This window comes from Erythrolamprus reginae, unplaced genomic scaffold, assembly GCF_031021105.1.
Source record: "Erythrolamprus reginae isolate rEryReg1 unplaced genomic scaffold, rEryReg1.hap1 H_1, whole genome shotgun sequence".
Classification (NCBI taxonomy): domain Eukaryota; kingdom Metazoa; phylum Chordata; class Lepidosauria; order Squamata; family Dipsadidae; genus Erythrolamprus; species Erythrolamprus reginae.
Window position 1 is genome coordinate 1,221,409 of NW_027248462.1, and position 288,358 is coordinate 1,509,766.

The 288,358-nt window shown below is 42.0% G+C and overlaps 5 protein-coding genes across 13 annotated transcripts; 2 read left to right on the forward strand and 3 right to left on the reverse strand.

Annotated features, from left to right (window-relative positions):
* Positions 1-1,693: 1,693 nt before the first annotated feature.
* LOC139155328 (zinc finger and SCAN domain-containing protein 31-like) lies at positions 1,694-22,808 on the reverse strand. Of its 4 annotated transcripts, none has more exons than XM_070730456.1 (6): positions 22,550-22,808; positions 14,601-14,693; positions 11,885-12,936; positions 9,793-9,994; positions 4,281-4,337; positions 1,694-2,988 (listed from the first exon to the last, which is right to left on the reverse strand). In XM_070730456.1, exons 3-6 carry the CDS (start codon positions 12,734-12,736, stop codon positions 2,357-2,359), a joined length of 1,743 nt encoding a protein of 580 aa, XP_070586557.1. In that variant the 5' UTR covers positions 12,737-12,936; positions 14,601-14,693; positions 22,550-22,808; the 3' UTR covers positions 1,694-2,356. The 4 variants fall into 4 exon arrangements, with proteins under 4 accessions (XP_070586557.1, XP_070586559.1, XP_070586558.1 ...); XM_070730458.1 differs by lacking the exon at positions 22,550-22,808 and adding an exon at positions 18,734-18,844; XM_070730457.1 differs by lacking the exon at positions 4,281-4,337.
* Positions 22,809-22,988: 180 nt separating this feature from the next.
* Positions 22,989-142,601, forward strand: LOC139155268 (kremen protein 2-like). Of its 4 annotated transcripts, XM_070730389.1 has the most exons (11): positions 22,989-23,110; positions 30,854-31,258; positions 33,485-33,584; positions 104,867-105,133; positions 107,538-107,662; positions 113,214-113,367; positions 128,344-128,676; positions 130,768-130,896; positions 133,143-133,215; positions 137,472-138,745; positions 141,883-142,601. In XM_070730389.1, the coding sequence occupies exons 4-10, from the start codon at positions 104,884-104,886 to the stop codon at positions 137,767-137,769; spliced, it is 1,362 nt and encodes a 453-aa protein (XP_070586490.1). In that variant the 5' UTR covers positions 22,989-23,110; positions 30,854-31,258; positions 33,485-33,584; positions 104,867-104,883; the 3' UTR covers positions 137,770-138,745; positions 141,883-142,601. The 4 variants fall into 4 exon arrangements, with proteins under 4 accessions (XP_070586490.1, XP_070586488.1, XP_070586489.1 ...); XM_070730387.1 differs by lacking the exons at positions 22,989-23,110; positions 30,854-31,258; positions 33,485-33,584 and adding an exon at positions 81,616-81,988 and having other exon boundaries at positions 137,472-138,591; positions 138,708-138,745; XM_070730388.1 differs by lacking the exons at positions 22,989-23,110; positions 30,854-31,258; positions 33,485-33,584 and adding an exon at positions 81,616-81,988 and having other exon boundaries at positions 137,472-138,413; positions 138,708-138,745.
* Positions 142,602-150,224: 7,623 nt separating this feature from the next.
* Positions 150,225-174,939, forward strand: LOC139155238 (progestin and adipoQ receptor family member 4-like). The gene is made up of 3 exons (XM_070730349.1): positions 150,225-150,466; positions 169,735-169,953; positions 171,951-174,939. The coding sequence occupies exons 1-3, from the start codon at positions 150,301-150,303 to the stop codon at positions 172,382-172,384; spliced, it is 819 nt and encodes a 272-aa protein (XP_070586450.1). The 5' UTR covers positions 150,225-150,300; the 3' UTR covers positions 172,385-174,939.
* Positions 174,940-177,277: 2,338 nt separating this feature from the next.
* Positions 177,278-195,090, reverse strand: LOC139155236 (membrane-associated tyrosine- and threonine-specific cdc2-inhibitory kinase-like). Of its 2 annotated transcripts, none has more exons than XM_070730344.1 (8): positions 194,783-195,090; positions 186,295-186,656; positions 184,580-185,070; positions 184,295-184,401; positions 183,945-184,117; positions 179,353-179,609; positions 178,462-178,539; positions 177,278-178,020 (listed from the first exon to the last, which is right to left on the reverse strand). In XM_070730344.1, the coding sequence occupies exons 2-8, from the start codon at positions 186,652-186,654 to the stop codon at positions 177,804-177,806; spliced, it is 1,683 nt and encodes a 560-aa protein (XP_070586445.1). In that variant the 5' UTR covers positions 186,655-186,656; positions 194,783-195,090; the 3' UTR covers positions 177,278-177,803. The 2 variants fall into 2 exon arrangements, with proteins under 2 accessions (XP_070586445.1, XP_070586446.1); XM_070730345.1 differs by having other exon boundaries at positions 194,809-194,983.
* A 2,557-nt stretch (positions 195,091-197,647) lies between these two features.
* LOC139155237 (spidroin-1-like) lies at positions 197,648-240,588 on the reverse strand. 2 transcript variants are annotated; one of them, XM_070730348.1, is made up of 18 exons: positions 240,490-240,588; positions 230,942-230,998; positions 230,177-230,230; positions 228,627-228,671; positions 226,426-226,482; positions 223,045-223,074; positions 220,582-220,626; positions 218,319-218,351; positions 213,455-213,520; positions 211,379-211,426; positions 207,825-207,896; positions 206,765-206,845; positions 205,812-205,883; positions 203,800-203,853; positions 202,700-202,762; positions 201,826-201,909; positions 198,755-198,808; positions 197,648-198,102 (listed from the first exon to the last, which is right to left on the reverse strand). In XM_070730348.1, the coding sequence occupies exons 1-18, from the start codon at positions 240,554-240,556 to the stop codon at positions 198,077-198,079; spliced, it is 1,008 nt and encodes a 335-aa protein (XP_070586449.1). In that variant the 5' UTR covers positions 240,557-240,588; the 3' UTR covers positions 197,648-198,076. The 2 variants fall into 2 exon arrangements, with proteins under 2 accessions (XP_070586449.1, XP_070586447.1); XM_070730346.1 differs by having other exon boundaries at positions 230,165-230,230.
* Between the last annotated feature and the right edge of the window lie 47,770 nt (positions 240,589-288,358).

A 288,358-nucleotide genomic window follows, 5' to 3' on the forward strand; every position in this document is an offset into this window, starting at 1 on the left:
ATTGGGACTGGACGAGAATGTCATCCAGTTAACATGGCAGTTGGATGGGCAGACTTTGGAGATGGGTGGCCACCACAGCTAGCACCTTTGTAAACACCCTAGGGGCAAGGGAGAGGCTAAAGGGTGGGGCTCAGTATTCATAGTGCGTACCTGCATAGTAAAAGTGAAAAAAATTTCAATGACAAGGCCAAATTGGTATTTGCAGGTATGCCTCTATGAGGTTAATGGAGGCAAGGAAATCACCCCTTTGGATGCCACCCTTCGGGTGGTCTGGATTCGGGTATGCATCTTGAACCTCCTATAGGCAATAAGGGCATTATGGTGGTTTAAATCAATAACACCCCCACCCCCACGGATTTCGGAATGACAAATAAAATAGAGTAAAAAACTTGCCCTTGTTGGTTTGTTGGAACCTGCTGGATGGCCGCCACCATGAGGGACCTCTTATCAGGTGACCTGGAGCAGGCTAGGAAAAAACCTCATGGGGGGAGGGTAGAGAGGAACCCAAGAGATAGGCCATAAGGTTAGAGGAGAGCCCAAGATGTATGGTGTCTCTAACCCAGGCATCTATGGTCGCTTCCTCCCATGTACTGGGGACTAGTGCCATTGTACCTCCAATGGGAGGGTTGGGGAGTTCCTCACTTGCTGAGTTGTAAAGGACACCACCCTACCTCAAAATGACCATCAGTATTGTTGCCCTCTGCTGGGTCTATTCTGGGGCCACCAAAATCTACTCCCATACTATCCAGAAGATCTGGGGTAAGGGGGTGCTTGGTCTGGGGCACACAAGGGCTGCCTGGATAAAGAGATCAAAAGGATCCCTTTCGGTTAAATGAGGGTAACACTTTATGTTTATCCCGGGATTCAGCGAGAAACGGGTCAAGGGCCTCCCCAAACAATAACATCCCGTTGTAAGGGATGGATGCCAGGCACCATTTATGGCGAGTGTCCATGTGCCAGCTCTTGAGCTATTGCATCCTCTGGATGACTAGAGAACATCCCAGGGCCTTTGCAGCTAGTCTTGCTCTCTGCAGGGTGGTGTCTGTCAAGAACTGCACTGCTGCCAGTAACTTACTTACTTAGCTTGTCTGTTTATTACAGTGATACATCGTATTAAAAACTTAATTGGTTCCGGGACGAGGTTCTTAAGGTGAAAAGTTTGTAAGACAAAACAATATTTCCCATAGGAATCAATGGAAAAGCGATTAATGCGTGCAAGCCCAAAACTCACCCCTTTTGCCAGCTGAAGCACCCGTTTTTGCGCTGCTGGGAGGCTCCCCTCCATGGGAAACCCCACCTCCGGACTTCTGTGTTTTTGCGATGCTGCAGGGGAATCCCAGCAGGGGAATCAAAGTCCTCGAAATCCCACCTCCGGACCTCTGTGTTTTTGCGATGCTGTGATTTTACTGAGGCTCCCCTCGCTGGGAAACCCCACCTCCGGACCTCCATTGCCAGCAAAGCATCCGTTTTTGCGCTGCTGGGATTCCCCTGCAGCATCACAAAAACACAGGTGTGCAAGTAGATCAACAGGATTACCGACAATGAAAAGGATCAGATGGGAGGCCTGCGATCAATCCCCTTGTGTATTCAGCACCACCCCTAAGAATCGACCATCGTAAAGTTCATGTAACCTGTAGCCCAACCAATTGAAATCAAACCCAGCCCTGTTGTATACATTCCACATCACTACAAATTTAGGTTGACAATTTTTCCATTTATCAAAGTTGTAATTTTTTTTTTAAAAAAGGCAAAATATTTCACAGCAGCTTCCCCAAGTAGGGATTTCCATCATTTTAAAGATTTTAACCCTCTGCTAATACAGACTGGTCATTTTCTCTAAAAAATACATTGCTTTTGCTTCACGACAAAGAAATGTTCTCAGGGCAAGGAATACAGGTTGTGTTATGTAACAGGAAATCTGTCTAGATGACTATAAGACCTATTACATTTTCTATTAAAAGAGAAAATGAGGAAGGAAGGAAGAGGAGATAGAGAAAGAAAAAAAAAGACATCCAACTGGTGCCACCACAATATTAGTGGTTTAGTATTGTCCAGGAAGCCAATTCTAGAAAGGCTCAGCATCTTTTTAGATTAATCAGTTCCGTTCTACTGTGACTCTCTAATTGTAGAACACAAGTTGGTGTTGTGGAACTGCCATCTTGCCTATCCTGCTGGAGATAGACTGGATTCTTTCTAATTAAGCCACTGCAGATAAACCTCTGCAGATATTGAACCAAAAATTCATCTGTCATTTGGCTCATTATGACACTAACCTAAGTGGCGGTCTATGCTTTGGGCCTTATTAAGCTTTCAACATTGGGAGACATGGTTTTCTTTTCTTCTGGGAAGATCTTGGCTAAGTAGTGTGGGTTCTTCGATGTCGGACCAGGTGGGAATTCTGACCAAACTTCTTCCCACAGTCAGGGCACTTGTACGGTCTCTCTCCTGTATGGGTGATCTGGTGCCGGATGAGATCGGAACTCCAACGGAACTTCTTCCCACATTGGATGCACCCATACGGACGGTCCCTGGCATGGGATACTCGATGCCTGGTCAACTCTGAGCTCTGGTAAAAGCTTCGGCTGCACTGAGCACATCGGAACGGTCTCTCTGAGGCATGGGTTCTCTGATGACGGGTCAGCTGGGAAGTATGGCCAAAACGTTTGCCACACTGAGGACACTGGTGGGGCTTCTCCCCAGTATGGATCCTTAAGTGGGTGAGCAGATGTGAGTTACGGCTAAATGTTTTCCCGCATACTGAACACTGGTGAAGGGACTTTCCTGCTGGGTGGGAGCGTCCAAAAGAGTGGGGGTGTGCAATTGGATTCTCTCTTGCGTCTCCACATCTCATTTCAAACGGTTGACTCATCCGTTCACCACAATTCTCACCCAACACTTTCTCCCGGGAGTTCCCAGGCAGCAATCCCATTTCCATCGTGCTTCCAGGCAAAGATTGCTCCTCTCGGTTCCCATTGGCCAGTAGAGAACCTATCAAGAAAAAAAAAAGTAGTTGAGAATGGGCAGATGAGTCCGACACGCAGCTCTCAACATAAGGCAAACAGGCACAAGTAGTCCTGGACTGACCAGCTGAAGTTACACCACACACACACTCCCCAAAAGCTACTTGTGATCTAGTTTTGAAGTTCTTTCACTGTGCTCTCCTATTAACATGTAGCTGCATTTTGGGTGCTTGGCAGCCAGTCTGCATTTATGGCTCTTGCAGTGCACTTTGATCAGATGGCTGATTTATGATGGTTTTGCTGGAAACCAGCATTTACTTCTGGTTTCCAGCAAAAAAAAAAAAAGGTTGATAGCTAACAATCGATTCACGTAACAGCCATGATGTTTACAGAACCACCCGAACAAAAAAGATTGCAAAACTGGATCTGGTCACATGGTGACTCTGCTTTACAACCGTCATCACTTATGACCATAATTTCCAGGCTTAATGATGACTACAACTTGAGGACTACCTGCATGCTCTTCATTGTACACTGCTCAAAAAATTAAAGGTAACACTCAAATAACACACCCTAGATCTGAATGAAATATTCTCATTGAATACTTTGTTTTGTACAAAATTGAATGTGCACAACGGCATGTGAAATTGATAGTCAATCAGTGTTGCTTCCTAAGTGGACAGTTTGATTTCATAGAAGTTTGATTTACTTGGAGTTATATTGTGTTGTTTAAGTGTTCCCTTTATTTTTTTTGAGCAATGTACTACAAACTGTCTCAGTTCTTGTAACTTCTGTATGCAAACTGATGGCTTCTATTTTATCGTTTCAGAAATGACAAAGCTGGGCAGTTACTTTGGACCATTATAACCTCAATGAGAATCTTGTTCTACTCTTAGCGCAAGTGTTATACTAACTCTTGGCTTTCCCACAGCTCACACAGCGCATGTTTGTTTGGTCGCCTTCCCTCAACCCCCTGCACTTTTGCCTCCATTTGCTCCTGCAGCAATCCGCCCACTCTGGTCCTACTTGGCTTTCCCATGGCCCAGGCAGTTTGTCCAGATCACCTCCCCCTCCACCACCTCTGGCTGTTACCTGGACTGGTAATCCACTCACCTGCACTGCATGGGCTTTGGCTGACCGACAGCCCCATGCCCTCGATGCGCCTAGTGCTGGCTCCCCCCCCCCCGACTGATACCAATCTTAACCGGGGCTTATTTTGTGGGGAGGGCTTATTAGCAACACCCTAGGGCTTATTTTCTGGTTGGGCCTTATTTTCAGGGCAATACCATAGTTTGAAGAAATAAGGAAAGAGTATACAACCTTGTCTTACTCCTTCCAACCTTCCACCAAGTTCCATCCAGATTATATCTTCCTGTGCTGTGTAGGAGGTTTTGCAAGAAAACAATGAGACATTCTAAGATTGTTGTTTTCCTAAGAACATGCCACAATTTGACATGGCTGACACAATCCATGCCATCTCTATATCCAATGAAGCATGTATTGATTTATTTTTTGGTATTCTTTGGCTTTTTCAGTTATCAAGCATGCAACAGCAATATGTTGTTCCTCAGCCTTAGAAACCTAGAATTGTAGAGTTGGATGAGATCTAAAAGGTCATCACATCCAACCTACTGCACACTGCAGGATTTACTATACCATCTCCAATAGATGATTAACCAGCCTCTCTTTGAAAACCTCAAATGAAAAAAGGCCTCCCCGTGCAGTAACCTAATCCACTGATTGACAGATCTTGCTGTCAAGTTTTTCTTTACGTTTAACATGTGCATATATCCTTGAGGTTTCATCCTTTTAGATATAGTTTTACCCTCTGGAGCAAGTAAAATGAGCCCAAATAGCAACATCACTTAGTGCTTTTTAGTATTCTTTTAAGTGGGTTACAGAATCAGCCTATGGTCTCCCAACCATCTGTGTTCCCATTTTATCAACCTTGGAGGGCTGAGTCAACTTTGAGCCGGTCAGGATCAAACTCCTGGCAATGGGCAGAGTTAACCTCCAAAACTGCATCCTAAGCCCTACGTCACCACAAATCCTGTGTAATGTGAAGCCCTTCATGTTGCCTTTTATCTTTCTCATCTGCAAGCTAAACATACCTAGGTCTTCTAGCTGTTCCTTAATTTTGGCTTTCAATCCTTTCAAACTTCTTAGAAGCCTTCTTTGGACTTGCTCCAGTTTATTAGTTTTTTTTTAAAAAAACTGGGTGTACAGAGCTGAATGCAATACCCCAAGTGAAGCCTGACCAAAGCCTAACAGACTGGGACAATTACTTCTCACACAACCTGAACTCCATCCTCCTCTTGATGCTCTTCAAGATTTTGCTGGTATTCTCTGCAAGCTGCATAACACTGTTGAGATTTGCTGGGACTTATGATCCACTAGTACACCCTAGTCCTTCTCACATATGCTGCTCATGAGTTATTATTTTCCGTATCCTATGCAGATTGTCCTCAACTGAACAATTGTAATGGGAGCCTGAAATGTCCTTTGTGTGTCATGATGTTTATAGGATGCGGCAGATAACCCGATTTTATGATGATCGTAAAGAGAATCTGGCAGTTGTGAAGCAAATCTATTGTCAGCAATGGGTGTTTTTTTACCAGCAAAAGAAGCCATAAATCACAAGACTGCTGGATCCTACAAATGCGGCCAGCTGCCAAGAACCCAAAATTTGATAATGTGATCATAGGTGGATAGGGAAGTGGCTGTTTGGAGCTATGAATTAAAGTTGTAAATATCTTTGGGAGAGTCCATTGTCACTTTGAATGGTTACTAAGCAATCGGTGATAAGTGAACTACCTTTATAAGTTTCTTTCATTTTCTTAACTTTTTACATTTCTCCGTGGTCAATTCCATTCTATTTCTTTCTGCCATTATCTAGCTTGACTAAATCTTCCTGATTTTTTCCTTTTTTCTCCCACGACCATCCCTCCTAACTTTGTTTCATCTGTGCATTTGGTAAGTATTCCTTGGACTCCCTTCTTCCATATAGTTTATAAAAACACTGGGACTGCCCAAGACACAGCCCTCTGGCACCCACTCGGAATGTCTGGGCGGTATACATTTGATGCTGTTTAAAACTACCTGCAGAATAGGATCCTTGAGCCAACAGTGAATCCACCTAGTGGTTGAGTAGTCAAACTCATGTTTGACCATTTTGTAGGTAAGGATGCTCTGAGAAATTTTGTCAAAAGTCTTGCTGAAATCAAGATATACTATATTCAAGCATTTCCCTAATGAAACAGACCAGTAATTTGGTCAAAAGGAGATTGTTAATCTGACGTGATTTATCCGGCATGAATTAATCTTGGCTCCTATTAATGAATGAATCCCTATCTATGCACTCAGACGCGTTCTCTGATAATCTGCTCAAGGATCTTGCCTAATATTAATGTCAAGCTCACAGGCCTGTAGTTTCCTGGATCCTGCTTCTTCCTTTTTCCTCTTGTTTTTTTAAGGAACATTAATCCTTTTTCAGTCTTCCGGGACCTTGTCTATTCTCCAAAATTACAGAGAATGGTTTCTGCAAATATCTCTGTTAGTTTCTTCAATACTCAAGGGCAGGGGCTCCCAATACCTGAGTCATGAACCCCCGGTACCAATCTGTGGCCTGTTGGGCTGAACAGCAGGAGGTGAGTAGCAGGTAAGTGGTGAAACTGAATTCATTCCTCCTTCCCCAATGGAAAAATTGTCTTCTATGAAACTGAACTGCCAAAAAAAGGGGGGGGAGGTTGGGGAGGTACTTCCCCAGGGTGTAAATCATCTGGTTCTGAGGATTAATTCATTTAAATTAGCTAGGAATTCCCTCAGTTGTTCTTTGCTTATCTTGAGCTTCAATTAATTTCCCCCCCACCAATGGTGCAGTGTGAGCCAACTGAAGGTTCATTCAACTTCTGAGAAAAAACAGATGCAAAATAAGATTTTGAGTTATGCCTTCTATTCTGTTCCTTAACCATTTTACCATTCTCTCTCTTCAGAAGACCTCCTGTCTCCTTCAGGTTTCTTTTGCTTGGGACTTTCCTGAAAGAAAAAAAACTTTGTTGTTTTTGGCATGCCTAACTAACCTGACTTTGTACTTAGGTTTTAGCTCTTCTCCCACTAGCTCTGTAGTTTTTGCAAACTGCTTTGTATTCTTCTTAGGATATATTCCTGTCTTCCCATTTCTTGCACATTGGCTTTTTATCTTTTAAGTGATTTTTTTTTAAGATCCACTTTCGTCTGTTCAGATTTTCTAATTTTTCCTTCTTGTACGAATTGTTTGGATTTCACAATATCACAGAAGCTCCCAATCTTCTTGGACATTTTTCTCCTTTACAATATCAGATTGTTGGATCTTGCCTACTGTCTTCCTAAGCCCAACAAAGCTTTCTCTCGTGAAGTCTAATACTGAGGTATGACTGCAGTTTCTCCTCATCACACTATCTGAAATTCGAGGACAGCATGTTCTCTGCCTCCCAATTACTTTCCTCAGCCAGTTCTTATCTTTGGTGGTCACTTCTGACATTCATTCAAAGCAATGTTTTAATTCTTATAGTATCTCTGGTTTCCTATCAGTGAGATTCGGGACTTGCCTAATGTTGTCTTTGAAAATGGTTGGCTTATGTTTAAGATCTTACTTTGAAAACTGACTGTGTTTGTTCTTCCACTTTAGCTTGAGCTGAATCAATTCTGTGATTAGCTCTTGATCACATCTTTGTTCTTCTAATTGAGCTCTCTTCCACCTCTTTATATTAAAAATACAAGTCAATTTAGTTTCTATATATTCCATCTGCTGATGTCTGCATACATAGGCATAGTTTGGGTTGCATGTCAAGCTAATAGCTGATCAAAAATAAGTTGATATAGGATAAGAGCATCTATATAGAGTACAAACAGAAGTAAAAAACTTTTTAAATCATTTCCATAAATTAATTTTTTAGTTCTTGGTTGCAAATTCTTTGGCACTTTTAATTATTGGCCATGTAAGAGCAATAATTGTTGGGTTTGGAAAAGCAAGAATCAGAGAATAAATATACAAATTTGGTTCCAAAAAGAGGAACCAGGAGCATCTAACTATAAGCAAGAAATGGTTGTTGTTTGGTAGAGGAGAGGAGACTCGTTTATGCTTTTGCTCATTTCTTCCTTTCTCAGATTTTAAACTTGTTCTATTCAATGTCTATTTAAGTTTCAAAAGAGTAGATTCAGGTGAAATAACCCCATTCCAGTTTGCCCATAAATACAGGAATTGGAAATCAGATAAATTTACATTACAGTCTTAATGGACATCTTGGAGATTCTCAGCCATCAGATCATAGTTGTCTCAAAGGTGCTTTGTCAAAAAAGCAAAAGCCTTTGTTTTTCCTTGAAGGCATTTTGCTTCTCATCTAAGAAGCTTCATGGGTTCCGGCAGGTTGGTGAGGACAATAGAAGAATTTGATCTGATAGAATTTGCGGTGGGTAGGTGGAAAGATTTATTTCTTTGCAGTCCTCTGGTTGTTAGGACTCTCCCTCTCCTTCAAGAACTCTTGAGGTCATTTGAGAGTTTACCTGTGCTCTCAGGTCACCTGTATCAGAGGGTAAATGGGGATGACAGAATCTTCTCGGAACTGCTGAAAGGACTGTGATGTAGATAGGAGACAGGTAGTGTCATATTCCTCTCCCTCTATTGAGAAAGGGTTGCTCAATGTGAACATAAATGGCCTCTTTTAAACCCCTTTCAAACCAACGGTCCTCTTTATCCAGAAAGTGAACAAACCAATGTGTCTTCTCTTTCCAGAAATGACTAATTCTAGATTTTCATCCCCAACATCCTGCCAGAAGCCATAAAGCTTTTTGAATGAGAAGCAAAATATCTTCTTCTTCCTCCTCAAGGAAAAAAAAATCCAGTTGCCTTTTGAAAAAGCACCTTTGAGACTTCTAATTAACAATTCCCCACTGTCCCTAGCTTGGATAATAAAAAGCCTGAGGTCATTAATTGGAGGAACAACAGTTGGGCCCAATTAAAAGTTCTGGAATTATTGGAGTTTAATGCATGATGTACGAGCCAGATCAGGCCGTATTAATGGAACACTCTTCAGCTTTCTAATCCTACAATCACTTTAGTGAGCCTGAATAATATGCACTGTTTTAAGTTCTATCTCAAATCACTGTCCTCTGTAGTCAGGTGATGAGGATCCTATGAAAAGAGTAACTGATATATATCCTCCATTTATTTGGAATAGAACTTCAACTCATCTGAAATGCATCAAACAGAGACTTCGACTGAAAGATGCATTTTTCTCTCAAATGCAATACACCACACAAATGAGATCAAATGAGATGGGATTTAGATACAAAATCATTTACATTTTGTAGTGATGTAGCATTTTCAAGTGATAGTCCTGCCTTAGGCTTGAAGCTGGGCCTGGCTTTCTCTCTTAGCCTAGAAAACAGGCATTGGCAAATCACTCCTAAAAAACCTTGACAAAAAAACTATAGGGACTCACCTAGACATTTACCAAAAATCATAATTGACTCAAAGGCATAAAAAGAAAACAATGCTATATTACTGGAAGAAATAGAATTCTTAAATGAATATTCATATTCTGTGATAGCCAACCATTCCATATATTTATTTTTTAAAACCTGTCTGAATTTCCTAACTTGACTATCTTTCAGTTATTGCTGAACTACAAATTCGTGTTCCAACTCCACTGGCTGGAGATAATGGGAGTTGGACAGTGCCTGATCTGTTACAGACAAACTTCCCAAAAAATTTATCACTGTTTTTCTTGTGGCAACTGCTTCCTTTTGGCAGGAAAAATTCTTAGAATATTCCTGCTTCTCTCTTCCTTCTTACCTGTTTCCTGAAGGCCTTGTGGCTCCTGTTTTGGGATGCAGGGCATCTTGAGAGCTGGGCCTGGGATAGGCTGGTTTAGTGTTATATCGGATGAGGATAGGTACTCAGGATGTGGCACCAGCGAGGCTGAAGGATCCCACGGTGCTCCAGGTAAAATCATTTCCTGTGGGCTTACCTGTTCAACCTTGACCCGCACTGTAACCTAGCAACAAGGACAACACTGGGTCACTAAGACCTTATGGGAATCTACCCATTCCATTTATTTGTTTAAGCCCTGAATCTAAAAGAGAATAATTAATCAGCCATTCAAGCGTCCATGGATGTGGTTTTGCAATTCCCATTCCAAAAACTTTTCAAAAGATACAAAGATCGATCTGATAGCAAGTCCACCTTATCTAGCACTGTATTCATTAGAGCAGTGTTTTTCAACCTGTGTGCCGTGAGACATGGTCAGGTGTGCCATGGGGAAATTAAACATGGGTCCCCAAAGTACGGCCCATGTGCCGAATATGGCCCGCGGAGGCCATTTATCCGGGCCGCCAACAGCCGCCTCCATCCAAACATAAACATTACCCTCACAATCCCTCCAGCTATCAGCGACAGGAAGAGTGGAGGCACAGGGAGCGCTCACTGACCAATAACCTTCTAGGATTCATCCCGACCACTAGCGATGAACCAATAGCAGACTGCCTCTCATCTACACCCAGGAAGGTCCCCACTTGGGCTGCTGCGCACTTGTCATTGTGTGGCCGCGGCGAGTAGTTAAAGCTGCTACTCCTCCCCATGGTCCTGATTTCTAATCCTGGTCAGGACTGGAGGTAAATGTTGCCACCACTAGCTGTTCATCGAAACAGGCCCAGGTTTCACAATAAGTGAGTATAAATACATTTAGAAACTATATTATTAACTATATGTATAATATGTACTGTGTTAAGAGTGTCATTTTGTGTCATATTGGTTGGTTGTGTGCCCCAGGATTTTGTAAATTTAAAAAATGTGCCGCGGCTCGAAAAAGGTTGAAAATCACTGCATTAGAATAGCCAAAAGCCTGGGAGTTTTTTGGACTTCAGCTCTCATCAGTTCTAACCAACATGGCTAATAACAAGAGGCTGTGAGAACTGCTGTCCAAGGAATTTGGAGATGCTGTTTTGGCTTGTTTCCCACCAGAATCCCCCTGCTTGCTTGCACAGAGTGGGCCTTCTCCGGGTCCTGTCAACTAAACAATGTCGGTTGGCGGGCCCCAGGGGAATAGCCTTCTCTGTGGCGGCCCCGGCCCTCTGGAATCAACTCCCTCCTGAGATTAGAACTGCCCCTACTCTCCTTGCCTTTCGTAAACTCCTTAAGACCCACCTCTGTCGTCAGGCATGGGGGAACTGAAACATCTCCCCCGGGCAGATACAATTTATGAATGGTATGTTTGTATGTATGTGTGTTTAGAATATGGGGTCTTTTAAATATTTTTAAACAGTAATTTAGATTTGTTGTAGATTGTTTTTTCACTTGTTGTGAGCCGCCCCGAGTCTGCGGAGAGGGGCGGCATACAAATCTAAATAGTAAATAAATAATAAATAAATACTAAGAGGCCGTACACAATCAATACACAACCATTTTCAACCTGAATATATCAGGAAGAATCTTGGTTGGCTAAATGCAGACTTATTTGTTAATAATGGGAAAGCCTTTTGTATGTCCCAATCTTTTCTGCCCTATTTATATATGAAACAGGGAAAGTTTTAAAAACTAATTAAAAAGTAATTGATAAACAAATCAACTTTTGTTTTTTTAAAAAAAAGGTAATTCTGTTGAAATCTTATGCCAATTCAAAAAAACTTTTACCTTTGTATCATCTTTCCTCTATTCATGACTGAGCTTTTTCCTGCCTATTTATATTTGCAAGTTGCATTTGGCTATATTTTTATATCCATGAAACTGATTCAATCATTAAAACAACTGATACAATTCTCCTTTGCCTTGTGAGTGGGTGGATGTGGGTGGTGGCGGAATGAGAAAACATATATTGGAGTGCTAAGGGTGTTAGAAGCTTTCATCACAATGAATCTTCTAGAATCAAGACGATTAATCGCTCCCTTACCTGCTGGTCCCACATCCCTGCCTCTCGCCGTCCCATCTGGTATCCTTCTACCAAGGCCACTGCTTGGGCGCATGTCTCAGGGCCTCGCTCCCACACCCAGCTCTGGATCTCTTGGGGCAAGATAGTCAGAAACTGCTCCAGGATCAGCAGTTCCAGAATCTGCTCCTTTGTGCGGCTCTCAGGCTTCAGCCAACGTCGGCAAAGTTCCCGGAGCTTCCGGCAAGCCTCGCGGGGGCCTTCGGACTCCTGGTAACGGAATTGCCGGAAACGCTGCCGTTGCATCTCCACGTTGGCGCTTGTTTCCCCTCTCAGGATGGAAGACTTGGATTTTCTGTGCTCATTCCTGCCACTTCTGGCATCTAAGCCATTATGGGGTGGCTGGGCTTTCCCAAGAGCTGGCATAAAGCGGCTCATCCACTCTCCTCTTGGCCACTGGCATGATTCGGCTGCCCGTTCGAAGGATGATAGGTAGGCTTCGATGTCATCCACAGGTGCAAGCTCAGGTAGCTGGAGACTGCTCCAGCCAGGGGCTGGGGGTGGGACAGGCACAGGGCCTGGCATGACATCAGCAGGTGTTCTCAGGCTTTGCACCATCTCCTGACACTGAACCTCCCAGAGCTGTGGAATTGGGTCACTCCTCACTTGGGGAGGAGTTGCCCATCTCAACAGATCACTAATGGTGCCCGCCTGGACAACAAGAGGAGTCTTCCCCGGAGCATCCCATTCCCAACCAGCTTCAGGGCATGGAGGTCCAGGCTCTTCTATTTTCACCCTGGGTGCCATTGTTTCTTCTAATGGGTATAAAAAATGGAGGCCCAATGCTGGAGGCGGTACTTCCTGTGTGGCAGCCATCTTTTCCTCCTTCAAGCTTCCTGCAGGTAAAAGTAGAACCACTCCGGCCTGAGGAGACTGGGCCAAGTGAAAGAGAGCTTCAATGCAATGTGTAGTCTCGGGGAGCCAGATGGATATAAGACACACAACAGGAAAGGATGGACAATCTTTAAAGATATCTTATTGCCAGTGATGTGATGGTTAAATAAAAGGGCACCTCCCTGATACAGAAAGGAAAAACAATCATTAAGAGTTATGCTCCAAAGCAGCAGGCCCATTCTTAAATATCATTTTTGAAACCATTATTTGCCTACTACTATTACTGCTTTCACATTGAGGCAGTGGCAATTAGGCATATATGGGGGTCAAACGATCACCTGTCGTTTCCCCTGGCAGCCTGAATCAAAGGCCTGGATAAGTAATACAACATGGCCTGGTTTTCTACAAAACAGTAACCTCCAGATGTCCTGGTTTATAACTGGGATGGACCATGACGGATGAGGATTATGGGACTTATAGTTATAAAACATCACGTAGGGAACCCTGAATTAGAATATACAGTGATACCTCATCTTACAAACTTAATTGGTTCCGAGACGTGGTTTGTAAGGTGAAAAGTTTGTAAGACGAAACAATGTTTCCCATAGGAATCAATGGAAAAGCGATTAATGCGTGCAAGCCCAAAACCCACCCCTTTTGCCATCCGAAGTGCCCATTTTGCGCTGCTGGGATTCCCTTGAGGCTCCTCTCCATGGGAAACCCCACCTCTGGACTTCTGTGTTTTTGTGATGTTGCAGGGGAATCCCAGCAGTGCAAAAATGGGTGCTTCATTGGCAACGGAAGTCTGGGGGTAGGGATTCCCAGCGAAAAGAGCCTCAGCGAAATTGCAGCATCACAAAAATACGGAAGTCCTCAAAACCCCACCTCCGGACATCCATGTTTTTGTGATGCTGTGATTTCGCTGAGGCTCCCCTAGCTGGGAAACCCCATCTCCGGATTTCCGTTGCCAGCAAAGTGCCTGTTTTTGCACTGCTGGGATTCCCCTGCAGCATTGCAAAAACACGGAAGTCCGGAGGTGGTGTTTCCCATGGAGGGGAGCCTCAGGGGAATCCCAGCAGTGCAAAAACGGTGCTTCGCTGGCAACAGAAGTCCAGAGGCGGGGCATCCCAGTGGCGGCGGCTTGGATTTGTAAGGTGAAAATAGTTTGGAAGAAGAGGCAAAAAAATCTTAAACCCCGGGTTTGTATCTCGAAAAGTTTGTATGACGAGGGGTTTGTAAGATGAGGCATCACTGTATTTGCTAACAAAAGGGAATGTAAGAATGCCCATTCAGTCTTCAAAAAAGGTCCATCGTTTCTGCAATTTGCAATACATCCACATTGGATATTAAAATAATAATTAGAAATCAGGAAATCATCAACAGAGCAATGCATTTCCCCTCCTGTTTTCAGGAGCACATAAATGATTTACTGCTTTGGAAAGCTGTATTTCAATACAGAAATCACAACTGGTTAAGTAGGACCTTTGAGAATATACAATAGGATAGAGAGCTATTATTCAGCCCTCTGATCCATTCCTACCCCTTTGGGAATACTTAGATTCCCTGGACTGTTGCCCAAAATGCTTGTGTGGTCCTCCCATTTCTCCCCACACTTTTGTGTGTTTTTCTGTGAAAAGAAGGAAATAAAGAAAGAAAAGTAAGCGAATATATAATTAGAACTAAAAGGTGGCATCTGAACATCTCATAAAATTCTAAGAATGAAACGGGGCTGTTTTGCAATAAACTCCTGTCAAAAAGCAGTTTTATATATAGGTAGTCCTTAACTTATGATCATAATTGTTTCTGAAAATTACAATTGCAAAATAGGTCATCATCAGCCACCAACCTGACTTTAGAATCTTCTAAATCTTCTTTGTGGCGGTCAAAATTGTTTGCAGTGGGCTGATTTCTGCTGGAACGGAAGTAAACTGGCAATTTCCTATAAAAAACATGGTAAGTCATGGTTTTATGATTGAGGTAACTGCAAATGATCATAAATGTGGGACAGTTTCTGAGTTATTGAAGTGCAGTTGTGTGACGGGAATGTGGTCATTAAAACTCTGGAACTGGGTTGTAAATAGCTTTGGGGGAGAGGATGGGAAGGGGAAGTGTCCCACGCATAGTTCCCTCTAAGCTGAGCAGTGAGCAATTGCTCACTTAAAAATCATCATCAACTCAGAGTTTTCCAAACCTGCCCAGAAGCCGAGAGGGAAAGAGTGAGAGGGAAGGAGAGAGAGAGGAAGAGAGGAAGAGAGAGAAACAGATAGAAAAAAGAGAGGAAGGAAAAGAGAAAGAAAAAGAATGGGAGTAAGGAAGAGAGAAAGAAAATCAAAATCTAGTTTGAAACTAGCTCAACTATTTAAGTGGCATTTTGATATTGATAGAGTTGGCCTATTATGAGCTCACTGTTATAGACACACAGTACAGTATTTTATTTTGAAATTCTCTGAGGCAAAACAGGGTGGGTTTTTTATTTGTTTATTTATTATTTCTGTGCCGCCCAATCCCGAAAGGACTGCCGCTCAGACACTATACTTTCCCCCCCCCCAAAAAAAAAATTAGAGGGAACACTGGTCCCACGTAACTTCAAATAGTCACTACACAGCCAGTCATAAATCGAGGACTTCCTGCATCAAAATTCCTCCATGTCATCCCAATTTGTTCCTTCTACATATTTCCTAAGTCTGTTCGTGCTACCATTTTTTTTGTCAGTGGTGATCTTTCTCCTACATATGGTAAATATCAGCATTCATAGCTAAGTATCAGAAACAGGAAATGAAAATAATCTCTCCCTTTAGGAATATGTCTAATCTCTGCTTAATATCATCTCGCTTATGTGACACACTATAACTGTTTAAATTTCTTCAGCTTTGAAGGTAGAAGCTCCCAGCTTAGTTGTGTATCTGATGTCCCTTCTGTCACATTCTACAGTAAATCCCAGAAGAGAAGAGAATTACTTACACTGATTATCATTGGAACTACAATTAAGCATTCACCGATTTGGGAATAAGTCTTAATGAATGATAGGTATATATAGGTATGCAGGTATATCTATGAATGGATAAGTATATCCACTGCTCAAAAAAAATAAAGGAAACACTCAAATAACACATCCTAGATCTGAATGAATGAAATGTATTTTCATTTAATACTTTGTTCTGAACAAAGTTGAATGTGCCGACAACAAAATGAAATTGACTGTCAATCATGTTGCTTCCTAAGTGGACAGTTTGATTTCATAGAAGTTTGATTTACTTGGAGTTATATTTTGCTGTTTATGTTTTCCCTTTATTTTTTTGAGCAATATATATAAAACAGTATTTTTAACTTAGCAAATTTAACTATTATGAGAGTTGAAGTCATCTTAAAGTCGCTAAATTTAAAAAACACTGGTATATAATGTACTGTACGGTCAATTTGAATGGTAATATTATGCTCTTTCCACTTTCACTTAAACTCTCTCCCTCCCTCCCTCTCTCAAAGAAGAGATACAGATCCTACAACACCTTGAATCTCCAAATACCTATGCAAGGGTCCTCTTTGTAGACTTCAGCTCAGCATTCAATACCATTATTCCAGATATTCTAACTAAATTAAATTAGCTAGCTGTACCCGACCACAGTTGTGAATGGATCATAAGCTTCCTAACAGACAGGAAGCAGCAGGTGAAGTTAGGCAAAAATCATACCAAATATCTGTACAATTAGAACAGGGCTTCCCCAGGGCTGTGTATTCTCTCCACTTGCCTTCTCTCTAAATGCCAATGACTGCATCTCAAAAGATCCCTCTATCAAAGTACTGGGGTTTGCAGATGATACAACAGTGATTGGTCTGTTGTATTATATAGACAGGAGATTAAACAACTAACATTGTGATGCAACCAGAACAATATTGAATTAAACACACTCAAAACTGTAAAAAACGGTGGTAGATTTTAGGAGAAGTATCAACAGTAGAAACCTTCAAATGTCTAGGTTCTACCATATCTCATGACTTAAAACATGGACATCTAACATCAAAAATGTCATCAAAAAAGCACAATAAATAATGTTCTTTCTACACCAATTCAGGAAGCGCAAACTGCCCAAGGAGTTGCTCATTCGGTTCTACATAGGAATTATTGAGTTTATCATCTCTCAAAAAAGGGGGCTGCGAAAATATCTGCAGATATAAATTATCTCAACTTTTACCCTCAAACGTACGCTATAGGACACTGCACACCAGAACAACGAAGTGCCAGCGCCCCAAATAGAATCTGAGAAATAAATCAAATTCCAGTCCAATATTCTCATTCAGGTTTCGATTTATTAACAGAGCTTAGAGACTTTGGGCTGCTTGACTGTTTTTCCCTGAATGCCATCCTTCTGCTAAACAACTAATTCCCACAACACTGTCAAACCATTTATTAAGTCTGTATTACTATTATTTTTCTCATCCTTCCTATTACCTATTTCCTCCCACATATAACTATAACCTTGTTGCTTGTACCTCTACAATTTATATTATTTTGTTTCCTACCATGATTTGATTGCTTATTTAGTAACTTATGATTATCACTAAGTATTGTACCTTATGATTTTCAATTAATTATCTTGTCTTTTTATGTACACTGAGAGCATATGCACTAAAGACAAATTCCTTGTCTGTAGTGATGGGCAAACCGAACCCGCACAATTCGGGTCCGTACTGAATTTTGCGGTGTTCGGTATGCCAAACACGAACCCGAATTTTTTTGAAACTTCTGACAAAGTTTGGGGTCGCATTTGGCGTTCGGAGCTTTGACGTCACCGGCAGGTTGCTAAGGACGCCAAGGTGATCACTTCCTGGATTCCATGGAATCCAAGAAGTGATCACCTTGGCATCCTTAGCAACCTGCCGGTATACGTGACGTCAAAGCTCCACCCCTGGAATCTCTTGGTGGGATTCCCCGTTCGGGTTCGGCCGAATTTTGCATAAGTCTGAACTTCCCGAACCCGAACACCGTTGGGTTCGCCCATCACTACTTGTGTGTCCAATCATGCTTATCTAATAAAAAAATTCTAATTCTAATTATGTCATGCTTCTGTACAGAAAGTCTTACCTGACTTCTAACACTACCCTCTTGGGGATGGGTAATTTATTTTTGCATACTATATATGGTAATATTTTTGGTGTTTTCAATTATACTAATTGCCACGACATCCTCTGTGCCGAGTGATGCAGGTGCGAAAGGGATGATCTAGGAGAAGTATTAGCTACACATGGAATGATTTGGAGCAGTTTCTCAATCTTGGCAGCTTAAAGATGTATAGATTCCCCAGTCAGCCATAGCAGCCAACTGGTGAATTCTGGGAAAAGAAGTCAACTCATCTTCAAGTTACTAAAGTTGGGAAATAATGATTTAAAGCTTTTAGCCCTCTCTTTCACTCATAGAGTTGGTATGGGAAAAATAGGATGGAGTACTATGGATTCCACCTTAAATTCATCAGTGAAAAATAGGTTATAAATCTTATCAATACATTTTATATATAAATCTTAATATGTCTGATAATCCACAGTAAAGATGAAGTTAACCATGGAATGCCTGCTTAGAGTCAGTATAGAATACTGTAGGTATAGAATATGCTATGGCTGATTGTTTATGGAATCATTAGACACATCCAAAAATCCATCTATTTACTCTTTCTCTCATCATATTCGTGTAGCATTTTATTCTAGCCAAGGCCAGCAGTGATGTACCTTCCTCCTAGTGGAAAAAGATAATCCTGAGCATCTTCCTTTAAAAAAATAAGTAGACCATCTGAACTCAACTTCTCTACATGAGAGTTTGAAAAATCACTAGGATCCAGTGAGGTTGATATAAAGTGACCTTCCAACAAAGGTGGAAGTCCAGCAAGGGACCTACTAATAGTATATAAGGGTCCCTGATTCAATCCTTAGCAAATCCTATAAAAGTCAGTGTGTGGAGAAATTCCTCTTCAGGTACAGAGCTTTCCCTACCTCAAGCAGGATTAGAGACATCAGAATATGATTTGACTTTTGAGTGGAAACTCTTCATCCTTTCCCAAGAACCCCAAGTGTATAAACCATACAAAGATCTTGGAGAAGAACCTACCAAAAGGAAATATAACTCACAATATTACATCCAGAATGAGGAGCCATTTTCTTACTGCTTTAAACAATTTGGAACCCAAAATTCTTAAATCATCTGCAGAATGCGGAAGAGCTACCAATAAATGTAATTTTCTCCCTTATGCTCACTTCTGGAACAGAATGGACTGGAAGAGGTAAACAAATGATTTGATGAATCTTTTTTTCTGTCTATGTTACTGCTTCTAGTATCTACTGACCCATTTATTCTTTTTGAATAATAATTTAGTGGAGAAAAAAATACTGTAGGGCCCTAGGACAGACCACGAAGACTGTAGCTTTATGGTCTGTCCTAGGATCCTATGGTAATTTTTTTTCCATTTTTGCCTTTGAAGATGTGTGAACTTCCACTTCCCAGAGTTCTCCAATGATCAACCTGGCTAGGGAATTCTGGGACTTGCAGTCCACACATATTCACAAAGTTGAGAAACATTGCCCTATAGAGTTACAATAAATCAAAATTCACAATTCTGGACGAGATGGATAATTGCATGCTCATCTAGTAAATCTAAACTTTAGTAAGCCCTACTGACTATATCTGCATAGCACACCCTTTGGGGATTTATACAACGCGCTGAATCATCAACTTCCAAAATGGCTTGGGTTTATGTTAACTAACTCGACTACTGTAACGCTCTCTACATGGGGCTACCTTTGAAAAGTGTTCGGAAACTTCAGATCGTGCAGAATGCAGCTGCGAGAGCAATTATGGGCTTCTCTAAGTATGCCCATATTACTCCAACACTCCGCAGTCTGCATTGGTTGCCGATCAGTTTCCGGTCACAATTCAAAGTGTTGGTTATGACCTATAAAGCCCTTCATGGCACCGGACCAGAATATCTTCAGGACCGCCTCCTGCCGCACAAATCCCAGCGACCGGTTAGGTCCCACAGAGTCGGCCTTCTTTGGGTCCCGTCGACCAAACAATGCCATCTGGCGGGACCCAGGGGAAGAGCCTTCTCTGTGGGGGGCCCGACCCTCTGGAACCAGCTCCCCCCTGAGATTAGGATTGCCCCCACCCTCCCTGCCTTTTGTAAACTCCTTAAGACCCACCTCTGCCGTCAGGCACGGGGGAACTAAACATCTCCTCGCCCATGTTGTTTTGCCATTTGATTGATTGACTGTGTGTCTGTTTTTATATACATTGGGATTGTTTTATGAATTTATTAATTTTAAATTGTAATTAGATTGGTGGGCATTGGATTTGTTATTATGTACTGTTTTTTATTATTGTTGTGAGCCGCCCCGAGTTTGCGGAGAGGGGCGGCAAATAAATCCAATAAATCTAATCTAATCTAGTCTAACTATGCTTCCAAACCCCAAAGTTAAAACTACCTAAATTGATACAGAAGTTTCCACTATGTCAACAACTGATCTCACTAAGCATATTGTGACTTTAGTCACTGCAGTTAGGCTACTCAACTGTTCAATGGAGTAAAACGATGGTTAAAATAAAGCAGAGCCACTTTTTGCAACATGGGTAGCTGTACACTTTTGATACTAAACAAGTCTAAAATCATGCCCTTTTCAGATAACGTGCGTCAGTTGCAGCCTGATATGTCATCTGAATCTGTAGGTCTCCAATAACTACCATTGTTTCCACCTGCCATAGAAACAGGCTGATGGAATGACTGCAAAACGGAGTTGTTCTGACAGCAGCATCTCTACTTTTCCAGCTTCTTTTCAATCTCTGTGAACATGCAGTGAATTAATTGGGCTCCGAAGGGAGGTGGGCAAAGATCCATCAACCCTCCCCACATACCCTGTGCCTCCAATTCCAAAGCCATTAGAAATTTTAATTCCATTTTTTTAAAGCTCAGGGTAAATGCATAAGTGGCTTATATATCTGGTGTGAGATTGTGTACTGCAGGGATAGTTAATTTGATTACCTCTGCATCATCGATCAGGATCTTAGTTCCCCAATCATGCTTCAGGGTGACTTAAAGCAGATCATATATGCAAAGTCTTATCTACTGGTAGTATATTGTAGGGGGGGGGGGGTTCTAGGAAAGAGACTTTTATTTCATACTTGTATGAATTAAGATCAAGCAAAATATGAAAAAAAACCACCTTTCAATAGCTTTTCTTAGCATCTACCAGTAATAGTATACTGATTTAAACTAGTTTTCCCCAATCTGATGTCTCCTCAGGCATTAAACAATTGTTACAATCCCATTGCTGAAAGGATTTATTTAAGCACATGGCTTTCATTTCACCTTCTGTTCGTGATGTATCTAAATTGGCCATACATAAAGAAATTGGCAAGTTCCTTAGTTAATCCCACACTAAATCCCAAACTTTTCTCTGGGCAACTCGAATTGTACATGGAGCATCTTGATATTCCATCTTTAAGCCCATTCTCTATAGTATTTTTAAAAGTCTTCCCTGCATCAAGTGACAATAATTATGAACTTTAAAGTACATGGTTCGATCTGTTCTAAATCATCTACCAATTTATTTCATTAGAATGCACCACAAAGATTTTTCTTTATGGGAACAAGAGGAGAAAATACCAGTGTTGTAACTAAACTCAGAGAACCAAGAAGGGCACACTGAATCCTGTTGCTAAACTACTCTTTTCTGATTCATACCTATAATTTTATCCTAAATTCAGTGGTGGACAGTCTACCTCGAACTGCAACTCCTTTGTTCTTGAGCTGATGAAGTTAAACAAATCTCCAGGAAAATCCTTGTGATCTAAAGCAAGATTTGTGTGGCAGCCTCTCCTAAAGCCATAATACATTTTAACTACAACTCCCATTCTGACTGGGGATCCTGAGGGAATTCCCCTATTAGGGATTTCTGATCTCTTAAAAATGTAGCAATGGAGGTCTTTTAAGAACTGAGCACACAGAGACAATCAACTTAATTTTTTTAAAATTAGTATTTTTAACACTGGAATTATCCCTTCCAAAACTTCCTGCCCTGAAGAAATCCAAAATCCCGCCACGGATTGGTACTTAAAAAAAAGGACCGAGATGCCTTGTGCAAAGTAAATCCCACTTTGTCTTACTTAAGGTGGATCCTGGGCTATTATTATTATTATTCCACCCATCACCACCCATCTTTCCTGCATCCTCTTTCTCCGTGCAGTTGCCTGGCAAATCCCAAAGGCACATTCAGAAGATGCGCCGGGAGAAACCAGGGGCCCAGGACGAGAAGAAGCGTGTTTCCAAGAAAGCCCCTGTTTCCTTTCGGCGAGCAGCCCACCCGCAGCCCTCTCTATGGCGCATGAGGCGCTCATTCATCTCTTCCCACAAGGAACCAGGTATTCTCCTCCTGGCGCCAATCCAGCCTCCTTCCTCTCCGCCTCCTTTCTAACGGACCCGGCACGATTAGCCCTGTACCCCGGGACCGGGACGATCCCCGCCCGCCCTCCTCCCTCCATCCACCCACCCCGAAGAACTGCCGAAGTTCTGGTCCCGTCCGTGGCGGAACCGCTTTGGAGCCCGAGATTCCCCGCACAGCGCTAACGGACCCGCGCCAGTCCGGAGAAGCGCCGCCGAGTGCCCGCGCAAAGCTCCCAGCCCGGCGATCCCCCTCCGCCTCCAGCCGCCTAAAGCCCGGGAGTCCCGGCTCCAACTACTTCTCTGCTCCCCCTTTGTTCCCTCCGCCCGCCTTCTCTTCTTCGCCCGCCTTGGCGCGCCCCGGGCCCGGCTGCGCTACCTGGGCCGGGGCGCTTCCAGCAGCGCGTCTCTCTTTTAGGGTCCTTGTGGCGGCGGCGGCAGCAACGGCAGCGGTAGCAGGAGCAGCAACAGCAGCAGCGACGGCGGCAGCGACTGCGCTTTGAGTTCCGCGGCGCCCATCATATCTTGGCCGGCTCGGCCCGACCCAGCCCGTCGCCTCGCCCACTGCGCCGCGCAAGCCCTCCTCGCCTTGCCCTGCCCTGGAGGTGGCCACCAGGTTGGTTCCCGGGCTGCGCCGGAGAGGCTGGGGTTAGTCCCCCCTCCACAGGGCAGGCAGTGGCTGCGATCCCTGTCAGTCAGCGCCGAAAGGAAGGGGAAGCCGGCTTGGGACAGCCCCTCGCCCAAAGGGGGAGGGGGAGGCCGGGAAGGGTTGCCTTGCCACGATTGCTCCATGGAGGAGTCCGTAACCCAGGCCCCTTGGTTGGAAGGTTTCTCTCCACCCGCTGGGATGCGCCGGGGCCCAATGGCGCGCATATGGGCCCGCTGCTTCTTCTCCTTGCCCTCCCGAGTCCCCTTTCACTTTCTGTAAAAGGGCTGGAAGGTATCGAATTAGCAGCATGCTTGGGGAGATGTGTGGTTGTTGTTGTTTGGTGCATAGCTTCTGAGTACAGTATGTGCAGAGTGCAAAATACTCTAGGGAAGGCACAGAGGTAGAAAGATGAAAGGGGAATTTGTGGTTTTCTATGGCTCAATAGAAAGCGGTGCTGAACACAGATTGGAGAAACGTTGGCACCAGCCTGGATAAATTTCAGGGATTCACTGAAAATCAAGAATTGTTGGACTGGATTAGATGGATCAGTGCCTATTTACAGACTTGGGTCTTTTCAGGTGGGATTTTAATCTGGCACTTACTTTGCCTTATCACTTAATTTTTACTAGGGTTCCAAGTGAGGCTGTGGCCCTTAGTTAACCTCCAGTATTTTCCATTTACTACTTTGATTTAAAAATAATAATTCAATAGAAAAGACTCACTGAGGAGGAAGTGATGGACTAAGTTTTGTCAAAATAATAAAAATAAAATAAACCCCTAGCCCTAAACTCTTGCCATCTAAGACAGCATGAGACAATGCCTTTTAAAAGGAGCACATGGAACCTCTGCACATGTTGCTGAAGTTAAATTGGGAACACCAAACTATGTGCGCACTCAGGAATGGATTTACTAAAGAAAGAATATGAGATAAAAAGTATGTCTACCCACCAATTTATATAATTCATAGCGACTAGCCCAAATTCAAGGACCTCCAAAATAAAAATAAAATAAAAACATTTTTTAAAAATAGCATTTACAAATAGCCAACTCAAGAACTATTGAATTATTTTTAACCAAAGATTTTAAGGAATCCTTGCTCATACCTTTTTTGTCAGAATTTTGCCATGAACTTTTTTGTCAGAGTTTTCAATAGATAGGATCACTGCAGAAAAAGTCAATCGATAGTCAGAACCTCAGTCAAAATAGAGGTGGAAGGGACCTTGGAGGTCTTCTAGTCCAGCCACCTGCTTAAGAAGGAGATCCTGTACCACTTCAGACAAGTGGCTGGCCAGTCTCTTCTTAAAAATCTCCAGTGATGAAGCACCCATAACTTCTGAAGGCAAGCTGTTCCTCTGGTTAATTATCCTCGATGTTAGGAAGTTTCTCCTTAATTCTGGAAGACTGAATCCTGGAAGACTGCCCAAACCTCTGAAAGATGAAGCATACTAACCTTGATACTATCCTTCTTAATGCCTTATATAGGCTGTGATAGTACAATCATTATCTTCTGCACAGTGATTTAATGTGGGTTAAGGAGCTGGGCTTAAGGATCATCCTTGAACCCAGAAACTCATTGAATTATTTGAGGTTCATCTTAGCTCTCTGTCTCACAGAATTGAGGAGAAATAAGATTTAGGATTATGGATACCAATTTAAGTTCTTCAAGGGAAAATGGGATATTAATTAATAGATAGCACTACAGTACTGGTAAAAATTATAAAAGTCCCTGAGGTCTGGATTCTTACTTTGGTGGTTGTCTAGAAAGTATGGTCATTTGGTAATCTTATTAGAAACTCAATATTCTGATATGCATGAAGAGTCCGAAATGTTAGAACCATCATTATGTTTTATTTTTTTTACTTAGATTTTTAAAAATTCTGCTTTTATTGTTTTATAAATAACTCAAGGTGGCAAACCTACTTAATACTCCTTGCTCTTCCTATTTTCTCCACAACAACCCTGTGAAGTAGGTTGGGCTGAGAGATAAAGTTTTAGTGCCTAACTGTAATTCTCAGTTTCCTGTTTCTAGCATGGTGCCTTAACCACTAAACCAAACTTTAGAAAAAGAGCCTGGGGGTAGTGGGTAGGGCAACTTTCCAAAAAGTGATATCTGAGCTGGAGATCTGGGTCTTTTAATTCCAACACTCGTTATGTGATGGGAAAGTAAGATTCATTGCACTTTACAGAGGGCAACTACTTGAGGAGATATACATTTCCCTACAAATGGTCTTACAAAAACAGTTTAATATTTTGTTGGGCCTTCAAGCCATTCATAACAAAGGATGCTCCTAAACCACTGAATTCATACCAACTTAGTTACACACAACTCTTTCCCTCTCCCAATAAAATAGAAGTTTCATCTTTACAGGGCAGGGGGAGGTGTGGATACCATTTTAACAATTAAGGATGGCCTGATGAGGTCTAGTTTTCCTTTCAGTCATGGAACACACAGCAGTGCAATAAAAATTTTAGGTAGTCCTTGACTTACGGCCAAGTTGATTAAGACTGTCCATTGTAACTCAGTGTTACAATGGACAGCCTCAGAAAGAGTACTTTACAGCCTTTCCAGATGTTGTAAAATGTTGTGCCACACCCATCCACCCTGTGAACATATGACCACATTTTGGACACTTGACCATCTCATATTTACAACAGGTTGCACCACGATAATTACATCACTGTCATTTGTGATTTTTTTTTGGGAAAAAACCCTGCCCATTTAGCAGAATGACCTTGCACTTAGGCTGGTATGATTCGATTAATGCCTGCTGTAAAACTAGTTTTAAAATCAGGTCTGGTCACATGGGTGTCTCATCTTCTAACTTACAACCAAAATTTCAGTCCCAACTGCAGTTTTAAGCTGAGGGCTACATATAGGAAACTCAGGATGAGGATAACAGAATAACAGAGTTGGAAGAGATCTGGGAAGTCTTCTACTCCAACCCTTTGCTCTATGAGTCTTGTTGGTTGAAATGAATATTACAGTATACTTGACTGGGTATTAACTCCAGTGATTTTGAAGTCATGGAATTATCATTGCTATTATCATTGTCATCACCACCACCACCATCACTTCCCCTCCCTCTCTTCCTCCATTCTCCATCACATATTTGGTAGAACAAAAATGCTAAAATCAACTAGTGGTATGAAATAGGAATCCCTGTTATTCTGTCATCGTTAGTGAAAGATAGCAGACATGAAATCACATCTATGATATTTCTTTTCTCACATTTTTTGGATGTATGCCCGAAGTGGAATATGGAATTCAAATGAACCTGGTAACTATTCAGTGTCCATACTGAATCTTATTTTTTTTGGCATAGCAGATAAAAATTGATGCTCTGCTCTAAGTTGGAGCTGAGCCATAAGTTCAACTGGGTTAATTGTTAAATGTCTCTCAAAAGAAATATTGGGGTATGGAGGGTGGGGAATGAACGACTGTCCTATTAGAGCGCTCTAACTTTCTCATACACTTTTAACAAAATTCCTTAGAGGCTGAAGGGAGTCTAGCTAGTCAAAACAAGTTGCATTTCTGGCAAACCAAGAGTTGGCTTTGCTTTAGGATGCTCCTCTGAGTGAAGTTCCTGAAAAGAACCACTAGATGGCAAACTAAGCACAGACGAGAAAAGGACTTTTATCCCATCAAAGATAATGAATAGTTTTTCTCCTCATCACTCAAAACTGGTTCTTGCCTTGCAAGGCTAGGGAGCCTGTGAAAGAAAGGGCTGCCTTGCTTTTGGCATACCAGGTGTTTGCTCAAAAATGCTGTCTGCAGAAATTCTGGAAAACCTAACACATGGGGCAAAGAAATGCTGAGGCAACAAGGAGTGTATTAAGGAAGCTGTTGGTGCTTAGCTGCCCTCCAGGTTGGACCCAAGCAAAGGCAGACAAAATCTGAGATGATTAAAGATGCAACCAACTCTACAGTGACCTTGGGAGGAAACTGCTAACTTATATCATTAGGGAAGAACCCCAACAACTCAAACTGTATTTAGTATCTTGATTTAGATCAGATATATCAATTGTAGCTTTTTAACCTGCCAAAAGAAAATGTCTGTGCAGCATGGATGCCGATAGGAAAAAAATAAAATTGTAAAATTTACCAGTGAGCTTCATATCTTTAACATTTACTTAATTCGATTTATATCCTACCTTTTCAATCAGCAGCCCACACATCTATTTTCCCCCAAAACAACAATAGGTAGACTGGATTAGGAGAGAGTAACTAAGCCAGGGTAGATTAGAACCCAGAGTCTCCTGACTCAGTCTAACACACAACTACGGCTCATTTAGGAGTTTTACACATTTGAGATGTGGCTGCTCAGCTCCAGTGGATGTCACAAATATCAGTTAGGAATGTAAAATTTAGCCTCGGAAGTAAAACTGAGCACTTGGTGCAAGTTTATTAACCTCTTGTATAAAGCAACTAATTTAATTTAATTAATTTGATTTATATGTCGCCCAATCCCAATGGGACTCAGGGCGGCTAACTATTGAATAAAAAGTTGATCAGTGCTTTTACTGATAAATATTATTGCCTCACATGAGCTTTAATTTCTAAAAGTTAATTGCCAGAATCCCTACCCCAGTTTCAGATCTCTGCTGTCCTACTAACAATATTTATTTGTTAATTTGTTGTCTTATTATTGATGACATATCAGGAATTTCCTTAATAGGTAACCTTTAACTTGTTTAATGGCAGCTTTGAAAATAGTGCTTTACCGACACTTTTACTCCTTGGGGAATGTATTTCCCTCGCCATAGTCACCTGACCACATTTTGGGCACTTGGCAACCAGGTTATAACTGCAGGGTGCAATAGCCACAGGACCCCGTTTTGCAATATTCTGCAAAAAGACCCCACCCATTTGGGAGAATGGATTCGCTCTTACAACTATGTGATTTTATTTGTTTGTATCCTTCCTTTTTATTTTTAGAAATAACTCAAGGTGATGAACACATCCAACAAAATCTTCTCCTATTTTTTCCCAACAACCCTGTGAAGTGGATTGGGCTGAGAAATAGTGACTAGCTCAAAGTCCCTATGTGACATTCATGACTAAGCTGAAACTAGAACTTATGGTCTCCGGCTTTCTAGCTTAGTGCCTGAGCCTCTAGACCAGACCAATTTACTTAACAACCATATGATTTGGACTTACAGCCATATGATACCTTAATGGCCACCAAAAAAAGCAATTGTAAAATTGTTTGATCCAGGGATGCCTCGACTTAATGACAGAAGTAATTTATGAATGAAGTTCTGGTCCCAATTGCAATTGTGAGTTGGGGACTATATGTTTTTTTTAAAAAAGCTATTTGATGTTCGTTTTCATTAGTTTTGAGCAAATACATCTTTCCCTCCTTGTTGAGCTACTGTAATTTGCTATGCGTATCATTTATCAAAGTACACCAGCCTGAGGCTTTCCAGATGTGTTAGGTGTTATGGTTCCAACACATTTGGAGGATACCTGCCTGAAGAAGGCTGCCATTGGATACAATACAAAGAACAGGAGTCAGCAAATAAGGAAAATAAACTTCATTTCATGCTAAACTTTTTGTAAACTGTCCCTTTATTACCTGTCTGCACTCTAGTTTTATGATACTAATTAAGGCTGATAGCTTAAACAATCAAGCAATTATATAAATTAACCTAATCCACTATTTTCAAGCAGTGTTGAATTATGAAAAGCTAGCTAGATTAATAAACCTTTATTTTTAGTACAGATACAGTACTTTAAAAAACTGATTGGCTGCCTACCTCTTGCAATAGGCATTTTTTGTCACATATGGTTTTCTAACATGTAAGGCCCCCCTACGTTAAATTCCAAAAAAATTAAGATTGGTCTAATTCTTATGTAAAGCTACAAGAAGTCCTTGTTTAGCAACTGACTTGTTTAGCAATTTTCAGAGTTAGGACAGAAAAAGTAACTTTGTGACTAGTTCTCTATAACCTCTGAAGCTTTCGTTCCACTTAATGACTGCTTTGCTTAATGGCCAAGTGACCGGTCCCACTGTAGTCACTAAATAAGGACTACCTGCATTCCGATTCCCACCAAATCTCACATTTTCAAAGAAATTTTCATTGATTTGACTTATGCGTAAGTAGCTGCACAAAATATTACACTGTTAATTCCATTAACTGATTGCAGATCATATCTTTCTTCTATCTTCTATCTTTCGTCTTCTACTATCTTCTTTCTTTCTTTCTTTCTATCTATCATCTATCTATCTATCTATCTATCTATCTTTCTACCTACCTACCTACCTACCTACCTACCTACCTACCTACCTATCTAAATGGCTGTATGTATATGTGTATGTTCCAGTATAATTCTGGAATTTCAACCAAACTTGGTACACATGTAATTTACTATCTGGCGAAAAATATTATGGGGGTAAGACACCCTTAGTACCTCTAGGTGGCCTTTTGGAACAATGGTCGTGTTCTGTACACTGAGCCTAGCTCAATGTTTTTCTGAAGAGGCCTAGGCCTCCCTCACACATTAGGCCTATGAAGGGGAGCCTCATTAGGCCAGTACAGAGACCTTTGAGCATGGCATGGCCTAAGTGGATCATTTGCCTCCACCTCACTGTGGCGACCCGATTTTACAGAAAATAGCTTTGGCCTATGTTCTGATAAGCATTCTTCACCTCATCTCAGGCCTAGGGCTCCCTTACACAGCAGACTTATTTATTTGTTGTGCTTATATGCTGCCCAACTCACGAAGGACTCTGGGTGGCTTCCAACAAATAAGAACAAATAATAAAAACAGCGTAGAAAACATTAATACTGTATAATAAATAACAGAGTTGGAAGGGACCTTGGAGGTCTTCTAGTCCAGTGTTTTTCAACTAGTGTGCCGTGAGAGATGGTCAGGTGTGCCGTGCGGAAATTAGAGAATGCTACAAAAACCGCCTAAGGCCGTGCTTTCTGAACAACTCCCTTCAAGCGGGAGTGGCAGCTGGCATGTCCAACTGCTTTTCAGAAAGGGGAAGTAAAAGGCCGAGCCTCAGAAAAAGGGGGACATGGGATTCAGGAGGTGTACGTGATTGATAGGGGCGCAGCTCAGTAGGCGTGTGGCGATCCCCCTCAGCTTTCCCACCCCTCTCCAACTATGGGCGGGGGTGGAACAATGGGAGGAAAAGAAGATGGAAGCAGGAAAATGGCAGCAGCAGTGGCTTTGCCGGCGACTTCGAGTGGCGGCGGCTCGTGGCAAGGCGCGGCGCCCACAGCCTGCTTCCCCACGCTGCTCCTAGTTGCGATTCTTTCATCTCTGCGTGAGTCTCAGGCATGGCTACTTTCTCCTTGGAGACCCGCTGCCCTCTTAGCCAGACCCAGTGTGTGCCGGAGGTAGAGGAGGAAGACCAGTATTAGTTTGCCTGTGGTGCAATGGGGAGGAAAAAGAAGAGCGCTAGGCTGGCCGCTGGGCAAAAGGCGAATGGAGCAGAGGACAGTGTTGCTTTTGTAGGATGGATTGGAGGGCTGGATAGAATGGAATGGAATAGGATAGAATAGAATAGAATTCTATATATATATTTGACCTTTTTCTTTTTATAAGAGGCCCCCGCAGAGGGTGATATACAATGCATCACAATGCATCACAATGTTATCTATATGGTATATGGCCTCCTGAAGGGTCATCTTAAAGAGCTCAAATCTCTATGTACATCATCAAAACAGACAGAACCAATGACCCTGCACCCAGCTGACACTATATATGTATAATATGTACTGTGTTAGAGTGTCATTTTTAGTGGTGGTTCCCCAGGATTTTGTAAATGTAAAAAATGTGCCGCGGCTCCACAAAAGTTAAAAATCCCTGTTCTAGTCCAACCCTCTGCTTAGGCAGGAAACCTTACACCACAGATTGCTATCCAACATCTTAAAAATCATCCAGTGTTGAAGCATTCACAACTTCTGGAGACAAGCTGTTCCACTGATTAATTGTTCTAACTGTCAGGAAATTTCTCCTTAGTTCTAAGTTGCTTCTCTCCTTGTTCAGCTTCCACCCATTGCTTCTTGTTCTTCCCTCAGGTGCTTTGGAGAATAGTTGACTCCTTCTTTGTGACAACCAATGAGATATTGGAACTGAAGTGACTGAGACGGAGACAGGTAACTGGAGGAACTCAACTTTAATGAAGAGCAGTAACCAACAACAACTTGGCTAACTTTGACAGGTCTTACATACTACACACCCAACCAATCAAACGTAAGAGCCTTTCCCGCCAATATGTGCCCCTTAGGGGAGCGCACAGACATTACACCCCTTTACGGGGTGCATGCGTACTCAGCTAGGTATGCCGGTGTGCGCCGGACATGCCCAGATCATCAAAGGGAACTGTCAGGAGCGGCCGCAAGAGGCGTTGTCTGTTCTGACCGTGGGATCTTCACCAACAGAGGCCGTCGCTTCATCAGAAAGCACCGTTACAGGATCACTAAGTAAGTTTGCACTCCCAAGGACAGGGTGCATGATCCACGGTTCCAGTGAAACGGATTCTGGGCCTACAGTGGCCGGGGGTGGCAGCTCTCGGTTCCCAGGCGGTGGTGAATCAAGGTCCCCCTCCTTTTTCTCCCTGGGATTAATACTTCGGGATCTTAGGTGGTCCACGTGGCGATGCCACTCCCTACCGTCAGATAGCTTTACCCAGTACGAACGGGGAGTGCAAATTCGCGTGATGGTTCCCTGCAGCCATCTAGGGGTGCCCAAAAAATTCCTAGCAAACACCAGTTCCCCTTCACTGAATTCTCGGACATTAACGTTGGCATGGGTTGAGTTGGGGGTGTGTAAAATGGGTGGAGCCTGTCTAATGAAATGCACAGCTTCCAACCCATCTGCCCTTGGAAAATTCCCGGAGCGGAGCTAATTCCAAATTGTAAGCGAGTGCAACAAAACGCTCCCATATGCATAATGATTGTCTGCACATCCACCATCTCAGCATCCACTGGGAACTGTTGATAGCCACGAGAGAGGTCAATCTTTGCAAATATGTTTTCCCCAAGGAATGCAATAAGTGCGCCGCCATAGGCACTGGATAGGAATAATAAGTGAGAGCCCAGTTGACCGTGCACTTATAGTCTGCATAAACGCACACTGCCGTCCGGCTTGATAGTTGTCACCAGTGGGGGGGGGGGTGTCTCCCAACGGGCCTGATTGACAGGTTCTAAAATACCCAATTGTATCAGTCTATCCAGCTCTGCATCCACCTTTGGCCTTATAGCTAGAGGGATACGTCGAGGCTTAAGGCGGACTGGCAGTACCGAAGGATCTAAAGCAAAGGACACTGGGGTACCTGAGTATTTGCCTAAGACTCCACCAAACAGAGAGGGAAATTCTTTAGCTAACTGGCTAGACATAACAATATCTTATACAGCATTTACACCGATGATGGAAAACCCCAATGCTGAGAACCAGTCGAGGCCCAACAAACTGGTAAACGGGCCTTCAACAATTACAAGTGGAAACCGACCCCTAAATTGCTTATATTGAACCGGAAACAACCCTCTCCCCACCGTTTGTATCAGCTGTCCCTGATAGTCTTTCAAGAGCGACTGGCAGGGCTCCAAATGACGTTTTGACATTTGAGGAAACAGGCGCTTAATCGTGCTCCATGAGACCAAGGATAAAGAGGAGCCTGTGTCAACCTCCATTGGGCAGAGGGCAGTTCCCAGGTAAACAGTGATGTTAATCTTCGATCCTGGAGGCAGTGATGTTTGGTGGATGACGGTGGGCGGAGCCGACAGGGATTGGTAGATTGCATTGCAGGAGTCTCTACGGGTATAACCTTCGCGTTGCCATCCTTGTTGCGTGGCAGACTACTCCCGAAACAAAGGCTGAGGAAAATTCGGGGGGTTCCTACAAGCTTGACAAACATGGGCGATCTGGCCTTGCTTCCCACATCAACAACAGAATACATCTCTAAAGGCACAAACATGGTCTCCTCTGCAACCCCCCCCCCCCCCCATGAAAGGCAAGGTTCAGACTTAAATATGGGAGGCTTAGGCCGAGGCGCATTAGCCAGGTGATTAATTTCCTCCTCCCGCCTGAGACTACTTTCCACGTCGGCTGGTAGAACAACCATGGCTGCAGTGTTGTTAGTGGAGGAAGCAGTCAAGGGAATGCCCATCTCGGCTAACGATTGAGCAGATATCTCAACAGCTCTAGCTTCCTTTAATGCCCCAGTGAAAGTGAGATCCTTCATAGTCAATAAATGCCGACGAAGGCGGGTATCTCTCTAACCCCATAAACAAGTCTATCGAGATAGTTGTCGAGATTTTGGAATTCGCACGACTTAGCAGCACATCTCAGGGCTGCAACATATTGATTAATGGTTTTGCCTTCCGCTTGATTCCAATGATAAAAGGAATATCTGCGGGTGCAGCGGGAGAGTGCGGGGCGTAGTGATTTCACAAAGTTGTCATGAATTCATCCCACGGAATATCATAGATTGAAGTGGGGGCAAAAGAGACACTGCCGTTTCTAGCATTTCTGTGCCACAGAAACTTAAAAAATAGGCTCGTTTACGGTCACCAGAGAGCTTTTTGTACTCATTAGAGATCAGAAAACACTCGAAATGAGCGACAGGCCTCCCAAGATTCTCCATGAGGGTCAAATGGAGGGAAAGTGATATGGGTAGCCATATTTTATTACCGATTGATGTCTTGCAGGGTAGCTCCGATGCGTGAGCGTCGACTCCAGATCTCGTCGCCAATGAAGTGACCGAGACAGAGACAGGTGACTCGAGGAACTCAACTTTACTGAGGAACGGTAAACAACAACAACTTGGCTAACTTTGACAGGTCTTATATACTACACACACAACCAATCAAATGCAGGAACTTTTCCTGCCAATATGCACCCCCTAGGCGAGCACACAGACATTACAGGAACACTGCTATCATGTCTCCCCTGGTCCTTTTTTTCATTAAACTAGCCATGCCCAGTTCTTGCAACTGTTCTTCATATGTTTTAGCCTCCAGTAACTTAATCATCTTTGTTGCTCTTCTCTGCACTTTTTCTAGAGTCTCGACATCCTTTTTGCATCGTGGCAACCAAAACTGAATGCAGTATTCCAAGTGTGGCCTTACCAAGGCTTTATAAAGGGGTATTAACACTTCACGTGATCTTGATTCTATCCCTCTATTAATACAGCCTAGTATTGTGTTGGCTTTTTTGGCAGGTGCTGCACACTGCTGGCCCATATTTAAGTGGTTGTCCACTAGGACTCCAAGATCTCTTTCACAGTTACTACTGTTGAGCAAAGTACCAGATATACTGTATCTTTGTATTTTGTTTTTCTTGCCTAAATGCAGAACTTTACTAAAAGGTTAATAAAAAACCTTACTCAAACAAATGTACTCTCACTCTCATTCCTGGCTGGATCTAGATGTTGTTCGCTTAATGGCCCCAGGCCTGTTGGAAGAGCCTGGTCTACAAGGCTTTACAGGAGGTTGTAAGGTGGGAAAGATGTGAAACCCTGGAGGCAATTGGTGCCATAGAGTCGGAGCCGCCACAGAGAAGGCCTTTCAGCCCCCAGGCCCGCCAGCCAACATTGGTTGACGAGAACCGCAGAAAGTCAACTCTGTGGGCTCTTATCGGTTACTGGGAGGTATGCGGCAGAAGGCAGTACCATAGATAGTCTGGTCCTGAGCTATCCCTCGTTTGAATCCATCCTTCTGAGATGGGTAAAATGAGGACCCAGATTGTTGGGGGCAATATGCTGATTCTGTAAACTGCTTCGAGAGGCTGTAAAAGCACTATGAAGCAGAATATAAGTCTAAATGCTATTGCTATTGAAGCCACTTTTCCCTGCCTCTTCCATTCACCCTGTTCAACACTGGCAATGAACAACGGGATAGGAAAGCAGATAGGACAGAAAAGAGTGGACAACTTCGCAATTCAGCCCAGGGCAGTACGTTTTCGATAAATGGCCTTTCTAAAGCACCAACTCACCTGACATGACGACATACACCCGATCAAGTCACTTCAACCCAACATGGGAGTAATGGGACACCTACATGACTAGCTTCAAATGCTTCTTGGAGGCAAACAACCTCCTTTGGCTATCAGACAAGCACAAACGATCGTTCTTCCTGAGCTACTGCGGCACAGACGTGTTCGAGACAGCCCAGGCACTGGCCAGTCCAGATGGTCACCTGATCCTCTCTACAAACAATTTATTTATTTATTTATTTAATTTGATTTGTATGCCGCCCCTCTCTGTGGACTCAAGACCCATTATGCCCCAAAACCCTCCAAATTCATACAGCAGCATGCCTTCAATTTGCAAAACCAGAAGGAGGGGGAATCCATTAATGAATATTTATTATTTATTTATTTATTACTTAGATTTGTATGCCGCCCCTCTCCGAAGACTCGGGGCGGCTCACAACATGTAAAAACAAATCATAAGCAATCAGACAAATTTAAAATATTTAAATATTTAAAAAACCCCATATGCTAACAGTCACACACACAGACATACCATGCATAAATTAAACGTGCCCAGGGGGAGATGTTTCAGTTCCCCCATGCCTGACGGCAAAGGTGGGTTTTAAGGAGTTTACGGAAGGCAGGAAGAGTAGGGGCAGTTCTAATCTCCGGGGGGAGTTGGTTCCAGAGGGCCGGGGCCGCCACAGAGAAGGCTCTTCCCCTGGGGCCCGCCAACCGACATTGTTTAGTTGACGGGACCCGGAGAAGGCCCACTCTGTGGGACCTAATCGGTCGCTGGGATTCGTGCGGCAGGAGGCGGTCTCGGAGATATTCTGGTCCGATGCCATGAAGGGCTTTAAAGGTCATAACCAACACTTTGAATTGTGACCGGAAATTGATCGGCAACCAATGCAGACTGCGGAGTGATGGTGAAACATGGGCATACCTAGGTAGGCCCATGACTGCTCTCGCAGCTGCATTTTGCACGATCTGAAGTTTCCGAACACTTTTCAAAGGTAGCCCCATGTAGAGAGCATTACAGTAGTCGAACCTCGAGGTGATGAGGGCATGAGTGACTGTGAGCAATGAGTCCCGGTCCAGATAGGGCCGCAACTGGTGCACCAGGCGAACCTGGGCAAACGCCCCCCTCGCCACAGCTGAAAGATGTTGTTCTAATGTGAGCTGTGGATCGAGGAGGACGCCCAAGTTGCGGACCCTCTCTGAGGGGGTCAATAATTCCCCCCCCAGGGTGATGGACGGACAGATGGGATTGTCCTTGGGAGGCAGAACCCACAGCCACTCCGTCTTATCCGGGTTGAGCTTGAGTCTGTTGACACCCATCCAGGCCCCAACAGCCTCCAGGCACCGGCACATCACTTCCACCGCTTCGTTGACTGGGCATGGGGTGGAGATGTAAAGCTGGGTATCATCCGCATATTGATGATACCTCACCCCATGTCCTTGGATGATCTCGCCCAGCGGTTTCATGTAGATGTTGAATAGCAGGGGGGAGAGGACCGACCCCTGAGGCACCCCACAAGGGAGAAACCTAGGAGTCGACCTCTGGCCCCCCACTAACACCGACTGCGACCGGCCAGAGAGGTAGGAGGAGAACCACTGAAGGACAGTGCCTCCCACTCCCAACCCCTCCAGCCGGTGCAGAAGGATACCATGGTCGATGGTATCGAAAGCCGCTGAGAGGTCAAGGAGCACCAGGACAGAGGATAAACCCCTGTCCCGGGCCCGCCAGAGATCATCCATCAACGCGACCAAAGCGGTTTCCGTGCTGTAACCGGCCCTGAAACCCGACTGCTGGGGACCTAGATAATCGGCTTCTTCCAAGGACCGCTGGAGCTGGAGTGCCACCACCTTCTCGACAACCTTCCCCATAAAGGGAAGGTTGGAGACTGGACGATAGTTGTTAAGTACGGCTGGGTCCAGGGAGGGCTTCTTGAGGAGGGGGCGCACAAGCGCTTCTTTATAGAGTGATGGAAAAACTCCCCTCCCCAAGGAAGCGTTGGTAATCTCCTGGGCCCAGCTCCGTGTCACCTCCCTGCTGGCCGAAACCAACCAGGAGGGACACGGATCCAGTAAACAGGTGGCGGAACTCACAGCTCCAATGGCCTTGTCCACTTCATCAGGTGTCACCAGATCAAACTCCTCCCAGACAGGTGGACAAGTACGTGCCCCAGTCACCTCGACTGACTCGTTGTCAGTCGACTCTGTTTTACAATTGGAGTCGAGGTCGGCCCGAATCCGAGCGACTTTATCAGCGAAAAACGTGTTAAAGTCCTCGGCACTACTCTGCAAGGGCTCCCCAACTCCCCCCTGATTAAGAAGGGAGCGGGTCACCCTAAACAGAGCGGCCGGGCGGGATTCCGCTGATGCAATCAAGGCGGCATGGTACGCGCATCTTGCCGCCTTGAGCGCCACTTTGTAAGTCTTAATAAAAGCTCTTACAAGTGTTCGATCAGATTCAGACCTACTCTTCCTCCATCGCTTCTCTAGACGTCTCTTCTGGCGTTTCAACTCCCGGAGCTCCTCGTTGAACCATGGAGCTCTACGGGGTCTAGCGCCACGGAGAGGTCGCAAAGGCGCAATCCGGTCAAGAGCCTCTGCTGCAGCCTCGTTCCAGGCTTTCGCAAGAGACTCTGCCGAACTGTGGACAAGTGCCTCTGGAATAACCCCAAGCGCCGTCTGAAAGCCCTCTGGGTCCATCAGGCGTCTGGGGCGGAACATCTTAATTGGTTCCGCCTCCCTGCGGGGAAGGATTGGAGCCAGAAAGTCAAGCCGTAGTAGAAAATGGTCTGACCATGACAAAGGCACTGCTTCTAAGCCCCTTAGTCTCAGACCATTACTCAATTGCTCGGAAAGGAATACCATGTCGGGTGCGTGCCCCCCTTCATGAGTCGGACCCTGTACTACTTGAGTCAGGTCCATGGCTGTCATGGTGGCCATGAACTCCTGTGCCAGCCCAGAGGTTTCGCCGAGTGACAGCAGATTGAAGTCCCCCAAGACAATAAGTCTTGGGAACTCCACCGCCAACCCGGCTACCTCCTCGAGTAGCACAGGCAGGGCTTTTGACACGCAGCTGGGAGGCAGGTACGTGAGAAATAAGCCCACCTGAACCCCTAAGTCCAACTTCATCAAGAGTGACTCGCAACCCGCAATTTCCGGAGCAATGAGTCCACGTAGGCAAAGGCTCTCCCTGGCTATAATAGCCACTCCTCCCCCCCTTCCCTGGGGTCGAGGTTGATGCCATATCTGAAACCCAGCTGGGCAGATTTCAGAGAGAGGAACACCTCCCTCTGGGCCCAGCCAGGTTTCAGTAATACATGCCAGGTCGGCCTCCTCATCCAGGATCAGATCCCGGATGAGGAGAGCTTTATTTACCACCGACCTGGCATTAAGCAGCAGCAACCTGAGCCCAGGGCCAGAGTTACACTCATCACCAGTCCCCAAGATTGGGCTCACGGAGCCAGAACAAGGGATCGTTATTAAGCAATGGTCCCTCGTTCCCCTGGAACGGCTAACTCCGCGGCCCCCGCCATATCTGCCTCTCCCCAGCAACACAGGAATATTCTGACCCTCTGTCTCCCCAGAGATCAGTGCCCCCTCCCCTCCCGCCTCTCCGGCGTCAGGTGGGCAAAGTCTATCATTCATACTGCTTCCATTTATCACATTCATACCATAATCCCACCCGCCCCAACCATTGCATTCATACCAATCATTCGTCCCATATTTACCCCAATCATCCATTAATTACAAAACCCCCTAGTGATATTAAAATGAATTAAATTAGTAATAATTAAAATACTAATAATATATATCACAATATAAAATAGGAAAAAAAAAGTTCATAGATTAATAGTTAATAATATAAAATCAGAGCTTAGCTATTAATTAAAGTTGGTAAAGTGCAAAGTTCTAAAGTGCTAAATACTTTGCTGTGCTGGGCAAGGCTGCTACCCATTGTGAGCTCCGCGATCTAGATGAGCAACTTCTCAACCGAGTGATCTGTGGAATTCGGTTCATTAGCCTTTAACAGAGTTTACTTTCAAAGACCACCCTCGCTTTCCAGATTGCGTTGGGGGAGGCCTGGGCAACCGAGACATCCACTAGGTCAAATGAGGCACTACAGCAACTAAGCAGCCCGAAAAGTGCGTGAAAGACAGTAAACATCACGAGAGTTTGGCACGAGACTTCTCACCTGACAGCGATGAGAAAGTTTGCCACCTTCGATTCAAAAAGCCTGACAATTTCAACCGTGTGTCTGCTGCAGAGGGCACCATCCCCACACCGACTGCCAATACCGGGTGGCCATCTGTTAATTGTGTGACCATCGCGGTCATCTATTAAGAGTCTGCTGCACCAAGCTGCCTTCCCCACAGGCAACACGAGCACCGAGGAAGCCTGGCTATGCCAATCAGCCTCAACATGGGGTTGCAGACACGATGGAGAACTGACTGGGACAATGCGCCTGAGGCCTGCCCAAAAAAATCCAGCAAGCAACCATGCCACACCAGAAGAAGCTGCGAGGCACTCTCTTGCTTAAGGAGTCACCATACAGATCAACACTGGGTCATCTATCACCATCGTATTCTGAGCCATGCTGCAACAAGCAATCCCAGGGATCCAGAAGAACAATTGTGGCAGCAAGAACTGGGGTTGACTGACTATCAAGGCAACCGCATTCCAGGCATCAGCTATGTACCTTCCAGGTGCAATTTAAGAATTTCAATGGCGCTGTCATGCTGACAGGGGTCATTGGCTCCTTTCCAAACCTACTCAGTTTGGAGTGGTTCAAGGCAGTGAAAGACTGCCTTCTTTGCCGCTACTAGTGCACCCTTCGAGGCTGTTGCGGGCGTTCACACATCCGGTGGGCGTATGTGCGCTCATTGGCATGAGATTTGGCATCTGCGTTGTGGAGACAGAATAGCGCACCCTAGTGCTGGCAAACCACACTAGATATATATGACATTCTGAGTTAAGCTCTCCGGTCTGTATACGTGACATTCCATACATCCCCCTGGTTCCTTATCAGTTGCAAACAGCTCTGGAGGAGACCTCCAAAAAAGCACGTAGGCCATGGGCTTTAAGGAACAACATCAATTGATCATTCACTGTCTGCGAGGCAAACATGGGGCAACCCATGCATTGGTTGCCGATCAATTTCCGGTCACAATTCAAAGTGTTGGTTATGACCTATAAAGCCCTTCATGGCATCAGACCAGAATATCTCCGGGACCGCCTTCTGCCGCACGAATCCCAGCAACCGGTTAGGTCCCACAGAGTTGGCCTTCTCCGGGTCCCGTCAACTAAACCAGTGATTTTCAACCTTTTTTGAGCCGCGGCACACTTTTTACATTTACAAAATCCTGGGGCACACCACCAACCAAAATGACACAAATCTAATAAATAAATAAATACATACATACATACATACATACATACATACATACATACATACATACATACATAAATAACCCCCTCATATATATAATCCCATGTAACATCCCCTTATAAATACAGTCAATCATCAATCATCCCTCCTGAAATTTATACCACTGTCTCATTTCTGGGTACTTCTCCTGTGTTTCCCCCTTTTCTCTCTCATGTTTCTCATTTCTCTCTCTTCCTCCCTTTTCCCCTCATTCCTTCTCCCTTTCACTTCTCCTCTTTTTCCATCCCTGTCTCTCTCCCCCCCTTATGTGTGTGTATGTATACACACTCCAACCATTTCCAAAACCAGGTGAGGGCTGGGGTTTAATTCTCTTTTATTCTTTTCAAAAACAGGTGAGGGCTGGGGGTTTTTTTTCTTATTATTTGGGTGCTTTTTACCATATGCTTCAAGAATCACCTCTCTCTCCTGTTTCTCTCTCCTCTCATTCTCTGCCTCAATCATTTTCTCATTTCTCCTCCCCTTTTTGTTCTCATTTCTCTCTCTCTCTCCTTTCCTCTTCCTGTCTCTCTTGCTTTCTTTTTTTCTCTCTCTCTCTCTTCCTTTCTTTCAGTATCTCTTGCTATCTCTCTTTTTCTCTCTTGCTTTTCTTCTCTCGTGCTTTTTCTTGTTCTTTCTCTCTCTCTGTTGCTCTCTCTCATTCTCTTATTTTCTCTCTCTCTCTTTTCTTTCTCTCTCTCTTAGTCTCTCTCTTGTTCTCTTATTTTCTTTCTCTCTCTTTCATGCTTTCTCTCTCTTGTTCTTTCTCACTCTCTCTCTCTCTCTGTTGCTCTTTCTCGTTCTCTCTCTTCCTTTCTTCTCTGTGGAGGCCAGCGAAGGTTTCCCTTAGTTTGAATGTTCCGAGCAAGCAGCCCCTTTACTGACAGCCCGGGACGGGACTGTGAGAGGGGTGGGCGTTCCCACAGCGCTTGGAGCGGCTAGCGGCCGGATCGCCAGCGCCGCTGCAGCCACCAAATCCGGAGAGAAGGAAGGATCGGGCGGGCGGGGACATCCACAAGTGGAAGCCTCAGCCCTGGAGCCCCCTCGCGCCCATGGCTTCTCGTCGATGTCTCTGCCTGCCCGATCCACTGGAGTGCTAATAGCAGCGGCGGGCAGGAGCCCCCCCCCGCTATTCCCGCCGCCGCCACCGCTATTAGCACTCCCACGGATCGGGCAGGCAGAGGCATCGACGAGAAGCCATGGGCGTGAGGGGGCTCCAGGGCTGAGGCTTCCACTTGCAGGAGCCCCCCCCCCGCTATTCCCGCCGCCGCCGCTATTAGCACTCCCGATGCCACAAGTGAAAGCCTCAGCCGCTGCTATTGCCACCGTGGGGAGGCAGGGGCAGCCGCGGCTCCCTTTACTCCTACTGCCGCACCTCCCTGCCCCTGCCTCCCCACGGTGCCTCCGGCCAAACGCGCCCCTGGCTTCTCCGCCCTGCCCCATTGCCTGCCCACTCTCCTCCTCCGCCGCCTCCTGCCTTGGGGCGAGCGATCCGGGAGTCCGGGACTGTGTGGCTTTGCGCCATGAAGAGAAAACGGCAGCAGGGAAAAGTCGGCCGTTTTCTCTTCATGGCGCAAAGCCACACAGTCCCAGACTCCCGGATCGCTCGCCCCAAGGCAGGAGGCGGCGGCGGAGGAGAGTGGGCGGGCAATGGGGCAGGGCGGAGAAGCCAGGGGCGCGTTTGGCCGGAGGCACCGTGGGGAGGCAGGGGCAGGGAGGTGCGGCAGTAGGAGTAAAGGGAGCCGCGGCTGCCCCTGCCTCCCCACGGTGCCTCCGGCCAAACGCGCCCCTGGCTTCTCCGCCCTGCCCCATTGCCCGCCCGATCCGCCCACTCTCCTCCGCCGCCTGTCGACGCGGCACACCTGACGGTGTGTCGCGGCACACCAGTGTGCCGCGGCACACCGGTTGGGAAACGCTGAACTAAACAATGTCATTTGACAGGACCCAGGAGAAGAGCCTTCTCTGTGGTGGCCCTGACCCTCTGGAACCAGCTTCCCCCAGATATCAGAGTTGCCCCCACCCTCCTTGCCTTTCGCAAGCTCCTTAAAACCCACCTCTCATCAGGCATGGGGGAATTGAAATTTTCCCTTCCCCCTAGGCTTATAGAATTTATACATGGTATGCTTGTATGTATGATCGGTTCTTTAAATTGGGTTTTTTTTTAAAGATTATTTTTAATATGAGATTTGTTCACATTGTCTTTTTTATTGTTGTTAGCCGCCCTGAATCTTCGGAGAGGGGTGGCATACAAATCTAATAAATACAAATACAAATACAAATAAACTATCCAATAAGATTGTATATTCTCTAATACCCAGTAAGATGTAACCTGATGACTAATGCTACTGGATGACAATAAAAGGGGTTGCAAGGCCATGTCAGGACAAGATGTGCCTTCCCCAACAACATGCATTCTTGCCTACTGTCTCCTTGGTTGACATCATGCACATGCGCAGCAAGCGAAATCTCATGTAAGGACGTAAGTGTGAGTGAGATTTCAGCGATTTTCGCCAATATTTTTGCTTCCACGCATGCGCAGAAGCAAAAAATGGGTGAAAATCGCTAAAATCTCGCTCGCGTTTGCTGCACACGCGTAGAAGCCAAATCTCAAGCATTTGTGTGTCGGGAGCATGTAGCTGCCCATTCATATTGAAAATCGGTACCAGAACCATTCCAGTAGCAAGCCATCAGTGGTTCAAGACCCTCGGCATGGGGTTGACCGGAATCAACACTATCAACAACAGTTTGAGGATGTTTTTAGTGGTAGTCTGGGAACATATTAGGGGACCGCAATTTTGTTGAATTTGGGCCCAAACATAGCACCAATTCTGCTTAAACCCTGGAGGACTCCTTTTGCTCTCCGACCAAAAATAGATAAAGAATTGGACAAGCTAATTGGCCAAAGGATCCTAGAACCTGTTGACCATGCAGGTTGGGAAACTCCTATAAGTGACCCCAGTCAAGCCGGATGGGTCAGTTTGCCTCTGTGCTTGCTATAAGTGCAAGAGACCCAGCCTATTTCAGCAGGGGTGGAGGAGATGCAACATGAGCCAGCTCAGGCTTTTATTTTCCAGTCCCAGTTTGAGGAAATAGTAAAACGGGTGGTGGGAGAATTGTTGTGTGTGTGTGCTTCTAAATCTCCCAGCTGTCCGCAAGTTCCACAGCTGAGATTTGAACAAGGTCATTATACAGTGGTGCATCTACTTAAGAACTTAATTCGTTCCGTGTCCAGGTTGTTAAGTAGAAAAGTTTGTAAGTAGAAGCAATTTTTCCCATAGGAATCAATGTAAAAACAAATAATGGAAAGAAGAAGGAAAGAAATAAAAGCTTGGAATTTGGGTGTAAGGAGGAGGAGGAAGAAGAGGAGGAGGAGGACAGTTGCTGCCGAAGGAAGAATGTGAGGTGAGGTGAGGGGAATCAAAAAAATCCAAAACTTTAAGGTTTTTTTTTAAAAAGAGGAACTCTGAGGTGGTGAGGAGAAGCACACGCCTCCCATGCCAAAGCCTCCTTAAGTGCCACCGAAAGGCTCCTCTGGCAGACCAGAAATGCCCGAGATGGCCAGGATTAAAGGGGGAATGGCAGGAAACTGGCCGGGCTTCGTGCCGCTCTCAAATTTCCTGGGAAATTTTTCCAAGCTTGGATTCTTAAGTAGAAAATGCTTCTTAAGAAGAGGCAAAAAAAATCTTGAACACCTAGTTCTTATCTAGAAAAGTTTTTAAGTAGAGGCATTCTTAGGTAGAGGTACCACTGTACTTTTAAAACCTTTAAATAAAATTGCTTTGATTTGACACATAGATACAATTCATTCATTTTCCTGTCTAATAAAAGATTGGGAGAAATAAATACTTGGGAAATGCCAGATAATCAACTAGTAATTACCAGTGGAAGTTTAAGGGAACTTTTTTCTAGGTCTTTTCAATTCAAATTCCTTTATGTTTCCGCCTCCTCTCTTTCCTCACTTCCGCTCATTCTATTCTGCTGAAGGCTTCTGTGAAACTGAAAAGTGTGTTTAAGTAAAGTACTGTATAGATAGATAGATATACAATGATTGTATTCGTTACCCTTAAAGAACTGGAGTGAGACCTGCCTGCGTTAAGATGCCAAGTTTCTCTCCTGACCCAAGAACCTCTCTTTTAGCCCCCACTCACCAAATTCAGGTGTCCCCTGCCTTTGCCCTCCCTTTCCCCCAGGCCTTCATCGTTCACACTTTCTCATTAAGCTGCTGTCTCTCTCCTGCCAATTCCAGCAGGCTGGGGCAGACTAACCGGTTCCTTTGCCAGGAGGAGAGGAGCAGCGAAGGAAGGAGGGGGTGCTTTTGCCCCGACAGGGTTCCCCCACACCTGTCAGCCCACCCACTCATTAATCTGAGTGCATGGACCCTCAAGGACAAGTTGCACGCAACTCCCCCTTACATCTCTGGCTCTTGCACCTTTCCTCGTGTACCCCAATATTTTACAGTCTGACCTCTATTCTTAGACTCCCAGACACAGATCTGGCTGTCAAGGGGCCGCAACTGATTTATGTGGGGAAGATTTCTGCTTCCCCCAAGCAGCTGCAAGGGGAGGACAGCGGCAGAGGGGTTTTTGCATGGTAGTCATTGAAAGCGAGTAGCAAATGCCCCATTTCTAAAGGAACCTACACTTCACTAAAATGCCAAAGTTAGCATGGGTAAAATCCCTGTTCAGATTGATAAAAATTTGAAGGAGAGCACAGCAGAATATCTTACATTCCGTTAAATGCCCTTTATTATGCCCATTTCGGGAAGCGTTGCTATAAGGTAGTACCTTCCCCACATAAATCTGGGGGAAAGATAAACCGGGATTTTTATACGTGATGTCCTTGCACTGTTGATTTCATGATATTAAAAGCTCATCTGTAGCTACCATTCAGGACATAAAACTTTCTGAAAATCCATCCTGTCTTACCCACCCTCATCAATAAATCTGGATTTCTGAACATTGGGAGGCTGTTAATTACATTTGTGAAGCTGCTGCCAGATTCTCCAAAATTGTATCTATTTTTTGCCTGATTAAGGTTTTGTCATTGTTGTTATAGCATAGCATAGCATAACATAACATAACAACATAACATAACATAACATAACATAATATAATAACAGAGTTGGAAGGGACATTGGAGGTCTTCTAGTCCAACCCCCTACTTAGACAGGAAATCCTACATTACTTTAGACAAATGGTCATCTAACATCTTCTTAAAAGCTTCCAGTGTTGGAACATTCAAAACTTAACATAGAAACATAGAAGATTGACGGCAGGAAAAGACCTCATGGTCCATCTTAGGATGGATATATATTTATCCCAGGCATGTTTAAATTCAGTTACTGTGGATTTACCAACCATGTCTGCTGGAAGTTTGTTCCAAGCATCTACTATTGACTTCTGGAGGCAAGTTGTTCCACTGATTAATTGTTCTAACTGTCTAACTAAATTTTTCCTTAGTTCTAAGTTATTTCCCTCCTTGGTTAGTTTCTATCCATTGCTTCTTGTTCTAAGGGAAAAGGGTTAGGATTGGATAATAAAATTTCCACTCCTGCGTTCATTCATTTATAAGGGTAAACTGATCAGATCCAACAGCAAAACTTTGAACAATTAGTAAGTATTAATCATATTTAGTAAACTTGGGGGTTTTTTTGTCTTCTGAAATGATTGTCCAGGGGGGGGGGGGTTTGGAATGGGCAAAGATTGAGTAAAGAGGTTTATTTATTGTTTATTTATTTATTGTAGTCAAATCCCACAATCTCATTTAGGATTGGATTAAGTGACTTGGGTGATCCCATTTCCAGCATCTGGGATATTGATACAAGTATTATGTTCCTTGGTGACTTACAACAATGAGCAATTGCTGGTTTGCCAAGGGATATCACTAGTCTAACATCCCTGAGAGGGCCCCTTGGATCATCTCAACCCACAACCACAATGCTTTTCTAGCAAGGTCAAATCAATATTTGACTGCCAGTTGAGTTAGACAAACCCAGTATGCAGGCATTATACAACTTCCCTTAGTAGATCTAAAATTCCTGTGGTTTTCTCTCCCCCCCCCCCCAAAAACCACTCACTAAAAGGAAAATTAATTTGTTTACTGCTCCTTAGCAAGCCCGATTAATTAAGTGCCAGGTTAGTTAACAGGAATGTAGAGTTGCTGATTCCATTGAATCAACTAATTTTAACCATGCATTGTAAATTAACTTACTCGTAAACTACTCAAGACTCACTTATACCACCAGGCACGGGGAAGTTGAGACACCTTTCCCCCAGGGTTTTTTTAATGGCTTTTTTATACTTTGTTTTATGTTTGGTATGAATGTGCTGTTTGGTTTTTTAAATAATGATAGGGTTTTATATGATTTTTAATATTATATTTGTTCCACTACTATATTGTTTTTATTACTGTTGTGAGCCGCCCCGAATCTTCGGAGAGGGGCGGCATACAAATCTAATAAATAATAACAATAATAATCTTACCTGGCAGTGACAGTTCTTATCACCCGATTCTTCATGGAATTTATAATCTAACCTGGGAGGGACCAGGAAGATATTATTATTATTATTATTATTATTATTATTATTATTATTATTATTGTTGTTGTTGTTGTTGTTGTTGTTATTATTGTTATTATTGTTATTATTGTTATTATTGTTATTATTATTAATTAGATTTGTATGCCGCCCCTCTCCATAGACTCGGGGCGGCATACAAATCTAATAAATAATAATAATAAGATTGCTAGGGATGTGAGTTTAGTCCCCATGCATATGAAGAGGAACATGCATATGTAAAACCATTGTACTTTTTTACTAGTAAAATATTACATTTTCTTTCCTCTTGCCAGTTTTATTTTGTCTTTTTTTAAAAAAGCTGTGTTTACAAATAGGTGATTTTTAATCAGTTTTGAGGTCCTGGGGCAGGAGGGGGCACTATTGTAAGTATGTAGAGGGTGCTGAAAATCTGTCTAAAATAAAGGATCTGCATTCTGGGGAAAGCCCAAGTCTCCCTCTGAAACATGGGATCGAGCCAAGTGAGCTCTCCCTCAACACTGCCTCCCTGTCACAAATCCAGCTGGTGGCCTCGGGCCTGCTACAAGCCAAAATGGAGCCCACAGCTCCTGGGTTCTCCAGCGTCTCCCACATGGCTGTGTGCCCTCCCTGTGGCCCAGCCTCTGGATTGCTTCCCTCACTCGGCAGTAATGTCAAACAGTTGTCTGTGGTTGGAAAATAATGTTTTTAACTGACAATTTGGAAACTTGTGAAAGTGTTCAGCGCGCGATAGAATGGAGGGAGCAACGGGGAGGTTCCCAGGCTGTGGAAAGGGACATAGGCACACGTACACACAATGCTCGATGGTGTCGCTACGTTTAATGCCATATCTCTGTCTTTTGAAAGGTACAGGGCCTCTCTGTTTTTAATTGACAAGGATGTGAGTTTTATAGCGCATTGGATTTCTGTTTTTGACAAGCTATAACGGGCTTCGGTATATAATTAATGCTTCAGCAATGTTTCAAGCTACCAGAACTAAGCTGCAAAAATCTGGATTACCACCAGAGGGTGCCAGAGAGATGCAGAAAGTGTAAGATCTGGATTTTTCCTTTGTTAAGATCTGTAAGTCTTAGTGCGGGAATCCAGCTCTCATTTTGAGACAATCCATCATGTTAAGCCATAATATTGTTTATTTACACTAAGAGACCATCTCCTGTCGCACATCTCCCAGAGACCAATTAGATCACACAAGGTTGGCCTTATCCAGGTCCCGTCAAGCCTAAGCAATGCAGGTTGGCGGGCCCGTGGGGGAGGGCCTTCTCTGTGGCTGCCCCAGCCCTATGAAACCAACTACCCCCCAATGTTCATACTGCTCCCACCCTTCTGAAAGGTTGTGAAGACTTGGCTCAGCCGGCAGGCTTGAAGGCTGTGAACATTAACATATAGTCACGGCCGAATTGTGATTGACTTGGTATATATGTGTTTTGGGATAGTTCGCTAGGGTTTTATAATGGGGTTTTTACTGTTTGTATTATTTATATTTGACTTTTGTATTATTGTATTATTTATTACTGTAAGCTGCCCTGAGTCCCTTGGGATTGGGCAGCATAGCAATCAATTAAATTAAATTAAATTATTTGCTTAGGGACAACGTGTTGTAAGACTCTGGTTACATTTTGGAGTCTTCTGTATTTAAGGTTTAGTATGGAAGGTGGTAGATAAACACTACTGCATTTATTAGGAACCCTCTGCAGTTACAAGTGGTCCTCATTTAGTGATCACAATATTGATTATCAATTCAGTCATCAAATGAAGCGGTTATTGAGTGAAACTGCAACAATTTTACCTCAGGTTTCCTTTGCCCTATAGATGTGCGAAGGTCATAAATGTGAGGGTTGGTCATAAAGTCATCAAATAAGAGGTCTACAAGGCTTTGTTCTTTAATATTTATTTCTTAGCCCAGAAAACCCAAATCTTCATTGGCCTAAAGATTTATATGGCTAACTTTAAGCCATAATGGGCTTCAGTGCCACCCTGAGCCCTTTCCCAGCCTTGAGCTTCCAGTGGGATTATTTGCACCCAGGACATCTCTGTCAGTGTTGATTAGGGATGAAGGGATCACAGCCTGACCAATTTATTAAAAAACCTGCATTTGGGAAGGTGTTTTATGTGGCCACAAGGAAAACAGGACCCTTATACATCACAGAGGGGAGCACAATGCAGAAAACCAATCTGATTACAAAGGAACAAATCTTGTTATTACCTAGAGAAGGAAATATTTGTCTAGCTAGCCATTGGTTGGGTCATAGGCTGACAGTTGGTCCTTTCTCCTTCCCCCTGTCCTCACTGCCTCTTTGCTTTTGTGGTAGATTCAGATGCTTTTTGCTGTCCCAAAGAAGAGAGAAATTTAAGGAACACGGTTAATTTGGTTTGCTTGGAGATGAAAGGAAGGCAGTAAATGAGTAAGTCCAGAGAATAGTGGAATCAGGAATGATTCTAAAAGAGAATAGATTGATGAAAGTCTCACTGATGTCTCTCTATCTTTCTTACTACAGTCCTATGATCACAGCAAGAGAGCAGCTTATGTGTGGTGGTTAAAAGGCACCAAAGTAGGAACCAGGACATTGTGATTTCTCGTCTAACTTTGGGTTAGTCAATCCTCAGCACTAAGAAGATGAACTACTTCCGAAAATGTTGCCAATAAAATTGCAGGGAATTGTCCAGGCAGTCGCCAGGGGTTGGTTAAGATATATTTCTCATCATGGTAATCAGTATGTGGATCTAGGCTGTTAAATTTGAGTTGTTTCTTAGAGACCCATTGGGTGCTCTTGCCCTAGAGCAGTGATGGCGAATTTTTTCCCCCTCGGGTGCTGAAAGAGTATGCAACGGGCGCTATCGCGCATGCATGAGTGCTCACACCCATCATTCAATACATGGGGAGGGCAAAAACAACTTCCCCTGCCCCCCGGAGGTCCTCTGGTGGCTGGAAACAGACTGTTTCCTAACTTCTGGTGGCCCCAGTAGGCTCGTCTTTCACCCTCCCCAGGCTCCAAAGGCCTCTCTGCAGCCAGGGGAGAGTAAAAATGCCCTCCCCCATGCCCCCGGAGGCTTTCTGGAAGCCAAAAATGCCTTCATCAGCTCACCGGCAAACTCATGCACATTGGAGCCTAGAGTAACAACTCACGTGTCAGGAGATACGTCTCTGTGTGCCACCTGTGGCACCCGTGCCATAGGTTCGCCATCACAGCCCTGGGGCAATGTTTCCCAACCTTGGCAAGCTTTAAAATGGGGTGGGCTTCAATTCCCAATGTCAAGTTTGGGAAACTTTGCTTTAGGGATTCCTTGTTTAACAAAGCCAAGCTACAAATTTCTCCCTCTCTAGAAGATTATCCCCAAGTCTAGCCCAACTTTTTACAAAATGCCTTGTTTTTCCTTACTTGGAAGCAGTTGGCCTCGCTTCCTTTGGTTTCGTTCTTGGTCACGCTTGAGAGTGTGTTCTCACAATGCCAAGAACCGGACATTTGTGGTCTTCAATGCAAATGAGAATTCATGAGCCGTGTATGGAACAGCAAGTGGAAACACCATTGTCTGCCTTTTGGGTTGGATTCAGCTTCTCAGTTATAGTATCGAGTTGAAATAGCATAGCAAAGACCAATCCCACACAGCATAATATCTGTCCTACTTATTATACGTGATGGGACTTTTAAGAGGCTTAGTTTACCATTTCCCTTTTCTGAGGGACTGGGAAGGAAGAAAATTTGATCAGTTGCAGCTCTGATTCTTTCCTGAGACCAAAGGGATGTTTATCCAAGGAAAACTATATCTGGCATTTTGTCTTAAAAAAAAACATTTTTGTGAAGATCTTCAAATTCTATTCTAGTGTTGTTAAGCAAACTGATGGGGCTGATTCAGACCAAGACCAGTTTTTGATTAAAAAAAACATTTAGTAAGATCAATAAAGGGCAGAATGGCTCAAAGGACTATTCCCAATTGCCACATGTCAAATACCACATCAACATGTCTGCATTTATAGTGACTCATAAGCCAAGAGGCTGCATACACAGACCGCCCTGGTGTAGTCTTTAATAGCATTGGCACACCCACATAATACGCAGAATACAATCCACTTACGGATAGGAAGTTGCATTCAAAACATGCAGACAAAATGTTGACAAACCTTTTCTTAAGGCAAAATTGTTAGTGTTCTGTCTCCAAACTCCCCTTATTTATCGCCACCCATCTTCGTTTAGCATTTGAAAACAACACCAACAGTATGTACTGTTGCTACATACATTTTTGTTTTAAAGAGAACAATGTTGATACCACACTTGTGTTAAAACATATATAGTATATTCTCTCTGTATGTCTCTGTCTCTTTCTGTCTGTCTGTCTGTCTATCTCTCTCTTTTTCTATCTCACACACACACATACACAGACACTCAGTTGCTTTTTCCAAACCAGTCTCCCCTCCCTCTGCAATTTTCAGCAGCTGCCTGAATTGCCTCCAGCACAAAAGCTTCTGTTCTTTTACATATACATATATCATACACAAACGTATTAAGTTTCTCTCTCACACACACACAACTACTGTCCATTTTAAATGAATAAGTATTGCTGCTCTCACACATGTTAGTCATTATACTCGCATTGATTATTTTATTCGTTCATTCATTATTCATCACATTTATATAGTGCCAAATCTTTTGACTTGTGTCTCCTTTAAAACTCTCCAAAGTCTATTTATGTGCTAACTATAGCACAAAAACCACAGTTAATTGCAGAACATTTGCATTAGTTAAAAATAAAGGCCAGCCTCATTCAGGAGCAGTGTGCCACTGGAAGCTAGTGGATACAAGATGGGGGAATAGTGGGATGGCTTGTAAGTGTCAAATTTGGCTTTGGGACTGACTGCCTATAAGCAATTGGATGAGAGATTTCAGTGGGATCAAACAAAGCTTTAAGTTTACCATTTTATCAATCAGTATGCCCATTGCTAAGGCTTACTTGCATGCATAATTCTCTGTTTGCTGGCAGGGGGCACTTAACAAATTTGCCCAACTGCAAGAAACGCCAGGTAAGCAGTAACACCTGCTCCATGCCACTGATACACTAATACAGAGATGCACATGCTTAATAATGTTTGTTATTTTATTCATTCATTCATTCATTCATTCATTCATTCATTTATTAGATTTGTATGCCACCCCTCTCCAAAGACCCGGGGAGGCTCACAACAGCAATAAAAACAATATAACAGTGGAACAAATCTAATATTAAAAACATATAAAACCCTATCATTAATTAAAAACCAAACAGCAACATTCATACCAAACATAAAACAAAGTATAAAAAAAAGCCTGGGGGAAAAGTGTCTCAACTCCCCCATGCCTGGCGGTATAAGTGAGTCTTTACGAAAGACAGGAAAGGTGGGGGCAGTTCTAATCTCCAGGGGGGAGTTGATTCCAGAGGGCCGGGGCTGCCACAGAGAAGGCTCTTCTCCTGGGGCCCACCAAACGACATTGTTTAGTCGATGGGACCCAGAGAAGGCCAACTCTGTGGGACCTTATCGGTCGCTGGGATTATCTCCCGCTTCTGTGAGTGACACATGGGGGATGTTTGATGCACATCTGGCAGGAGGGTTATGTTACTCCATCTGGAGGGTTGTGTAATGTACATTCCTCAGACTGTGAACTAGCTGTTCCCACACCCACCTCCGCTGGAGAGGTACTTGTGCTTGTACCTATAGGGATGTGACTGCTCTGAAAAGGCAAGGCTAAAGCAGGTGCTTTGAAGTCCCTCCATGTATGGTGGGCAGGGCCCAGAGGAGCTTGCAAGAGTGTGGGACAAAAGCAGAGGAGTTATAAGCCTGTGGTGTGGAATCACTGAAGCAACATTTTTACATAACGGATGTGTATGATCCGGAGCCTGGTGACCACATCCAAAGCTCCAGCGAACTTCGAAGCTATTGATCGTTTATTGTGGTCACCAATCCAAAATAAAAATAAAAATCTAATCAAAAGCAACAAGAGTGGCTTACAGATTGAAATGAAACACATTAAACAAATATAATGTATGCCAATAAGCACAGTGAACCTCAGTGGTATGACATTATTGATTGATTGATTGATTGATTGATTGATTGGATTTGTATGCCGCCCCTCTCCGGAGACTCGGGGCGACTAACAGCAATAATAAGACAGCATATAATAATAATCCAATGCTAAAAACAATTAAAAACCCATTATTATAAAAACCAAACATATACTGTATACAGACATACCATGCATAAAATTGTAAAGGCCTAGGGGGAAAGAGTATCTCAATTCCCCCATGCCTGGCGGCAGAGGTGGGTTTTAAGTACCTTACGAAAGGCAAGGAGGGTGGGGGCAATTCTAATCTCTGGGGGGAGTTGGTTCCAGAGGGCCAGGGCCGCCACAGAGAAGGCTCTTCCCCTGGGTCCCGCCAAGCAGCATTGTTTAGTTGACGGGACCCGGAGAAGACCCACTCTGTGGGACCTAGCTGGTCACTGGGATTCGTGCAGCAGAAGGCGGTCCCTGAGATAATCTGGTCCGGTGCCATGAAGGGTCATAACCAACACTTTGAATTGCGACTGGAAACTGATCGGCAACCAATGCGGACTGCAGAGTGTTGGTGTAACATGGGCATATTTGGGAAAGCCCATGATTGCTCTCGCAGCTGCATTCTGCACGATCTGAAGTTTCCGAACACTTTTCAAAGGTAGCCCCATGTAGAGAGCGTTACAGTAGTCGAGCCTCGAGGGTCCATGATAAGTTGCATTCACAGGTCTTCGTAGCAAAACAAAACAAAATGCAAAAAAAAAACCCTCCCCAAAAACCCCCCCAGAAAAGCAGCAGCTGCTGCTTGCATCAAGCTCTATTTAGTAACCACTTAAAAGTTACAACAGCATTGAAAAAAGTGACAATCATTTTCCACAGTTACAACCTTTGCAGCATCCCCATGGTCATGTGATCAAAATCCAGATGCTTGTCAAGCAGTTCATACTTATGGCTGTTGCAGCATCCTGGGGTCACCTTTGGCAAACGTCTGATAAGCAAAGTCAGCGGGAAAACCAGATTCACTTAACAGCCATGTTATTAACTTAACAACTAGCTGCCCTGAGTTCTTGGAGAAAGGCGGCATGCAAATCTAAATAATGATAATAATGATAATGATGATAATTATAATGATAATGATAATGATAATAATAATAATAACAACAATTGCATGATTCACTTAATAACTGGCAAGAAATGTCGTAAAACCATCGGAATTGACAAACTCCATCTGTCAATTGCTAAAGGCCGCTGCTACATCACGCAGTCCTAGGTGCTTGGGAAGAGCCCGACTGGTGATGAAATACGAAATCCAGCATAGTGACCTCGTTTGCTGTGTTGTATTGACATAATAATAATAATAATAATAATAATAATAATAATAATAATAATAATAACAACAACAACAACTGAGTGATTCACTTAATAACTGGCAATAACTGGTCGTAAAAGGGGGCAAAACTCACTTAACAAATGTCTCACCTAACAACAAAAATGTTGGGCTCATGGCTGTGCGTTGAGGACTACTTGTACTTTCATAGGTAATGGGAAACTTATCAGCTGATCTTTCTAACGTCAGGAAAGGGCTGAACTGAATTACCCCACTAGCATACTTAATTACCATTCAGATTATGAACTGCTTGTAAGTGTGCATGAAATGAAATAAGAACCGTTTTTAGGCCTGTCTCCCTCCCATCCACCATTTTCCTGAAGACACGCCATTCAAAGGGTTACCATTGGCTAAATGGCACACTGTCATACAGGAACAGTATGGTGGCAGTGGCCTAGGAATGCCCTCTGGCTCCCCTGGTGGCTCTTTGGATAATTATTCCCCAGGGAACCCAACTGTGCAGTATCTGCCCCACCCACACCTGTTGTGTCTCCCCCGCCTCCGGTCACCCCTGACCGATCCCCAAGCATCCATCCACTCCTCTTAACACATTTGTTGCCATTCCCTTTGGTAGCTGGATGCCAAGAGCAGGAGACAGAAATAGCTGCGTCTGGTAGACTATAGGATGAGAGGAACAAAAGGCAGCACGCCTGGAATCTCAGGCACCCTGCTTCAAACAGGAGCCGGATCAGAGCAGGCTCAACATTTGCCAGGTGCAGCTGGAGGCAGATCTGAGCACAGAGGGGGTGGCGGGAAGAAAGCCATTCCTGGCTGATGCGCTTGGAGGATTGGGTTACTCGGAAGCTGTGGAGGGGGGCACTGAGAGGGAGAGGATAAGGAGGAAGCAGCAGAGGCTCCTATGGGGCAGAAAGATCCCAGCCCCAGTTCAGTTAAATGGACCATTTGCAAAGTCTTTGGATCATTCCATGGTTTTTCTTCCAGGTTGTAGATTTAAGAAAGGCTCCGCTATCATTGACATTGACAAAGGGGTACAGGTAGTCCTCAACTTACGACCACAACTGAGCCCAAGATGTACGTTGCTAAGTGAGAAATTTGTTCAGGGATGTTTGCCCCATTTTTCGGCTTTGCTTGCCACATTTCTTAAGTGAACCCATTGCACCCTGTACTACTGGTGTTTGGAAAACTAGAATAGAATAACAGAGTTGGAAGGGACTTTGGAGATCCTGTAGTCCAACTCTCTGCTCCTTATACTGAGGGAACTGGGCATGGATAGCCTAGAGAAAAGGAGGGCCAGAGCGGACATGATAGCAGTCTACAAGTATACGAGGGGATGTCACAGAGAGGAGGGGATCACTTTATTCTTCAGGGCACCAGAGGGCCGGACGAGGAACAACGGCTGGAAGTGACCAAGGAGAGATTCAACATGGAGATAAGGAGGAGCTTCCTGATGGTCAGAGCGATCAACCAATGGAACAACCTACCAGTGGACGTTGTGAACTCCAACACTCTGGACATTTTTAAGAGAAGATTGAACTGCCACTTGACTGGTGTACTATAGGGTTCCTGCTTGGGCAGGGGGTTGAACTCGATGGCCTTCATGGTCCCTTTCAACTCTAACAATCAATCAATCAAACAAACAATTTCAGAGAAACGGTTGTCCAATCTCTTGTTAGAAACTTCCAGTTGGAGCACCCACAACTTTTGGAGGCAAATCCTTCCACTGATTAATTGTTCTACTGTCAGGAAATTTCTCCTTAATTCTCAGTTGCTTCTCTCCTTGATTAGTTTCCACCCATTGCTTCTTGTCCTACCCTCAGGTGCTTTGAAGAATATCCCGACTCCCTCTTCTTTGTGACAACTGCTGAGATATTGGAACACTGCTATCATGTCTCCCCAAGTCATTTTTTACCATTCACATACATTTGTGGACCTGTGTGTGAATTTAGTGCATTGAGACTAGCTCTGCGTGTCTAAGAACTCTTGCTACAAAACGGTTGTCACCATTCAACCAAAGCATTTCTGCTTAGAAACTGATGTGAAGAATAACATGGATGCATCTGACTTTCTTATCTGCTTTCTCCACTTCTGAATGGCTGGATAGGATGCACTATGTTAGGATACCAGTTGAGTGAAAATAGAAAAATGCTGGCATGGCCTTCTGCTTTATGGCAAGTGGAGTATAGTTACTTGTTGAGTAGCCTGAAAACATGCATAATGGTTTGTGGTGAAATAATCATTTTAGCCATTGTCTATCCACTGCAGGAGGAAGGCCTCTTCTGCATGTTTCCAACCAATATGGTCCTGAGCTTTCTTTTGCCAATTGGGCTGATGTCATCGATCCATCTTGTTTTAGGTCTCTTTTGTGGATGCTTTTGATCAAGTGAGCTCCTCTGATTAATTTGGACCACTTGCCATCAGTTCTTCTTATTCATTTCTATTTCAATTCTCTCTTGTTCTCTAATCCATGTTCAGGTCTTTCTACCTTATAATGCTGAGCATGTATCTTTCCATGGCTCTTTGAGCCACTTGGAGCTTTTATATCATAAATATGTCCTACAAACAGCTTCTTGGATGAGAAGTGAACTGTCTTCGAGGAAAATAAAGTCCAGTTGCCTTTTGTAAAAGCACCTTCGGGACAACCATGACCTGGATGGCTGAGCATCTCCATAGACATTCATAAATATAGGAAGCCTTGCCCAATCTGGTGTCCACCAAATGTTGGGACTGCGACATCCAGAAATCCACAGCTGACATCCTGTATTTATTTATTTATTTTTATTCATTAATTAGATTTATATGGGAAAGCGAGTAGAATGCTTGACTTCATAGCTAGAGATATAACAAGCAGGAAGAGGGAGATTGTGATCTCACTGTATAGAGATATTGACAAAATTGAATGGGTCCAAAGGGTATAAAGAGTCTGGAAGTATAGCTGATAGAGAGGTGTATAAAATGAGACAGAAGGAGGCGAAACAGATAATATATGCTGCTAAAGCCTCAAAAGAGGAAGAAATAGCAAAATCTGTAAAGAAGGGGGATAAAACCTTCTTCAGATATATTAGTGATAGGAAGAAGAAAAACTGCAGCATCACAAAGCTTAGTACCAGGAATAATACATACATTGATGGGAATAAGGAGATCGCTGACCATTTCAATAGCTACTTCTGTTCAGTTTTCTCAAAAGACACCTTACAAAATAATAATAATACTATAGAGGGATATAGCATTGCTTCCAGCTGTACGGATTCAGCTCCAGTGATCTTAGAAGCCGATGTCTTAGAAGAACTTGAAAGATTAAAGATAAATAAGGCAATGGGTCCAGATGGCATCCACCCCAGAGTTCTTAAAGAACTCAGATCTGTCATTGCTACCCCCCTGACTGATTTGTTTAACAAATCCCTGTTAACAGGAGATGTTCCTGAGGATTGGAGAATGGCCAGTGTTGTGCCTATCCACAAGAAGGGCAGTAGAGAAGAAGCTGGTAACTACAGGCCAGTTAGCTTGACATCAGTTGTAGTTAAAATGATGGAGACTCTACTCAAAAAGAGGATAAATCAGCATCTAAAAAACAATAACTTATTGGACCCAAATCAGCATGGCTTTACTGAAGGCAAATCGTGTCAGACTAATCTCATTGAGTTCTTTGACTATGTCACAAAGGTGTTGGATCAAGGTGGTGCCGTGGATATTGCCTATCTGGACTTCAGCAAAGCCTTTGATACGGTTCCACATAAAGAGCTGATAGATAAATTAGTGAAGATTGGACTTAATCCCTGGATAGTTCAGTGGATTTCAAGCTGGCTGAAGCATAGACATCAGAGAGTTATTGTTAATGGCGAGTATTCTGAGCAGAGTCAGGTTACAAGCGGTGTGCCACAAGGGTCTGTTCTGGGTCCTATTCTTTTTAATATGTTTGTGAGTGACATAGGGGAAGGTTTGGTAGGAAAGGTTTGCCTATTTGCCGATGACTCTAAAGTGTGCAATAGGGTTGATATTACTGGAGGGGTCTGTAATATGGTAAATGATTTAGCGTTACTAGATAAATGGTCAAAGCAATGGAAACTGCAGTTTAATGTTTCCAAATGTAAAATAATGCACTTGGGGAAAAGGAATCCTAAATCTGAGTATTGCATTGGCAGTTGCATTGGCAGTTCTCTTAGCAAAAACTTCAGAAGAGAAGGATTTAGGGGTAGTGATTTCTGACAGTCTCAAAATGGGTGAGCAGTGTGGTCGGGCGGTAGGAAAGGCAAGTAGGATGCTTGGCTGCATAGCTAGAGGTATAACAAGCAGGAAGAGGGAAATTGTGATCCCCTTATATAGAGCGCTGGTGAGACCACATTTGGAGTACTGCATTCAGTTCTGGAGACCTCACCTACAAAAAGATATTGACAAAATTGAACGGGTCCAAAGACGGGCTACAAGAATGGTGGAAGGTCTTAAGTATAAAACGTATCAGGAAAGACTGAATGAACTCAATCTGTATAGTCTGGAAGACAGAAGGAAAAGGGGGGACATGATCGAAACATTTAAATATGTTAAAGGGTTAAATAGGGTTCAGGAGGGAAGTGTTTTTAACAGGAAAGTGAACACAAGAACAAGGGGACACAATCTGAAGTTAGTTGGGGGAAAGATCAAAGGCAACATGAGAAAATATTATTTTACTGAAAGAGTAGTAGATCCTTGGAACAAACTTCCAGCAGACGTGGTTGGGAAATCCACAGTAACTGAATTTAAACATGCCTGGGATAAACATATATCCATCCTAAGATAAAATACAGGAAATAGTAAAAGGGCAGACTAGATGGACCAAGAGGTCTTTTTCTGCCGTCAGTCTTCTATGTTTCTATGTTTCTATGTTTCTAAGGGGGGCTAAAAAAATGGTGGAAGGTCTTAAGCATAAAACTTATCAGGAAAAACTTAACGAACGCAATCTGTATAGTCTGGAGGACAGAAGGGAAAGGGGGGACATGATCGAAAGATTTAAATATCTTAAAGGATTAAATAAGGTTCAGGGGGGAAGTGTTTTTAATAGGAAAGTGAATACAAGAACAAGGGGTCACAATCTGAGGTTAGTTGGAAAGATCAGAAGCAACGTGAAAAAAATATTATTTTACTGAAAGAGTAGTAGATGCTTGGAACAAACTTCCAGCAGATGTGGTTGGTAAATCCACAGCAACTGAATTTAAACATGCCTGGGATAAACATATATCCATCCTAAGATAAAATACAAAAAATAGTATACAGTAAAGGCAGACTAGATGGGTCATGAGTTCTTTTTCTGCTGTCAATCTTCTATGTTTCTATGCTGTTCTCCTGAGACTCAGGGCGGCTCACAACAAAGCAAATACAAAACGTACCAGAAATCTAACGTTAAAATATACTCTAAAAAACCTAATACTAAAAACATGCAAGAAACTAACTTTAATTTCATCTTTCCAAAACCTCAATTCATTTAAAAGACCAATCGTCTACATTCATCCTATCATACTATATATATTCAATCATAGGCTGGGGTAGATGTTAACATTCAGTGGCCCCACGTCTGTCGGCAGAGATGTGTTTTTAAAACCTTATGGAAGGCTGGGAGGATGGGGGCAGTACGAATCTCTGGGGGGAGTTGGTTCCAGAGGGCCGGGGCTGCCACAGAGAAGGCTCTTCCCTTAGGCCCCTCCTGGTTGGATTGCCTGTCTACTGGGACCTGGAGAAGGCCAACTCTGTGGTACCTGACCTGCCACATGGATGCATGAGGTATGTTCCATCATATAAGACAATATGCTAGCTGTGAAATTCTGGGAGTTGTAATCCCAACATAACTGGAGGGTGCCGGACCAGAGAAGACGGATACATACATAGACACTTGATTTATCATTATAGTGTTGGGGTGGCCTTATTTATTTATTTTATTTATTTATTTATTGGATTTGTATGCCGCCCCTCTCCCGAGACTCAGGGCGGCTAACAGCAATAATAAGACAGCGTAGAACAATAATCCAATACTAAAAACAATTAAAACCCATTATAATAAAAAACCAAACATACATACAGACATACCATGCATAAAATTGTAAAGGCCTAGGGGGAAAGAGTATCTCAATTCCCCCATGCCTGGCGGCAGAGGTGGGTTTTAAGTAGCTTACAAAAGGCAAGGAGGGTGGGGGCAATTCTAATCTCTGGGGGGAGTTGGTTCCAGAGGGCCGGGGCCACCACAGAGAAGGCTCTTCCCCTGGGTCCCACCAAGCAGCATTGTTTACGAGGCCCGGAGGAGACCCACTCTGTGGGACCTAACTGGTCGCTGGGATTCGTGCAGCAGAAGGCGGTCCCTTTAGCTTCAGATTTTCTTTAATTTCCACATTGCACCTAATCCAGGGGTGGCCTTCAACAGTGGGAGAGGAAGGGGGTGTCCCTCTGCTGCAGCATCAATTCTGGGACTCATCAGGGCCAAATTAAAAGAAAAGGGATGTGGCATTGAGTGGGTGGGAAGTGGAGATTTTTGAGGCCGGTTCTTGCAGCTGGAGTCCAGATGAAGACAAGGCATGTCACACTGTCACCGTTTGATTTGCATTCTTCTTAATCCTTAATTAATGGACAGGAAGAGGCAGAAATTGCCACCCGCTCCGCACCCCGCGCTGCCCTCCCCTCCGGAACCACCTGTTTGGTTAAGAGGGAACTTCCCCGGGACAGTGTCCTGTGTCCCACATGGGCTAGGAAACAATCTTGCATGGAATTGCCCTCTGCTTGGGTTTCACAAAGGCAAGCCCAGAATAGCTCCCGTCCCCAGCTCATAAGATAAGGCTGGAGATGTTTTGATCTTTGGTTCCCACAGTCGTTTGACATTGACCAGGCTGGCTGGAACAAATGGGAGTGGGAATCCTACAGTCCAAATGGACCCGGTGGGATCCTTGGCGAACAACTCCAACTGAGCGCAACATTTCTGTTTCTAATTGAGACAGTTATGTGAATTATGTTCTGTTTTATTACCTGTCTTGCCTCAGTTGTCACGTGAATCACTGACAGTTGTTAAATTGGTAATAGGTGAATCTGGTTTCCCTGTTGACTTATTATTATTATTATTATTATTATTATTATTATTATTATTATCATTATTATTATTATTTATTAATTAAATGTGTATGCTGCGCAAGAACTCTGGGTGGTTTACAACAGCTAAAATACAATTTAAATCCCCAAATAATACAGTCATGCAATTCTTATTGAGGCTGGAACTAGAGATGTGCCAGGTCTTTAGGACTTTCTGGAAAGCTAGTAGGGTGGGAGCAGTGGTAGTTGGCTCCAGAGAACTGGTGCCACCACAAAGAAGGCCATCTCCATGGCCCCACCAACCGACACTGCCTAGTTGACGGACCTGGAGAAGGCCAACCCTGTGGGCTCTAATCGGCTGCTGGGAGCTATGCGGCAGAAGATGGTCCTGAAAATAGTCTGGCCCTAAGCCATGTAGGGCTTTATAGGTGATAACCAACACCTCGAATTGCATCCGGAGACCAAATGGAAGTCAGTGAAACTCAAGGAACACTGGTGTGATGTGGGTGTACCTTGTTGCACCCTCAACAGCTTGTGCGGCTGCTTTCTGGACTAGTTGAAGTCTCTGAATGCTTTTCAAGAATAGCCCCAAGTAGAGCGGGTTGCAATAATCAAGCTTCTCAGAAGGTTTCAAAAAGCAATACTGCAACCATCATGAGTCAGTTGCCAAGCTTCTGAATTTAGATCAAGTGACCATGAAGATGCAGCAGTGGTTGTAAGTAGCAAAAAATGGGCACTTTTTTTCGGTGCCATTATAACTTGGAATGGTCACTGAACTGTTTTAAATCAATGACTACCTGAACCAGGGGTGGGCAGCAGGCAGGACGGGGTGGAACACAGTTCCACTGGCAGAAATGAAGATGCATGCGCAGATCGGCGGCTGTCACTTCCTGGATTACTGGTCTCGGCACAGCTCTCCTTTTTTTCCTCTGCTGCTGCTGCTGTATCTGTGCTCCTTGCTTTTTTCCTCTTTCCTCCTTCCTGGCCTCCAATGAGCTTCCCTCTTTCCTGCCTGGCTCCCCTCCAGCCTCACGTAGCCATCTCCCACGTAAGGTGCAAGCAGAAGGTGTGGGTGGAAGTGGCACTGACAGGATTTATGCTTCTGGCAACACCCATTCGCCTAGCTACCCAGCCTGAGACGGGGAGGGGGGAGGGGCGACCCAGAAAGAACAGCACAGGAAACGCAAAATAAATTTTCACTCCACTGAGCGACACTGGTAAGGTTGTAAGTCGAAGGTTTAACAGTTCACTTGAATGATAATGATCGTTCAAGCCACTCCCACCTGGTCACATGGCTGACAAGCCACTCCTACCCAGTCACATAACCATTAAGCCACATCCACAAAATAAGCCACACCCACAGTGTGGCAGTAAAATGTTTAGCTGCCCATTACTGACCTGAACTAGTCCGAAAAGTCTTGGGAGGGTCAAAAGTCCATCTTCTCCTGGAATAGTTAGCCTATTGCTGGTTCCTAATATGATTATGATTTTTGACAAACCTTCCTTTTCTATACACTGAGAGCATATGCACCAAGACAAATTCCTTGACAATCACACTTGGCCAATAAAGAATTTTATTCTATTCTATTTTGCATCGACACAATCACAAAATCTAACCTGACTTCCATTCACTTCTCCCAAAAGTCTTCCCCACCTGATGCCCTCAATGGGATTTGGGGCTATAACTGCCAGTATTTCAGCTTCCTTGAATATTTAGGTGTATTATCATGACACATCTGTAGGGCCCTACCTAGCATGAGAAAGCCCACCTGGTTATATTCACACAGTATTTGAAAGTTAGCCCACGGTTCAGCCAATGGTTTACAGGGGACAGTGAACCATAAAGTCACTCACTGGATGGATTCATACAACTTTGAGACATAAACTAGCAAGCCACAGCGGTGGAGTGTGTTGTGGGAGGACAGCCAAAGCTTTTCCGAACTTTCCCTGTCTGCAGATGGTTAGAAGCCTTCCATAACGCAAGGCATATATTATCTATCCTTAGGCCACAACTTTTCGGTAAAAAGTTACAATTTCCCCCTCAACATTTGGAGGGGTAATGAATCTGAATCACAGGGAAAAATATATAGTTATCTTGTAGTTTGCCTCTGTGGATTTGTCTCATTCCCTTTTAAAGGCCTCCAAACTACTGACCACCACCACATCCTGTGGTAGCAAATTCCACAAATTAATGACACGTTGTTTGTGTGTGGGGGATTTCTCCCCCCTTTTTCTTTTGTCTGTCCTGCCAAACTATTCGACTGGATGACCCCAAATTCTAACTTTATGAGGAAAGGTAAAATAAAATATGCTATTTGGGTCATTTTGCCCACATCTAACATTCTAACCCCCCCACACACACATACACACACACCAACACATGTGCCCTCACATATGCACACATGCCACCCAGAGACAAAACTCAAAATGGCAGCCTCAACATTGCAATTGAACCCTGTTTCTTTGTATGTGCACATAAAACGCTGTCCGGCTTCAGTCACACAGTTGCAACTGCTATTTTGACCTTTTAAAAAAAAAGCTGCCTTCCCTCCACAGCCACAGTTACCATGGCCCCACCTTTATAACCCATAGGCTGTTACATTAATGTCAGTGTTTTATAGGACAACCTTTCCACACACACTGGATAGATTCCAAGACAATGTTCGATCTTAAATCCAACCAAAACACATAATTGTTGAGCTCACATAAACATGTTATTTCTTTCCCTCCCCCTACCAAGCAAACCATTTATCATGGTGGGCCCGCTTCAGAAAATGTGCTAAGATATTGTCTGGATTCCCACAAAGCAGAGAACCACAAACTACCCAGCTCTAATTAGCCTCATCTAGTATACTGTGAGAACTCTGCCGATGTGTAATTAACTAATGGGATTCATTGCTGAAACAGCCTTTAAGAGGATAGGACAAAACCAGATACCCACAGACCCATAGAGGTCTTTGCTGGGCTAGCAAAACAAAAGCTGTCACAGCCACAGAATTTGGGGGAGGGGGCAGGTATCTGCAGGGGAATCTACTTGGCTTCCTTCCCAATATGACCTCATCTGGGCTGGTGTTCCAGGTGTTGCAGCTGCTGTGTTGTTGTTTGGGGGCCCACTTAAGCACATTGCAGGGGGGAGCTGCATATTCCTAATAATTTCCTCCCATTGAAAGGATCTGGCCTTCAGGGGAACACCCTGTTGTACATACTCCTGATCAGTTGGAGGATGATGAAGATATTGAGGACTCGGATTCAGATAGTGTTTATGAAGTAGTGGGGGCCCCGGGGTTACAGGTAGTAGAACAGGTGGGAGGCCAGCCACAGGATGGGGCTATGAGCTCAGGATCTAGTGAGGGAGAATCAGATGCTCGCTGGGTTAACCCTAAATTCAGAAGGATTCAGAAACGTAGAGAGCAAAGGTCTGGAAGAAGATATTAAGGAGAGGAATGCGTTAAATATTGTAGTGAGGTATTTGGCACGTCAGGGGGCTAGTGGAGAAGAAGGGTGGAGTTTCAACATTGCTGAAAAGAAATAGGGATGTGTTTTCGCCACGCTAAAGTAAGCCAAAGTATTTTGTATTGCATTTAGTCAGTGCTGCTGTCTTTTTAAAAGCTATGTAGTTAGGAAATAAATCTTGTCTAGGTGAAGCAGGAAAAAGAATGTGAGAAATGCGGCTAAGAGAGAGATAACGGACCGAGTGATGTCTGGAATGTATTGAAGTACAGGAGAGCAGAGAAATAAATGGAGTTGCTTTATTCATGAAATGATGCATTTAATGAGAGTTATTTGTAATTACTAAACTTCTACCAGAAACCAGAACACACCCAATGGGCGCAATCGTTGCCTTTGCTGTTTTTATTGCCGAAAGCCAGTGTCCTGGATTTTTGCAGTACCAATTTGGGAGTTATTCTAGAGTGAGTGGAAGGAGAAGGAAGAGGCTTGGCTTCTTGCCATCCATCCATCAACTGGATGCCAACTGAATGTTACCGACCACTGTCGCGTATGAGCTTTAGAGGCAATGTTTAATTTCCTGCACGCTGGGCCCTGAAACAATTGTGAATTATTCTGCAGTAATCATATATTAAAGATGAGAAACCAAACTTGTCTCCTGTTTCTCTCTCGCTCTAGGTCCCTCACGTATAAAGGGGAAAATGATCCTTGGATACTTGCAGGCTAACTTTCCAGTGGTTTGGCAAATCATGGGAAAACCCTTACTCAATCTTGTGTGCGTAAAAAACAGTATTTTCCTCCCGCTGCTTCCCCCAAATAGGCTCTTGCTAGCCCTCCTTTCCCACATATCCAGTCCTACTTCCAAGATGCTGATTGCTGGAAGGGACCCAAAAGATGAAGGGGAGCCATGAACACATGTTCCATGATCTGGAAGGAGAGAAATTTGAGAATAGAATTCCGTTTTGGATGACTTGAACATTGAGGTTGGTTGGTTGGTTAGTTGGTGGTTGGTTGACTGGCTGGCTGGCTCTCCATTTAAGTGTTCAGCCCACATTCCTACAAACCTAGCTTTGAAATCTATTGCTAATTATCAGTGGTATATTTCAGGAAACCTTGTTCATCATTTTTCATAGAAAACAGACGTAATGGCTAGAAATGTCTGTTTTTTGTTTTTTGTTTAAATTAGAATAGGGACTATAATTTCAGGGTGACTCCCTGTGTTTTCATACAGATGTTCTGAAGTTTGATCCTTGGGCCAATAATAAGAAACTTGAGCAGAAGATCCTGAGAAACTTTTCTGCCTAAAACCTGGTGAGCCATTGCCGATCAGATCAGTCAATCTTTCCTAATTTTTTTTTTGCTTTGGAGATCTGTTTCCACTTTTTAAAAAAAATATGGAGAATTCCAAAAGATTTTTTTAATCTGCATCATGGATGGATGGATGGGTGGATGGGTGGGTGGGTGGGTGGATGGATGGGTGGATGGGTGGATAGATCAATAGATAAATGATATAGACAAACAGAGATAGATAGATAAACAAATAGTAGATACATAAATAGTTGATATAGACACAGAGATAGATAGATAGATAGATAGATAGATAGATAAATAGATAGATAGATAAATAAATATATCAGTATTTAAAAATTAAAATTGATGAATCCATAGAATGTTTATTTACCAAATCATTTTAAAACAACAATATTAAACCCATAAAATCAGGGTGCATGTCCAACCTATGGTACATGCACCATATGTGGCCCTGCACAGCTAGCAATGCAGTCCCACATGACTGCATTAATATGTGAGATTTGCAATATTTATATACATGAACAATTTTGTCTATTTTATAGATAGTCCAAGACAATTCATCTTCACTCAATGTAGCCCTCATTAGAGATGAACATCCTAACACATTTTTCATGAAAAAAAATCCCTATTTTTATAAACAAAAAATGAAAAGGGTGAGATTCTTATTTCATTCATTCATTTATTTCATTACTGTTATTTTATTTAGTGATTCAATTTACATGCTACCATCTCATATCCAGATGGCATATAAATTGTTTTAAATTTTTACAAACATCTTCAATGTCTTGCCAATAATTTCAATTTTGCAGAGCCCTTAAAGGATCTTGAGGGACATCACACACACACTCTGCTTCCTCAGTGTTCACAGACTACTTTTTTTTAAAAAAAAAACACCTCTGGATTAAATGGACCAGTGGTTCCATCTGATACCAAACATCATCTATTGGGCTCCCAAGAAGGATGAATTGGGTGCCAACAGATGTAGAAGCTGTTCATTGGATAGAAGAGTTGTCTATAGAATTCAGGTATGCCACCTACAGGGGGTGGGGGTGCATTTACCAATATTTGGTGATTAATGTTTGCCCTCTGTTGAGTTCCAATACTGAAGAGGCAGGAAACTGTCAGTGAGACTTCAGCTCTTTATTGGTTATAGTGAGCAATCATCAGCCTCTGTCTGCTTTTGGAAGGGGTTTAAATAGGGAGCCGTTTTGGGAAGGAGCCAATCAGAATTTCCCTGCTCAACTTCTCTGTTGGACTGGAGTAAAAACTTCCCAGCTTCTTAGGATGTAACACTTTTCCTGGTTGGTTCCTCTACCAATAAACACCAGGATCCACCCCATTATCTCAGGAGGTCACTATGCTGGACTGTGCTTACTGAATGCAAAAGAAGGCATACATTCTACAATGCTCAGGGGTAATCTTGCAAATGAGATCCAGTTCACAAATCTGGTGGGGATGCTTGCTCCTCCGCAGCACCAAGCTGGAAGGTCTTCAGATACGACATTTTGAAGGGTTGGTTCTGTGTAACAAGGCAAGCAGCCCAGACTGGTCCTTCTGGGAAAACCCCTCTTTTCACTGGGGCCTCTTTTCACCCCGGGGAGTAGGAGGAACAGCAGAACACCAGGCAGGGAAGGGATGCAGTGACTGCTCGCAGTTTACTATCCCAGGGGCATTTACTAATTACAGGTATACTGCTTCTAAATGGACAGCCAGAATAACTAACAGAGGAGTGCTAAATCATATAAAACCATCATAGAAGCTAAAATAATAAGTCTACCGTCTGATTTACTTTGGTCATGATCAGTGGAGGGCTACCAAAATTTTTACTACCACATCAAGGGCGTATCTTATGCAGGATGCCCTGCATTTTCTTTCAACATCTTTCAGTGCAAATTGGGTGCTCTGGGGTGGAGATCCATTTTTGCTAGCCCACTGCATTGCCCCCTGTCCGGGCAGTAGCCCACCCCTGGTCATGATATACGTGCAAATTCATTGGAGAAGTCAATAATGCTAGTAATGGATAATGGAACAAGAAGAAGGGCCAAGAAAAGTATACATGTACACTGGCTTGATAATATCAAATCTGATACAAAAAATGAACATCCAACACGTTGTGCTTGACACAGTAGCATGGAGATCCCTTGCCTATAAAGTTACCAAGAGTAGGAACAACTGAATAGTTAAACAACAACAAGGTCCTATGTTCAGAACTTGAGGTTGAGTTTACTTTAATAATAGTTACTACTTCTGATAGTACATACTGATGGGGTGTGTATGTGTGTATGGTGGGGGGGGGGGGTCATTATCCCCTGTTAAAAGGCAAAGCTGCATGTTCCTATCTGGCTACCTTGCACAATAGAAAATGTTCTTCCTGGGTCAATTGCAGACTGCCCAAGGAGCTCCAGAGGAATTATCACATTTGCCATTTGTACTTCTGTAAGCATCTGGTTGGGTACAGCAACTGAACAGGACAGATACAGACTTTAGTGCATCATTAGGACTGCCAAAAAAAAACCCTATTGCAACCAGCCTGTCTTCCATTTGGGACCGTATATCGCATGGGTCAGAAAGTGGCTGTGAAAATATTTATAAACCCCTCACATACAGGACATAAACTGGAACTCATTACCAGACTCCGTGGTGTCAACCCCCAACCCCCAACATTTTTCCCTTAGACTTTCCACGGTTGACTTCTCCAGATTCTTTAGAGGTCAGTAAGGGGCGAGCATAAGTGCACTAGTGTGCCTTCCGTCCCCTGTCCAATTGTCTCTCCTATATTTTATATATCTTTTCTCCCATTCCTATATCCATTCCTCTTCTCTTCATTGATGTATTCTATTCTCATATCTTTTCTTCTATCCCTTCCCTGATATTTACTACTAGACGTTTTTATTCTCTTTACCTTTCAATTTGTATTGGACAAATAAAATAAAATAAATAAAATAAAATAAAATAAAATAAAACTGCTTCAATTCCTCCCCTACAAGCTCTACTACTGGGTATTGCATGCCAAAATAACTAGATATAGAGACAGTTTTCTCTCTCGTGCCATCACTCTGCTGAACACCTAATTCCTACAGTATTGTCTTATATTGGCGTATATGCAGTGCATAGGGAGGGATAGCATCTCTGGTGTAGAGCCATGTCATGTCTTTTTAGGGCAGCTCGTTCACCTTTGGTCCCCACCTGTCACTCTGCTCTCACCTGTGGCTCCTAGTAGCTGTAGCATGCGCAGCAGCCACATCCCAGGCAACAGCTTCAACAGGCTGGTCAAACCAGGCTGAGAGTAGCCGATGGGTCATTGACCATTGGTGAGATAGGGACTTATCTATCCTGAGCATGTGAAGACAGGTTCCGGCAGACTGAGCAGATGAAACCTACTAGAATAGCTAAACGGTCGTGAACATGGTCTCTGCAAGCGATTTGGTACACTAAGAGCATGGCAAGACACGAAAGAAGCCCTGGTCAACCACTAGGAGAAGTGAAACTCTGACTGCAAACCTCCACTTCCTTGTGGCTATATCCATCGTTGGAAAAGGCTTCAGGAGTAAACCCCCGAGGCAAAATCCGGAGCCAGAGTCCCTGGAGCAGTTTGTGCCTGTGTACAACCATGCTCTGATAACTCTTGCAACGTAGCTGGAACCAATCTTATTGGCTTTTGCCATTCCATTGGATTATTTCAAAGATGTGGAGAGGGAGGATCTGCTGCTTGGGTAACAGTCTATCCTCCATATTACCCAGGCTTCGTGCTCTGGGGAGTCCAGACCGTGATAGCATGGTCTTCTGAGACCACCCCTGTGTTTATCCCAGGCATGTTTAAATTCAGTTACTGTGGATTTACCAACCATGTCTGCTGGAAGTTTGTTCCAAGCATCTACGACTCTTTCAGTAAAATAATATTTTCTCAAGTTGCTTCTGGTCTTTCTCCCAACTAACCTCAGATTGTGCCCCCTTGTTCTTGTGTTCACTTTCCTATTAAAAATACTTCCCTCCTGAACTTCCCTCCTGAAACACATGATCTGTTTAATAATTGCTGTGATTCCTTTAATGACCACAGGGGAAAAAAGAACATACATGCCAGGCAAGACTCATTTAAACCACTTCTTTTCTTAGCCAGACAAATTCTGCTCTCAACTTTGATTGTATGTTGCACACAAAACCTGTTATATAAATTTTGAGTGCTGTTGCAGCGAACCTAGCAATGTTGTTGTAGGTCACTGCAGGTTTGGTATTTGAAGCAACAGACTGGTATAAACTGTCTGTTGGAAGTATTGATGCAGTAATGATGAAATGAGTCAGGTTAGAGCATCCATCTTTTTATCTGGAAGTGATGTGCCGGTGCCTGGAGGCTGTTGGAGTCTGAATGGGTGTCAACAGACTCAAACTCAACCCTGATAAGACGGAGTGGTTGTGGGATTTTCCTCCCAAGGACAATTCCATCTGTCCGTCCATTACCCTGGGGGGGGGAATCACTGCTCACATTAGAGAAACATCTTTCAGCTGTGGCGAGGGCGGCATTTGCCCAGGTTCACCTGGTGCACCAGTTGCGGCCCTATTTGGACCGGGAGTCACTGCTCACAGTCACTCATGCCCTCATCACCTCAAGGCTCGGCTACTGTAACGCTCTCTACATGGGGCTACCTCTGAAAAGTGTTCGGAAACTTCAGATCGTGCAGAATGCAGCTGCGAGAGCAATCATGGGCTTCCCTAGGTATGCCCATGTTACACCGCAGTCTGCATTGGTTGCCGATCAGTTTCCAGCCACAATTCAAAGTGTTGGTTATGACTTATAAAGCCCTTCATGGCATCGGACCAGAATATCTCCGGGACCGCCTTCTGCCGCATGAATCCCAGCGACCAGAGTTGGCCTTCTCCGGGTCCCGTCGACTAAACAATGTTGTTTGGTGGGACCCAGGGGAAGAGCCTTCTCTGTGGCGGCCCAGACCCTGATATGAGTGATGTCAAGTTACCCATGGCCACCCAAGCCCTGTGAGGTCAAATACAAGCCTGATGTAGCCCCCAAAGAAATTGAGTTTGACACCTCTGCGTTAGGGCATTGTAAGTACAAAATCCATATAGGAGATCCTGACTGCCATTTTAACACCAATTCTGGCATTAATTACCCAGTGATTTGAAAAGATAGGGAAGTGGTTTGCTTTTGGCTAAAGCTTTCAGGTTCACATGTCCTGTCCTGCTCGCATTCTTGATCTATGACCCCAGAGAGGTGGCCTCTCAGCTTGCCTGGTCAGGCTTGTGAATGACACTTTGCCTCACCTACCACTGAGAAGGGACTCCCTCTACCACTTCACCCAGTGCCGTGATTTACATTCAGATGCTTGTAACTTGTTGCTTGTATCCTTACGATTTATATTAATATTGATTGTTTCTTGATTGCTTATTTATACCCTATGACAATCATAAATGTGATTCTTGACAAATGTATTTTTTCTTTTATGTACACTAAGAGCATATGCACCAAAGACAAATTCCTTGTGTGTCCAATCACACTTGGCTAATAATAATAATAATAATAATAATAATAATAATAATAATAATAATAATAATTATTATTATTATTATTATTATTATTATTATTATTATTATTATTATTTATTAGATTTGTATGCCGCCCCTCTCCAAGACTCGGAGCAGCTCACAACAATAAAACATCATATACAAATCCAATGTTAAAACAGTCTTTAAAAATCCCCTATTAAAACAGTCATACAGCCCAAACACACCATCCATAAAGTCAGAGGCAGCTAAGGATATATCAATTCCTACATGCCTGGTGACATAGATGAGTTTTCAAAAGTTTGCGAAAGGCAAGGAGGGTAGGAGCCGTCCTAATCTCCGGGGGGAGCTGATTCCAGAGGGCCGGGGCCACCACAGAGAAGGCTCTTCCCCTGTGTCCCACCAGACGGCATTGTTTCATTGACGGGACCCGGAGAAGGCCAACTCTGTGGGACCTAATCGGTCGCTGGGATTCGTGCGGCAGCAGGTGGTCCCGGAGGTATTAAAATAAAGAATTCTTTTCTATTCTATTGACAACTCACTCATATTTATGAGTGAATTATGGTCATGTGATCCCCTTTCGCAACCTTCTGACAAGCAAAGTCAATAGGGAAACTAGATTCACTTATTATTATTAATCTAAATTATTAATCTAAGAACTGCAGCGATTCACTTAGCAAATGTGGTGAGAAAAATCATAAAGTGGGGCAAAACTCAGTTAACAAATTTCCCACTTAGCAACATAATTTTGGGGGTCAATTCTGGTTGTTCATTGAGGACTGCCTGTATATAACTTTGTTAAATTTCTTTAGACTGTAATAATTTTGCATTTTCAATTCAAACCAATGTGCCCTGAAATGTTTCAAAAGTGGCTATTCTCCAAATTCCTCAGTGTGGTTTGGTAACAGTTTAAAATAAATTGTGGAGGAGGAGCATATTGGGGTAAAGTAAAAAATGCAATTATTGAATTAAAATAGTGTACCAAAGAGGTTTTCTAGTGAAATCACTTATTTGACTATGCTAACTATTGCAACTTTAACCCTACCCTGTTTCCCCGAAAATAAGACGTACCCCGAAAGTAAGGCATGTCAGAGGTTTTGCAGAATTTGCTAATATAAGGCACCCCCAAAAAATAAGGCGCATTCAAGTTTACATATGGTATGGTGGAAAAACATACGGTACCATTCAAAGCCGTTCATAACGGTATCGTAATAATGTGGCATCCCCTGCTGGCCCCTTCCATCGCTTTGTACCGTCCAGTACAGCAGACACAGTCTTCTGCTGTATCACCGCCATTACAGTCTCCACTACAGTGTGTAGACTGTAGTTCCTCTGGTGGCCGGAAGCTGCAATAGCAGGAGTATACTGTTGTACCATATAAGTGCCGTTGTTTGTGTGTGTAGGTGCCATACTGACAGGTACCGTACCATAATCAGTGTACCGTACGGTACACTTTCTTTGATGGTGTCAGCTTTTCTGCCTGTGAATTTGTCTTATTTGATAAATATAAGGCACCCCCCCAAAATAATATGTAGCACAACTTTTGGAGCAAAAATTAATATAAGACAGTCTTATTTTCAGGGAAACACGGTATTTATGATCTGGTTATAGAGTTTCAATGACAGCACCTAACTCCACAGTCACAGGCCTGCATTTTGGATAGTTGGCAATTGCCCCAAATTGATGAAGAGTTACTGTATTGTATAGTCATGTAAGCACAATTTACATTTTTTGCCAGTTTCTGGCCTTTGGGGTTGCTCTTTGGCAAAAAATGCTCATAAGAATACATCGATCCACTTAATGATTCCCATGTTCAATGAATGTCCACCACAAAAATAATTGTAAAATCAGGTCTGGTTGAGTGGGTAACTCAACTTGCAGCTTGTCATGACTTATTTCGAAAATTCCAGCCTCCATTATGGCTGTACATTAAGAACTACCTGAGGAAGAGATCACCACACAAGAATCGAACTATTTCCTCCGCAGAAGTGGAGAAAGGTGGAAAGAATCTTAACAAGGACCACATTTGTCTTTAGCTGTTATTTTTAAGAGCCACCCTCTAAAACTGGGAGAGAATGGGAGGGAGGTTTTAAAGACAGCTTTTATGATTAGACCATGTTTTAAATAAAAGTAGTCTTCAGCAATTGTCCTGTTTAGCAGCCGTTCACACTTTTAGTAATGAGCTCCTATGGGTACGGTCAAGTATACAGAACCGGTAGAAAATTTTTGATTTTTTTTCTTTTTTTCCCTTCTGGGCTCTAGGCATGTTTTTCCTATCGCAGTAAATGAGGTTGAATGTTTATTTGTTTGTTTATTTATTTATTTGATTTTTTGGTATAATTTGTATAATTTTAGAAGAGCTGTGCGTGCGTGCGTGTGTGTACATGCATATACAGTTTATATAGTAGATAATGTATATTTTTGTGTGCCTTAAATATACTATTTAATTCTATGTATATATGGTATATGGGAACATATACCATATATACATAGAATTAAATAGTATATTTTGGATGTTCAGTAATAGTAAATAGATAGGGAAATTGTATCTCTTTGAGGCAAGGAGAGGCCAGGCACCCTAATCCTAACCTTTGATGTGAGTGACGTCAAGTTGACCACCTTTAAGTCCATCACATGACCTTTAAGCCTCCTCCTGATCACATGATCATCAAGCCACTCCCACCTGGTCACATGGCTGGCAAGCCACACCCACAAAATAAGCCAAGCTCGCAGTGTGATAGTAAAATTTTTTGCAGCCCTTCACTGCTTATGGCAGTGATTAAAATGTAACTTTATGATCAATCCTCACATTTATGACTTTTGCAGCAAAGCAAAGCTGAAATAAGGTCATAAACAGACTCAGTTTTACTTAGCTGTAGCTATAGCAATAGCACTTACAGTTATATACGCTTCACAGTGCTTTACAACATTCTCTATGCAGTTTATAGAGTCAGCACATTGCCCCAAACAATCTGGGTCATTTTATTGACCTTAAAAGGATGCAAGACTGAATCAACTCTGAGCCAATCAGGATCAAACATCTGGCTGGGGCCAGAATTAGCTTGTAATACCATAGTTTAACCACTGAGTCACTACGGTGCGCCATTACATGCCCCCTACACAATCCTTAGCAGCAACTTTGCTTAATGACCTAATTGCCAGTCCCAATTATGGTCACTAAATGAGGACTGGCTGACATTTTCCCTTTCAATTGTGTTGCCAAAAGTGGGTGGAAATTTTTGAGGGAAGTCTCAAATTCCCATTCCAGATTTTGTGGGCTGCACCCAAAGTTTGGACAGTATTCATATTACTTGAGGTCTCTTCCCATGCACCTTATATTTGAAATTGCACACACCTTGTCATCTGAAATGGCTGAATATAGTACAGTTAAAGTCTGTAAATATTTAAATTTGATTGTCCTTTCTATTCAGTTGGGACTACAATCCTTTTATGAAATAACCTAACATGTTTTCCCAAAAATAAGACCCTGTCTTATATTTTTTTTGGACCCCGAAATAAGTACCTGGCCTTATTGCCATGCATTCAAAAGCCTGATTGGGCTTATTTTCAGGGGATGTCTTATTTGGGGTAAGTCACCACTCGTTCTCTTAGCTTCTCTACAAGTGAAATGGATGGATTCTTACCCTTCCCTATCTAATTTCCTTATTATAATTTATTGAGAATTTTTTGAAAATATTGGGCTGCTTCTAATGGAAAGAAGATGCTGTGAAAGGGCAGATGGAATGAATCAGTATTTGATTTTTACAGGATTGGTTCTCAACTTACAACAGTTTGTTTAGTAACAATGGTTTGTTTAGTAACAAAGTTACAATGATTAGTTGGGGGAAAGATCAAAAGCATCATGAGAAAATATTATTTTACTGAAAGAGTAGTAGATCCTTGGAATAAACTTCCAGCAGACATGGTTGATAAATCCACAGTAACTGAATTTAAACATGCCTGGGATAAACATATATCCATCCTAAGATAAAATATAAAAAATAGTATAAGGGCAGACTAGATGGATCATGAGGTCTTTTTCTGCCGTCAGTCTTCTATGTTTCTATGTTTCTATGATGCCGAGAAAAGTGACTAATGACAATTTTTCACAGTTACGGATCTTTGCAGCATACTCATGGTTACATGATCAAAATCCAGACGCTTGGCAACTATTTATGATGGTTGCAGTGTGCCAAGTTCATGTGAGCCCATGTGACAAGCAAAGTCAATGGGGAAGCCACATTTACTTAACAATTGTGTTACTAGCTTAACAATTGCAGTGATTGTAAAACTCACTGTCTTGCTTATCGAAAGAAAATTGGGGCAATTTGTGGTTGTAAGTGGAGGATTACCTGTTCTTCTTATTAAATTGGACCAGTAATCTGGCATCAGACCAGATTACTTACGGGACCGCCTACTGCCACATGAATCCCAGCGACTGGTTAGGTCCCACAGAGTTGGCCTTCTCTAGGTCCTATTAACTAGACAACCCTGCTTGGCAGGACCTAGGGGAAGAGCCTTCTCTGTGGGGGCTCCGGCCCTCTGGAATCAGCTCACCCTTGAGATTCTTAGTGCCCCCCCCCTCGCCTTTCGTAAGAGTCTTAGGACTCATTTATGTCATCAGGCTTGGGCCGATTAGATCTTGGCCCCTGGCCAACAAATGATTGTATGATTGTTGTAAGAAATGGGTGTGACTGATTTTTAATCAATTGGGGATTTTAAATAGCCTTGGAATTTTATATTAATTGGATTAATTTTATTGTAAATCACAGAGTTTTTATACATTATAAGCTGCCCTGGGTCTTGGGAGAGGGGCGGCATAGAAATCCAATGAATGAATGAATGAATGAATGAATGAATGAATGAATGAATGAATGAATGAATGAATGAATGAATGAATGAAAATGGAATGGAATGGAATTCTTTATTGGCCAAGTGTGATTGGACACAAGGAATTTGTCTTGGTGCAGATGCTCTCAGCGTACATAAAAGAAAATAGAGATTTGTCAAGAATCATGTGGTACAACACTTAATGATTGTCACAGAAGTCAAATAAGCAATGAAGAAACAATCAATATTAATAAAAATCTTAGGATACAAGCAACAAGTTACAGTCATACAGTCTTAAGTGGGAGGAAAGGGATGATAGGAATGATGAGAAAAAAATAGTAGAAATAGAAGTCCAGACTTAGTAAAAAGTTTGACAGTGTTGAGGAAATTATTTGTTTAGTAGAGTGATGGCGTTCGGGAAAAAACTGTTCTTGTGCCTAGTTGTCCTGGTGTGCAATGCTCTGTAGCAACGTTATGAGGGCCGGAGTTGAAACAACTTGTGTCCAAGATGCGAGGGGTCAGTAAATATTTTCCCCGCCCTCTTTTTGACTCATACAAGTCCACAATGGAAGGCAGATTGGCAGCAAGTGTTTTTTCTGCACTTATAAATAAATAAATAAATGTAAAACACCTGAGGATGACAAAGACTACTCCAATCTCTCCCTGGGCTTTTGATTGTGACCTCCAGAGTCAAGTATGCTCCCAACCATGGGAGGTGGGAGATGGCTTGGAGCCTTCATCTGTGTGGGGCCTCATCACAGACCTGCGCTGGGGCTCTGATGTGTCTTACAACCATGTCTGGCCTTAAAGACATTGTAAATTTAAGTGAGTTGGCAAGAGACATTGGTGGAAGGTCTTAAGCATAAAACGTATCAGGAAAGACTTAATGAACTCAATCTGTATAGTCTGGAGGACAGAAGGAAAAGGGGGGACATGATCGAAACATTTAAATATGTTAAAGGGTTAAATAAGGTCCAGGAGGGAAGTGTTTTTAATAGGAAAGTGAACACAAGAACAAGGGGACACAATCTGAAGTTAGTTGGGGGAAAGATCAAAAGCAGCATGAGAAAATATTATTTTACTGAAAGAGTAGTAGATCCTTGGAACAAACTTCCAGCAGACGTGGTTGGTAAATTCACAGTACCTGAATTTAAACATGCCTGGGATAAACATATATCCATCCTAAGATAAAATACAGGAAATAGCATAAGGGCAGACTAGATGGACCATGAGGTCTTTTTTTGCTGTCAGTCTTCTATGTTTCTATGTGAAGGGAGTGCATTCATCATTAATTATCTGGGGCGAACTCTTCTCATCTGTCCAGCATCAGAAAAATGGCTGGCTGTTCAAAGAGATACTGGGCATCTGCCAGACTCCATGTGCCATAACTCTCCCACTCCCACCAGCCCCAGCCAGCGTGGCTGGTAGAGAAGGGAGTGGGAGTTGAAGTTCTTCAAACTTTCCTGGGTCACGGACTATCTGCCTTTCCTCCCCCTCTCTCTCTTCCCCCCCTTCCCCCTTGTGAGTGCCTGTATGCACTTGCACACTATTCCATGTGGCTACCTGTGTGCTGCGCTACTGGCAAGGAATGTGTGTGTGGTTGCAAGGGGAACGTTTTGGAGCTTGCCTCAGCATTTGAGGGACTTGGTTGCATTTCAAAGTCTGGATTTCTCTATGGTTGAGTGTTCACAGAAGCTTTTGTAGTCGAGGTATGATTGATGCCTCCACGGCCTCCTTCTCATCTCCCTCCCCGATATGCACCGCTATTCCAGCTACCACCTGGGGCCACTCCCTGCCCCCTTTCTCCAAGCCTGGGGTGGGATTCCAAGCCCCCTTCAAAGGGGGCAGGTTTCTGCAGGCCCCAAAATCTTAGCTGGTTTCTTCTCTTCCCTGCACGGAAACCCCCTCAGCCAGCAACGGGAGCTGCCAAGAGACACCAAAGCAAGCCACATCACACCTAATCCCCCCTTGATCCCCCCCAAAATTGTTTCCCCCTGCCCCCTCCCGCTTGATAGCTTTGAACCTGAAAGAAAAAGGCAGATGAAAAGGAGGAGGAGAAGAAAAGGCGTGGTGTTCTGGGATTGATAAGCCACAATGCCAATCCACAAGAACCCGTTCTGACACTGTTTTGTCCCTTCCACCCACAGTTTGCTAATCCTGGCATTCTTCTCTGCCATCTCATTGTTCCTCTACTCTTAGCTTCCCTTGGAATCCGCACCTGGAACAATGCCCTTCCATTTCTGCACATCTATTTTACCAGATATTGATCTAACTTTATATAGGTTGGGTCGTTATTGGTCCCCTCCAATGTGGAAAAGTCACTAGTGGTCCCTATTTGAGTAGAACAAAAGCCCTCTATCACACAGTGTAGCACCTCGAGGTTCGATTAGTGCAATGCTCTCTACATGGGGCTGTATCTCCGGATGTAGTTTTTAGTGCTCAAATGACAGTCCTTTCATGTGAAACCCCAATTCATTTTTTGTTTGTTTGTTTCATTTTCTTCCATCTTAGCAATATTGTTCTGAGGGGAACAGAATTTGATCTTGTGGTTTTTGCTAAATATTTGGGAGTCAGAAATCCATTTTGATCAATTGAGAATTTTTAAGGGAACAATTTAGGTGAAGGTGAAAGGAGACGGATCTGCTGTACCCAGAGAGAGAGGACATTTTGGGAAGTATTGCTCTAACCATTAACCAAGCATGGGTTCATCTATCTTCCATCTTGGAGTGTCTTAGTATTTTCCCCACCCCAAGATTATTGCAAGGAGATGAAGGAGGATACTGTACAAATCCACCCCATATTCACACCTGAAATCTCTTTTTATGGCCATAATATTTCATTTAAAAATACATATCAGTCTAGTGAATTGGATGACATACACATCACTATAACAAAATACACATTGGAATATGAACAGGCAGCATTTCTACTTAATAACCAGTGAGATCAGCCTTTTACAGTGAATTTCTAGCGAATATTGAACCACGGAAACACGGTGTAGAAAGTCCTCTTGGATATCCCCTAAGCTTAGTTCTTTTTGCCTTTCAAAGTAGGGTCCAAAACCACTTTTAGACCATGTAAAATCAGATAAGCATTTTTTCTGGTTTATTGTGACATTGGTTTGAAACCACTAGGTGAGATTTGAAGTGTCATCAACATATAGATAACCCTGAGGAAAAAGTTGATATCTTGGACTGTCACTTGGGCTGGCTTCGTTTTGGGCTGAACGAGTAGGAACAAGCAAAGCTAATTTGGAACTGCTATTGATGAAGAGATAGCTTGGCCCAGATTTAGATTTCAAATTGTTCTAGAAAAAAATTACAGGTTTCTTGGAAATGCTTCTTTGTTTCCAGAATTTTGAGTGGCAGCGGTAGAAAGGAATTCTTCCACAATTAACCCGAGTGCATCAGCTGTAACGTTTTCCTTTAACATTCCTCCATATTTTAGTCACCGTGACTGGACTACTGCAGTGAGATCTACATAGGGCTACCCTTTCAAAGAACCCAGGAGCTTCTATTGATGCGAAAAGTTGCAGTTAGGAGTATTGATTGGGGCGGGGTACCTCTTAAGTGGGGTACTGCTTAAAAAAATAAAGGGAACACTCAAATAATACAGCCTAGATCTGAATGAATGAAATATTCTCATTGAATACTTTGTTCTGTGAAAAGTTGAATGTGTACAACAGCATGTGAAACTGATTGTCAATTAGTGTTGCTTCCTAAGTGGACAGTTTGATTTCACGGAAGTTTGATTTATTTTGAGTTATATTGTATTGTTCCCTTTATTTATTTATTTATTTTAGCAGTACCGGTATACAGTATATCCTTGTCACTGGAATATCTCTGCATTGCTTTTCTGACAGAGTTTTAATTTATTAACCTGTAAAAGCTTCTATGGCTGATCTTGGTTTTCTGACTGGTTTCCCATGTTCTATGACCTGGTCTGTTATTCACTCCAGTAGACAATCTTGTTTTTTAGTTGCCCACTGACCCAGCTCATGAGGGATGGCATTCTGGCAGATGAATGCATATCCACCCACCCCTTAACTTCTGGGAGGATTGCCAAAGTTCTTTTAAAAATTACGTGGTTGTGTGTTTTTTTTAAAAAAAAATGCGGGTCTGATTCATTGATTCTGTTGTTTAATGAACTATTCTGTAGTATTCGTGGTGTTGCATTTTGTTCTTACTAGGGGATTGTTTGGTATCTCATCTGTGGTCTTCATCTGGATGGCTTTCTCTTGCTGAAGCAGGGCGGGTGTTGAACAAAAGCTGCCGGGCGGGGTGCATCTCCACAGCTCCCGTCTTGGCCATCCAGCAACTTCCCTCGCCCCACGCTCGCGTCCCTAAAATTCCCGTTTTCTCCTTGCGAACCGCCCCATCCTTCCTTGGCTCCGCCCCGTCTCGGATTTCAAGGCTTGCGCGCAACGCTGAGAAAAGGCAGCGACTCGCTTGGCGAAGCCGACGCCGCCGAAGAGCCGCTTCTTCCTCCCCTCCTTCGGCCCTCCCTCTCCGCGATGGGACGTCCCAGGGGCGGCCGCCGGCCAGGGCGGGGAGATCTGCTGGGAGTGGGGTGTGGATGGCGGGGGAGCCGCCTTCCCTTCTGCCTCCGGCTGCCAGGGGAGCGGGCTGGGGGAACGGAGCACGGCGGCAGCTGCAGCGCCCGGGAACAGAGCCGTCTGGCCAAAGCGTCGTCGAGCCGGGGCGCACGGCGGCGACAGGTGGTGGTCTTGCTTTAGGACGGCTACTCAAAAATCCCACCTCTCCAGCCGAGAGGACCACAACTTGGGCTGCCTAGAGCTGCGTCACCCGACCGGTGTAAACAAGCGCCACGGTTCTACCACTCCCCTCGCATTTGGTCCCTTCGGTGATCGGCCGGCTCCTCCGCAGGCGGCTGCGGCTGACAGGATCGCACTAGACGCCGCCGTCCAGTAGACGCCGAGCGAGATTCCTCGAGGGATGGAAGGCACCCACCTGAGGATGACACCTGGCGGGAACCGGGCTTGACCCGGTCTGAAGAGGGGCAGGGTCCGGAGATATCCGGATTTACTCCGGGAGCGAAAGGGGGAGCAGAAGGGATTGGTCGGAAGCCAAGAGAAGGCGGGGAAAAGGAGGCGGAGAGACAGAGACCGGGAACGATCCCTCAGCATCCCGCTTCTGGCAGGAGACACTGCCGATTCGAGATCTGAAGTTTGGGAGCGAAGCCGAGAAGGGCGAGGCGCAATCCCGTCTCCGAGGCGCGTCTTCAGTCCCGCCGCCAGGATGATCTCCAATCCGGAGAAATCCTAAATGTTTCCGGGAAGACGAGCCTAATGTGTGGCTGCGCTGGGAGGGCGCCTATTAGACTCCTGACTCCCGAGTAAAAGACTCCAGGTGCGCCGACTGCTATTGGGAGAAAGCAGCCTCCGACGGTCTATAAACCCAGAGAAGGAGCATAGTTCCAACGGCGAAACCATCCTGGACAGCGAAATCAGGTCCTCCGGGGCCCGCGGCAAACCGAGACATTGCCCACTGATCCATCTGACCTCTTGATTCCTCGTCCGGCACCCGTGACGTTTCGGAAAAGGTTTGCAGCGCCAATTGCCAGCTCTAGCTGTCAGTTGGGATCCTGGCTGTTCCCACACCCTCCAGCTGTGGGGCAGCCTTGATGCCCAGAGCAGGAGTGACACTGTCCAGAGATGCCCTGGGAAGTCGTTGGTTTCCTGCTGGTGCTCTTTCAACGGTCCTGGACTCTGCAGAAAGCAGGTAAGTGAACTGGGGGGGGGGGCAAAGTTGTGAAAGGGGTCCATAAGACCCAAAACTTAAAACTTGGGAGGTAGGACAAAGAGCCTGACTTGGTCAGTGATGAGAAGCAGACATCCAGACTTGCCCATCTCTGCTTCCCTGAACCAGTGTTACCCAGGCAATTCGGACTACAATACCCACCATCCCCAATCCCATTGCCCATTGCCTATTGGGACCCTTTCTATGCATTCCCTAGCAGCATCGTGGGAGTTCAAGATCACAAGATCAAGTGCTTGGTTGATGGAGAGCTGAGCAAACTTGCCCTCTAGCTCACCTGCAGGTGGCATTCACACATCGTTATCTCAATTAAAGATCTACTAGCAGCATTTGCAAAGGTGGCTTAGTTTCGAACCTGGTTTGTCCGGTCAGGGCTTACAGGGTTGTGAGAACATTGCTGTGCTAATACAGTACAAAAGCCCCAAACTGGGACCATTCCGGGACCAAGTTGTTGTGTGAAATTGCATCTATTTATTCCACGTGTGCCTGTGGTGGTGATGGTTGTGAGAGTGTTGAGCCACATGACATTGTTGAGATGCTGAAAGTGGCGGCTGGACAGAGCAGAGTTTGGAAAGACAAGAAGGAGAGCCACTTAAGTAGTTTCAATAGACTTTGGCCTGGGAAGACCCTCCTGCCTGCTTCGCTTGGTGCCTCTGCTTGGCCCGAAGAGCCCTTGGCCTCAGAAGCACCCCGTCTGGACCACCTGTCTTGCCCGACTGCAGACAGATGAGCCTCGCCAATATCTCCCTCACCCTGGCAGACCAGACAGCTGCTGGACCACAAACGACAGCTCAGATGGTGCTGGGATGGGAGGGAGAATACCCTGGCAGAGATCCTGCCTTCCCCCCTCCCCTTCCCTGCAGCCCTTCTGAGCCTGGAGCATCCTTTGCCCCCTCCAGATGTGCTTGACTGTGAAAGGGGAACTCCAGGTGGCTGGGGAGGGTTCGGCTGGACTATTATTGAGAAAAGACTGTGATAGCAAGAGAGGATGACCTTCACTTACACTTACACCCCCAAACATTCCCATGCCGCTATAATGATAGCAGCTTCAAAGGTGTTTTCCCCAGTTCTTCCTTTTTCTCCTCTCCAAACAAGCTCCTTAAGTTATTTGCAAAATTTTGCAAACTTAAATGCAAAAAGTATTTTGGTACGGCAAAGCTTGGAGTGGGGGCTGGCTGTAAGATTATCAATGGGAATTGCTTGCTGTCTGTTGATCCTGGGTGTCATTAAGGTGTCTTCGGCAGGGAGAAACTGGGGAGTTTGTGATCTTGATGAGATGTCAGGCTTTTGTTTTCATCGCTCACAGCACCGAAGGAAGAATGAGGGGACAGGACGCTGCCCCAAAGGGTCTATAAGGAAGGAAAACTGGAGAGAGATGGAGAAGAGCCAAAGTCCAGCGCTGGGAAATCAGCTCCATGTTATTAGCTTTAGTCAGGACTGCTTTACACGGGCTGGTGACTTTTGGGATATGTTGTATTACAGCTCCCATTAGTCTCAAGCAATTGGCATGCCGGCTTGGGATGATGGGGATTGCAGTCTTAAACTCTCAGGGGAAAAGAACTCCAGATTAGGAAAAGCTGAAATTGGATGCAAGGAACTGCAGAGAGTTCCAACGGTATGGTGGATTAATTAAAGCAATTAAATGGGAGGAAGATCCTAGTGAAAGGTGTATTTGTATCCATCATCACTAGAGTCAGTTTGGTATACTGGTTAAGACTCCAGGCTAAAAACAAGGAGACTGAACTGTGTGCCTTCTGGCCACTCTCTCTCTCTCAGCCCAACCCACCTCAGGTTGTGGTTGTGGCAGTTGTGGTTGTAAAATAGGAGAAGGAAGTAGTATTAGGTTTATTCCCCACCATGAGTTATTTATAAAAATCATCAAGGCAGGATGTAAATAAATAAAACAAAATCGCTACCACTGTTGCCATTTAAGTGGGAAATCTGAACCTTGATATTGGAAAGACCTAATCGGGATTGTGCCGATACATTTTTGTACATATTCAGCATACATTCCAGAGTGAACTTCTCTTTTGGAAGGGATTGTGGCAGCGTGCTAAAGTACCTGCTTGGCATGCTGGAGGCTGGATTCGATTGGGGGGGAAAATCCAATTATAGCAGGTGAAGGAAAGCATCTCTGGAGATGGCCTTCTGGCAGAGCAGGCTATCCCAGCCTCGGAGGACCAGTTCATCTCCGCATGAGACGGCTTCATATATTCACAACCCAGCCAATATAGATATGTTCTGGGCTGAAGACCAAATAACAAATGCTGTCCAGGTATGCAGGAAGAAGACGTTTCTATTCTACACCTCCTTTCATTGCATCTCCCAGGGAGAGAGAAAGATGTCTGGCTACTTTCCCAGCCAGGCAAGGACTTATATCACGGAGCTGGATATTAATCCTTGAGATCTGACAGTTACTAGGGCGGCCAATATTCTCCCCCTTTTCTTTCCCTCCCCAAACATACCTTGGCTGTCCTTCAGTGCCTTTAATGTAATACTTCCCTGTTTCTCTATTTATTTCCTCTGTTTGGGGACTTTTTTGTTCTCGTTCTCTTTCATGGACAGGCAGTGGGGAAACTCTTTGGTGGTATGGTGGGTGTGCTTGGTGGGGGCCATTATTCGGACAGGTTCAGAATAGGGGCTTCTAAGATGGTTGAGGAAGGGAAGACTTATCCAAGAAGATAAACAGCTCCTCCATTTTTCTCCTTCCCAGTTTGGGCCTCCTGCAGAGTGGTTGGATGTCGCTAGGGAAATGTGTGTCTTCAGAAGCACAGAAAACAATCAAAGAGAGATGCCAAAATCAACATCAGCATCAGCAGTGGAAAGGATGGTGTAACACTAGGGGGGGCTACTGCCCGAACGGTGGGAACGCAGTGGGGTAGCGAAAATGGAGCTCCACCCCAGAACACCCAATTTGCAATGACAGGTGTTGAAAGAAAATGCAGGGCGTCCTGCATAAGCCACACCCACAGTGTGGTAGTAAACATTTTGGTAGCCCTTCACTGTGTGTCACAAAGAGAAGTGAGATTCAGTCTTCCAGTTTTGCAAACTCCATTCCCTGGCTCCACCCACTATTTGTTTTTGGGCTCCGCCCACTCATCTTTGGGCCCTTTGTACCAGCCCACTTTTATTTTGCCTTCCCCACCCCCAGACATCACCATCAACATTTCTCTACTCATTAGTCTTTGTTCAGTTTAGCAGGTCATGTGAACGCAGCCACCATAGCTTTTTTTGTTCACTTGACTAAATCCAGAGCACAGTCACTAAATGATTTGGGAGCATCCATTCATTCTCTTAGAGCTTCTCTTAATTTGTTGTTAAAAGAAAATGATGGGGAGTAAAGATATTCAACTTGTTGGGGCTTTTTTTTTGGAGGGGAGGGGGCCACATTTAATTTACCCAGAATTTACCTGTTGGAGAAAGAAGGCTTTACCATTCATGTGATCCAACTTTTTCTGATACCTCCTCTGCTGTTTACGCTCTCTTACGTTGACATGTTCAGGGTAAAACAGCAATTCAGCAGATGAACTATGAATACCTGCACTGAATCTGTACTGGATCGTGTAAGATTCACCTGTTGAACCTCTGCCCTTTAGTGCAGTGAGCAAAGGTGGAGTTATTAGTGTTGACAACTCTGATGGTTGCAGATCATGAAATGCTCCATTTTCTCTTTTGTTGTTTTGCTTGAATCAATTATAATTTCTTTCTATTTCTTTTGCAACAGGAAATGCCAGTTAGTCTCTTTCAGAGTAGCTGCTCTCTTGTTTTTTCTACATTCCGAACAATAAGAACAGAAAAAGCCAGTTTTGAAGCTTCGGGTTCCATAAGGGGGCACTGTGATCCCAGAGGCAGTTAGACACGTTCGCTTTCCTTTGGTTCCAGACAATTTTCAGAATGTTCCTATGCTATTTTGATTATATATATATAAAAATCTCCTGGGTATGATCTTCAAAAATGCCGCTGCAATTCTCACTGTCCCTGAAAATATAGTTTGCCTTAATTACCTGCTGAATTTCATTTTGGAAACCTGTTCAAAGATGAGACTCAGGAAGGGAGAGACCAAAAAAACCACAACAACAATAAGGCAATTTTCCAGTTTTGTGGAATGCGGAGTAGTTAAAAGCATAGAACGCAGAGGCGTGACCTTAATACATAATCTGCGCTCCAAAATTAAAGAGTTATCTGAATTAGCGGCATTGTCACATCTTGCCGTAGGAATACCCAGTCATTTCATTATGCTGTTGTGTGGTTTTTGGCTAAGCCAGTATTTATTAATTTATGAGCAAGAACTCCTGCCAAAAGGCTTAAGCCAAAGGGCTTGTATCAAAAGTGCACGCCTTTCAGTTTCTCACAAGTAAACTAGGGATGTTCCTATACTTGTAAAATCCATTATTCTGACGCCAGAGCTGCATTCTACCCTTCCTTCCGACGTACGCAATAGTCTCGGAGCTGTCAGTCTTTCCAAGTTCGGCTTCCTCTTCCAGTCAGCTACAAATTAGGTCTCAGCAAGAGGTTGTATGTCTTTGTTTCCGCATGCAAATGCACAGACACGAGGGAATGTGTAGCCCCTGCCCTGAAAATATGGTTGCTGGGAAGGCTTACTCTGAATTAGGTTTTTCAAGGAACTCTTCAACTGGAAAAAAAAAGAAGTGCACTCTGTTTAAATCAAGGGCGGACAGACTACAGTATTGCAAGTTAAATGAAGACCAGGCAGGATAGAAAATTCAGCAATGTGTAACAGATGTGTTTGAGCATCGGTTCCTGGTAGGAAAACGTGAGTTTTGTTTCTATCCCACCTTTTTCTCAGAGACGTTCAAGGCAGAAAATAATGTTCTCCTCCCTGCCGCCTCCCCCTTCCTTCCTGGCATTTCTCTGGCAGGCAAGTCAATCAGAGAGACAGTAATTAGCACAAGGTCATTTGGTGTGCAATGTAGCTGAGCGTGGAAATGTGCCTGGCTGGATCTCCTCTGATCAATGCATCACGCTGACAGGTCTCTGGGGCCCGTTTGCGAAATGTTGAAACGGGTAAAAGAATAAGGGTTCCAAAGCTGGAAAGGACATCAGCTTCTGAACCCTGGCGCCCTCCAGATGTGATGTACTACAGTATGACATCAGCCCCAGACAATAGCTTTCGCCATGCCCTACAGCAGAAGAAACCGCCAAGGCCATTGTGAATAGCTGACAATCATTAGGAAATGGCTTCTAAAAAGTTAGCCAGAAGCACACATTGCCTTGCATTTTTCTTATCCTATCCATGTCTTCCAGTCCAGGTATCTGAACTACAACTGAGAACTTAGCTCCACTTTTTTTATAAGTGACAATCCTTCATGAATTTAAGACCATTGTGATGATTTCGCTTGATCTTCTCTTCCTAGAGTTAAATACGCTGTGCTCTTTCTTTCCTCCTTCAAAGGATTTGCTTTCCAAATCTGGTGATTCTCCTCTGTTTCTCAATTCTCTTCTTGGGGGGGTCGCCGATCTCTGGGGGGCCAGAGGGTCGGAATATCCCTGTGTTGCTGGGGAGAGGCAGATATGGCGGGGGCCACAGAGTTAGCCGTTCCAGGGGAACGAGGGATCGTTGCTTAATAACGGTCCCTTGTTCTGGCTCTGTGAGCCCAATCTTGGGTACTGGTGGTGAGTGTAACTCTGGCCCTGGACTCAGGTTGCTGCTGCTGAATGCCAGGTCGGTAGTAAATAAAGCTCTCCTCATCCGGGATTTGATCCTGGATGAGGAGGCCGACCTGGCATGTATTACTGAAACCTGGCTGGGCCCGGAGGGAGGTGTTCCTCTCTCTGAAATTTGCCCAGCCGGGTTTCAGATATGGCATCAACCTCGACCCCAGGGAAGGGGGGGAGGAGTGGCTATTGTAGCCAGGGAGAGCCTTTGCCTGCGTAGACTCATTGCTCCAGAAATTGCGGGTTGCGAGTCTCTCTTGATGAAGTTGGACTTAGGGGTTCAGGTGGGCTTATTTCTCACGTACCTGCCTCCCAGCTGCGTGTCAAAAGCCCTGCCTGTGCTACTCGAGGAGGTAGCCGGGTTGGCGGTGGAGTTCCCTGGACTCATCGTCCTGGGGGACTTCAACCTGCCATCACTCAGTGAAACCTCTGGGTTGGCACAGGAGTTCATGGCCACCATGACAGCCGTGGACCTGACTCAAGTAATACAGGGTCCGACTCACGAGGGAGGGCACGCACCTGACATGGTATTCCTTTCTGAGCAATTGAGTAATGGTCTGAGACTAAGGGGCTTAGAAGTATTGCCTTTGTCATGGTCAGACCATTTTCTACTACGGCTTGACTTCCTGGCTCCAATCCTCCCCCGCAGGGAGGCGGAACCAATGAAGATGTTCCGCCCCAGACGCCTGATGGACCCAGAGGGCTTTCAGACGGCGCTTGGGGTTATTCCAGAGGCACTCGTCCACAGTTCGGCGGAGTCTCTCGCGGAGGCCTGGAACACGGCTGCAGCGGGGGCTCTTGACCGGATTGCGCCTTTGCGACCTCTCCGAGGCGTCAGACCCCGTAGAGCCCCATGGTTCAACGAGGAGCTCCGGGAGTTGAAACGCCAAAAGAGACGTCTAGAGAAGCGATGGAGGAAGAGTAGGTCTGAATCCGATCGAACACTTGTAAGAGCTTTTATTAAGACTTACAAAGTGGCGCTCAAGGCGGCAAGATGCGCGTACCATGCCGCCTTGATTGCATCAGCGGAATCCCGCCCGGCCGCTCTGTTTAGGGTGACCCGCTCCCTTCTTAATCAGGGGGGAGTTGGGGAGCCCTTGCAGAGTAGTGCCGAGGATTTTAACACGTTTTTCGCTGATAAAGTCGCTCGGATTCGGACCGACCTCGACTCCAATTGTACAACAGAGTCGACTGACAACGAGTCAGTCGAGGTGACTGGGGCACGTACTTGTCCACCTGTCTGGGAAGAGTTTGATCTGGTGACACCTGATGAAGTGGACAAGGCCATTGGAGCTGTGAGTTCCGCCACCTGTTTACTGGATCCGTGTCCCTCCTGGTTGGTTTTGGCCAGCAGGGAGGTGACACGGAGCTGGGCCCAGGAGATTACCAACGCTTCCTTGGGGAGGGGAGTTTTTCCATCACTCTATAAAGAAGCGCTTGTGCGCCCCCTCCTCAAGAAGCCCTCCCTGGACCCAGCTGTCCTTAATAACTATCATCCAGTCTCCAACCTTCCCTTTATGGGGAAGGTTGTTGAGAAGGTGGTGGCACTCCAGCTCCAACGGTCCTTGGAAGAAGCCGATTATCTAGGTCCCCGGCAGTCGGGTTTCAGGCCCGGTTACAGCACGGAAACCGCTTTGGTCGCGTTGATGGATGATCTCTGGCGGGCCCGGGACAGGGGTTTATCCTCTGTCCTGGTGCTCCTTGACCTCTCAGCGGCTTTCGATACCATCGACCATGGTATCCTTCTGCACCGGTTGGAGGGGCTGGGGGTGGGAGGCACTGTTCTGCAGTGGTTCTCCTCCTACCTCTCTGGCCGGTCGCAGTCGGTGTTAGTGGGGGGCCAGAGGTCGACTCCTAGGTCTCTCCCTTGTGGGGTGCCTCAGGGGTCGGTCCTCTCCCCCCTGCTATTTAACATCTACATGAAACCGCTGGGCGAGATCATCCAAGGACATGGGGTGAGGTATCATCAATATGCGGATGATACCCAGCTTTACATCTCCACCCCATGCCCAGTCAACGAAGCGGTGGAAGTGATGTGCCGGTGCCTGGAGGCTGTCGGGGCCTGGATGGGTGTCAACAGACTCAAGCTCAACCCGGATAAGACGGAGTGGCTGTGGGTTTTGCCTCCCAAGGACAACTCCATCTGTCCATCCATTACCCTGGGGGGGGAATTATTGACCCCCTCAGAGAGGGTCCGCAACTTGGGCGTCCTCCTCGATCCACAGCTCACATTAGAACAACATCTCTCAGCTGTGGCGAGGGGGGCGTTTGCCCAGGTTCACCTGGTGCACCAGTTGCGGCCCTATTTGGACCGGGACTCATTGCTCACAGTCACTCATGCCCTCATCACCTCGAGGTTCGACTACTGTAATGCTCTCTACATGGGGCTACCTTTGAAAAGTGTTCGGAAACTTCAGATCGTGCAGAATGCAGCTGCGAGAGCAATCATGGGCTTACCTAGGTATGCCCATATTTCATCATCACTCCGCAGTCTGCATTGGTTGCCGATCAGTTTCCGGTCACAATTCAAAGTGTTGGTCATGACCTTTAAAGCCCTTCATGGCATTGGACCAGAATATCTCCGAGACCGCCTCCTGCCGCACGAATCCCAGCGACCGATTAGGTCCCACAGAGTGGGCCTTCTCCGGGTCCCGTCAACTAAACAATGTCGGTTGGCGGGCCCCAGGGGAAGAGCCTTCTCTGTGGCGGCACCGGCCCTCTGGAACCAACTCCCCCCGGAGATTAGGACTGCCCCTACTCTTCCTGCCTTCCGTAAACTCCTTAAAACCCACCTTTGCCGTCAGGCATGGGGGAACTGAAACATCTCCCCCTGGGCATGTTTAATTTATGCATGGTATGTCTGTGTGTGTGTCTGTTAGCATATGGGGTCTTTTAAATATTTAAATATTTTTAAAATTTGTCTGTTTACTTATGATTTGTTTCTACATGTTGTGAGCCGCCCCGAGTCTTCGGAGAGGGGCGGCATACAAATCTAAGTAATAAATAAATAAAATACATGTAAATAAATAAACTGCATTTTAATGGAGCTTGTACGTTCCTTGTTTAAACAGGTCATGTTTTTCTTCAGTTTTTCACGTTAATTGGTTAATCTCTCCCTACCCCACCCCTAAAATAGGATGGGATGATGGGATATTAGATTTTTAACACTGCTGGAGAGCATTAGATTAAGGAACACTGCTGCTTGGTATATTGATTTAATTTGCAGGAATAAATGATTTTGCATTCATGCTGCATTGTGCTAGCTGCAAGCAAAGAGGGCATCTGGTTGGTGGGGGGGAAAAGGAAAAAGAATGAAAGGGCAATTTTAAAACAGCGACCATCATTTTATGATTGCATGAGGTTTAGCAGCCCAGATTTATTTGTTTGTTTATTTGTTCGTTCGTTCGTTCGTTCATTCATTCATTTATTTATTTTTCTATGCCACCCAATTCCCTAGGGACTCAGGGTGGCTCACAATAAATATAAACACAGATCAATATAAAAGCATATACTGTACTGTATATGCTGCTAATAATATGCAGATATTGTATGCTGCTAATAACATGCATGTAAATGGAATATCCAGTGGTGAAGTTCTTTTTTTTTTTTACTACCGGTTATGGGGGTGTGGCTTGTTGGGCGTGGTGTGGCTTGGTAGGTGTTGCAGGGGAAGGATCCTGCAGAATCTCCATTCCCTCCTCACTTCGGAGGAAGGTTACTGCAAAATCCACATTTTCTCCCAATCAGCTGGGACTCGGGAGCCAGAGAATAGATAGGGGTGGGCCACTCAGAGGTGGTATTTACCAATTCTCTGAACTATTCAAAATTTCCACTACCAGATCTCTAGAACTGGTTAGAACGTAATGAATACCAATTCTGGCATATGTTAGAAACCCAAAGACCATCCCACTTTTTATCTCTTCTATGCTTTTATAAATTCCTTGATGATGGTTATAAAACTATGCAACAGGAATTATTATCCTTAAAATACCACTTAACAAGTAGGTTCCTACCGGTACGCCTAATTGCGCACAGCTCTGCAGCTCTGGCGCATGAGCACGCATTCCAGCAAAATTTTGCTTCCCGCACCTGTGCAAGTAGCAAAATCTCACACGGGGACGCATGTGCATGCGCATTGCGGTGAGTTTTGCTTTCACACATGTGCATCCCCGTGCAAGATTTTGCTACCTGCACAGGTGCAGGAAGCAAAATTCTGCTTGAATGCATGCTCATGCACCAGTGCTCGTGCGCCAGTGCTCGTGCACCAATGCTCATGCGCCAGAGCTCATGCGCCAGAGCTACAGAGTCGCATGTAATTAGGCATACCAGTAGGAACCCATTACTGCACTTGACGTCACTGAACAGAGACTTGGCAGCACTAATTTATCAGTAATGACATTATGACAAATGTTAAACTGCAGCTTACTCTGACAGAAGATATTTGTGTGAATGTGTGTATTTATTTTATTTATTTATTTATTATTTGGATTTGTATGCCGCCCCTCTCCGAAGACTCGGGGCGGCTCACAACAAGTGAAAAAACAATTCAATACATAATCCAATTAATTAAAATATTATAAATTTAAGAAAATCCCCTATACTAACATACACACACACACACAAGCATACCATATATAAATTCAACGTGCCCAGGGGGAGATGTTTAGTTTCCCCATGCCTGACGGCAAAGGTGGGTTTTGAGGAGTTTACGGAAGGCAGGAAGAGTAGGGGCAGTTCTGATCTCCGGGGGGAGCTGGTTCCAGAGAGACGGTGCCGCCACAGAGAAGGCTCTCCCCCTGGGGCCCGCCAACCGGCATTGTTTAGTTGACGGGACCCGGAGGAGGCCCACTCTGTGGGACCTAATCGGTCGCTGGGATTCGTGCGGCAGAAGGCGGTCTCGGAGATATTCTGGTCCAGTGCCATGAAGGGCTTTAAAGGTCATAACCAACACTTTGAATTGTGACCGGAAACTGATCGGCAGCCAATGCAGACTGCGGAGTGATGGTGAAACATGGGCATACCTGGGTAAGCCCATGACTGCTCTCGCAGCTGCATTCTGCACGATCTGAAGTTTCCGAACACTTTTCAAAGGTAGCCCCATGTAGAGAGCATTACAGTAGTCGAACCTCGAGGTGATGAGGGCATGAGTGACTGTGAGCAATGAGTCCCGGTCCAGATAGGGCCGCAACTGGTGCACCAGGCGAACCTGGGCAAACGCCCCCCTCACCACAGCTGAAAGATGGTTCTCTAATGTGAGCTGTGGATCGAGGAGGACGCCCAAGTTGCGGACCCTCTCTGAGGGGGTCAATAATTCCCCCCCCCCCAGGGTGATGGACGGACAGATGGGATTGTCCTTGGGAGGCAAAACTCATCATCATCATCATCGTTGTTGTTATCACCATCATCACCATTATTTTAACCATTGTCTACTCACTTTAGAATGAAGGCCTTTTCCATATGTTTCTAAACAATGTGGTTCTGACTTTCTTTTGTCAATTGGGCCCACAATACTTGCTGTTATCTTCAAACCATTTTGTTTTAAATTTCTTTAATTGACTTTTTTAAAAATCAAGTGGGATCCATTCTATGACTGCCTTGGTCCACCTGCCATCAGTTCTTACATGCATTTATACATGCATGCTTAAACCATCCCACTTTTTATCTCTTCTATGCTTTTATGGATCCCTTGGTAATGGTGTACATGCAGTGGTTTTTTAAACACTTATCACACAATCAAAGCAACAAAAACCAAGAGGAGAGATCCTTTCTCCAATGAGTCTGATTTATACTGATTAGATTAGATTAGATTTATTGGATTTATATGCCGCCCCTCTCTGAAAACTCAGGGCGGCTCACAACAAGATAAAAACAATACATAATAACAAATCCAATACCCACCAATCCAATTACAATTTTAAGCTAAAAATTCATAAAAAACAACCCCAGAATATTAAGAAACACGCATACAATCAATCTAATACCAAAACAACATGGGCAAGGGGGAGATGTTTCAGTTCCCCCATGCCTGACGGCAGAGGTGGGTTTTAAGGAGTTTGCGAAAGGCAAGGAGGGTGGGGGCAATCCTAATCTCAGGGGGGAGCTGGTTCCAGAGGGTCGGAGCCGCCACAGAGAAGGCTCTTCCCCTGGGTCCCGCCAGACGACATTGTTTAGTCGACGGGACCCGGAGAAGGCCAACTCTGTGGGACCTAACCGTCCGCTGGGATTCGTGCGGCAGAAGGCGGTCCCGGAGGTATTCTGGTCCGGTGCCATGAAGGGCTTTATAGGTCATAACCAACACTTTGAATTGTGACCGGAAACTGATCGGCAACCAATGCAGACTGCATACTGATATTTTGGGAGGTGAGGAGATGGAAAATTAGGTGTAAAGAGGAACAGGATGGGATGTCCTGGAAGAGTTATAAATGGCTAGCTAGAAAACTGTTCCTTCTTTTCTCCTCATATCCTTATTTTTTCCCTTACCTACCTTTCATTTGAGCTTTTTAATTTTTACTTTTGTACACGAAATATCAAGAAGTGCGTCCCTTTTGTTTCCATTTCATTTTTTATTCTCTCAGCTTTCTCAGGGTTCAAATTGTTTCCAAATCTCCCGCAGGCTGCTTGCTAAAGATCCTTTGAGTGAATCAGGGGGCGCTGCCCTAAGGATTTGTTTGAAAGCCCCATTGTTGACCTCTGAGCCCTGAAGGCCAAACTGGATGTGGCAATAGCAATAAACCCAGATCCCTTCACAATTTTGTCCATGGACATGTAAAATGAGGAGCAGAGAGTGTAGACAGTTTTACTTAACTATATAAATGGTACTGAAGAAGGGGAACCCAATGCCCTTCAGGATTTCTGGGCCTTGCTGCCTCTCCAGTCCATCACAGTGTTTCTCCATTCCTTTTCCGACTCACCTTGTCTATGTTTGAACTGAAAAGAGAACGATGCAGCCAGAAGAACAGAGATAGACTGACATCCAAAGCAATGGTGCTTCTCTAACGTGCTCTCTTTATGCTTGGGTACTTCTATGTGAACTGTGTGAAAACACCCAGGTCCTCCCTCCGCCTGCTGGATATGGAAGGAGAAGATCCGTGGGGGTTGAGCAGCTGTCACAAAAGATGGGCCATTTGTTGTGGGGCCATTTGTTATGAAAATGCAAGGTTATGGCATGAATTCAGAAGGAAGGGAAGAGATGTATACTTACAAAGCCTGCATAGCAAAAATAATGCAAGAGGAGTTTGGACAGGTGGGTGCCCTTTCTATGTAGAAAACAAGAGCTGACTGTCATGCCGATCAGTTTCCGGTCACAATTCAAAGTGTTGGTAATGACCTTTAAAGCCCTACATGGCATTGGACCAGCATACCTCCGGAACCGCCTTCTACTGCACGAATCCCACAGGTGTTGGCCTTCTCCTGGTCCCGTCAACCAAACAATGTCATTTGGCGGGCCCCGGGGGAAGAGCCTTCTCTATGGCAGCCCCGGCCCTCTGAAATCAACTCCCCCCGGAGATTAGAATGGCCCCCACCCACCTTGTCTTTTGCAAGTTACTCAAGACCCACCTATATCGCCAGGCATGGGGGAACTAAGATATCTCCCCCAGGCTTATTATATTTCACGTTTGGTGTGTATGTGCTGTATGCTTTTTAATTGTTGGGGTTTTTATATATTTTATTATTAGATTTGTCCCATTGTTACACTGTTTTTTATATGCTGTTGTGAGCCGCCCTGAGTCTTCAGAGAGGGGCGACACACAAATCTAATAAATAATAATAATAATAATAATAATAATAATAATAATAATAGCAATAATAATATATATAATCATAAAGATTATGATGATGATAGTAGTAGTAGTGATAGTAATAATATAACAACAACAACAACAACAGCAACAACAACAGAATTGGAAGGGATCTTGGAGGTCTTCTAGTCCAGCCCACTGCTTAGGCAGGAAACCTACACTACTTTAGACAAATGGTTATCCAACATCTTAAAAACTTCCAGTGTTAGAGCATTCACAACTTCTGGAGGCAAGCTGTTCCACGGATTAATGGTTCTAACTGTCAGGAAATTTCTCCTTAGTTCTAAGTTAGTTCTCTCCTTGTTTAGTGTCTACCCATTGTTTCTTCTTCTACCCTCAGGTGCTTTGGAGAATAGATTGACTCCCTTTTCTTTGTGACAACCCCTGAGATATTGGAACACTGTTATCATGACTTCTCTGGTCCTTCTTTTCATTAAACCATACATACCCAATTCCTGCAACAGTTCTTCATACGTTTTAGTCTCTAGTCCCCTAATCATCTTTGTTGCTCTTCTCTGTACTCTTTCCAGAGTCTCAACATCCTTTTTGCATCTTGTTGATCAAAGCTGAATGCAGTATTCCAAGTGTGGCCTTACCAAGGCTTTATAAAGTGGTATTAACACTTCGGGTGATCTTCATTCTATCCCTCTGTTAATGCAGTCTAGATCTGTGTTGGCTTTTTTGGCAGTTGCTGCACACTGCTGGCTCATATTTAAATGGTTGTCCACTAAGGCTCCAAGTTCCCTCTCACAGTTACTACTGGTGAACAATGTACCACATCTACTGGACCTTTGCCTTTTATTTTTCTTGCCTAAATGTAGAACCTTACTTTATTCACCATTGAATTTCTTTTTGTTAGATGAAAAATGTTCAAGTTTGTCAAGGTCCTTCTGTATTTTGAGCCTGTAGTATTGGCTATTCCTGCCAGTTTGGTATCATCTGCAAATTTGATAAATTCCCCATCTATCCCCTCGTCCAAGTCATTGATGAAGATGTTGAAGAGTACTGGGCCTAAAACAGCTGATACATCCCTCCATGTAGATGCAATTCCATTGAGCACTGCACATTGAGTGCGGTTGGTTAGCCAGTTTTGAATCCATCTGGTGATGTTGCTGTTCATCCCATTTTGCTAAGATAAGGGCTATGACAGACAATAGAACAGGGGTCCACAATCTGTAGGCGCTGTCCACTACTGGGCTATGGCCTATTAGCAACTGGGCCACGGGAGTGGTCGGCTTTTGCATGAGTGCCAGTCACACGAGCAGATGAGGCCCTCACTCATGTGAGCATCACAAGCATTTTGCCACTCATCGGCGCTTGCGTTGTGGGCACTCATGACCCCACTTATGTGAGCATGATAGGTGCTCGTGGCCCCATTCATGTGAGAGTCCTACTTGGCCCTACTCTTGTGCTTGTGCACATGAATGCACGGCTTTGTCCCTCTCACAAAACCATCCCATCTTTCCTCCCTCCCCCTCTGCTCTGGGCTGCCAACCTTGGGGAACTCTGCGACAGAAGACTTGCTAAAAATCTTCTAGGATGCCTTTTCATTAATTTTTAGGAATAGAAAAGGCATGGAACCAATATATGACCTTTTAAATAATTTTTAAAAAGCCTATTAGACAATGTTTCTTTAACCCACCTTGAAAAACTGTATAAAGGCTCGTTGAATCCTTTTTTCTGGGTGCTGCTGGCATTTTGATGGCTGGGACCAGTAGCGGGTTGCACCAGGTACAGCTGGGATCGGGATTCCAGTAGCGGAAATTGAGATACACACAAATCTCCACTTCCTTGACATGTACCCGTTTGCGCCCGCCTGCAAATTTGGCTTTTGCGCATACACAGCAAGTGAAATCTTGGACAAGGGTGCCCTTGCGTGTGAGATTTTGCCGATTTTGCCGATTTTCAGCATTTCTTTGCTTTGGGGCATGCACAGAAGCAAAGAAATAGGCAAAATCATGCACACGCGAGCATCCCTGCATGAGATTTCACTTGCTGTGCATGCCCAGAAGCAAAGAAATCGGCAAAATCATGCACACGCGAGCATCCCTGCATCTGATTTCACTTGCTGCGCATGCACAGAAGCCAAACCTCACACCAATGGGTGCCCGCGCGCCCTCCGGATGCACATGAGCCCGCAACGGTCCCAGAGAGCGCACCGGTAGCGTCCGATAAGTGCAACCCCGCCTGGCTGGGACCCTTTTGCTGAAGCACTTCAACAAAAGGGAATCAACCCTTCACCTCGTGTCTGGTTTTCCTCATTGGCTTTGGCGCCTGGCTAAGGCCCGAATTTGGGGACAACACCCAAACAGCTGATCTAATAGGACTGCTATTCTCACTAAAGGGGCCTGGTAAGTAACCCAGGATCTCTAGAGTATCCTTAACACAAGTCCCAGAGAGATACAGAGTGAAGGTGTGTCTATACCCTTGATTTCTTTTTAAAGAAAGGCATTACCGAGATTTTTGACATTCCTGCCGGTCCTATTCCGTCGTCCTTTCTCCACAGCCTGTTGGTCTTTCGACAGCTGCAGCCCCCAGCAGGAGGAAGCTGTCCACAATGGTACCAAAATAGCTAATCCCACGTTTGTTGAAGCAGAGCAGTGAGCCTCCTGTCCGGCCTCTGCGCGTTCCATTACATCCATGTCACATTTCTTCAGCAATTCAGCAGTGCGGTAACACCAAGGCCTCCTGTGCCATTTGTCTAATGCCTCACCCCTGATTTTTATTCCCCCTCCCTCGGCTCCCCGGGGCCATCTCACATTCGTGCCCCCCAGATAGCAACCCACTGGTCCTGAAGCATCTTCTAAAGGACCAGCTGCCAACACCCGCCACCTGCTAGACATCCAGTCTCCGGCCTCTGTGGGCTTCCACATCCTCCCATGAAGAGCTCGCTTTGCTACCCTCCCCTTCCCGGTCTAGCCTAGTCCTCTTGCTTCGCATCGACCACCTGTTTATTATGTTCTCAGCTATTTCCATCCCCAACAACAGGTGGGTCCCGTCCCCCTGGGGCTTATGTCTGCTGGTTGGAAACGGCATCTGGTTACACCAGGAGAGGTTCGGGCTTGGAAGGTGGGTGGTTGGGTGGATTGATGGCAGGAGGCAAGTGAAGAGAAGCACAAGTCATGGGTTATTCCCAGCTGTGAAAGGATGTTACTATGTCTGGGATAAAACAAGGCAGGCAGGGGGCCAACGCTCTCAAGTTCTTGGGTGAGGGGCAGCCGCTGGATGTCTGATCTCTTTGCCAGCCCCCCTTCCCTCTTTGTTCACCCTTCTGAGTTCTACCACCCGGCATTTGGCATTGTTTAGATTGAAGGATCCCTTGTTGAATCTCTGCCATTTTTTTCCAGATTTTTTTTTTTTAAAAAAGGGGAGAACTACAGATTGGATTCTGCAAGGGAAATGGCCTTCTGCCACTTCTGCAACTTACTTTGTGCCTTGCCAAGTAGCACAGATGAATGTTTTTGCTCCTGCTTGCTTTTTCAGCAGATATACACGGTTGTGTGCAAATTGCCCTTATGGCTGCCTACGATCCTTTTTGCTTCTTTGAAGTGTTACTCTATGCCAGCATTCTGTCTTTGCGTGGCCCTTCAGTGCCAGGGTGCCATCTTCAAAATGGCAGGGGCCACTTGGCCCGGTCTTCTGTCTCAAGACTTCTCTTCTGACCCAGAAAACTATTTTCTTTGCCTAAAGCTATACAGTGTTCCCTCGATTTTCGCGGGGGATGCGTTCCGAGACTGCCCGCAAAAGTCGAATTTCCGCAAAGTAGAGATGCGGAAGTAAATACACTATTTTTGGCTATGAACAGTATCCCAAGCCTTCCCTTAACACTTTAAACCCCTAAATTACAATTTCCCATTCCCTTAGCAACCATTTAGATTATTACTCACCATGTTTATTTATTAAACTTTATTTAAAAAAATGTTTTTTAAAGGCAGGCAAAAGTTTGGCAATGACATATGACGTCATCGGGCAGGAAAAACCGTGGTATAGGGGAAAAAACTGCAAAGTATTTTTTTAATTAATATTTTTGAAAAACCGTGGTATAGACGTTCCGCGAAGTTCGAACCCGTGAAAATCGAGGGAACACTGTAATGGAAATAAGTGGCCGGTTTCCAATATTTGTGCAAAGTATACAATTCAGACTCTGGATCACAGAACTAACTTGTGAAGGTTCTTGGTATGTAGACACATATGAATGCAATGAGGAACATGCTTGTATGACTTTGAAAGAGAACACAAGCAAAACCAGGGCTGGGTTGGGCTAGATCTTTTTTCCTTGATATGTCAGTTTTTACATACTGACATGCAAAAAGGATGTTGAGACTCTAGAAAGAGTGCAGAGAAGAGCAACAAAGATGATTAGGGGACTGGAGGGTAAAACATATGAGAAATGGCTGCAGGAACTGGGCATGTCTAGTTTAAGGAAAAGAAGGACCAGGGGAGATATGATAGCAGTGTTTCAATATTTCAGGGGTTACCACAAGAAAGAAGGAGTCAACCTATTCTTCAAAGCACCTGAGGGTAGAACAAGAAACAATGGGTGGAAACTAAACAAGGAGAGAAGCAACTTAGAACTAAGGGGAAATTTCCTGACAGTTGGAACAATTAATCCATGGAACAGCTTGCCTCCAGAAATTGTGAATGCTTTAATACTGGAAATTTTTAAGAAGTTGGATAACAATTTGTCTGAAGTTGGATGACCATTTGTCTGAAGTAGTGTAGGGATTTTTGCCTAAGCAGGCGGTTGGACTAGAAGACCTCCAAGGTCCCTTCCAACTCTGTTGTTGTTGTTGTTGTTGTTGTTGTTGTTTGTTATTGTTATTGTTGTGAAAAGGAGTGTAGGTTTTGTGTTGCTTGTTTATATGCAGGAATATTTCGAAATGATGTACTCATTTGTAACCTGATGTGGGGCATTCCGTCCACCATTTTCCCATTTCTATCACTTCAGTCAGTAGTAATTGTCAACCTTGGTCCTTTTAAGATGTGCAGACTTCAATTCCCAGAATTCTCCAGCCAGCAGTCTGGGAGTTGAAGTCCACGCATCTTAAAAGGGTCATGATTGGGAACCACTGGCCAAGAGAGACAAAGCTTTCCCCTGGGATTAGTGCTTCTGATCTGAGGATAAAACACAGAAAAAAAAGGGATTTCTGGGAGAATTAAATCTTGATATTGCAGATGCAACTGGATGGTACTCCACAGTGGGGAAAGATGCTTAGTAAGGGATTCTATTATCATCCATCAACCTTAAAAGCCTTGGTTGAAATACTTGGAACCCTTCTAAAATTTCTAATCCTTCATGAATCAATATAGATAGTTCTTGTAAAAGTGACCTGATCAGTTCTCACACTTATGATTGTAGTAGCATCCCAGTGGCTATGTGATTGTGATTTGAATACTTGGCAACTTGCAAATTTATGGTGGATGCAGTATTCTGGATTCATGTAATCACAATCCTTAATCTTTCCAGCCGGTTTCGGACAAGCAAACTCAACAGAGAAGCCCTTAGCAAAATTCACAAATTGCAGACAAGTGATGTCTGGCTTAATGACCATAGCAAAAAAGTTAAAATCATGTGTGGGCGTGTGATGTCTCACTTAATGACTGCAATGTTTAACAAATTTTCCGGTTCTTACTGTGGTCGTAAGTCCAGGACCACCTTTAGTGTTAAATACTTGAATATGAGTCCTTGGATGCATGTATATTTATTTTAATAAAATTAATTAGCTTTTGAGGTAAACAATTCTAAACCTCTTTAGGAAGACAAGAATGGAGATGACATCAATAAGCAAATAAAGTTAAATTATAAGCCTTAAAAGGAACATTAAATACATAGGAATAATCCTATCATCTGCAGGTAAATAAATCAATTCCATTTTAATCCAATTGAATTTAATTCTGTCTTAGCTTTGCACAGTTCATTATTTATTTATTTATTCGATTACTTACTTACTTACTTACTTACTTACTTACTTACTTACTTACTTACTTACTTACTTACTGATTTATCTATCTATCTATCTATCTATCTATCTATCTATCTATCTATCTATCTATCTATCTATCTATCTATTTATATATATGCCACCCCTCTCCTCAGACTGGGGGCGGCTTACAACATGTTAGCAATAGCAATAGCACTTTTTTAACAGAGCCAGCATATTGCCCCCATAATCCGGGTCCTCATTTTATCTAGGAAGGATAGAAGGCTCAGTCAACCTTGAGCCCATGATGAGATTTGAACTGCTGACCTATGTAGTCTCTACCCCCTGTGGAGTAATCTGGGAATAGATTTCCACCTGAGCAATGGAGTAGATTGCCACCTGTAACTCTACTCAAAGCCAAATGTGACTCATTCTCCCTCCCCAAATATTGTTCCTCCTTGGTCTACAAAGACTTGTTTCTGACCTTGGTCAGAGATTTAGCAGAGGCTCTGCCCATCTCACTGTGCCCCCGATATTCTTTCTTTGTGTTCTGCCCGCACTTGACTGTCTTGGCATGGGCAATTAAAATGTGTCTTTGAACTCTTTGATCCTCCCCCAATCCCTCCTCTTCCCAAATGTGAGATCTGAAAGGGTCTCCTGTGTTTCTCTTGCCTCCAGCCAAATCTCACAGGACACCCTCCGCCATTCCCCTTTGAATCTTCAAAGCTCTTGCATGCTTTAACTGATTACACATTTAGCATCTCTAATCTCGTTTTTTGGGCCCCCACCCTGGAGGCAGCCTTGAGAGGAGTCCCTCTTCTTCCAAGCTTGTCTTGTCACGCTTGCTCGGATGTTTCTCCAGCTCCACATTTCAGGGTTGGGAGGGGAAGGAAAGAAGGGGCAGCTGGGGGTCTTCTGTGGATTTCCCAGAAGGTCTCTTCTGCAGCTGCGGGTCTTCAAACCTACAGTTTCCTTCAACTTTTTGACCAAAGCGAATTCCCCAATTACTGGTAAAAGATAATCAGAACTATCTTTTCAAATTTTCTGCCCCAAAATTATAACTTGTTTTGACAGAAGTTCTTTCTGTAAAGGAACAGAGGGAGTTTCCTTTACCAATAAGTAATCAAGGGCTGAACTCAGCCATCGAGATCCTGAGAGATTAGCTTTAAGATTGTTTGAAAATTTGGGATCTAATAATAATAATAACGACGACGACAACAACAACAACAACAACAACAACAACAACAACAATAGAGTTGGAAGGGACCTTGGAGGTCTTCTAGTCCAACCCACTGCTTAGTCAGGAAACCCTACACTATTTCAGACAGATGGTTATCCAACATTTGCTTAAAAACTTCCAGTGTTGGAGCTTTTACAATTTCTGGAGGAAAGCTGTTCCATGGATTAATTGTTCTAATTATCAGGAAATTTCTCCTTAGTTCTAGGTTGCTTCTCTCCTTGTTTAGTTTCCACCCATTGTTTCTTGTTCTACCCTCAGGTACTTTGGAGAATAGGTTGACTGTTTCTTCTCTGTGGCAACTCCTGAGATATTGGAACACTGCTATCATGTCTCCCTTGGTCCTTCTTTTCATTAAACTAGACATACCCAATTCCTGCAACCGTTCTTCATATGTTTTAGCCTCCAGTCCCCTAATCATCTTTGTTGCTCTTCTTTGTACTTTTTCTACAGTCTCAATATCCTTTTTGCATTGTAGTGACCAAAACTGAATGCAGTATTCCAAGTGTGGCCTTACCACGGCCTTATAAAGTGGTATTAACACTTCACATGATCTCGATTCTATCCCTCTGTTAATGCAGCCTAGAACTGTGTTGGCTTTTTTGGCAACTGCTGTAAACTGCTGGCTCATATTTAAATGGTTGACCACTTGGACTCCAAGATCCCTTTCACAGTTGCTACTGTTGAGCAATGTACTACATATACTGTAGCTATGCATTTTGTTATTCTTGCCTAAATGTGGAACCTTACTTTTTTTCCCCATTGAATTTCATTTTGTTGGATAGCTCCCATTGTTCATCTACTGTATTTCCTCATCTAGAAATAAAGTTCCACAAGTCATGATTATATCATAGCTATCCTGCATAATTTATGCCTGATTGAATTTTTGAATCAAGTACAGGTGATAGTTTAGCCATCACAAACAGGATAGGCAACTCAGTTATTAATGGTAGGTAAATGACTTATTTGGGCTTCCCTCTGTTTTACAGACCTAAATATGGTCATTAAGTTACTTTTCCATCACCATTATTAACTGTTAACGGTCACTAAATGATACAGTGACTAAACCAAGGACTAGTTTCCCACTCTGCCAGTCTTATCAATGTCACAGCTCTTCCTCTCTAAGAAAATACATTCAGAGGGATTTCCAATTGGGAACATCGGCTGCATTCACACAACTTAACCTACATGATTTTCCTGGTTTACAAAATGCAGTGAATCATGCATTAATCAAAGAAGTTGACGTCACCAACACACCAACTCACAAAACCTGACTGAGATTAAACCAAAAAAAGTTAGTAACTTGTATGTGAATTTGCTATATTTTAATTGACTGATTGAAGCTTGTTGTATGAACAGGCCACTAATTTCTGGCCAAGTATAAATTCACTAATCCTTAGGGTTTTTAAAACTGAAAGCCCTTTATTTTATTGATTATGTAATTTGTATATCTGTCCATATATTTGTGGTTGTATATGTGTCTCACAAGGAACTGGTAGCTTTCTAGATGTTGCTGAACTATAACTCCCAGCAGTCCTAGCAGTTATGGCCAATGGCTGGGAATTAGAGTTTCAGCAATACCAGGAGAGCCGCAAGTTCTTTATCCATGTGGATTGTTTTTCTGGCAGGCTACCATAAGTTCCTTGGATGACCTTGAGCTGGTTACTATATCTCAGTTGAACCAAGCTCTCTGGGTTGTTGTGAGGACAACTTTGTTTGTGTCTAACAGCTTCCCGAGGGATGGATAGCTGTTTTACTCTTCTGCAGCAAAATCAAAACAGACTCTTATGCCACTTCAAAGGCTGATATATCTTTAGCTTTTGCGCACTGTGAGACAGTTTGCATATGATAGAGAGAAAATTGTTGTGACTGTAAAGAGCGAGAAGGGAAAGAGTTGTTGATCAGAGATATATCTTGGGTTGAAAGCAACCACAAACACTTAGGTTTTGTCATAAAGCATCAATCAAATGTGGCTTAGGTGTGAAGATAAGACATTGTTTGGCTGACTTTGCTAAGAGCTGGGCCTGATAAGTCGAAGAATACCAAAAATTGATGATTTGTCTCCAAATAATCTTTACTTTGTTTGACTTTGTTCTTCAGTGAATGAGGAGGAAACGCACGATCACCACCAATACCACCCATTTAGAAAATAAAATATGCAGGGGTTAACATATCTCCCACCATCTTTTCTCCTCTGATTATTCCCCAGAATTATCTGAATGCTTTATGGTGAATGGAGCTGATTATCGCGGACTGCAGAACAGGACTGCCCCTGGATCCGCTGGGAAGCCTTGTCTCTACTGGAATCAGACCCGAGAACATGCCTACAACACGGCCAAATATCCCAACGGCGAGTGGGGGCTGGGCAGCCACAATTATTGCCGGAATCCAGACGGTGATGTACAGCCCTGGTGCTACATCTCGGAGAATGAAGAAGGGATTTACTGGAAGTATTGTGACATCCCAACCTGCCACAGTAAGTGCTGGATTTTGAATTGACATGTGGGATCAGCCAATGTTGGATGAAAAAGTTTGGTCCACTCTAACATGCTAATGGAATTCTCAGAGATGGCATGTTGTGGTTTTGTTTTTATTATGGGAGAGCCAAGAGATAGGGATGAGAATCCACTCTTGGTCAGTCAAAGACAGTCTTCCAGGATGTGTGTGGGTTTTTCCTTCTGCCACCCCCTTTTCAGATTTTATATTTATCTATTTATCTATTTATCTATTTATCTATTTATCTATTTATCTATCTATCTATCTATCTATCTATCTATCTATCTATTTATTTATCTATTTATCTATCTATTTATCTATTTATCTATTTATCTATTTATTTGCAAATCTAATATTTAAGTTAATTTAAAAAAAACCACACCCTTATTTAAGAAACTAATCATACACACAGACATACCATGCATAAATTTTATAAGCCTAGGGGGAGGGAATATCTCAATTCCCCCATGCCTGACGACAGAGGTGGATTTTAAGGAGCTTACGAAAGGCAAGGAGGGTGGGGGCAACTCTGATCTCTGGGGGGAGTTGGTTCTAGAGGGTCGGGGCCGCCACAGAGAAGGCTCTTCCCCTGGGTCCCACCAAACGGCATTGTTTAGTCGACGGGACCCGGAGTAGGCCAACTCTGTGGGACCTAACTGGTCGCTGGGATTCGTGCGGCAGAAGGCAGTCTCGGAGGTATTAATAATAATAAGAATAATAATTTATTAGATTTGTATGCCGCCCCTCTCCGAAGACTCGGGGCGGCTCACAACAAGCGATAAAACAATATTGTACAGGCACAAATCTAATATTAAGAAAAAAACTAAAAATCCCTATCAATTTAAAAAACCAAACAGCACGTATTCTGATCCAATGCCATGAAGGGCTTTTTAGGTCATAACCAACACTTTGAATTGTGACCGGAAACCGATCGGCAACCAATGCAGACTGCGGAGTGTTGGTGTGACATGGGCATACTTAGGGAAGCCCATGATTCCTCTCGCAGCTGCATTCTGCACGATTTGAAGTTTCTGAACACTTTTTAAAGGTAGCCCCATGTAGAGAGCGTTACAGTAGTCGAGCCTCGAGGTGATGAGGGCGTGAATGACTGTGAGCAGTGACTCCTGGTTCAAATTGAAGTATGATCAACCAGGGCAACTTTGAAATGAAAGAAACAAAATGCAGCTGTAGCCTACTTGTCAGTTTCAACAGCACTAAACTCTAAACCCAATACATCATGAAAATAAATTTGAATGAAATTTTCAAGAATCCTGAAAAAAAATACAGGAAAACAAAAAAAATACAAGAGGAAAATATTTTCAAAGAAACCGTAAGGCAAAAGTTTGCATTAAATCTATTGTATCTGAAGAGCATTGGTTTCAGGATAGCTGCCTGATGCAAAACAATATGGCAGTGTTTCTCAACTTTGGCAGCTTCAAGACGGGCAGACTACAGCTCCCAGAATTCCCCAAAACTAACTGTTGTGAATCATGAGGTCAGTTTGTATCGCAGGTAATAATAATTAATGATAATACTGTAATAATAATTTATTAGATTTGTATGCCGCCCCCCTCTGAAGACTCGGGGCGGCTCACAACAATAACAACAATGTAACAAATCTAATACATTAAAAGAATTCTAAAACCCATTATTTAAAAACCATACAACACACTCATACCATACATAAATAATATAACCCAGGGGCTCAGCTTTCCCATGCCTGACGACATAGGTGGGTCTTTAATAGCTTACAAAGGGCAAGGAGGGTGGGGGCAGTTCTAATCTCCGGGGGGGAGGTGGTTCCAGAGGGCCGGGGCCGCCACCGAGAAGGCTCTTCCCCTGGGGCCCACCAGAGGGCATTGTTTTGTCGACAGGACCCAGAGAAAGCCAATCACTGACTGCCTTGTTTGGTGACTATTTGAATTTATGACAGTTGAAAAAGAAAAATAGATTTGCAATCGATCTTTGCATTTAAAGCTGCACAGCATCCCATGGTTAAGTGGCTGCCATTTGTGAGCTACACAATCAGCACAATTTTACACAAGTAAAATTAATGGAGAATGCGAAAGCGATATCCCAAGTTGCAGTCATGCGATGTTTAAGTGAAACATCACATGACTGCAACTTGGGATTTGACCATTGTGGCTTGTGTAATGATGGAAGCAGAAGTGTTACATCGCAAGTTTGAGACCTGTATCATAGGCCTAGCACAATCACGTGACTTTTTTGCTTAATGACTGTGGCACTTATCTATAGTGCTGCAAATCCCAACTATGGTTGGTAATTGAACACTACTCGTAGAGTCCTAAAGTTGTGTAGCGCTGTGATACCTTCCTGCATAAACATTCACAATTTCTACCCACATCCTTCATTGTTTCTTTCAGTGCCCAGCTATGTTGGCTGCTTCCTGGACTCTGGAACTCCCCCAACACTAAGTGGAAGCAGTGGCACCTCCACCAAGCTCACGGTGCAAGTTTGCCTCAGTTTCTGTCGCAAACGAGGCTATAAGGTACAACTCTCTCTTTCTTATGTGCAACTCAGGAGGACTTCACATTGTTCATTGAAGAAATTGCTTCAAACAGCCCTCCCAACATGGTGCTTTCTACGTGTTAAAACTACATCGCCCAGAATTCCCAGGCAACATGCTGGCTAAAAATTCTGGCCTGAACAGTCCAGTAACAATTAGCTGACATTTGTTGAGAAAAGAAGTCTTGTAGATTAATCTCTCTATATAAAAGCAAAAACCACTCAAACTTAATAATGAAATGTCCAGAAACTTGAAATTCTCCACATATGTTCCTCTTGGCTTCTAGGTGCTCACTAAGAAAGGATTTTTCAAAATGACTATTGTAGCATGAGTATTTCTTATTATTAACAAGCTCTGATGCTAAGGAGTTCTAGTCCCGTTCTCCTCACTTAAGAAGGAATCTGATCCAAATGCAAAACATAAGCTGAGGAGTTTCAGTTTCACTTTTACTTTCACAGCAGCAAGCAGCTTTACTGCAGAACAGTTGAGTTAAGCCACACACAGATCCCTTCCTGTCTTCTTCTTGCTCAAACAGCAAACACTGTTTGAGTTTCCTAATATTTCTCAACTGACTCACACACTAACAGTATGCTAGCCAGATGAATACTAATGGATGCTAGTAGGCATAGACATAATTATTATTATTTCCCCCCCACAGTTCAAATGAATCTGTTCCTTCTACTGTAACACCAGTTAAAGGCAAAAGAGACAAAAAATGCAGGAAAAGATTTACAGATGTGATTAGGAAAACACAAGCAAGGGAAGCTGCTTATTTCCTCCCATGGCCTGTTCTATGTGGCATGCTCCAGAGTCAGTTCACCTGACAGCCTGGTCATCCTCCAGCCAGAGAGCAAAACCAGGAATGTTTTTGACAGGAACAGAAACATAGCTTACTATTTATCAAGCCCTGTCACATAGTTTCATAGCGAAGCATGGGTGTTTAGCTAGTATAAAATAATAAATAAAAGTCAGGGAAAGATTCCACTAAATTCCCACTTTCTACTCGTTAGCCTAGGAAAAAAGTACCAGTGAAAAGGATTTCATTCTTTCTAATCTGCCATACTGAAGATGTGTGATGCAACTCTGGGCTTGTTTTTAATTTAAATATAAAATCATGACGTTGTTTCAAATACTGCATGCTTTTAAATTTGTCTTCCCTCGTCTGACTTGGTTTGCAAAGCTTTAGAAGTCTAATTTAATGGCTTTAACATTAATCTATGTAAGAATGTATCCTGGTTCAAAGAGATACAAAGCAGTACTGTGGCACAGCTAATAAATTTAATAATAATAATAATAATAATAATAATAATAATAATAATAATAATAATCTAATAATAAAGTGGGACTGGAGACTATTAGGAGGTTATCAATACAGAATTGATGGATTTATGTACTGATTTATAATTATTGATTAAGAAAGAAATTTGGAACACAACAGAGTTTAGTGACTACAGAATAACAGAGTTGGAAAGGACCTTGGAGGTCATCTAGTCCAACTCCCTGCTCCTTAAACCATATCAGACAAATGATTGTCCAATCTGTTCCTTAAAAACTTCCAGTGTTGGAGCATTCACAACTTCAGTCCTTCCATTGATTAATTGTTCTGACTGTCAATAAATTTCTCCTTAGTTCTAGGTTGCTTCTCTCCTTGATTAGTTTCAACCTATTGCTTCTTGTCCTACCTTCAGGTGCTTTGAGTATAGCTTAACTCTCTCTTCTTTGTGGCAACCTCTGAGATATGACACTCCTCTCATGTCACCCCTAGTCCTTCTTTTCATTAAACGAGACATATCCAATTCCAGCAACCGTTCTTTATATGTTTTAGCTTCCAGTCCCCTAATCATCTTTATTGCTCTTCTCTACACTCTTTCTAGAGTCTAAACATCTTTCTTATATCATGGCAACCAACACTAGATGCAATATTCCAAGTGTGGCCTTATCAATGCATTATAAAGTGGTATTAACACTTCACGTGATCTTGATTCTATCCCTTTGTTAGTACAGCCTAGAATAGTATTGGCTTTTTTGTCATCTGCAGCACATTCATATTTAAGTCATTGACTATTAATAGTCAATCACTATTAAGTCATTGATTTAGATTTATTAGATTTATTAGATTTGTATGCCGCCCCTCTCCGAAGACTATTAAGACTACTTAATAGTCAATCACTATTAAGTGATTGACTATTTCTTGGTCCTGGAACCAAAAAGCTTGAGTTCCTTGAATAAAAAAACATCTGATAGAGAAGCTCCATTTGTAATTTCAACCTCTTTTTCATTTGTACTCTTAATGCCCTATTAAAGTAGAGCTCTCATTAAAGAACACTATGACCATTCTTTTTTTTTCTATTAATGGGTAGCCAAGATGGCTCATCTCATATTTCAGCAAATACTATCAAAGCAGCTATAGAGGTCCTGCTGTTTACTGATCCTCAGTTTTTAATAAAGTGCTATCTGTTTAATATTGATATATGGATAGTTTATTTGCCAGATTTTCTGAATTGATCTTAACTCCTGGGCCTTGAGCAGCTGCCGCATGATTTGATGGGTAACAGTGCATATCTTCATGCCATAAAAAGCTTTCCCAGTTGATTTGTTTGCCGATTACGGCACCATCAGCATATGGGAGGCAACCAACTCTCCACCCTTCATTTGAAATTTATCTAAAAAAAGCAAATAAAATGATGACCAACATCCCAGAAACAGAAATTCAGGATCCAAAAAAATCTTGACAGACTTGAACAATGGGCCCCATCCAGCAACATGAAGTTTGATGTGGAGAAAAGAAAGGTTTTACACTTAGATAGGAAAAGATAAATGTACAAGTACAGATTAGGTGAAACCTGGTGCACAAACAGTAACTGTGAGAGGGAATCCTAGTGGACAGTCACATTAAAACACCCCGGTAGTGTGTAGCGGCAGCCAAAAAACTGAATACAGTGTTCCCTCGATTTTCGCGGGTTCAAATTTCACAAAAAGTCTATACCACGATTTTTCAAAAATATTAATTAAAAAATACTTCACGGTGTTTCCCCCTATACCACAGTTTTTCCCACCCGATGACGTCATATGTCATTGCCAAACTTTCGTCTGCCTTTAATAATTTTTTTAAAAAATAAACTTTAATAAATAAACATGGTGAGTAATAATCTAAATGGTTGCTAAGGGAATGGGAAATTGTAATTTAGGGGTTTAAAGTGTTAAGGGAAGGCTTGTGATATTGTTCATAGCCAAAAATAGTGTATTTACTTCCGCATCTCTACTTTGCGGAAATTCGACTTTCGCGGGCGGTCTCGGAACGCATTCCCCACAAAAATTGAGGGAACACTGTATAGTATAACCCTTGATTGTATAAACAAAGGCATAGAATCAAAATCACGTGAAGTATTAGTACTGCTTTATAAAACCTTAGTAAGGCCGCATACCTGGAATGCTCAACCAGTTTTGGTCCCCACATTGCAAAAAAGATGAGACTTTGGAAAAAAGTGCAAATAAGGGCAACTAAGATGATTAAAGACCCAGAAGCTAAAACATGAAAAATGGTTGCAGGATTGGGTTTGGCTTATCTAGAGAAGGACTAAGGGGACATGATAGCAGTATTCCAGCATTTGAGAGTTACTCAAAAGGAGGAGGTCAACTTATTTTCCAAAGCACCAGAGGGCAAGACAGGAAACAATGGATGGAAACTAATCAAGTAAAGAAGCAACCTGGAATTAAGAAGAAACATCCTAACAACGAGGACAATTAACCAGTGGAAAGCTTGCCTTCAGAAGTTGTGGATGCTTCATCATTGGAGGTTTTTAAGAAGAGATTGGATAGTCACTTGTCTGCAATGGAATAGGATCTCTTGCTTGAGAAAGGAGTTGGACTAGAAGACCTTCAAGGTTTCTTCCAGCTGTATTCTGATTGATTGATTGATTGAACGAATCTCAGAATAAGATAGAGTTAGCTTACATGGAAGGCCTAAATCCTGATTTTCTTCACTTGCTCTGGGCATGTGTCCTCACTGATCTATTTTTCCCCCTTTTTTGGATTGGCCTTTCCAGTCTTCTCAGACAACTGATGGGAGTAGAGTAGACACATATTATCCCCCTTCTCTATTTTCATCCCATCCGCCCAATTCTTGGCACCCCGTGAAACAGAGCTCAGCCATCAAACAGCATTTGTTTTGTCGTTCCAGGCTATCAGTTTTTATTAGCGCAACAAATGCACAGTTGTTATCCATTTGTCACACTTGGTTGAGACGGCTGCCCTCATGGTTATGCTTCTGTTCTGGGGATACTGAATTTGAAGATTAGTCTATTTTTTTTTTAATACCTGGGAAAGCATTATTTAATCTAGTGACTTGATTATGGTCCCTGTTTAAGCTTTCTCATTTGGAAATAGCAAGAGTTTGGGGCTCTCATAGGTAATTTTGGCTCGTAGGTAATTTGGGGCTCTATAATCTTCCATATTCCCCATCCTTCTTATTTTATGGAAACATAAATCTGCTGGTATTACTCTGCATAATTGCTCCATAGAAAGCAAACCATATCTTTTGCCTCTAAAGTGGATAACAGGCACAACAGTTTATCATGCAAATACAGTCATAGAAACATAGAAGACCTCCTGGTCCATCTAGTCTGCCCTTATACTATTTCCTGTATTTTATCTTAGGATGGATATATGTTTATCCCAGGCATGTTTAAATTCAGTTACTGTGGATTTACCAACCATGTCTGCTGGAAGTTTGTTCCAAGCATCTACTACTCTTGCAGTAAAATAATATTTTCTCACATTGCTTTTGATCTTTCTCCCAACTAAACCTCAGATTGTGCCCCCTTGTTCTTGTGTTCACTTTCCTATTAAAAACACTTCCCTCCTGAACCTTATTTAATCCTTTAACATATTTAAATGTTTCGATCATGTCCCCCCCTTTCCCTTCTGTCCTCCAGACTATACAGATTAAGTTCATTAAATCTTTCCTGATACGTTTTATGCTTAAGACCTTCCACCATTTTTGTAGCCCATCTTTGGACCTGTTCAATTTTGTCAATATCTTTTTGTTGGTGAGTTCTCCAGAACTGAACACAGTACTCCAAATGTGGTCTCACTAGCGCTCTATAAAGAGGGATCACAATATCCCTCTTCCTGCTTGTTATACCTCTAGCTATGCAGCCAAGCATTCTACTCGCTTTCCCTACCACCTGGCTGCACTGTTCGCCCATTTTGAGACTGTCAGAAATCACTACCCCATAATCCTTCTCTTATTAAGTTTTTGTTAGCACAGAACTGCCAATGCAACACTCCTTATGGTCTGTAAACCATGATTTATGGTATAGCACGTTGAGCGAACCTAACCAATTTGGCTGATTCAGTAAACCACGATTAAATCAGGCACGGCTTTCAGTCTACAAGTATGTCATAGGAAGTCTTGAATTTGTCCTATCCTTGTTTCCTTGTAAAATTTCACATCCCACCGTTTTAGCCATGTAATTAAAAAGAGGACGCCATCTTAAATCTTCCTTTATTTTCCTCTCCCTTTTTTGAAAAGTTTGCTGGAGTAGAAGCTGGTTATGCCTGTTTCTGTGGCCATGAAGGGGATATCCGGCATAGCCAACAAGTCAGTGCTGTGGAGTGTGATCAAGTCTGCTTTGGCAAGTCCAGCGAACTGTGTGGAGGAGATGGCCGGATCGGCATATACAATGGTAAGTGTGAGACTGCGCGCACATATCTTCAATAAAAGATGTATTCGGTACAGCCAAAGGCATACAGATGAACCTTCTTTCCTCTGCATATTAGAAATTGAAGATCATCCAGTGTAGTTGATTGGGTTTAGAAATAACTTCGGTACACTTTTAGAAAGACAGAATGCAAGTTATCTTCTGATTCAAGGATTTGTCTAGTTGACGGGGCCTGGAGAAGGCTGACTCTGTGGGACCTGACCGGATGCTCGGACTCTTGCGGCAAAAGGCCGTCCCGGAGGTAATCTGGCCTGATGACATGTAGGGCTTTATAGGTCATAACCAACACTTTGAATTGTGTCCGGAAACTAATCGGCAGCCAATGCAGTCCATGAAGGGCTGGAGAAATATGACTATGCCTTGGAAGGCCCATGACCACTCAACGTGGCTGCATTTTGGACGATTTGAAGTTTTCGAATACTCTTCAAAGGTAGTTCCCTGTAGAGAGCTGTATAGGATGGCAGATAAAACCCTTGCTGAATCCATCACACTGGCATAAGATAAGTTTTAACATGGACACTGCCATGGAAATGCTGCTTATATTTGGAGGGGTAAATTGATGGCTATGGAGAAGAGGGTCAATGAAATTGAGTGGGATGAAATCCCGAGAAGGGACATTCATAGATTGACAGGCATCTAAGGCAAGAAGGATAGACAAAGTGAAAAAATGACAAACACAATGTCACGCTATTATGATGAACTCTTTTGTGTGTATTGTGTGATCTTACACACATGTGCAAAAGGAAATGAGCTTGCATTGTTGAAGGTGCACCTTTGTTTTCCTCATTTAAGAGGACAGCCTCCAACCCTGCAGACTCTTCTGCGTAAACTGATGCTGCAGCACAACACTTTAGTACCTGGGATTAGAAAATCTCCATTGTTAACGATGCAGGGTTGTGCTTGAGTTCATATTTTGCCCTAGCAGAGAGTGTACTTGCAAGTTTCATTTGTAAGTGCCATAACCCTTATTATAACTACCCTGTTTCCCCGAAAATAAGTCACTCCCGAAAGTAAGACATAGGAGAAGTTTCATAGAATTGCCTAATATAAGGCATCCCCTGAAAGTAAGACATAGGAGACCTTTCATTTCGCAACATTCCTGAATAGAACATATATAACAATGCGACACTGCTGTCCAAAAATTGCATCCCCAAACGCTGCATCAATTAGATTTAAAACACATCCAATACGCATCCAACATGCGGCTGCGTGTTTGGATGCATTCTTGCTGCAGCAGGATACAGGATACAATTAATTGAAAAAAAATAAGACATCCCCTGAAAGCATAGTTCCCTCTAAGCTGAGCAGTGAGCAATCGCTCACTTAAAAATCATCATCAACTTAGAGTTTTTCAAACCTGCCCAGAAGCCGAGAGGGAAAGTGAGAGGGAAGGAGAGAGAAAGAGGAAGAGAGAGAAACAGATAGAAAAAAGAGAGGAAGGAAAAGAGAAAGAAAAAGAATGGGAGTAAGGAAGAGAGAAAGAAAATCAAAATCTAGTTGGAAACTAGCTCAAGTATTTAAGTGGCATTTTGATATTGATAGAGTTGCCCTATTATGAGCTCACTGTTATAGACACACAGTACAGTATTTTATTTTGAAATTCTCTGAGGCAAAACAGGGTGGGTTTTTTTTTATTTGTTTGTTTGTTTGTTTGTTTATCTATCTATCTATTTAATTAATTAATTAATATTTCTGTGCCGCCCAGTCCCAAAGGGACTGCCGCTCAGACACTATACTTTTCCGCCCACCCACCCCAAAAAATTAGAGGGAACACTGCCTGAAAGTAAGACATAGCACATCTTTGGGAGCAAAAATTAATATATGACGCTGTCTTATTTCCAGGGAAACACAGTAGGAAGGACATTTTAGGAACGAGCTCTTGCACATTTTTGGGTATAGGAGAGAAGGATGGTATTTTCTTTGGCCGTTGGCTATAATTTGCTCCCTCCGTGCTAGTTTTATATTCTCAACATCTGGAATGCAGTTATTTATTTATTTTAACTAGTGTTACTTTTCAAAAACTTTGTTTTGCCTTCCTGTTTATTTAAGATGCAGCTGGGCTCTTTTCCTTCCTGATTTTGACTCTGTCAAAGGCTGTTCGCAGCTTAGTATCATTTCCATTTTAATTAGTTTTTAACAACCATAGCAAGTTGGGATCTACCACTATGCAGGAGCTCCTTTTACATGTGAGGCGGAGCACTGACAGTTTTCCACAGTACAATTGCAACTTAAAAGGCACGTGACCAACACAACAAGGCAGTGTTTGCTTTGTTTACAATATGTTCGTGAGATGCACACTGAGTTATTGTGGGAGAAGTGGGAGGTGCTAAAAAGGGTCGTGTGTTTTTTATGACTAATAGCTCTGTAATTGCAAACTCCAGCTTGGCCTTTTAAATCTGTTTTTCTCTTTTGAATTGTTCTTTGTTCCTTTAAATTTAATAGTTCTATTTGAAAAAGAAAAAGAAAAAAACCCCTCCAGCTCAACAGTATTTTCTAGAGGCAGTTTGATGACGACCGCTGCTATCTATCATTTCTTTGAATTTTTTTTATTAATTTCTTAGATTATCTTTCTGTGTAATTTCTTTTCTTTTGTCCTTTCTTTCATCTAGCCAATTATAAAATTTTCCCCATATCTTATAATATTCGGGGTCTTCTTTCCCTTCTAGCTTTTTTGACAGCCTATCTGTTCTGCCAGGCTCTCTGGTAGGAGCCTCCTGAAAATTCAAGGGTACAAATTTCAGACACACACACGTTTGAAAATTCAAAACAATGTTCTTTATCACAAAATTCAAAATAAACTAAGCACTCTTTTTGTATTACTCGTCCCAAAACAACCGGGTAGTCTGTACAATTTCCCTTAAGCAGTCATTAAGTACTTAGCTAGCAGCTGTGAAGAAACTTCTTCCAACGAATTGAGATACACACACACAAAGGTGTGAAAAATTGGTTTCAAAGGCATGAAAAATCAACAAAGTCCAGAAAGCAGCAACACATGATTCCTGAAGAACTGCGATCAGATACTCTTTCACAACAACCAAACCCACGGGCTGATATTTATAGCAGCAGCCCTAATTACTGGAGCCCCACCCAACCACAGGTAGCCTCATTTTCTCTTGTAATAATCCTTCAGTTGTTGTCTCCTATGCATCACTCTACGCATGCATGGATGTGTCATTGATTCTTGTTCAGAATCCAAGGATGATACAGATGATTTATCTCCTCCTGGGCTGTCTGCCAAACTCCCCTCTTCCCTTTCACTCATGCTTCCTTGGTCAGAGGAGGCTTCGTCGGCAGATTCCATCGGGAGCAAAACAGGCCTGCGACATGTGGATGTCTCCCCCACATCCACCTGCACATTCCTTGGGGCAGGAGCTGGGCCAGAGCTAACCACAACACTATCCATCTCTGCACAATCCATCACCTTTTTAATTATCATCCCTTCTTCTGGTATTTCACTGTTCTGGATTTCCACTGTTGAGCATATACTATCCTTGCTGCTATCAAAATGTGAATAATCAAATACTGTACTTCTTTTTTTAAATTTCTTATTAAGAATACCCAATAAGTATGATTCTGGTTTTTTCCCCATTTCTTCCTTTGTTATTTCTTTTATCCATTCCTCCACCTTGTTCCAATATTTTTGACTTCTGCATTGATGATGTACCCTTTTCTTTTTTACACTTCCAACATAACGAGAAATATTTGGGAACATTTTAGATAATCTTTCTGGTGGCAAGTGCCAATGATAGAACATCTTGCTATCTATCATTTTCAGAGTCATCTGCTTATCCTGCTTTCATTTTTATACCCTCACCCTAGTCTAGTCAATTTTACATGTCTTTGTCAGTTTTACTATGTTAACTAGATAAAGACGTAAAGACCCCCAAATATCCTAAAAGTAAAATCAATAGTACTGCTTTGAAATATCATGTGTCATGTACAAACTTTTCGATTAAAAAAAATAAAACCTAGTCAGAATGGTGGGAGGAACAGTTTTGATTAAAAAAATAAATGAACAGGACAGTTGAATCCTTCTTTGCATGGTTTACCAAATTAAGCAGCTAAATTCACCCAGTTCTCCTCTTCCTTTCCCTTTTAAACTTTCTCCTAAAGGAGAAAGAAGAATGGAGCATTTTAAGTGGAGGAAGATCTCAAATTTTGCTATGTAGTTGTCCCAGGTGGACTTTTCTGGGTCGAAGGGATCGGGAGCTTGTCTGACAGGCAGGCTGTCCATGGTGGAGGATCGTAGGTTCAGCCGTTCTTCGTCGCCAGTGAAGAAGACTGAGGCAGTCGGTTCTTTAAAATTCTTTATTTGGTTCAGCAGGAGAAAGCTATTTGGGAAGTGACTTCAGCTTAGAATGCGACTGACTGTAACAGTGTCAGAATGCTCCTTATATACTTTTACTTTCCCGCCTAAGCCCAACTGTCAATGTTTCAACCAATCAGAATGCTTAATACACATTCAACTTATTTACATTGCTTCAATGCATATTTAACAGAAATAAATCCACCTCTTTCCTTTCAAATTTTGCCTCTTCCTTGCTTCCTGTTTTCCACCACGTCTCCAGGTGATATTTTTTTCTGCTGGGGTGCCTAGTTGGCTCTACAACCAATTGCCTGGGACGACTTGTTCTGAACCCAAATGGCCACACCCACGTGGTTGGATTCACCTGGCCACACCCACCCAGCAACGTCCATCTGGTAGCGTCCAAATGGCTATGCCAACCCAATCATGTCCACCTGACTGCCGTGAGTCGCCCCATTCCCAATACAGATAGTCTTTGATTTAAAACTATGAATCAGACCAGAATTTCTGTTGCTAAGCAAGGCAGTTAGTTAAGTGAGTCAAACTTTATTTTATGACTACTTTTGCCATGTTTTTAATATTCATCCGGATTTGACTTGGCATTTCAGCTGGGAAGGTCACAAATGGAAATTACATGACCTCAAGGTAATGTAACCAACATAAAACATGCCTAATATAATTATGTTGGAGAAATATATATATATGTACAGTACCCCGAAAAAAAGGTAAATGTAACCATTGTAGATATATGCCAGTTGCCAAGCACCTGGATTTTGATCAGATGACTGTAGAAATGCTGGGTCTTGTATGTGTGAGGACTGATTATAAGTCACTTTTTTCAGTACCATTGCAACTTTGAATGCTTGCTAAATGAATGGTTGGGACTCAAGGACTATGTGCACTGTCGGTCTGGGATACATATTGTAATTGAGCTTGGAATTACTATCAGGAAAGAGGTATGACTTACATCATGATACCTTCACCCTGCTTCTGTCTCAAGAGCTGGAATATATTCTTGATCAATCCCTTTGCCTGATCATTGGAGACTCGTGAGTTGTTTACTATATAAATAGGAAAGGTAGCTTAAGGTGATCCAGGTATTTCACATTTAGTTCCAGATTTGAATAGAATTAGATTAAATTAAAATAACTCCTCTTGGAGAGTTGTCCCCCATGCAACTAGATTCAGGAGAAATTAATGTCCGATTCTGAGGCCCAGGTGACTCCCTAAAGAACAGCAGATTTTCTTCAGTGTCATTATCTCTGACAGCATTCTGATATTAACTCAAATATGCTTGTGTGGCTGCCTAGGGGATTAAAAAGAGGCCAACAGGGATAGAATAGAATAGAATTTTATTGGCCAAGTGTGATTGGACACACAAGGAATTTGTCTTGGTGCATATGCTCTCAGCGTACATAAAATAAAATATACATTTGCCAAGAATCATGTGGTACGACACTTCATGATTGTCATAGGGGTCAAATAAGCAATGAAAAAGCAATATTAATAAAAATCTTAGGATACAAGCAACAAGTTACAGTCATACAGTCAACATGGGAGGAAATGGGTGATAGGAATGATGAGAAAAACTAGTAGAATAGAAGTGCAGATTTAGTAGAAAGTCTGACAGTGTTGAGGGAATTATTTGTTTAGTAGAGTGATAGCGTTCGGAAAAAAAACTGTTCTTGTGTCTGGTTGTCTTGGTGTGCAGTGCTCTGTAGCGACGTTTTGAGGGTAGGAGTTGAAACGGTTTGTGTCCAGGATGTGAGGGGTCAGTAAATATTTTCCCCGCCCTCTTTTTGACTCGTGCAGTATACAGGTCCTCAATGGAAGGCAGGTTGGCAGCAATTGCTTTTTCTGCAGTTCTGATTGTGAGTGAGTAGAACATACCTTCGTCCAGCTTTTCCACAATCAGACAATCTAGTTGTGCATCCTTTTCAGTGGCTGAAGATATTTAGCCACATTTAATCTCATTCTGCTAGTAACAAGTCAACTGCCTGGGAGAGAATGGCTCCAGTTGTCAAGAGTGTGCTACTTGGAAACCCTTTTCCTTATGAACAATTGTTAAAGGTAGTTCCAGGTAGCCATTCTCTGACTGAGCATGCTGGTTGAGGAAAACTGGGAATTGAAATCCTCACATCTTAAAGTTGAGAAACACTGCTCTAAACAGCTAGTACCTGAGTGTCTTCCTAACTTAGAATCCATCAAACATCTTTTTTCTGCCTTCCAAATTCATTGACAGACAACTCAGGAGCTCTTCAGGCATATCAGTCATGGCAATGAGTTCCCACAAGTGATTTGCAGTGCTGGAGCTCTATGGAGGTTTGGATGAACTGTTTTTCTATGCATAGAATCTTGCCTCTCCACTTGGCATTCGCTAGGAGGTGTTTTTTTTCTTCTTCTTCCATTCAACTGTGTTTGACTTTTAGAGATTGCCTGGACAAGCCCATACAGTTTTCTTGGCAAAGTTTTTGAGAAGTGATTTGCCATTAGCATCCTTTGTGCATTGAACCTAATTTTGGACAGCATCTGGAAGAAGGGGAAAGAGGGGTCAGATTGACAGAAGCAGGGTGAAGGTATCATGATGTAAGTCATACCTCTTTCCTGATAGTAATTCCAAGCTCAATTACAATATGTATCCCAGCGGCCGGTTAGGTCCCATAGAGTTGGCCTTCTCCAGGTCCCGTCAGCTAGGCAATGCCAACTGGCGGGACCTAGGGGAAGAGTCTACGGAGAGGGGCAGCATACAAATCTAATAAATAAATAAATGAATGAATGAATGAACGAATGAACGAACAAACAAACAAACACATAAATAAGCAAATAAGCAAATAAACAAATAAAAATAAATAAATAAATAAGAAAGAGCCTTCTCTGTGGTGGCTCTGGCCTTCTGGAATCAACTCCCCCCAGAGATTTGTACTGCCCCCACCTTCCTGACCTTTTGTATGGCTTTAAAAACTCACCTTTGCTGGTAGGCTTGGGGATGTTGCGTGTTGCACCTAGCTCCGCTAATGATTGGAATGTACATAGCATGAGTGTGGATGACTGTTTCAATATATTGGGTTTTTAGATCTGATTTTTAAATTTAGATTTCTTACACACTGTATTTTTGTACCTGTTTTGTTGTGAGCCGCCCTGAGTCTGCGGAGAAGGGCAGCATAGAAATCTAATTAATAAATAATAAATAAATATAAGTCAAGGATTACTATACTTGTATTGATCGTTTTTTCCCAAGCCCAAGCCTTTTAGAGACTACTCTAGTCCTAAATTTTCAGGACTGTTAATATGCCTGCCTCGTTTTAACTAGAGCCTGGATGTTTTTTTGGTACTTTCCCCTTTTATCGTGTAGGCTGTTTCTCAATTTGGGGAGGAGAATTGCATCTCACGTTGACTGCTTCTGCATGCCAACATTGGTCTGTTTCCTCCTGGTTGAGAAACCCAGATCTAATGGATTTTGCAACCTTATCGGTGGACCCAATCTTAATTCTCCTAGCAAGTTTCACCATACTTCAAAACTGCCCTGCAACATTTTTCCACCTTCTTTAAGAAGTTTCCACACAAGGGCAGCCAGCACCCTAAAGCATTATGCTGACTTTGAGAATCTATATGTAGAGGGGGGGAAATGTATATACAGGTAGTCCTTGACTTATAACAGCTTATTTAGTGACAGTTCAAAGTTACACCGGCACTAAAAAAAGTAATATGACCATTTTTCACATTTATGAACATTGTAGCATCCCCCATAGCCACATGACTTATAGTCAGATGCTTGACAACTGACTCACATTTATGAGAGCTGCAATGTCCTGGGGTCATATGATCCTGTTTTGCAACCTTCTGACAAGGAAAGTGAATGGAGAAACCAGATTCACTCGATAATGTGTTATTAATTTAATAACTGCAGTGATTCACTTAACAACCGTGGCAAGAAAAGTCATAAAATGGGGCAAAGCTCATGTAACAATTTATTTCACTTAGCAGCATAAATTTTGGGGTCAATGGTGGTTGTAAGTTGGGGACTATCTATAAAAGGAGTTTTCCTTAATACCAGTAGTTTAGGGATGTTTTTCGAAATGCCCAACCACAAAACCACATACTGTGTATGGGAAACAAGAGGGTGAGCTTAGCAATTTAGGTTTTGTTTTTCTCCCTTTCAGCTTGACTTAGAGGCAAGCGGAGTTTGTGGCTCCTGGAACTACTATAACTCAGGGCACAGGTCAAGAACAAATGGTATTTTTTGTACTCATCTTTTGATTAATTTGAGGGATTGGCTTTATGCTATTCCTACTTGTCCTCAGAGTTCCAAGGAGTGGAACAATCTCCGGTCTGTTTCCAAATTTAGTGGGGGTGGAAGAATGTGACTGGGAAATAGAAATAGTAGTAGTAGTAGTAGTAGTAAGAAGAAGAAGAGGAAGAGGAGGAGGAGGAGGAAGAAGAAGAAGAAGAAGAAGAAGAAGAAGAAGAAGAAGAAGAAGAAGAAGAAGAATTTTTTTTAGCAGATATCAGGATCTTAAAATCAAACTACAACGACTCTGACATAAACCAGTACAGGTGGTCCCAGTAGTAATCGGCACACTGGATGTTGTGCCAAAAGAAGTCTCAACCATCATTTGAAAACAATAAACATTGACAAAATCACGATCTGTCAGTTGCAAAAGGCCACCTTATACGAAAATACATCACACAGTCCTAGATGCTTGGAAAGTGTTCGCCTTGTGATATTGTGATATGAAATCCAGCATATAAATGTCATTTGCTGTTTATTACTGTTTTTTGTGATGATGATGATGATGATGATGATGATGATAATGATGATGATGATGATAATAATGATAATGATAATAATAATGATAATGATAAGTGGTTGAAAATGAGCAAGCAAAACTACTGTGGGACTTCCGACTTCAGACTGACCGAATTCTGAAGCATAATACAGCAGACATTGTGATTGTGGAGAAAAAGAAAGTATGGATCATCGACATCGCAATCCCAGTAGACAGCAGGATTGAGGAGAAGCAGCTAGAGAAATTAGTGAAATACGAAGATCTAAAAATCGAGCTGCAACGACTCTGGCATAAGCCCGTGAAAGTGGTCCCAGTGGTACTTGGCACGCTGGGTGCAGTGCCAAAGGATCTCAGCGAATATTTGAAAACCATCGGAATTGACAAAATCTCCATCTGTCAATTGCAAAAGGCCACTTTACTGGGATCGGCAAACATAATTCGCTGCTACATCACGCAGTCCTAGGTGCTTGGGAAGCGCCCGACTGGTGATGAAATATGAAATCCAGCATAGTGATCTTGTTTGCTGTGTTGTACTGACATAATAATAATAATAATAATAATAATAATAATAATAATAATAATAATAATAATACAGAGTTGGAAGGGATCTTGGAGATCTTGTAGTCCAACTCCCAGCTTAGGCAGGAAACCCTACATCACTTCAGACAGATGGTTATCCAACATCTTCTTCCAGTGTTGGAGCATTTACAACTTCTGGAGGCAAACTGTTCCACTGATTAATTGCTCTAACTGTCAGGAAATTTCTCCATAGTTCTAAGTTGCTTCCCTCCTTGTTTAGCTTCCACCTATTACTTCTTGTTCCACCCTTAGGTGCTTTGGAGAATAGGTTGACTCCTTCTTCTTTGTGGCAGCGGCTGAGAAATTGGAACACTGCTATCATGTTTCCTCTGGTCCTTCTTTTCAGTAAACTAAACATACCCAGTTCCTGCAACCGTTCTTTACGTTTTAGCCTCCAGTCCCCTAATCATCTTTGTGGCTCTTCTCTGTATTCTGCACCCCACCTAGCTACACCTACTGAAACATGGGGTCTCAACATCCTTTTTACATCATGGCAACCAAAACTGAATGCAGTTTTCCAAGTGTGGCTTTACCAAGGCATTATAAAGTAGTTATTGTAAATTAACTCTTCACGTGTTAATTAAGAACAATTGATTCTCTGGAAAAGTTCTGTAAAATTGAGGCAATTTAATCAAACACATGTACATCCGATCAAAGGAAGCTACCTAAATATGTAGAGTATTATTTTATGCATATGGTTCTGCTAAACGGCTGCATTCCTGGGTTCCACCTTCCTCTTATCTCTGAGGTTGCACACAGAAATGGATTAGCTTATGAAGCATAATTGTTAAATCTGAGCCAGCTGCAAGATATTGCTTGCATAGGAAAAGATCCAACTGTTCGTGTAGGTGGTTCCTACCTTTGGCCAGGTTATAACAACTCCATGATAGTTGGATGCAATGTTTAATACACCCTGTTAATTGCTTTTAGCGTTATGATGTGGGATGTAGGACTGAAGCTGTTGACAAGCTCAATTCAGATCTAAGTTCAGCCAAGTGCTTACTGCTTAGCCTTAGGCAAGTTGCTCCCATTCAGCTTTCACAAGCCCTCTATAATCATTAAGGCTATGCAGCAATCCAGGTTCAAAGGTCTACACCAGTGATGGCGAATCTTTTTTGGTTCAGGTGGCAAAAGGGTACGTGTGTGCATGATAGCATGCATGTGTGTGCCAATGTCCATAATGCATTGCCCTTCTCATGCACACAACCCCCCGCACTACTGCCCTGCACCTGTGCCCAGGTTTCACTGAAACCGTCAGACTTCCAGTAGGCCCGTTGGGCTGTTTTTCGCCTCCTGAATCCTGGGGATGCCGAAAAATGGCCCAACTGGAAGTTTGGAAACAAAAGGAAGTGGAACTGCCCTACTACTTACCTTCATATAGTTGCAACTAGGCCTTGCACACCTCAGCCCATTTCTTCTGCAACCGGGAAGGCCCATGTAGCCAATCCGGAGCTCTGTTAGGCTTTCAGAAAAACCTTCCTGGGCTGGCGCAGCAGGTAGAGTGCTCTACTGCTGGCTACTGAAGCTAATTGTAGATCTGTAGGTCAGCAGTTCAAATCTTATCACCAGCTCAAGGTTGACTCAGCCTTCCATCCTTCCGAGATGGGTAGAATGAGGACCCGGATTGTGGGGCCAATATGCTGGCTCTGTTTTAAAAAGTGCTATTGCTAACATGTTGTAAGCCGCCCCGAGTCTGAGGAGAAAGGCGGCATAAAATTTGAATGAATGAATGAATGAGTGAGTGAGTGAGTGAGTGAGTGAGTGAGTGAATGAATAAATAAATAAATAAATAAAAAGCTAGCTAGCTAGCCTGACTACAACTTCCCAAAGCAGAAGAAGTTCCTGAATACATGATTGCTACTTGTGATTGTCACTGTCGAATTCCGACAAACAATGGGGAAGCCAGCAGGAGGTCTCAAATTTTGCGTGCATGACAACAGGACATTGCAACCTTTGCAAGATTCATCAAACAACAGCAACTGGGATTGTCAGAACTGCTATCACAAGTCAATGTGGTCATGTAGCATACTTTACAACGGAGTCACTTAGCAACAGAGTTTCCAATTCCAATTACTATTGGTAAGTGAGGAGTCACCTATACAAACCTCTATTTACTATAAAAACCTTACTTACAACCACAATTGAGCCCAAAAATTTATGCTGCTAAGTGAGAAATTGGTTCAGTGAGTATTGTCCCATTTTATGACTTCTCTTGCTACCAGTAGTGAGTTCCTACCGAAACGCATAGGGATGCTGCACTGGTATCAAAAATAGAGCTGTGCATGGAGTTTCAGGTGCCTTGTATGCACATGTGTGCATCCCAGCATGGTTTTACTTCTGAACATCCGCAAAAAGCAAAATCTCAAAAGGGGACGTGCTCGAGAAAGAGATTTTGGCAATTTTTTGCTTCTGCGCATGTGCAGAAGCAAAAAAAAGTGGAAAACTCGCACATGTGCATGTTTCCTCACAAGATTTTGCTTCCTGTGCATGCGCAGAAGTAAAACCACACGTGGATGCACACGCATGCACGCACACAAGTCACCTGAAGCTGCGCATGCAGTGCACTGGTAGCAGCGCTAGGAAGAATCCACGTTGCCACGTTGCAAATGAGTCACTGCAGTTCTTAAATTAGTAACACAGTTGCTAAATGAATCCGGCTTCCCCATTTGCTTGTCAGAACCATCATAAATGAGGGTCGTTTGAATGTAAATCATGTGACCATGGGAATGCTGCAACAGTCATAGGTGCGAAAAATGGTTGTAAGTCACATTTTTTCAGTCCTGTTGTAACTTTGATCACTAAGAGAGCTGTTGTAAGTCGAGGATTACCTGTATCAAAAAAGAAAAAATTATTGGGTGAAGCTCTGTGCTCTCCAGAAACAAAGACGAAAAGGCCAAGAGGCTAGTTACTTTTTTCTCCAGAAAGTCCAGAAAAAGATTCCACTATACTTCAATTTCAATAATCAAAGATTGTCTGAAAGAAAATCCCCTGGGAGTTTTTATTGAGGACAATACACTTTGGGTTTTCCTGGTTCTAATCTAATTAGACATTTTTTGGTTGATCAAAACTTTTCAGTATTATCAAGTTTAAGATATTTTGTCTGAAGTAACAAGTTATATTAAGTCATTATGTGGATTTCTCTCTAAACCTATTTTGAAGGTAGGAAAGTGTTTATATTTTGATACACAACCACACATAAAAATGTGCTAATGATGAACTATCCAAATTTGGAAATAGAGAAGAGGATCTTTAGCTTGAATGTCTGGGCCAAACAAAGGATAAATGCCTTATGTCAGTTGATTTTTAGTAGTTGCTTTAAATATTTTGAGAGATTGTATTCTGAATATGGTTTACCCATAACATCTGTTTGGCAGTACATATTGTTGAAACATGTACTGACAAAACAGCACAATCCAGATGCTTTTAGCAGTTTTAGAAGTACCTGGAGTTTTGAGATCCTTAAGAGATGCAGCACTTAAAGGGAACCCAACAATTCAGTTTATATGGAATTTAAAAAATAGAAGGAAGGCTAGTTTTAATTATATATCTGTACTATGGAATGAAGAACTGGAATATCCAAATTTGGAAAAATAAAAGGGTGCAGGTTTTTTTAAAAAAAAATGTAAACATATATTATTATTATTTTTAAGAATTTAAGAAATTCAACAGAGCATATTATTTTATATCTACCAGACTCCTTAAATATTTTTTTAAAAAGTTGGACATTAGATTTTTCTTTTGTACTGGCATTATAAATATTTTAACAGTATTTTGAGAAGAAATGGAATGTAAATGGAATATATGTGTGTGTGTGTGTTTTCTGTTGGATATGTGAGATATATATATATATATGTCACATTTTTTTTTGCTGAATTTGAAAATTAAGGGAGGCTAGGATAGATCTATTTTGGCCTTATTTTGGCCTCATCAGCTAGCCATACCCACTGGGACTTGAACCTGCAACCTTTGCCTTGTAAGGTAGAGAATTATCCTCTAGACTACAGTATCCCATCCCTTCAGCTCTGCACCAGGAAAGGTTACATATTTTTGTGTCGAATCACCCTGGTGTATTGAAGGAACATCACAGCTCCTTATTTGCCTCTCGGCCCAACCCAGGGCTATTTCCAAGGCAGTTAATTTTATTGATAGCCGACAATTCTACCTGTATGTGTCACATGTTTTTTTGCTGAATTTGAAAATGAAGGGAGACTAGGATAGATTTATTTCGGCCTTATTTTGGCCTCATTAGCTAGCCTTACCCACTGGGACTTGAACCTGCAACCTTTGCCTTGTAAGGCAGAGAATTATCCTCTAGGCTACAGTATCCAATCCCTTCATACATCATACATACATACGTACGTACGTACATACATACATACATACATACATACATACATACATACATACATAAATATACTGTATTCCTAAAACAAGGAATTTTATATTTTATGAAGATGTTTGGCTGTACCCTAAACCTAGGGCAGATGATCTTATATAATTAAAGATATTAAATTTACAATATGAGCCGGGGTGGCGCAGCAGGTAGAGTGCTGTACTGCAGGCCACTGAAGCTGACTTGTAGATCTGAAGGTCAGCGGTTCAAATCTCATCACCGGCTCAAGGTTGACTCAGCCTTCCATCCTTCCGAGGTGGGTAAAATGAGGACCCGGATTGTGGGGGCAATAGCCTAGCTCTGTTAAAAAAGTGCTATTGCTAACATGTTGTAAGCCGCCCTGAGTCTAAAGAGAAGGGCGGCATAAAAATTGAATAAATAAATAAATAAATAAATAAATAAATAAATAAATAAATAAATAAATAAATAAATAAATAAATAAATAAATAAAGAATGGATTCAGGATATGAGTCTGTTATCTATCTTTAAAATCTTTTTATTCTAAAAGTAAAAAGGCAAAGCAATATATTTCTATATGATCTATATTTAATGATAAACTTAAAGACTGAAATAATTTCATAGCAACATGAAATGGATTTTACATGCATTTGGATCTTTTAAAATCAACTCTTTTTTCCCCTGTTCTGTTACATTTTGTTTATTTCCAGCATTATACAACCTACAAAGTTTTTGTAACTTAGCTATTAAATACCCTTTTAGGTTGATGTTGCACTTCTTTGTATTTCAGTATTTGTTTTTGTTTTTTTAATTTAAAAATATCAAATTTCATAACCTGAAGATGAGCTTGATCCATCAGAGGCTTTTCCTTTAATATTGATTGCAATTCTGTTCTGATTTTTCTCCTCCCATCCCAGTCTCCATGGGGGCCTGTCAGGGCAACTTCAGTGATCTGTCTGGAGTGATCTACTCTCCGCAGTTCCCGGATGACTATGAAGCCAACAGCAACTGCAGCTGGGTCCTTCATCCTGCAGGTTATGATTCTATAGAGCTCAGCTTCCGGATCTTTGACGTGCGTGATCCAAATGACCGCCTAGAGGTCCGGGATGGACACAACAATCTTTTACTGGCCCACTTTGATGGGCGCCGAAGGCCAGCTGCACCGCTGCTGTTCCCCACGGACTGTATTTCTCTCTCCTTCCAATCAGACCAGTTTCTGCAAGGCCAAGGTTTTGCCATCTTGTATCGAGGTAGGCAGTGAACTGGCTTCCTGGATGATGCGGTCACCTGACTAAAATGTTAGTCAGGTGACCTCTAACTTACATGATGATGTTCCATAGGAGCTCTTTCTCCCTCCACTCCCCTTCTGTCTCCCAAGTGGCCCTATCTACAGAGGGGGATAGGGGAGACCATCTTAGGAAGACAAATTAAGTCAACTTTTCAGGCAGTGTAACCATAGATACCTTTGACCTACGTGGTGGATTGTTTGTATTTACTTGCACTAGTGACATCTTACTCTTGCACTCTGGGATCAATCCAATGCCTGTAATATTTTCCCCTTGTGCTTGTTTTCCCAATTAGTAGATTCTAGAGCAGGGATTGTGAACCTATGGCACGGGTGCCACAGGTGGCACGTGGAGCCATATATGCTGGCACGCAAGCTGTTACCCCAGCTCAGCTCCAATGTGCATGTGTGTGCCAGCCAGCTGATTTGTGGCTCACCCAGAGGCTCTGGGAGGGCATTTTTGGCTTCCGGAGAATCTCCAGGGGGATGGGGAGGACATTTTTGCCTCTGGAGCCTGGGGATGGTGAAAAACAGGCCCACTGGGCTTACCAGAGTTTGGGTTATGGGCTGTTTCAGGCCTCCAGAGGGCCTCCAGAGGGTGGGGGCAGGGGAGGCCATTTTCGCCGTCCCCAGACATTGAATTTTGGGTGTGGGTACTCACCCATGCGCAATAGCACACGTAAACACACTTTTGGCACTCGAGGAAAAAACAGTTTGCCATCACTGTTCTAGAGCTATATGTGTTAGGGACATATTTCAGGATTCCTTGAGAAACGCCAGAAATCTATTGTACCCAAATGTATTGCTACCTGTTCTGTATGAAAAATGTTTCTCAATCAATGTCCCTAAATTTTTTAATTACATTTTTTCTAATTAACATTTTTACATTTAATTACATTTTGTAATCTCCCCAAAGGGTTAATGTAGGGCACATCCCTTTGAATCATTCGGTAGCCCCAGATCAGTAATCTGGCTATGTCCCCCAGAGATCTCTTTTAATAGAGATGGCCAGAGCTAAATTTGCAAAATTAGGAGGCACAATTGTGCCAAGCTTTCACAAGGTATGGTCTGGTCTTTGAAATGAGTCATTGGATCAGTAGTTATCATCCTAGTTACAGGTAAAAATACTATATACATCTAAATATTCACATTTATAGGGCCACTAATTTCAGTGGGGAAGAAAAGCTAAATTGATATACAGTATTGTGCATTGAGAAAAAAAGGTCAGATGGCCATTTTACTGTTGAGCACCTCCCAATCTTCAAGACTCTTTGATTTATCCAGCTTCTTTTGCACTGAAGGTTTTGCTTTGTTGGCTGATTTCAATTCTTGTATTTTATTCAGCCTTTCTCTAAAACAGCAGTCCACAGCTGAAAAATGGGTCTCTGTACAGTATAGGGAAAATTCTAGGGATTCAAAAAAGTTACTAATTTACTGACCCCTCACATCCTGGACACAAATTGTTTCAACTCCTACCCTCAAAACGTCGCTATAGAGCACTGCACACCAAGACAACTAGACACAAGAACAGTTTTTTTCCTGAACGCCATCACTCTACTAAACAAATAATTCTCTCAACGCTGTCAGAATTTTTACTAAATCTGCACTACTATTACTACTAGTTTTTCTCGTCATTCCTATCATCCTTTTCCTCCCACTTAGGACTCTATGACTGTAACTTATTGCTTGTATCCTAAATTTTTTATTAATATTGCTTCTTCATTGCTTATTTGACCCCTATGACAATCATTAAATGTTGTACCATATGATTCTTGACAAAAGTATATCTTATTTTATTTACGCTGAGAGCATATGTACCACGACAAATTCCTTGTGTGTCCAATCACACTTGGCCAATAAAATTCTATTTTAATCTATTCTATTCTAATGAGCTGCATTTGTGCAATCTGCCCTTATTACAGCTCTCATCATGGCACAATTGTTGAGGCTGGTGTTACTGTTTAACATATCAGGAAAACCTGAGATTTTTATAAGAGGTTAAGTTGAACATCGGCTTTAAAACCCTTCATGATTCATGACTCTGATTTCCTTCCAGGATTGAAAGCTTCCTCGGTCAACTTACGGACCCTTCCAGGGGATGGATCCCATCTGACCCCTACCTCTTCTGATTGGCTGAACTCAACCTGGACCTACAGTGCCAATGACTCTGCCATTGGAGTAGGAGGTAAAGGACTAGATTGGAAGAAGCTGTGAAGCTGTTATATGTTATATAAACAGATTATTTGACACTGTAGATTTGCCCTGGACCAAGGAACCCTTGGAGCGATTCTAGTTATACCTGCTAAGAGAAGTGGGAACCCCTTAAATTAACCCCTTAAATTTACAATATTTGAAAGAGGGGAATTTAAAGTAGAGAATTCATTCTCGAAGTGAAATGTACTTAATTTCCCCCCCTATCTGTTTCTTTCTGCTGAATCTAGGGTGAGCCAACTGATGGCATGCATCTTCAGATTCATTTTTTAGAAGAATCACCAGATCACAGTGCTTAAAACTACCCTTGCCTGGTTTTGCTCTCAAAATGTGCATAATAGATGAGGCATACATAGGTTTAATCCACTTTTTTTTTTTTTTTGCATTTTTAAAGCCTTCCAGGCTTGGAAAAATGTAAAGGGGATTTCAATCTTTTCTCTGGTGACAGTATATAGGCTTTATTTTACATGTATGTTTTACATACATACATACATACATACATACATACATACATACATATATGTAGATTTCTTGAGAGTTCAGTTTTTTCCCTGTGTAATATTTTGAGTGCCTTCACGACGTTTCGGCGAAATCACATTCACTATCATTAGGCAACTTTGAGTATAGCACAAAGCCAATAACTTCAGCCTGATGATGGCAAATGTGTATACACACACACACACACACACACACACATAAACCCCCTAGGTTTATCCAGAGCTAAAAATGTTGCCTGTCCATCTTCCCCTTGTCATAATTTTATTCAAAAGAAAATTAAAATACAAAACTCCCCCCCAAAAATCCAAAAAAGGACAAAAAATATAAAACAATCAAGACATTTAAAAAGTCCATCAAAAAGATGTTTTTTAAAAAAAGAAACTCAACACTTATACACATATTATCCCTTCTAACTGAATACTGATTAATACATTAATACATCCTACCCATCTTCTAAGTCAGTGTTTTCCAATCTCAGCATCTTGAAGATTTGTGGACTTCAATGTTCAGAATTCCCCAGCCAACAGTATTTGGCTGGAGAATTCTGGGAAAAATTGCTTCTACTTACGAACTTTTCTACTTAAGAACCTGGTCAGGGAGCCAATTAAGTTCTTAAGCAGAGGTACCACTGTAATGTATACCTAAAGTTTCGCATTTGTACCATTACTGTAGGCTGAGGGGAAAAAAATGTAGTGCATTACTTTCTGGGCGATCCTTGTATATTTGTATTCCAAATTGGGTGAATGAACACACCTAGGATTCCTAGCCAATAACCTCTCATTTGGGACGAGACTCTGAATCTATTGCATGGGAAAACAACAAAAGCAAGATAAATCAGATCTCTACTCAGGGAAACAGGGCAGGGTGAATGCAAAGTTAGCAAGTTCGTAGATAGTATATGCTTATTTGGCACATCTTTTTCTGCTGCCTTTACGGGAATGGGAAAAGTGGTTTGGAAAACTCCCTTTTTGGCTTCTGTTCAGGCTCTGCCTTACCTGACTTCAGTTCTACTAAGTGTTGCTCTGCCAGTTTCAAATCTGTCTGTTAAGCCAGGGGGACTAAGATGAGCACACCAAGACGAAGCCAAATTTTTTCAGCTTGGCATATACTTTTATGACGCAGTCAAAGAAGAATGGAATGCATGCTGTCATTGGCTACGTTTTTGATTGGCTTGTGTTCATGCAAACCTGCATGTGTGTATACTGTATATAAACATACCATACATAGACGTATACTGGGTGACATATATTTTCATGGCGAGTATCTCCAGTTCTGAAGTTTGGGAACATTGGCATCAGTAAACCACTCCTCTTGTCCATCAGGCTATGTGAGGATTTTATATAACTGGGTGTCATCTTCTAGCCTTTTATCTCCTCCAGAATAATGAGGTTTCTGCTCTGCATTATTTACCCCATCTGGAGGACATTGGTGCTATTCAGTATATTAAACATAGCACCACCTAGTGGCAGAGGTTTTGCAATTACAGGTAGGCCAGTGGAGGGTTTTAAAACTGCCCCCTGTTAAGGCAAAGCGAACCTGGCTTGGAGTTCTGTGATCACTTTTGTTTTTTTAGTGGCAGGAATTTAGAGGTCTTGAATTCCAATCCATTTGGAAGGCATCAGGCTGAGGAGGGCTCTTGTGTTTAGCATGATTAATGGTTCAACATTTCTTGAACATTTTGTTGAAGACCCCATTGATTTCTTCTGTTCTTTTGTGACACAGCTTGGGTGATGTACACGGCCACAGGGACCTTCATCTTAGCCATCATCCTTGTCTCATACCATTTGCGCAAGAGGTAGGTTCAGGCTGACTGGGAGATGTTGTGTAATTTGTTTGTTCCAATTCCTAGAAGCACAGGCATACCTGCTCAGAAGAAGGAGTGGTGGCTTTCCTTCCTGTTTTGCAGGATGAAAGGGAATATAGTTTGGAAAAAGGTTAAGGCCCAGAAATTGAAAATAAGGTGTGTGAAGGCTAATTCCCTGAGCCCCATGAAAGAAAAGTTGTCATCAAGCACAGAGGTCCTTGACTTATGACTACTTATAACTTTAAATAGGGAAGAAAATGGTAAGCAAGCACCCGTCTACTTTTCAGGAGTTTACATCACCAGGACCAGATAAATTATACCCCAAGGTTCTGAAGGAATTGGCAGACGAGATCTCAGAACCACTGAATTGTATCCTGGAACACCAGAGAAACTGTCAAAAGGGCTATGAAGATGTTTCCATCTTCAAAAAAAGGGAAAAATAGATCCAGGAAACTACAGACCTATTGCCCTGACATAAATACCAGGGGAGATTCTAGAAAAGATAATCAAGCAACGAATCAGCAAACACCTAGAAGCAAACAAAATAATAACCAAAAGTCCAACATGGGTTTGTCAAAAACAGATCATGTCAGACTAATCTTATCACATTATTGACAAAATAATAAAATTAGCAGATCAGCGGAATGCTGTCAATATAATTTACTTGGACTTCATTAAGGTATTTGATAAAGTAGACCATAATCTACTACTTGATAAAATAGAAAAATGTGAGTTAGACAGCATCATCACCAGATGGATTCATAAATGGCTGACCAACCGCACTCAACATTTAGTCCTCAATGGAACTGCGTCTACATAGAGGGAAGTACACAGCGGAAGTATGCAGACAACACCAAACTGGCAAGAATAGCTGTCCACAAGATAGGCTTAAGATACAGAAGAATATTGACAGCTTTGAACATTGGATGTAATCTAACAAAATGAAATTTAATGGTGAAAAAAGTAAGGTTCTGCATTTAGGCAAGAAAAACAAAATACACAGTATATCAACAATAATAAGTGCAAGAGGGGTCTTGGAGCCTTAGTGGACAACTATTTAAATATGAGCCAGCAGTGTGCAGCAGCTGCCAAAAAAGCCAACTCAGTTCTAGGCTGCATTAACAGAGGGATAGAATCAAGATCACGTGAAGTGTTAATACCATTTTATAAAGCCTTGGTAAGACCACACTTAAATACTGCATCCAATTTTGATTGCCATGATGTAAAAAAGATGTTAAGATTCCAAAAAGAATGCAGAGAAGAGCAATAAAAATGATTAGGGGACTGGAGGCTAAAACATATGAAGAATGGTTGCGGGAACTAGGCATGTCTAGTTTAAGGAAAAGAAGGACTACTAGGGTGACATAATAGCAGTGTTCCAATATCTCATGGGGTTACCACAAAGAAGAGGGCATCTAGCTATTCTTCAAAGTATCTAAGGGTAGAGCAAGAAGCAATAGGTGGAAACTAATCAAGGAAAGAAGCAACTTAAAACTTAGGAGAAATTTCTGGACAGTTAGAACAATTAATCAGTGGAACAACTTGTCTCTGGAAGTTGCAAATTCTCCAACACTGCAAGTTTTAAAGAGGAGATTGGATAACTGTTTGTCTGAAGTGGTGTAGGGTTTCCTGTCTAAGCAGGGGATTGGACTAGAAGATCTGCAAGGTCCCTTCCAACTCTGTTATTCTGTTCTATTATTTTGACTCTGTGCGATGTATTTACACAAGGTACTGTGTATACTTATACTGTACTTTCGCTATAGTTGTGTTAAGCCCAGGTTTAGCATTTTCAGTACAAGCATTTTAGTTACACAATCATTTTGCCTCATTCTTGGAACTTTAGGTATGTAGAAATTGTTGCTTCTTTTTGTAATCTTCAAATGTTTTCTCACTTACCTAAAACAAACAAAAGAGCTTTGCTAAGAAGAAAAGGACGGAATGTAGGCCAGTCCTCAACTTATGACCATAACCGAGCCCCAAATCCCTGTTGCTAAGTGACATTTCTTGTGAGCTTTGCCCCATTTTATGACCTTTCTTGCCCAGTTGTTAAGTGAATCGGTTGTTAAATTAATAGCACAGTTCTTAAGTGAATCTGGATTCTCCCATTGACTTTGCCTTCAGGAGCTGGCTGGGAATATATGTCATAAGTATATGGCAGTGGCCAAGTGCCCAAATTCTGATCACGTGGCTGTGGTGATGCCGCAATGGTTATAAATGTGAAAAATGGTTAAATTACATATTTCACGGCCACTGTAATTTCAAATAGTCGCTAAACAAATGGTTATAAGTCAAGGACTAAATGTAGCTGCATGATATGTTTGATTGATGTAATTTGAGACCCTCCATTTAGAAGCACGCTTTGTCAGCTAGAGCAAAAATGCGGAAATCAATTGGTTTCACTGATTTAATTTAGCTTCATATGAATTGGGTCCATTATCCTCCTCATTCTGGTATATATTGATCGGCCTTGATTGGCCTGATGGAAGTGGTAGTCCAAGTACTACGAGGAGGCCTATGTTAAAGTTAGAATGGGCAACCAACATAACCCCAGGACTCCACTTCTGGGTTAAAGTGCTGCCCACCCGTTTTTCCCTGAAGTTAGCACAGAGGGGAAAGTAGTTGAGTGAATGGCCAATGGTAAACCTTGGCCATTCACTGCTCCACCAGGGCCATTCCCTCAACCACTTTTGGTGTCTATTATCTTGGTTACATCTGTCAAAGCTGCTGCTGAATGGCTTCATTTTGATTTTTGAATGGGCCCATTCATTCATTCATTCATTCGTTCATTCTCCGGGACCGCCTTCTGCTGCATGAATCCCAGTGACCAGTTAGGTCCCACAGAGTTGGCCTTCTCTGGGTCCCGTCGACTAAACAATGTCGTCTGCCGGGACCCAGGGGAAGAGCCTTCTCTGTGGCAGCCCTGACCCTCTGGAACCAGCTCCCCCCAGAGATTAGGATTGCCCCCACCCTCCTTGCCTTTCGTAAACTCCTTAAAACCCACCTCTGCCATCAGGCATGGAGGAATTGAGACATTTCCCCCAGGCCTATATAGTTTATGCACGGTATGTTTGTGTGTATGTTTTGCTTTTAAAATAAGGGGTTTTTAGTTACTTTTAAATTAGATTTGTTGTACATTGTTTCATTATTGTTGTGAGCCGCCCCGAGTCTGCGGAGTAAGTAAGTAAGTAAGTAAGTAAGTAAGTAAGTAAGTAAGTAAGTAAGTAAGTAAGTAAATTAATAAATAAATAACCTCCTACTCAAGCAGGAGACCTTATACCCTTTCAGACAAATGAATGTTGGAGCACCCAAAATTTCTCGAAGCAAGTTCTCACTGTCACCACAAGCCAAAGGAAACTCTTATGCTCATGGTGAATTGAAAGAAGAACCACCTACCCCAGACCCAATGAAAGAAGACCCCCCTCCCCCAGGCCTAAGTTATAGCCAAACTCACTTAGTTCAAGGAACTAAGCATTAATGAAGGGGACTGAGTATTAAAGGCTGAGGTGGAGGATGACAAATGATCAGAGGGGAGGAGGCCTACCAATATCTTCCCAAACTCCTCCAGTTGTCACATCAGCAACAGGTCAATTGATCTTATCTCCAAGATAATGGATTACCAAAAAGCTATCAATTTTACACATTTTGAAGCTGGTTGGTTTATAGGGGAAAAGATAGCTAAAGGCAATTTAGAAATGTACCAGATAGTCTGTGTTTAGTTACCGCAATTGCAACCCACAGTTCAGTTGTTAACATAGAAACATAGAAGACCGACTGCAGAAAAAGACCTCATGGTCCATCTAGTCTGCCTTATACTATTTCCTGTATTTTATCTTACAATGGATTATATGTTTATCCCAGGCATGTTTAAATTCAGTTACTGTGGATTTACCAACCACATCTGCTGGAAGTTTGTTCCAAGGATCTACTAAATCAAAAATGATCTCTAACTGAAATTACCACTCTGCTTTTAATCTAATGTTAGTTCTCCTTTGTTTTACAGACCTGCAGAGGTTTTTTTAAAAAATGCAAAGATTGGTGCCAATTACTTTTCCAATCACCATTGCACCTGTAAATGGTTGCTAAACAAGATAGTTGCTAAACAAATTTACCTGTATCACCCACTCCCTGGGAAAACGATAAGAAATTATTTGCTTTGTGAAAGGCATTGGGCACGATTGTGTGGCTACTGCTGACGTCTTGCTATCAGAGTTTGCTGGCCGTGTCACCTGTTTCTCCCTCTTTTACAGGACTTGCCTTTTTGTACAAAAGAAGACAGGGAATTCTTTAGTCCCATTCTCCTCCAAAGGGCCACGGAACCGCTGCCAGTGTCTCGGGGGCGAAGCGTGGGCTGTAGCCTACCGACATACCCGTGTGGTGATCTGCACGACGCGTGGGGCCCCCCACCACCGTCCCCTGCACAACGGGAGTGGAGTTGCTGGGGGAGATGATGAGACATCCTCCGATTGCTCGTGCCTATGCCACAGCTACGAGAACCTTTCTTCCACCAACCAGTCCTCTCTCAAATCTCTTATCTCCACCATCTGAGAAGCCCAGATCCTGCAGCTTGTGACTTTTACTGCCAGACGGTTAAAGCAAACCTTCCTTGGTTCATTAGGGGCAAAAAGACTGAGGCCTTAACAGTGTTTAGACACTCAAGATGGGTGACTGTGGCTCTAGGCTGAGAACCACATTCCAGACGGCCAAAGGTCACTGAGTAGCAAGTCTTCATAACAATATCCTCCACAACCCAGCTTTCTTTGAGTCAGGAAAAGCCTGAGGGAGTAGCTCTTGGGGAAGACGTGTCAGATTAATTTAATCTCAAAGCAGCCTTCATGGCACTGGAATTTTGTAAAAATGTCCTGTTTGGACAAAGAGGACTGGTGGAAACTCCCTTCATACCAGAAGTATTCCCCAATGGCATTATGGAGTAATGTAGGTCTGTGTGAACACCTGTTCCTTGTAATTGATGGAAGGGGGAAAACTTTGGAAGGAATGGAGGCCTGGGTATAGAATGCTTGATGAATTTTTGGACCCTGGCTAGGGAAAACCGGTTCTCATTTTGTGGTGGTTATCATCGGTGAGACATTCCGAAGACCTCGAGAACCACGGAAACATTATTTACTTCAGGGAATTTTGTAGACATGCCAAAGAAAGAGGAAAAGGGAAACTAGCTGTCCTTTGCTCCACAGGTACAGGATGGATTTTGGAACTTGAAGCCTTCATTAAATTATTTTCCTATTGGCAAGGATGTTATAAGTCACCAGCTCTGTTGGGTTGTGGTTCAGAGCGTGATAGATTTTCTGCTTTCCTGGACTGTGTAGGAGATACACTGGATTGTCCATTTTTCATTGAACTTGGCTCATTTCTGTGAGTATTTTGCTACTAATAGTGGGGAACCAAGCGATCTTGAATAAGAGAACAGGTTCTGGAAGAAAGTGAGGACCATTGGTACGTTCTCCTGACTTTTGCTAATCTGGTTTCAGATTCCTGGTTTCCTACTGGACCTGCAGTATTTTGGGAGGTAAGGTGTGGTGGGGCTGTCCCTAAGGCTCTGTGAGTCCTGCAGTTGTAGCCAAGATTTGGATGGCTATGCTTCTATGCTGTTCTTTTTTGTTTTAAAAAAGGTACAAAATATTACTAAGCTGCTCAAAAAAATAAAGGGAACACTTAAACAATACAATATAACTCCAAGTAAATCAAACTTCTGTAAAATCAAACTGTCCACTTAGGAAGCAACACCGATTGACAATTTCACATGCTGTTGTGCACATTCAACTTTGTACAGCACAAAGGATTTAATGAGAATATTTCATTCATTCAGATCTTGGATGTGTTATTTGATTGTTCCCTTTATTTTTTTGAACAGTGTATATAGGGTGGCAACCAAAATCCTTAAGAGCCTTGAGGAATTCCCAAATAAGGGTTTTTCACAAGGTTGGGATGAATTTTATGAGAGGATGAGCAAGACAGACAAGGACTATATAAAATTATGCAGAATGAATAATCACCAATAGTAGAATATGAATATATGCAATGACATGCATTCTTCATGTCACATAGCAAATCCTAGCTAATGGGACAAAATCTGCTGCATACAAATAGTGTGTTATTTTATTGAACCATAGACTAGATTGATGGTGATGAGGTTGTTAGCAAATCCTTGTGCCAAATTCTTTCAGTGTTCCTTCCCTAGTCATAATGGTTGCCAGTGCAGAATTGTTTAAAAGAAGAGGACAGCATAATCTATTGTTTTTATTTCCTGTTTGAAGTAGAATAGAATAAAATAGAATTCTTTATTGGCCAAATGCGATTGGACACACAAGGAATTTGTCACTGGTGCATATGCTTTTTAAAAGAAAATACAGTGATCCCTCGATTTTCGCGATCTCGATCTTCGCGAAACGCTATATCGCGATTTTTCCACCCGATGACGTCACTCTCTTCCTTTCTTTCTCAACTTTCTTTCTCTCTCTCTTTCTCTATCTTGCTTCTTCCTCTCTCACACTCTCTTCCTCCCTCTCTCATCTCTCTCTTTCCTTCTCTCTCTTTCTCTATCTCTCCCCCTCTTGCTGGTGGGCGGCGGGCGGGCCAGCGGGGGCATCAGTGAGGAGCCGGGGTTTCCCCTTTGCGTGGGCGGCTGGGAAACCCCGATCTTCGTCTGCTCGCTGCTGCTGCGCCAAGCAGATCAGCTGCTGGGCGGCCGAAGGAACCTTCCCTGGGTCTTCCCCCTCTTGCTGGCGGGCGGGCGAGCGGCGGGCATCAGCGAGGAGCCGGGGTTTCCCCTTTGCGTGGGTGGCCGGGAAGACCCAGGGAAGGTTCCTTCGGCTGCCCAGAAGCTGATCTGCTCGGTAGTGCAGCAGCAGCGAGGAGCCGAATCGGGGTTTCCCCTTTGCGTGGGCGGCGGGGAACGCAAACTCCACCATCTACGCATGCGCGGCCATAGAAAAAAAGGGCGCGCATGCGCAGATGGTGTTTTTACTTCCGCAACCCTACATCGCGAAAAATCGATTATCGCGAAGGGTCTTGGAACGGAACCCTCGCGATAATAGAGGGATCACTGTATACATTTGTCAAGAATCACGAGGTACAACACTTAATGATTGTCACAGAGTACAAATAAGTACCCAGTAGCATCTGCTTAGCCACAATGTGAAACTGGATCAAGAACAAGTATGCCATTGATTTAATGCAGTGTACTTCAAACTTGGCAATTGTAAGATGACTAAACTTCAACTGCCTTTCTGGCTAGAGGATTCTGGGAGTTAAAGAACACATATCTTAAAATTGCCAAGTTTTAAGAACCTGATGTAACCTATCAGGTTTTTTAACGAATGTACCATCTTTAGGGGAGAACAAGAGAAGACCTTATTCTTTCAACATCTAGGAAAGTCAGCTTTTCTGAGTGTGATCCATTAGCTCTTATATTCTTCATCTGAGAATGGTGTTTGGGGGGAGGGTCTGCTCCAGCTATGAACTTCAAAACAGTATCTCCTAGATCAGTGATGGCAAACTTATGGCATGGGTGCCATAGGTGGCATACGTAGCCATGTCTGCTGGCACGTGAGCTGATTCCCTAGCTCAGCACCAACATGCATGTACACACCGGCCAGCTGATTTTCGTCTCATATGGAGGCTTTGGGGGTGCATTTTCAGCTTCTAGAGGGCCTCCGGGGGAATGGGGGAGGGCATTTTCACCTTCCACAGGCTCCAGTGTAACCTCTGGAGCCTGGGGAGGGTGAAAAACAAGCCTACTGGGCCCACCAGAAGTTGGGAAATGGGCTGTTTCTAGCCTCCAGAAGGCCTCGGAGAGGCAGGGGAGGCAATTTTCACCCTCCCCGGGCATTGAATTATGGGTGTGGGCACTCACGCAGGCATGACAGTGTGTGCGCAAATGCTTTCGGCACCCGAGAGAAAAAAGGTTCACCATCACTATTCTAGATCAGGGGTGTCAAACTCGATTTCATGAGAGCAGCATCAGTTTGTGTTTGGTCTCAAGGGTTCAGGTGGGCATGGCCAGATCGACATCACTCATAGGGGGCACTTATGTTGGCCTGAGCAAAGTGACATTTGGGAATGACTCCCTTGGCCGTCCTGGACTCTGTTTTAGCTGGCAGAGAGTTGCAGGAAGCCATTGCAGTTGAAAACGGAGCTCGGGTAGGCTCCACGCTGGCAGAGGCAATGTGAACCAGTCCTTCACTGTTTCAAGATGGCGCTGCCATATCTAAGCATTTGGATTTGGCCTGCAAGCTTTGACCTTGACTAGATTTTTACCAACCTGATACCCTCCAACCGAGATCCTTGTTATAAGCTTTCCCCAAATTTAGTACAAATCAGAACACAACAATTACAGAAATATATTATTATAAAATTAATCTATAATTTAATAGCCGAACAAAGTTTAAGGGAAGCTAGGAATTACAGTCCTAGTACTTTTAGAGTAGGATTTATTTGTATGGGCATCCCTTGTGTGTATCCCAGGAAGGGGAGAGTACTAATTAGGGAAAATTTGTGACTATTTTGTGTGTGAGCGTGTGTTTTGTGTGTGTGTGTGTGTGTGTGCATAATTCATGAACAGAATGTACTGAATGTTTCCGTTCCAATCATTTTAATTTCAGGATCTTTGACCTTGTTTATACACATGCCTTTTGTCAATATTAGGTACCAGAAACCAGTCTTTGGAACTCTTCAATGACTTGTAAGAAGACGGGTCCAGAAATTTTTAAGACTGAAAGAGAACAAGACTAAATCTAAACTTAAGACCATGACTCGGAAGCTGTTTTGTGTTCAGCCCTGAAATATGTGAAAGAATAAAGAGAGCCTCTGAACATCAGTAAAATACTTTTCCTCAACAATTAGTATCTACCGGTACATCAAGTGCCTAGGGCAGCATTGTAAAACTGAGGGCTGGCAGATCTGTCTCTTGATGGGCCGCACCCAATGTTGGTTAGCTCTCAGTTTTAGAATCATTTTGTGGCAACTGGAAATTATTACAAGCCACGATTTCCTATTTCCTGGAAGGATGCTGAAATAGTATTCTGTTGATAGCAGCCCATTGGGCAGTTTTAAATACCAAACCACACATGGAATGGGTCCCTTTTCCACAAAAGGAGACCTGGGTTAATGCTCCGTCTTTCTCCCTGCTGAATCTCCAGGGCCTTATTCTAGAATCATTTACTATAGAATTTACATTGAAACATATTTGGTATTTGTTCTGTCCTTTCAATGAATCGAATCCATATCCGAAACTTTATTAGGCCAACTCCCCGTGGTCATTCTGTTGTATAGAATTGAAATTTGTTTAATTATTTAACTTATTATGAAATAATTGTGCTGCATGTATATTAAGAAAAACATAATAAAGCAGGTAGCCATTGAAATTAATTGTGTGGTGTGGTTTGAAAATACAGATTGGGTGGAAACACCTTCATGTTCAGAAGTTTTTTTTAAATACAGCAGTAAATCTTTAAAAAAATATTCCTACTGAAATAAAAAAAAAATCTGGAATACAATAGAATCTACTGTATGCAGGAAAAGTAATCATCTTGCTGATATCAGCACTCTGCTGATGTTGTAACACAATCAGCTGAAGAACCCAGCTGCTCTGTGAGCTTTATAAAACCATGATTCTGCTTGCAGAAGAGACATTTGACCTTCCTTGACCTTCAGCCAGGGAACACAGTGAAGCTGATGCCCCCACTGCATCCCTGCCTCCTTCCTAGCAACTTTCTGAAATCAGTTGCAAACCCGCATCTGTGTGATCAGTAGAGGGAGAGAGGAGAGGACTTATCCTCCACTGAGAATGGTTTGCAAAACCCCCAAAATCTGATACAGCAAGTTTTATATCCTGCCCATCCCTCAATTCTGTATTGTACATGTATAGTTTACATCAATGAGGTGTCCCAGATGTACAGGAATTATTATTATTATTATTATTATTATTATTATTATTATTATTATTATTATTTATTGGATTTGTATGCCGCCCCTCTCTGCAAACTCGGGGCGGCTAACAATGATTAAAAAACAGCATGTAACAATCCAATTAATAAAACAACTAAAAACCCTTATAGTAAAACCAAACATACACACAAACATACCATGCATAACTTGTAACGGCCTAGGGGGAAAGAATATCTTAACTCCCCCGTGTATTGCATGTATTGGTAGATAGGTGACCCTTATTGTCATTTTGCACTGTTGGAGGGATGTTATTTTGTTACTTACCTTAGCCCAGGGCTGTCAAAACCCCAGGCTGCATATGTCACATGCTGGCCAGGCCCATGACCGGTTTAGTGAATGGGGGAAAAGTCATGATGTGTCATTTGCAGTGATGGGCTACCAAAATTTTTACTACCACACTGTGGGCATGGCTTATGCATTTTGTTTCAACATCTTTCAGTGCAAATTGGGTGCTCTAGGGTGGAGCTCCAAATTTTGCTACCGGAACTGCGTTCCTGACCATTTCTGTAGAAGCCCATCATTGGTCATATGACACCTCCGCAACAATGCTAGGGTGGGTTCTAAACTTTTTACTGCTGGTTCTGTGGGCGTGGCTAGGGGGCATGTGACTGAGTGGGCGTGGCCAACTTGATGACACTCATACACACTCACTCACAAGAAAACAGCAAAAGTATGAAATATACACAGTAACTTGTGTTAATATATCACACAGAATCAGAATAACAGAACAGAATAACAGTTGGAAGGGACCTTGGAGGTCTTCTAGTCCAACCCCCTGCTTAGGCAGGAAACACTACACCAGACAAATGATTATTCAATCTCTTCTTTAAAATGTACAGTGTTGGAACAGTCACAACTTCTGGAGGCAAGCTGTTCCACTGATGAATTATTCTAATTGTCAGGAAATTTCTCCTTAGTTCTAAGTTGCTTCTCTCCATAATTACCCCATTGCTTCTTGTTGTACCCTAAGGTGCTTTGGAGAATAGCTGGACGCCCTCTTCTTTGTGGCAGCCCCTGAGATGTTAAAACATTATGTTTCCAAATGTAAAATAATGCACTGGGGAAAAGGAATCCTCAATCTGAGTATTGTATTGGCAGTTCTGTGTTAGCAAAAACTTCAGAAGACAAGGATTTAGGGGTAGTGATTTCTGACAGTCCCAAAATGGTTGAGCAGTGTGGTCGGGCAATAGGAAAAGCAAGTAGGATGCTTGGCTGCATAGCTAGAGGTATAACAAGCAGGAAGACGGAGATTGTGATCCCCTTATATAGAGCGCTGGTGAGACCACATTTGGAATACTGTGTTCAATTCTGGAGACCTCACCTACAAAAAGATATTGACAAAATTGAAAGGGTCCAAAGACGGGCTACAAGAATGGTGGAAGGTCTTAAGCATAAAATGTATCAGGAAAGACTTAATGAACTCAATCTGTATAGTCTGGAGGACAGAAGGAAAAGGGGGGACATGATCGAAACATTTAAATATGTTAAAGGGTTAAATAAGGTCCAGGAGGGAAATGTTTTTAATAGGAAAGTGAACCCAAGAACAAGGGGACACAATCTGAAGTTAGTTGGGGGAAAGATCAGAAGCAATGTGAGAAAATATTATTTCACTGAAAGGGTAGTAGATCCTTGGAACAAACTTCCAGTAGACGTGGTTGGTAAATCCACAGTAGCTGAATTTAAACATGCCTGGGATAAACATACTGTATATCCATTGTAAGATAAAATACAGGAAATAGTATAAGGGCAGACTAGATGGACCATGAGGTCTTTTTCTGCCATCAGTCTTCTATGTTTCTATGTTTCTATGTCCCCCCAGTCCTTCTTTTCATTAAACTAAACATACCTCATTACTGCAACTATTCTTCATATGTTTTATCCTCCAGTCCCCTAATCATCTTTATGGTCTTCTCTGCACTCTGCACCCTACCTAGCCACACCTACCAAAATGATGGCAAATTTATTTTGGTACTCTGACAGATGGGAGGGGGTGAAAAATAGACAGCAGGAGGATTTAGGGTGTGGAAAAACCGTAACTTTCCTAAAAGGAATCTAAGCATTCAACTTTGAAGTTCAGAGGACACACCTATGTTATAAAACCGGCAGGCGAATTGTGGGGAAAGACAACTGGAAGGAAAGTGTGGGAGATAGGAAAAAATGCAGGTGTGGTGCTGGACTATTCAAGCGGGGCGTGAGGGAGTTAGGAAAGTTCACCCAATCCTGGTTTGGGACAAGTGTGGGGAGAAAGAACCTGCTGCAACTTCAAAAAACATCCCCAGGTGTGGTGAGAGCTGTGGGAAACCGCAGGGCCTGGATTGCATACACCTGCTTATGACCTGCAATCATATGTGTTGCCCCCACCGCATCCCAGGTTCCTCCTATTGCAGCTTAAGTGCAATATTGAAGGAGACCTCTAAAGTATTTGGACCAAGTAATAGCACGACAAAGCAACGCATGCGAGTCCATGCATCTCTCATTATCAACTATACTTTGTATCAATTGCACTTTGCACACTTGCATTTATTTCCCTTGGTGTCTACTAACTGTGGGGAATAAACAAAGGGAACAAATTATCTATATTGTGACATTGTGATGCAAGCCCATTGCTTGTGTACTTGGGTTAGATACAACTGAGCAGATACAGTACATTGGCCCAGATAAAGTGTACGGTACCCTCCATTGGACAGGATTCATAAAAGACACAATAACGAATAAAGAAACACAACTTTTTCACCTGGATAAGACTAATATAGTCAAATTTGTCAGGAATATGGGCATTCTGTGGGTGAATGGTGAAAGAACCTGGACCTTGATTCATAAATTATTACCAATTAAAAAAATAAGTGAAGTAGTGCAATGCCAAACTGCATCAATGTTGTATCTTCCTTTTATATAAGGAGAAGCTTCTACAGTATGATTTGAATCCTCTCTTTCCACAATGGAAGAATGATTTACAGACCAGGAGTTTCTTCTTCAAAGTCTGTTTCAGCCAAACACTCCCTCTGATTGCAGATGAATCACTGTCAAAAGTCAGCAATTTGGGGGAAATGATATTTTATTTATTTATTTATTTGGATTTATATCCTGCTCCTCTCCGAGGACTCGGGATGGCTTACAACATATAAAAAACTATATATTATTAAAACTATGCAACATCATAATCCAATTAATTTAAAACAGTTAAGCTAAAATTCCCATAGTATTAAAATCAGTCATTGCCATCCACACAACAAACATGCATTACATTCACTGGGCTAGGGGGCTAGGGTCTTATGGCCCCAAGCCTGGTGGCACAAATGAGTCTTGAGACTCTTGTGGGAGGCCAGGAGGGTGGGGGCAATGCGGATCTCTGGGGAGAGCTGGTTCCAAATAGCAGTCCTTGCTAATATATTTTATAATATGCTAACTCGGGGATCTCAAACGCAATTTCATTGAAGGCCGTATCAGGGTTGTGTTTATGTGGTTAGACTAACACACAGAACTGTTGGGAATATTATTGAGCCCTGACTGTTTCTGAATTTGATAGCTTATTCAAGATCAGATCTAGTTAGGATTTGTAATTCCAACTCTCTGTGTTAGTCATAGAGCGTCTGAGTGTTGTATACCTTCAATACAACTTAAACAATTTATTGCTAATATTCCTTTCTGTATTGAATAAAATATTCTAACTATCCAAGCCATAGTACCTCCTTCCCATCCTTATTTGCTTTCTTAATAACTAAAACCCTTATCCAATGGTTAATTCACATTTGCTTGTATTTAATATTAATACTTAAAAATACAAATTCTCCATATATAGTTTCTATTCAGTAGTCTCTCTAATGGGGGTGAAATTCCTAAATTAATCATTTTTATTCTGTTCATTTCATCTTACTGTCATCCTCTTGGTGGTATAAAATATATTCATTAAATCTTAATTTCAATCTAATCCAGTTCTAATCACTCAAATTTCATATGTTAATACATCTCATACTATTGTAATTATAATCAATCATTCTTCTAATATCCTAGAGGTATTTATTAAATTAAAACTTAATCAATTATCACAATTTATATCCTTTTATACATTCCATTCATCTTATTCATTTTACCTATATTTCTTCCTCTTATTCATACCAATATCTAACAAGCTTTTGTTTTAATAAGTTAGTTCATTAACTAATTTTACAAAACCCATAATAATTCCAAAATTAAAACTAAAAAGCTAATTATTACATAATAATCAAATCCCAATCATTCTTCTTCTTTTAAAATTTCAAACATTGTATTTAGTTATAATCAAATTTACCTCTAATATCATATAAGAGTTTAGCAATTTTATGTGTAATTAGTGAACAAGTTTATAACAATTTATATCCCATTAATAAATTTCATTCAATATACTTGTTTTACTTCCTCTAAGTTCACATAAACATTAACAAATATACCAATTTCCATGCCTCTAATACTACTGATAATACTAAAAATATCAATATAATTTTTAAAAAGGACAAGGAAAGAAAAATACATTATCCTCATTTATTTCACCCATATTCAAACTTCATTTCCTCTTTTCTAATCTCTATTTCTTTCTTTCTTGTCATTTTGTACTCCCTTTTTATTTCCCCTTCCTTCCTTCTCCTTCTCTTTTTTTATACATTTTCTTCCTGTATATCTCAATCTCACCCCCTAAGTGCCCTTCTCTTAAAAATTTTAATTCCCTTTTTAGGTTGCCAAATCTTGTGTCTCTGTCCAAAACCTCTCCTTTTCTTATCACTGTTAATCCCAATGTAATATATATATATATATATATAGTTATGTTTGACCATGCCCCTCTCTTCGAAAACAATAAACATTGACAAAGTCATGATCTATCAGTTCCAAAAGACCACCATATTTGGATCTGTGTGCATCATATGAAAATTCATTACACAGTCCTAGACACTTGGGGAGTATTCGACTTGTGATATTGTAATATGAAATCTAGCATATAAATCTCATTTATTGCGTAAGAATGATGATGATGATGATGCACTTCATATACTGTAGTATTATAGAGATACCCTTGACATACAGTTTGCTTAGTGTCTATTCAAAGTCATAACAGCACAGAAAAAGTGATTTATAACTGTTTTATGCACTTAACAACTGCTGTGGCATCTCTATGGTCATGTGATAAACATTCAAATCCTTGGCAGCTAACTCATATTAATGGTGGTTGAAGTTTCTCAGGATTTTGTGATTAGCTTTTTTGCAAATTTCTGACAAGCAAAGTCAATGGGGAAGCCAGATTCACTTAACAATTAAATTACTAACTTAACAAATGGTATTCACTAAACAGTGGCAAGAAAGTTTGTAAAATGGGGCAAAACTCACTTATCAAATGTTTAACTTAACAATATATATTTTGGGACAAATTGTGGTTGTAAGTGGAGGACCACTTGTATATATTTTAATACAAATATGATATAAAATAATAGAATAGAATAACAGAATTGAAAGAGACCTTGGACTAGTCCAACTCCCTGCTTAGGCAGGAAAACCTTCACCACAAACGGTTATCCAACATCTTCTTTAAGACCTCCAATGTTGGGGCATTCACAACTTCTGGAGACTAGAAGATCTCCAATGTTGGGGCATTCATAACTTCTCCTCTAGTCCTTCTTTTCATTAAACTAGACACGATCAGTTCCTGCAACCATTTTCCTATGTTTTAACCTCCAGTTCATAATCATATTTGTTGTTGTTCTTTGCACTCTTTCTAGAGTCTCCATATTTTTGTCACATTGTGGCAACCAAAACTATTCCAAGATCTTATAAAGTGGTATTAACACTTCACATGATTTTGATTCTATCACTCTCTTTATGCAGCCTAGAACTGTGTTGGCTTTTTTGGCAGCTGCTGCACACTGTTGGTTCATATTTAAATGGTTGTCCACTAGGACTCCAAGATCCATCTCACAGTTACTAATGTCGAGCAAGTTAGCACATATAGTGTACCTGTGCATTTTGTTTTTCTTGCCTAAAGATCCTTCTGCCTATCATCCAGAGTGTTGGCTATTCCTGTTAGCTTGGTGTCATCTGCAAATTTGATGATTTCCCCATCTATCCTCTTGTCCAAGTCATTGATGAAAATATTGAAGAATACTGTGCCTAAAACAGAGCCTTGGTGTAGCCCAATACATACTTCCCTCCATGCGAATGCAGTTCAATTGAGGACTACAGGTTGAGTGTGGGTGGCCAGCCAGTTTTGAATGCATCTGGCGATGTTGCTATTTTTCTTCTTTGTGTAGTAGTAGGCTATGGTCTACTGTACTCTATCAAATGCCTTACTGAAGTCCACATAATAATTATTAAGACCCTATAAAATAGTTCTCCTCCAAGAAAATGTATGACTGTTGAGGCGTTTAGGCTTAACAGACTAGTGTGCAGTAATTTCCGATTAATTAGGATTTGGAATCATGCGACTTTAACCTTACACACCCTTCAGCCTTTGGAGGGCGTCTTTTGCCCGTTTCGGGCTATCTTCGGTTCGAGCCGCACTACCCAATCAAAGTCCTCTCTGGGAGGAGATTGAGGGCGTGTTTCAATGCTTATGCAAAAAGCTGACGCTTATTAACAGCGAGCACCGATGCGAGGCGGGCCCTGGGTTATGCTAATAATAGAACGCTATAGTTTCTTTCTCCTGGACACTTGATAGGCTCTCAAAATAGAATAGGTGTGGCCTGCATCTCTACATCCTATAGTATTACGCAACGCAGAGGACAACCGCGCGTACCGAACTGCGGTGCAGAGATTATGCAAACGAGGGACAGTGGGCGGGGCTTTGCATAAAAGGATGCAAATGAAGAAGGGCAGGGCGCCTTGCCTTGTAAGAAGCGCGGGGCAAAGGCGGCGGGCGACACCCGCATCTATTATGTTAATGAGATCGGTAGGCGAGGCAGAATTCTGAGCACAGGCTGCGGAGGGGAAAAGGAGCGGTGTGTGTGTGTGTGGGTGAGAGGGGGGGGGGTGGACAAGCCCAAGGAAGAGTCCCCGCCTGCAGCGGCCCCATCAGCAACGGCAGAAACAGGAGGAAGCAGAGCTAGAAGGATGCAGAACCCGGGTGGTAGCTGACCCTGGGGGGGGAGCCCGGCCATGGCTTTCCTGGGGGGAGCCCGGCTCCTGGACTGGGCCAGCTCCCCCCCTCATTTGCAATTCAACCGCTTCGTGCTAACGGGCTACCGGCCGGCTAGCTCCGGGCCCGGCTGTCTCCGCAGCCTCTTCTACTTGCACAACGAGCTGGGCAACATCTATACCCACGGTGAGATGCGGCAGATTGTCCTCCGAACCCCATGCTTGCTTCCCCTTACCTTTCTCACCCCTCCGATGCCCTCCGATCTCCGTGCCCTCCTTGCAGGACCGGTCCCGGCGATTGCCCTGGCCGCCATCCTTGCTTCTGCCCACCCAGATAACTCGGGAATTGCGTGGGTCATCGGTAGGCTTTCCCCGCCCGTCCCGCAGCTTTAGCCGGTCCCGTGTCCTTGCATGGCTCCCGTATTTCACAGGATGGGGGGGGGGGGGAAGAGTAGCAGCAGTGATTTTCGGACGCCGCGGCCATCCCACAGAGCAGGTATGCCGATCCTTTCAGGGCCTGGATAAGTTCTTTCCCACCCGTAAAAAGATTTGGAACCAACCCCTTCTGCTTTTCCCCCCGTCCTAAATCTATAGTTCAGAAGCCCAGTGAAATACTGAACCTCACCATACGGTATTTAGCAGCACAGTTCAGTACAGTAGTAATACCCGTGGAATCACTTAGCCTGCGCCTGCATCCTCAGACACACAACGCCAATAGCAAGCCAGCTCTCCATCAGGAGTTGAGGTACCTACCTACCTACCTTCCTCTTTGCGCATATAGATATGTTTTTGTCTAGACTTTTTTTCAAGTTTGGATTGTGGTCCCCTCCCCCTTTGCTGATAAATGAGGGATTACTCCTACAAGATGGCAAAAAAGGCAAGTTTGCCAGACTTTGGGCAAAGTTGTGCAGGGAAGCATGGGCATAGAGTTATTTGATTGCAGCAGTGCCCTTGCCTACTCCCATCAAGTTTGCTATCGGAGTCTTAGTTTGGATTCCATGGGCTTCAGTGAGCAAACGTCTGAGAAGGACTAAGCTTGCACTTTGTATGCTAAAAGGCTCAGGTTCAATCCCTGGCATCTTTGTATGGATTCATTATCGCTTTTTGTGCCTTTCATGATCCTTGGTCAGTGACCTTTTAGTATGCATCCTGTCCTGGACTTAATTCTGTAGTTTTCATCCCTGACGAAAGTGCCTAAGAAAACAAAGCGATAATTTAATTGTTACTAAACTACAACTGATCAATGATAGTTGTTGTTCTTAAGCAGTATTTAGAGGGCCCATTTATCAAAAAGTGAATAGGAATGGATTGTTTTAAAATTCCCCTAGGTTCAAGGAAGCAAAGAAAGTGTGACTAGTCCCCATTTTCGCCGCTATACTACATAACTTTATTTATTTATTCATTTATTTATGAGATTTGTATGCCGCCTCTCTCCGCAGACTCAGGGCGGCTAACAGCAGCAATAATACAATGTAAACAAATCTAATATTTAAGTTAATTTAAAACCCCAAAAACTTTGTGGATCATTTTGTGACATGTTGATAATACTGAAGAAAACTTGGCCTCACCTAACTATTTTTGGAAAGTTAGAGAAATAAATATGACAATGATGTAACCAAAAAATATTGCAATTAAAATATATGGAGAGGGAAGAAACACAAATGAAAATAGGTTTTATTTCATTTATTTCAAATTGATGATGCAGTTCTACTACACGGAACTCGCCTGCTCCTTCAGTTGAAGAGATAACGTGTTTCTACCTTTCTAGCTGGATCATTTGTATCACTGCTTTGGTACTTTTCCTGTACTTGCTGGCAGCTTGCAAAAATAAAAGCAGGGATCTTCATAAACATAGATTTGTGTTGGTGGAACACAAATTAAGAAAAATAGGCATAAGTATCTAAAACATTATTTTAGAATTCAAAGGATGTTGTGGCGAAAGTTTCATTAATTCTTATAACATCTTTTTAAACTAGCTTTATTTCCATATTCCTGATGTTTATGAAAACTCTGTTGTGAGTACTTAAAGTGTTGCTCATATTTTAGATATTCTATTGCATCAATTTACTCTTGAAGGAAAACCTTGCAACATATAATTTATCCTGGGGGTTAATCAAGAGCTCTGTTCAAGGAAATGCTAGTACCTGAAAGTATATATTGTACTGTAAGGCCTTTATTTTATGAAGCAATTGGGAAGAGGGTGTATGTTTGAATGTATTTAACTACATAAATTATACATATTTTAATATAGTTTATGTAACTTCCCCCACCCAAACGTTATGTAGAATGATTCACCAAACGTTGGACTTTATATTGGAAGCAAAGTATATTCAGATTTCTTTGCTGCACCCAAGTACACTGAATGGAATGGTATGTTTTACTCTTTCATTTTTAAAAAGGTTGTAACGTTAGAAAGAAAAGCATTCAGGCAGAAGTCTACAGTTAATTCTGTAAAAACTAAAATCAATGTACCTTAAGATTTGTGTAAGCTATTTTTAGATGCATTTTCATATTATTCTTAAATATTTGGCTCTTCTTACTACAAAGTTGTGATCCAATTTCAAAATCTAGCTTTTAACTTGAGCAAGTAAAGAAATAATACCTATATTCCTAATATTCTTCTTCTGAGAATATATATATTCTCACAATTCAAACAATTTAAATACTGGCCTGTGATATATTGACAATCTGCCTCTTTTCCATAACAAAAAGCAAAATCACAAATACAGGATCCCCAAACAATTCCTAATGGATGCAATCACCATCCTATAGGAATTTATTTGAGGATCCTATATTTGTGATTTTGCTTTTTGTTATGGAAAAGAGCGAGATTGTCAATATATCACAGGCCAGTATGTAAGCTGTTTGAATGGTGAGATCCCTGTTCTAGCAATCTTCAAAGACAAAAGCCTCCCAGATCACTTAAAATTGGTTATTTACTCTCCCCCCCAACCTGTTTGTCACAGTTTGTAATGAGAAACATTGGATGTTCATGTACCTAACCTAAATTCCTTGAGAAAAGGCAGGGAATTAGATATATTTGTTAGACAGAAATCTAATCAATGAGTAAAATAATATGAAATGAAATAAACAAATTAAGACTGAAGAACTAAACCTCTTCAGTTCAGTTCAACCTTTTTTTTGTTGTTTCATTACGTCCTGTAAGAAAATAAGAAGAGCCATGCTTCCACTATGAGCCACTGCATCAATCTAGAATAATAAAGGAGTGAAAAGGGAATAAGAATAAGTTGTAACAAATTTTCTTAGGACCTTGCAAATTTCCTTTTGCTAGCTATTCTTGTCGGTTGACCAACAAGGACAGCCCTTCGTGACCTCTTATGCCTAATCCACCACGATGTTCAGGGAAATTGTGCAAAACTGCTCTCATTGTTGCTTGTTGTGGGGAAAGCAGGAAGTAGAACGCTTCCTTTCTTAAACTGTTTTCTTGTGCAAATAGCTTTCCCTAGTCTGGCTCCCTTCCAGCTTGCAGACCATGGTTCCTTTGTGCTCCTCACACTGACCAGATCGCTTGCAGCAAAACAGTATTTCTCAACTTCAGAAGCTTTAAGGTGGGTGGACTTCAATTCTGCAGTTTCAAGTCCACACATTGTAAAGTTGCTGGGGTTGAGATAGTACATTGCTTTAGACAATGCCATCTTGGGGAAAATTGGCTTATAGCTTCTCCTTTTTTGTAAGGATAGTATGGGTAAATTAGTTTGTTGAATTAATTGAGAGCTATTTGTCATGGATTAAGAGATATTTGTCGTCTGTGGCCACCACAATTCTTTTTAGCTGTTTTACGAGATTGCAGTTGCAAAAGCTTCCCATCTATTTGTATCAAAGAAATCAAGAATGCGATAGGACTTTTTCCACCTTACAAAACTTACTAAGAGGCATAACCACTTGTGAGCTGCAATACATGCTTAAAAAGCTCCTGATTTTATGGCCACCATAGACCAACGAGCGTTCAACCTTCTATCACATCTACACCCTAAATGTTTCAAGCAAGAATCTGTGGGTTGAGGATGAATCCTCCCTGAAACTGTTTACAGTGTTCCTTTCTTCCGAATATGCCCTTCTTTTAAATAGACATATTTCAGTTTACTCGAGTCAATGCTATTTATTTTATTTATTTATTTATTGGATTTATATGCCGTCCCTCTCCATGGACTCGGGGCGGCTTACAACATTTCGATAAAAATACAATATATAAAACACTTCTAAATCCAATTAACAGAATAATTAATTTAAAATATTTTTAAAAAGCTAAACATTTAAAAGTCAAACATTCAGAAACATACTACAGCATCCTACACATTCACTGGCCAGAGGCTGGCATCTAGTGACCCCAAGCTTGACGGAATAAATACGTTTTCAAATTCTTAGGAAAGGCAAGGAGAGTGGGGGCAGTACGAATCTCTGGGGGGACTTGATTCCAGAGGGCCGGGCCCCCCACAGAGAAGGCTCTTCCCCTAGGACTCGTCAAGTGACATTGCCTAGTTAACGGGACCTGGAGAAGGCCAGCTATCCTCCCCACCAATCCCAAAGTGCACTTTTCAAATTTATCTTGGTCATCAGAAATGTTCCACAAATCAGAATGTGGGAAGCTGGTCATCCAGCTGCCTTTTGGAATAATGGCATATCAGTTGCTCTAAAAGTGACCTCCTTGAATAGTAAGCTTTTTCTTGATGTTCCTGAGCAGATGAACAAGAGGATCTTCATAAGAAAGGGTATTGTTCTCAGTCCATTGATGTCAAATGAGGCCAGGGAAAAACAAGAGAACAGAGGAGCAGTTGTAATTGCCCGGGTGTGTCGAATTGCATTGATAAAACACGGTAGTAAGCATTTGCTTGGTAGATAACTTCCAACAATATATGTAGCAACTTCCAAAGTTTTCAGAGAATACCTTGGGCAGTGTCCTCGTGAACAGTATTTCTCAACCTTGGCTGCTTTAAGAAAGATGGACTTCAACTCCCAAAGTAGTAGGAGGAGGACTTCTGGGAACTGAAGTCCATCCCTCTTAAAGCAGCTAAGGTTGAAAAATCTGTTCTGGAGGTATGGAGCCCTGAGAGTGGGTTTGTTAGTGCATGTTGTTTAATGAATCACTGTCCCACAGAGAAGACAGACGTTTAGTTTTCTTCCTTCTATTAATAATATAATAAATTATTATTATTATTATTATTATTATTATTAATAATAATAATAATAAGCATAACACACCAGACATTGTGATCGTGGAGAAAAAGAAAGTATGGATCATCGACATTGCAATCCCAAGAGACACCAGAATTGAGGAGAAGCAGCTAGAGAAATTAGTGAAATACAAAGATCTAAAAATCGAGCTGCAACGACTCTGGCATAAGCCAGTGAAAGTGGTCCCAGTGGTACTTGGCACGCTGGGCGCAGTGCCAAAGGAACTCAGCGGACATTTGAAAACCATTGGAATTGACAAAATCTCCATCTGTCAATTGCAAAAGGCCGCTTTACTGGGATCGGCAAACATAATTCGCCGCTACATCATGCAGTCCTAGGTGCTTGGGAAGCACCCGACTGGTGATGAAATACGAAATCCAGCAGAGTGATCTCGTTTGCTGTGTTGTACTGACATAATAATAATAAAGTCCAAGTTCCTAAATGGAGAGACTTCTACATTGTTTTCTTTATCAAGGTAACACCAGTCTGTCCGCTAAGGAATCTGTGCATATTGCAAAGGATTCTGGGAAGGGGAGCTCACTGACGTACCGGATAATGGTGGACGTGCAGCCTTCTCATCCGTCTTATTCCCTCCTTTAGAAACAATTTGCACCTTCGGATTGCTTGGGAAATGGCCCAAATTTTGGAATTTCAGCCAGCATGGCCAAAAGGAGGCTGAGAGTTCTGGGAGCTGTAGTCCCTCACAGGTGGAGGGTTTCGAGTTAGGAAAGGTGATACTAAAGAAGCGGGGGGGAGGGGGGGAGTGAGAGGAAGGAGCAATGGCAATGCTAAGGTGGAAATTGAGTAACTGCACGTCAATTGCAGCAACTTGTTTTGCAAATCTAATTCCTACAGCAAAAAAGCTTAAGGTTCAAATAGATCCCTGAGCCAGGACAGCTGTAGAGCCATGGAACCAAGTATTTGTATTTGCCGTGCTTGCCTATTACTCACTTCCCAGGAAAATTGACTTATGGATGCTATTGATTATTTTAGTGTTACAAGGGTGGAGAGTGTCCTGTATCAGATGCCTAAGGTTGGTTTGGGAGTGTCACTTCTTAGGGTTGTGGCTCAAAGAATGCAAAAGAAAGAAACAAGGGTGGGGTAAAAACAGGTCTTACTGTAAGCATTGATCTGATCTAACATTCTCTTTCTAGTGATGACTAACCCAAAACTTCTGAGAAGCTTAGAGGTAGAAGAACATGTAAATGTTACTCATCTATTATTTGTCCTTTGGTGATTCTCTAAAGCTACACTGCTTTTGTGTGTGTGTGTGTGGGGGGGGGGGTTACGACTACTTCTAACTACAATATTAGTATTGCTTGTAGGAGAATTTTGCTTGATTTTGACTAACACTGTGTGCTGAACAACTGTAATATCGGGGTTAAAGAATACCACAATGAGCAGGAGTAGATTCTATTTGATGCTTTATAAAGCCACTGGAATAAGCCATGCTATTATTAGATCATTGTGGTTTATTTTGATTGGGGGTTTTTTTCCCTCCTATGCTGATTATAGATAATAATAATAATAATAATAATAATAATAATAATAATAATAATAATTTATTGGATTTGTATGCTTCCCCTTTCCGTAGACTCGGGGCGGCTAACAACAATAATAAAAACAATATGTACAATCGAATAATAAAAACAACTAGAAACCCCTATTATAAAACCAAACATACACACAAACATACCATGCATAACTTGTAATGGCCTAGGGTGAAGGGCTATCTCAACTCCCCCATGCCTGGTGGTATAAATGAGCCTTGAGTAGTTTACGAAAGACAAGGAGGGTGGGGGCAGTTCTGATCTCTGGGGGGGAGTTGGTTCCAGAGGGCCAGGGCCGCCACAGAGAAGGCTCTTCCCCTGGGGCCCGCCAAATGACATTGTTTAGTCGACGGTACCCGGAGAAAGCCAACTCTGTGGGACCTTATCAGTCGTTGGGATTCGTGTGGTAGCAGGTAGTTCCGGAGGTAATCTGGTCCAATGCCATGTAGGGCTTTAAAGGTCATGACCAACACTTTGAATTGTGACTGGAAACTGATCGGCAGCCAACTCAAGCCACGCAAGCCATGACGGCGAACCTATGGCAGGTGTGCCACAGGTGGCACGCAGAACCTTCTCTGCGGGCATGTGAGCTGTTGCCCCAGCTCAACTCCACTGCACATGCCACCCACCGGCCAGCTGATTTTCAGGTCTCTGCTGTGCATGTGTGGAGGGAGGGCGCATATGGGAGATGTGCAAGTATGTGTGAATGGGTGGGGCACGTGAGGTCATGCACACATTGCATTATGGATTATAAGTGCAGGGACATCTACTAGGCCCAAAATGGGATATGTGTGTGTGTGTGTGTGTGCAGCATATGCCCCTGCCCATGCCGTGTTTTTGCTCCCAGGAGGCTGTAGGAAACCTACTAATCCCGAAACAGGGCATGGGGGGAGTACATGTGCAGGAGATTAGGCGCGCTTTCAGCATGTGACAACGAAAAGGTTAGCCATCACCGCTATAGATCCTACCCCAGAGAGCAAATTGGGCTAGATGACCTCTGGCCAGTTCTTGTACCAGCTATCAAGTCATCTAATTGGCTTGTTTACAGCTCAATATATAGAAGTTTAATCTGTCGAAGGGGAGCTTTCTTTCCAGTTCAGTCTAGCTTAGCTTTCATCTCTTGCAAAATAGGAATCCTGCTGGGAGGTGAGAAAGAATTATAGTCTATAAACATAGAAGGGACTGCTTATGAATTAAAGAAGAAGCCTTGTTTAAGTATTTCATATTCTTTGCCTAATAGTGAGGGATAAGGCAGGATATGATTATCATATTTGAGCTGCAAAAATCCCATTGACCAGATTACAGCAAAGAGGCAGCATGTTCTGTATCATTTATCTAAAGGACATTCTGATTTCCGTAGGCCACATGCTGTATGATAGCCAAAGGAGGTTTTATGTGGTGCAGACTCTTCAGCTAAAAGTCATAGATACAATTGCTCTTGATTCTCTTGTTTTGCTAAAAGTTTTAACTTCTAAGATTTGTGAAACAAAGGACTGTAGCACATTTATGAGCTAGGTTGTGTGTTTGGCAAATAATGTGATTTATATATTTTGAAGTTAGTCACATAATATACCCAGTAACCACCATAACAGGTAGCTTTTTCAGAAAACCCAAAGCCCATAGTGTGAGAGCATATTTCGCCAATTAAAATACCCAGAATTAATCCTTTGCTTCTTTAGTTGGAAACAGCAAAATCCCTGGTCAAACTAGAGGAGGATTGCTTATCGTTGGCTCTGGATGAGGGGGTACGTCCCAGAATTCCACTGGTAGTATAGCATTGCTAATAATTCTGTGAATGGAAATGGACACATCTGGGAGACATCCAAGGTTGGGAAAGTTAGTGTAAAGATTCTATAGAGCAAGGTGGCTGTAGGGTCTAATTCTGTAAACATTCATCTATCACAGAGGTGAGGAACTATGGCTGGCTCAAAACTTCTGAGGGTTGAAGTTCACAGACCATAAAAGGGTCATAGTTCTCTGCACCTGATGTGTCATACTAACCATGTCAGTTTTTCAATGAGCTCATGGTGATTTGATGAGTCCATGCTTGGAGAAATTAAGTGACATTGTGTGGCCATGAGGGAGGAAGAGGACGTTGGCCTGGACTTCTCTTAAATACTGCACATGGCTAAAAGAAGATTTTCTTTCCATTTGATGTGGAAGATTCTGTCCAAATAGGGTGAAGTACCAGTACATAGAAACATAGAAGTCTGACGGCAGAAAAAGACCTCATGTTCCATCTAGTCTGCCCTTATACTATTTCCTGTGTTTTATCTTAGGATGGATATATGTTTATCCCAGGCATGTTTAAATTCAGTTACTGTGGATTTACCAACCACATCTGCTGGAAGTTTGTTCCAAGGATCTACTACTCTTTCAGTGAAATAATATTTTCTCACATTGCTTTTGATCTTTCCCCCAACTACGTCCATTATCTATTGTAATTCTGAATCCTTTGTGTAGTGAAGGGAGATTTGACTCTCCTTTCACAGACAGAGAACTGAGGCTGAGGACCTGGGATTCAGCCAGGACTTTATGGGGGTGGGGATGGTAAAACCTGAATTCATTATTATTTAGAAGTTCTAAATCTGCCTTTTGATAGCTCACAAACACTTGAAAAACATCCCGATTGAATAAGATGGATTCACTCAGCCTACAAAATTAAATAATACATTCTAAGAACAAATAGAGTAAATGGGTCAACAGTAGCTAAAAAAAAGAGATCAATATTAATTGCTGTTTAAGGCTGAAGAGAACAGGATAAACTGCGCCTGGTATCTGAAAGGCGATTGTGCCAGGCCAATATGCTTACAAATAGAGTTTCATAATTGTGATGCTGTCACAGAGAAGACGTTCTCAGGAAAAGTTACCCACTGGCCAGCAGAAATGGGAGACTGCAAAAAGCAGACTCTGGATTATCTTGCTCCATGTCGCCAAAGTTCTGCAATTTGCCTGGGACAGTGGATCTTCAAAGAGTTGCCAGGAATAGCTTTAAAAAAAGCAAGTAGAAAAAGACAGCCATTCCTATTTGAAGCCGAGGGTAGTTTCTAATAAGCTGTTTAGGGTGCTCCAAATCTGTTGCATTGGAATTCCCTTACACATTAAGAGAATTGTGGTTTTTGAAGACACCAGTTTGGGGTTAGCTAAAACCATTGATAGATTTATACAGTGCGGATTTGTGCAATATCTGCTAAAAATATAAACCGGGGACGGATAATCCTTTTTCGTTACTCCATTTTTGCAGCTTGCAGAAATGGCTCATCAGATTACATTGTCAAGACTCTAAATCTTTTGAGAACCCCAAATTATGACAATTATTTTCAATTCTTTGTGACTTTGGACCCATAATTACTCTTAACTTTGTCCTACCACATGGAAGGTTTAACACTAAGCACTCCTTTCCTGAGCTCATCCTGAAATACTCCAAAGATATGAAACAATTATCCACCTTCTATTTATCTTCCTATCTCCTTCTTTCCAAATAGCTAATGGTGATCCTATTATAGGCTCATCTCTTTTCTCTCTTCCTTCCTGTCTCCCTCCTTCCTTCTTTCCAGCCAGAGGACCCATGACACAGGTCCCCGGGGGAAGGGAGATACATCCTATCCAAGATAGGCTGAAATGGTATTTTCTGATCTGAGTGGTTTACACTTCAGCAGCTGACCATGTAGGTGGCAACAAAAAGCCGATAGGAACTCTTGCAAAGGTGTTTTGGGTGTTTAAGCACAAATTTTTTGTTGGCCTTGCAAACAACCTTTTGCACATTTGCGTACGTACTATATATGTATGTGTGCGTTTACATTCACACACAGCTCATTTATTGTTGCTTTATTTATTTATTTATTCATTCATTCATTTATTTATTGGATTTGTATGCCGCCCCTCACCGCAGACTCGGGGCGGCTAACAACAATAATAAAACAGCATATAATAGTAATCCAATACTAAAAACAGTTAAAAACCCATTATTATAAAAACCAAACATACATACAAACATACCATGCATGAAATTGTAAAGGCCTAGGGGGAAGGAGTATCTCAGTTCCCCCATGCCTGGCGGCAGAGGTGGGTTTTAAGCAGCTTACGAAAGGCGAGGAGGGTGGGGGCAATTCTAATCTCTGCTGGGAGTTGGTTCCAGAGGGCCGGGGCTGCCACAGAGAAGGCTCTTCCCCTGGGTCCCGCCAAGCGACATTGTTTAGTTGACGGGACCCAGAGAAGACCTACTCTGTGGGACCTAACTGGTTGCTGGGATTCGTGCAGCAGAAGGCGGTCCCTGAGATAATCTGGTCCGGTGCCATGAAGGGCTTTATAGGTCATAACCAACACTTTGAATTGTGACCGGAAACAATGCTTTCATCATTGCCTTTTCTTTCTGCTGCTCCTTCCATGAGAATCTAGATCATCAGCTCGCAACAGAGTTCTGTGTATCCTGCACATAGCCCTCAGTTGCTCAGCTTGCACTCCAACTTTATTGTGGCTCACTTGTTTTCCCTTACCTTTGGGAAATCTTATTTTGCTTACAAGTTCGCTGGAGGAAGGATGGGAGTTTTACTCTCTTCTAGGGCTCATGAGAGAGTGGTTAGGTTTCTGTTTAGCCCCTAAAGAGCTTTTAAAATGACTTATGCATGCCCCATCCACCTCGGCAAGCGTGCTCCCTGTGCTGCATGTGTTGCATATATAAATGACAACCCATAGAACTAAGTGAGGTTTGTCTTGTAGCCAGGAAAAGATTTCATGTAAAGAACAAAGGGGGGGGGGGGAGCGCATTGATTCATGAGAGAGGGTGACAGGTGGGTAGAAAGCAAAGGAATCACACACACCCTCCCGCACTTCAAAGAAATCTGAAATAGTAGCATGGTGCAGCATATTTTCCCTTGCCCAAAACTGTATGGCTTGGGGAGTATCATTATTATTGATTAGTATTATATTGCCATGGTGCCTCTGAGTTCAAAGTCCCATCGGTGATGCAACCTTGAGGGAAGCAAGCAAAGTCAGGATGTGTGCAGTAAGAAAGAGAAGTGTCAATAGAAAGATAAGATACAATTGGAAAACTCCAGATAAGCTGCCTTTTCTTGAGCCTGGACATTGGATGGAGTTGAAGGCCACTTGCCCCCTAGCCTCTAACATTCTGTACTCAAGTTGTTAGATTTATCTATACCTAGTCCCTTCTCAAGAGAGAGATCTTGTATGAAAGCCTAAAACGCTATGACTTCCCAAGGCCATCACTGTGCTTTATAGCTAATTGTGGAATTGCATCCTTGCCTCTCCAGCTTCTGGTATAAAATTGAAATTTCTGACTACAGCAAAGAGCTAGAACCTTCCCATTTAAAGGCATTACATTTTGCATCAGCCTAAATCTATGGTGTAGTTAAGATATTCACATACAATTTCAACTACAGTGATCCCTCGAGTTTCGCGATCTCGATTATTGCGAAACGCTATATCGCGAGTTTTCAACCCGGAAGTAAACAACACCATCTGCGCATGCGCGCCATTATTTTTTCTATGGCCACGCATGCGTAGATGGTGGAGTTTGCTTCCCCCTGGCCAGATCAGCTGCTGGGTGGCTTCCCTGGGTCTTCCCCCTCTTGCCGGCGTTTCCCCTTTGCGTGGGCGGCGGGGAAACCCCAGCGCCGCTTCCCAGCTGAGTGGCGCGAGCAACGGCGTGGGCGGGCGAAGGGCGGGCGTGCGGACAAGGGGCGCACGAGCGGCGTGGCGGCCGGACAAACGGCGGCAGCACGAGCAACGCAAGCGGCGTGGCGGCCGGACAAACGGCGGCAGCACGAGCAACGCAAGCGGCGTGGCGGCCGGACAAACGGCGGCAGCACGAGCAACGCAAGCGGCGTGGCGGCCGGACAAACGGCGGCAGCACGAGCAACGCAAGCGGCATGGCAGCCGGACAAACGGATTCTCCTCCGACCTGCCCTCAACTTACCTTCCAGCTGATGCTTCGATCCTTGGAAGAGGCCAGAGCGCCTTTCTGCACCACACTCTGTGCTCGGGTTCCTTTCCGGAAGATGGAAGTTTCTCTCCTTCCATCCTTTCTAGCAATACAATACTCGATGGTTTTAACCATCCTTTCTAGCAATACAATACTCGATGGTTTTAACCATCCTTTCTAGCAATACAATACTCGATGGTTTTAACCATCTTTTCTAGCAATACAATACTCGATGGTTTTAACCATCCTTTCTAGCAATACAATACTCGATGGTTTTAACCATCCTTTCTAGCAATACAATACTCGATGGTTTTAACCATCAAGTATTGTATTGCTAGAAAGGATGGTTAAAACCATCGAGTATTGTATTGCTAGAAAGGATGGAAGGAGAGAAACTTCCATCTTCCGGAAAGGAACCCGAGCACAGAGTGTGGTGCAGAAAGGCGCTCTGGCCTCTTCCAAGGATCGAAGCATCAGCTGGAAGGTAAGTTGAGGGCAGGTCGGAGGAGAATCCGTTTGTCCGGCCGCCACGCCGCTTGCGTTGCTCATGCTGCCGCCGTTTGTCCGGCCGCCACGCCGCTCGTGCACCCCTTGTCCGCGCGCCCGCCCTTCGCCCGCCCACGCCGTTGCTCGCGCCACTCAGCTGGGAAGCGGCGTTGCTCGCGCCAGCAGCGGCGGCACGAGCGGCACAAGCGGTGCGGCGGCCGGACAAGCGGCGGGCAGGCGGGTCCTCAGCTGTTGGTCGGGGGTCTTCCCAAGTGCGGAAGTGAAAAACACCATCTGCACATGCGCAAGGGCGCGCATGCGCAGATGGTGTTTTTACTTCCGCACCACTATATCGCGAAAAATCGAGTATCGCGAGGGGTCTTGGAACGTAACCCTCGCGATACTCGAGGGATCACTGTATTACCCACCTAATTTTTAAACCTAATTTCTCCACCCAATTTCTAAATGCTATTTTCAGCTGCTTTCAAGCTCCTTAGCACTTGAAATTTTGGATGTTTGAATTCAGGTTTTTTAAAACTTTTCTTCTTTAGATTTAAAATCAGGTCCCTCAGTGGTTTGAGGGTGGGGATGTGACGGAAATGTCAGCAACTTAGTATATTTTAAAAATAAATAAAAACATCCTCCTCCAGAAACTAAGTTGTTGCATAGCTTGTTTAATTGGTGCGGCTGCATTTTGGAGGCATTTGCTGCTGTACAGTTAGAGCTTGGGTACCAAATTTCTACTGTCAGCAAAATGTACAATTGCAATTTATCTGCTGACACGCCATCCTTGTTTTCCTTGAGGCTGTCATTCCCATCCGATGGAGTTTCTAGGGACCAGTGAGAACTAAGGTGAAAAAATACTTGGGTATTTCTTCAAAGAAATACCTGGTCTTGGCTTCAGTGGCTTGGTTTTACAATCATCTTCATCATCATCATCATCATCATCATCATCATCATTTCTTTGATCCTTAAACACAAAGTTTTAGATTGCAAGTCCATAATCCTCCACATCAGTAGGGACATTCTTAAAGACAGTGGAACCCATAAGTTTGATAGGAAGGTACAGGTAGTCCTTGACGTATGACTACAATTGAGCCCAAAATTTCTATTGCTAAGTGAGACATTTGTTAAGTGAGTTTTGCCTCATTTTATGAACTTTCTTGCAGAGTTGCTAAGTGAATCAGTGCGGTTTTTAAGTTAGCAACACTGTTGTGATGTGGCTTCTCCATTAAATTTGCTGATCGGTAGGTCACATTACCCGAGGACACTGCAAGCGTCATAAATAGGAGCCAGTTGCCAAGTGTCTGAATTTTGATCATGTGACCATGGGGATACTATAACGGTCATATGTGTGAAAAAGGGTCATATGTCACCTTTTTTTTCGGTGCTATTCAATTCAATTCAATTTATTAGATTGGTATGCCGCCTCTCTCCGTAGACTCGGGATGGCTCACAAAAGTAATAACACAGTATATAACAAATTAAAAGTCACTAAAAAAACCTTATTAAAAGAAAGCATACACACAACATACCATGCATAAACTGTATAGGCCCGGGGGAGATGTCTCAGTTCCCCCATGCCTGGCGGCAGAGGTGGGTTTTAAGAAGTTTACGAAAGGCGAGGATTATAACTTTGAATGATCACTAAATGAATCGTTGTAAGTCAAGGGCTACCTATACATGCTTTGGATGTAAAATCTCCAAATTCTAGTGTTTGTTTGTTTATTTATTTATTTATTTATTTGATTGATGGATTGGTTGGTTGAATTTGTATGCCACCCCTCTCCGTAGGCTCAGGGCGGCTCAGTTTTTCTTAACCTGGAAGATATGGTTGCCTATAGTTCTGATTGTCACAGTCAGACATATGCTGGTGTGGTGGTGGTGGTTAAAGGAGAACCTAGGTTTGGGGAAGTGTTAGTTTAGGTTTAGGTTCTCAATCTTTTCTTCACACCCCTATCCTTTTTTTGGCCGTGGACGAAGACCATAGACCCAAGATTTAAATCATAACATTTCTTCAAGCCCCTCTGATGACATTGCAGCCCTCAATAGGTTGGGAGACCACAAGCAGAGAACCACTGGTTTAACACCGTGTGGAATTTAAAGGAAAGCTTGGAGTAAAACTTCGTCCTTTCCGGATGGAGCTTTGGCCAGATATAAAAAGTAGGAGTTTTCTCTTTGCATTATCAAGATAACCTGCTCTACCAAGGTTGCCAGTCCTTGCTGAGTCTTTCATGGTGAAAGTAGCACTCTTTGGATGTTTTAAGAAATTCAAGGTTTTCTTCCTAAATATTATCCCACCCCCCCTTTGCCCCTTGCATCTCCATCTTAGTCAATTTTACCTTAGCTGGATTTTAAATTTTAAGATTCTTATTTATTTATTTGTTAATTTTTTATACTGCATTTTAATTGAATGACTATAAACTGTCTTATTGCTTATGGTGAGATGGGCAGCATATAAGTTAAATAAATCAGTTCCTACCTTTTGTATTTTTATCTCCTCTCACTACTGCCCAGTGCTCTTGATATATGTCGGACAAAGCTGAAAGTACATATTTTTTTTCTTTGGCAAGGCTTAGGATAATTTGGAAGGGAGGAATGACTTACTAATTAGTACTGTTTTTCATACTATTGTTAAAAAGCTTGTCAGCAAAACACGTTTGGCCATAAGCTTTCTGCATACTAGCCATGATGCCTCAATTTGTGATACTACTTCTAGTCTAGTGGCAGACCTCCTGCCATGAGTTTTACTTGTTGACTCCGTCACTTCTAGAATCTTATCTTGGGCTTGACAAAAGTAGAATGGCTGGCCCTTAATGAACTTCAAGGTGTGTGGGTGGGTGGGTGGGGGTTGTTTATCATCTTCCTAATTGAGATCTGGCTTCAGGCAGCCTCAATTAGCGCAGTAATTGGGCTCAAGGAGACCTAATCTGTTTGTGTAAAGCTGTAACCTCTGGGGAAACAGGGGATGAGAGAAAAGAGGATAAGGTCAAGCATATACACCTGCAAATCAGATATGGATGAAGTTCATTGGGTTTGGAGTGAAAAGGAAACATACTCCAGAATATGGTAACAGGAACATACCATGTTTTTTCCTTCAGAATAATTTTTAGGAACCATCAGGACTGGATGACAGATTACAACATATCATATCCTTGAGAATGACAAATTGGTATCAAACAAGTGTGAAGATTCCTCATATTTGTGAGTTATTTTCTTTGAAGGGAAAACATGATCAAAGAATGCCACATTGGACAGCAAAAAGCCCTGTATGAAACAGTCTTGTCCTTATTGAGATGAGAAGACGCTATTCTGTAGGGTTCTAGGCCTCCACCAACAATTCAACTCGTGGACATTTGCATCTTGGTGCAAGTTAGTGCAGTGCATTAACTTCAGGAACTATTCAGGAGGTCCCAGGGCTTGGTGATTGCAGGAAGGAATATGGGGAAGTGGTTTCAGAATGGGGAAGTCATATAAAATTCTATATGGAGGGACATGAAGTAATATAACATCGGTATTTCTCTGCTCTGAGAGTTTGAAGGAAACTAGACTGCATATGCCATTCTGATAGCGCTTCCGGAGATCCTTCCCTGCAACCGCTAATGCCAGAACCTGGATAGCAGGATAGCTAATCTTCGATTTACAGCCATTTGATTAGTGACCAAAGTTACAGTTGCACTTAAAAAAGGTGACTTACGATTTTTTTTCACTTACAACACTTGCAGAACCTCTGTGGTCACATGATCAGAATTTGGACACTTGGCAACTGGTGTTTATTTATGTCAGTTGCAATCTCTTGGGATCATGTGTTTGGGACTTTTTAACAAACAAGGTCACTGTGGAACCAGATTCAGTTTACAACCGTATTACCAACTTAACTGCAATGATTCACTTAACAAACGTGGCAAGAAAGATTGTAAAATGATCCACAATTCACTAAGCTGTCTAGGCTCAATTATCATAAGTAGACAATTTATGGTGTCTGCTCTCCCCAAAAGGAGCTTTGGAAATCATGTAAAACTCCAAAGAGATATGACACTGTTTCTCAGCGTCAGCAAGTTTAAGCTGCAAATTTGGCTGGGGAATTGTGGGAGTTGAAGTCCATGCATCTTAAACATGCCAATGTTGAGAAATACCAAGACACCATATTTTTTGGAGTGTAAGAGGCACTGGAGTATAAGACACATCTAGATTTTAAAGGTGGAAAACAAGAAAAAAAATATTCTGAACCAAATGGTGTAGTAATATATTATTTAATAAAATATCAGTGTAGCACAATACTTTTTACAACCATGTACACTTTTTACAAACTTTAAACTTGACAGGTTTAAGACTTGTGGACTTGAATTCCCAGAATTCTTCCTGTCATAATAGCTTAGGAACGGGAGTTGAAGTCCACAAGTCTTAAAGCTGTCAAGTTTGAAAACCTTTGCCCCCTAATTCCTAACCCAGGGGTTTTCAAACTTGCCAGTTTTAAGACTAGTGGACTTCAACTCTCAGAATTCCTCCTCCAATCATGCTAGATGGGTAATTCGAAGGCAAAAACAGCCCAATTTTTGTGAAAAAAGGGTAATTTTTTGCCTGTGTTTTTCCCAAAAATTGAGTGGGCAAAGGGTTTGGGAGCCTGCAGACAGTTCTTGGACACTGGAGGATAGTAAAAATGGAGGCATTTTTGCCTTCCTCCAGCCCCAGGAGCTCTCTGCAGGCTCCCTGGACCCTTTCCCCACCCCATTTTTGCAAAACAAACAGCCGAAAAATGGCCTGTTTTTCATAAAAACGGGCAATTTTGCCATTCCCCAGCCCCCAAGAGCTCTCTGCAGGTGAGGGGTTGGTCTTCAGGAAATAAAAAATGGTTGCATTTGGCGTATAAGACACACCGACATTTCCACCCTCTTTTGGGGTACGGTACATCTTATACTCTGAAAAATACGGTATAATGGTTCGTCTGTACCTGTCTGCTTGGAGAATCTAAGAGCAGATTAAGAAAAATCACAAACTTGGAGATTTGCAAGTGGTTTTTAATTCTAAACTTTTCTCTTTACATTTGTGCTTTCCTCTGAAAAATCTTCAATATATCATTCACAAAGAAAAATGGGACAAGGATGCAATTTCTTTCATTCCCCATCCCCTAACATTTTTGAGTATTGCTGAAAGTTTCCTCGCCTGAAGTAAACAAGAGGAAATTGATAAACCAGCTTGCCTCAGTCTGATATTTTTCAGATATGTTGGGATTTCAATTTCCAAGATTTCCAGTCTGCCTGCAATCCCAATACATTAGGAATCCCGCAAGCTGTGAAAGGAATAAGAAAGTTGTACTAAAGCAATAGTTATCTATTAAAATGAGGGCTTTTTAAAAAGTGTGTCCCTAGACTCTGTTGTGATTCAGCCTGAGGCTCCTCAGGGAACGGCTGGACCTCTGCCGGATCCATGCCCAGAGGAGGAGGACAGTGAACAAGAGGGGGAGGACCAGGCAGACGGGGGAGAGGAACGTCAGGAAGAGGAGGAGGGAGAGCAGCCTGAGACCCCCGGGGGGGGGGGGCTCTCCCCAGCTAGTAGCCTGGATTCACTGGATGAAGACGCACAGGCTATAATAGACATGACGCAGCGACGTGCAGCTCAAAGACGGGGCCAATTAGAAAGGTATTTCCATCCCTGAATTGGCAACAGCTGGGTTTGGGTGTGGTTCTCCTCAGCAGGGTTGAAAAGGCAGGCCCGCCCTTACAGTCTTGTGGAGAGTTATCAACTGGGAGTCCTGTGACCTTGCTTCGATTCTTGGCGTCTCTGATCTTGGCTTGTGGCCTAGAAGTCTGAAGACTTGGGGGAGGCGTGGGTGTTATTATCTCCAGCGTTGTTTTTGCCAGCAAGAATCCTGTTTTATTGCCTGGCCTTCGTGAAACCTCTGTGAAGCTTCATAGTGGTCCTGTCTGTAAGAACAGTTTTTGTTACCTGAGTTTGCTTTCAATTATATAAACTGCCTTTGCTTTTTACCAGTGTGTCTGGCTACTCTTTTTGGTTGGTGTTGGCGTCTGGGGGGGACCCAGACAGAACAGGCTCCCTACACAAAAATGCTTTGATGTGATTTCTGGATCCATGAAATTTCTTTCATTGGTTTCTGTGGCAGCTGATGAACAAAGGATGTTGCTTGGGTCAAACATACATTATGGGTGGGATAAGATGCAGAAAATGCATAGGGTTGGAAAAGGGGGCAAGGATCTCTGATACTATCCCTATTGGAACTCTGAGTAATCATCCTTCCTTTCAGTTCCTTCTTTTCTCCTCTTTCAGGCATCCCTCTGCTGGGGTTTCTGTTCGTGCTGCCACTGACCATTCCATGGGCTCGACTTTCAGAATCATGGCTGGGAGTCGTGCACTATTTGGCTTGCATTTTTCCACAGCTGGGTAGCGTGCTTTACCATCTCTTCATGAATCATGAGGGAGGCCCTGCTGTTTACCATACCTTGCTCACTCTGGATATGTGTGGGGTATGCATGGTCAACACTTTGGGTAAGTTAAAGTGCTCCCTTGTTATCCCTGGATGATTTATTTGATTGGAGAAGCAAAAAAGGGAAAAAGTTGCAACGTGTGTTGAGAACACAGGAGGACTAAAAGTGATACAGTGATGCTTCGTCTTACGAACTTAATTGGTTCCGGGATGAGGTTTGTAAGGTGAAAAGTTTGTAAGACGAAACAATGTTGCCCATAGGAATCAATGGAAACTCACCCCCTTTGCCAACCGAAGCGCCTGTTTTTGCGCTGCTGGGATTCCCTTGAGGCTCCCCTCCATGGGAAACCCCATCTCCGGACTTCTGTGTTTTTGTGATGCTGCGATTTCGATGAGGCTCCCCTTGCTGGGAAACCCCACCTCCGGACCTCCATTGCCAGGATTCCCCTGCAGCATCGCAAAAACACGGAAGTCCGGAGGTGGTGTTTCCCAGGGAGGGGAGCCTCAGGGGAATCCCAGCAGCACAAAAACGGGCACTTCGCTGTCAACAGAAGTCTGGAGGCGGGGCATTCCAGTGGCGGCGGCTTGGGTTTGTAAGGTGAAAATAGTTTGGAAGAATAGGCAAAAAAATCTTAAACCCCGGGTTTGTATCTTGAAGTTTGTACGACAAGGGGTTTGTAAGACGAAGTATCACTGTATTTTCTGAGCTGGGAACAAGTTGCATAGAGAACATATGAGCCAAATTGTGTCGGCTTTGGGTATTGAAGAGCCAATCTTTATGTGATGGCAAAAGCCATGGTAAAAGCTGAAGAAAGAAGGGATAAGAGTGGTGTAGAATTAAGAAGTTGTGGTTATGCTTGAAAAGGAAATACTCATGCTGACTTAAAAGAAACTGAATTTAAAATGAAAAATATATTTTCCATGAATGATCCTTGCATTGTAAAGATTATTTAGGGAAAAGGGAGCTTCCTATTTTAAATACAAGACTTTGTTCTGGGAGTATCTGAAGGACAGCTGAAATATTTCAAGAGTGCTAAATGTAGTTAGTCCTTGCTTAACAACTGTTTACAATAGACTTCAAAAAAAAGTTTGTTTATTTATTAGATTTGTATGCCGCCCCTCTCCGTACTCGGGGCGGCTCACAGCAGTGATAAAAAAATATACCATAACAAATCTAATATTGAAGTCTAAAATAACAATTTACATTAAAAAGCTAAAAAAAGCCCATTATATAAAAAAGCATACAGACAAACATACCATACATAAAATTACATAGCTCCCCCATGCCTGACGGCAGAGGTGGGGTTTAAGAAGTTTATGAAAGGCAAGGAGGGTGGGGGCAGTCCTAATCTCTGGGGGGAGCTGGTTCCAGAGGGTAGGGGCCACCACAGAGAAGGCTCTTCCCCTGGGTCCCGCCAGCCGACATTGTTTAGTTGTGACCTATTATCAAATTTCTGCCTCCTGCCCACATTTTTCTGAGATCATATGATTGAATTTCAGGCACTTGGTAACAAAGCATTGCAAAATTCCGTAGTCATGTGATCTCAATTTGCAACATTTTTGCCCTTTTCCAACAGGAAACAATGACCACTGGATGTGCTGGATTTGTTTAATGACCATGTGGTTCAACCAAATGATTTGCTTAACTTGGCAATAGCATTTAGACTAATGTAGCGCTTCACAGCCCTCTTTAAGTGGTTCACAGAGAGTAAGCGTATTGTCCCAACAATCTGGGTCATTTTATCGACCTTGGAAGGATGGAAGGCTGCATCAACCTACTGAGCCTACTGAGATTTGATCTGCCAATCAGCAGTAGCTTGCAGTACTGCACGCTAACCACTGTACCACCAACGCTCTTCTATACTTACTTGCTTTATAATTGCTGTAAAAGGATTGTAAAATTGAATCTGGACAACTTGTTGAATTAGGCTACAATAACTTACAAAATCCCAGGTTCCATTGTAGTTGGGAGACTACCTGTAGCGACTGGCTTTGTAAGACGATTGCCATTGTTTTTATACTTAATTTCTTGGTGGACTGACTCTCTCTTTCCACACAGGTGCTCTACCAATCATCTACTGCACGCTGGCCTGCTCCCCACTACTTCGTTCTATTGCCCTGCTGGCCTACACAGGCTTGTCAAGCTATGGTATCTTTTGTGCAGTGACTGCTCGTTCCAGTGTCCGGCGCTTACGAGCCTTTGCCTGGCAGGCTCTGTTCCGCTTCTTCTTCTTCTATTTGCGATGGGTGGGATTAGGCACTGGTCATCCCACCTCTCTGCGTTCATACCTCATTATGGATGGTCTGGCCTTTCTTGGGGGCGTCATCAACATCTCGCGAGTGCCTGAGCGCTGGAAGCCAGGCTGTTTTGACTATTGGTTCAACAGCCATCAGATTATGCACGTGCTGGTGGTGGTCAGTATACTCTATCTACACTGGGGAGTAGTGGCTGATCTTCATTGGGTTGCCAACTATGCCTGTCCAAAGGAATGATCACATCATGTTTGAATTTACGCCTTCCACGGAAAATCTGCTGACTGAGAAGTGGGTGGCATATAAGGTGGACCAGTGTTCTCATTGTTCAAGATCTTCTACAAGGGCTGAAGTTCATAAGAAAGGACATCTATTGGATGTGATTTATTTAAAAGAGGCTGCATTTTTTCCCCTGTGGGGTTAAACCAGTAGTTTCCTATTGATTGATTATTCATGGATCAACTTGTCTAGGATTTGTATACTTCTCAGTCTAAAGTAATGAATTTCCACCACTTGAGGTTTAGATCAGTTTGTGCAATTCAACTATTCTTCCAAATTGCAACAGGCAAACATAATTTGGTTAAAAAAATCTTGGTCACTAATAAGATAGAATCAGAGAAATAATCCAGTCTACTAGTGAAGATTCTCATCCCATCCCCAATTCTTACTTTTGTTTGATGTAGAACTTTTTGTCATCACAGCTGTTCTTGAGGTAGCTTTGATGATACTAGGAAGAACTCGATTAGTTGCTTCTCTTCTTTTAATTTGCATTGAAAATGAAATGGGCAGTGGGAAAAGAGATGTTGGAGCTGAGTGCAAGTTCTCTGCTTTTTAGAGACAGTTACTTCAATATTTTTTATCCAGGTGTCTTTCAGACACCATGCAATACTTTCTGATTTTTAAAAGGGCTTGTCAGACATATTAAACTCTGCTGCATAGTTTAGTTTTTCTTTACCTACCAGGAGGATAATCAGGAACCTTGATACTGGATTTGGGTTGAAGAGTCCTGATTTCAATTTCTGGCTAATGTCATCAACGTTAGGGCCATGACTCTTTTGCAGCATACCTCAGTTTCCTAAGTCTCTCCTGGCAGAGTGTATGTTTATGGTCAGATTGGAATTCTTTTTTCTGTTACCACATTCCGATTTTACCCTGACCAGAGCAATGCTTTTCAAAGCTTTATAGTTTTGTATGAATTTGGAAGAACTCTTTCTACTCCATTGATATGGCTGCTGCAATTGTAGTAATCAATAATAGGCAAGCACTGTCTTTTCTCCTTTGTTACTATTTTGATTGGTCCATTAATTACAGCTTCTAGATTTTGGTTCCCTTCTTTCAGTGGCTACTTGAATTGGTCCATTCTGAAGATTTTGCTTTTTAATTCGATTTGTTTTTGATACAAATAGAATCCTGAGATTGATTCTTCCTCTGAAGAATTAAGTTTTTAACTGTTGGTCCAGGGTCAGAATTTTTAGGGAAGGGGACACTTTTTGAGAACCTAATCAAAAGTGGCATCTTGTTCAGGATCAAAATAGCATTCTAGCAAATATTTTACAATCCCTTTGAAGTCTTCTCTTGGCTTAAAATTAGGAACTGGGAGAGCTAGCATTTCTTTTAGGTGCTTAAATTTGGCTCATGTCTCACAGTCCTTAGACTGCTGAACTATATTTGATCCTGATGCATATATGATTATTGCCTAAATAGGGGTAAAATATGTGAGATATTACAGCCCCTGATGATCTTCCACATCTGAACACTCGAATAATTGTGCATAATGCTACTTTCAATGTAAAATGGATTTTCAAGTGGAGTTTGTTTTAGTATTTTATGGCAGATCTTAAAATCAGGGTTTTTTTTTGGTGTAGCCTCAAAATATACCTAAATCAAGCAACCCATTCAATATTTGGTAGCCCTTTATATTTTACATTTATGTAGACCATTGTAATTTGGCTTTTAAAAAGCTATGTGTAGGGGTCCTCCTTGAAATGGGGGAATTCTCTATTTTCTATGCAGCACAAGTTACTTCATAGTGAGCGAGGCACAGAATATTTAAGACAACGGTTAAAGTATTTTATGTGACCTTTGTTGAAAAAATAGTTTTCAATATATAGTAAGCCAACCTACTTGGATTTTAGTTTATGATCAAATAAGAAAAAAAAATCTACTTGTATCTTTCTAAGAATATAAGTGACAATGGAAACTTCTTTCTCCAAGAAAAGAAATTTGGAAAGGGAAGCGGATATTGTGTTATCAATTAAAATAAATCATTTCTGATTCCTTTGATAAAGATCAAAATAGGCCTTCTGCAGCACATGTATATCCACCTTATTAAAACCATGTTTTAAAACAACCATGTAGACATGGAGAGAAATTTTGATTTTTAAAAGAATCAGAAACCCACACCCCTTGATATTAATCTATACAGTATGTTACTTTGGATGTATCCACTTTCGAAAAGGTAACTAGGATAAAACATGCAAGAGACTGATGTAACTTAACAAGATGAAAAATGAGTCAAACAAATTCATGAAGGAATAGAGTGAAGATTAAACAATTTATTTGTTCTAGGTTGCAAGTAGATCTGTGTTCTGAAAGGGAAACATTGACCGAAGCCTTCCATGTTAGAATGTGAATTGTGTGTCATACAGCATTTTGGAAGAGGGTTTAATTTGCTGCTAACCAAGTCTTGTCTCTTGTTATCTCAGGTAGATGGACATTACTGATGTTCACAGCTTCTGAAGTTGAAGCGTCACATATCTTTAAAAATAAAAGAGCAAGGCGAAATATCCAAAAAATGCACTTCATATGGGAGGGAGGGAGAGACAGGAATTTTAAATACTTAAGATCAAGAACTTTAAGGGGAAAAAAGGCTGGGGGAAAAAGTTGGGCAAGTGGCAGATTTGGGCTTTTGATAAAAAAAAGTTTAAAAATGGGGCTGAAATGAACTGATTCTTCAAATCTCTTAAATTTGTTCAGCTTATCAACATGGGGGCTGTGCTATCCCTAATGCTAGATGGTTCCTTCATATATCTATTAGGGTAACCATCAAATTTCATTCTGAAGCAGTGGAAATGGGGTCTTAAAATTCTTTCACATTGACAGCTATTATTGTCTCTCTACATTTCAATGAATTGCTGCTAAAGGTAACATCTTTGAACCTGAATTGCAGTTCAGTTAAAATTACCATCCTGGTGGAAACTAATTGGAATATGACCATGTTTTTTTTGGAAATCATAAGTATGATTGAAAATTCTACTACCAATACTATAGGTTTTCTCTATATTTTTATAAAACAATTGCATGTTTTATAAAAACTTAACAACAAAAATGTTTAGCGAGACAGGTTAACCTGCTTGTTGAAAATTTAATTTTCAGTTAAATCTCTACATTCTAAAAGTTTCATTATATTCAGCTGAAAGATGGAATAAGACTTTGTACACTGTTATTTGCTTGATATTTTAGAAATTTTACTTTTGGTTTTCAACTAGAATTACATATCTTTATATTTTAAAAGTATCTATATACATTTGAGTTGAATTTCAGAGTCTGGAATTCAATGCCCGGTCAGAAATAACACATTCCTCTTATAGTCTAGGCTAAAAAGAATTAAATCAGCTATGAAGCAGTTATATTGGCTAAATAAAATGTAGAAGGATCTTTATAAAATCAACTTAAATTTTAGAAAATGAGATGCTAGTTTTAGAATTTCTAAGATCTCATCATCAGGTAAATAGACTAACATAACACAGTTAAAAAAAAAATCAGTTCCTGAACATATTGGTTGAAAGAGTTACGATTGGTATTTTTGCCTTAAATCCTGTATCATGGAACTCTTGCTACTGAAATTTAAGATTGGCATTGGAAAACTACACCTGTTAAAATATTCTGATAAATGGACATTCATTTTGTCTATGTAAAAAAAAAGAGAAAGAGATTTACAAATAGGAGCCACAAAGTATAAAACCTATTATACTTTGTCGTTTATTGTTTTAGAGGTTAAAATCAGGTTGTCAGTACTGATGGAAACCACAAGATACTTATTGCATATTTCATGCTATTTGGGTATGTCCTGTTTCTTCTTTTCTGGTCAACATTGCCTGCTTCCATTCTGTTATCTCCGTAAAAAAGCAGGATATAGAAGCACTGTGCTGGTGGTTTGTCAGAATTATATAGCAGGACTAGATTAGACTGCTCAGCTAGCAATGCTTTACCTTATCATTTTTACCAAGTTAGTGCCAGGCTGAAATCACATAATAAAGAATGATAGCATCAATGTAACACCCCCGCCCCCGGCTGGATAAACAGCATAGGACTATCTGGAAGTCCATATGTTTTGCCTATTTTAAAAAAATGAAGAAAAGAAAAAAGTCCGTTTCTGCAGTGACTTCTTAACTTTGGTTTGGGTTACAATAAAATACAATATAGTTGGCTTATAGATGGGAATGGGACTGCTTTGATTTTATGTATGCAGTACCTCACACCAAAGCAGCTGATTTCTGTGGCTATAATTTCTCTTCAGCATATCTGCTAGTAGGAAATATAGCAGCCACCCAAGGCACCACAGGGAGAAGTGGGGAGGGACAATCTGGTTGCAGGCAATGTTTCTATGAGGCAGAACAGATGCCATAAAACTGAGACAGGAATTGGTAACTAGTGGCAAATTTCATGCTGATACTGTACAGATTTTTTTTTTGTTAACTGAATGATGCACATATATTCATCACTAGGCCCCCAGTTGGATATTAGAGAATGAGAATACATGTATCCTACTTATATCTTAATTGAAGCTCATTAAAGTAGAATAAATATATTTCCAGAAGAGCACATTTTAAATCAATCACCAGTCACTTTTATCTCTACCTAGTAAGAATAGGGCGTCTCATTTAATCTGACTGGAAAATCCTGAGACCTAGAGACACACAATAAATATGGGCAGCTAATAATGTGTACAATTTACAATGACTTCTCTAAAAGTCTGTATTTTCAAGGTTTCCTTCCATTAAACAAGAAATTCAAATAGCTTCCCTCATCATCTATTATACTTGCCTTTAAATAACATCTCCTTTAAATCTTTTTTTTTTCTTAATGGAGTTTTACTTTATAGTCATGTTTTTTAAAAAGGAAACAAACCAGTTAATGCAAATTTTGAATGCTTTTAATATCATGACTTATAGTTACCACATTTGTAAAATCTCAGAATGAAAGATTATTAGGCTCCCAAACTCAGACTCCAATTCTACAAATTACAAAAAATCTTTGGGACAAAGAGAAAGGAGATAAAGCTTAAAAGAGAAATGCGTACAAAAGGTATTACATTCTAAAATTTGTATGAAATAACGCTTTTACCCGTAAGTGGTGAGATTATGATCTGCTTTCTACTGATTGCCAGCAAAACATCAAATAAAGCAGAAATATGTCAAAAACACTTATGTATAACTCCAGTAGATAACATATGCACAAAGCAAAGCATCCATAAAAACTTGCCTTTCCTTTGCTAGTCAGAACTGACAAAACTTAAGCCCTCTGAGAATCGTAGGTATCTATGAGTACCATATTGACCTCTAACATGCTAAAGAAAAAAAGTTCCAAATAAAGGGCCTAAGCAAGCCAGAAAATATAGTTCCCACATCAACTGTTACATTTTTTGTTCAGGTGCCACCTAATCCTCAAATAAGCTTAGCAAATTTTTTGGCTCAAAGGGAGAGCACTGATTTAGGCATTGAGATGAAACCGATTCCCATTTATCTTCTGTTTCATCATATGTTAATCTGTGCTGTGATGTATTTGCAGATAACATGTTTGATGAAGTGGGGCTGCTGCATGGGGAGTTCAGACCAATGCAACTAAGGTTGGGACTTTCCTGGAGTGGAAAAGACCTATGAATTAAAAAAAAAGTTAAAATGTAAGAAAATATGGAAACCTCACAACTTGGCAAGAAAGAAACTAAAGTATTCAGCATCTCTTTCTAGTCTAAGAGTCTTGGGAAAGTATTAAGCTTCAAAATACAATGTTCTTATCTTTTACTGAAGAGCTGGAAACATGCAACTAAAGTATTAGGCCAGTGCTACAGTTGCTGCCTGGCTAAGTCATCAAGCATTCTAAATATTGTTTTGTGTTTTCAGTTTGCAGGTGACTGTGCAAAAGTCTCCAGAAGTTTAGTTACTGAATTTAGACACAATAAGCCTAAGTTAAATGATAGGATCTTACTGAATATTACATTTGTAGTACAACCCTGTAAATCAAGACAAACCAGATTATATCTGGTTATATATGAAAACAAATATTTCTTTATAGTAATTGCTTCAGTAACATCTCACCTTTTCCTGAAAGCAGCCTCTGGCGTGGAGGTGCTTCCTGCAAATGGGCATATGGTAAACAGAAGGGAACTAGGTTGTCTGGAAGAAAAGTAAATAGGAGGTTTTACCACCAGAGAATGGGTGAGAATTTAGACAACACAGATAATAAATGATGCACAACATGTTTGAACAAGTAGGTTATGTTAGTAATTTGCTCCACTTCTCCCTTTCATTCATCATACAACTTCTAGGTGTACAAGCCTCAGCTGAACCAAACTAGTCCAATTTATAGTGTTACACAAATGGCGATGGTGTTGACTACGTTACTGCTCTGCAAATTTCTTCCGGATGCCTGTGTGGCCCATGCAGCTGAAGTGGCCACACTTCTGGTCAATTGAGCTGTCAAGCGACCAGGCTGTGATTTTGCCTAACTTTCATAAGACGTGACAATGCATGCCTTAATCCATATGCCTGTTGAGGGGGGATACTTTCTGCCCTATAGATTCAGGCTGAAATGAGACAAGTAACACCTCAGTCTTTCTAAATGAGAAAATCCTTTTTAGATATAACTGGAGAGCCCTTCTTCAAGTGCTTTTAACAAGCCTAATCTTCCATTTTGGGTTTTAGAGATTGCTACAACCAGAAATAAGATTACTGCATGCAGTTGAAGTATTAGGGAATTATGAAATTCTAAAAAAGGATCAGTTTCAGTATCAGAAAGGATTTTTTTGCAATGGATTTTTGAGATTTGAGCTTATTTGTTTTTCAAACTGGGCAAGCACTTCACTGACCTTAAACCTAGGATTCGTTTACCACTATTTTTAATATATTCTGATGCAGGCCATTTTCACTTTCTACTTCAGCCACATTTTGAGATAGGTAGAAAAAAGAATATGCCTCTTTTTAACTTACTTATCCAAGGTCTGCAGCTCCACGGGGCAAGTGTGATTATCTTGTTTACTTAGCTCTAAAACCTCAAGTACATCCTTGCCAACGGCCTCTTTATCATCTTCATCTTCACCCCAGTCACTGGAGAGACTGCTATTTTCCAGGGGAGGAAAAAAGGGTGAATGTGGTGGTGTGACTGGAACAGTCTTTTGCCAAAAGAGCAACCGTTTAGCTGGACTGAAAAGAATCCCCCAAAGCCATTGCATGAACCTGAGGAGAGTCTGGAATGAGCAAAAGGAAAAGATCAAATTCCGAGAAAGAGATCAGCAGACACACTATAAAGAAAACAACCATGAAATACAGAATCTCCTAAATTTTACAGTAAAACTGGACCCAGAAATGGTTCTAGCATTAAATAATAAACGTTTGATACAAATCAATGAATTTTGAACTAATATGTACCAAAACATCCACAAGAATTCAAAGAGAAATAGAACCAATTCAGTTGCATTCAATCACAAGTAAAAGTAACATGTTAATAACAAGTACAGTAATACCTCGTCTTACGAACGTAATTGGTTCCGCGACAAAGTTCGTAAGGTGAAAAGTTCGTAAGATGAAACAATGTTTCCCATAGGAATGGAAAAGCAAATAATGCATGCAAGCCCAAAATTCACCTCTTTTGCCCTTTACTGCTCGCATTCGGATCCTTGTTCGGGGAGTGGGGGGGTGGCGGGCTGGTGGACATGACATACCCGGGACTGCTGCTGCTTCTCAAACAGAAACTGCCGCCGCCACTATCCTCTTGTCCTGGCCAGAGGGATGGAATCTGCCCGGACGTGGCAACTCCAGCCTTTGGGAGGGCGGGGCTGGAGTAGAGGGGCAGCTGGGGAGGCCCCCTGCATGGTTTGGGGGCTCAGTGTCAGGGCTGTCAGCGAAGGAGCTAGCTCGGCGAAAGCTCTCCCAGCAAAGAGGCTGGAAGAGGGTTTTCTCCGAGTGCTTCGGGGACACCTGCCCCGCTCCTCTCGGAGCCCCTTCGCTGGGAGCGCTTTCGTCCAGGGCTGTCAGCGAAGGGGCTGCAGGAGAGGCAGGGCAGGCATTCCTGAAGCGCTCGGAGAAAGCGCTCTCTCAGCCACTTCGCTGGGAGCGCTTCCGCCGAGTGCTTCAGGAACGCCTGCCCCACCCCTCACAGCCCCTTCGCTCACAGCCCTGGGCGAAAGCGCTCCTAGCGAAGCGGCTGAGAGAGCGCTTCCTCCGAGCGCTTTGGGAACACCTGCCCCGCCTCTCCTGCAGCCCCTTCACTGACCGCCCTGGACGAAAGCGCTCCCAGCAAAGGGGCTCTGAGACAGGCGGAGCGGGCATTCCCAAAGCGCTCGGAGAAAGCGTTCCCAGCGAAGCAGCTGTGAGAGCGCTTTCTCCGAGCGCTTCGGGAACGCCTGCCCCACCTCTCCTGCAGCCCCTTCGCTGACAGCCCTGGACGAATGCGCTCCCAGCGAAGCGACTGTGAGAGCACTTTCTCCGAGCGCTTCGGGAACGCCTGCCCCACCTCTCCTGCAGCCCCTTCGCTGACAGCCCTGGACGAATGCGCTCCCAGCGAAGCGACTGTGAGAGCGCTTTCTCCGAGCGCTTCGGGAACGCCTGCTCCACCTCTCCTGCAGCCCCTTCGCTGACAGCCCTGGACGAAAGCACTCCCATCGAAGCGCCTGCGAGAGCGCTTTCTCCGAGCGCTCCAGGAACGCCTGCCCCGCCTCTCCTGCAGCCCCTTCGCTGAAAGCCCTGGACGAAAGCACTCCCAGTGAAGGGGCTGCGAGAGGGCTGCTTGAAGCTGCCCTCCAGGATCCTCACTAGCAGCCGGAGGAGAAGCCGCCACCGCCGCTGCAGCCACTGCTGCGGGAGGAGCCGTGCCCCAAGGCGGGGGGCAGAGGAGAAGAAAGCCGAAGAGAGAGGTGGGTAGGGGCAGCGGTCGGAGGCCAGGGGTGTGAGGGGGCCGGAGGCGGCGAGGGGGCCCAGACTCCGGCACCCAAACATGGCCTCCTTCCCTGCTGAGCCTCCCAGCCGCAGAGAAGGTGCAGAAACTTCTGCAAACTTTGGAGCCCGGCACGGCTCCTCCCGTAGCGGTGGCTGCAGCAGTGGTGATGGCTGCGGTTTCTTCTCCGAGCATGGGCTCCAGGTTTAGGCGCGGTTCTCCCCCCCTTCTGCAGAATCCCGTTGGGGGCTGTAATCAAATGGGAAATCCTGGTGGTGACAGTCACAAGGTAGGGGAATCCCTGAGGCAGTCAGAGAGTGCACACACAGTACAAGAGCCCATGCACCCGGGCTTGGGTTCATAAAACAAAAATGGTTCTTAAGGCAGATAAATCGTAAACCCCGAGTTCATATCACAAAAGGTTCGTATGAAGGGGTGTTCGTAAGACGAGGTATAACTGTATAGAAATCATGACTATAGTTAAAAGAGTGTTCTGGCAGACCTATGGAATACAGTAATACCTCATGATACGAACTTAATTGGTGAAAGGAGGAGGTTCGTAAGGTGAAAAGTTCGTAACATGAAACAAAGTTTCCCATAGGAATCAATGGAAAAGCAATTAATCCGTGCAAGCCCAAAATTCACCCCTTTTGCCTCATTTCCGCCGGCATTCGGATTTTGTTCGGGTGTGGGTGGAGGGGGGGAGGCGGGGGGAGACAGCGCAGGCTGCCCGGAGGGAGCCTCGTGGGTGGATTAACGGAAAAGTCAACAGTTACTGTCCGGCTTGCAATGACTGGAAGGGAAGGGAGGGAAACGCACGGGCGGTTTGTACGTGCGTCTTCTCTGATTTCCTCCCTCCCTCCTTCCCCCTCTCCCTCCTGGCCTCCCTCCTCCTCCTCCTCCTGTATTCCGCCTCCCTCCCAGCCTCCGAGCCACATTCTCTGTGCCGCCCGGCTGGCTGTCATCTTCTAAAGAAGCAAGAAGAGGAGGAGCTGGGCGCCTTCCTCCACCACCACCGGCGCCCAGCTCCTCCTCCTCTTCTTGCTTCTTTAGAAGATGACAGCCAACCGGCGGCGCGGAGGGTGGGGATGGTGTGCGTGTGTGGAAAGGGTCAGTGGGAGAACTGGGGGGAGCCGTGGCCACTGCCCCGTGGAAGGGACCCGGCTGGGAAGCTCCCGAAGGTGTGGGCTTGGGTCTTTCCGGGAGAGCAAGCAGCAGGCGTGGGCTGGGGTCCCCCCAGTTCTCCCGCGGACCTCTTCCACACATCCCGACTCCTGCAGCCTCCGCGTTTTTCTTTCGGCCTTGGGCTGGAAAGGGGGAGCTAAGCCAGCCCAGCGGTTTTTTACATTGGGGAGATGTTACCAGCCCAGCGGCATTGATTCCTCCCACCGCTTAGCTCCTCCCATCCACCCAGAAGCTGAAAGTTCTGGCCTTTGTTCACCAGCCTCCACGTTTTTCATGTTTGCATCCTGGGCGGGTGGGCGGGCAAGGAGGCGCGACCGACCGGCTCAGGCTCCGGCTAGGACGGGGCGGGTAGCGGCTGGGCACAGCGGCGAGGGTGCATCCGACTCGGGGCTGGCGGCACCCAACGCACCGGGCAACATCAGCTCAGCGGATCAAGCCCGGCTCCTTTCGGCCCAGCATCCCGGGCCAAGCGGCTGCCTTCCGTCACTGAGCTTGGCTCGCCCGGAAGATCGTAGCGCATGTTGGCTGCGCCAGCGAGGGAAGCCAAGCCGGCAGCAACGTCGCCGCCGCCGCAAACGCCACCAGCCCCGAGTCGGACACAGCATCGCCGCCGCCGCCCCCAGTCGCTGCCCGCCCCGTCTCGCTGCCCGCCCCGTCTCGCTCGGCCGCGTCTCCTCGCCCACCGCCCGCCCGCCCAGGATGCAGACCTGCTGCCTCGCCTCACGCCCGACGCCGGCCCGATCCTGCGCCTCCTGCTCCCCCCCCCAGCCAAAAATACAAAGGCGGTCTGCCGCCGCCCGCGGAGCAATGGGAAGCTGAAGCCGCCGGCGGTTTCAGACTCCCTTTGCTCCAGGCTGCTCCGCCCTGCCTGTCATGCGGCGGCAGACCGTCTTTGTGGTTTTTCGCTGGGGGGGGAGCAGGAGGACCTTCCTGACTCCCTCCCCCAGCGCCGGACCTCCTGCCCTCCCTCCCAGACAAAAACCCAAAGTGGCCTCCCGAACCCGAAAGTTTTCCGTCTTACCAACCTGCCACTGCTGCCGAGAAGCCCCGCCGCCCGGCTGTCACCTTTTAAAACAGCCGGGGGGCTTCCCAGAAGCCTCCCGAAGCCGAATGCCAAACCCGAACATCCGGGTTCGGCTTCGGGAGGCTGCTGGGAAGCCCCCCGGCTGTTTTAAAAGGTGACAGCCGGACGAACGCCGAACCCGGAAGTTCGGGTTTGGGGTTCGTAACATGAAAAAAGTTCGTAAGAAGAGGCGAAAATTTTAAGAACCCCGGGTTCGTATCTCGGGTTGTTCGTAAGACGAGGGGTTCGTATCTTGAGGTACCACTGTATTTATTTTTAAAATGTTGTTTAACCAATTTTCAAGCAAACATATATAAAAATGAAAAATCACCAAAGAGTATGTGGTTAAAGGTTGCTGTTGAATTTGGACCATAAACAATATTTGGCTAAATTCATGAGTACCTTATAGATGAAGGTACCATGCTGGATCCCAGAATATGCTAACAACACAAGTTTTCGCCACCTCTGAATTTTCTTCATGGGACTAGAATTAAGCAACATCTCCACTGACGGCCGGAGAAGATGATTGGGTTCCAACATGGCAATTAGAAGTTCTTGTAGCTCAACCGAGAGACCTGAAGTGGATAGGAAAATTCAGTCATCTATCTTTAATTGTGTGGCATGCTAAATTTTACATTTCAGCAGATTCTTCACTTGATCTTTTTGCTTTTCATTTTGCCTGCTTCTTAATATTGCAGAATTCTTGCACTGTAGATATTACACATAGAGATATCCCCTTTGCTGCTGCTCACCTGCAGTGAATTCAGAGGGCAAATAACCCTGTCGAAGTTGCTGCCAGCCTTTACCTCCATTGGGGAGCTCCATATTACAGGCAATTTCTAGAATAGTTATGCCAAGACTGGGAAGACAGAAAGACATAGATCAAGCAACTGAAGCAAGCAGCACTATTAAACCATATCACTCATTTTTTAATACCCATAGTTAGCAACATTTGAGGCAAAGGAGCAAACACTATGCAAAAATGGCCATTCCTAGCACCAGAAAATCTACTACCATCTTCTCATCACATTCCGCACCTGAAGACATCAGCAGCCTTGGTGTATTCTCCACGGAGCAGTTCTGGAGCCATGTAGCGTGGATCACCTTCTTGAGCATCTTTCAGATCCCCAGAGTCCAACTCCAGCATTACGCCAAAGTCACCCAACTTGCAGACATTGGTAGATGATAGAAAGATGTTAGCTGGCTTGATATCCATGTGTAGAAGGTTATGACCATGTAAATGGCGTAGTCCTTGAAGTATATCCCAGAGGAAGATCTGAACTTGCCATTCAGACAGAGGGCCATGTTCCTCGCAGTACTGCAACAGAGTGCCTAGGCATAACTCTGTCTGTATGTAGAGTTGACCACACTCTTCCCAAGCCTGTACAAAGCTCACACAGTTGGGATGATGCCCCACACACTCATGCTTGCGCACCTCAGCCAGTTTGCGCTGCCTGTCAGCCTCGCCCCGGAAAAGCCCCACAGAACGCTTCACTGCATACAACTGACCATCTTCACGAGACCGTACCTACAAGAGAGAAGAGTGAACAACCTGGACAGTCCACAAAAATGCTTTAAATTAAGAATCATATCTGATTATCCCAACATCCAAATGAGGAGTAGAATTATTTTGTGCCAAGAACAGTAAGTTTCTCTGACAAGTAGTGTTTATACCTTGTAATTAGACTGCAAATATATGTTCTATTTGTTCTAATTACTAAGGTAGACAAAATTAAATCACATACAGTGATACCTCATCTTACAAACTTAATTGGTTCCGGGACGAGGTTCTTAAGGTGAAAAGTTTGTAAGACGAAACAATGTTTCTCATAGGAATCAATGGAAAAGCGATTAATGCGTGCAAGCCCAAAATTCACCCCTTTTGCCAGCCGAAGCGCCTGTTTTTGCACTGCTGAGATTCCCCTGAGGCTCCCCTCCATGGGAAATCCCTACTCCGGACTTCTGTGCTTTTGTGATGCTGCAGGAGAATCCCAGCAAGGGAATCCCAGCATCACAAAAACGAGCACTTCACTGGCAACGGAAATCCAGAGGTGGGGTTTCCCAGGGAAGGGAGCATCAGTGAAATTGCAGCATCACAAAAACACCAAAGTCCTCGAAACCCCACCTCCGGACCTCTGTGTTTTTGTGATGCTGCGATTTTACTGAGGCTCCCCTCTATGGGAAACCCCACCTCCGGATGTCCATTGCCAGCGAAGTTTTTGCACTGCTGGGATTCCCCTGCAGCATCACAAAAACACGAGAGTCCGGAGGTGGGGAGCTTCGCTGGCAACGACAGTCCAGAGGCGGGGCATCACAGCGGCGGCGGTGGGTTTGTAAGGTGAAAATAGTTTGTAAGAAGAGGCAAAAAAATCTTAAACCCAGGGTTTGTATCGCGAAAAGTTTGTATGAAGAGGCATTTGTAAAATGAGGTATCACTGTATTTAAAATACTGTCATCTGAAATGCAAAAATTTCTACAGGAGGTACTTTTAAATAATTACACAAGTTATACTTAAATATAGGAAATTATCTGCTGTCTAAACAAAAGTCCAATTTGTTTCTTCAGGTTGTCTGACACATGCTTCAAAGAGGTTTGCAAGGGGAGTATCATCCCAATACTTTTCTTCCAGTCACCAGAGATCTGCAGAATGTGGAATTTCCATTTAGCTGTCCCAACTGCCACCCATCAATATAGTCTCCATTAATTTCTGTAATCCTATCACCACTAATCATTACTTGATGACCCCCCTTACCTTATATACTTTCCCAAAAGATCCTCCTCCCAAATAGATGAGTTTCTGAAAACATTGCTTGAAAAACGATTCTTTTTTAGAGATATCATACAGATGACTATGTAGAGGCAATTTCTGTTTTTGCAAGCCACGGAAGGAAACACTACGTGGCTTGAGCTTGCTCCAAGTCTGCTGCAGACGGCGGTCAGAGAATATTCGGCTCACACTTAATGTGCACTTGTGGCGTGGTGGTGGAGGAAGTTGTCGGCGGGTCTTTTTGACGGAAAAACTGTATTCTGCTTCTTTAAAGAAGGCAGGCACTGGCAGAGGAGTATGGCTCAATTGAGACTCAGCATCTGAACAGTCAAGAGCCACCGGCATATCTGAAAGTAAGAAGTAGATCATTAAGATTTTGCAATATCTTCCTTTATAGCGTAACCCAGAAAGCATCGCTTTAGTGCTAGGCTTTTCCTTCAGGTACATCAGCCGTAAAAACTGAATTTAAGTATGGTCACAAACTATTCATCATATTTAATCTAACTGGAATAAAATAGATCATGACATGTACTGAGTTTAAACCAATTTTTCATACAATGTAACAGCATATTAGAGAGACACAAATTTATAGCCAGTGACCATAAGTAAAAAAACAACCAATAAAATGTAATAACCATCCTTACGTTTTTCACCTTAATTTGTATGAATGTACATAAATATATTTAACAAAACTATGAAATTCACAGAGCTAATATAAATAGCCAAACCTATAAAGCTTATTAGCTATGCATCTGTCTGCTTTCTTTGTTTCTTTCTTAGTTAGATGCACTTAAATGGCTAAACAGAAGGAATAAAGTAGTAGCATATATTACATTACCAGCTGAGAGACTTCTACTGCTATTATGGCACAAAATGCTTCTTTATTTCTAGCTTACAATTCTGGAAACAACTTTTAATTTGATATTAATAATTTCAATATTTTCAGTTCTTTTTGCAGTAAGATTTTCTTTATTTTGTCCTTTAAAAAACTCTTATCAACTAAAAGCCTTAGTAACAATGATGCTTTTCCATTAGCACTAGATTTCCATCTGAGAAAATCAATGCCCTGTGGTGTGCTATTTCCAAATCTTGGCCATTTGAAGAGTATTTCAGGTAAGATGGATTTCATCTGCTGCAGGTGTCCAGGATCCATCAATAACAGCCATGAAATGTCTTAGTGATTCCTGATAAGACACGTGACATTCAAATGAAACTGACAAATACAATTTCTAGAGGCACAACTGTCAGTAGAAGTATAAATTGAACAAGCAATAAATGGAACAGGTTGATAATATAAAAGTTTCAAAGTATTGATTTATTCCACCAGTTACTTGCTTACATGATCAATTATAAGGTACTTTTTAAAAAAAATAGAAGTACAGTGATCCCTCCATTATCGCGAGGGTTCCGTTCCAGGACCCCTCGCGATAATCGATTTTTCGCGATGTAGGGTTCCAGAAGTAAAAACACCATCTGCGCATGCGCGCCATTTTTTTTCATGGCCGCGCATGTGCAGATGGTGGGGTTTGCATGTGGGCGGCGGGGAAGACCCAGGGAAGGTTCCTTCGGCCGCCCAGCAGCTGATCTGCTCGGTAGCGCAGCAGCAGCGAGGAGCCGAAGATCGGGGTTTCCCAGCCGCCCACGGAAAAGGGAAACCCCGATCTTCGGCTCCTCGCTGCTGCTGCGCTACCGAGCAGATCAGCTGCTGGGCGGCCGAAGGAACCTTCCCTGGGTCTTCCCCGCCGCCTCGGCTCCTCGCTGATGCCCGCCCGCCGTTTGCCGCTTGCCCGTTCACCCGCCCGCCGTTTGCTGCTCGCCCGTTCATCCGCTGTTTGCCGCTCGCCCGTTCACCCGCCGCTCGAGAGCAAGAGGAAGGAAGAGAGTGACGTCATCGTGGGAAAAATCGCGATATAGCGTTTCGCGAAGATCGAGATCGCGAACATCGAGGGATCACTGTAATCATATATGATTTTCGGCAATAAGTTGTACTGAAAATAGTGGGGATTAGTTAAGGGTAATGGGCAGCATGGTAACTCAGTGGTTAAGACATTGGACTTTTGGCAGGAAAGACAACAGTCCAGGTTAGAAACCCAAGTGCCAGGAGATGGAGTGAGCTTGTCCATGTCCCAACTCTTGACAACTAACAGTTTGAAAGCATGCAAATGCAAAATAAATAGGAACCACTTTGGTGGGAAGGTAACAGTGTTCCGTAATGTCACATAGCCCACATGACTGCAGAAATGTCTTCAGACAATGTTCAGTAGTCTGGAAATGGAGATGAATATCCTGATATAGTTGGCAACATAAAATCCACAGGGACTTTTTTAGCTTTACTTTTATTGAAGGATATATGTTACAGAGTTCACTATATATGCTCTTTTATCCAACATGGCAACCATAATTGCGTATAATGTTTTATTTAAAAGACACAAACTACATTTTTATAGTGCTCAGAGCATCAGACTAAGAGTAGGGCTTCAAATGTGGTTATGAAGCTGGTTCTGTTCTACATTCAGTGGAGCAAATCTCACCAAAATATTCTAGCAGGTTTGACCAAAATATGTTATAAAATATTATAACAATGATCCAACAAGCATTTTTAGATAATATGATCACTGGACTCCACCTGGAGTAAAATAAAAATTTACAAAGCTGTTGTAGGCATTAAAAGAGATATTTTAAAGAAGCAGTTGAGTTAATAGGAATATTTTTCTAACGGAACTACAAATCTGAAGCAGATCGGAATTAAATTCTCCTTTAAAAATATTTTATACGAATCCTGTTGCTTGTACTCCAGTCTGTTATTCGTTGACTTAGATACAATAGATCTGGCTATAGATTTTCCACACTATAGTGTACTCTTTCTCCTTTTCTTTTTAAAATGAAAAAACCTACAACCTAAAGAATGGTCCATACTATAGGTAGCCCTCTCTTAATTTTTATTTGTTCAGAGACTATTTCAAATTACTTCTTCACTAACCTTTTAGCTAGCCTCTCCCTCATGTTCTAAATTTCTCCTCTTCCAGCAATTCTTCATTTGTTCTGCTATTTCTGATACTGTTCTACAGTTGTTCCTTCAACCTTATACTGAGAGGAAACAAATACCTGAAATATTTTTGGGGTAAATATCCCAAACCAGAGCTTATGTAAACCAACTTTAAATTGGGGTTACAATTTGATTTCACTCTTGATTCCCTCTTCACATTTCACCTTCTCCTTAGTTTCTTTCATGTCCTTGTTTAGGCTTTACTTAAACAGCTTCTCAGGTTGCTAAAATGACAACCCTTTCCTTGATATGGTCTCTTTCCCATTGACAGATAGGTTTTATTCATGTCCAAATAATTGATTCGTGGAAGTGAATTTGTCTACACCGTAGACAAATTAAAAACAATTAAATAAATATCTGTATATTCAAATGTGTACTGTGATTATCTGCCAAGCCAGTTTTCTTGACTGTCAGGTGTGGATAGGAGGATCTCAGCACTGAGAAGAAAATTGCATGTTTACTGAAGCAATGCCTGTCTCCAAAGTTCCTTTCCTGATACTTCCTGTTCTGCCAACGTATGCCAAGACATTGTGATGGAAATCTTCCAAAAATATTTGTCCACTTTTCCAGGTAGATCAGACAGGAAACATGAGCAGATACAGTAAACCAGTTCTACTTTATTTCAAGATATTGTATAATATTAACAAAATCTTACAAGTCTGAAAATATAAATCTCTTACTGTCTTTACAGCCCAAGAAGCTAGGAAGGGCTTTCTTCTGAGCCTCTTGCTCTGTCAACTATCCAGCTGAGTTATGTTCTCTCTTATCACATCATTCTATAGGTGGTATCTCTTTGTCCAAGTTTCTAGGGTCTTTTCTACATACCATTACAAGATTTGAGGTATAAGTTTATTGGGTAACAAAAATTCAATGGTCATTGGGTTCTACCTATACTAAAGTTAGTTCAATGGCTTTCTTTGTACTCTAGCCCAGGGGTTCCCAACATTGATCTTTGGCACTTTTGGAACTGGATTGCAGAAATGGTGGGTGAATGTGAAGCTGCATTTGTGAAGCAGGATGTGTGTGCGTGAAACCATACCCTCTCCCTCACCACTGCCACTCCATTGAACTGTAAGGTTGGAGACCGCCCCTCTAGGCCACATGACTAATTCACTTATGGGATGTGGCCTATAGATTTTTTTTTTCAGAACATCAACTTATTCTATGAGCATGGATTACTTTTTAAAGTCTGAATTGTTTTACAAAATTCTAATGCATATAAAACTGAATTCCAATGCATAAGAGCTGCGTACCCTGTTTGAAAATTAAATAAATAAAGAATGGGGAAATCATTCACTCAATTATTTATTCTCCTTGAAAAAAACCTCAAACATTTTATCTAACACACCCCGAGGAAGGATCCACTTTTTCACTGAGAACACATCAAATGAAAAAACCCAAAACATTTGTTTCTCCAATCCTATTAGTATTAAGATTTTGAAATTTTTCTGCTTTTTCACATGATTCTACCCATCATGTTAATGCTAATATATGGGATTAAGTCTTTCCAATGTCTCTTGCTATATTCACACAATCTATTGTCCCATGGTTAATTTTGATTTTACTTAACAAATTCAAATTGTGTTGTGGGTTGGCACAACACTATCAAAACTAAAAACATTGGCTTAATTAAAATATGATTGGCTAATCCATGGCACAATGTATTATGTGAATCTTTATTGAGTTACCTTTTCTACAAGTCCCTTCTCAAAGCTATATTCCATGAAATCTTAATCTAATCCCAAACAAATGTGATTAAAGATAAACAAAACTGAAATGTATCTAATTTCCACTAGCCATTCTTAATTTGCCTTTTCTTCTTCTAATATTCCTATTATTCTAAATCTAGATTATAAATTTCTTTGCATTACATAAAGGCAAAGTTACACTTCAGTTGAGCTTAACTCTTGATGACTTCAGAATATGAATCATGCAGTTTCACTAAATAGTTCAAACGTGGTTGGCCATTGCCTCTTTCATGAATGATTTTCCAATTTAACCAACAACTCTAGTACTTTCTAGTAGCTTCCCATACAAATACTACAACAACCACAGTTCAGTTTCTAAGTTTCACAAAGTCAAGCAAATGCTGGCATCTGCTAAAACATAAAGAATTTCTGCTGGGTACATAAGAACATAAGAAGAGCCATGCTGAATCAGGCCAAAGCCCATTGAGTCCAGCATTCTGTATCACACAGTGGCCCACCAAATGTCCATGGGGATCTTGAGCAGAAAGAGAAGGCAAAACCCTCCCTTTCACCTGAGCCCCAACAAATGGTACTCAAGGGAATCCTGCCTGCCTCAACCAACATAGAGGCAGCACATGGACATCCATTTAAATAACCGCCGATACAATTGGCATCCATGAATCTGTCTAATCCTGCCTTGAAGCGATCAAGGCTGACAGTGAATTCCATAAAACAACGACCCTCTGGGCGAAGAAATATTTCCCTTGATTTGTCCTCACTTTCTTATCTATGAGCTTTAGAGAGTGCCCCCTTGTCCTAGTATTATGTGATAGAGGAAATATTTTTTCTCTATCCATTTTTTCTATCCCATGCATGATTTTATACACTTTGATCAAGTTACCCCTTAAACACCGTCATTCAAGGCTGGAGACCAAGGCATTGCAACCTGGTTTTATAAGGGAGATGCTCCATTCCCTTGATCGTTCTTGTTGCCCTTTTTTGCACCTTTTCCAGTTCCATTATATCCTTCTTGAGGTGCGGTGAGCAGAACTGTACACAGTACTCCAAGTGTGATCTCACCATCGATTTGTACAGAGGCAATACAATACTTACTGACTTATTTTCGATTCCCTTCCTAATCATGCCAAGCATGGAATTTGCTTTTTTTTACTGCTGCTGCGCACTGGGTTGACATCTTCATTGACCTGTCCACCAAAACCCCAAGATCCCTTTCTTGGGTTGTCTCAGAAAGTTTGGTCCCCATTAGTTGGTAGGTATAATTGGAGTTCTTTGCCCCAATGTGCATAACTTTGCATTTGTTTAGGTTAAAATGCATTTGCCACTTTGTTGCCCACTCACTCAATTTTGAGAGATCCTTCTGGAGCTCCTGACAATCAGTTTCACTTTTCACTACCCGGAACAATTTAGTGTTGTCAGCAAACTTTGCTACCTCACTATTTACTTCTACATCCAGATCATTAATGAATAAATTAAAAAGTAAAGGTCCCGAAACTGCACCTTGGGGTACACCACTTCTCACTTCTTTCTATCCAGAGAATTGTCCATTTATGATTTAGCCAGTTACCAATTCAGGACAAGACCTGTCCTCTAATTCCGTGGCTGAAGAGCTTTTTTAGGAGCCTTTGGTGAGGGACTTTGTCAAAAGCCTTTTGAAAGTCAAGATATACAATATCATCTGGGTCCCCTTTATCTGTTTATTTACACCCTCAAAGAATTCTAACAAGTTAGTAAGACATGATTTGCCTTTGCAGAAACCATGTTGAGTTTCTTACAGCCATGCCTGTTTTTCTATGTGCCCTGTAATTTTATCTTTAATAATGGTTTCCACCACTTTACCTGGAACTGAGGTTAAACTGACTAGTCTGTAGCTTCCTGGATCACCTCTGGATCCTTTCTTGAAGATCGAGGTTACATTTGCCTCCCTCCAATCCTCAGGTACACTGCTAATAGTACAATATCCCAACAGTAACTTTCAATAGTTTGGCCTCCTTTTGTTGATGTATTGTACGAACATCACTTCATCCTAGCCATTTGGCAATTAACTGGGAATAGTGAAATGTGTTGTCCAGCAATCTGAATGAGACCAAATTGAAAAGGTTTAACATACAAGGGAAAACACAGATAATATAACCTATGTTGTAAGTTGAATTCCCAAGCTGGAGTAAGCCTCCAGTTCCTGTCATCTGGAGCTAGCCTAATTGTGGCTGTACTTAAAAGAGACAATGGCAACTGAAAAAACACCTTATTGGAGTGGCATTTTTTATATAGGTAAGGTGGATAAGTTGCATTTATTTCACATTTATTCTGTCCTTTTTTCCCCTCTAGGAGTTCAAAAATACACCACTATTACTTCCACCCATTTTGATTTAAAAAACAAACAAACAAACAAACAACCTGGAGAGAAAGATTGGAATGATTATTGGCCCAAAGCTACTTATGGATTTCCTTGACCAAGGGGACATTTGAAACTGAGTGTTGCCTCAAAACTCACAAAACCAAGTGTACATGGAGCTGAAGAACAATTCTCTGAATTTGGGAGAGAATACACCTTCACTTGGGGGGTGGGGATTGCAGCAGCAAGTCTTTTTAGGAACATAGAAGATTGAGAACAGAAAAAGACCTCATAGTCCATCCAGTCTGTCCTTATACTATTTGCTGTGTTTTATCTTAGGATGGATTCTACGTTTATTCCAGGCATGTTTAAACTTAGTTACTGTGGATTTACCAACCACGTATGCTGGAAGTTTGTTCCAAGCATTACTACTCTTTCAGTAAAATAATATTTTCTCACATTACTTCTAATCTTTCCCCCAACTAACCTCAGATTTTGCCCTTATTCTTGCGTTCACTTTCCTATTAAGTTTTTTTTTATATAGTGTAGAAACAAATAATACATATTCCTTCCTTTTCATTATCAGCAAAAAAGTTACAAATTTCATTTCATTGGATTTATATGCCGCCCCTCTCCGAAAACTCGGGGCGGCTAAATACATATATACATACAAATAATACATACATACATCCAGTATGGGATAAGTCAATAATACATTGATTGCATGGGAAGTTTCAACAATGGAAAACATTGATTCCAGACACACACACACACACATACATATGCATAAGTATCTATACACTCCCCTCCAAAATGTACTAATACGGCCTTTAAAATGCTAACGAAGCCTAAATTTTGAGGCAGCAGTGCTCTTCTCTACACTACCCAAGTAGACTTACAATCCTAGGTTTAGAAAGCTTAGAAACACGACCTAAGCATAGCCCATAAAATCATCTGCTCCAATGTCCTTCCTGTCAACGACTACTTCAGCTTCTACCACAACAACACACGAGCACACAACAGATACAAACTCAAAGTAAACCACTCTAAACCTGACTGCAGGAAATAGTTGATGCATGGAACTCACTACCAGACTCTATAGTATCATCACCAAACCCCAAAACTTTACCCTTAGGCTATCCACTGCTGACCTCTCCTGATTCCTAAGAGGTCAGTAAGGGGCGTGCATAAGGGTACCAGAGTGCCTTCCGTCCCCTCTCCTAAGGTTTCGCTTTTTTTCTTTTAATTTAATCATTTCGCCAACCTGCTTTACTCCCATTCACAGCCACAGCGATAGACTATATCATCGTCCTTTCCTCAACAGCTTAGTCAGTTACACCAACCACCTCTCTTCCCTCTCGGAAAAGCTTCGGGGATTCTCCATACCTAATTAAACTCTCCGTCCCAATCACCTCGGAATCGCGAAAGAAGAAAAACTCGGATTCTCCGTGAGCTTCCAGACGCAGCAATCCCGATTTTTCTCCCCTCGGTCCCCCGTAACCACCGCCACCACCTCCTCGGAGGAGCGCGCCAAGCTTCTCCGAAGGGAACCAACGCTCCTCGCTCGCGCCAAAATTTTCAAATGCCTCGCCCATTTCCGCCTACGTTATAATAGCGACGCATATACGTCATAATAGCGACGCATACGTAAAAAAGGGGCAGGGGGCGAGGAGGGAATCACCAGAGAGCTGCCCGCGCGCATGGTAACTGAATCCCTATTTTATAATGCCCCCTGCTGTGGTCCTCAGATTCGCCTGTCTCTCTTCCCCTCCTCCGTTTTCTGAAATTTTATTATATTCTCAGGCGACACCGTTCTGTATTTATAGTTTTTATCGTCTGCTGCAAAACTCAGGATCATCACAGGGTGGCGGCAAAAGAGCCCAAAGTGGGGTGTTTCGGCATAAATACAGCAGTTAAAAGACAAATGTCTGCTATGTTCAAGTTGTCTGTGGTGAAACTTCAAATAAAACGTTCGACGTCTTGGCTCTGTTTGAGTGTTAGGCTCTCTATTCGTTTCAGAAGAGCCTTATTTCGTCAGTAAAATTTTTAATACCATGAAAAAAGTATCAATGGGATTTGGGATTGTACTATCAATTTTTAAAATTGCAGGTATTTATTTTAAAAAATATATTATTTTAAGGTTGCGCAGTGGGTAGAGTGCAGTACTATAGGGCCCTAAAATTGACTGCTAGATTTGCAGGTCAGCGGTTCAAATATCAGGGTTGACTCAACCTTCCATTCTTCCGAGGTGGGTAAAAAATGACCCGGATTGGGGGGCAATATGCTGGCTCTGTTAATTAAGAAGTGCTATTGCTAACATGTGAGCTGCCCTGAGTCTAAAAAGAAGGGCGGCATAAAAAATTGAATGAATGAATGAATGAATGAATGAATGAATGAATGAAACAGAAACATAGAAGTCTGACGGCAGAAAAAGACCTCATGGTCCATCTAGTCTGCCCTTATAATATTTTCTGTATTTTATCTTAGGATGGATATATGTTTATCCCAGGCATGTTTAAATTCAGTTACTGTGGATTTATCTACCACGTCTGCTGGAAGTTTGTTCCAAGGATCTACTACTCTTTCAGTAAAATAATATTTTCTCATGTTGCTTTTGATCTTTCCCCCAACTAACTTCAGATTGTGTCCCCTTGTTCTTGTGTTCACTTTCCTATTAAAAACACTTTCCTCCTGGACCTTATTTAACCCTTTAATATATTTAAATGTTTCGATCATGTCCCCCCTTTTCCTTCTGTCCTCCAGACTATACAGATTGAGTTCATTAAGTCTTTCCTGATACGTTTTATGCTTAAGACCTTCCACCATTCTTGTAGCCCGTCTTTGGACCCGTTCAATTTTGTCAATATCTTTTTGTAGGTGAGGTCTCCAGAACTGAACACAGTATTCCAAATGTGGTCTCACCAGCATTCTATATAGTGGGATCATAATCTCCCTCTTCCTGCTTGTTATATCTCTAGCTATGCAGCCAAGCATCCTACTTGCTTTCCCTACCGCCTGACTGCACTGTTCACCCATTTTGAGACTGTCAGAAATCACTACCCCTAAATCCTTTTCTTTTGAAGTATTTGCCAACACTGAACTGCCAATACAGTACTCAGATTGAGGATTCCTTTTCCCCAAGTGCATTATTTTACATTTGGAAACATTAAACTGCAGTTTCCATTGCTTAGACCATTTATCTAGTAAAGCTAAATCATTTACCATATTACAGACGCCTCCAGGAATATCAACCCTATTGCACACTTTAGAGTCATCGGCAAATGAATGAATGAATGAATGAATAATCAATCAATCAATCTGTGGTATAGATCTTAGACTGAGTTTATGTGTATGAAAAAGAAATAGAGCAACTAACAAATGCTAAGATTTATTTATTCGATTGATTGATTGATTGATTGATTGATTTGATTTATATGCCTGTCCTCTCTTGCTTACAACATGTAAAAAACAATAAAAATACCTTAAATCCAATTTTAAAGTTAAAACTAATTAATCTAAAACTTGAGTCCCTTACAAATTAATCAAGTAGTTGGAACCAGCTTGAGTGCCAGTTTGATATAGTAGTTATTGTCATTAGGGTAGAAGCCTGGAGATGTCATAAACTAGCTGGTTGACTTGGGCCAGTCATTTAACCCTCCTCAGCCTTAAGAAGAAGGCAATGGCAAACCATTTCTGAAAAAACTTTGCCAAGAAAACTGCAGAAATTTATCCCAAGTAGTCTCTGAGAATCAGACGATTGAACATACGGTTTGAAAATACGGTTTCGTATTGTTTAGATAAAATAAGGGTCTCCAATTCCTTTTAAAAATGTGCATATCAAAATGATTAATTAATAAACAGTATGTATAAAAACTAATTATGGGCTTATTGATTTTATAAGATTTAATCATCTTTTCCAATCATTTAAATATCTCTGAAGCTTAAAATGCTAATGGTTCGAATTTTGATGGCAATATTCTTTAATGTAAGCTAATAATATGTATCCTTAATGTAAGAAATAACAATTTATCATCCAATAATTGACCTGAAGATGCCAACATTCATCTGTATTTTCAACCTTTTGAATCAGTTTCTAGATTCCATGTTATCAATTTTAGGATGAGAAAAGGATCAAAATGCTGCATAATAGACTTAGTTTATGGATAAGATATTCAGTGGGATTTTTGAAAAATATGCACAAATACACAAAGTTTGTTTTTATTAACAAAGACGCCACAAGCATGCAAGACATTGAGAATGGTGGATTTATTCTTATGTAAAAAGACATTGATGTCTGGGCGTCCAGATACATAATTAGATGAAAAACATCTCTAGATTGCCTCCTAATCTGGGAATTCACAGGGTATGTCTTTTTTTTGAGGGGGGGGGAGGAGAGGGAAGCAGTTTCTAGCTTCTCAAACTCTGTGTAATATGGTCACAAACATACTATTAGTCCTCAGGAAATATTGTTGACCAAAGCTTTAAAAACTAACATGCAATGTTTTTCACTCTTTTATTTAAAAAAAAATGAAACCTTCCTAAAGATAAACTAAAACATACAGAAGGAAAAAGACACAGCCATTTATATTGGGAACGCAATTGTTGGTCTTTAATTTAGCACCAGAGATTGCCTAGATGTCAGAGCTTGGTGTAGGAAGTTCTGCAGAGCAGTATTGTCTTTCAGCATTTTCCAGCAGAGCAGCGACCTAGAAAAAAGTAAAGACAAAGGCAGCCATTATTTTATTTTCCAGCATTGCCATTTATAGAGACTGACTGCTAGACAGCATGAGATGATTTTGGAAATGTCTGTCTTATTCCCCACATAATTAGCTAGGTAGCCACTTCCCCAACGTTCAAAATTATTCACCTTCCTTGCATATATTCCCGTAACCCAGTAAAGGTTTTTTTAAACAAACCAAAATAGTCAAAAGCACAAATAATGTCATAATTTTCTTCAAATGATGCTGAAATATATAACTGATTTCTATTAACAATACCTAATACTTTTCACCTAAGCTGAAAACCCAGAGCCTGCAAGAAAGATGGTGACTGGTTTCACATAATACATTGGTTATGGTTTGTTTTAACCATGGTTGACCACAAGCTAACTTCAAACCATGTTTTGCAAATCAGAATAGCTGGGTTCATCCATAAGATAAATTACATTATGACTGGGTTCATCCATAATGATAAATTACATTATGACTAGGGAACCTAGTAAAGATTTAAATACAACTATTGATATACAGTATATGCCTAGATATAAGAACAGAATGCATGTTTTGACTGATGGTAGGTATGAGGGTGAACAAAAAAATCAACCAAACAGGAGATATATGAATTTCATCTTAATCTTACCTCTATAGCCGTTTCCCATGTATCCATTCATTCCATACTTTGATTCCTTTCCTCCTAGACCAAAAGGGAAAGAATACCAAGAATTAATATATTCTTGATTGAAAATTTTTCCTTATGTAATTCTAAGCAATAAATTTATATTTAGTAAAATTGAATGTGAATTGTTTCATATCTGTGTTCAAAATGTAGCACTCCAAAAATGAATCCAAATAACGGTGTCCGGGGGAAAGCATTTTGAAATTCCCTGATATTTCCATGACATTTCCCTGTAACTTGCAATCTTGGTAGGGTGCGATCTAGTTAAGGCGTGGTTTGACATCATACCAAGCAGCTAAAACGTGGAGAAATATTGGTAGCTGAGAAAGCAAGTTGTTGCCAGTTATGCTCATTTTTGCTTGACTCTGCCAGGCAGCACGATCCATTTTGTTTTACATTATTTCCCCCTGACTTTTAAACATTTTAATACAGTTTGGTTTCCCCCCCTTATTTATTCCATTTTTTAATAAATTCCCTGATAATTTATTTATAATTTATAATTTAGTTGTTTTATTAAATTGGATTGTTACATGTTGTTTCTTATCATTGTTGTTAGCTGCCCCGAGTCTGCGGAGAGGGGCAGCATACAAATCCAATAAATAAATAAATAAATAAACAAATAGCTAAACAAACAAATAAATAAAATTCCCTGATATTTCCTGAACCGTCGATTTCCCTGATAATTCCCTGATTTCCCCATTTTCCACATTTGCTGGACACCCTGAGATAACTTAATCATACTTTCCCAATGCCTATCCAATCATAGCATAAACATGTCCTGGAAGCATTAATGAGGTTATGAGTCTATACTAGCATTTTTTCTTTCTTTCTCTTGTGTGTGGAATAAGAAAGGGATTTTACTGCTCCAGGCTGGTCTTTCTTCTATTCTATAGGTAAACTTCAGTGACCTGTTCATGCTGTCTCTCAGCAGACATTATTTCCCTTCCCAACATATATATATATGTAGTGATGGACTCCTACAGGTACAGAGACTTGGTAGGAAAATTTTGGTCAGGTACGCAGAACCGGTAGGAAAAAATTGAATTCCCCCCCCCCCCTTTCTGGGCTCTGGGTATGTTTTTCCTATTGCAGTAAATGAAGTTGCATGTGTATAATTTTAGAAGTGCTATGCGTGTGTGTATATACATATACAGTTTATATAGCAGATAATGTATATTTTGTGTGCCTCTGGTAATATGTATGCACACATGGCATATATACATAGAATTAAATAGTATACTGTATTTTGGATGTTCAGTAATAGTAAATAGATTTGGAAATTGTATCTCTTTGAGGCGAGGAAAGGCCAGGCACCCTAACCCTAACTCAAATCCCTGATATGAGTGATGTCAAGTTAGCCACCTTTAAGCCAGTCACATGACCTTTAAGCCACCACCCCCGTTACATGATTGTCAAACCACACCCACCTGATCACATGGCTGGCAAACCACACCCACAAAATAAACCACGTCCACAGTGTGGTAGTAAAAAGTTTTGCAGGCCTTCACTGGATATATCCCATAGAGACAAATACTGGGGGAATGATGTTCTATTTTTTCACTATCACAATATATATTTTAGTGCAATATAAATTATGTAGGTAGTTCTAAAATAAATTGGGGCAGGGCCCTGATTGGCTCATGCATTTCAAAGTTTGAATTTATGAAGACAATTTGCATGGCTAGATTTAAAGCAATTTGGTGGGAATGCAGAATGGAAATAGTGCTATTTAGAAATGCCCTAGATATTCTGTTATACAGATAATCCTGGACTTATGACTACAATTGAGCCCCAAATTTCCATTTCTAAGCAAGACAGTTTTAAGTGACAGTTTATTCCATTTTGCAATCAATTTTGCTAAGTTGTTAAGTGAATCACTGCAGTCTAATCTATTTTGAATTTAAGACGGTTGCTTTGCTGTGCTAAAGGCAGGGCTAAGTCACTGTGATTTTTGTTCAGTTAAAAAAGACCTCTGAAAGGAAAAAAAAAGAATACAGTAATTAAAACTATCTAAAACTGCTTGTGAGGTGGAATAATATCATCTTCAGAAGGCAGCATAGTAGTAGGAAAACCTGTGGGGAAGAGAAGCTTTCTTTAGAAAGCTGTTCTTTCTGGATTTGCCCTCCAAAAAAGCCCAGAAGATCTACAGAGATGTCTAGCCCATATTCAGGTGCACACAAGATGTAAATAGACTTCAATATTCTGGCCATATAGAGTTGCCAATGATGTGCCAAGTATATTTTAAAATCTTCCACAGTTACAGAACTTTGAAGTCCTTTTAATAGTAGTTTGTCAACCATCAGATCTGAGTCCTATCACTCATGCTTCAGGGACATCCAGATTAGCTAATCGTGAAGTGTTCTATTTAGGGCTGTTCCTGAAAGTGTTTGTAAATTGATTATTTCTGAATTATGTTCCTATATTTTTAAGGGGTAGTGGTGGCAAATAAGAGCATGATGCTCTGATTTTTTCAGTTTCACTGGTTATATAGTTGGTTGCAGAGTGCTGATGGATAGAGGGACTTATTTGTAGGGTTTAAATCTTTAGAGTTTAATTATTTCATCTTTATTACTTTAGAAGTAACTCAGAGAGGTGAACGTACTGTATACAATAATCGGTCTCCCTACTTTTCCCTGCAACCATAATTCTGTGAAGTGAGTTGGGCTAAGAGAGAGTGACTGGCCCAAAGTCACCCAGCTGGCTTTCATGCCTCAATCCATATTAAAACTCAGTCTCCAGGCTTCTAGCCTGGTGCCTTAAGAAAGACCATGAACTTAGGTAAGCACTAAGAGGGGTCCAAAATGTTGAAGGTAGCTATATAAAACAAGCCTTCCAATGATGGGATTCAGAAATTTTTACTGCCAGTTCTGTGGGCAGTATTGAAAGACTCCAGAATTATCCAGACACATAGTTTGAAAAATAATTGCTCATTCCAAAACTCTGGAAGCTCTTTATTTGAGGCCAACCAGTTTTAGGATATTAGCCAAAGAAAAAAGAAAAAAAAGATGAGAAAACAGAACTGTGGTGCTACTTACGATACCCTCCTACTGGTTGTCCAGGGCCTAGCAGACCGCCGTATCCTCCTGGGGCTTGCCCTGCAGCAAGGGGACCATATGCAGCTGCCAGATAAAAGAAGAGGCAAAATTTAAGCACAATGAATGGCAAGATAATCTTTGATGGTACTATGAGCCTTTTCTCCCAGGTAATAGCAATATCACTTAAATATTGCGTCACAGTGCTTTCCAGCCCTCTCTAAGCGGTTTATATTTTGCCCTCAACAATCTGGGTCCTCATTTTACCCACCTCAGAAGAATGAAAGGCTACGTCTTGGCCTTGAGCCGGTGGGACTTGAACTGTCAAACTGCAGGCAGCCTGCAGAATTAGCCTGCTGAATTCTAACTACTGCGCCATCACGGCTCTTTAACTCAGCTCAGCCAATGCTCTTTTTATATCATCCTGATTAGACACTGGTGTGCTATTTTGATTCTTATTACCACTCTGATTGGCTATTTAAATGTCCTTATTGATACCGGTAGTAATGAGGATATTTGCTGACTGGCTGATGAACAGCTAACAGCATCTCACTTAAAATACAGGGACTTTTCCAGGATCCATTGATCAAAGCTTTTCTGGTCAAATAAATACAACCCATCTAAAAGGGGGAGGGGAGAATAGTACAGAAAATGCCCATTGCCCATCATGGTTCTGTGTTGGTTTTAGCAGTGTTAAAATCAACATAAGACTGCTTAAATCATGGGCTACAGCGAGATAAAGCTGGTATCATGTGACAAAGGGAGAAGATTAAGATTAGGACTGTCAGAACACTCTAATGCTAATTACATAACTAGCAGCAGGATAAAGATTTGAGTCTTTTCTGGGGGTGGAGTGAAGGCTCACACTTAACCTTACCTGCCCCCAGTCCATTAGCTTGAAGGTCTCTACTGTTCAAGTATCCTAGTCCGTTTCCGTTTCCTGCAAAGGATGGAGAAAGGGAAAGGGAGACACGTGCAACATAGGAAATCACACCAAATCCCTTGTGCCAATATGCTTCTCTCCTGTATGTTTTGATAGTTTGAATGGGAATCTAGGAAGTATTGTTCACCACTGCTTACTGATAGTGACCTTCAATCAAGTATGTACAGTACTTACGTTTTCCATGTAAAATAGGATAATTGAAAACCAATGAAAGTATATTTTGGGTCTCCTGGGATACTCTGCTGGCAATCTGAGAACTATTCTTCAACCATATCCAATTCAGGCAATACAATATATTTCCATATCTAATACAACACTTAAGGAGCACTGAACAGACTGTCCTCTCTGAATTATTCCGTCAACAGCAACTAATCATCTAAAGATATGACACAATTGTATGCAAAAGCTTTATCATTTGTGTGTGTCTGTTTATTTCTGATTTTTAAGATCTGCATTGGAGTGGAAAGGGGGGAAATGATGATTTGCAGCTTTTTGGGGTGGGAAAGTTTATTTCTTTGAAAGAATGGGCACATTAAGGTTATTTTGCTATTTAAATTGCATTTTAAGAAAGGTGATGTCAAAAGTTGCACCTCTGCAACCAGAAGTACATTCTGTTAGTTAGGAATCCCTCCTGGCTTAATATACTCATCCACTTTGATTTGCAAATCAAGATTTTTAACAATTTGGTGTGTAAACCTAGGTGACTGCAATTTATTCAAGAAAACATAATTGAACCATATCTTAGTACAATACATCATTCATTTAAAGCAGAATAATCTCTCTTTCTGGGCTTGTTTTAACAGGCTGGCCTAACAGCGCCTCAGAAATTTGAGAATGAAGGAAAAGACAAAGATGCAGGAGTAAAATTGATACTCCTTTATTATGTCAATCATATGCTAAATGCTTTCTAACTTGGTCACTCACACTTTGAAATTCTCAGGAAGACATGAATAATAATTACTTTTTCCCTTTCATGACAAACTATTACTAAATTTCCATTTCCATCCTAGCTTGTAGAAGATTCAATTTCTTACCATCCAACCCTATCGCCTGGGCAGGTTGAGATTCATATCCTACATGTGGCCCACCTGGGTGAAAGAGACCAAAAAGCAGTTAAGTGAATTTTTAATTCCACTGATACAAGAAAATTTCATATAGATGTAATCTAGGGATTTTGAGGTTGATGTCACACCTACAAAGGTTGCTTGCAACATAGTACATTGGCCTGCAGCATTATACTTATACTGGGCTTAGACAAGTTAGAACTAAGCCAACTTAGGACTGACTTAAGCGTAATAGAATAGAATAGAATAAAATAGAATTTTATTGGCCAAGTGTGATTGGACACACAAGGAATTTGTCTTGGTGCATATGCTATCAGCGTACATAAAAGAAAAAGATACATTTGTCAAGAATCATGTGGTACAACACTTAATGATTGTCATAGGGGTCAAGTAAGCAATAAAGAAACAATATTAATAAAAATCTTAGGATACAAGCAACGTTACAGTCATACAGTCCTAAGTGGGAGGAAAAGGATGATAGGAATGATGAGAAAAACTAGTAGTAATAGTAGTGCAGATTTAGTAAAAATTCTGACAGTGTTGAGGGAACTATTTGTTTAGTAGAGTGATGGCGTTCAGGAAAAAACTGTTCTTGTGTCTAGTTGCCTTGGTGTGCAGTGCTCTGTAGCGACGTTTTGAGGGTAGGAGTTGAAACAGTTTGTGTCCAGGATGTGAGGGGTCAGTAAATATTTTTCCCGCCCTCTTTCTGACTCGTGCAGTATACAGGTCCCCAATGGAAGGCAGGTTGGCAGCAATTGTTTTTTCTGCAGTTCTGATTATCCTCTGAAGTCTGTGTCGGTCCTGTCAGTCCTATGACTTCAGCAACAGAGTGGTCAATGCCCGGAATTCACTATCCAACTCTGTGGTTTCTTCCGCAAACCCCCACAACTATAACCTTAGATTGTCTACTGTTGACCTATTCCAAAGAGATCTGGAAGGGGCATGCATAAGCGCACACACCAACATGCCTGCCATTTTTATCCTATTTGTATCCTTTTCACGTATTCAAAATCATGTTTATATTCTTGTCTATTATCTTATGTATACCCAACAAAATAAATAAATAAAAATAAAAAATAAATTATCTTTTTAAGTAGGAACTTCTTCCTTCCAAAGCCCATATTGGCAAGGAATAATGGACCGGGAGTCACTGCTCACAGTCACTCATGCACTCATCACCTCGAGGCTCGACTACTGTAACGCTCTCTACATGGGGCTACCTTTGAAGAGTGTTCGGAAACTTCAGATCGTGTAGAATGCAGCTGCGAGAGCAATCATGGGCTTCCCTAGGTATTCCCATGTTACACCAACACTCTGCAGTCTGCATTGGTTGCTGATTGGTTTCCGGTCACAATTCAAAGTGTTGGTTATGACCTATAAAACCTTTCATGGCACCGGACCAGAATATCTGCGAGATCGCCTTCTGCCGCACAAATCCCAGCGGCCGGTTAGGTCCCACAGAGTGGGTCTTCTCTGGGTCCCATCGACTAAACAATGTCGGCTGGTGGGACCCAGGGGAAGAGCCTTCTCTGTGGTGGCCCCAACCCTCTGGAGCCAGCTCCACCCAGAGATTAGAATTGCCCCCACCCTCCTTGCCTTTCGTAAACTTCTTAAAACCCACCTCTGCCGTCAGGCATGGGGGAACTGAGACATCTCCCCTTGCCTATGTAGTTTTATGTATGGAATGTTTGTGTGTATGTTTTTATATAAGGTTTTTTTTAGGTCTTTAATGTAAAATTGTTATTTTACACTTAATATTAGATTTGTCATTGTATACTGTTTTATCACTGCTGTGAGCCGCCCCGAGTCTGAGGAGAGGGGCGGCATACAAATCTAATAAATAATAAATAATAATCATCATCATATGGCCTGATCCTGGAAGGAAGGAAGAAGGGGGATGCAATACAGTCTTCTCAACTTTGGGGTGCGTTACAAGAAAATATATGCTATTTTTTTCTTGTTTTTTTAACGCATAGTCTTACCAAATGGTCCTGCTTTACCCTCTACTCCCAGACCAGCAGGCTGAGCACCATATGGCAGTTGGCTGGGGTCTCCTAGAAGGAAATATTCAGTGTGAAATATGTGGTTTACAAAGAAATAAATGTTCTGCACCAGGCAATCTACTCCTGAATTTCAGTTCAGCTTTCCAAGAAGACAACTCTTCAATGCACCTTCCAGCAATACTATTGTTGCTTTCTTTGACCTGAAGAAGAATTCAATTGGTATAATCCTTTTCACCCTTATGTGTTGGACTTCTTCCTCATACTGATAATAAAGTATAACTTTATTCGGATATGTCATACATGGAGAATCATTTCGGTTCTTAAAAGCGTTAACTAGTGGGGAAGAAATAGCTTTGTCTATAAATGTTCTAATCCAGTGATGGCGAACCTTTTTTTCCTCGGGTGCCAAAAGAGCATGCACACTCATTATCGTGCGTACACGAGTGCCCACACCCTTAATTCAATGTCTGGGGAGCCCTCTGGAGGCTGGAAATGGCCTGTTTCCCAACTTATGGTGGGCCCAGTAGGCTTGTGTTTCGCTTTCCCCAGGCTCCAAAGGCTTCCCTGGAGTTGGGGGAGGGTAAAAACGCCCTCCCCGATCCCCCTGGAGGCTCTCTGGAAGCCAAAAACGCCCTACCAGACCCTCTGTGCAAGCCAAAAATCAGCTGGCCAGCACACACATGGACACTGAGCTAGGGCAATGGCTCGCAGATATGGCTCTGTGTGCCACCTGTGGTACCCATGCCATAGGTTCGCCATCACTCCTCTAATCTGTTTATAGGCAGAACTCCTTTCTAAACGTCTTAAAAACTGGGGTATTTAGAAAGACTAAACCTTGAGTTAGTTAGCATTAGATTTAAATCTACGTTGTTTTTCTATTCTTCTATAGTGCATTAATAATCCCACTACAATTGATTCTGCTTTACACACACCGTATCTGCCAGCACCATAATCTCCCATGCCGGTAGCTTCTGGTTGTTGTGGTTGTCCTCTGTATGGAAGTTGCCCAGCACCTGTAACAGAGATGGCAGTCAGAAGATGAACTGGAACCGAGGCACTCCCTTCCCTCCCAGTATATATTTAATTCCAATTAAATGGAACAGGCATTCCCTCTCCCCAAGGATCTGAAGCTCTAAGGCAGCTTTACCCAATGTGGTACTCTGCTAATAGAAGGGTCATTCTTTGTCAAGTGGACCAGGTGTCCACTTGACTAATTTTGGCAGCCTTATTTGAAAAAAAACCATCACAAAAACAACATATACGATAGGAAAAAAACCTGTGCCCTTTCTAATGAAATAAAAATGAAAATGATTGAAGGTGAGAAAACAGAGAGCTCTGTTTTATCACCTTTAATCATCTTCATTGGAAAGAGCAAGATTTTTTCTATCGCCCTCTGTAGAAAAATACATGTTCTTTCTAATGAAATAAAAATGAAGATGATTGAACGTGAGATAACAGAGAGCTCATTAGAAAGAGCAAGTTTTTTCTATTGCTCTCTGTTTTCTCAGCTTCAATTCTTCATTTTTATTTCGTTAGATAGAACACATTTTAATATCATATATGTTGTTTTTGTGATGGTTTCTTTTCAAATACTGTAAGGCTTCAATTTCACCTGGTCCACTTGACAAAGAATGACACAGAACAGAAGTTCCATCATCCATAGTGACTTTCTCTCCAGAAGGATATCACTCTTAAGAAAGAATGTTGAGGATAAGTGTGGTTCTTCCAAATAAAATTCTCTTTGCCTTCCTCAAAGGATATGATTTTTTTTTTTAGTGGAGAGGAAGCCATCATAAAAGGCTTCATAAAACCAAAAAATGGCCAATGTATTTTTGCTCAAGCCATTCTGAGGTCATATCTTTGGTGCTCAGAGCTTGCTAATCACTTGGAAAAGTTCACTTAGCTAGCTTCAAGCTGCACAAAGATTTGTTGGTTTGCCAGTGAGTGGCGGAGGAATATTGCTCTTCATTCTGCCATAGCTTGTAGACTCACCTCCATACTTGGTGGAGGCAGCACCACCAGCAGCTGGACCGCCTAGCTGACTGCCATATGGAATCTGGGCACCTGTCAATGAAACAAGCCTAAAGATTGTGTTCGCATGACACACTTAAGCCAACATCATAACTATGGTTTGTTCAATTAACATTTTTTTTTTGCATTTGCATGACATCCTGGAATTTTACAGCAATAGCACTTAGACTTCTATACTATTTCACAGTATTTTACAGCCTTCTCTAAACGGTTTGAGTCAACAACCTGAATCCTCATTTTACTGATCTCAAAAGGATAGAAGTCTGAGTCAACCTTGAGTCAGTGAGACTCGAACTGAAGAATTGCTAGCAGTCAGCAGAATTAGCCTGCAGTACTAACCACTGCATCACCCTGGCTTTAAACAAACCACGTGGGCTGAATTTGCTAAAACATGGTTAGCTACCGTCTGCTAATACAGCCTGCATTTCAGCACTGATTCAATTATTCAAAATTGATTATGATTAATTTCTTACAAATATGCTTATTTCCTAAAATCTACTTTTTTTCAAATCGAAAAAAGTATTCACTCCCCAAATCCATAGTTGTAAATGGTAAGAGAAAGTGGGAATACTAGTTGTGAGAGTAACAATAAATGAATACTTGCAGACTTTACTTCGCTAGCTATTGCTGAATATTGCATTTCTCCATTTCAAATCCATTGAGCGAATGCTGTCCGAAGACATTTCCATGTCATATGGACAACATGATGTCACAGAGTGCAGGTAGATGTTACCTTCCCACTGAAGTGGTAACTGTTTATCTATTCTCATGTGCATGCTTTCAAACTGCTAGGTTGGTATGAACTGGGGCAGGGACAAGAGCTACCCCATCATGTGACGTTTGGGTCTTGAACCTGGGCTGTCATTTAGGTGGATAAAAATGCCAAATTCTGTCTGAACATCTGATTGACTATGTGACAAACCATAATTTATGTCATTATCTGATCCAAATGGGATCAGATAATGGAGCTACTCAACACCTCATAAAACAGATAGGGCCATGATGGCACACCTATGGCACATGTGTCCAAAGTGACATGTGGAGCCATCTTACGAGTTCTGGTGCACCTGAGCACACACCAATCAGTTAGCCTACATGTGTGCAACAGTGCCAGAAACTGGAAGAGCGGGCATTCTGTTTTCCTGTGTGAGCATGTGTGCTGACAAGCTGATCATTGCGAGAAACCCAAAAGACTAGCTGGCTGGAGCACACGCGCTTTGGAAACCAGAAGTTCATTTGGGGCATGCGCATATACTATGGGCAGCTCCTCTTCCAGGCTGTGGGCTAGACGAGCACACATTTGCATGCTCTTTTCGGCACTTATTGCTGAAAAGGTTCGTCATCACTGAGATATGGTCTATACTAGGGGTATCAAACTGAAGGCCTGAGGGCCAGATCCGGCCCACAGGATGCTTACATCTGACCTATGCGGCTGCTATGGAAATAGTGAAGGACCACTCCGCAGTGCCTCTGCTAGGGAAAATAGAGCTTGGAAAGGCTCCATGCAACCCTCTCGAGCTCCCTTTTCACTGGCAGAGGGTTCCTCTCGAGCTCCCTTTTCATGGCAGAGGAGGCCATTGCAGCTGAAAAGGGAGCTCGGGAGCCCATTTTCACTGGCAGAGTGCTCTGGCCACCACGGGCACCCCCAAAACGAATGAAGTCATGTTGGCCATACCTAGCCTGGTAAGGCCCACTCTGTCTCCCTGAGGTCAAACCCAACCCTGATGCAGCCCTCAATGAAATTGAGTTTGACATCCCTGGTCTATACAATACTGGGATAATTTCAGACTAGAAATTGGTACAATAAAGAAGTGGCAGGAAAAACCTATTCCCATAGCCCTGATTAAAATTCACAGACTGACTGACTGGATTTGCATGGCATTTTAAGCCATAGTCAAGTTGATTTGGAGATATTTTGCACTCCACTAGTACCTGTTAATGACTACTTCACCTTCAACAGCAACAACACAAGAGAATGAAATCGATTTAAACTAAATGTCAACCGCTCCAAACTTGACTGCAAAAAATACGACTTCAACAACAGAGTAATCAATGCCTGAAATGCACTACCTGATTCTGTGGTTTCTACTCCTAATCCCAAAACCTTTAACCTTAGACTATCTACAATTGACTTCTCCCCCTTTCTAAGAGGTCTGTAAGGGGCGTGCATAAGCGTACCACTGTGCCTACAGTCCATGTCCTATTGTCTTCTTTTGTTACTTTTTATCATTAATTATCTAATGTTTTATTTGTACAAATTACCACCCTATAATTGTTTGACTAAATAAATAAATAAATAAATAAATAAATAAATAAATAAATAAATTAAATAAAAATAAATAAATATAGTAGATAATAATTACTTGCTTAGTCTTAGGTAAAAGCCAGTTAGAATCAATGGTTTATGGATTAGCCCAGTGTGGCTTCTTCAAAAACCATGATCGAAAGGAATTATGGCTTAGCATACTGTGAAATGGACACATTTGCTCGTGCTGATCCTTCTAATTGTAAATCTCACTGGAAAAAGAAAGCATTGCAGCTGAGTAGGGTATTTTTTTTAAGATGAATATTAGATATTCCTACCTTCTAGATAGGCTGGGACTACAATTGCAAGAACTGCAAGACAATATGGGAAAGTAGTATACTATTTGATCCTATACTTACAGTATAGCAGTATAAGCGACTGGGCCTGGTATTCCAACCATGAGTATACTCAGAAGAACATTTCAATTACCATGAGCCTTGAACTACACTGAATGGAATTGGTGTATTTCAGGGGCGGGTTCCTCTTACTGCCTTACCGGTGCCCTGCATGCGCATTGTGATGCTGTGCGTATGCGTGCATCCCCTCGTGCACTTTTGCTTCTGCGCCTGTACAGAGGGATGATTTTCCTTCTGTCCATACTCAGAGAGCAAAAAAAAAAAATCACCAAAAATTAGGAAAAAAAGATGGTGCACAGTCCAACAAAGACAGCACCAGAGCCATCATGCGCAAATTGCACAATCAGCAATCCACTACAGGAGCGGCACACTGGAACGCACCACTAGCAACCCATCTCTGGTATATTTGTCTGGGTCTCACATAAATTGCCTTGCACTTTCAACTAATGTTACTTACACTTTTGCCGGCTCAAATGACTTGCTCCCTAACTGTCACACTTTCTTGGCTGAAGCGCACCATAATAACCCAAATAAGCTAGAGCTAGAGATCTATGACTGATGGATCTGTAGCCCACTTCTTTCCTCCTCTTTGGTTTCTTCCTACTATCTCAGTCCCAAGTGTATTTCCCATCCATACTACATGGTGCAGCTGCGGCAGCTGCTGAATTTGGACATGAGCAACCAATATTCAAATACGGCCTTTGTCATCAACCTGACCAGAAGGCTTAAGCAGATCGCCATCTGGCTTCCTACCCTCCCTTATCAGTTGTTATGTTAAAACATTCCTCTAAATTCTTTGGAGGAAAGGAGAATAACAAATGTGAGAAATTAATGCCACCCATCCTCATTTCCACCTGGCTGAGCTCCAGCGAGAGGAAATCCATTGCCTCCAGCTCCATAACCTGAAAAAGTAAAAGAAGATACAATCTTTCTAGTCAGCTAGAAACTCAAGCCATCAATCTTGAATTATCGACTGTGTATTTTAAAACAGCTGAATTCAGATAAAAGAGACAGATTTTTTTTTTAATATGTTGGTCAACAGCTCCACATTCTGGACATATCTATTTATTGCAGCAAGTGATGTACAACAACATTTTGGGGCCGCTACATTTATGCAGCTATGTTTTTGAATTAGTGATACCAGGGAAAAGCAGGAACAATTTGCATGAAATAGATATGCAGCCATTATTTTTATCTGCTTTGTGAAAAACTTGGATTAGCTCGGGGGAAAAATTTGTACACAGGTAATCCTTAACTTAACAACCATTTGTTTAGTGACTATTCAAAGTTATGATGCTGCTGAAAAATATCCATTCTAATGATTGATCCTTGCACCTATTCAATCATTTATTATTTATTAATTGGAAAAATCATTCATTACCATTCAGAAACAGACATACCTACACTCATCAGCCATGGGGCTGGAGTCTAATGGCCCCAAGCCTTTAGAGCAGTGGTTCTCAACCTTTCTAATGCCGCGACCCCTTAATACAGTTCCTCACATTGTGGCGACCCCCAAACATAAGTGTAGCACCAATTCTCCCAACAGAGCTTTAAGTTGATTGGCAGGAGGGTCAGAGGGATACCCTGTAAATGCCTGATTGGTTGGATTGTAAAAATAGGTTCCAAGGCTTTAGTTCCCAACACCATGGGAATGTTCTCTTTTTCCATGGTCTCAGGCGACCCCTGTGAAATGATCATTCGACCCCCAAAGGGGTCCCGACCCCCAGGTTGAGAATCACTGCTTTAGAGTCTTGCGGAAGGCAAGGAGGGTGGGAGCAGTACAAATATCTGGGTAAAGCTGATTCCAGAGGGATGCCCCCCACCCAGAGAAGGCACTTCCCCTAGGCCCCACCAAGCGACATTGTCTAGTTGACGGGACCTGGAGAAGGCCAACTCTGTGGGACCTAACCTGGATGAGTGTCACACACCTCGATGTTCACATGATTGCAACTCAGGTGTTTGGTGACTGACTCACATTTATGACCGGTTGCTGCATCCCACAGTGTTGATTTATGGCAAGAACCCATCCCTTTGGAAGAAAGATTTGCACTTACCATTGTGGTGTTTGCTTAATGAGCCTGGGTTCACTCAATGACTGTGGCAATTCACTTAAAACTGTTAATAAATTTGAATCTGACTTGACTTGGAATTGCAATGATTTATGATGGAAACTCTGGTCCCAATTATGGACATTAGTCAAGGACTACCTGTGTCTCAAGTTTCCCAAAACAAGATGGCAGAAATGGAAACAAAGAAGGAACAACTGAAAGGACAATCTGTACAAAACAGTATGTCCAAAGAAGCTGCTTTATAACACATTTATTGTCCCATTAGGCTTAGTAGTAGTCACTCTGACCCACCTCCTACCAAGTGTTCCTTGATTAGAAGATGGCATGTTTTGAATTTTTGCATGCAAGTCCAAGAACATTAGTGCAACTCTATGAAGGACGATAAGGTCCCACAGAGTTGGCCTTCTCCGGGTCCCGTCGACTAAACAATGTCGTTTGGCGGGCCCCAGGGGAAGAGCCTTCTCTGTGGCGGCCCCGGCCCTCAGGAACCAACTCCCCCCGGAGATTAGAACTGCCCCCACCCTCCCTGTCTTTTGTAAACTACTCAAGACTCACTTATACCACCAGGCATGGGGGAGTTGAGATATTCCTTCCCCCTAGGGCATTACAAGTTATGCATGGTATGTTTGTGTGTATGTTTGGTTTTATAATAAGGGTTTTTAGTTGTTTTATTATTGGATTGTCACATGTGTTTTTATCATTGTTGTTAGCCGCCCCGAGTCTACGGAGAGGGGCGGCATACAAATCCAATAAATTATTATTATTATTATTATTATTATTATTATTATTATTATTATTATTATTTGCACAGTACCTACATGTCACAATCCTGTGTGATAGCTTGTATAGCTTTCTTACCATTGCCATATCCGTTCTGCATCCCGTTGCTTGGAAAGCTTCCAGCTCCAACACCACCCATATATCCTGTTGAAGAAAATACACTGTAAAAACCAACACACAAGCAGAGAGAGACACTATTTTCCCCTTCTAGAACTTTTTCCTCTTAAGAGTCTTGGTAGTGCAGTGGTTAGAAGGCTAATTCTGCTGACTCACCGGCTCTAGGTTGACTCAGTCTTCCATCCTCCTCATTTGCTTAAAGCTCAGCTAGCAGGGTTGACATTGAAAACGGGAAATAATTACTTCTGAACATGTGTAAAGTATTTTTTTTCCCTGTTCAGATAAGGAGGGACAGAGAATACCTAAAAGGTGCATTTTAAAAATGAGAATTGAGTCTAAACCTTTAGAGGGATAAATCTTTAGAAAACTCTGTCACTCTGTAGCCACAGTTTTGCAGCTAAACCCATTGTGGGTTAATTCCTGGGTTATCAAGCTGTGTTCAGAAATGAGCCCTCTTTGTAACTTGCTCACAGTAATCAGAAGCTAAGAATGTTCTGAATGCTTCCCCTGATAATCTTCTCTGATCCTGCCTTGTTGCCACCTTTGTTCTTCATTTCCCTGGCTACTAGTTGCAATGTGAAGATCTGGCTGAACCAATCCCTAAAAGCAACCCTTTACTCCTTTCTTAATCCCTTGAGCAATGCAACAGCAATGTATTACATTGTTATGCCAGAAAGCTTAGTCTACAGTATCTGATTTCCCAGGTCTCCCTTGCCTTTATGACACCAGATATCTGATGAATATGGACACCAGGAGTGGAATCCTTCTGGTTCAGACCAGATTGCCCAAACTGTTAGCGACCTGCTGGTGATGTAATTTGGGTGTCACAGATCTGGTTCTGTTTCTGCCGGTCCATGCTCGTCGCCATCTTTTCCTCTGAATTTTTGGGTGATTTTCCTGTATTTGGATGGCTTCTCCTAATCTGCTTTGAAAAAAGCCCCTTTGCCCACTCCTGGGTTAATACTGACCCTTATTTCTTCACCCGAAGCACAGCTGATCAGGTCCTCAGCTGTGTTTCGGGATAAATCCACCTTCTGAGTGTTGGGTTTCACCACTCTAACCCAGTGTTTCCCAACCTTGGCAACTTGAAGATATTTGGACTTCAACTCCCAGAATTCCCCAGCCAGCGAATGCTGGCTGGGGACTTCTGGGAGTTGAAGTCCAGATATCTTCAAGTTGTCAAGGTTGGGAAACACTGCTCTAACCCATGCTGACACTGTCTTGTAGACACATCTCTATGGTCAGGTCGCAAATTAACTGACTACTGTGTCACCTTTTGATGACAAAAGTGGGCATGTATTCTGCAGACTATATAAACATGGCAGTGTAGATGACTCCTCCCTTTTTTCCCTTTTTGGCTGTGATGAGCTTCTTTCCACCTCCGTCTATCTTCCTGTGTGCTCCATTGTCCTCGGCTAAGGACACATGTGTGAGATCAATCCGAAGGCATCCTTACACGTGGAAGCATCCTGAAGTTACTAATATGTACTGGAATATAAGCATTTATGCCTGCATTCTGTAGATACATACATCAACAGAATTGTAAGTAAAGATTGCAGTTTCATCTTTATGAAGGAGTGATCATTCATTGCTAACAAATGGGATTCTAAGCCATACAATTTCTTGCCATGCTGAATCCGTTGCAAGTTAAGCCAGCTGAACTCTGCTAATACTAATAATATTAATAGCAACTAAATACTCAACACTAAGCGTGTGCAGAAATGAAATCACAGGAGGCGATGTGTTTGCATGTGAGTGGAGTGAGCCAACCAGTAGAACCCACCCCTGATGAATACATTAGTATTTCAAGCTCAAGAACACTGTATTATGGGTTTCGCTGCTGTTGATACCATACAGGTAGTCCTTGACTTATGACCACAGCTGAGTCTAGAATTTTAGTGATACGTTGTTGCAATTATTACAACTTGATCTTAAAACCATTTTTACAAGTTTCACAAAGTGAATCAGTGTGGTCATTAAGCAAATCATGTGGTCATTAAGTGAACCCAGCATGTCTAATCAACATTTTTTGCTGTTTTCTTCAAAGGTTCAAAATTACATCAAAGCAAGATCAGAGTGAAGCATCAGATCCCCTATTTAAAATATGTGACATTTAAAAGATATTATATACTTATTCATTATGCTGATGTTTGGAAAATTCATATTTATAAGTAAGGAGAAGGAAATGCCGAAGAAAAGAAAAGAATCTCTATGGAGATAAAAAAATAATCTTTCTTTGGGAAGATCTTTACAGAGATGCATCAAGAATAAAATTAGAAATCAGATTAACAAATCCCGCCACCCCCTCCTTCTTATCCTATTCCCTCCCTCCCCATCTTTTAATTGGGTCTCAATAATTGGATCTATACAGTATTTTGTTTATGTCTTTTAGGTTTTGTATAGTTTTTAACTTTTTAAGGTTGTAAGCTGCTGAGTGGTAATATGGTAGCCAATAAATTTTACAAATAAAGAAAAACCAAACAAACAAATGGAAAGTCAGATTGCAAAAAAGTTGCTTCGAGAGGAGCAAGAGAAGGGCTCAAATGTAGCAGATGAAAATTTTAAACTAGGAAGAACAGCTTATATAACTGTAGTCTCTGGTTGATTATAAATTCATACAGACAGGTTCTGCATTTGGACTTAACTTATTCAGAATTTTCTTAGACCTTAGCACTGGTTTGAAGCTTTACTTTCTTTTGCTCTGCATAGCAAACAGCTTCAAGACACGGTGTGTTATTTTTGGAGCCAAGTGACAAGGACAAATTGATTTGGTAAATTCAAAGATAATAAAACAATGAATCAGAGAACATATAGCATTCATTTGCTAAAGGATTTTGATAAAATAGATCACAACCTACTGCTTGATAAGATAGAAAAATGTGGGCTAGATAGCCGGGGTGGCGCAGCAGGTAGAGTGCTGTACTGCAGGCCACTGAAGCTGACTATAGATCTGTAGGTCAGCGGTTCAAATCTCATCACTGGCTCCAGGTTGACTCAGCCTTCCATCCTTCTGAGGTGGGTAAATTGAAGACCCAGATTGTGGGGGCAATAGCCTTGCTCTGTTAAAAAGTGCTATTGCTAACATGTTGTAAGCCGCCCTGAGTCTCAAGGAGAAGGGCGGCATAAAAATTGAATGAATGAATGAATGAATGAATGAATGAATGAATGAATGAATAAATAAATAGATAGATAGCATCACCACCAAAGGGATTTGTAATAGGCTGACCAACTGCATTCAACATGTAATTCTCACATTGGAATTACATCTATATGGAGGGAGGTATGCAGTGGGGTACCCCAAGGCTCTGTTTTAGATCCAGTATTCTTTAACATCTTCATCAATGATTTGGATGAGGGGATAAATAGGGAATTCCTCAAATTTGCAGACAAAACCAGGCTAGCAGCAATAGCCAACACTCCAGAAGATAGGCTCAAAGTACAGAAAGATCTTGACAGATTTGAACATTGGGTGCTTTTTAAAATCAATGGTGAAAAAAGTAAGGTTCTACATTTAGGCAAGAAAAACAAAATGCAAAAAGGTACAGTATATGTGGTACCTTGCTCAACAGTAGTAACTGTGAGAGGGATCTTGGAGGTCCTAGTGGACTACCGTTTAAAAATGAGCCAGCAGTGTGCAGCAGCTGCCAAAAACGCCAACACAGTTCCTGGCTGCATTAACACAGGACAGAATCAAGCTGTAAAGCTTAAAAGAGAACAAAGAATGATGGGAAGAAAGAGTCCCGCCTTTACATGCTGAATACTGTGAAGGTTCTGGTTTTTCCAACTGAATGCTAAAAATATTCTGTATAGGCTTAACCAGTATAGAACCCATACGTGGTAACAAAATGAAAATTTGCTCTTGCTTTTAAGCAGACAGCAACAGGTTACAGATTAACAGAGTTTGAAGTGACCTTACAGGTCATTTAGTCTAAACTCTTGCCCAAGCAGGAAACCTCCATCTGCCTCTACCTAGGATTGAACTCACAACCTCCTGATTGTGAGGCAAGAGCTCTACCTCTAGGTCACAGCAACTGGGTTTTTATCAATTTGAGCAATGTAAGTATGTGAGCTGTTGCATGAAAGTTAGCTTAGTCTTTTTGTGTTGGAATGTAATACAGAGTAGGAGATGACCAGGCTAAGCCTGAGGGAGGGGCCAAATATGTCATCAGTCATAAGTCCCTGCGTGCTCACAAGATATCTAAGTTCAGCACACCTTGAATGCCTTTTTAATTCCTGCTCATTTCCTTTGACTATTAGGAGCTCAGAATCCTGTAGAGAGTTTAAGCTTATAATAAATCTTTATACAGTATTCATTTGAACTGCCTGAATCACCTGATTTCCCTGGTTGCTTGACATTACAGATTGTTCTGGATTTACAACCATTTGTTTAGAGGCCACTGGAAGTTACAGCAGCATTGAAAAACATTGCTCACAATTGGTCCTTGCACTTATGACCACTGCAGCAGCCCCGGAATCACATGATCAAAATCCAGGCGTTTGGCAATCCACGTGTATTTACGATGCTTACAGTGTCCTGGGATCATGTCATTGCCACTGGCAACTTTCCCAGCTGGCTTTCGACAAGCAAAGTCAACGGCAGAAGTTGGATTCACTTAACGACCATGTAATTCATTTAACTACAGGGATCCACTTAACAACCATGGCAAAAAAAAAAAAGGTCAGTAAATCAGGTGGGACACACTCAATGATCATTTTGCTTAGCAACAGAAATTCTGGTCTCAGTTGCAATTGCAAGTTGAGGACTGCCCTCTATATATTTCAGGTGTCCTAAAGGTATCAACTGGGGAAGCTGAGATCCTTTTACCTGCTTTGGAAGGTTTGCCTCTTGCTCCAAGACCTGTGGGATGGCAGAGTGAGAAGTCAGACCAGGATTGACATTCACATTTTTCCCCCTATCAGTTCTGTGAGTGTGGCTTAGGGGGTGGGGTCAAGCCAAGCCTGCCAAGCCACGCCCACAGAACCAAAAGAAAAGTTCGGCCAAGTCTTCTAGCATTCAACCTGGCTGCTACTTGCCTCCTTCTCATATTGCTCTGTATGTATGAACCCAAGAAGGAGAGAAGGAGGGGGGGCAGGGGGGGGGGGGCAGGGCCAGTCAGTGATGCGATTTACTGGTTCTCCGAACTGCGCATACTTGCCAGCACCTGTTCTATAGAACCTGTCCAAACCTACTGAATTTCACCCCTGAGTCAGATATCTATATATTCTATATATTATATAGACATTATTACTACTACTACTGCTACTACTACTACTACTACACTGGAACTTGTGCCTACACTGGAACATTTACCAGTGGCAAAGAACTGGTGGGATCATAAGCCCGAAAAAGTGGTCAAAAATGAGCAAGCAAAACTACTGTGGGACTTCCGACTTCAGACTGACCGAATTCTGAAGCGTAACACACCAGACATCCTGATTGTGGAGAAAAAGAAAGTATGGTTTAAGGATTCTAATGAATGGGAAATATCCATACCAGGATATACACTGTATAGGAAGGATAGAATAGAGAGAAGGGGAGGTGGAGTAGCCATTTATGTTAAGGAAAGTCTAAAAACAACACTAATTCAAAATACATGTAAAGATCTGGAGAATCTCTGGGTTTGCATGCAAAATAAGGAAGGTTCTGTCATTAGAATTGGGGTGATCTGAGGAATATGACAACAAGATGGTGGATGAAATGACCCAAATGGCAGTATTATTATTATTATTATTATTATTATTATTATTATTATTATTATCTCCCTTTACTGCCATTTGGGTCATTTCATCCACCATCCTGTTGTCATATTCCTCAGATGATAATAATAATAATTTTTTTATTTTTTATTTATTTTATTTTATTACTTGGATTTGTATGCCGCCCCTCTCCGAAGACTCGGGGCGGCTCACAACATGTAGAAACAAATCATAAGTAATCAAACAATTTAAAATTTTAAAGATTTAAAAACCCCACAAACTAACAGACACACACACAAGCATACCATATATAAATTAAACGTGCCCAGGGGGAGATGTTTCAATTCCCCCATGCCTGACGGCAAAGGTGGGTTTTAAGAAGTTTACGGAAGGCAGGAAGAGTAGGGGCAGTTCTAATCTCCGGGGGGAGTTGGTTCCAGAGGGCCGGTGCCGCCACAGAGAAGGCTCTTCCCCTGGGGCCCGCCAACAACAACAACAACAATAATAATAATAATAATTGTCATATATAATCTATATAGTTTACACACACAGAAGCCAAAGCAAGAAACTGAAAACATGATTTGCATAAGAAAAACACTTAAAAAAGAATCTGCCACAATAATGGGCTAATTAGGCTGACTGCTGCCAAGTATTATGAGCGATCATATTCAAATGGACCCAACAAGAGCTATCAATTAAATAAACGATCTAAGATCTCACAAAAAAGGAAAGAGCACATTAATCATTACAAGACTTGATCCCTAAGAGGCAATCAACTGATTCCAGAAAGTCAATACAGGAAAAAGAAGGGTTATTTTTAACTAAAAAATATAATTAAATCACCTGGTGGACCACTAAGCTTTTAAAAAGGAATACTTTGAGCAAGATATATTTTGCACAGAAATGTTAAGAGGGAAAAAATGTAGGAACGTCTGGTCAGTCCAAAGTCAACTTCAGTTTAAACTATTTATGGAGGACAAAATTATATGTGGTTTGGTGCCTTATCTGAGGTTTGGGCTTTCTTAAAACAATAGTTGTTGACTATGATTGTTTAGTTTTATTGTATAGATCACTCAGCTAATAGGAAATTTTTACTTTTATAGTTAAATGTAAGTTTTGAAAAGGCTAAGGTATTAAACTTTCACAACTAACTTTACATTTGTTTTAATTCAGATGGATTTATTAGTGTGAGAGATGATTCTTCTAGTAATTTGTACCCTGTTCTAATGTTACTGTACATTATTCTGCAGGGGGGGGAAACCAATGTAATTTCTAATGTGCATGAATCTTTCCTTATTTTTATTTCTCCAACATTTTAGAAAAGAAATGCCTCTTCAGCTGGGCAGAAAAATCACAAAACGAAGAAGAAATATCCAAGACAGGATTCTTACCTCCCAAGGGGAGACCTTGATGGGGATAACCAACACCTCTGAAACCTGGAAAGCAAAGGTGCATCATGAGCTAAACCCTAGTTTGGACAATGTTCATAGCTTTTCAAACTACTAATTTAAATTATCAGTGGTCATATATTTCATTTCTAGGTGAATAATACATTTTTAGATAATCAATGTCAAAGCAGCTTTCCTTAATCTGATATTGTCTAGATATTTTTATAGGATAGAGAAGTGATGGTGAACCTTTTTTTCCTCAGGTGCCGAAAGAGTGTGCGCGTGCATGAGTGCCCCCACCCATAATGCAATACCTGGGGAGGGCAAAAGCAGCTTTCCCCACCCCACGGAGGCCCTCTGGAAGCCAGAAACTGCCTGTTTTCTAACTTCTGGTGGGCTCAGTAGGCTTGCGTTTCACCATAGCCAGGCTCCAAAGGCTTTCCTGGAGCCGGCAGAGGGTAAAAATGCCCTACCTCGTCCCTCTAGAGGCTCTCTGGAAGCCAAAAACGCCCTCTCAGAGCCTCTGTGTGAGCCAAAGATCAGCTGGCCAGCACATACATGCATGTTGGAGCTGATCTAGGACAATGGCTCGTGTGCCAGCAGATATAGCTCCGTGTGCCACCTGTGGCACCCATGCCATAGGTTTGCCATCACTGGGCTAGAGCATAATAAGAGCCCTGGGCTGAGAAAGATAGGATGACCCAATGTTAAAAACTGCAGATGACTTCCCAAATTCATAGCCAGTTATCAGTCTATGCTAAGTTTGTTTTTTAACAGATTAACAGAATTGAAAGGGACCCTTAGGTCATCTAGTTCAACCCCTCACCCATGCAGAAGACCTTACGTCATTTCTAACAGATCTAAGTCAAACAAGTTTCATACTATTTCAGATTTCTTTTTAATGCCAGATAGTAGAAGCATTTGCTTAATACAACCTATTGGATTGCAATATTCCACGACTGTCTCTCAAATAATTGAGTAATAGTTCCTGATGTGTCTCTCTGCCCTTAATCAAACATAGTTTTTATTTACTAGTCTTCACTTTAGTGCCTTGCAAAATGTTTTAAAAGGGGGATCTGTGTACTTCTTCAAAACACAGATCAGGTGACTTCCTTCCTATATCTATAAAGATGGGCAGAGCTCTGTGTTTAGGCCATATCAAATCTTCATGCTCTCATTAAAAATAATGCTGCAGTCAAATTTAATCAGCGAATTGTCCAAGGCTGGTCTGTCTTATCATTAAAAAAACAGAGCCAGTTGGCTCCTACTCCTGGCATATAATATCATAAAATTCAAGCAAATCTCTGATTTTGAACATAACGTTTTAAAATGCCACCCATATCTCATCTTTGTGCAGGCAAATATATATTAATTTTCCTTAGTTTTATCTTCCACCATCAAAGGTTTAGAGCAGGCATCAATACAATTGCTCGTTCAACAGTCTTCTTAGTATATAGCAGGGGTCCCCAACCTGTGGGCCATGACCTATTCGCAACCGGGAAGTGTGAGTGGCTAGCTGGTGTGCATGCATTTTGTGCTAAAGATGCCAATAACCAAAGGAATTTCTACGGGGTTTGTGTTACATGCATTTAACTGCCGCACAAACACATCTTGAAAACATATTTTTCCTAGTTTATCCTCTTGTAACAAGTGAGATAGGATTAGGACATTCCAGTCTTAAAGTAGGGGTTTCCTCCACCTTATCTGGACAGCATCTGAGGACAATCTTATGGTATAGAAAATTTGTTACATTTCTTGATGTATCTTGATTATCTTGAAGAGAAATCAATTACTTTCAGTAACTGGAAACAAAGCCATTAGAAGCAGGACAGGAATCAGTAGGGTGTTGATTCAAGGATGAGGCTAGGGAACTTCAACTCAATGGAGAGAAGTCTTCAAAAATCTAATGCTTATCTCTCAACCTTTCCATGATATTGAGCTCAACATTTGCCACTGTTGAGTTTTAAGTAGGTATGTGTAGAATGTGCCACCACAGAACATTGTGACCTTGGCTGCTTTAGATGTTCCAAAAGTGATTCACTGTATGTAATGATATGTGGGAATGGTATTGGGAGGGATGAGTAGAGGTGCTCCTCTACTCTACTCTACTCTACTCTACTCTACTCTAAGAGAAGGCATAGCCTGCAGCTATGGGCAGAGGAAGAAACTCAGAATGAAACTTCAGTCATTTCGCAGTCTGTAAAAGGCGTGAGAGATTTGTACTTTCAGATTTGCAAGATTATGTTAATAAAGTGATAAATCATACTCCTTTGCAATAAAGTAGAATTAACTCTCATCTGGTCATGCCTTCTATCTGGTCTTGTCTACCCAGGAAGACTGACAATTTGAAAGGTTAAGAATAGGACAGGTTTTATGTTGGGCTACTGTAATTGGAGAACTGTCAATCTCAATTTTGAACATGGAACAGTGCATGCATTGAAAGTGAACAAGAAAGGCCCATCATACCAGTTCCATATCCAGCTGGCATTCTGTAACCTGTGGAGAGATAGAAAGATTCAGACACAGAAGCATTAGAAGATAACATCAATCACTTCAAGAAAAAAAAATATGTATAAGAGAGATTGCCAAAATCTAAAACCCGAGCTACAAATATTTAACAGATTGCTATTAAGTCCTGCAGTAATTGTTGTTCAGAAAGTGTTGTGATTCAGCCTGAGGCTCCTCAGGGACCGGCTGGATCTCTGCCGGATCCATGCCCAGAGGAGGAGGACAGTGAACAGGAGGGGGAGGACCAGGCAGACGGGGGAGAGGAACGTCAGGAAGAGGAGGAGGGAGATCAGCCTGAGACCCCCGGGGGGGGGGTCTCCCCAGCTAGTAGCCTGGATTCATTGGATGAAGACGCACAGGTTATAATAGACATGAGGCAGCGACGAGCAGCTCAAAGACGGGGCCAATTAGAAAGGTATTTCCATCCCTGAATTGGCAACAGCTGGGTTTGGGTGTGGTTCTCCTCAGCAGGGTTGAAAAGGCAGGCCCGCCCTTACAGTCTTGTGGAGAGTTATCAACTGGGAGTCCTGTGACCTTGCTTCGATTCTTGGCGTCTCTGATCTTGGCTTGTGGCCTAGAAGTCTGGAAGACTTGGGGGAGTCGTGGGTTTTATTATCTCCAGCGTTGTTTTTGCCAGCCAGAATCCTGTTTTATTGCCTGGCCTTCGTGAAACCTCTGTGAAGCTTCATAGTGTTCCTGTCTGTAAGAACAGTTTTTGTTACCTGTGTTTGCTTTGAATTATATAAACTGCCTTTGCTTTTTACCAGTGTGTCTGGCTACTCTTTTTGGTTGGTGTTGGCGTCTGGGGACCCAGACAGAACACAAAGTAGGCAAAAATCCGACCTCAGGCTCACAGGCTCCTCCAAATTTATTGTTCCAAGCTCCTTCCCAAGTTGTGACAAAAGGGAACAATGATTAAATAAATGGGTAGTAATCTCCAAGTCCTAGCCCTGTCCCCCTTTTGATCTGAAGCTATTGAAAAGGCAGTGGACGTTCTCAGCTCCAAAAAGAACTGTGCATTTTTGTTAAGTCTTTTTAAAATCCCCTCATCACAAATATCTGGTTAAAAACTTGATTGTTAAGGGATGTGATGGCCTAGCGCAGTACAGTGTTCCCTCATTTATCGCAAGTGTTACGTTCCAGGACCATACACGATAAACAAAAATCTGCAAAGTAGGGACGCTATATTTATTTAAGCATTTATACACTATTTTAAGGCTTTATAAACTCTCCCCCACACTTTTACGCTACATAAACCTTTCCCATTCCCACACTGTTCTGTGCATGTATTTTAAATTACACCGTAAAATGTTTTGAATTCCTAAACCTACGTGATGAAACGATGCGCCACACGAAATGTAGGAGCAGACTCAGAGATGGGGAAGCTGCGCACAGACGAAAAGTAAACAGCGCACTACTATAATGTGCCAATCAGGCTCTGGGATACCAAGCAGCACTCTCTGGTTGGTCACTTCTCCATCAATCAACCAATCGCGTGTTGTTTACAATCTCATGTAGGCAAGTAGCGTCTCAGGTGGGTGAGTTCGGTAGGAAAACCCGCGAAGTAGTGAAAATCCGCTATATATTTTTTTCATTAATATTTTATAAAAACCTGCATTGCACCAAGTCCATGAAAGGTGAACCGCGAAGTGGCAATGGAACACTGTAATGGCGAACCTATGGCACTTGTGCCACAGGTGGCACACGGAGCCCTATCAGAGTGCATGCGAGGCATTGCCCTAACTCAGTTCCAGCACACATGTGTGCACTAGCCAATTGATATTTGGCCTTGGGGAAGGCTGTTTTGCCCCGCAGAGGCTTCAGGGCAGCTTCCCTGAAGTCCCAAAGTGCAAAAAATAGCACAACTGGTTTGCCCGTTTGGGCTGTTTTTTCACCGTCCCAGGCTCCAGTGAAGCCTGTGCACATGGAGGGGGATTGTGCACATATATAGAAACTTGGAAACATAGAAGACTGACGGCAGAAAAAGACCTCATGATCCATCAAGTCTGCCCTTATACTATTTTCTGTATTTTATCTTAGGATGGATATATGTTTATCCCAGGCATGTTTAAATTCAGTTACTGTGGATTTATCTACCACGTCTGCTGGAAGTTTGTTCCAAGGATCTACTACTCTTTCAGTAAAATAATATTTTCTCATGTTGCTTTTGATCCTTCCCCCAACTAACTGCAGATTGTGTCCCCTTGTTCTTGTGTTCACTTTCCTATTAAAAACACTTCCCTCCTGGACCTTATTTAACCCTTTGACATATTTAAATGTTCCGATCATGTCCCTCCTTTTCCTTCTGTCCTCCAGACTATACAGATTGAGTTCATTAAGTCTTTCCTGATACGTTTTATGCTTAAGACCTTCCACCATTCTTATAACCCCCTCTTTGGACTCGTTCAATTTTGTCAATGTCTTTTTGTAGGTGAGGTCTCCAGAAGTGAACACAGTATTCCAAATGTGGTCTCACTAGTGCTCTATATAAGGGGATCACAATCTCCGTCTTCCTGCTTGTTATACCTCTAGCTATGCAGGCAAGCATCCTACCTGCTTTCCCTACTGCCTGACTGCACTGTTCACCCATTTTGAGACTGTCAGAAATCACTACCCCTAAATCCTTCTCTTCTGAAGTTTTTGCTAACACAGAACTGCCAATACAATACTCAGATTGAGGATTCCTTTTTCCCAAGTGCATTATTTTACATTTGGAAACATTAAAATAATGCACTTGTGGAAAAGGAATCCTCAATCTGATACGTAGGAGTAGCACATGGGGGGGTGCGCATGCATGGGGCGGATGAAATGGATGTGGATATGTGCCCACCTGCTAGCACATGCACACACACCCTTTTGGCATGCAAACCAGACAAGGTTCGCCATCACTGGCCTACTGGTTAAGACGCTGTCTTGTCCACTGCAAGTATTATATGATGACGTAAGCTTCCCAGCTCCTATTAACCTGGCAATTCAAAAGCAGGCAAATAAATAAACAGGTACCACCACAATGGGAAGGTAACAGCATTCTGTGTGCCTCGGTATATAGTTATACTGGCCACATGATCACAGAAGCCTCTTCAGAAAACCCTGGTTCCCTCACCTAAGAAACAGAGATGAGCATGGTCCCCTAGAATTGGGCAGACTGGACAGGAGAAATCTTTACCTTTTCTATGCTCAGAGCTGAGTTCATTACATTGAGTAAAAAAAAAGAAAATAAACCGCTCACTCTATTCTGAGCAGGAATCATAGTCCCATAGGGACTATGCACACAAACGGTCAGTATAGTATTTTGTACTGACAGATTGGAACCCAGCTGTCAACAAAGGCATTGCTCACCTGGCTTTCCTGGTTTGGCCCCAAAACCTCGTGCAGCCCCAAATCCATTTTGAGCTCCTGCAAAGACAGACAAGGAAAGCTAAAGCTTATGCATGGACCGCAGATAGACTTAAGGTTATTTTTCTCAAACCACACATTTTGTTTGTATTGGCGAAGCAAAGGAGTCCAAATTTCGCACCAGTTCTTTCAGACTAGATTGGTTCCGATGAATGCAGCAGCAGAGAAACAGAATGGGCTTATCAATCACTGTTATTGTACTGGCCTAGAAATCCTAGCCAGGTAGCTATTAATATAAAAGTATTGAACGAGAGAAAATAGCTCTCTCTTTAACTGATGGAAAAATGGGATTTTTTTTAAAAAAAATGAAACAATTACTTTAAAATCACATGGTGAACTTGTTAGTAGGCGTGTGCAAAATGTTTGGAGATTGAAGTGGGCTGTTCGGAGTGGTTCATAGGTGGTTCGGACCATCCAATCTAATCTGAGTGTTTCAAGCATTTTAGAAACGGTCCATCCTCACACAGCCCTTCTTAGGTTACTCAGAACCCTCAGAATGAATCAAAATGGAAAACTCTAGCTTCTAAACTTTCTCTGGGGTAAGATTTGGCACATTCCTGAGTGCTAGAAATGCTTGCATTTACATTCAGTCTAAGTAACCAACTTGGACTAGACTTAACACCTTCTACAGGAAGGATCAAAATCTGTGAGGTAAAGGGTGCTCCTAACAATAGATGCTCTTCTTCTTCTGCACTGGTATCAGCATAACACTATACTAGCCATTTTGGATATTAGTGTACTGCTAACTACTTAACATCAGTAGAACATACAGTGGTACCTCTACATACGAATGTAATTCGTTTCGTGACCAGGTTCTTAAGCAGAAAAGTTTGTAAGAAGAAGCAATTTTTCCCATAGGAATCAATGTAAAAGCAAATAATGCGTGCGATTGGGAAAACCACATGGAGGGTAGAGGCCCTGTTTCCTCCCAGGAGATTCCTAGAGAGGCCCCACAGAGGCTTCTCCCTGCCTTTTTCGGCCCTGTTTCCTCCCAGGAGATTCCTAGAGAAGCCCCATGGAGGTTTCTCCCTGCCTTTTCTGGTTACAGTTTCGGAGGCTTGGGTTTGTAAGTGGAAAATGGAAAATGAGAAGAGGCACACAAAAATCTTGAACACCCGATTCTTATCTAGAAAAGTTTGTAAGTAGAGGCGTTCTTAGATAGAGGTATCACTGCATTTTGAAAGCTCCATAACTATTGTAATACACAGAGGTGGGGTTCAGCAAGTTCTGACCTGTTCTGGAGACCCAGTAGTAGAAATTTTGAGTAGTTTGGAGAACCAATAAATATCACCTCTGACTGGTCCATCTATTTCTCTGCCTCCTGAGTCCCAGCTGATCAGGAGGAAATGGGGATTTTGCAGTAACTTCCCCAGAGTGGGGAGGGAATAGAGATTATACAGTATCCTTCCCCTGCCATGCCCGCCAACCCATGCCCACAGAACCGGTAGCAAAAAATTGTGAATCTCAGGACAGGTAATACATAAATATCCCTCTGCAAATATACCGGTAGTCTTTGACTTACAATCAGTTGCTTAATGACTCTTCAAAGTTACATTAGACCATTACATTTGGCAATTGGCCTGCGTGTATGGCTGTTATGCTCCAGTGTCCTGGAGTCACATGAGCCTGTTTCATGCTGTTTTTGATCAAAACAGGCATTATTTCTGATTTTGGCAAAAAAAAGCCCACAGTGAACAGTGGTTCACTCTACAGCTGCATTTGCTAAACAACCACTCTAGGGAAAATATCATAAAAATGGTCTGGTGATGCAGAAAGAATCATAAAATAGGTCTGGTCATGTGGTTTTACAGTTGTCACAACTTTAGTGAGCAGGCTCCATCACAATTGCAGTGTTCAGGCACATCGGGAAAATGTAGTGTTTTCCATCACTGTTTCAGCTTCTGCTTCTATGGTGTTTGTCATATATTCAAGAGCTGACTCTGTCAACAAATTCCTTCAACTTTATGCCACCAAATGTAGAGGAGGCTCCAGTCCTTTCAAGTTTTTAGAAAGCAAATACTACTGGTGTTTCTGTTCCAGGCAAACTTTACTACACACACACACATACACAGACACACACACAACATTCCACCCCAAAAGTGTTATACTTCTTAGATTTATTTCATTTATCTGGCTAAACTTACCTAATCCTGCAGAAAGCCCTTGGGCCCCAAAGGCAGAGTATTTTCCTATGTTGATAAAAGACAAAAATAGAAAATGTAAACAGAAGGATAATTACAGGTTAGTCTGTACTACAAGTTATGACTGATATTGCTTTTTAACTTTTACCATATGCTAAATATAATATAAACAAGGGGTTTATGGGTTTGCGCCTCTTCATCTATGACACCCACTGGTTCTACAGATCACTTAACAACTATGTCTCAATTTAATTTAAAGTGCTGTTACGGTGGTAAATTTGCGGGAGTTCACCCTGCTTAATCCTTTCAAGTTCCTTAATAGTAGGATAATATGGAATATACTAGAATGGAACAGAGAGGAGAGGAGAGGAGAGGTGGGGAGAGGAGTGGAGAGGAGGGGAGAGGAGAGGAGGGGAGAGGAGAGGTGGGGAGAGGAGTGGAGAGGAGGGGAGAGGTGGGGAGAGGAGTGGAGAGGAGGGGAGAGGAGCGGAGGGGAGAGGAGAGGGGAGGAGAGGAGAGGAGAGAGAATTTAGTATGGGCTAACTGTGATTGGACATTCAAAAAATCTATCTCTGGTGCAAAAGCTTTCAGCATTCATTCAAACAACAAAGTGACAAGCTATCGATCATAAATTGTAAGATACAATAATCAATTATAAGAAAGTCAGTTTGAGGCAGAGGTTGAAGACACTGAACTAGAAACTAGGAGACCATGAATTCCAGCCCTACTTTAGGCACAAAACCAGCTCTTTCTATCTCTTGGCTCTAGGAAGAAAGTGAGGGCAAATCATTTCCAAAAATGCTGCCAATAAAATGGCAGGGACTAAGCTAAGAATTTTAGGACTTATGAGAGACAGACAACACCCCCCCCCCCCCCCGAATATATGTGGTTAAAAGATCATCAAGCCCTCACTGAAATTGAAGAAGTATTCATTCTGTCCCCTTCCCATCTATGGCTCCAATAGAGGATCCTTGTCCTAAACATATTTCAGAGCAACATAACACCTTAAGCTGCAGTTCCCTAATATCCCAGAGTCTTTATACAACAAGAGGCAAAATATCTTTGATATTATATCAAAGGCATTGCACAATAGCTTATAACAGAGGCAGAGGGGGTTAATAATTTTATTTTATTCCTCTTTTGAGATACAGGTACATCTGTTAAGTGAGTTTTGCCCCATTTTATGACCTTTCTATCCCCAGATAAGTGAATCACTGCAGTTGTTAATTTAGTTACATGGTTGTTAAGTGAATCTGCCTTCCCCACTGGCTTTGCTTGTCAGAAGTTACAAAAGATGGTCACATTTATTTATTTATTTTATTAGATTTCTGTGGACTCAGGGCAGCTCACATAATAAAATCAATATGACCCTGGAACAGTGTGAACGTCATAAAAATGTCTGAATTTTGTTCACCTGTCCAGGCAACTATTAAAAGGGTCATAAGCCATTTTTTTCAATACTGTTGCAAGTTTGAATGGTCACTAAATGAACTGTTGTAAGTTGAGGACTACCTGTAAAGAGAATCTCTTCCCCAACTTACCATCCAACTTACCAGCTTTGGCTCCAGCTGGTCCCATTCCAGCTCCTGGCTGAAGGGCTCCTGCACCTGAAAGACAGGATACAAACAAGGGAAGCTGAAGCCAGAGACATCCATAGGTCAAGGATAGCAGTATAAACTCTATGACTGAAAACCTCCTGTCACTTTTTATATGCATCATGTGCACAATTTATATAAAGGGCAGACGAGATTCCATCATGCACCCATAGCAGAGGTGAGGTTCAGCAGGTTCTAACCAGTTCTGGAGAGCAAGTAGTGTAAACCTTGAGTAGTTCAAAGAACCAGTAAATGCTAGCTCTAACTGACCCTGTCCCAATCTATTTTCTGTCTCCCAAGTCCCAGCTGATTGGGAGGAAATGGAGATTTTACAGTATCCTTCCCCTGATATGCCACCAAGCCAGGCCCACCAAGCCACACCCACAGAACCAGTAGTAAAAAAAATTGAATCCCACCACCAAGTCCCATAGCACACTCTGGACATTTTGAGCCATCCACAGACCTCCCTTCCTCCTTAGTTTATTTCGAGAGTTCAGTTGAGTTATAAACCAGGCTGATTGAAAGGAATGAATTCCTTGAAACAGGAAGAAAGGAATAGTGGATGATTGTTGCTAGATTGTTACCTCTTGTACTATTCTATGTACAAAAATTTAAATCCTTCATTGGAATAGGCTTTGATGATAGGGGACTTCCATCAATCAAATAACATCTCACTCTATTTCTAAGAAGGCTGAGGAAGAGGGAATGACACAAAATGCTTACCTCTTGTTAGAGATGAAAAGTAACCTCCTCCATGGCCACCTACTTGAGGTTTCACTCCTAAGATAAGTTGGGGGGAAATTGGGGATGAGACTGGAGTCACATCAGGTTAAATCACAATTTGCTGACTAGTCCAGCTGGGTGACAACACCTAGCCTGTTTTAACAGATCTAAAGTAACTGAAATAACTAAGCAGCATAGAACCTGTTAGGATTGAAGTGGTAAATTTGAAAGAAAAAAAAATCATCTAGGACAATCAATGGCAAACTTTTTTAAAAACATTCCTAAGAAAATTATTTAGACACAAATTACCAGGGACCAAATTCTTTTTGGTACTGCTATGATCTGAACCAAAGCAGCTGGGTTCACACATAAAATTCGGTTCATAGTGCTTAAGGTGCAATAGCAATAGTACCTAGATTTATAAACCTCTTCAGGATACTCTAAGCCAGCATTCGCTAGCTGGGGAATTCTGGGTGTTGAAATCCAGATATCTTCAAGTTGCCAAGATTGGGAAACACTGCTCTAAGCAGTTTACAGAGTCAGCATATTGCCCCCAACAATCTGAGTCCTCATTTTACCGACATTGAAAGATAGAAGGCTGAGTCAATCTTGAGCCACTGGGAATCGAACTGCCAAATTGTTGGCAGTCAGCTGTCAGGAGAATAAGCTTGCAGTACTGCATTCTAAATAGTGCGCCACCAGGGCTCTTACTGATGTAATGGGGACTGTGCGAACAGAACCTATATTGTATGTCACAGCTTTTCTGCCTTATTTTAACTAACCTTAACATTCAATTGGATTACAAATATTATTTGCAGTTCTAAAAAGGCTATCGGGCTGAAAGCATCCTGTAACTGAAAGGACTGTCCAATCAGAGGTTTTAAACAGTGACTGGCAGAAGCTATAAAGTTGGCCTATCAATCTTTAGCATCTGGTTAGCAGATGAAAAAATAATCACATTCTCTGGTTCTCAAACCTATCTCAGAAGAATTTCTAAGTAGAAATAATTATAGCAATTCTGCATTTGCTGTTACAGTGATCCCTCGATGTTCGCGATCTCGATCTTCGCGAAACGCTATATCGCGATTTTTCCCACGATGACGTCACTCTCTTCCTTCCTCTTGCTCTCGAGCGGCGGGCGGGTGAACGGGCGAGCAGCAAACAGCGGGTGGGCGGGTGAACGGGCGAGCGGCAAACAGCGGGTAGGCGGGTGAACGGGCAAGCGGCAAACGGCGGGCGGGCAGGTGAACGGGCGAGCGGCAAACGGCGGGCGGGCATCAGTGAGGAGCCGAGGGGGCGGGGAAGACCCAGGGAAGGTTCCTTCGGCCACCCAGCAGCTGATCTGCTCGGTAGCGCAGCAGCAGCGAGGAGCTGAAGATCGGGGTTTCCCCTTTGCGTGGGCGGCTGGGAAACCCCGATCTTCGGCTCCTCGCTGCTGCTGCGCTACCGAGCAGATCAGCTGCTGGGCGGCCGAAGGAACCTTCCCTGGGTCTTCCCCGCCGCCCACACACAAACCCCACCATCTGCGCATGCGCAGCCATGAAAAAAAAGGGCGCGCATGCGCAGATGGTGTTTTTACTTCCGGAACCCTACATCACGAAAAATCGATTATCGCGAGGGGTCCTGGAACGGAACCCTCGCGATAATGGAGGGATCACTGTATTCAGATAATGTAAATTTCCCTTGCCTTTTTTGAGGGGTAGAGGAAGAGCAGATACAGCCTCTCATTAGGAAATGCATATGCTCATCCTGTATTTGAGCTTAGATTCAGAAAAAGATAAACCAATGAACTATGAGTGAGGTTAGTTTAATCTGTTTTTTGTGTGTGTTGAAAGTTCAAGTACCGGTATGTCTTTTGGGTAGAGGATTTTAGTAATTACCTCTTCAGTAATTCTGTAATATATCAGACGGTTGAATTAATTATCATTATTATTCAACTTCACACGACATCCTTCCTTATTCAGTCAGGTCCTCTAATTTAGTTTAGTTTATTTATTTACTTATTTATTTATTTTATCAAATTTCTAGGCTGCCCTTCTCCAAGGGACACAGGGCAGCTTACAAGATAAAAGTCAATACAAAAATTATAATAACAAGCATAAAACTCCAAATCCTAAAAACCCCATATTAAACAAATTCGTCATAAATCATCCAATCAAAATCATACTATCATCCAGAGCAGAATGTTCATGCTCAATGATCCCAGGCCTGCCAGCAAAGGTATGTTTTTAAAACTTTTTGAAAGGCTAGAAAAGTGGGGGCAGTGCAAATCTCTGGGGGGAGTTGGTTCCAAAGGACTGGAGCTGTCACAGAGAAGGCCCCTCCCCTGACAGGCAACATTGCTTGGCCGGAGAAGGCTGACTCTGTGGAATCTAACCAGTTGTTGGGATACATGAAGCAGGAGGCAGTCCCGTAAGTAATCCGGTCCTAAGCCAATTCCCATTCTGCTTCCGGGAAGTGATGGAACGGAAGGTCCACATTGAACAGCACATGAACTCTTGTCTACAACTGGCGCTGTGTGCTGTTGCTATAACACTTGATCATTTTGGTTGCCGAGAGAACAATTTTCTTGTTGCATCTGGTGGAAACCATCCATCATTTTTTTCATGAAAAGTCTGATGGGGTCAAGTCTGGGCCTTTTCACAAAGCTGCTTTCAGATCCTGACACTTTCATGCCAAAGGATTATTTAATCTCTGTGGGGAAACATTTAGAACTTCTAAGCCACCCTAGAACTGCAGTTTCTCCTGGCATAGGGAGTTGGCTGGCCTCCCTTTATGGCTTTGCAAGAGCTTTTCAACATCCTCCCCCCTGCTGAGGGCACTAAGGGGGCCTTTGTGTGCAGAAGGTGGACAAGAGAACTAGAGGAATTTGGCATCTTTAGACCAGACAGCTATGTGGCATAGGCTGTAGTGTGTAAATTCCTATTCTCATGGTCCTTTTAGATAGATTTGAGGTACAGAAAGTTTGGCTGGGGAGTAGGAAGTTTGGTTGGGAATATGGAAGGCCAGATGGGTTGAAACACTCTATAGCAGAGGTCCCCAAACTTTTTACACAGGGGGCCAGTTCACTGTCCCTCGGACTTTTGGAGGGCCGGACTATAAAAAAAAAACTATGAACAAATCCCTATGCACATTGCACATACCTTGTTTTAAAGTAAAAAACAAAATGGGAACATACTATTTAGAGGGGGGAGAAGGTCTGAAATTCGTATATGTTTATGTTTTGTTTTTTATTTTATTTTGTTGACATCTGATTGGCTATACAATGTTTTCTTGGCTTATGAAAAATGTATAAAGAAAGAAGGAAGCACTTTGGCATAATGGTTAATAAGTTGCACTTTTTGAAGAAACATTAAGGAGGAAATTTAATTAAAAGAAAATGAATGTAACTGTATGACAAAATTAGAAAAAAAACTTTTGCAACTTTTTTGATGATTGATATTAGTTACTAACAAAATACTGCATTTTATTCATGGAAAATTAGATGGTACACTGTATTGTTTGAATGTATGCTGAGAGAAAAAAATAAAAAAAATTACCCCTCCCCAAAAAACAGTCCTTCCTTCCTCTGTCCCTCCATTCATTTCTTCCTTCCTTCCTTCCTTCCTTCCTTCCTTCCTTCCTTCCTTCCTTGTTCCCTCCATTTCTCCTTCCCTCCTTCATTCCTCTCCACTTCTCCTTCCCTCCCTCTCTTTCCCTTTTCTTTCTTTCTCTCTCTCTTTTCCCTGTGCTCTTGTCACTCACTGATGGGCCGGATAAATGGCCTCAGTGGGCCGCATGTGGTCCGCGGGCCGTAGTTCGGGGACCACTGCTCTATAGGTAGTCGTATACTTATGACCATTTACTTAGCAATTGTTCAATGTTACAGTGGCGTGAAATAAAGTGGCTTATGACTAATCCTTACATTTACAACTATCACAGCATTTCCATGGTCAAATGGTTGCAGTTTGAATGCATGTTTTTGATGTCAGATAATGCTAGGACTTTAAAAGATGACTCAAACATTATACCATAGAAACTGTTAAAGGAGATATTTGAAGAATGGAGGTAGAAATTAGCAACAACATCAAAAATGTAATGATGTGTAAAGACTATGTGTAAAAGATGTTAATGAAAGAATGACAAATAAGGAACAAATTTTATTTGACAAAACAGAAAATACAGAAGTTACAAATAGTAGGCCAAGAGAACAGTTTGTGAAAAAGACTATTTTGGATAAACAAAAGAAACTGCCTGAAGTTTTGAAAATTACCATATTTTTCGAAGTACAGTAGTACCTCAAGATACAAGTTTAATCCGTTCCAGAAGGGAGCTTGTATGTCGAACAACTTGTATTTGGAACAAATGGCTTTAGACTTTGTTTTTCCCCTCCGAGATAACCAGAAGCAAGGATTCTTGCACCACCTAGTGGACGCTCGGCTCGTATTCCGAATTTGAGCTCGGGTCTGGAACAGAAATTTCTCTCCCCTCGTGGCTCGTAACTTGGAATACTCGCATGTGGAGCAGCTCGTATCTAGAGGTACTACTGTATAAGACACATCTTTTTCCTCCCTAAAAGGGGCTGAAAATTTGGGTGTGTCTTATACTCTGAATGTGGTTTTTTTTTAAGCTTTTTTTTTGCAGCTGTAAGTAGATGCTAACGATCTTACTAGCTCTTACCTTGCAGGTTCTTTCATTGTTATTCTCTGCGAAGAATGTTTTCCAAGCCCTAAGTCTTTGCAGGGGTTTTTTCATTGCTCTACTTGCTCCAAATATTTCCTTTCAGCCCTAACTAGGTGCTAATGATATTCCCAGCTCTTACTGCTTGCAAGCTCTTTCATTGTTACTCTCTACGAATAAGGATTTTTTAAAGCCCTAACCAGGGGATAAAAGAATGTGCTGAAGCTGACTAGGCTAAGGACGCTTGCCAAATGAATATCTGATAAGCAAATTCTTTTCCCTATTTTTCTCCCCCCAAACTAAGGTCTTATACTCTGGAAAATATGGTAAAATACTATTATAAGCCAAGGGAATGACTTGGAAAATGTTTTCTAATTTGATATACAAGAGAAGTTTGTTAACACCTGGAAGAAACCTGTGTGATGGGATAAGGGCAAGCTGAAGAGAAATCAAATCCTTTGAAGATATTTAATTGGGATATAGATTAAAGCTGTTAGAAATAAAAGGAGGGACTATAAATTCAGTTTATTTGATCATCCTAGATGATAAAATAAATTAAATTAACTGCTAGTTTAAATTAAAGCTTCTTTTGCAATATTATGGCAAATGCTTATGCATTGTTAATGCTAAGATTGAAAAGTTGATGTTTTATGGATTTGCTTATAGATAAGGGATGGCATATTGAATGAAGAGATATCTCTTTTACCATATAGGGAGTGAAGAACTATTAATTTGTGCTGAAGGTTAGAAATCACTTTTTATATACCAGTACTTTTTTCTTTTTCTTTATTGTATTCTTTCTTTTTGCCCCCCCCCCTAAAATCTTTAGTTTTTCTTTCAATTCTCTTTCTCTAAGTTAAGTTTGTATTAGTTTTTACTACTTTAATTAAAATTCTTCATAAAAATTATATTAAAAAGGAATAAACATATTTTTTTTAATAAATAAATAAAACTAAATATTAAAATTAAATATTTAAAAAGTATGACAGTCCTTCAAGCCTAAGGTGACCAGATTTGAACATTGGCAAAGCAGGGCACCATTGATCGGGGGGCGGGGGAGAGGTCCTTGATTAAAAATGTGGTCTAGTCTCCCTAGGAGACTCCCCGGAGCCATCGCTGCTTTCATCCCCCCTCCCCTTTTCTAACCGGGAAGAAGCGGGGCAGCGCTCCATCCCAAGTTTGGCGGGCCAGCCCATAACAGGACGTGCTTTCTTTCTCTTGGTGATGGGAGAAGCTTCCTCCTTCCAGCACCCGGAGAAAGGAAGCGCTTTATTCGCTCTGAGCCATCCAGAGCAAATAAAGCGTTTCCTTTCTCTGGGCGCTGGGAGAAGTTTATTCCCTCTCCTAGCGCCCAGAGAAAGGAAACACTTCATTTACTCTGCGCAGTTCAGAAAAAGGAAAATTGGGACTTTTTAAAAACCCAGCAGGACGCGGGACAAATTATTAAAAGTCGGGACTGTCCTGCCAAAAGTGGGACGTCTGGTCACATATTCAAGCCCCATCGGCTCATCACAATCTGTAATGTTGAATTTTGTAAATTCAAATTGGGGAAATGAAATCTTCTTGATATTTTAGAACTTTAATTCTCATTGATTCAAGGCTGGACCACAAGATTTGGAGCCCTATGTTCTTTGCCATTCCTAAAAAATCTTGTGCGTGAAAAACATGCTTTAAAAAAATCTGCCTGAAATCTCTTGCTGTTTAGACTGAAACCACATCCTTGGTTTTCTAGAACAAGATTGTCAAACTCAGTTTCATTGAGGCCCGCATCAGGATTGTGTTCGATCTTGGGGAGGGCATGGTGTGGACAAAGAGCGTGGCCAGTTTACCATCACTTGTGTTGGGACGCCTGTGGAGGCCCAAGCACTCTGCCAGTGAAAACAGGCCATGCATGGCCCTCCAAAGCTTTGTTTTAACTGGCAGGGGCACCACGGACCGATCCTTCATTGTTTTCAGGGTCTAAGCAGGGTCTAAGCATTGTTTTCAGCCAGGTCTAAGCACTCATGGGCCTTGTGTTTGAAACACCTGTTCTAGAATGACGAAGCAGAGGACAAGCTTGTAAAATACAAAATCTGAGCAGTTATGACAAAATGTTAATTGGGTCAGTATTGAACCTACAAGATAAATAAAATATAGTAGTTTCTCCTGATGTGCTGGCAATGAAACTCCTAGAAATACCAACACAGTTGGCTGTTGACTATACTGGGCTTTATAGTCTCAACATATTCAGAGAATGAGTCTGCTGATTAAAATTGCTTTATTAGATTTTAATCTGCAATCTAAATATTTTTTTTAAAAAAAAATCTCAACAAATGCCCTTTGTTTCCCTTGACATTTGAATTCATTTCACTCTTGGCCTGATTTAGAGTGAAAGAATCTAAGAAAACCTTTATTTAAGTGGCATTAACAAAAGTGTTATCATAATGATATTTTGGATTTTTTTCCCAATGTGTAAAAGTACCATCTGCTGTTTTTGTTTAGTCGACTTCAGCTAATGAAAATAGGACTTTTATTTCTTTTTTGCCTGCTGCAAAATCTTTGTGGATATAAAATTTTATTTTTAAGGAGGGAAAATAAAGAACAGGGGCTAAAAATAGTGTAATACATTCCAATAGAAAACTGTGTTTATCATAAAATGAAAAAAGTATGGAGAGAACCTCTAATCAATTTCTTTCTGTTTTCATATGTTAATAAGAAACCTAATGCATTTTGTCTTCTTCAAAACCTCTTAATTGTTTTCAACTCTTATGAAAAGCACCTACAGCAAACAGTAGCCACTTTACTTTTGGGAGACTTTGTAAATATTCTTAAAAGTGCCTAGCGAGAAACACACTGAGTTTCATCTTTAAAATATCATTTCATACAGTAATTGGAGGATTTTCCTTTTGTTTCTTGGTCCTTTTCTTCTTCGTTTTTTTTTACTAAAAAGAACATCGTGATAAAACTAAAAGACTGTAAAGTTTGGAGGTAGACTCTGTGGAACTTTGTTCTGTTGTACCCCGTTGGAAAGAAATATACAGCACACATAATCCTCAAAATGTGTAACCATAAGAAACATTTAATTTGGAGGCATAAGCAGATTTGGGAGGAAGCTAATCCTATGCTCAAAATACATGGCATGCCTTGGTAGATTTTACAACAGCTAAAAAATTCTATTAAGACTTTATATGTCCACTTAGTGCTGTGTTTAGGTAATTTTAAATCTCGAATAAAAATTTAAGCAAGTCCTTCTCCTGCCAGGTGAAGGACCTGGCAAGGTGACTTAACCTAATTTCTTCCGTTGAGTAAGCTTGCTCTGCTGTGTTTCATTTTCATGAATCATTTTGTTAAATAGAACCTCAAATTCTGCCTCCCCCAAACTACCAATTTTTCCCTGACCCCATGACACTCTATGCAGAACTGTTCCCTTATCATCCACCTTATCATCTATTACCCTGACCACTTCAATTTTTTCCTTTTTCCTGAACCATTGAGTAGAAAAGAACACAGGTTGAAATTTACTAGCAAACTTGCACTGGTCATGTGCAAATCCAGTGATAAATTAGGAACAAGGCATTCATTTTAATCATCTGGTTCCTGCAGGCTTTTGAGCCACCTCATTGAGTTCCCCTAAGCAAAATATGTTGTTTTGTTGTATACAAGGCCTTACTGTTTCATTAAAAATAATATCCAACAAAGTATGTCAGCATTGCGGTAGGTGAGACTACTGCAGACAAAAATCACATCAGATGAATGAATCAGAAGCATACATCATCTGAAGTGATTTTTGTCCACAGTAGTTTTTCACCCATATCAATGTCATGCAGCTAACATACTACGTTGGATATTTTAAAACAATAAGGCCTTGTATATAACATAGAAACATAGAAGACTGACGGCAGAAAAAGACCTCATGGTCCATCTAGTCTGCCCTTATACTATTTCCTGTATTTTATCTTACAATGGAGATATGTTTATCCCAGGCATGTTTAAATTCAGTTACTGTGGATTTACCAACCACGTCTGCTGGAAGTTTGTTCCAAGGATCTACTACTCTTTCAGTAAAATAATATTTTCTCATATTGCTTTTGATCTTTCCCCCAACTAACTTCAGATTGTGTCCCCTTGTTCTTGTGTTCACTTTCCTATTAAAAACACTTCCCTCCTGAACCTTATTTAACCCTTTAACATATTTAAATGTTTCGATCATGTCCCTCCTTTTCCTTCTGTCCTCCAGACTATACAGATTGAGTTCATTAAGTCTTTCCTGATACGTTTTATGCTTAAGACCTTCCACCATTCTTGTAGCCCGTCTTTGGACCCGTTCAGTTTTGTCAATATCTTTTTGTAGGTGAGGTCTCCAGAACTGAACACAGTATTCCAAACGTGGTCTCACCAGCACTCTATATAAGGGGATCACAATCTCCCTCTTCCTGCTTGTTATACCTCTAGCTATGCAACCAAGCACCCTACTTGATTTTCCTACTGCCCGACCACACTGCTCACCCATTTTGAGACTGTCAGAAATCAAAATGGGTGAGCAGTGTGGTCGGGCAGTAACAAAACACACTCTCTCTGTGTGTATGTGTACATATATGTTTGTGTATGTATGTATGTATGTATGTATGTGTGTGTGTGTGTATGTATGTGTATGTATGTATGCATCAATATCACAATAGGACAACCATGAATTCTGATTCTCTTTGTAACTTTATGAAGTTACATTGCATCGTGTCTCTTGCATTCATCTTTTTAAATTTGCTTTTAAATTGCAGTTATATCCTATTTTCCTCATGTAAACAGGTCTATACTGTATTTCTGATAAAAATGAAAATAAAGGATCAGATTCTCCATTCATTTCTACCTGGTTAGAGTAAAAACTCCCTTTTCATGCACCATGTCTGACTTACCTCCCTGTAGGCTGCACCTGGTCAAACAGAAGAGCAGAAGCACAAGACAGAGATTCAACCTGGCCATTGTGAAATGCTGCAGTCCCTTTGCAAAGCCTCTGGGTGCCACACAATGTTGAGTGGGGAAAGGGATGGCTGCTTTTATCCTCTCTTCTCACTCCACCCACCTCACACCTTCCTTCCTTCCTCATTCACTATTCAGACGATCCTTCCTTAGTTTACAGGACCCAGTTGATTTTGAACAGAATGCCAAAAAGTGTTATGAGCTACACTAGTCCAATCCTCCTTATTCAGCTGTCTGAGATAGATTTGCAACAGTTTCTGCAAATTCTACCAGACAAAAACTATGACAGTTCTATCCATACAACCAGCAGGGACCATGGTCTCAGAGATACAAATATTGCTGTTGTATTATTTTGGGGAATTATTAAATATATTGAGTTTGTTGTTGTTTTTGCAGAATAGAAATAATGTACAAATAATCTGAATCTTTTTTAGACACATTTAATTACTGTAATCTCTTGGTAATGGCTCAATCATAATTTGATTTTTAATTATAAATGTCTACCATATAAACACCTTACATATCTATCCATAAACACACAGTGCTTCACAATCTCAACAGGCTGAACAAAATGTGTTTGTGTACCTGTCTGTCTGTCTGTCTGTCTGTCTGTCTGTCTAATTTATCTATCTATCTATCTATCTATCTATCTATCTATCTATCTATCTATCTATCTATCTATCTATCTAATCTATCTATCTATCTATCTATCTATCTAGCTAATCTATCTATCTATCTATCTATCTATCTATCTATCTATCTATCTATCTAATCTATCTATCTATCTATCTATCTAATCTATCTATCTATCTATCTAATCTATCTATCTATCTATCTATCTAATCTATCTATCTAATCTATCTATCTATCTATCTATCTATCTATCTATCTATCTATCTATCTATCTATCTATCTATCTATCTAATCTATCTAATCTATCTATCTATCTATCTATCTATGTAATCTATCTATCTATCTATCTATCTATCTAATCTATCTATCTATCTATCTATCTATCTATCTATCTATCTATATTTCTATCTATCTATGCAACCACTGTGCTGTACACTTTTCTGAACATCAGATTTTCAGAAGATGCTGACAGGTTAGAATAGATTCAGAAAAGGATAACAAAGCTGACTTATTCCCTGTAAGGACAGGCTGAGGGAATTTGAGAAGTTCAATCTGAAGAAAGGAAGACTAAGAGGACACATACTCAGCGTTCAGAAATATAAAGGATTTTTTTTTAAAAAAGAAAGTAATCAGGAACCATTTTCCACTGCCAAAGAAACTAAAACCAGAAATAAAGGGTAATAATTTGCAGCTACCTAGATTTAAACTTAAGAAAAACCTTTCTGATAATAAAGTCCCAAGGGATTGGGCCGCATAGGAGTCAGATAAGTAAGTGAGTGAGTGAGTGAGTGAGTGAGTGAGTGAGTGAGTGAGTGAATGAATGAATGAATAAATAAATAAGAGGTTTTCCACTAAACCATCTACTTATGGAGATTATAGTTTCTTTATTTTAGGTTTTTAAAACGAGGCTGAACAGTTGTCTCTCAAGGATCGTTTAAGTGGGTTTTCTCTACTATGCTGAGGGGTAGATTACATGATCTTTGTGGTCCTTTCCCACTCCACAATTCTATAAAAGTATGAAAATGACATTTTTTTGGTTCTATATACAGAAATAATCTGAGCTAGAATTTAGCTATCTGTTATATTGCTGACTGTATCTTCCATTGTACTAAGGCAGCAGGCTAGCTTAGCAGAAACAGGGAAGATAGTGTGAAACAGATGTCTTTTAAGAGAAAGGGAGACAATTTGGTTGGTGGGAGGAATAGTTCAGAAGCAATAACAACTGGAAATCACTCTCTCCCCTCCTGCAATGCACCTTCATGCTTGGAATGCTGCATCTGCTGAAGGCACAGACTCTCTCTGGGTTTTTAAAAAAGGAAATACAGGATGAGCTCTACCTGTTCTTTCTTCTTCAAAACAACCCTGTAAAACCATTTGCAAAATCAGCCTTCCTTATCCAACATAAATACTTGGGTTGGTTTCTCTCCCTGAATTTATTACATATCCGCCAGGATGTTTCATAAAACTTTTGTATCCAGCCAGCTGTGTAATGTTCCCCCCTCCAACTCCCCCTTTTTTCTTCCTCCTCATTTCTCCCCACTAGCCCGTGTTTAAACTGTCTGGGATAGACACAGTCGCGGCTGTTGAACATTAGGTTTCCTGCCAGGTCTTGTTCTCAAAGATGCCTCCAGCTCTCGTGCTGAAAGTTCAGGAGGTGCAGTCTTTGCACAAATGTTTCATGTGGACTAATATTACTTAGCAGCGTATTAGCTGATGATCTTTTCTGAGTGTCATTTACACTTGGTAGCATTATGAGCCGTGTTCTTGCTAAATAGTTGTTAATGATCTGAAAACTTCTAGCTGCAACATAGGGAGAATAATACTGGCCAACTATACAAAGCTGTATGTGTCACTGATTTGTATATGAAAGGTAGTGATCGCTTTGGGATATGCTATATCAGTGGTCCTCAGATTTTAAGGTTCAACCAGAGGAACCTGGAGTTGGCTCCCTTCTCCTTCTGCTCCTTTTGGATCTTTCTGGTGTTTGCTAACTCTCAGCTGTGACCCATGAAGCATCCTGCCACAGTGTGTACCCACACACCTTGTGTAAGTATGACCTCCCTATTGATTTGGGGGCCAACACATACAATACATAGCCTTTTCCTGCTTTCCTAACTCTTGGAAAATGCATCTGCATTCCGGGTCCATGACCTGTTCTATCTTCAGGGCAACTGAAGGGGATTTGACCCAAAAGATCTTGATGTATGGAAGGAGGAACCATTGCCACAAGAATGGGGTGCTTTACCGCAAACACACATGGCAAATTGGGTCTGGAAGGTCTGTTGGTTGGGTGCATAAACAAATCCACTTCTCCATTTGCGGTGTTTAAGTTCCAGAAATCACTGTCTGGGAATGCTTCTGGCAGCGGCAGGGTAGGTGGGTTGTGGGGGAGGAATGGGAGGGAGGAGGAGAGAGAGGAAGAAGAGAGAGGGGAAGAGAGGGGGAAAGAGAGAAAGGGAGGGAGGGGGAGGGAGAGAGAGAGAAAAGAAGAAGGAGGAGGAGGAGGAGGAGGAGGAGGAAATGCTTCCCACACTGTTGGGAGAAAAACTAAACAAGCTTTCTAGAAAGACAACTGGAACCCAAAAGTTATTAACCAAGTTAGATAGATTTTATAAAGCAGCAACATCTCAACTTTGTCGCCTACTAGTCCTAGGTAGACCAGACCAAGAAATCAACTCTAAAGGAAGGCTAAAACTATTTGGGGGGTGGGAGGGGATTGGCTTTAATAACAGAATCTCTTGCGATATAACTGTATTTGTTCCCTTTTCTTATACTCTTATAATTAGGGAGCTATCTTTCTGAGGTACTCATGAGCATTATCTGGCTGATTAAGGTAAGTTTTCCCCCTTGTTGACTTGGTAACAAAGCTTGCATATCTCCATCAAAATTATTGTCCTTACTCTCTACACCAATTCACCTATAGCCGTGATGGATAATCTTTTCCGGACTGAGTGTGTGTGAACCCCCGAAATGCAATGCACCTCCTGAGCATACCCCCAACCATGTGTGCATGGCAGCTGTGCATGCACTCCCATTCATGCACACATATTCCCTCATGTGTTCCATTCAGCATATATGTCCCTCTGCGCCAACCCACTCCCACATGTGCGGAAGACAACCAGCTGGCCAATAGGAGGCATGAGCACATACATTATTATTATTATTATTATTATTATTATTATTATTATTATTATTATTATTATTATTATGTACGCCACCCCTCTCCGCAGACTCGGGGCGGCTCACAACAGTGATAAAAACAATATATAATGACCAATCTAATAGTTAGAATCTAAAATAACAATAGTACATTTAAAAAGTCTAAAAAACAAGGAACCCCAATATATAAAAACATACATACAGTCATATCATGCACAAAAACTACATAGGCAGGGGGAGATGTCTCAGTTCTCCCACGCTTGACGACAGAGGTGGGTTTTAAGGAGTTTACAAAAGGCAAGGAGGGTGGGGGCAGTTCTAATCTCTGGAGGGAGCTGATTCCAGAGGGTCGGAGCCGCCACAGAGAAGGCTCTTCCCCTGGGTCCCACCAGACGACATTGTTTAGTTGATAGGACCCGGAGAAGACCAACTCTGCGGGACCTAACCGGTCGCTGGGATTCGTGCGGCATACATGGCATACATTGGGGAAATTGGGGCAACAGCTTGCATACCCACTGAGGGCGCTGCGTGCTACCTGTGACACGCATGCCATAGGTTTGCCATCACAGACCTATAGTGACCTAGGAGGTTGGGAATTTTGGTCCATGACATCTAGAAACCTCCAGGTAACCAAGGCTGTGACCCCCAAAGCTGAGGCCTGAGAGTAAAGTTAATTTAGATATATAGCACCTACATTTATATAGAGTATAACACCTACGCTGCAACAGTACCAAAAGATAATATGACTTCAGTGAAAGGAATGCAGTTCCACAAGCCACATGCAAAAATGGTGCTGCATTTGGGATCCCACTATGCACACAATCTGAAAGCTCCCATTATTCAACACACTCTACATAGGGCTACCCCTGAAGAGTGTTTGGAGAGCACAGCTGGTCCAGAATGCACCCGCATGAGCTGTTGTGGGTGCACCTAGGCATGCCCACATTATACCAATTCTCTGTGGATTGCACTGGCTTCCGATTGGTCTCCGGGCACAATTCAAGGTGTTGGTCATCACCTTTAAAGCCCTACATGGCTTAGGGCCAGAGTATCTTCGAGACCACCATCTACCACATAGCTTCCAGTGAACGATACGGACCCACAGGGTTGGTCTTCTCTGGGTCCCATCAGCAAAACAGTGTTGGCAGGCAGGTCCATAGGACCTTTTCTGTGGCTGCTCCGATTCTTTAGAACTAACTACCTCCTGAGATCCAGACTATACCCACCTTACTGGCGTCCTGGAAAGCCATAAAGACCTGGCTTTTCCAACAGGCCTGTGGCCATTGATCTGATGGAATATATACCATTGGGATCCGGCTATTACTGATATGTATGTTTTCTTTACTGTTTTAATTGTTTTTAATTTTTTGATTTTAAATTGTTTTAAACTGTTTTAAGGAGTCTTAATATTACATTGGATGTGTTATTTTCTGGTTGTGAGCCATCCAGAGTCCCTCAAGAGTTGGGCGGCATGCAAATCCAAATCCTAATCCAAATCCAAATCCAAATCCAAATCCAAATCCTAATCCAAATCCAAATCCTAATCCAAATCCAAATCCAAATCCAAATCCAAATCCTAATCCAAATCCAAATCCTAATCCTAATCCAAATCCTAATTCAAATCCAAATCCTAATCCTAATCCTAATCCTAATCCTAATCCTAATCCAAATCCTAATCCAAATCCTAATCCAAATCCTAATCCAAATCCTAATCCTAATCCAAATCCAAATCCAAACAAACAAATTAAATAAATAAACAAATAAACAAACTTTCAGGAATTTCTTCCTTCTAATAGATTTCCATGAACATTATATAACATTTTAAAACAAAGATAAAACAGAAATTAGAAACACCACCATTTATTTTAATTAAGAAGCCTCATAATTTTATAACAGACAAGATATTTTGAATACTCTACTGAGGGGTACTGCACATTTTAAGTAGTCAGTAATGGGATTTAGATACTTTTTAATGGCCCAGCTAAAGATAGTTTATCAAAACTTTTTTTAAAAAAAATTACATGTAAATCAAATAGTAACCAGGGATTATATTTTAATTTTAGGTTCAGATAAAGATTGACATAGATAGCCTCTTTGACCACCACCCCTTTCAAACTACCGTAATAGTCCTCTCTGTCCAAAATGTGAACTTTGTTGTCTTCAAAGAGTGGCCCTTGCCTTTTAAATGCAAATGGACTGCTGAACTTTGCCCTAATGGCTTTGTTTTTCTATGTTGTCTCATGTGTTTGTGAAGTGTTTGTTTTGTTTCTCCAATGTACAGATCTGCACATGTATCACTGCATGTTCTTCAAAGAAAAAACAAGAAAATCAAGTTGCATCTTGAAAAAGCACCTTTGGAACAATCATGACTTGGATGACTGAGAATATCCATAGATATTTGAGAGTGGTATTTATATGAGCTCCTCTCAAATATTTTAAACAGTTTAACAAGTTAATGGCTAACTTTTTATGGAAGGAACAAATGCCAAGGATTTCTTTCTTAATCTCATATGATAATGGTATTAATGATCATATCAATAATATCAGTTAACATGATACTGATATTGATGTTTCTCCTGAAATCTGCTGCTACTATGAGAAATAGAGAATCACTATTTGGGTCTTTAGGTCCTTTTGGCTCCATTATACCCACCTACACACATAGTTGCAATGGAAATTTAGCAGTTAAGGAGATAACAGAAAGCAAGGAATGTAAACTAAAACTGAGTCTTTAAAAGAAATTTGCTTGAATGGTTTTGCTAGTAACAGGAATATGCAAAAAATAGTCAAAATTCAATCCCAAATTCCAAGAGACAGGTCAGCATCTATACAAATGTCATACAAGAACCAGATATCATTTCATTGCTTTGCAAGGAAGCTCATAAAATTAACTCCCTTTGCTCTGTTCTTCACTCTACTCACTAAGTGCAGTGAATTAGAAATATTACATCATCACTATCTGACTACTCCAGCTATTCGGATGGTACCTGTATTTAGTCAAACTTTGGTGACCATAGATTCTGCTAGAACAGTTTCTTCAAATTCAGTGTCAGCATCCAAGTCATGACATTTTGTAGAGAAATAGTGTTTCCAATGGTGTATTATAAATTTCCAATCAGCTTGGAAGACCACTCAATGTATCTTATTCATTCTCGCTCAATCTAATCTATTTTGGAATGTTGAACAGGATAAAATGGAGGCAGGAAAAGCAGTGAATAAATGCCACCTCATGAGAAAGGCAGGAGGAGGAATAATTAATATACAGTGATACCTTGTCTTACGAACACACCTTCATACGAACTTTTCGTGATACGAACCCGGGGTTTACGATTTGTTTGCCTTGTCTTAAGGACCATTTCTGTTTTGCGAACCTGAGCCCGGGTGCGTGGGCTCTCTTACTGCGCGTGCACTCTCGTACTGCGTGTGCGCTCTCTGACTGCCGCAGGGATTTCCCTGCCTTGTGACTGTCACCACCAAGATTTCCCATTTGATTACAGCCCCCGCCAGGATTCTGCGCTCGGAGAAAGCGCTCTCGCAGCCACTTCGCTGGGAGCACTTTCTCCAAGCGCTTCTGGAATGCCTGCACCGCTTCTCCTGCAGCCCCTTCGCTGGGAGCGCTTTTGTCCCGGGCTGTCAGCGAAGGGGCTGTAGGAGAGGTGGGCAGGTGTTCCAAAAGCGCTCGGAGAATGCACTCTTGCAGCTGCTTCGCTGGCTCTTTCTCTGAGCGCTTCCGGAACACCTGCCCTGCCTCTCCTGCAGCCTCTTTGCTGGAAGCGCTTTCTCCGAGCACTTCCGGAACGCCTGCCCTGCCTCTCCTGCAACCCCTTTGCTGGGAGCGATTTTGTCCTGGGCTGTCAGCGAAGGGGCTGCAGGAGAGGTGGGGCAGGCGTTCCGGAAGCACTCAGAGAAAGCACTTCCAGCGAAGCGGCTGTGAGAGCGCTTTCTGCAAGCACTTTGGGAATGCCTGCCCCACCTCTCCTGCAGCCCCTTCGCTGACAGCCCGGGATGAAAGTGCTCCCAGCGAAGGGATTGCAGGAGAGGTGGGGCAGGTGTTCCCGAAGCGATCAGGAAAACCCTCTCATAGCCCCTTCGCTGGGAGCACTTTCACTGAGCCAGCCCCTTCACAGCAGCCCCTGTGCTCCAGCCCCACCCATGTCCCGGCAGATTCCATCCCTCTGACCAGGACAAGAGAATAGTGGTGGCAGAGGTTTCCCTTTCAGAAGCAGCAGCAGCACCGGGAATGTCACATCCACCTCCCCCCGCCGCCCCCTGCCCCCGAACAAGGATCCGAATGCCGGCAGTAATGGGCAAAAGGGGTGAGTTTTGGGCTTGCACACATTATTCGCTTTTCCATTTATTCCTATGGGAAACATTGTTTCATCTTACAAACTTTTCACCTTACGAACCTCCTCCTGGAACCAATTAAGTTCGTAAGACGAGGTATTACTGTACCTACAATTTGTTTAATTAGAGTTTGAGGGATTGGCTACAAATAGTTGAGCTCCATCAATGTCTTCGTTTTGGGCTATCAGCAAAGTTATAAAAAGATATGGGACCTGGAATACTACAGAGTCTGTTGTGCAGAGAAATTTTTATTCTATGCTCTCCTGCTGATATATATTCATAAGAATACTCTCATTGTTAATGCCTATGGTTGGGATTCTTTTTTCTCCTCTTTTTCAGTGAAGAGTTAAAAATAAGTTCCTATGTTTGCAGACATTGTGATGCCAGGACATATGAGGCCCCCATCCCATTTTTTGCTGCCTTGACTAGTAGTTTTAAAATACCCAGCATGATTTCCTACATGTTTTAAAATAGAATAAAACAGGCTTACCACAAGGTATTTTTTAACAATGAAAACATCACCACATGATTACTGGTCCTGGTTTATAGAGTAAAATAAAATATATTTAAGCTTCTAGGCTTAGCATGAGGAGGTATCATATCTCTCTTGTTCCTAATTTTCTAGTCAGCTCTGCAATTGTTCTCCACTTCCAAATTCTGTTTCTACTGTGGTCCTTCCCAGTTTCAGTTACAGTTGGCTCTGATTTTGCACTTCTCATGGAAAGCCAGTTGTTTCTTGGACACTTACTTCTTCCAGCAGTTATTCTGTTGCTCTTCTGGTTAACTGCTGTGGAGAATTTATCTTGCTTAAAATATCTCTACTCCCAGAGTCAAAACTGAGGTGACTCCAGGACAGATTTGAAAGACAGATTATCCTGAAAAGAGAAGAGTGCCATAAACCACCAATAAATCTAATTTCTAGTCCACCTGAGGACCATAATGGAAAGATACAGGAGGATTGGCACCCAACCAGATAATGAGCTGAAGGAGATGAAAACATGAACCTTTGATACTTCTGACTTATGTCTGCATGCTGAGATGCTTGGAGGGAAAAAGAATACCTAGGTCTTGGGAGTCAGTTTTTTGTCAGATAGTTTGAGAAGTGTTGACAAGTATCCAGCACAAAATGATAGCTAAGGGTTCTGGGTTCTCTAAAAGAGAACATAATAAAATCTCTGGTGTTTGGTCCAGAAAATGCTAGCTCACACCTTATCTGCTGGAAATCTATTCATAAATGAAAGAAGACGTTTTGCAGGGTCTCCAACCTTGGTGACTTTGAGACTTGTGGACTTCAACTCCCAGAATTCTCCCAAAACTCTGGGAGTTGAAGTCTACAAGTCTTAAAGTCACCAAGGTCGGTGTTTTAAAGCAGAGATCCCCAACCGCCGGTCCGCGGACCAGGACCGGGCCGTTGGGGTTTTTCAGCCGGTCCGCTGCGCCAGGGCCGCCGATAGACGGGTATTATTGGGAGCCCTGTACCGGGTGAAATTGACCAGCGAAGGTGATATTCAATGTCGGGGGCGCACTGGCGGTTGCGCGCGCTCCCTATCTCCCTGCTAGCCCACTCGTAATATTCAAAATAAGAAAAACCTTCGCCGGCAAAGGCTTTTCTTATTTTGAATATTCCGAGTGGGCTAGCATGGGGATAGGGAGCGTGCGCAACCGCCCGTGCGCCCCCGACATTGAATATCACCTTCGCCGGCCTCCACTGAGAGAACGCCTGCCCCGTCTCTCCTGCAACCCCCTTGCTGAGAGCCTGGGACGAAAGTGCTCTCGGCAAAGGTGAGACAGGCAGGGCGTGCGTGCGTCACCGCTGAGAAGAACGGAGAGAGAACGAGAGTGAGTGAGAGCAACAGACAGCAAGATAGAGAGAAAGTGAGAAAGAGAGAGTGAGAGAAAGGGGGGGAGAGAAAGAGATAGCAAGAGAGAGCGAGAACAAGAGAAAGAGCGTGAGAAAGAAAACAAGAGAGAAAGAGTGAGAGAGAGAGAAAGCAAAAGAGACAGAAAGAAAACAAGAGAAAGTGAGAAGAAGAGAGAGAAAGAGGGGGAGAGAGAGAGAGAGGGGGGGGGAGAGAGAGAAAGAGAGAGGGGAGAGAGAGAGAAAGAGAGGGAGAGGGAGAAAGAGAGAGGGAGAGGGGGGAGAGATAGCAAGAGAGGGAGAGAGAGAAAGAGAGAGGGAAAGGGGGAGAGAGGGGGGAGAGAAAGAGAGAGGGAGAGAGAGAGAGGAGATAAAGGAAGAGGAGAGAGAGAAAGGAAGAAAGAGGGATAGAAAGAGAGAGAGAGTGAGAGATGCTCAGTGAGCCTTTCTTTGAAGTTGCCTTTCTTTCTTTCTCTCTTTCTTTCTTTCTTTCTCTTTTTCTTTCTCTCTTTTACCTTCCATTCCTCTATTTCTTCTTTTCTTTCTCCCTACCTTCTTCCCTCCCTCCCTTCAGTCCTTCCTCTCTTACTCTCCCCTTTCATAAGTTTCCTTGCTTCCTTCCTCTGTTCCTGTCCCTTCCCCCTTTCTTTCTTTCTTTCTTTCCTTCCTTTCCTCCCTCCATTTCTTGCTTTCCTTTTCCTTCCTCCCTTCTTTCCTCCCTCATTCTCTTCTTTCACTCCTTCCTCTCTTACTCTCCCCTTTCACACCTTTCCTTGCTTCCTTTGCACCCTTCTTCTGTTCCTGTCCCTTCCCTCTTTCCTTCCTTCCTTCCCACCCTCCGTCCATTCATTCACCCATTCCTCTCTTGATCGCCCCTTTTACGGCGCCGCTGACAGCTAGCTCCCCCCACCCACCGGGCCATGGAAAACTGGTCTAGCTTAAAGCCGGTCCCTGGTGCAAAAAAGGTTGGGGACCTCTGTTTTAAAGCATTGCATATAATGATTTAAATGAACAGCCTCCCCCAACTTAGTATATTAAAAAGTATTGGATTTGGGGCAGATTCCTCTTACCTCCTTACTGGTGTGCTGCGTGTGCATCACAATGTTTGCGCAAGTGTGTGTGTGTGTCCCCTCGCACGATTTTGCTTCTGCGCATGTTCAGAGGGACGATATCCTGCATCTATTTTAACTACTTCTCCTGAAGTGAGCACAAATGTTAAAGATCCTCTTTAAATTAAAATAAAAGAGAATCCTTAGTGAGTTTTAAAGGATTGGTGGGTGACAAAATGGGCATTTTCTGAATGCAAAGCATGGTTGCCGCTCTTGGATTTTATGGATTATCTAGAAATCAATCCCTCTAGCTTCCAATGTATTTAGAACTAAATAAGCAAAGTAAAGGAGTTGTCATCCCATCCTTTATGCTTCTCAAAAGAATCCATAAACTTCTTATGAAACCTAATTATTCAGCTTAACAAATATGTGTGTGTATGTATGGGTGCACGTGAACACTTTCGCTTCCCAGGTTTGGGGGGAGAAAAACTTTGAATTATCAAGGTGGGTGGAATCAGTTGTCACCCTAACACACGAAATTTCCTCTGAAACTCCACCAGAACATGACTATTCTCGTGGGAAAGTCAAACAACAGGTACATTCCAGGAAAGGCATGTAGCAAACAGATGAAATGTTTGGAAATCTGGGTAAGAGAGCATAGGCCATGACAAATGACGTGTTTAGGCAACATGCAAAAAGAGTGGGGTTCTTCCACAGGAGGATACAAAGGCTCCTTTGAGGCTGAATGAGATCAAGACCAGACAACCGATTGGAGAGACCAAAAGAACTGACCACAAGGCAATCTTTACAATGTGCAAATGAAATTAAGCATTTCCAGGTTTGAAAAGGAATCTGTTTGCAGGTAATGGCATTGTGGTGGCTGTTACAATTCCCAACTTATCCTGGTCCTGTTAGTTGATGCTGTGATCTCAGATCGTGATTCGTGTTTGTGTGTGTGTGTTTGTTGTCTTCGCTTTCTGTCTTCATTTTCCTGATACTCCTGAGGTGTGAGACTAGCAGTAAGAAGAGACAAAAAGAGCATCTTTCTCAGCTCCCTACTTGTTGTCTGACTCTAGATATTGGATCCATTGTTGTGTTAACAGCTCTGTTATTATCCATTGTTATATTAACAACTCTGGGGAAATTTGGGCCTTGAAACAGGGATGAAATGTTCCTGATTTGAGCATGTCTGAGGCTGAGCAGATAGGAATGGCAGTGTGAGGTTTCATCCACCCACCCGGATTTGAGTTATTTTAACCTCTATATGCACAGAGAATAAAATAACTCAAATGGTATCATCCGGGTGGGTGGGCGAAGCCTCGTGCTGCCGTCGCTAAGGGACCATTTCACCCCTGGCTTGAAATATTTATCTATTAGATTTATACCTTGCCTTTATTTAATATGACATTTAATGCAGGGCGAAGAAAGAAACAAGAGAGTTAAAAAGAGCAACATTTACTTAGTGTTACATATATTGATGGGAACTAGAATATTGGAAAAATAGGAACACCCCCATCCGATGATGACACAACTAAGAAAACTTGGAATTGTGTACATTTCTTGTGTGCAGAAATGGACAGATTAACTTTAAAAAATAAAGATAATGAAGACTTGAAATTTTACAGGACATGGAATACATTTTATGACAGGATAGAGACAAGAGGTAGAAATGTTTTATTTATTTATTTTTATTTATTTATTTTGTCCAATACATAATGAGAGTTTTAGTGGGTATATATCTATATACACATAGTAAAATACATGAAGACGATTATAGAGGAGATACTCATAGTAAAATATATCTATGAAAGAATAGAAAAGAAGGTATAGTAATAGAACATATCATTGAAAGAATAGAAGAAGAGAGATAGGAATAGAAGAATGGTATAGAAGATATAGGAGAGCAATAGGACAGGGGACGGAAGGCACTCTAGTGCACTAGTACTCGCCCCCTACTGACCTCTTAGGAATCTGGATAGGTCAACCGTAGATAATCTAAGAGAAGGAAGTTTATGAATGTCGGTACAACAAAGTCAGTGATGGCCTGCTACCGGAACTGTAAGGTGCTACATTCTGGTAGCGATTTTCAGAATGTGCATGCAGCTGCGTGTCTCCAACATGTGCCTGCACATGCCCGCACGAGATACGGCTTTGGTGCATGTGCAGCGACTGACATTTCATGTGCACAAGTGAGATTTTGTTGATTTTTGTTGATATTTTTGCTTCCAAACATGCACAGAAGACATGTACGCAAGCAAGATTTCAGTAATTTTTGTTAGTTTTTTGCTTCTGCGCATGTGCGGAAGCGAAAACATTGGCAAAAATCACCGAAATATCGCTCGAACGCGCATATTCACGAGATTTTGCTTGCTGCACATGTGCAGAAGCCAAATCTTGCGCTGACAGGCAGGTGCATGCCTGCTGAACACGTGCGCATCCATGACGGCCTCAGAGAGTGCACCAGTAGCACCGAAGATGGTAGTCTTTCGTTATAGAAGGGTAAAGATATATAAAAATATGGATATACAGTGTTCCCTCGATTTTCGCGGGGGATGCGTTCCAAGACCGCCTGCAAAAGTCGAATTTCTACGAAGTAGAGATGCGGAAGTAAATACACCATTTTTGGCTGTGGACAGTATCACAAGCCATCCCTTAACACTTTAAACCCCTAAATTACCATTTCCCATTCCCTTAACAACCATTTACTCATCATTATTACTGGTACTCACCATTGAATAAGACACTTAGTAATCCTGATATTTATAAACATAATTATTTATTAACAATATTTTTTTTTGTTATTTATTTGCAAAAATTATTAGTTTGGTGATGACATATGATGTCATTGGGCAGGAAAAACCATGGTATAGAAAAAAACTCGTGAAGTATTTTTCAATTAATATTTTTTAAAAACCGTGGTATAGACTATTCGCGAAGTTTGAACCCGCGAAAATCGAGGGAACACTGTAATATGGAAAAATTTGTGAATAAGCTAATGTAAATAGAAACAAAGCTGAAGTTTTCTTTTATTGTCTTTTCTTCTTTTCTTTTTTGGTTGTATTGCTGTAATTACTGTTAATATAGTACAGTTATAGTTATTAGCTTGGATGTTAAGATTTACCATTGATTTCTCTCTGGCTCTGCTTTATTTGCAGTGTTATCTTGACATTGCATTGTCTTTTCATTTTTATTTTTTTTAAAGAATGGATGTCAGCCAGTGCAAAGGCATTTTGTCCTGGCATCCTGCAGCAGAATACACCAAGGGCTTATTCAACAAAAGTATGCCCTATCTTGGAAAGGAAAATGTACCACAAAAAAGAAAAAGCAGGATAGGAGGCTGTGTAAATATGCACTTGCAAGTTTAGAAATAATGATTCTACAGGCATACTTTGCTTTTTTGTGCTTTTTTTTTACAAGATTCTCCACAGCAAAAAAGATTGCGATTAACTAAATGCTTAAATGAAGATTAGCGTGTTGTTTAAAGTAATAAAGTATTTTTAATTAAGCTGCTAGATTGGAGTGTTTTTAGACATAATGCCTTTGTATACTTAATAGACTACAGTACAATGTCCATATAACTTTTATATCCACTAGGAAAAGAAAAGTGTCATTTGCTTTATTGCAATATTTATAATAATGGAACACTTAATATCTCTGAGGTATACTTTAATTTCACAATGTGGAACCTGTCATGCTAAGCATGCTACCTATATTCCAAATACTGATGGGCATCATGAAGAGTCTCCCTTCTTAAGGGTGTAAGTGTGTGTGTGTACACGCATGTGCGTGTATTTGGCTTGGACAATCATTCAAATTGAGAAAATTTTCAGAGCAGAATTGCTTTCTACCAGCTCTTCAAAGAAGACAATTGTTTAGGGACATCATCAAAGGAAGGATAAAGCAAGTCAAGATGGCTGCATGATTGATTTCCTTCCCCCTTTTTATACGTGTGAGATATGCAACGCATGTTAAAAAAAAAAAGGAGAGGGCAGGCTTCTGCTTTATTTTATTTCCCCCATGAAAACTCCTATAACTGTCCTCTGTAAAGTAGTATGGGTGACTACTGTTGGAAAGAAAAATCCAGTTCAGTTCCAAGCCACAAGGGAAAAAAATCAACGGAGTCTGGCTACAAAGAAAGAAGATCTCTTTTATTTTGTTTTCAGAAACTTCAGTGACAGCAGCATGTTTCTGAGATGGCTGATCAAATGGCAGAGTCAGTGGATGGATCTTTATAGGGTTCTGGGGTTTGGTGATTGAGATGCTCCAGGAGGTTGTGCAATGTAGCAAGTCTTGTGCCTTTTGCTATTTCAATGGTGGTAAGTTATATACTAAAGGTCCCGTCCTGTCCTTAGAATTTGGCTGGGGAAATATAAATTCTTAATCCCATCCGCTCCAGCCTGGCTGAATATATTTCGTTTATGAATAGGATGTCGTTCTGAATGGATACAAATCTGCATTCCTAAAGATCAGCTTCTTTAAGCTTCTTAGTTTGAAACTGTTCTGCTATGGCAGGAAGACTGGGGCTGCTTTCTGCCTTTTTAAATACTTTTCTCCATTTGTCTTTTAGGAAAATATTCTATACTGCCTCTTTTTAATATTAAGAAATGCACGGCTGGCGCTTTAAACCGCCGGCTGAAATTGCGGCGCAGGCGGAGTAACAGTCGGACAACAATGTATGGGTATAAATAGGGTCACTTTTATTAACTCAACTTAATTAACTATTTAACCAAATAAGCCCACGTGACCTGCAGTGGTGCATAAAATCAAATGGGGGCGGAGTTAACTTTAAACAAACTCAACTGAGCAACTTTTGGGCGAAAGCTCCATGCCTGGGGCAGGGTCATGGTAAAATTACACCTGCGCCCTGCCCCTGGCTACGCCCCCACGGCGTGTGGGATGGCTCGCCACTGGTCACTGATAAAATCCATGCAGCGAGCCACAGGAGCAACCCCCCTTCACCGAACCCAGGCCGGTCGAGCCCTGTAATCCGAGAGGGAGATCCCCCCTTCACCTCAGTAGAGGTGCCCCTCAGTAGAGGTGCCCCTAAAGGAGATCACCATTGCTGCTTACGCCCATTTCCGCCCCCTATCGGCCAACCCCCCCCTAGTGACCTTGAGGGGGGGGGCACTAGTTGGTGAGACAACCCCCTAACCACAACTCCAACGTACAGAGTAGAGCAGGCGAAAAAACAACCAGAGCTGAGCCAATTTGCTGTGGTTGCAAAAAATTCCTACTCGGCCCCACCGAGGGCGACCCATCATATGTACCCTGTAGCAGAGGGAGGGTGGGCGGGTGTCTCCGAAAATTGCCGGGCGAGAGGAACTGCGCCACAAGGCAGCCCCTTTTATAGGGCTGCCCCACCCTCGCCCGGCCAATGGGTGGCCAGCGCCACCAAACTTCGTCACTGCGGCCCCTTGGGATGACGAGGGGCCGCAGGCTCCGCCCCAAGATGGCGGCCTCCTTCCCCGGCCCGCGCCGCAACCCCGCGCCGGCTGGTAAGTCGCCGGCGGCATTGCCCCTGGAGCCGGGCGATGCTGCATGGAGCTTGGTGGAGCTCCGAACTTCCACTTTCCGGCAAAACCGGAAGTTCGGCTTCTGGCAGTGCGCCAAGGTGCTGTGCTGCCTCCTGGGCTCTAGGGGGAGGTCTTAGACCGCCCTATTTAAGGGCAGTCCAAACAGGACCTCCTCCTTGCTCCCTCGGGTCTCAGAAGCGAACACCCGCCCGCCCTCCTCTATCATACAGTGTCTTGAAGTGGTTGCTTTGGGGCCGAATAGGAATTTTTTGCGGCTTCCCCTATGGGGGCAGCCATTTTTTCGCCTATTCCACACTGACGATAAGGATGGACCGGTTAGGGGGTGCGGCACTATGTAGATATCATTTGATTAATTTGGCTTCCCTTTGGTCACTGGGGTTTGGCAGATTAGGGGCGGAAATGGGCAGTAGGAGCAACTGTGCGTTCTCCTTTTGGGCATCTTTTCAAAAGATGATGGACCGCCTCTCTCCATGAACTATAGGTTGGTGCAACTTTGAGGATTGGAGAGTGGATGTCCATGGTGTTGAATCCTATGTAAATAGTTGGTTCCTATGTAAAACGCTGTCTCTATGCAAGCTGTGTAAAAATAGAAGACGCGCCTGATTGGCTCAGACACTGACAGTTCTCTTTTGGCGGGAGCCGCAAAAGTATAAAAGGGCGTCTGTTCTCTGTTAAACTCAGACGCATTCCAGCTGAATGTCACTTGTCTTAAAGAGCTGAAAATAAAGGAGCCGTCTTGTTAGCCTCCTGTCTCTGGACTCTTCACATGGGACTCCCCGGATCCAATTTCTCTCAGGGATTGGAGGGTGAGCTCCTCCCACACGCTTAAGGGCGTGGCTCGGATCCAGGTGAAGGTGGATACCTTCACCTGGTTCAGCAAGGAGTTATGCCCAATAAGTTGCCCAGGAAGGTTTTGATAGGAATTTCCGCCCTGTTAGTTTTGGCCTCTGCAGATCCTTTGTTTACAGTTTAATTGAAATTATTGAAATTTATGTTATTTAAATTTACAGTTTACAGTTGAATTGAAATTATTTAAATTTACGTTATTTAAATTTATGCTAATTTAATAAAGTGACCCTATATTTAAATCCATACACTGTCTCAGCGCCTTTACTCCGCTTCCGGGGCAAAAAAGTATATTTTAATCTGGGAAAGCAGGGGGCTTCCTACAGTATCACAATGATCTTAGATGACTAATGCATGATGAGCAGACATTAAGAGATAGGAAAATGGAGAGGGGCGGCATACAAATCTAAGTAATAAGTAATAAGTAATAATAATAATAAGTAATTAACAATAAACATTTGATAAGAATAAGAAAGGACATAACCCAGCAATCCAGACTGATGTCCCAAATAGGAAGATTGTGGGATGACAAATAAAACCAACCAGGAGAGAATTAGTTAGTGCTAATATAAAACAATCCTTGACCTTGATCTAGACTTATATTCTCCAACATACTTTGTACAACAGGATAAATTTGCCTTACCTACTTGTCAGTCAATATTGAAAAGTAAATTATGGGAATTGTAGTTCAATACAAATAGAGGAACATTTTGAAACTGCTGAAGTCACTTTTTACAAAGCTGCCCCATATAGATTTATCTAATCTTTTGAAATTGTCTCCCACATTTGCTTAAATATATGCAGGAAGATGTGCAATTGCATTCACTGAATTCTATTCAGAAATTACAATTTCTTCTTCTACTTTCCAAAAACCACACATCCCCCAGGGGTATTTTCCATAAAAACACCCATCTCTCCTCCCCCTCCCTCCCTTTAAAATTTTGTATGGATGTACAGAGCTAAGTGGAAAAACAGGAATGATATAGATGGGACCAATGCTCAATAACACATGCAAAAGAAATCTTGAAAATAACATTGAATCATAGTTATAATAATGTTATATACTATATGTTGTTTACTTTTTTCCTTGGTGATCATTCTAACCTCAATCAAGTAATAAATAATTCTAGAGAAATATAAGAATAGGGAAAGATAAAGAAATTTCAAGGGCAACTTTAGGTCAATGGAATAAACTGGTTCTATTGTTCAACGAAACATAGTTGTGTTTGTGCTGCTAAAGGAGTCCTTATGTTCTGTCCTGTGGGTCAAGGGAATAAATAGCAGAACCTCCCCACGCTCAAGATTTTATGAATACAACCACACATGCACACCTTGCATTCTTTCTTGTTAGTCATCAACACTAACTTCTGGGATTTCAGATATGCCTCCTGTTGAAACCACTGCTTGGTCTTGGAGAAAGTACAACAACCAATAGTGTTGGCATTTAAAATCAAGAGCATGGCACAACTCTTCCCCAGACTGTAATTCCTCAGTTGTACTGGCTGGGAATTCTTGGATTTGTAACCCCATCACATCTGTAAGGTGCCAAGTTGGCCTAAAGTGCCAAATAGCAGAATTACTTTCAAGTAGAAGGGATAATGAGAGGGATGGCTTGGTACCAAACGTTTTACTCTATAATGGGCCTATTTATGCATTGCCCATGTGGAAAAACACCATTCCGCTTCTCTTCCAAAAAATGATGCTATAAAACTTGCACTGGCAAATCTTAAAATGATTGCAATAATCCTTGACATATAAATGTTCATTTAGCAACTGTTTAATGTTACAAGGGGACTGAAAAAATGACTTATGATTGGTCCTCACATGTATGACCATTGCAGTACTCCCACAGTCACAGGATCAAAACCAGGCACCCAGCAACTAGAATGTATTTGTGTGTTGCAATGTCCTGCTGTGATGTTATCACTATTTTCAACCTTCCTAACCAGCCTTTGACGAGTAAACTAAAAAAGTGGAATTTACTTAATATCTATATAATTTACTTAAGATCTACACTGATTCACTTAACAACTGTAGCCAAAAGGTCATAAAATTGGGTGTGACTCATTTAATAACCATCTTATTTATATTTATACAATTAAATTACTTAATCCTAAACTGCCACCTTCTGACCTTATCTTATTTTTAATTATAATAAATTCTATTATCTGTTATTATATATGCTAGTATTTTTCCTATTTGTATTTTCTACTTTTTCATTTTATTAATATATTTTATTACTATCCATCATCTCTTAACCTTTTTGGAGTTCCATCATATGTTGACTGTTTAATCACACTTTTATTTCTCTTTCTTCAAATTTTATAGCTTTTTTATATCGACTGAGTATTCTTTTCAGGTTTGCCCTTTGTCTCTTTCTGCTGTATCATTTGGGCACCCATCCATAAATCTTTCTTTTTTAAAAAAGAAGAGACCTTTATTTTTCTTTCTCTGTTCTATTATAAACTTTTAAGGAATTATTTAATTGGTTCTTACTTATCAATTTTTTCTCTGATTATCTTTGTCTTTTTGCATCTCATTTTGATTTTTCTCTTCTCATGCCTCTTCTAATTTCTCATCTAATTTCTGAATATCATGTTCATCTCCTCCACCCACAGTTGTTGAGAGGCTTCTACACTCACTTCTTTATCTTTAGACAATCTCTTTGTCTCCTTATTGTTCTTTATAGTTTCATGCATGTTTTTGAGCATCAAAATAATTTCTTCATATACCATAATATTATAATAATTTATTAGATTTGTATGCCGCCCCTCTCCGGAGACTCAGAGCAGCTATCCCCTGATAATCCATTTTGTAACAATTTAATAAAAATTACTCAATATACCTCTATGGTTCCAACATCTCAATATTTAAAAACTCCAGCAGAGCCAATCATTAATAAGATTTAGTCAATCCCATAGTTATATCTCCAAGTCCCCTAAATTTATAATCTTTAAAGTTCTTTAGTATTGTATAGCCTTTTGGTTTTCTAGTTATTTGTCTTCTCAGTTGTCCAAATTTTAAAGCATAAGCTTTTTTCCAGGCTTTCTATATTTGAAAGCTTCCTTGGGACATTTCTTTTGCCTCTTAATTTTCAGTCTTTAGCCTTATAAACTCCTGACCCCCTCAGAGAGGGTCCACAACTTGGGTGTCCGCCTCGATCCACAGCTGACCTTGGAACATCATTTGTTGGCTGTGGCGAGGGGGGTGTTTGCCCAGGTTTGCCTCGTGCATCAATTGCAGCCCTATCTGGATAGGGAATCTCTACTCCCAGTCACTCCCCTTATCACCTCGAGGTTCGACTACTGCAATGTTCTCTACATGGGGATACCTTTGAAGAGTGTCCAGACACTACAAATTGTGCAGAATGCAGCCACGTGAGCAATCCTGGGACTACCCAGACATGTCCACATCTCTCCAACACTCTGTGGTCTGAAAATTGGTTTTGCAGACTCAATTCAAAGTGTTGGTTACAACCTATAAAGCCCTACATGGCATGGGACCAGATTACTTGCGGGACCACCTCCTGCTGCATGAATCCCAGCAACCTTCCTGGCTCCAATCCTCCCCCGCAGGGAGGCGGAACCAATGAAGATGTTCCGCCCCAGGCGCCTGATGGACCCAGAGGGCTTTCAGACGGCGCTTGGGGTTATTCCAGAGGCACTCGTCCACAGTTCGGCGGAGTCTCTCGCGGAGGCCTGGAACAGGGCTGCAGCGGGGGCTCTTGACCGGATTGCGCCTTTGCGACCTCTCCGTGGCGCTAGACCCCGTAGAGCCCCATGGTTCAACGAGGAGCTCCGGGAGTTGAAACGCCAAAAGAGACGTCTAGAGAAGCGATGAAGGAAGAGTAGGTCTGAATCCGATCGAACACTTGTAAGAGCTTTTATTAAGACTTACAAAGTGGCGCTCAAGGCGGCAAGATGCGCGTACCATGCCGCCTTGATTGCATCAGCGGAATCCCGCCCGGCCGCTCTGTTTAGGGTGACCCGCTCCCTTCTCAACCAGGGGGGAGCTGGGGAGCCATTACAGAGTAGTGCCGAGGATTTTAACACGTTTTTCGCTGATAAAGTCGCTCGGATCCGGGCCGATCTCGACTCCAATTGTACAACAGAGTTGACTGACAATGAGTCAGTTGAGGTGACTGGGGCACGTACTTGTCCACCTGTCTGGGAAGAGTTTGATCTGGTGACACCTGATGAAGTGGACAAGGCCATTGGAGCTGTGAGTTCCGCCACCTGTTTACTGGATCCGTGTCCCTCCTGGTTGGTTTCTGCCGGCAGGGAGGTGACACGGAGCTGGGCCCAGGAGATTACCAACGCTTCCTTGGGGAGGGGAGTTTTTCCATCTCTCTATAAAGAAGCGCTCGTGCGCCCCCTCCTCAAGAAGCCCTCCCTGGACCCAGCTGTGCTTAACAACTATCGTCCAGTCTCCAACCTTCCCTTTATGGGGAAGGTTGTCGAGAAGGTGGTGGCGCTCCAGCTCCAGCGGTCCTTGGAAGAAGCCGATTATCTAGGTCCCCGGCAGTCGGGTTTCAGGCCCGGTTACAGCACGGAAACCGCTTTGGTCGCGTTGATGGATGATCTCTGGCGGGCCCGGGACAGGGGTTTATCCTCTGTCCTGGTGCTCCTTGACCTCTCAGCGGCTTTCGATACCATCGACCATGGTATCCTTCTGCAAAGGTTGGAGGGGTTGGGGGTGGGAGGCACTGTGCTTCAGTGGTTCTCCTCCTACCTCTCTGGCCGGTCGCAGTCGGTGTTAGTGGGGGGCCAGAGGTCGACTCCTAGGTTTCTCCCTTGTGGGGTGCCTCAGGGATTGGTCCTCTCCCCCCTGCTATTCAACATCTACATGAAACCGCTGGGCGAGATCATCCAAGGACATGGGGTGAGGTATCATCAATATGCGGATGATACCCAGCTCTACATCTCCACCCCATGCCCAGTCAACGAAGCGGCGGAAGTGATGTGCCGGTGCCTGGAGGCTGTTGGGGCCTGGATGGGTGTCAACAGACTCAAGCTCAACCCGGATAAGACGGAGTGGCTGTGGGTTCTGCCTCCCAAGGACAATTCCATCTGTCCGTCCATTACCCTGGGGGGGGAATTATTGACCCCCTCAGAGAGGGTCCGCAACTTGGGCGTCCTCCTCGATCCACAGCTCACATTAGAAAAACATCTCTCAGCTGTGGCGAGGGGGGCGTTTGCCCAGGTTCGCCTGGTGCACCAGTTGCGGCCCTATCTGGACCGGGACTCACTGCTCACAGTCACTCATGCCCTCATCACCTCGAGGTTCGACTACTGTAATGCTCTCTACATGGGGCTACCCTTGAAAAGTGTTCGGAAACTTCAGATCGTGCAGAATGCAGCTGCGAGAGCAGTCATGGGCTTACCTAGGTATGCCCATGTTTCTCCATCACTCCGCAGTCTGCATTGGCTGCCGATCAATTTCCGGTCACAATTCAAAGTGTTGGTTATGACCTTTAAAGCCCTTCATGGCACTGGACCAGAATATCTCCGAGACCGCCTACTGCCGCACGAATCCCAGTGACCGATTAGGTCCCACAGAGTGGGCCTTCTCCGGGTCCCGTCAACTAAACAATGTTGGTTGGCGGGCCCCAGGGGAAGAGCCTTCTCTGTGGCGGCACCGGCCCTCTGGAACCAACTCCCCCCGGAGATTAGGATTGCCCCTACTCTTCCTGCCTTCCGTAAACTCCTTAAAACCCACCTTTGTCGTCAGGCATGGGGGAATTGAAACATCTCCCCCTGGGCATGTTTAATTTATATATGGTATGCGTGTGTGTATGTCTGTTAGTATATGGGGTCTTTTAAATCTTTAAACATTTTAAAAACTGTTGGATTATTTATGATTTGTTGTTACATGTTGTGAGCCGCCCCGAGTCTTCGGAGAGGGGCGGCATACAAATCGAATAAATAATAATAATAATAATAATAATAATAATAATAATAATAATAATAACCAGTTAGGTCCCACAGAGTCGGCCTTCTACAGGTCCCATCAACATGACAATGTCGCTTGGTGGGACCTAGGGGAAGAGTCTTCTCTGTGGGGGCCCCGGTCCTCTGGAATCAGTTCCCCCCAGAGATTCGTACTGCCTCCACTCTCCTTGCCTTTCATAAAAGTCTAAAGACTTTCATAAAAGTCTAAAGATTCACCTATGCACCAAGCTTGGGGTCATTAGATTCTTCCCCCTAGCTGATGAATGTATGTTGATTGAATGGATATGTGTGTATTATAATTGGTTCTTTTTAGATGTAACTTTGAATTAATTCATTGGATTTCAATGTATATGTTTTTTTATATATGTTGTATCTTATAAGTCCTTGGAGAGGGGCGGCACATAAATCCAATAAACCTAAACTTCTCCATGTGTCTGATCACCACTTCCTTAACACTTGGAAATTATTTTTTTGAAATTCTTGTACTTAAGTCTTTAGAATAAGAGTTGGAAATTATTTCATCCAGCTTCAATGCTCTGCCTAGGGACTGTGCTAGCACAAATCTATGGTCCTGGCTGTCACAGCTTATGACTAGCCAAAAATGGCTATCGTCCCTGCTGTCGTTCAGGAGAGCTTGCTTTGGACCTAACAGAGAAATTGCGAGTTCCTCATGGTCCATAAAGTACCTCGCCTAGAAGGCAACTTTGACCACAAAGGGTTTCCTGAGAGCAGTTGCTGGATGGATTTCATGGGGCTTTGCAGAGCCTGCTATTTTCCAAGCCATTCTTGCTGCGATGTCAACCAAAAGATGTTTTTTATTTTTGCAGTCTATCTGTGCTACCTCTCTCATGATGAGACAAATCCTTACTTATGGATTTGCATGCAAGACCTTAATTTTTACATAGCTACAGATGTAGAATTTCCGTCCGGAAACTAAGAGAGATATTGTCAGTCAGTGCTCAAAATATTGAGCTCCGTGCACAAACAGCTTGGCTTTGGCAAGAACAGCTTCTTATAGATGTATGAGTTTCACAGTGCCAGATGGAGATTATAGTCAAATGAATTCATGTTTTTTAAAGGAGATGCAGCAGAGTTCAGACCATATAAGTATTCTTGTAAGTAAAAGATCTGTTACAGAACACCTAACCAGATTTAACTTGGGAGTTAGTTACAAGAGTGCAGAGATTGGAATTAAATTACCTGAAAACTGCATGAACATTAAGTGGACTTTATATCCTGGCACTTGTGGTTTGCAAAAGGTTCTAGATTAGGGCTATAATGGGGAGGTGAAAACACCCCCCCAGATCACGCTTATTACAAAGTCCTAATTTGAACCCTTCTTTAAGGCCAACTTGCTCATTATTATTATTTTTAGAATCTATTCATGGAAGTGCAAATTGCAAAAATGGTGTAATGTCTCGTTTGCCCCACATCCCATTTTTGCAGTTTCTGCTTTCCAGGTTCTGAATTGTCTAGGCTTACAGGAATGTTGGAGGGGAATTTACCTTGAAAGGAAAAATAAAAATGCAGCTTTCTGGCAGGAAAAAAAATGTGATGTGAGTTTGCTTCCTGACCCCTTCTAAGTTCTTTTCTTCCCTTGCCAAAATGTGTCTCCTAAATCGTCTCTTCTACACCACTCCCTGCATCATACATTTTCTCCTCTTGTTTTTGGCTGAACCTCTTCTTTAACTTTATGGCCTCAGTATGCACATTTCTAATTTCATTGGATATAATATAATTATTATTACACAGCCTCATTAGCTGCAGTTGCTTTTTTACAATTCCTAGTCATCAGACAGAGGTGGGGAGTGGGGAGAGGCTACTATAAAGATATTAGTGATCAGAGATCCAAAAAGAGTCTGTAGAATTTTAGGCCAGTTCCCTTTTTACTCAGATCCAACTTTATTTATTTATTGATCATATTTATAGGTCTACTCACCTGAGAAACTGCTAACTACATTTTAAAAAAAACCCAGTACATGGGAATAATGGCACAAATGGTTCGAATTAAGGAAAAGAAACAAGAAGATCATGAGTAACTCTCAAAATTAATTAAAATGTAAATATGTATATCCAAAAAGAAATGTATAACTATACTAAAGTAATAAAGTTTATGTAAAAGTACAGATGATAAACAGATATGAAATATTCTTATGTAACAATGCAGAATAACTAAAAGTATGATTGTATTTTTGTTTTTAAAGAAATTATTTGAAAATTAATAAAGTTCTCTATAAAAAATAAAAAAGTCAATAAACACAATTAACATTATTAAAAAGCTAGGATAGGGTATCAGGTATAACGAACAATAGAGTCACCACTCAACAGAACACCATTCAGTTGCAATCCTCAGGCTTACTAACACAACCTCTTTTTGAGAGATTTCTGAAAGGCTAGTAGAGATGAGACCAATTTCACTTCAGGTTGGGCGGAATGATGGTCCAAAAAGGATAGTTATCACGGTAAAAAAAGCTTATATCCCGGGTTCCAACAGGCGTAGCTCCTTAGCAGACAGCACCTGTAATGTATCTCTTCTATCAGATCTGATAGCATGGGCAGATATAATCAAGATGAGGCATCCCCTCAAGTAACTTAGCTCCATGGTATTAAGGGCTTGCAGGCAAACATAAGTCTAAGTGCTACTGTTACAAGCCAAAACCAGCACTTCCAATTAAACCCAGAAGCAAACTGGAGCTATTGCATCTCACAAAGCAGAGATGTAACACGTTCCCTTCTATGGGCACACCTAACTGCTCCTGCCACAATATTCTGTACCAGCTAAAGCTTCCAGGTACTCTCCAAGGTCAGCCTCATAGTACAGCATTAGCAATAACCACAGTGTTTATTTCCAGATATTAAATTAGTAACATTGTCTTACTTGTTAATGGCATCATGCAATGGCGAAAAGGCCTTTAAAACATATAAAACATGATTAAAAAATAAATAACTTAGGTGTCTCCCCTGAAGCAGATCACTGTAGTTATTTCAATAAACATGGCTAAGAATATCATAGATGGATATTGTATTAACAAAGGCGGCCAAATAATGATACATACCAACATATTTCAGATTTTATAATTTGTACTGTATGGATTTAATGCATTGTATGAACATAAGCAGAGGAAAAACAAGTCTCAAATTGCTTACAAGTATAAATGAGTTCACACAACATATTAGAATAGATTATAATAGGGTTGGATAATTTGTATTTAACATGTTGGACGAACGTAGCCAGCTTTTGGCTTATTTTTCATCTCTGTTCTCCTCCTCCTGCGAGACCCGACAGAAGCTCTGGTTTTTGGCCCAAAACTTGCTTGTTTGCCTACAGATGTCCTCTTCTATCCAGGCTAAACCCTACAGCAGTGTTTCCCAACCTTGGCAACTTGAAGATATTTGGACTTCAACTCCCAGAATTCCCCAGCCAGCATTCGCTGATGCTATGTGTTCATATTTGGGCTGAGTAATATATGATCCTGTGAACTTGGGAGTGGCTGATGGAATTGCTGCCTTGGGCCAGGAATGGCGTTTTCCCTTTGTACAATGGTTGCACCCCATTTGCCACCCCACAGCTGCTTTCCTTTGAGCTCAAGAAAAGTAAGCCAGGAAGAGAAGAGTATGCATGGGCAGGGGAGGGTTGATGTGACATGAAAGGGTGTGAACAAATTTGTTTTTTGCCTTCCTCTTTGATGTGTTGCCTTCCTCTTTTGTTTTCATTCTAGGAAAGGCAGAGCAAAGGAATTTCACATGAGAAGTGAAGGGGAAAGAGGAAGGGGGGAGGGGAAGGAGTACAAATGCAGGGTACAGTGGTAAGCACCCATTCCTCAAATACATATAAACCCTGAGAGTTTAGTGCAGCGCTAAATTCTGCATTGGTGTAGCTGAAGAATTTTGTAATCCGCATGTAAACTGAAGAGCATTTTAAATATAGTCTCCAAAAGATATTTCAGACCATGGAAGTGCATGAAAATAGTACTGTTATAACACCGTAAATTAGCTGGGTATTTCCCAAAATCAAAAAGTGTGGCTGCTTAAGGTAATCTAGATAGGTCCACTATAAAGCTTCTTTTGGAGATCAAAACCAAAGCATTGCAGATCTCTAGTAAATTATTATTATAAATCCTGAAAATCTTTTTAAAGAAATCATGGTTAAGTAGGGATGTTAATATTTTTGATCAGGTTACAGCCAATCAAATATTAAACTTGTGAGTTACAGGGGGATTTGAATGGCCTAAAATGTATGGAATTAAATTAAAAGAGGTCCTGATTTCACAATTTGGTCCCAGGTGCTTTGACTAAAACTTTTAGATTCAATTGAAATGCATTCCATGATAAACAACTAGATTATCTCTAATTTGGATCCAATTTATAAGAGTAATTTGAATATTCCCATTGTAATTAATTGTTTGGAAGCTGCCCTGAGTCTATGGAGAAAAGCAGCTGAGAAATCCAAATAATAAATAATAAATAAATAATTACTAAGGGGTTTAAGGAATTTTAGATTTGTTTCATGAGAGGTTCCATAAGGTATATATTCGTTTAATTAAGAAAACTGAGCCTGGTGAAATCCATATTCAAGTTCCATATCAACCTCATTTACCCACTTGGAGCAGTCAGTATTTTTCCAGCCTATGTTAGGAGACGTCTCTCCATATGTGTTTTGAGTTTCTTAGAAGGAATTGCAGAATTAAAATCTAGCAAATAAATAAATACTATCATCTGCTGCGTGTGGATAGTACTACAGTATTACTATTGCTTGATGGAGGAAATATTACTTAATGATTCTGGACTTTTACCAGTTCGCTAATTTCTTTAGTTAATTAAGATTTACAATATTATATTTAAATCATTGAGATAAACCCCACTGAAATGGATCTGACAAGAGACAGAGCACTGCGATGTAAAACGGCATATCATTTGTGGAAGAGAAAGTAAGAGGAAAAAATATTGCATCAACATTGGGAAGAGTATGCTGTTGTTTTTTTGCTTCAGAGAAAGTAGAGGAGAGTTAGTGCAAAGAATATTTGTATGAGATGAATTTCCTGTTTTCAAATGGGGAAAGGACATTTGATAATTTTATAATATAGAAGCAATGTCATAGTGTTCGTGGCCTATAGAAAGTGGAGATTTAAGTCACACAAACAAATAAATGGGAAAATATTAAGATCCCTCTTTTAGTCTTACTACCCTAATTCATAGCAGCATGTCTCACAATGGCTTTCAAAGAAAGGGCGCTTTCTGAATCTTTCTAATCATTTACCTATACATAGTTGGGTAGCTATTGTTCTGGAAAGGCAATACTAGATTCTACCACTAGAGAGAAGACAGGCACTATCATTGTATCTGTCATCCCTCAGCTACAAAATGTGCGGGTGGTGGTTTTTTTTAGTTGAGCTAACAATAACCTTTTAAAATAAATTAAAATGTTAGAACACCCCTGTAACAATCTCTAATTTTGGCTAGAATAACCATTCAATTATTTTCCTCAAAGTGAGATTCTTATTTTTCTTCTAGTGAGTTTATTTTTATTGGGGAGGGGGGCATCTTTTATAATATTTCACAATTTATGTATGGTACATTTGTATGTATGATTGGTTTTAAAATAAGGGTTTTTAGTTTTTAGTATTGGATTGTCGCACGTTGTTTTTATTACTGTTGTTAGCCGCCCCGAGTCTACAGAGAGGGGCAGCATACAAATCCAATAAAATGAAATGAAATGAATATTATAATTTTATAATAATTGGGGATGACATCATACAAACACAACAAATCAGTAACTTGTCAGACAGATTCTCTCTCTTTCTCTCTCTCTCTCTCTGTGTCTGTCTGTCTATCTCTCTGTCTGTCTGTCTATTTCTGTTTCTCATTTGTGCGTTCTGTGTGTGTCTGTCTCTACCCATCTATTTATATCCAGCCCGCAGGCCATCTGTTTGATACTCCTGTGCTAATAAATAAATATTCACTTGTCTGTTTCTTTCTGTCTGTCTTTCTGTCTCTCTCTCTCTCTGTTTGGCTATCTCTCTGTCTGTTTCTGTTTCTCACTTGTGTGTTCTGTGTGTGTGTGTGTCTGTCTGTCTGTCTGTATCCATCTATTTATATCCAGCCGCAGGCCACCTGTTTGATACTCCTGTGCTAAAAAATAAATATTCGATTGTCTGTTTCTTTCTGTCTGTCTTTCTGTCTGTCTCTGTTTTTGTCTGTCTGTCTCTATCTATTTAGAGAGAGAGAGAGAGACAGAGAGAGAGAGAGAGAGAGACAGACAGACAGACAGACAGACAGACAGACAGATAGACAAGGGAATATTTATTTTTTAGCACAGGAGATCAAACTGATGGCCTGCGGACCAGATGCATCACAGGCAGGCCACGTTCACCCCAGCTCTGTGAATGGGAAAAACATCGCAAAATATCATGTGATGGCAATATGACATGGCAAATTTGACACCCATGTTTAAATATGATAAACCAGCACTCATTTCATTACCGTTCACTTGGGTAGTGGTGTAGTTAATTAAGATATCAAGTTGCAGATGACATACTTTTAAATGTTGGCAGAGGGGTAAACTATGGGCAATTGAAACAATAAGCATACTTTTATATTTAGATATTAGATATGAGTCCTCATCTTTTCATGAAGTCGACCATCTGTCCTCCAGATGTTTTCCCATCAATGGCACAAGTGGGTGGCCACCCTAATAAAGATAGTAAATAAAAATAACAATAATTGGTCATTTTCAAGTAGCCTAAAAGTTAATGTTCATTCTGATCACATCAGACTGCATCTCTTTTGTCTCAAAGGGCAATCCAACAGGTCATAGGTCATTCTAGTATTTATGATTATCAACAAAGTCACTAATTTACAGAGAGAAAGAGGGGAGGAGAGAAATGTTTCCCACAGAAAACACCGGGAGCCACAAAATGTGGGGTCATGTGTCTGGGTGGGAGTAACATTGAGTTGGTCCCACCCTCCCAGATTTTGAGGCTCCTGGTGTTTTCCCTTTGAGAAACAGGTCTAAATGGCTGAATGTTTAAGATTGCAGTCCCCTCTCCATGACAAATATAACTGCACTTCCTGATAAACAATCATATTCCAAACCTCTGGTATATAATTCAACATTACATTAACATCTGTAACAATTTAAACTTTTTCTATAAATGTATCAACCTATATTAATATACTGTCCTCAAAAGTTACAGAATCATCATATGGAGATATCATGTCAAGGAGCCCTCAAATTTCGTATAGCTACAGCATAAAAAACAATCAATTACGACTTGCACTCTCTTGCCCAGGTCTATCCATCATCTGTTACTATTTACCAATCACCTAATACTTTTTCCATCACCTAACACTAGCTTAGACCTCTTGCATTAGTAGTACGTTTTGATACTAAGTTATATACCAACCTGTCTGTCTGTCTGTCTGTCTATCTACATACATGTCTGTGTGTGTGAATTTTTTTTTGTTGAGTCACCCTGTTATATTGAAGGAACATCACAGCTCCTTTTTTGCCTCTCAGCCCCACCAGAGGCCATATTCCAAGGCAGATAAGTTTTTTTTATAGCCGACAACTATAATCTATAAATGTAACATATTTTTGCTGATAATGAAAAGGAAGGGAGACTATTATAGATCTATTTCGGGCTTATTTGCCTTCATCAGGTAACCACACCCTTACTGGGATTTGAACTTCTGGCCTTTGCCTTGTAAGGCAGAAGCCTTAGCCTTTAGGCTACAGGCTCATTTCCTTTATCCCAGTAAGGGTGTGACTACCTGATGAAGGTAAATAAGCCCAAAATAGATCTATAGTAGTCTCTTTTCCTTATCAGCAAAAACATGTTATACGGTGTGTGTGTGTGTGTGTGTGTGTGTGTGTGTGTGTGTGTATGTATATATATATATATATATATATATATATATATATTTCAAATTATAAAGAGCTGATAAAGAAAAACATGACAGAAACACACACACACACACACATATACTGTATACTGTATATACACACACACACACACACACAAATATATAAATATATATATGAGATTAAGTTATGATCATAATTGAGCTCCACAATGTTATTGTAAGTTGTGATGTTCATTAAATGAGTCACCTCATGACTAGATTTCACAACCTTTTTAATGGTGGTCATCAAGTGAACACAATGGCTGTAAAGTAAACATAGCAACCGTTAAGTGAACACCATGGCCATTATGCAAACTCATTTTTATTGTTCTTGGGAAGGTTTTGCTGGAAACTCGAAGTAAATGCATTGTTTTGATAACAATAACAAAAATCATGTTACTATCATCATGGGACAATGTAAATGGCCACAAATGTAGGCTAATTGGAGAGCGCCTGAAATTTGATCTGAGGGGGGAATGTCAGAACTTTGAACTAGGTTGTAAGTCCTCTTTTCAGTGTCTGTCATAACTCTGAACAGTTGCTAAGAAATCAGGCTTAAGTTGAGGCCTACCCATAGTACCTACCATCTTAAGTTTTATAAGAAAAATAATGTATTTCAGTTGGATGAAAGTGGGTAACCGAGGAAAGCTAACCGATCATTCATTAACTGGCCACCGTGCATTTTAATGTTTTGTATATAACGGGTATATGTCTATATTTTACATCTAACTGTAGTTAATATTCTTGTCAATGTGAAATATGTGCAGTTTATTTTTGCAAGACTGAATGGGCCATTGAGCTGAGTTATGTTTGTTGAATGGTTAATAACTCATTGTTAAGGTAGTGGCATTTTTTGCTAGTTTATCTTTAACACAAACCTCTCTCCTGCTTTTAAAAGTAAATGGAAGACTGCTGAAGAAATTCCTAGTGCTTAGGTAGGGGGTAAGCCAAGATAGTCCACTTCATTTGTTTAAGGACTGTTGCAGACTTTCCATAACATGGGCAAAGCCCTTCCAATGTCGGTTGGCGGGCCCCAGGGGAAGAGCCTTCTCTGTGGCGGCCCCGACTCTCTGGAACCAGCTCCCCCCAGAGATTAGAACTGCCCCTACCCTCCTTGCCTTTTGTAATCTCCTTAAAACCCACCTTTGTCGTCAGGCATGGGGGAACTGAAATATCTCCCCTGGGCCTATACAATTTATGTATGGTATGCTTGCATGTATGTCTGCTTAATAATGGGTTTTTAAAAATATCTTAAATTGTAAATTATTAGATTTGTTATAAATTGTTTTTATTGTATTGTGAGCCGCCCCGAGTCTGCGGAGAGGGACGGCATACAAATCTAATAAACATAAACATAAAAATGGGCAAACCAAGTATCATTTTGGGAGGGCTGTATAGACGGAAAATTACCCCTGAATCAATCTCCAAAACTAATTAAAAAATTTAAAAAGTAGAGAGAGAAAACCAAACATGTTGATCCAAGTAACTGGAATCACACAACATATGTTACCAATGTCTATAAGCTTCTCCCAGCCTCATTCATTGTACCCCAGTGGAATTTCCATTAGTGGGAGGTCAAAAATCTTAAAATGCCATCAAGGTCACACTTTTAAAAAGGGACAGGACTGAAGGAGGGCAGTTGCCATATTGACTTTTTATGAACATCCTCCCCTCCCCCCCCACCTCACCATAGACACTCATTGGTAATATTCCCAAACACAGCAAGAGAACCGTTAAATTCTTATTCTAGAATTAAATTAAACCTAAAACTAATTTAATCCCCAGAACAAACTGTCTAAATAGCAAAAGATGGAGGAAAACAAAAGCACCCTGTATATCAAGGATTCTCTTTGGGAGAAATAAAGGGTTAGCAACACCATTCTATTCTGTCTGTGAAATACTGGAAGGCATAGAATAAATTTTTGCCCAGTGGATTAGACTCTTGGCCCAATCGGGAGGGCAGAAAAAGTGAACATGAGCTCACCTTGGCCAATGATTCTGAACAGGTTTTTAATTTTTCCTACAGTTGTTGTTAATGGCTGATAAATGCCAGAACCATCCACTTCCACAACCTTTCCTTGCCCTATTTCTTCCTTCTCTTTGTTTATGAACCTGATTTAATCCAAGACACGCCTTGTTTTCAGATCTGTACTTTTTGCCAAGACACAAAGAAGGGCAAGGCAAGACAAAGTTTTAGGTGGTTGGGTCCCAAACTAAATATTTTATCTCTGTCTAGTTACATCACAGCTGGAACAAGGAACAGTCACTACCTTCCTCTTCACAGGTATTGGGTTCAGCCAGTTGGCCAAACACGTTCTGGCTTCCCATTTTTATTGGCACTGATCTTGATCATTTATGGGATCATCAAAGATCCTTTCCTTATACAAACTTGTATAAATATCCTTGTGTGTTCTGAACTGGTTTGTTAAGCTCGCTGATTTCCATTAAGAAATATGTCATTGTTGTGTCAAGATGGATAAATTAAGTTCTTTGATTACAACTGTCTATGGGTAAATCCTCGATTACGACAATTGGTTTAATGGCAGTTCAAAGTTACAACACTGAGAAAATTAAATGATGACCAATTCTGGAACTAGGACCATTGCAGCTACCACATGATCAAGTGATTAAAATTCAGGCTGTTGGCAACTAGCATATTTACAATAGTTACAGCATCCCAGAGTGACATGATTGCCATTTGTAAACTAGCCAAACAGCTTTGAACAAGTAAGGTTAATGTGGGAAGCTGGATTCACTGAACAACTATTGCAAAAAAGGTTGTGAAATCAGGCATGATTCACTTAACAACTGCACTAGAGTGCCTTCTGTCCCGTCCTAGTACCATGTATATAAATATTATTATCTCTTTGTATACCACCGATATGTTCTTGACAAAACAAACAAATAAATAATTAAAAATAAATCAGAAATGCTGATCCCAATTGAGGTTATAAGTTAAGGACTATTTGTATTGGTGATTGGAAATCTCGTATGGACCTTTTGTGTAGAAATAAAATAAAAATAAACTTGTGTTTTATATCTTTATTAAACAACAAAGGAGAGATTACTATATAGAAAGAATGGTTTTATAATGTAACTTTAGAGAGATGTTAAATATAATTGTATTTATAGCTGTTGTGAAGGATATCAAGACACTTTTTTGTATATTTTTTCCATTTTCTTAACCTTTTTTTGTACTTTTTGTTTTGTTTTCTTTTTTTTTTACTTTGGATTAGTTTATATCCTCTTTTTAAAAAGTTTTAATAAAAATATTATTAAAATGAGAAATATGTCACTGTTTCAAGGTGGTTTTCTGGTGACACTTTTTCACTTGTTTAATTTTAAAAAATCTATGGCACACAAATGATCTTTTGTTGCCACTTTTTCACTTGGGTTGGTTCCAAATTTAACAGTATGCTTGCATAAGCCTCCTGTAATCAATAGGATTAAAGTACTCACGAGTAAATTTAAACCTATTGATTTCAATGGGCCTGTTATAAATATTGCTAAATCTGGAACCCATTATTTGCTTTCAGTTATGTTAGCAACAATCTGAGTAATAACATTAGCAGTCTTAAATATTTGAAGGGGCAGCAAAAACATGGAAAGAAATAGAATAGAAACAGCGGAGAAGAAGGAAACCTGAAACAAGTTTGTTTCTATCAAGCTCTGATGCCAGATACCAGCAAGATTCCAACATAATCAAGTTTAGCAGTTGTCAAACATTTGATCCAGCTAAAAAAGACTATAGAGACAGCATTGATAGCCCTATTTAGTTAAGCTGAGAGTTTACATATCAGCTGCTGTGCCTAAAATTTCCATTTGCAAAATCTGTCTAGCTCTCAACCACTTCAGCTCAATCCTGCTGGCTCTCAGCCCAAGTTACCGCCCTATCATCATGTTTTCAAAGTTTGCCTTCTTTTGTATCAGTGTGGGAGGTCCTGTGACAGCCTTCCTATTTATGCAAAAATCCTCATGATTGCTCCCCACACATTGCTTTCTCTATATCGAGCAAATTTGTCTATGGTGTATGAGAGTGTGTGCACGTGCTATCGCACCTGTGCGAGTGGCCACACCCATAATTCAATGCCTGGGGAGTGTGAAAACAGCTTTCCCCCACCTTCTGCAGGCCAGAAACGCCTGTTTTCCAACTTCTAGTGGACCCAGTAGGCTCATATTTTGCCATCCCTAGGCTCCAAAGGCTTCCCTGGAGCTGAGGGAGGGTAAAAATGCCTCTCCCATCTCCCCAGAGGCTCTCTGGAAGCCAAAAATACTCTCCCAGAGCCTCTGTGTGAGCCAAAAATCAGCTGGCGGGCACATACAGGCATGTTGGAGCTGAGCTAGGGCAATGGTTTGTATGCCTCCACATGCCACCTGTGGCACCCGTGCCATAGGTTCGCCATCACTGGTCTAGGGTAATTTGCTATGGCCAATGTGCCGTGGGACAACCTGTGACAATAATTCCATGCAGAATAACTCAATGCGATACATTATTACATTTTTATCAAAGAAACAATGGTGAATACCATTTATCACATTGAGTTATCCTGCGTGGAATTGGGTCGCGGTGAGTTGTCCTGTGACAAGTTGGCTTCAGCGAGCTATTTTGCAGCAGATTGGCCAAGGCAAAATGGCTGTAGCAAGTTGGCCATGGTAAGTTGTCCCATTCTGTGTTTTACCTTTCCCATCTCCTTCCAGTGCTCAGAGCTTTGTGGTTTTCTAAGCATGTTTAGAGTTCCTGTGTTCTCTATAACAGTTTCGAGATTACCTAAGAGTCTAAATTAGTATTTCTTAACCTTGGCAATTTTTAAGATAAATAGACTTCAACTTCCTGAATTCCCCAGCCAGCAAAGGGAAGGCTTCTATGAGTTTTAAGAATGTAATAGAATGTTCGCTGTAAGACCTAATCTGATTTTTCTGTTTTAGTTCAGAAAAGATCTAAGATATACTGGTTTAATTCTAAAGTGTTTTATTATACTGATTGTAAAGCACCTGTAAATTGGCCAACAATTTTCACAGTTCTAATCTTAATGACATTTCAAGCACTTGGCAAGTCATTCATCTTCATAATCAATTGCACTATCATACGACTGTGATTTTTTTTTTTTACATTTTTTATTGCTTCCCAAAGTTTACTTAAGTTTCTGGCAAAAAATACCCATTAGACAAAGTGGATATGCTTAACGATTGCCACCAAAAATGCTGAAAAATTTGGTCTGGTCACACAATGCTGCCCTAAGCATATTACTGTTACAACTTATGACTATAATTCTAGACTCAGTTATTGTCATGGGTTATCTGTAATTATAAACGAACTGGGTCCACATTTATAAATAATTAGAGGAAATATTGGTAGCATTTCTATTCCCTTTTCCCTTTTGTGTTCAAGCATCCGGAAAGAAACAAAGCAGCATTAATTTGGGGAGTTTCATTTCAAAAGAGTTAAAGACTCCATCCTGCACATTTAACCTGTGCATACTTTATACAGGAGACTGTTAGAAATAGGCAATATTTATTTGAAAAAATGTATGTCCTGAGATCTACAGTCCCTCTAAGTATTCACGTCTGACCTCAAATCCAGTCCAGGTGCCACACAGATGCTAGAATATTCTGCTCTAATTGACATCTTCCTTAGAGAGTAACACTTTTTGCTCTGAATTGGCCTGGGAATGTGAGTTCTTTCCTAGGTGTTGTGATTTTTTGCATAATCCGTTATCTAGTCGTGTGTGACAAATGTATTTGTTTAGCTTGGCTTACTCTGATGTTTTATGCCTGGGTCATTCCGTTCTGAGGGCTGTTGAGTGTCAGCTGGTTAATCAACATTTCAACTCTTAAATCTTCCAAATTTGTCACTAACTGGACTGTTCCAGTTTTGGCATTATCTCCTGGGTAAAACACACATCTTAAACCAAAGTCATTAGTTTGGGCATAAATTATAAACAGGACAGAGCAGTAACTCTCACATATCTTCCCTTGGTGCTTATCAGGCCCTGTGTGGCTTTGAAAGATATTTTAAATTAAAATGGAATGAATAGCAAAATGCTAGGTTGTGAATGCAAACCTTTGGTTTGCACAAAGTATTGATTTCTGGTCTATCTTAGGTAATATTCACTTTCTGGTTAATATGTGACTGAACGTGCCACGGTCCCTTTTAGAATAAGCAAGCGTCCCCTGGCAGCCATTTTGTGAATGAGCCAAATTTTGAATGCTGTCAAAATGCAACAAATGCACTATAAAGGTAGAGCTTTGTACCATCTCAGTGGCAACTAGTGTATTGTAAGAGGTTTTTTTTTGTTTTTTTTTTTAAGAGAATTTAGCTTTTTTGGTAAATGGGTGGAAAACAGCTAATTACAAAATTCAAAATGGGGGGGGGGGGGGGAGGAATATAAAACGTACCTAAGGAAAGCGAGCTCCGAGCAGCATGAAGCAATGCCAAGAGGCAGAGACCAATTTTCAGCCTTAGAATCATGGCCCAACAAAACAATTACCCGTTCCTTCGGGTTGCCTGTTGGCCCCCATGTCATCCCCAACCAGTTTTGGCACGCGAGCAAAAACCGGAATTGCCCGACTGAATTCAATACAGATCTCTGCAAAGAATGACACTGGAAGCTACAACCGATGCGCGGGAAATAAAGCGAAAAGAACCGAAGCGGGGGAGGAAACACCTGCTTATTTGCGTTTGGCAGCTCACACTTGAGATGGACAAAAGAGTTCAAGCAGCCTTTGTCCGAAGAAGTGAAAAGTGTTTTCCACTTTAAAGCATGAGCTCAACTCTCACGATCATCGTTTTTCTCCGGGCAAACCGGCCACCCAGAGTTCCCGGGTAGGATGGGGGGTGGGGGGTGGGGGTAAAACGAGAGGTAATTTGGGAAGGAGCGCTCTTTCTTCGCTGACCGGCAGATGGCGCCCCCGGAGCCTGGGCGGCGGGGAAATCAGAGAGTTAGACACTTGATCTCTCCCAGGTGAGCTGGCCCTGGTCTCCTTTCACTGGCTGCCTTTGTTCCCCGGCCAGTTCGTCTCCCTTAGCAACGCGATCCTATCTTCTGCAAAACGGGAACATGGTCACTAATTGCACGCAGCAATGACCTAGAAAGCAAGCTTCACAACTTGTCTCCCAGCAGCCTCCTTCTTTCGCCCCTTTCAGCCAGAGATGGTGTCAAGTAACCTCCCTCTGGGAATTGATCCAGGTCATCCTGGTCAACCTGGGCAAGCACACAGGACTACACTCTTGGTTTGGCCAGGCTTCAGAGATGCTGTGCAGGGCAGCTGGGCTGGAGTGTTGGACTCAGAAGGAGCAATCTCAAATTGGATTTTCTTAGTTGAGCCCCAAAGTGAAATGAATTGGAGCAGCTTCGGTTCTCTTCCATGGGCGCACATGTGTCCCAGCATGTTTTTGCTTCAGTGCATGCGCAGGAAGCAAAAAATGCGCTGAAATTTTGCAAGGGGATGCACATGCATGTGAGATTTTGGCAATTTTTTGTCCCACGCAGAAGCAAAAAAATCACCAAAATCTCATGCGTGTGTGCATCCTCTTGGGAGATTTTGCTTCTGTGCACACGCACCGTCCTCTACTGTGCCTATAGCATCCCACTACTGCCTTACAGGAAATTTGTGGATGGAAAAGCGTAGAGGTTTTCCATGAGAACTTTGGGGAATATTAATGAAGATCTTTACTCTTATTGATCTAATTATAATTTTAAACATAGTCTAGCAAATTTACAAAAGTAAGATTGAGATGTAAATACAAGTACTCCTCAAATTACAACAGTTTGTTTAGTGACTGAAGTTACAATGGCACTGAAAAAAGCAATTTATGACTTGTAGCTTCACCATGATCATGTGATCAAAATTCAAAGACTTTTCAATTAACTTATTTATGGCAGTTGCAGTATGTCCTGGGCTCAACTGATTGCCTTTTGCATCAAGCAAAGACAATGGGGAACCCAGATTTGTAGTTACAACAGCTACAGTATGTTATACTAACTTAACAATTGCAGTGATTCACTTAACAACAAACTGGGCAAAACTCATTTAACCGTCTTGCTTAGCAACAAAAAAAATGGGCTTAATTGTGTTTGTAAATCAAAGGCTGCTTGTATTGAAATTACATTCAATTCATCCATCTTTTATATAATCAGTGTTAGAGGGTTTTTCTGGAAAATAATGTATTATTTATTTGTTGCTTATATTCTGTATTTCTACACCCTCAAGGTATTGCACATAGTACAGTATATCCTCCTCCAGTTGTTCCCCATAAAAACAACTCTGTGAGGTTACTTGGATTGAGAAATAGTGGCCCAAATTGGACTTTGGCTACCACCAAAAGCCATGCTGGCTGCAGGCCTCTGCTGATTGGCTAAGTGGGAAAATAAAAGCCCTGCCATTGGTTCACTCATTTGACAACGCCTATATAATTGCCCACTCCATTTCTTCATAAGAGAACACAAATAATAACTCAAATCAGTACATTTATAAACTACCTTATATCCCCACAGCACATAATGAGAACCACATTATCAGTGTAGGGTTTCCTGCCTAAGCAGGGGGTTGGACTAGAAGACCTCCAAGGTCCCTTCCAGCTCTGTTGTTGTTATTATTATTATCTGGAATTTTGAAATGGGCATGGTCACAAAATGACTGTTATAGACAAAATGGCTGCAGAAGATAACATGGTTGGTCACAAAACATCAACGTATGGAAAAGCAAGCTAATTAATTAAAATCAGAAACACAATTGCTATTGTTTGGTATGGAGAACCTGAGTGGACAATAACTGAGGTGAGGCAGTTTGTGCCAAGAAAACAGTCTTTATTGTAACAGGCATGAGAATGAGAACAACACGTCAAACAGGGCTTTGTTTTCCCGCTTGCCGGCTGCTCATGACTTAGCCAATCAGGAGAGACCTGTAGTCAGTATGGCTTTTGCCGTTGTCATAAGTCCGAGGATTTAACAGCTATGTTTGTATAATAAGCTTTGTTCAATGAAATATAATTATTATGGCTTAACAAGATGCCCCCTCTCCCACAAGATGCATACATTGTTGCAGCATTTCAGCCAAAAAACCCCACACAATTTTATGCCATAGTAGCTGCATAGTACAGTATATAAACTCAACTACTGAATTCCAAACTGATTTGATGGACTTTAGGTGGCACAATATGCTAAGTTAATATGTGAATGACTTATATGTGGTTCATTATTCTATATAAATCCAATCATAGTCTGTGTTGCCCTTTGTATGAATATGAAGTGCTATAATACATGCACATTCTACAATATGGAAAGTACTATACAATGACTGTAAGGACAAAACGTGTAGTGAATGCAATACTGTAGTTTGAAAAGTGAAGCAAATAATAGCCTTGAAAACAAGCAGATTTTTTCAAAGGGACTTCATATATTCCAGCGCCTTAAGTTTTTTTGTGTGTGACCTGCAAAGAAGAACATGCATAAAATAAAAATAGGCTAAAATTTTGTGGGCTTTTTATTTTTATTTTTTGAGAACTTTGTTCATTTTAATTCTATGAAGCCTGTTTAGTTTACATGGTGTTTTTACACTTTTTATCTAAAAATGGTAGAAGTTGCACTGTTGGTTTTCAGCAAGAGAGGGCTCCATGATCCATGAAAAGGGGCTTTTTACTGGAAATGCCAACCCCATTTAAACTATATAAAAATGACATTTGCTTCACACTATAACCATAGTTGAATCCTACATAACTAGCAGATCAGAAGTGTGATTGGACACACAAGGTATTTGTCTTGGTGCAGATGCTCTCAGCGTACATAAAATAAAATATACATTTGTCAAGCAGGTCCTCTATTCTTATATACTGTATATAAAAAACAATTCTCATAGGTTAAATTGGCAAGCCATTTAGTTTGCTACATCACGCCATGCTCAGCTGGATACTTCCTGAAGAATATCAAAACACCAATAATCTGCTGTTTCCCGTTGACCAGCAATTTGCTAGTCAACACTAAAGCACTTTTGGTGTTATCTCCAAATTCTGGATTTTTTTTCTTACACACTCCAAAACACCTTTTGGAAATAAAATCCAACCTGCTACACAGCACTGTACTGCCTGTGCATTTGCAGAATGTATTTAATAGCTCTCAATAGGCTTAAGATGAAGGCATTGTTTTTTAAAACAGAGAAAATAAGCACGTGATTAAATCTTAATAGAGAAAACACAGATATTTTTATCCCTTGACTCTAGGCCTCCAGCCTAATGGAAAACTGCTACTTCATTGGAAAAAAGTTATTCCATCTTCAGGAATGACAGTTTTTCAGAGTACCAGACAATCAAATAATAAATATTTTGCTAGTGCTCTAAAACTTTGCAGAATAGCTTGCTGCAGTGAAGATATTTTCAGTAGTAGTTTATGCTTAGAATACTTCTGTAACCTGGTGCTGCCCAAATGTAATGTTGGATAACTCCCTGCTGTAATCTCCCAGGCAGTATGGCTGTTGTTGGGATAAAGGAATTTTGTGAGTTAGCAAAATTTGAAGGCTACACTGCTGTTAGTCAGCTTTGAAAGGCAAGTCAAAATTAAAATCCCATCCTCTTTGCTAAAAAAAAACAGAAGAGACTTCAGATTGTCACTTTCTCTAGTCTAAGTTTTCACACAAGGTGATAATGAGTGGCAATTAGAATAATTGAGCCAAATATATTACAGTGTTCCCTCGATTTCCGCGGGGGATGCGTTCCGAGACTGCCCGTGAAAGTCGAATTTCCGCAAAGTAGAGATGTGGAAGTAAATACACCATTTTTGGCTATAAACAGTATCACAAGCCTTCCCTTAACACTTTAAACCCCTAAATTACCATTTCCCATTCCCTTAACCATTTTCTCACCATTATTACTGGTACTCACCATTGAATAAGGCACTTAGTGATCCTGATATTTATAAACATAATTATTTATTAACAATAATTATTTTTTTTGTTATTTATTTGCAAAAATTATTAGTTTGGCAATGACGTATGACATCATCGGATGGGAAAAACCATGGTGTAGGGAAAAAACCGCGAAGTATTTTTTAATTAATATTTTTTGAAAAACCGTGGTATAGGCTATTCGCAAAGTTCGAACCCGCGAAAATCGAGGGAACACTGTATCTCAAATTTAGTGAACAAAGATAATACAGATGAATAATAATGAGGGTGATAATAATTAAGGATTTTAGGTGTTAAAATGTCACAAAAATATTTATTGCTTTCATGCTTGAAATATTAAACTCTTCCCTTGTAGATTTCCTCCTTTACTTTGATGGCTCTTGAATTTTCCAATGCAAAAATTCAGATGCCATTTTGAATAGTGCGTACAAGCACTACAGGTTAACTGCGGGGAGCCCCATTTCTTTTTTCACTTGTTCCACAAGGAAAATGAAAAGGCCATCCAGAGGTTAGAAGGCAACTCCTTTTACAGCTATGCCTGGCAAACAATAATCTCTTGTTTATCAACTGCGGTTGCCACCTTATCAACTCTTTTCAGAGCTATGTGTGTTCAGAATCTTATCAGTCTTGGGCAACATGCCTCATTTTGAACTGGAGATAGAAAACTCCCGTTAAACTACCCGATTACTTTATTTGACTGTCTTAGGTTTGCCTTATAAGAGCTATATCCGGGGATGTGGCAGTTTACATACCAGTCTGGTACATGCTTAACTTAGAAATAAACCCTTTGTGTTCAGTGAGATTTAGGATTAGGGTTGATCTGTGTGACCAGTTGCCCCTGCAAGGGCAGGAGTGCTTGGTGTCATCCAGTTCACACACACACACACACACACACACACACACACACACACACACAATCAGGGGTGAGAGGACGCAGTGAGGTAGTAAAAATGGAGCTCCACCCCAGAGCACTCAATTTGCAGTGAAAGATGTTGAAAGAAAATGCAGGGCGTCCTCTTTGGGCAGTCTCTGCGTTCTTTCCGAAAGTGTTTAAAAACCCTAACGTCAGCAATTCTACAAACAAAAGTGTCTAGGAAAAGTGTAAGGAGATAAGATCTGGAATTAATTCTATGTGATCTGGGTTTCTGCCTCCCCCTCCTTTCCGAATGGCTATAATATTCTCCAGAACAGAGATCTTCCTAACTGGCTGGAGAATTCTGGGAGTTGAAATTCATAAGTCTTAAAGTTGCCAAGTTTGGGGACCCCAGCTCTAGAAAATAAAATGAATAATGCTTGAAATCTAACGTTTTTCCAGAAACCTTGATTTTGTTTGGTAGTCTGCAGGAAGGAGGGTTAAGACTGTTATGTGGAATGGAGCATTTTGGGATATTCACTTAGGCTGTGAAAGTAGCAAGGAACACTTTAGTTTGTTGCCTTTGAGTAAGTGATTATTTTGTGAGTGGCCATTTTAATCATGAAAGTGCCTTTATGAAAATGCTCAAAATGTGCTTTCAAAATTCTAAATGAGATGACTCTGTCATTTCACTGTTCTATAGCTGCTCACTTCAATATCCATTGATATGGGTATTGTTTTGAGGTTCTTTGAAAATCCTTGGTCAAGTCACATGATCATCAGGCTACTCCCACCTGGTCACATGACCATCAAGTCACACCCACAAAATAAGCCAGGCCACAGTGTGGTAGTAAAAATTTCGGTAGCCCTTTCCTGCACGCAATCTACTGGGGAGACAACCTCTGTCAATTTTTGTTTTTGCTATATATGAAAAGTATTATCTGCTTGTTCCAAGACAGGTGGCATTTCTCACGTTGCCTGCTGTACTTCTTTTCATTTTTTGCCCTTCCAATCCACTACTGGCTGTTGAAAAGATAGACACTCCCTCTGGTCACAGGTTGTTGTTGTTGTTTTCCTCAGCCATCTTGTCTTCAGCCATTTTGTCCTGCTAGGTCTTCCCTCTTCTGAAGGGAATTTGATCAGTGAAATGCAGGAACTTCTTTTTTTTAAAGTTCACTAGCATTCCTTTCCTTCCCGCTCTCCTTTGCGAGGTTTATTGACGAAATGGTGGGTTTTAACAAGGTGAAATGGGCAAGAGTTCTTCCAGACTACTACAGCTTATTCCAGCTCACCACTGAAAATACTCAAATGCATTATTAATAAGCTACTGTATAATCCATATTAGACAATGACACTGCATTTTTAGGCATGCAGACAATTGTCTAGTCTGAAGCAGATTCTCACAAAGAACGACCAACAACAGAATAGTGATGCTAACACGGAAATTGGAATTTGCCACAGATCCAGAAGACTTCTTTGTTCCCACATCACTATCAGCAGCCCGGTGCAAGCGCCAACAACACATACATAAGTTGAGAAGTGCTTTTCTTTTAATATCTATTACCATCACTAATGTTGTGTCCAGAGGACAGTTAGGCCTTGTACCCGCCCCACATTCCTTGGGCGGGAAAATACTGCAAGGCGATTGGTTGGCTCAGCCTGGCAGCCCGGCATATATATAGCTGCCAGGCACGGCCATGTTTGTCTCGTTTCCAGTTCTGTAACCGTTACTTCTGTTAATAAAGAACTGTTGTTTATTACAAGATTGCAGTCCTTCATTCCTGCAAGGATTCAACAATTGATCCTCCAGATTATACATAAAGCAAATGGGACACACTTTTTTGCAAAAAGAATGAATGGACACAAATTTGACATCAGGAGTAATACTGCAGCTTTCGAACCTCTGTGAAAGCCTTACAATGACCATCATGGGCGGGGGCGGGGGGGGGGGGGGAGGGAGACAAACAGCCCCAGTCAACAAAAGACTGGGACTCAAAGGTTTTAGACAATCTCAGAAGATTTCAACAAACACAAAGGGCTTTTAGCACATTATAAATGTTAGTTGATAAGATACTTGTGTGCTTTGCCTCACAAGTAACTTGCGCCTACACAGCTAACCTCTTGTCCCCTCACTTCCGCCCCCCACACCATGCCTTATCCCACTTTAAACCTTACATCCGTCTGGTGCTCAGTGCATGTGATAAAATGAGTTGCAGCTCTTGAAAGTTAGTGCCTTTCAATAAAATTGGTTGGTCAGAAAAGATGCTACTGGATCTTTATTTGAGAGAATATTGCCAGTTTCTGGTAGCTGAAGCCCAAGAACATTGCCAGTTTCTTAAAGCCCAAGAGACAGGAAGAATAGAAAAATTAACCAATAGATTCGCCGGATATAAAAATTTCATATATGAGAGGAAGACAGCAGAAGGAGACTAGATTAAAATCTACGTGTCCTGAAAAGGAAAGCAATTAACACTTGTTTTCCCAGCATAGGTAAAGAGGTTTTCCCAGAAGAGGTAAAGAACTAGAGGAATACCTTAGTAGGAGTATAATACAAGGTCAAAGAGAGGAAAGGGATCAACATCTGGAAATGGACTTTTAAGCTAATTTCTGTTCTAGTCAATTTAGGCAGGAGAATCCAACAACTAATGGCTGCAATGCTGAAAAATCTAGGAGTAAAAGCAAAAGTATATGTATATAATCTCCATTTATCATACTGGTTTTCCCTTTTCTTCTCTCTACATATTTCTGGAAGGCAGAAGCAATGCGCTATACATGGGGCTACCCTTGAAGAGTGTTCGGAGACTTCAGCTGGTGCAAAATACAGCGGTGTGTGCAATAATGGACGTACCACGGTATGTCCATATTATTCTATCTCTATGCGAGCTGCATTGGTTGCCAGTCAGTCTCCGAGCACAATTCAAGGTGTTGGTTATCACCTTTAAAGCCCTAAATGGCTCAAGCCCAGACTATTTAGGAGACCGCCTCCTACCTCATACCTCATTGTGGCCAGTAAGGGCCCACAGAGTCGGCCTTCTCCAGGGCCCATCTGCCAAAAAATGTCAGTTGATGGGACCTCAGGGAAGAGCCTTCTCTGTGGCCGCTCCAACCCTATGGAATCAACTGCCCCCAGAGATTTGCATTATCTCCTCCTTACTGGTTTTCTGGAAAGCTGTTAAAACCTGTCTTTTCCAGCAGGCCTGGAATTAAGACTGATGGTTGCAAGTATGGTTTATAATAAATACAGTGGTACCTCTACTTAAGAACTTAATTCGTCCCGTGAGTAGACAAGCTCTTAAGTAGAAGCAATTTTTCTTATAGGAATCAATGTAAAAGCAAATAATGCATGCAAACCCAAAAGGAAAGAAATAAAAGCTCAGAATTTGGGTGGGAGGAGGAGGAGGAAGAAGAGGGGGAGGACAGTCGCTGCCGAAAGAAGAAGGTGAGGTGAGGGGAATAAAAAAAAATCCAAAACTTTAAGGCTTAAAAAAAAAAGAGGGACTTTGAGGTGGTGAAAGCCTCCTTAAGCACCACCAAAAACCTCCTCTGGCAGCCAAGAAAAGCTCGAGATGGCCGGGATTAAAGGGGGAATGGCAGGAAACTGGCCGGGCCTTCGTGCCGCTCTCAAATTTCTTGGGAATTTTTTCTGGACTTGGGTTCTTAAGTAGAAAATGCTTCTTAAGAAGAGGCAAAAAAATCTTGAACACCCGGTTCTTATCTAGAAAAGTTCTTAAGTAGAGGCATTCTTAGGTAGAGGTACATGTGGTTTTAGTTATGTTTTTAATTGGTTTTTTGCTTATATTGTATTTATTACCTGTTGTTAGCCGCTCAGAGTCCATTTGGAGTGAGCGGCATAGAAATGCAATAGACAGACAGACAGACAGATAGATAGGCAGGCAGGCAGGCAGGCAGGCAGGCAGGCAGGCAGGCAGACTGGCATGGCATGGTGAGAATGACATCATTCTGAGACCACTCTATTGCCTTAGCTTTGCATCCTGAGGCAGGAAAAAGGAGTTAAAATTGATACTTCTTCCATCTTCCCTCTCTCTCACATATACGCATACATATTTGTGTATCTGCATACACAAATACTTGAACTTCACAATTCTCAGAATTCTGGACTGGGGGATTCTGGGAAGTGAAGTCCATACATCCTAAAATGGATAACATTGTTGAGAAATACTATGCAGGCCAAAGTTTAAACAAATTGCAGTTCTGGGTTCACACCAAAGTTAAAGAATTCACGCAGAATCACAACTCTTTAACTGGGTTTGGGTGCTAAAGTAAACATAGTCACAACATGGATAAGCACATATGTAAGTCCCAATGACTGGAGTAGTACATAACATTTGTTAATTAACCAAAATTGTCTGGGTTCTCCCAACATGTTGAACCAAAAGCGGCTTAGTCAAACTCATACAATTAACAACAGGACTGTATCCACTAAAATACAGGATAATCAGAACAAAGTCCGCCTTCTTTAGTTTGAATTAGGAACAGGTTGTGAGTGTTTCTAATCATATTATGCACATTAATGTAGAATACTAATGTCAGATTATACTGCTCCCAACAAACGTTTTGTGATCAACCACTCTTAACAATAGTGGTACTGTCTATTCTTTCAGTGCTACTCAAGATAATATTTTATCTTACGAAGTGAACTTCACAAAAGTTTCTGTTATGCATTTATTAGAGAATTGCATTTGTGAAATGAAAATTACGGGATGTTTGTGTGAGGGCTGTGTGCACATGAATGCGTGTGGACTCTTGTGAAAACTTTCAG

Excerpts from the sequence above, each read along its gene's own strand:
- LOC139155328 (XM_070730456.1), bottom strand. The coding sequence starts at position 12,736 with ATGGCTGCCACACAGGAAGTACCGCCTCCAGCATTGGGCCTCCATTTT. Across the intron at positions 4,338-9,792 it reads ACAAGGCCTTCAGGAAACAG|CACAGGAAGATATAATCTGG; the intron begins GTAAGAAGGAAG and ends CCTCCTACACAG. Across the intron at positions 2,989-4,280 it reads GTTGGAAGGAGTAAGACAAG|GTTCTCTACTGGCCAATGGG; the intron begins GTTGTATACTCT and ends TTTTCTTGATAG.
- LOC139155268 (XM_070730386.1), top strand. The coding sequence starts at position 81,922 with ATGCCCTGGGAAGTCGTTGGTTTCCTGCTGGTGCTCTTTCAACGGTCC. Across the intron at positions 105,134-107,537 it reads TGACATCCCAACCTGCCACA|TGCCCAGCTATGTTGGCTGC; the intron begins GTAAGTGCTGGA and ends TGTTTCTTTCAG. Across the intron at positions 133,216-137,471 it reads TCATACCATTTGCGCAAGAG|GACTTGCCTTTTTGTACAAA; the intron begins GTAGGTTCAGGC and ends CCTCTTTTACAG.
- LOC139155238 (XM_070730349.1), top strand. The coding sequence starts at position 150,301 with ATGGCTTTCCTGGGGGGAGCCCGGCTCCTGGACTGGGCCAGCTCCCCC. Across the intron at positions 150,467-169,734 it reads GGGCAACATCTATACCCACG|GCATCCCTCTGCTGGGGTTT; the intron begins GTGAGATGCGGC and ends CTCCTCTTTCAG. Across the intron at positions 169,954-171,950 it reads ATGCATGGTCAACACTTTGG|GTGCTCTACCAATCATCTAC; the intron begins GTAAGTTAAAGT and ends CTTTCCACACAG.
- LOC139155236 (XM_070730344.1), bottom strand. The coding sequence starts at position 186,654 with ATGCCGGTGGCTCTTGACTGTTCAGATGCTGAGTCTCAATTGAGCCAT. Across the intron at positions 184,402-184,579 it reads AAGGCTGCTGATGTCTTCAG|TCTTGGCATAACTATTCTAG; the intron begins GTGCGGAATGTG and ends CTGTCTTCCCAG. Across the intron at positions 178,540-179,352 it reads GAGCTGCAGACCTTGGATAA|ACAACCTAGTTCCCTTCTGT; the intron begins GTAAGTTAAAAA and ends CTTTTCTTCCAG.
- LOC139155237 (XM_070730346.1), bottom strand. The coding sequence starts at position 240,556 with ATGGCCAGGTTGAATCTCTGTCTTGTGCTTCTGCTCTTCTGTTTGACC. Across the intron at positions 228,672-230,164 it reads CAAAGCTGGTAAGTTGGATG|GAAAATACTCTGCCTTTGGG; the intron begins GTAAGTTGGGGA and ends TTATCAACATAG. Across the intron at positions 211,427-213,454 it reads GCAGAACGGATATGGCAATG|GTTATGGAGCTGGAGGCAAT; the intron begins GTAAGAAAGCTA and ends TTACTTTTTCAG.